General features: G+C 41.6%; 16 protein-coding genes and 1 long non-coding RNA gene across 26 annotated transcripts; 12 read left to right on the forward strand and 5 right to left on the reverse strand.

Moving 5' to 3' along the window:
• The first annotated feature begins 716 nt into the window (after window positions 1-716).
• LOC129179844 (zinc finger and SCAN domain-containing protein 2-like) lies at window positions 717-6,531 on the forward strand. Its single transcript, XM_054773608.1, has 2 exons — window positions 717-2,251; window positions 3,254-6,531. The coding sequence occupies exons 1-2, from the start codon at window positions 2,074-2,076 to the stop codon at window positions 4,471-4,473; spliced, it is 1,398 nt and encodes a 465-aa protein (XP_054629583.1). The 5' UTR covers window positions 717-2,073; the 3' UTR covers window positions 4,474-6,531.
• Window positions 6,532-20,936: 14,405 nt separating this feature from the next.
• Window positions 20,937-45,026, forward strand: LOC129179618 (zinc finger and SCAN domain-containing protein 2-like). 5 transcript variants are annotated; one of them, XM_054773069.1, is made up of 4 exons: window positions 20,937-21,224; window positions 27,661-28,173; window positions 39,504-39,845; window positions 43,334-45,026. In XM_054773069.1, exons 1-4 carry the CDS (start codon window positions 21,047-21,049, stop codon window positions 44,698-44,700), a joined length of 2,400 nt encoding a protein of 799 aa, XP_054629044.1. In that variant the 5' UTR covers window positions 20,937-21,046; the 3' UTR covers window positions 44,701-45,026. The 5 variants fall into 5 exon arrangements, 2 of the variants coding, with proteins under 2 accessions (XP_054629044.1, XP_054629045.1); XR_008570013.1 differs by lacking the exon at window positions 43,334-45,026 and having other exon boundaries at window positions 27,661-30,642; window positions 39,504-39,649; XR_008570016.1 differs by lacking the exon at window positions 43,334-45,026 and having other exon boundaries at window positions 27,661-29,582; window positions 39,504-39,637.
• A 6,993-nt stretch (window positions 45,027-52,019) lies between these two features.
• LOC129179624 (zinc finger and SCAN domain-containing protein 2-like) lies at window positions 52,020-55,580 on the forward strand. Its single transcript, XM_054773076.1, has 2 exons — window positions 52,020-52,382; window positions 54,656-55,580. Exons 1-2 carry the CDS (start codon window positions 52,205-52,207, stop codon window positions 55,447-55,449), a joined length of 972 nt encoding a protein of 323 aa, XP_054629051.1. The 5' UTR covers window positions 52,020-52,204; the 3' UTR covers window positions 55,450-55,580.
• Window positions 55,581-55,658: 78 nt separating this feature from the next.
• LOC129179623 (gastrula zinc finger protein XlCGF57.1-like) lies at window positions 55,659-60,224 on the forward strand. Its single transcript, XM_054773075.1, has 2 exons — window positions 55,659-57,669; window positions 58,859-60,224. Exons 1-2 carry the CDS (start codon window positions 57,492-57,494, stop codon window positions 59,788-59,790), a joined length of 1,110 nt encoding a protein of 369 aa, XP_054629050.1. The 5' UTR covers window positions 55,659-57,491; the 3' UTR covers window positions 59,791-60,224.
• A 939-nt stretch (window positions 60,225-61,163) lies between these two features.
• On the forward strand, window positions 61,164-64,650 carry LOC129179625 (uncharacterized). The gene is made up of 3 exons (XR_008570018.1): window positions 61,164-61,505; window positions 62,689-62,803; window positions 64,035-64,650. It is a non-coding gene; the product is annotated as an uncharacterized LOC129179625 (long non-coding RNA).
• On the reverse strand, window positions 62,820-67,408 carry LOC129179620 (gastrula zinc finger protein XlCGF57.1-like). Its single transcript, XM_054773073.1, has 2 exons — window positions 67,134-67,408; window positions 62,820-64,364 (listed from the first exon to the last, which is right to left on the reverse strand). The coding sequence occupies exons 1-2, from the start codon at window positions 67,309-67,311 to the stop codon at window positions 63,091-63,093; spliced, it is 1,452 nt and encodes a 483-aa protein (XP_054629048.1). The 5' UTR covers window positions 67,312-67,408; the 3' UTR covers window positions 62,820-63,090.
• A 5,519-nt stretch (window positions 67,409-72,927) lies between these two features.
• LOC129179898 (zinc finger protein 37-like) lies at window positions 72,928-75,906 on the reverse strand. The gene is made up of 2 exons (XM_054773726.1): window positions 75,665-75,906; window positions 72,928-73,796 (listed from the first exon to the last, which is right to left on the reverse strand). The coding sequence occupies exons 1-2, from the start codon at window positions 75,840-75,842 to the stop codon at window positions 72,928-72,930; spliced, it is 1,047 nt and encodes a 348-aa protein (XP_054629701.1). The 5' UTR covers window positions 75,843-75,906.
• A 1,893-nt stretch (window positions 75,907-77,799) lies between these two features.
• On the reverse strand, window positions 77,800-84,581 carry LOC129179619 (gastrula zinc finger protein XlCGF57.1-like). Of its 2 annotated transcripts, none has more exons than XM_054773072.1 (3): window positions 84,363-84,581; window positions 83,252-83,431; window positions 77,800-80,025 (listed from the first exon to the last, which is right to left on the reverse strand). In XM_054773072.1, the coding sequence occupies exons 1-3, from the start codon at window positions 84,460-84,462 to the stop codon at window positions 78,512-78,514; spliced, it is 1,794 nt and encodes a 597-aa protein (XP_054629047.1). In that variant the 5' UTR covers window positions 84,463-84,581; the 3' UTR covers window positions 77,800-78,511. The 2 variants fall into 2 exon arrangements, with proteins under 2 accessions (XP_054629047.1, XP_054629046.1); XM_054773071.1 differs by having other exon boundaries at window positions 83,222-83,431.
• A 2,154-nt stretch (window positions 84,582-86,735) lies between these two features.
• LOC129179622 (gastrula zinc finger protein XlCGF57.1-like) lies at window positions 86,736-94,620 on the forward strand. The gene is made up of 6 exons (XM_054773074.1): window positions 86,736-87,048; window positions 89,639-92,370; window positions 93,042-93,213; window positions 93,648-93,722; window positions 93,813-93,900; window positions 94,353-94,620. The coding sequence occupies exons 1-2, from the start codon at window positions 86,871-86,873 to the stop codon at window positions 90,769-90,771; spliced, it is 1,311 nt and encodes a 436-aa protein (XP_054629049.1). The 5' UTR covers window positions 86,736-86,870; the 3' UTR covers window positions 90,772-92,370; window positions 93,042-93,213; window positions 93,648-93,722; window positions 93,813-93,900; window positions 94,353-94,620.
• Window positions 94,621-113,629: 19,009 nt separating this feature from the next.
• On the forward strand, window positions 113,630-119,904 carry LOC129179734 (gastrula zinc finger protein XlCGF57.1-like). The gene is made up of 2 exons (XM_054773378.1): window positions 113,630-113,903; window positions 117,307-119,904. The coding sequence occupies exons 1-2, from the start codon at window positions 113,891-113,893 to the stop codon at window positions 119,304-119,306; spliced, it is 2,013 nt and encodes a 670-aa protein (XP_054629353.1). The 5' UTR covers window positions 113,630-113,890; the 3' UTR covers window positions 119,307-119,904.
• Window positions 119,905-120,357: 453 nt separating this feature from the next.
• Window positions 120,358-135,384, forward strand: LOC129179736 (gastrula zinc finger protein XlCGF57.1-like). Its single transcript, XM_054773381.1, has 2 exons — window positions 120,358-120,597; window positions 132,003-135,384. The coding sequence occupies exons 1-2, from the start codon at window positions 120,420-120,422 to the stop codon at window positions 133,217-133,219; spliced, it is 1,395 nt and encodes a 464-aa protein (XP_054629356.1). The 5' UTR covers window positions 120,358-120,419; the 3' UTR covers window positions 133,220-135,384.
• Window positions 135,385-140,932: 5,548 nt separating this feature from the next.
• LOC129179737 (zinc finger protein OZF-like) lies at window positions 140,933-145,871 on the forward strand. Its single transcript, XM_054773382.1, has 2 exons — window positions 140,933-141,200; window positions 143,209-145,871. The coding sequence occupies exons 1-2, from the start codon at window positions 141,023-141,025 to the stop codon at window positions 144,237-144,239; spliced, it is 1,209 nt and encodes a 402-aa protein (XP_054629357.1). The 5' UTR covers window positions 140,933-141,022; the 3' UTR covers window positions 144,240-145,871.
• Window positions 145,872-153,965: 8,094 nt separating this feature from the next.
• Window positions 153,966-167,250, forward strand: LOC129179735 (zinc finger protein OZF-like). Of its 4 annotated transcripts, XR_008570056.1 has the most exons (4): window positions 153,966-154,210; window positions 162,803-163,159; window positions 165,631-165,713; window positions 166,209-167,250. XR_008570056.1 is itself a non-coding variant. In XM_054773380.1 (3 exons), exons 1-3 carry the CDS (start codon window positions 154,033-154,035, stop codon window positions 165,639-165,641), a joined length of 546 nt encoding a protein of 181 aa, XP_054629355.1. In that variant the 5' UTR covers window positions 153,966-154,032; the 3' UTR covers window positions 165,642-166,152. The 4 variants fall into 4 exon arrangements, 2 of the variants coding, with proteins under 2 accessions (XP_054629355.1, XP_054629354.1); XR_008570055.1 differs by having other exon boundaries at window positions 162,803-165,713; XM_054773380.1 differs by lacking the exon at window positions 166,209-167,250 and having other exon boundaries at window positions 165,631-166,152.
• Window positions 167,251-171,450: 4,200 nt separating this feature from the next.
• On the forward strand, window positions 171,451-180,497 carry LOC129179598 (zinc finger protein 436-like). Its single transcript, XM_054773031.1, has 3 exons — window positions 171,451-171,721; window positions 172,118-172,558; window positions 178,306-180,497. Exons 1-3 carry the CDS (start codon window positions 171,541-171,543, stop codon window positions 179,319-179,321), a joined length of 1,638 nt encoding a protein of 545 aa, XP_054629006.1. The 5' UTR covers window positions 171,451-171,540; the 3' UTR covers window positions 179,322-180,497.
• Window positions 180,498-181,224: 727 nt separating this feature from the next.
• Window positions 181,225-188,087, forward strand: LOC129179599 (zinc finger protein 391-like). Its single transcript, XM_054773034.1, has 3 exons — window positions 181,225-183,086; window positions 185,442-187,980; window positions 188,057-188,087. The coding sequence occupies exons 1-2, from the start codon at window positions 182,909-182,911 to the stop codon at window positions 186,650-186,652; spliced, it is 1,389 nt and encodes a 462-aa protein (XP_054629009.1). The 5' UTR covers window positions 181,225-182,908; the 3' UTR covers window positions 186,653-187,980; window positions 188,057-188,087.
• A 61-nt stretch (window positions 188,088-188,148) lies between these two features.
• Window positions 188,149-195,568, reverse strand: LOC129179604 (C-type lectin domain family 10 member A-like). Of its 2 annotated transcripts, none has more exons than XM_054773044.1 (15): window positions 195,300-195,568; window positions 194,016-194,220; window positions 193,867-193,932; window positions 193,320-193,394; window positions 192,994-193,035; window positions 192,891-192,932; window positions 192,788-192,829; window positions 192,684-192,725; window positions 192,578-192,619; window positions 192,470-192,514; window positions 191,241-191,259; window positions 191,077-191,159; window positions 190,544-190,657; window positions 190,212-190,344; window positions 188,149-190,127 (listed from the first exon to the last, which is right to left on the reverse strand). In XM_054773044.1, the coding sequence occupies exons 2-15, from the start codon at window positions 194,190-194,192 to the stop codon at window positions 190,069-190,071; spliced, it is 981 nt and encodes a 326-aa protein (XP_054629019.1). In that variant the 5' UTR covers window positions 194,193-194,220; window positions 195,300-195,568; the 3' UTR covers window positions 188,149-190,068. The 2 variants fall into 2 exon arrangements, with proteins under 2 accessions (XP_054629019.1, XP_054629018.1); XM_054773043.1 differs by having other exon boundaries at window positions 194,016-194,225.
• A 1,359-nt stretch (window positions 195,569-196,927) lies between these two features.
• LOC129179602 (oocyte zinc finger protein XlCOF7.1-like) lies at window positions 196,928-200,916 on the reverse strand. Its single transcript, XM_054773039.1, has 2 exons — window positions 200,682-200,916; window positions 196,928-198,579 (listed from the first exon to the last, which is right to left on the reverse strand). Exons 1-2 carry the CDS (start codon window positions 200,857-200,859, stop codon window positions 197,636-197,638), a joined length of 1,122 nt encoding a protein of 373 aa, XP_054629014.1. The 5' UTR covers window positions 200,860-200,916; the 3' UTR covers window positions 196,928-197,635.
• Between the last annotated feature and the right edge of the window lie 4,168 nt (window positions 200,917-205,084).

The raw sequence follows: 205,084 nt of genomic DNA on the forward strand, positions 1-205,084 counted from the left end.
GACAGATGGCAGACAAAAGGGCGAAGGCGACGCAGTTCCATCGAGTCGACAAACATTGAAAATGTTGAAAGAGTTGGTGAAGGAGTTTGGTGCTGTTTGAAAGAACGATAACGTCCTGTTTGTGCAGGAAAAAGTGTCATCGCGTCAGCGAAAGCTCCTACTATCACCCGCTGGCGTCACACAAGCTTGGTCAAAGAATGCAGGAGAAAGTTATCTTGGGAGAGACTGGCGCCGATGGTCTGAGGTGGACGTCTACAAAAGGCGGAAGGAGTGGACCTGTCCGCTGGCCGTCGCGGCACGATGGCTCGCCTGGCCTGGCCTGTGGTGCATTTTTGTCCGGTTCGCCTGCCCTTCCCAGGGAGGGCCCGTTGGAGCTGGTTGATGCCAGGGCTTGCGGCGGGGGGGTCTCCGGGTGGCGGGGCCCGTGCTAATGGTAGCCTGCATGCCGCCGTGGTGGCTGCCTGGGGGGGGGGGCTATGTGATGGGGTGGGTAGTGGGGAGCGTGCGGCTTGGGGCCAGGCTGCAGGGGGCATGGTGCTCTGCCGGGCGCTTGGGCGTTTGTCGCTGCCTGTCTTTGTGCTTTTGCTGGGCTGTTGTCCGCGTGTTTGCTTCCCCACTGTCTGTCTGCGTGCTTGTTGGGGGTGTTGCTCCGGTGCGTGGGGGGTGCGCTGTTTGTTCTGGGATTGGGGGGGACTGCTGCTGGTCTCGCCTTCTGGGCTCTGATGTGGTGTGGTCGGTTGCCCTGCTGCCCGCCGGTTGGCCCTCCCGTTTGCCCATTTGCTGGCTTTCCTCCTCACCTGTTTTCCTCCTCACCACCTGGGATGATGGGGGGGCGACCACGGTGTGTGTACGCCTGCTTTTATGGACTTAGTGGGCTTGTGTTAGCATACTAACACCTAGCATGATAGTGCTAAGTGTTCATATGTGTCTATCCATTAATATATAAAAATTATAGTATGCTAATGTTAGCATGCTACTAATGCTAACATGCTAAAAGCACATCTGACCTGAAGTGCCTCGGATTTGCTCCTGCCCTTGTGCGGAAGGCGAGTCCCCGAGTGTGTCATTCTTACTGGCACATTTAACTGTTGAAATTGAGCTATTGTTTCTGAGACTTGTTTAGAAGCATTAAAGATAACCAACCAAAGGTGACAAAATCCTTCATATTCAAAGAATGAATGAATGAATGTTTAGTTAGCTGGATAGCTGAAAACAACTTTTCTTGACAACACCATGTCTAAACCCAATTAGGTGGTGCAAGACCAAGCTTCTCCTGTTTCAAGTGCGCACACCTCCCTACCTGGCTACTCTGTGCAAAGGGTTAAGCCTCCCCCTCGAAGGGATGAGACTTGGAAGCCAGGGCCGAGGGAAAATCACCCAGGTTTTCACTGCCTACTCTGTCGGGACAGCCCAATAAGTTGAGCTGTAAAACAGCTGCAGTACATCCAGAATGCTGCTGCTCAAGTCACGACTAGAACCAGTAAATATGAGCATATTAGACCACTACTCAGGTCTCTGCACTGGCTTCCTGTCGCTCAGAGCATAGACTTTTAAAACAGCTCTGCTTGTGTACAAGTCTTTTCACGGTCTAGATGGCCAAAGTACATCTCTGACATGTTAAGCCATCTCTATCTATTCGTACTAGTGCCATTTGCCCATGGCTGGGACCCTGTCAGGTGCTATCACTCCGGGTCAGAGTGAACCTGGGAGCAATGGTGATTATGAGGTAATGCCAACTAACCCCAGCCCTCAGAGCTTGCTACAATGGATAGCACATTAGCCACCTAGCTAGTCAATGAATGAATGAATGTTTGGCTAGCTGTATAGCTGAATATGACATTGCCTCAAATTGTATTGACATCACAACAGCTATTTACAAAGCCTTCCTTCATCAGCGCTTTATCTCGAGCAGTCTGCGATACCGCCGCAAGATGGCAGCAGTGTGACGTCGTGGGCCCTTAGTTGTCGTAAAACCATCGAAGAAGAAAAAGGCGGCCATTAGCAACGTTTCAAGTCAGACGCCAGGCAAAGGGAGAAGTCGACGCAGTTCCATCGAGTAAACAAGCATTGAAAATGTTGAAAGAGTTGGTTAAGGAGCGACTCATGGCTGCAGCCGATGAAATATTGGCGCTGGTTGAAAGAACGATAGCGTCGTATGAGGAGGAACTTTCCCGAACGAGAGAGGAGAAGGAGTTACATCGACAAAAGCAGGGAGCTGTTAGCAAGACTCACATTGTGTTACACATTGAAGGTATTTTCACTGTCCTTGTCCTTTATAGCACACTGTATACTGCACGTGTGGTTGAAAATGTGATTTTATTGTTGATGCCGTCTACCTGCACATCCTGGCAAGATGGGCAACATGGACGCCATCTTGATGCTTTGCGCTAGAGTTTTTCTTGAAATCAACAGCCCTTTTCACCCTCTTTGTTAAGTTGCTACCACTCAAAACCTTATTGCACCCGTAGCGGCTTATTTAGCTCTTTAACTCAGGTAAAAATGCACGGACAGAATTCACGGACGGCGAGGGTTTATTGTTTAGCATGGTTGCCTTGTTCATGTGATCCAAGATGGCTGAATAAACAAACCAAGCACAAACGCACGTTTGTGACGTGTGCCATATCGGAAGCTAACCAAGGGAAAATTTTTGGTAAATTTCGAACATAAACCTAATTATATGATTGTAATGTCCTGTTCAAGCTGTAAAACAGATGCTACTTTGCTACCGGAAGACTTGTCTGATGTGTGGATCAAGTCAATCACAGACCTCATTCTCATATATTTCATTTAAAATCATACTTCTGGCTTTGCTGGTATCCATTAAAATCCATCATTACCAGTCCAGTGCATCAAATGTGTAAAATAAAAATCCAACCAACAACCAGATACAGTAGATGCCACAGCCCCTTTTTATTTCCCCCCAAACGACAACACCCTCTAGTGATCAAAGCAAGTAGTGAACATAAAAGACATGCAGACACAACATACACATTTGGCTCTAACAATTACTGTCCTCTTTAACTTGCATTTCACTAAATTAAATCAAAATAGAATACATATACGCTCCCATGGAATGGTCACAGCATGCCTTTTGTGCATGCGCTCAATCTCCCCAGTGGGATATATTGACCCACGTCATCACAAAAGTTCTGCTCATTGGACTGCTAATATTTGTCATGTCTGAGTACACAAAAGTGTGTAGCGAGCTCCAGGAGAACATCTCATGGATGTTTGTGTTGTTTGTGTCTCGCAGACGTCCAGCAGCTGATTGGTCGTCAAGAAGAACCTCTCCCTCAGCCACAGGTGAGGAGCTCCACTTTCAAGCAGGGGGAGCCTCAGCCCCCTCACATTAAAGAGGAAGAGTATCCCCAGGCCCCTCACATTAAGGAAGAAGAGGAGGAGCTTTCGACCACTCAGGAGGGAGAGTGTCTTCCAGGGCCGGATGAGGCTCATCTCACCAAGTTGCCACCAACTGGCGTCTCTGTGAAGACTGAAGAGCATGAACACAAACCATCTGATTCTTCACAGCTTCATCACAATCCAAATGAGGAGAACAGAGGGGCGGAGCCTCCAAGGAGCAGCAGCTCACCACAACACATGGCAACAGAAGCTGATGGAGACCACTGTGGAGGATCACAAGCAGACAAGCTCTTAGATCCACTGTCAGATAATGACAACACAACGTCACACTCTCCTGAGGATGGAGACTGGGACCACACCCAAGAAGCTTTGAGCAGCGATACAGACTGTGAAGGTGATATGAGGACTCAGACTGACAACAAACACTCTGAATGCTCTAAAAAGAAGACAGGTAAAAAACGTTTGGCCTGTTCAGAAAGATTTTCTCTAAAATGCAATTTGACTCAACAAATGTTGACGCATACGGGAGAAAAACCTTTTACTTGTTCAGTTTGTGACAATACATTTACTCAAAGGTCCACTTTGAAACAACACATGACAATTCACACTGGAGAAAAACCTTTTAGCTGTTCAGTTTGTGACAAACGATTCTCTCGAAAGTCAAACATGGAATCACACATGGCAACTCACACTAGAGAAAAACCATACAGTTGTTCAGTTTGTGGTGATAAATTTTCTTTAAGGTACTATTTGAAAAGACACATGAAAAGTCACACTGGAGAAAAACCTTACAGTTGTTCAGTATGTGGTGATAAATTTACTTTAAGGTACTATTTGAAAAGACACACGAAAACTCACACTGGAGAAAAACCTTTCAGTTGTTCAGTTTGTGGCAATAAATTTTCTTTAAAGTCCTCTATGACAAGACACATGACAGCGCACACTGGAGAAAAACCTTTTAGTTGTTCAATGTGTGGTCAAGAATTCACTCGTAAGGACAGCATGGTACATCACGTGAGAAGACACAGAGGAAAAAGAGCTTGTAGAGAAGGGTTGGAGTCAGCGTCAGATAAAAAGAGGCCTGTCACGATAACAAATTTTGCTGGTCGATAATTGTGATATAAGTTATCGTCAATAATCAGTAATATTGTTTTTTCATTAATTCGTTGTGTCGTGTCACATTTGAACCACTAGATGGTAGTCAAGTATAGTGTAGCTGTGTGAAGTTGCCAAGTGATGCACTCAGGAGTCGGTGAGAAAGAGGTAACTCTTTATTTTGCAAGCAGAGTAACAGCACAGCTCACAATGAACTTCTCAACCCCATTGAAATGTAGACCGTCTCAGTTAAGAAAAAAAACTACATGCAATGTTGCTGATTGTCCTTCCACACGTCCTCGTTCAGCTCAGGAACCGCTACCCGCGACATTGTGTTGCGCCACCTCCTACTCCCTTCTAACTCCAAGCTACCACACCTCGTCTTGCTCTCTGCCTCTATGAGGATTTCCGCTTCCGTCGGGGGAAAGTATGCCACTCTTGTTGCCATGGTGAATCGGTGACTCTGTGACTCCGCACTATCCGGGATTGGTTTCACCTGGTTGGGTTAATCAGTGTCTACTCATCCTGCCTTGGGCTTTGTGCAGCCAATTAAGCCTATAAACCACATGTGTCAAACTCGTGCCCCGGAGTGCCCAGACGCTGCAGGTTTTCTGTCCAACCAGTTTCTTCAGCAGGTGATTTAATTGATGAGCTCCTCCCCTGAAACTGAAGGTGTTGATCATTAAAATCACCTGCTTTAGTGACTGGCTGGAAAGAAAACCTGCAGTGTCTCGGCCCTCCATGGCACGAGTTTGACACCCCTGCTATAAACTCTTGCTTTGGGTTGGTTGAGCTCAGATTAGTAATTTGTCCAGGATTTCTGTATCCTAGTTTTGTGCAATAGGCCCCAGCATCCTCTAGTGACCAAAGCAAGTAGTGATGCAGACTGTGAAGGTGACATGAGGACTCACACTGACAATAAAAACACTCTGAATGCTCTAAAAAGAAGACCGGTAAAAAAACGTATGACCTGCTCAGAAAGATTTTCTCTAAAATGCAATTTGACTCAACAAATGTTGACACACATGGGAGAAAAACCTTTTAGTTGTTCAGTTTGTGACAAAGGATTCTCTCGAAAGTCACACATGGAATCACACATGGCACCTCACAACAGAGAAAAACGTTACAGTTCAGTTTGTGGGGAAACATTTTCCTTGAAGTCCAATTTGGCAAAACACATGAGAACTCACACTGGAGAAAAACTTTTTAGTTGTTGAGTTTGTGGTCAAGAATTCACTCGTAAGGACAGCATGAGAAGACACGGAGGAAAAAAAGCCAAAAGGGTTGGGGTCAAACTCAGATCAGAATAACACAAACGATGATGTGTGAAATTCAATGAGCAGCAGAGACATAATTGGAACCAAAAAAACTTTGGGTGGTCTTTCTGACATTCATCCATACAATAGATAACTAATGCAATCAGTATCAAATATGTATTGTTATGCTATTTACATTTTTGTCATGCTGCTGTCAAAGATAAATAAACAACGATGAAACAGGTGTGGAAATGAAGTGGTGATTTTGAGACCCCCCAAGCAAGTTTTCTGAACCGACGCCGTCTTGGCTGTGACATCACGACCAGAACACGTTCCAGGAACCAGATTCAAACACATGCAGTCATGAACCTGACAGCAGAGCCAAGAAAGTGACATTCACAACAATAACATTCACTGATATTGTTTTGTGATAACTGATATGACATACGTCAGTACGTGACACTGACGGCTCGAGGCACACTGCAAAATAAAAGAGCAGTGAGCAGGGATCTCTGCTTATCTAGCCCTGGCATGAAAGCCCATACTATGATTCTCAGATTCCTAGAATAGATCTAGTGAAAAAATACAGATTTACTGAAACTGACAGATGCACTGCAAGATAGGTTAGAAAGACGAGTGACAGCAAGTGTAGAAGACTTACTGGTGACACGGCAACCAGGTGCAAACAAGCACAGCCATGGACGTACGCCAAGAAAGTGACATACAGTCAAACCTGTCTTAGCGGCCACCTTTATAGAACGGCCACCTGCCTATAGCAGCCACCGAAAAATCCCCCCCAGCAAATTTACATGTTATAGACCCTGTGTATAGCAGTCACCTGTCCAACGCGGCCAGCGGCCACCCATTTTGTCCCCCTTGGTCAATATCTGACCGCATATAGCGGCCAAATTACCGACTCAAGTAGAAGCTCCATGCACGAAACGTTTCGGTTTTCAATCAATGAAGCCGTCGTGTGTAGACTTTAATTACAGAGTCCTAGCTCAGTCACAATCATTCACAAGATCCACACAAACTGTCAGTTGTTCCACATAAAAAAGCCGTCTTCTTTTGAGCTTGCTATTTCCTGGTCAAACATGTAACTTTAAGAGCATTTGCACCAAAACATTACCGCAAAGTAGGCTGGGAACAGGACGTGCTCCCAGCGATGCTACAATAAAAAAAAACATACGCTAGCATGCATGCGGCAGCGGGGCCAAAACTGAGTTCGGTTGTACTTTATTGAAGTATTTTAGAATGTACTCATGTTATTTTTGATCAATCTTCTGTATTCGACACAAAAAAAGTCGTCTTCTTTTCCGTTCGCTACTAGTCTGTTAACTTGTCAGTGTTATTTAGCTCCGAAGCAAACTTCTCCTGTTGCTTCTGCCAACTTTATTTATTGAACGCGGCCACCAGACAGCAGCTCAGAACACACACACATCTCTCAGCATCGTCTCTCCTTCCTGCTTGCCCACAAGGCAAAGGTTAAACAAGCCCCACTACATAGCTGTCCAGCCAATGCCTGTAACAAGTGATACCGTTTATTTCCTGGTGTGAGACAATGTGCACAATGTGTGTCAATACTGTAATGCCGCTTGTTGTGGGGAAGGAGAGACTCACGTCGGCGATGCACTTTAATGGCTTTATTAACAGCGGAGAACACTGCAGGACTTTACATCCACGCCAACATAAACACACTTCCCAACTCTCTCGAAACTCACAGCTAGCACTGAGCCTAGCTCTCCTGCTCGGGACGCCCACCGTCACTTCCCGTCACTTCCTGATGAACTAAAGCTGTAATGACACTCTGCCGTATAAAAAGTAAAATATTAAAAACAAGCGTAAGACATTACTAGCACAGCTTTGTTCTGTGGGTGGTGGATATATTCTATCAGTTATTATTAAGCCTCTAGCTTCCTTTTAGTAAGTAAAAACCTTGGCTATGATTGCACTACATTGTCATGTGGACCTACAAAGTACACTTGGAAGAACAAGAGGTGAATAAATGTATTGCAACTGATGAGGGGTAGGATTAAATAAGCTTTGCTTCTTCCTACTCCTTTTTGGAAATGCTAAATTGTGAATTGTACTATGTGATGTGCTACTGTTTGACTCATGCATGTTCAGGATTAAAACCATGAACCATGAACCATGATAATAACAAGCCTAGTATCCACAGTCCCACAGTGCCCTCTACTGGTCAACATTATTATTTCCCCCCCCCTTTTTTTTCCTCTACTGGTCAACATTCAAACTGGACGCCAACCTGTCTATAGCGGCCACTTTTGCAGACTCCCTCTAGTGGCCGCTATAGACAAGTTTGACTGTATTTACAACATTAATAACATTGACTGGTAATGTGTTATGAGGAGTATGATATGTTTTGCCGACAGTGATAGCTATCAGATAGCTCTTTGCACATGGCACACAGCTGACCATAGACAACCATTGTTGTTTAGCAAGCAATTTGGCACAAAAAGCCATATTATTATTCTAAAGTTCGTAGTGATGCTGCAATAAAAGACTACCCTTTGGATTTATTGTTCCATGCTACAACAGATAGCACATTAGCCACCTAGCTAGCCAATGAATTAATGAATGAATGTTTAGCTAGCTGTCTGGCTGAACATTACATTGCCTCAGCTTTTATTGAAAACATCATAAGAGCTATTTATAAAGCCTTCCTTCATCAGCTCTTTATCTCGAGCAGTCTGCGATACCGCCGCAAGATGGCAGCAGTGTGGCGTCATTGGCCCTTGGCTGTCGTAAAACCATTGAAGAAGAAAAAGGCCGTTCCTTCAAGTAACGCAACCTTCGTCCCTTAAAAACGATTTGTTACATTATTCTCTATCTTTTGGCTATATTAAATGTACTTTTCCCCTTCCAATTCTCATTGCCCTTGGGACAAAATTCTACTGTGCACCCTGGCTCAGCACTCCCCTATAGCAATGATAGTTTTACTCCTCTAGAAAGAGATTTTCATTTGAACTGCATATCCTATCCTTTTTTACACTAAAATCCATGGTCATAAACCTTGACTTTTTATTCTTACTTTCATACAATTCACTATGCTCTCGTCTGTACAAAATATGAATCATAAAAGAGAGTGACTTTGGACAAGTTTTAAAATCATTTAACATTTTGCAGATTTTTTTGTTTGTGTTATGAAATAGAAATAACCTCTTTACTGATATAGAAATGTATTTGAACAAAAACCACAGGAATAATATGTGATAACCATAATGTATAATATCCATAAACACACACACACACACACACAGAAAAAAACAACACTGAAACAAAACCATATGCTTTGGGTAAGACAATACGTTGTTTGCAATCTCAAACATACATCAGTAATATTTTCCAGAACATATCACATGAATAAATCCTTTTAGTATGTAAATGTCCTCTTAGCTATTATAGAGCTATATAAACGTATCAATTCTGGACATACATTTAATTTGAGGAATTTTACACGATCGAAAATATCTGAGAAATCGACTGTTAGGGTTCGGCAGAAGTTGGAACTCGGATCCCAAGACGCGAGAGCAGGATGTGGTAGAAAGACTATTTATTACAAACAGCAGGAGTAATAAATAGCAAAAGATGGAATACAAAACACAAAATCACCCGGATAGCACACGGGGAAAAAGAGGTAACTAATAACTAAGGGAGCTGCCGAAAACCAGGCAGAATAAACTGCTAAAGTCCAAGAACAAAAAGACACTGCTGAACACCAAGCAGGTACGACGCTAAACAGAAAAACACTCACGCTGCCGGTGAATAAACGGACAGGGAGATGGCAGGATTAGCAATAGCACGTTCTAGGTTAGCACGACTGGAGCTGAGGAGCCTGATTTGGCAAGCTTGGCAAATATCTGGCACCAAACGGGTGTCTGCTAGAGGTTTAAGAAAGGTGCCAGATGAGCTGCAGGTGCGTCAATTAGGGCCCCAGGAGGTGAGGAGGATAAACTGCAACGAAAGAACAGAAGAGGGCAGCAGAGCAGCAAGCTAATCCTGACATCGACTGTGCAAAACCCTTAAATGATCAATCATAAATCTACATTTCAATCATACTTACAGGTGAAATGTTCGTCCACAGCCTTTGAACTGGCGATTTGTGCAGTTAATAGCTGCACATGCAGGCATCTTAAGGCAAAATTTGTGTCCAATCTGAATTAATAAAATAAGTTCACCACGAATGCAAAAGCTTGCCGAGAAGTGTTTCTTGCGAGTAGCAATATGGCGGCCGTTTGCCTTCACAAGTCATCGCCAATGAGCTATCCAGATATATAATACAGATCAGTGCTCAAAACTAGTCAAATAGTGCAATTTGTCAGTGCTGCGTTTGTGCGGTTTTGTGCAAAATGAACGTTTGTTCTATCATACATTTAGAATTATTCAAGATTTAATTTTCCAGTGACATAATCAGGTGATGGCGTCAGGCATTTTCCGAATTAAACCAAAATAGTCTAATTCTTTTTATGTTCGTTCGTGCTGTTTGGTGCAAATAAAATGAATTTGTTTTAATTTGTGGATACTAAAATAGGACAAGTTTAAACACTTCAAAAGTGGACAACAACGAAGTTAGTTACTCACACGAGCAGCCCATTGCAAAACTAGGATAATGTGATTGTTTGTCTTTGTACAATTTGATTGTGATATTTCTTTATGCGTAACAGTTTGCCAATTATTAGTGTGTGTGTGAATGTATAAACGAGAGGGATTAACTTCAATGTCTTTGTAGAAAGGTGCTTTATAAAAGTAAGTACATTGACTTGAATTCATTTAAAGCACAGCCTTGACACATCCAATATGGCAGGGATGTTGACGTACGGCTCAGCACTCGCTGCGGCGTCTATCTATGTCTATGACACAAGCCAAGCACAAATATAACAATTTCTTACGTGTGCCATATGGTACGCTAACCAAGGCAACATTTTTTGGTAAATTTCGGACATAAACCAAAACTGAAGTAGTAGTGTAGTTATATGATTGTAGTGTCCTGTTCAAACTTTGCTTCCAGAAGACCTGTCTGATGCCTCCCTGAGCTACAACCTTATTGTGGTGGAGGAGTTTTTGTGGCCTGATGATCGTAGGAGCTAAGTTCTCTGGTGCTTTTATGCCCATGACAAACAGGTTCTAGGTGAGTAAGAGTAGCTGCCTTTGACACAGTGATGTGTCATGTGCCATGTGATCTTATTACAGAGGTTAGAAAACTGGGTGGGAATCTCTGTTACTGGTCTAAACTGGTTCAGTCCTATCTGGAGGACAGGAAGTACTTTGTTGGAATTGGTAACTGTGTCTCAGACCAAATGGCTATGACCTGTGGGCTTCCCCAGGGGTCATTCCAGGGACCACTATTGTTCAATCTGTAGACCAGCTAATACACAGCTGCAACATGTCCTACCACAACTATGCAGACCACACTCACTCTTACGGTGAACATGGTCCTGCAGATTTACTTTGTCACTGCTTCAAACAGATCAGTGTGTGGATGCAAAACAACTTTCTCCAGCTAAACTCAGACAAAACTAAAATCATTGTTTTTGGCCCACAGAAACAAAGATAAAGTGCTATTAGTTATCTTGAGATTCTTTCTCGAAAACCTAATCATCAGGTTAGAAATCCAGGGGTAATAATGGACTTTGTCTCCAGCAGGGTGGACTCACCGGGCTCTCTAAAAGAGCAATAAAACAGCTGCAGGACATCCAGAATGCCGCTGCTCGAGTCCTGACTAGATACAGGAATTATGGCCATACAGTAAGTACTCTAGGTGTCTGCTCTAGCTTCCTGTCACTCAGAGAATAGACTTTAAAACAGCTCTGCTTGTTTACAAGTCTCTTCATGGTCTAAATGGCCAAAGTACATCTCTGACATGTTAGAGCCACAGGAACCATCTCAAGCTCTGAGAAGCTCAGGAACGGGTCTCCTGCGGACTAAACACGACACTATAGACTAAACACGGTGAGGCTGCGTTTCAGTTTTATGCTGCCAAAATCTGGAACAATCTTCCAGAAGATGTGCGACACTCCTCCACTTTGGCAATGTTGAAATCCAGGCTGAAAACACTTCTATTCAACTGTGCATGTGAACAACTGAAAGTATTTGATCTGAACTCTTCATTTTTAATCTTTTTCTTAATGGAATGATTTATGGAATTTTATACAATGATTTTATGTTTTTATGGAATGATTTAAGGAAGTGATTCTACTTTCTTTTCTGTAAAGCACTTTGAATTACCTTGTGTATGAATTGTGCTCTATAAATAAGATAGCCTTACCTTGCTTTAGCTCAATAGACCCCTGTGAAAAAACAAATCGTTGGACCAAGTTGTCGATCGAAAAGAAACAGGAAGTTATGCAGAAATTTTGACGCTTCATGCTCTCATTGGCTGATTATCGGAGCACCGCCTACGCTCTCATTTCATTGGCTGACTAATCCAGCGCGTCGGTGTGTTTATGAGAGACATGCTGCTCTGTTCCTCATCGTAGTCGCCCTTAAACTAGTTTGCACGCATTGAAATCTCTGTTTAATTTGTTTACTTTTCTTTGTGTTAAAATTACCGTAGTCATGGGCCCTAAACAAAGTGTAAGTGAGAAGAAAAAAAGGGAAAAGTTGTCGATCGAAACAAAGCAGGAAATGATCCAGAAGCATGACGGTGGTATGAAATGAAGTGATGTTGCTAGACTATACAGCTGTTCCCCATCGACCATTATACCTTATTTACCTTATTTTATATTGGAATGTTACTCTACTATGTTTATGCTGTTTTCTTATATTTTCCCACCATATTTGGTGGACTTTGAATATTTTGAAGGCCCAAAGGTGTGAGTTTGGGAAGATCTTGGAACGGATTAGGCTATTTACATGTATTTTACGCTTCCTATAACATAAAATCCCTATAACATAAAGGTTCTTGGAACGGATTATTTACGTTGTAGGGGCATCTACTGTACTCAGGGAATATGGGGTACCAGACCACCAATTCAGGCGGTTTGTTCCCTGTATGACCAGTGTCAGAGTTTGGTTCCATTGCCGCAAATAACTTGGACCCGTTTTGGGTTAGGGTTGGACTCCGCTAGGGCTGCCCTTTGTCACCGATTCTGTTCATTACTTTTAGGGACAGAAGTTGTAGATCAGCCACGGCGTTGAGGGGTTCCGGTTTGGTGGTCGCAGGATTGGGTCTCTGCTTTTTGCCGATGATGTGGTCCTGCTGGCTTCATCGACCCGTAACCTTCATCTCTCACTGGATGGGTTCGCAACCAAGTGTGAAACGGCCGGGATGAGAATCAGCACCTCCAAGTCTGAGTCCATGATTCCATGATCCTGGAAAAGGGTGGAGTGCCATCTCCGGGTTGTGGCTGAGATCCTGCCCCAACTGGAGGAGTTTAGGTACCTCAGGGTCTTGTTCACGAGTGAGGGAAAGATGGAACGTGAGATGGACAGGCGGATTGGTGCGACATCTGCAGTGATGCATCGGTCCGTTGTGCTGAAGAGAGAGCTGAGCCGAAAGGCAAAGCTCTCAATTTACTCGTCCATCTACATTCCTACCCTCACCTATGGTCATGAGCTTTGGGTAGTGACCGATGAGATGGCGCGTACAAGCAGATGAATTGCGCTTCCTCTGTAGGGTGCTTGGGCTCTCCCTTAGAGATGGGGTGACAAACTCCTCCGCATTGAGAGGAGCCAGATGAGGTGGCTCGGGCAACTGGTCAGGATGCCCCCCGGACGCCTCCCTGGGGAGGTGTTAAGGGCACGTCGGACTGGTAGAGGCACGTTGGAGAGACTATGTCTCTCAACGGGCCCTGGGAACATCTCGGGATGTGCCATGAAGAGCTGGATGAAGCGGCTGGGGAAAGTGTCCATCATTACCAGTCCAGTGGATCAAAAATCCCCAAAACTACGGGAAAGATGCCACAGTCTCCTTCTATTTCCCCCCAAAAAATATAGTGTACACCAGCACCGTCTAGTGACCAAAGCAAGTAGTGAACATAAGACAGGCAGACACAAACATACATATTTGACTCTAACCATTACTGTGCTCTTCAACTTGCATTTCACTAAATTCTATGAAAGGAGAAAAGCATTGTTTTTAGAGAAAATGTGTATGTGTTAGATTGTTTGAACTATTGGTTCAGGCTCCGTTTAAGCACTTGCACCATTTCAAAAAGGACCTAAACGGCACCTGTACGTCAACGATACCCAACTCCAAAATTTTGTTAAAACACGTGCAAACACCTTCATTAGATGGTGTTAAAACCTTTGAAGGTTGGGATGAATAGATCTGCATGATGTGTTTGGAAATCCATTCCTTCTTGCACATATACGCTCCCATCGGATGGTCAGAGCATGCCTTTTGTGCATGTGCCAGCGGGATATATTGGCCCACGTCATCACAAAAGTCTCTTATCCTTGGACTGTATCATATTTGTCATGAGTACACATGGAGAACATCCCAAGGATGTTTGTGTTGTTTGTGTCCTGCAGACGTCCAGCAGCTGATTGGTCATCAAGAAGAACCACCTCCTCAGCTACTGGTGAGGAGCTCCACTTTGAAGCAAGAGGATCCCCAGTCCCTTCATGTTAAAGAGGAAGAGGAGGAGCTTTCCACCACTCAGAAGGGAGAGTGTCTTCTTGGGCCGGAGGAGGCTGATCTCACCAATTTGCCACTGACTTTTGTCTCTGTGAAGACTGAAGACCATGAAGACAAACCACCTGAGTCCTCACAGCTTCATCACAATCCAAGTGAAGAGAACAGAGGGGCGGAGCCTCCAAGCAGCAGCAGTAGCAGCTCACCACAACACATGACAAGAGAAGCTGATGGAGACCACTGTGGAGGATCACAAGCAGACAAGCTCTTAGCTCCACTGTCAGATAGTGAGCCCACAACGTCACACTGTCTTGAGGATGAAGACAAAGACCACACCCAAGTAGCTTTGAGTAGCGTTGCAGACTGTGAACGTGGTATGCGGACTCGTACTGACAACAAACACTCTGAATGCTCTAAAAAGAAGAATGGTAAACAAACGTTTGACCTGCTCAGAAAGATTTTCTCTAAAATGCAATTTCACTCAACAAATGTTGACACACACGGGAGAAAAACCTTTTAGTTGTTCAGTTTGTGACAATACAGGTACATTTACTCAAAGGTCCACTTTGATGCGACACATGGCAACTCATGCAGCAGAAAAACCTTTCAGTTGTTCAGTTTGTGGCAAAAGATACTCTCGAAACTCACACAGGCTATCACACATGAGAATGCACAATGGAGAAAAACCTTTTAGCTGTTCAGTTTGTGCTAAACGATTCTCTCGAAAGACACACATGGAATCACACATGACAACTCACACTAGGGAAAAACCATACAGTTGTTCAGTTTGTGGGGATACATTTTCTTGGAGGCCCAATTTACAAGTCACATGAGAACGCACACTGGAGAAAAACCTTTTAGCTGTTCTGTTTGTAACAATCGATTCTCTCGAAAGTCACAAATGGAATCACACATGACAACTCACACTGGAGAAAAACCGTTTAGTTGTTCAGTGTGTGGTAAAGGATTCCAGCATGGTAGATCACATGAAAAGACACAGAGGAAAAAAAGTTTGTGAAGGAGGGTTGGCAAGATAGTGACATGTTCCCAGTACACTCCTGATCAAAATCAACTGACCAACTGAAAAATTGCTAGAATTTGCATTTTGCACATTTGGATCTTTATGAGGTTTTAAGTAGAGCTACAATATGAAAAAGCAAGAAGGGGGAGTGAGACAAAAAGTACATTGAAAAAGTAATTTATTGAAAACAACAATTAAAGTGAAATAGGCTGTTTATCGGCTGATGAAAAGTTGAAGACCACAGGCTATAAAAGCCAAAATCTGCTCAAAATTTGCATTTTTTGTCAGGCATTCACACTGTCATGCCCTCCTGATGGCTAAAGCTAGGAAGCTTTCTCTTTTTCAACATGGTCAGATTGTCGAGCTGCATAAGCAAGACTTCTCGCAGCGTGCCATTGCTGCTGAGGTTTGGTTTTGAGACAGTCAATCTACATTTTTTGAAAGATCCTGAGCATTGTGGAACAAAAAAATCAAGTGGTAGACCCAAAACATTCACTGATATTCTGTTGTGATAACTATGATATAACACACACAAAAAAGGCCACTAGTATGTTTTTTTGACTCCCAGTATGTGACACTAACAGCTCCATGCACACTGTGAAATAAAAGACGAGTGAACAGTGATATCTGCTTATCTAGCCCTGGCATGAAAGCCCATACTGTTATTCTAAGAATACTAGATTCCTTTTGAATTCTGAATATGGCCATTCAGAGTTAACCTCTCTATTTTCTTGCGAAGTTTTTCTTTTTAAGGACAAATTCATAGTTATGAATATCTTATTATCATACTGGCCCTCTTGCCACTTCCCTTGCTCATCCAATCAGCAGTCGGGACACAGTGTAGATGCATTCACGGACTTGCAGTGAGTCGGATACTTCATACTCTTTTTGAAAACGCACATTCCCTCTGCTTCAGTGTTAAAAAAATAAAATAAATCACAGAGCTCGGCGTGGAAGCTGCAACAAGGGGGCCAAAGAGCCGCATTCCGGAGCCGCAGGTTGCCGACCACTTCCTTAACCCATAAGAACCCAGACCCATTTATCCTTAAAGGAAAATTATCTGGGCTATACCACAGACCAAGTGGACCACATAGAACACATTTCTAAAGTTTTTTTCAAAATAACACTTTTTATTACCAAAGATCTGTGTTGTTACATATTTGTTACATTGGGCGTTAGTGGTAAACATATTCCTTCTTTGAAAATAAGTAAACCTGACGTTTTTTACAAGTGATGGATGAACAAATGAAGCTTCATAAGCACTTGTGTTATTTTTTGACTACACTCTATATGGCACTCTTGGTTTAAAGATGCCGTGGAATTTTTCAAAAATATCACAAGTGCTTCATGAAGCTTCATTTTCCCATCACTAGTTTTACTGCTTGGGGCCACCAAACTGCCTTTTTATTTGTATTTCCATAACATACTGTATGTAAAAACTGTGACTTCAATGGCAAGGTTTCACAAACTTCTTCATCAGTTTTGCTTTGCATCACAAAATATGCCAAATGCATCAAAAATAAATAACACCGCTTATTTGGGGACATTTGCAATAAGCTACCATAGCTGCAGACCTACAAACATAAATTGTTCAAAAAAACGTAAACGCTGAAGAGAAATGAAACTGTTGTATCATCAGCACCTTGCCCAAAACATTTTCTCAGTTCTTATGTCTGGTAAGTCTCTTCAGCCATTTAGCCTAGGTCACATGGTAAGGCTTGAAACAGTTTCGTTCCTCAGTGAAGCAAAGACGCACATCACATTTCTCACAGAGAGTGGTGGTTGCATTGACTTTGCAGAGTTTGCAGCAGCTATGTTTGTCACATTTCACAGCCCAATGTGCGACTTGGTCAGTGAGAACATCATCTGGATCTCCAGCACGAACCCTCTTGGGCAGCGGTGGTGGTAGAAATGTGGCATCGAGTGATGGGCGGCCTCCTTGTGCCTGCCAAAGAATGAGGCTAGTGGCAACCTCTGCCTGGAATCTGTGGCTTACCAGTTTGATACATCAGTGTTGTCAATGAAATGCAGAGTTTCCTGCAGGTTCTGAAAACAATTACTTGACATGACGTCAGCTACCATGGGACACCTTGTGTCATTTTCCCAGTATGCACGATTTGCTGTCAGTTGGCAAAGAGCCATGCACAGGTAGAGGCCAATCAGTATTTCCAGGTCTTTTACACTGTTGTTAACATTGTTGTGATGTGGACATTTTTGTACACTGTACAAATTTGTTTGATCCTTTTAGTAACATCGCATTTCTGGTGTTATGAACTTTCTGAAGTACTCCAGAGGACTATGAAGATTGTCTGGAGGTGGTCCTTTGAATGTACACTCAGGGGCTTCAAATGGTTTCTCCCTCCAAGAAAACCTTTTCCCTTGGACAGTTCCTTCTTCAGTTCCTTGTTTTTGGGCATGGACAGTGTCTTGTTTTTTTCTGAGGACGGATGTATTTTGCTGCCCTGAATTCATTTGGTTGTGGTACATCATCTGGTGTACTTGATTCACTACTGTCCGAACCACCACACTCACTTGACTCGTCAATCTGTCTGTTTTGACGATTGGGATTGTAAAGAGGGTCATCAGGGTCTTCATCTGAGCAATCATCACATCCCTCAAACTAACTATCATCTCCCAAAATGGCCTCCAGTGCATCATAAAGAGTGTAGCGTGTGTTCTTTCTCATACTACAAATGAAATCGGAATAATATAATATTTAATAACAAAAATAACATATTTAAATTTTTGTAGGATCAGTATAGGATAGTAAAAATGTGTTAACATGATGTACAGATTTGCAAAGATGGTTTTGTAACACAAACCAAATACTTTCACATTATTTTGTGTTTGTAATTGTTCAGTACACTTTTAATTGACCAGCAGAACATATTTCATGTTAATATAATTGAAACAGCTAAATTAATTGGGTGGATTATTAACATTTTTGTTATTGTGACAAATGGGTCACATCAGGTTCTTCATTCTGATTTTAAGGCTAAAAAGCCGATGTGACATATATGTTACAGCAATATTTCTGTTACTTTTTTGATATTACATTCTTCAACAAATATGGTCAGACCAGGTTGAAAGTAATTTAGGACATGTTATCAAAGCATGGAACCTAAGAAATGTGTTTGAAATTACATGTAGTATCAAAAAACAGCTCTTTGAAATTATCTGCTTCCTTGAAATTTGCACACAGGCCAGACCTGCATTTTGGAGAGGTCACTTCCTGCTACAGTCACATGACTGTCACATGGTCATCACACCAGGATGTTTAGTATGTGTCCCTTAGGGACTTAACAAGTTAAAATCAGACATAAAGCTTTATAAGGAAGAGACTGGGACCTTCAAAGTGCTTGTTACACTCGTGTCACCGTGGGTTCTTATATTAAATACGCCTTAAAGCTGACTCAAAAGAGCGATGAGTTTCCAAACTCATAAGGTTTGATATATTTTCAAACATTTCAAAAACAAAGCCCTATGAAATCAAGTCCTTACTGGAGAAAATGAAAATTTATATATAAATGAAATGTTAAGCACAAGTCAATGACCTGACCTTATTATGCACTTGGAGCAAGATATAAGTACTAATACTTTGTGGTAGAAAGAGGTAAAAAGTATACTAAAGTAAAAGTTTTAGTATTAAAGTACAAGTGTAAGTCTTAGTATTGATGTACTTGGTCTTAGACTTTTGTTTATGCCCTTTCAGTATAAGCCAAGTATACTTCAATGTGCTGTTCTAAAGTATATAAAATATAGTTTATAAAAAGTCAACTTCAAGTATACTTCCTCTGTTTAAGGATAAAATAAGTATACTCATCACAGGAGTGCCAAAATTAAAAGGGAATACAAAGACAATCATAAAAAAAATACAATTGTAGGCATATTCTTTTTCCATTTTGTCTTTGTTTTTTCCAATTTTCCATCGCTTTTCCGGTTTTTTATTTGTATTTTCCATTTGCTTTTTGTCATTGCATTTAGTAAAGACAAAGACAAAAGAATGATTTCTGTATTGTCTTTGTTTTTTTTCCATTTTGGCGTCGCTTTTCCTGTTTTGTTTTTGTCTTTTCCATTTGCTTTATGTCATTGCATTTAGTAATGACAAATGCAAAAGAATGACCCGTCCACAGCCTCTGCGGGGGAAATGTAAGTATGGTGGACGTGGACGAATTGAGAAGAGGTGTTCAACGACAATTATTAGCAACTGTTCGGTATGTGGAGAAAAATTTTCCAACGGATTATATTTTAAGGTTGGTGGAAGATGTCATGGAAAGTCTTGGAGAAATATTTGCGCTGACGAATGCATATATGGATGAAGCTGTGTGGCGCAATCTTGAGGAGGTAAATGCCTTATCTTATCTTATTTAAATTTCCCCCGTTTACTTTTGGTTAACTTTTGGTTAACGTGTATTTGCGTCAACTTCCTGTCCGTGACATTTCTTCCGGTCTCCCGAGCTTCCATGACTACGACTACGCAAGCAGGAATCGTGAAATCATGTACGGACTAGTCATCCTGGCAGAAAAGTATTTGCCACACAGGAAAAGACAATACAGAAATCATTCTTCTCTCTTTACTAAGTGCAATGACAAAAAGCAAATGGAAAAAACAAAGACAATACAGAAAAAACAATAACAAAATGGTAAAAGAATTTGACTATTATTGATTCTCTTTGTATTGCCATACGTAGTCACTTTTAATTTTGGCACTCCTGTGATTCCATAGAGAAGTTCATTGTCTACCGACTCTTGAACGTCACAATTGGCAACTTGTGTGACTCAGACGGATACACTAGATACACTATATATACTTGAGTGCCATCTAGTGGTTCAAATGTGACAAGACATGAAAAAATTAATTTAAAAAAACCTGTGTGGAATTAACCTCTTAATAAGATATGATTTTGACAAAAAAAATTAACCGTAAATTTTTTTTCCAGCAGCAAGTTGGAAAGTCATCTATAAACACAACTATAGCCCGCACGATTTTCCCATGTGGGACTGCCGTTACATCAAAGTTACAAATAAGTCCATGTTTATCAAAAATGGTATGAAAAAGGTATTTGGTCAGTGATGCATTTATATTAAATGATAGCGGTATTACGACATTTGAAGACTTTACTGCTAAATATAACTTGCATATAAACAAACAAAAAAAGAGTTCAAATGTGTTGAGGCCATTTTTCCAAATATTTTATCCGCAGCACATAATCTTTTTCAGAATACTGACAACAGAACCCCTGAACTTTCCAGGGTTTTGGTTAATGCGTTAGACATTACAATCGACAAACCTGCAAATTCTAAAATTAGGGAATTCTTTACCGATGTTTCTTTTTCTTGTATGGCCAATCCAAACTCAATTTCACAATTATTCTCCATGGAACAAACGGGGAAGATGTACATTATTGGATTTTCCCCCAAATTCCAAACCTGTCTGAATTCACTGTAAGTGATAGAAAAAAAAGTGTGAAAATGTTCTAAATGTAATAATTTTAGGTCAATTTTTCATCCACAATTGTAGTTTCTTGAAAACCAAGCCAGCCTTCCCCTCCTTTCAGAAAGAACTCTGCCTTTTCTTGTTCTAATAATCATAACAACTAATAAAAAAGAAGAGCGAGAACGCCATCTTGCCTTCCCGCAAGTCCCGTTAGGAATGTTTGGAGACAGACGCCAAAGGGCGACGGCGACGCAGTTCCATCGACTAAACAAACATTGAAAATGTTGAAAGAGTTGGTGAAGGTGCGACTCATGGCGGCAGCCGATGAAATATTGGCGCTGTTTGAAAAAACGATAGCGTCGTACGAGGAGGAACTTTCTCGAACGAGAGAGGAGAACGACCGACTGCGACAACAGCAGGAAGCTGTTAGCAAGACTCACATTGTGTTACACATTGAAGGTATTTTCACTGTCCTTGTCCTTTATAGCACACTGTATACTGCACGTACTGTATGATAGTAGGCGCTCTGTTTGTTAGAAAATGCACTTTTAGTATGACGGATGAGCGCCATGTTGATTTAACAACCAACTAATAGGAAACCGATTCACAGGTCATGTGACGGGGCGTCACACAATGCACAACTTTTCATTTTATTTGATCTCTTAAATTAAATTGTTATTTGACTTTGCCTGTTTTTATTATGTAATATTACGCTTGGTCAGTGTCGCAGCAAGAACTTAACGTTGATGCCATCTTCCCGCAAACCCTGGCAAGATGGGCAACATGGACGCCATTTTGGTGCTTTGCGCTGGCGTTTTTCTTGAATTCAATAGCCGTCTTCACCCTCTTTAAGTTGCTGTCACTCATAACCTTCTTTGGACCCGTTGCGGCTTATTTAGCCTTTTCACTACGGTAAAACTGCACGGACAGACGTCACCAACGCCGAAGGGTTTATTGTTAGGCCACGTGGTTCCCTTTACAGCCTGCCGTAGTAAAGCGTGGACTAAGTATCGCGAGACTTAGTCTTTGCCATGTGATCCAAGATGGCTGAATAAACAAACCAACATTGATCTGAATATATATCTGGATCACTGATCTGTATAATATGTCTGGATAAACCATTGGCGATGACTTGTGAAGCAGCACGGCCGCCATATTACCACTCACAAGAAACACTTCTCGGACAAGCTTTTGCATTTGTGGTGAATTTATTTTATTAATTCGGATTGGACACAAATTTTGCCTTAAGATGCCTGCATGTGCAGCTATTAACTGCACAAATCGCCAGTTCAAAGGCTGTGGACGAACATTTCACGTGTAAGTATGATTGAAATGTAAATTTATGATTGATCATTTAAGGGTTTTGCACTGTCGATCTCTCAGATATTTTCGATCGTGTAAAATTCCTCTGATTAAATGTATGTCAAGAATTGATACGTTTATATAGCTCTATAATAGCTAAGAGGAAATTTAAGTACTTTTATGTTATATCATGATATATGTATTTCTTTAAGGGACGAAGGTTGCGTTACTTGAAGGAATGGGAGAATCTCAGTGCTTCCATGATGCTTACCAGGCATTGTATACAGTGCAGTTAGCAAGCCAGTTTGCATACAATTGACCCGGCATGACCCTTCATTTGGATAAACAACAATGCTGAATGACTGACGTAAAAGCATTCATTCATATGATATGTTCTGGAAAATAATATTACTGAACATGCATACCGGTATGTTTGAGATTGCAAACAACGTATTGTCTTACCCAAAGCATATGGTTTTGTTTCAGTGTTGTTGTTTTTTTCTGTGTGTGTGTGTGTGTGTGTATGTGTTTATGGTTATTACACATTATGGTTATCACATATTATTCCTGTGGTTTTTGTTCAAATATATTTCTATATCAGAAAAGAGCTTATTTCTATTTCATAACACAAACAAAAAAAATGAGAAAAAAAATCAGCACAATGTTAAATGATTTTAAAACTTGTCCAAAGTCACTCTCTTTTATGATTTATATTTTGTACAGACGAGAGCATAGTGAATTGTATGAAAGTAAGAATAAAAAGTAAAGGATCATGACCATGGATTTTAGTGGAAAAAAGGGATGGGATATGCAGTTCAAATGAAAATCTCTTTCTAGAGGAGTAAAACTATCATTGCTATAGGGGAGTGCTGAGCCAGGGTGCACAGTAGAATTTTGTCCCAAAGGCAATGAGAATTGGAAGGGGAAAAGTACATTTAATTTAGCAAAAGATAGAGAATAACGTATCAAATCGTTTTTAAGGAACGAAGGTTGCGTTACTTGAAGGAATGGGACAATCTCCCCGCTTTTTAATGTAAAATATAGATGTTCTGCGAGCCTCTTCATCTGCTTTGTACACTATGTACGCTGTGCCAATGTAGTTGAGATGTGAGTGGTAAGATGGCATCTCTTTGGCTTCAGCGGCTTGCACGGGCGGGTGCGACGTATGAGCTATCCAGATATATAATACAGATCAGTGCAAACCAAGCACAAATACAACAGTTTGTTACGAGTGTCATATTGTACGATAAACAAAATAAAAATTTTTCGTAAATTTTGGAGCCAAAACCGAGGTAGCAGTGTAATTATATGATTGTAGTGTCCTGTTGAAGCTGTAAAACAGATGCTACTTTTCAACTGGAAGACCTGTCTCATGTGTGGATCTAGTCAATCACCTTATATATCATATATTTCACTAATCATACTTGTGGCTTTGCTGGCACCCCTTTAAAGTCCATCATTAATACTCCAGTGCATCAAATGTGTAAAAAAAAAAAACATCCAACAACCTACCAGGTAACTGCCACAGTCCCCTTTTATTTCCCTTCAAACATCAGCACCCTGTAGTGACCAAAGCAAGCAGTGAACATAAAAGACATGCAGACACAAATGTACACATTTGGCTCTAACAATTACTGTCCTCTTCAACTTGCATTTCACTAAATTCCATCAAAATAGAAAGGCATTGTTTTTAGAGAAAATGTGTATGTTTAGAATGTTTGAAGTACTGGTTCAGGCTCCGTTTAAGCACTAGCATCATTTAAAAAAAGACATAATCAGTCGGCACCGGTATGTCAGTGATACCCAACTCCAAAATTCAGTTGAAAGCAGCTTTTTAAAACACATGTAAACACCTTCATTAGATGGTGTGAAAATCTTTCACTTTAGGATAAATATATCTGCATGATGTGTTTGGAAACCCGTTCTTTCTTGCATGTATACGCTCACATGGCATGCCTTTTGTGCATACGCCAATCTCCCAAGTGCGATATATTGGCCCACGTCATCACAAAAGTTTCTTATCCTTGGGCTACAGTATATAATATTTGTCATGTTAAATTAATTATATGGCATAATAATGCGAGTCCATGTTATCAAAAGCAGTAAACTTTATTTTCTAAAGAGTATTTAACATAGTAATTGGAATGTTCAGAGCTTTTAGTCAAGTCAAACTTTAATATTTATGACCCCAACATCCAAAGAATTGTTTGGCCAGAAAACATCTTGATTATCCCCAAGACCTTTGAGAAAATACTCTGTGGTCTGACGAGACAAAAGTTGTGTGTCCCATTACTTCTGGCGTAAAAGAACATCATAACTGTAAAATATAGTGGTGGTAGTGTGATGGTCTGGGGCTGTTTTGAGGCTTCAGGACCTGGAAGACTTGCTGTGATAAATGGAAGCATGAATTCTGCTGAAGGAGAATGTCCGACCATCTGTTGGTGACCTCAAGCTGAAACCAACTTGGGTTCTGCAGCAGGACAATGATCCAAAACACACCAGTAAGTCCACCTCTGAATGGCTGAAGACTTTGGAGTGGCCCAGTCAAAGTCCTGATCCGAATTCTGTGGGGAGTACTCTGGGAAAATGGGGTACCAGACCACCAATTCAGGTGGTTTGCTCCCTGTATGACCGGTGTCAGAGTTTGGTTCCATTGCCGCAAATAACCTGTTTTCGGTTAGGGTTGGACTCCGCTAGGGCTGCCCTTTGTCACCGATTCTGTTCATTACTTTTAGGGACAGAAGTTGTAGATCAGCCGGGGCGTTGAGGGGTTCTGGTTTGGTGGTTGCAGGATTGGGTCTCTGCTTTTTGCCGATGATGTGGTCCTGCTGGCTTCATCGACCCGTAACCTTCATCTCTCACTGGATCAGTTCGCAACCAAGTGTGAAACGGCCGGGATGAGAATCAGCACCTCCAAGTCTGAGTCCATGATTCCCGCCCGGAAAAGGGTGGAGTGCCATCTCCGGGTTGGGGCTGAGATCCTGCCCCAACTGGAGGAGTTTAGGTACCTCAGGGTCTTGTTCACGAGTTAGAGAAAGATGGAACGTGAGATAGACAGGCGGATTGGTGCGACATCTGCAGTGATGCATCGGTCCGTTGTGCTGAAGAGAGAGCTGAGCAGAAAGGCAAAGCTATGGTCATGAGCTTTGGGTAGTGACCGATGAGATGGCGCGTACAAGCAGATGAATTGCGTTTCCTCTGTAGGGTCCTTGGGCTCTCCCTTAGAGATGAGGTGACAAACTCCTCCGCATTGAGAGGAGCCAGATGAGGTGGCTCGGGCAACTGGTCAGGATGCCCCCTGGAGGCCTCCCTGCGGAGGTGTTCAGGGCACGTCGGACCGGTAGAGGCACGTTGGAGAGACTATGTCTCTCAACGGGCCCTGGAAACATCTCGGGATGTGCCATGAGGAGCTGGATGAAGTGGCTGGGCAGAGGGTCAAAAATCCCCAAGAAGTACGGGAAAGATGCCACAGTGTCCTTCTATTTCCCCCCCAAAAATATAGTGTACACCAGCACCCTCTAGTGACCAAAGCAAATAGTGAACATAAGACATGCAGACACAAACATACGCTCTAACCATTACTGTCCTCTTCAACTTGCATTTCACAAAGTTCCATAATAGGAGAAAAGCATTGTTTTTAGAGAAAATGTGTATGTGTTAGATTGTTTGAAGTATTGGTTCAGGCTCATTCTATTTAGATGTTGTGGCATGACCTTAAAAAGGTGCTTCATGCTGGAAAAGCCTCCAATGTGGCTGAATGACAACAATTCTGCAAAATTCCTCCACAGTGCTGTAAGAGACTCATTGCAAGTTATCACAAACGCTTGATTTCAGTTGTTGCTGTTAGAGTGGCCCAACCAGTTGTTATGTTTAGGAGGCAATCACTTTTTCACACAGGGCCATGTAGCTTTGGATTTTTTTCCTCCATTAATCATAAAAAGTGTTCAGTTATGTTGTCATTGAGTGATATTTACGTTTGTTTGATGATCTGAAACATTTAAGTGTGACAAACATGCAAAAAAAAAAGAAGAAATCAGGAAGGGGGCAAACACTTTTTCACACCACCGTATGCCCTATTAGTCTTTTCATTTATCAACGCTCAACATTGCAACTTTGACACATTAGGACTTTCCAATTGAAAAAATAAATACATTGGAGCAACAACTGTCTTTGTTTCATCTTTGAAATAAAGTCAACATACTGTAGTTTTCAAAAACTGTATCTCGTTGTGACCACTAGATGGCAGTGTTGATGTGTGGCAGCGACTTTTTAAACTTTTTTAAAAAATTTTTCCTTGTAATAATAAAGAAGTGTTTTATTGCAGTTCATTAGTGTCTCATACTGCTAGAAAACTGACGGGTTGAGTTCTCACGCAAGGACTGCTACGTCTGCTAACATTGGCCTAATTATTGATATTTCATGTTGCATTTTATTCCTGGTGCTCTGCTCAAAAAGTGAGCGTATCTAGCGTATTCCCTGAAAATCTATCTCGCTTATAGATGGATAATATTATCAGGGAATTCCATCTCCGAATGAGTTAAACAGTGAAACAGTGGCACTTTCATAGCCCATTTGAAGCTGAAAGCCTTGACATAACCTGGTTGGGACCAGGTTATGAGTTTTATAAGTGACCATGGTGATACAAGTGCTTTCAAAGAGAGCTACTTTTGCGGAACAGGCATGTCCGGCTTTCCACTCAACACAGCTCGCTAACCCACTAACTTACCGTTATCTATTATGTATTATCCTGACTATCACTGAAAACATGACATGGAATGCAGGAAGTGAACAACATGTACTGTACAAGATGTAGATTGGAAGGGGGGTAGGATTAAATAAGCTTTGCTTCTTCCTACTCCTTTTGGACATGTAGAACTGTGAAAAAAATGATTCATGAGATGTATTCCATTGTAACCTTCATGTTCAAATAAACCAAACCAAACCAAACTCGCTTCGCAGGATACCCCTACTGTCTGTGAGCGTGCCCCATTTTGCGCTGTTTTTTTATATTTACTTTGCCGACCAAACGCCTCAGTAAGAGTTGGTGGTATCGCCCTTCTTCCTCGTCACTACTTTAAAACAAATGCGGTTTGTCGGTGTTCATGTGCTCACCTTGTTCATTCTGTTTAAAACCGAAATATTCCCACGCTGGGGCTGTGGCATTTGATTTAGAAACCATCGCTTCTGTGCCTTCATTCATGTTAGCCTGGTGAGCCACCATACACCAACTTGCTGCTAGCACTCTGTGCATCCACTCACAGTAGCCCCGCCTTCACGTAACGTCTGAAAGGAGGGTTCACTCTCTCCGTTCATTCCACTATAGAACCAATGCGTACAGACAGTTGCAGAGTGAACCCTCTTGTCATCCAACCTGTGTGGCACAGAGAGATGAAACAAACACGCATGCATGCACATGTCAAGTTATCAAGGCCGGCAAAATTATCGACTTCGTTTTTTGTGTGTGTTTTTTTTTTTTATCATTCGATTAATTGATTTATGGATTATCGTGACAGGACTACTGACTACACATGAAAGTGTGTGGTGAGTTCCAGGAGAACATTTCAAGGATGTTTGTGTTGTTTGTGTTCTGCAGACATCCAGCAGCTAATTGGTCATCAAGAAGAACATCCCCCTCAGCCACAGGTGAGGAGCTCCACTTTGAAGCAGGAGGATCCCCAGTCCCTTCATGTTAAAGAGGAAGAGGATCCCCAGCCCCCCCACATTAAAGAAGAAGAGGTGGAGCTTTCGACCACTCAGGAGGGAGAGTGTCTTCTAGGGTGGGAGGAGGCTGATCTCTCCAAGTTGCCACTGACTGGTGTCTCTGTGAAGGCTGAAGACCATGAAGACAAGCCACCTGAGTCCTCACAGCTTCATCACAGTCCAAGTGAGGAGAACAGTGGGGCGGAGCCTCCAAGCAGCAGCAGAGGATCACAAGCAGAAAACCTCATAGCTCCACTGTCAGATAGTGACGACACATCGTCACATCCTCCTGAGGATGAAGACTGGGACCACACCCAAGAATGTTTGAGCAGTGATACAGACTGTGAAGGTGATTTGAGGACCCACACTGACAACAAACACTCTGAATGCTCTAAAAAGAAGACAGGTAAAAAACATTTCACCTGCTCAGTTTGTGCTAAAAGGTTTTCTTTTCAGAGCCTTTTAACTCAACACATGAGAACACACACGGGAGAAAAACCTTTTCGTTGCTCAGTTTGTGACAAAGGATTCTCTCGAAAGTCAAACATGGAATCACACATGACAACGCACACTCAAGAAAAACCGTACAGTTGTTCAGTTTGTGGCGATACATTTTCTTTAAGGTCTTATTTGACAATACACAGGAGAACACACACTGGAGAAAAACCTTTTAGTTGTTCTGTTTGTGGCAAAAGATTCTCTCAAAACTCACACAGGTTATCACACATGACAACTCACACTGGGGAAAAACCTTTTAGCTGTTCAGTTTGTGGTAAAAGATTCTCTCAAAAGTCACATATGGAATCGCACATGACAACGCACACTGGAGAAAAACCTTTCAGTTGTTCTGTTTGTGACAAGCAATTCTCTCAAAAGTCACACATGGAATCACACATGACAACTCACACTGGGGAAAAAACTTACAGTTGTTTGGTTTGTGATGAGAAATTTGCTAAAAAACCCACTTTGACACGGCACCTGAGAACTCACACTGGTGAAAAACCTTTTAGTTGTTCAGTGTGTGGTCAAGAATTCACTCGTAAGGACAACATGGTGTATCACATGAGACGACACAGAGGAAAAAAAGCTCGTCAAGAAGGGTTGGGGTCAGCCTCAGATAAAAATAAGATAGATGATGATGTGTGATATTGAATGAGCAGTCGGCAGAGACATTATTGAAACCAAAAAAACTTTGGACGGGCTTTCTGACGTTCATCCATACCATACAGTAGATAACTAATGCAATCAATATCAAATACTGTATGTATTGTTATGTTGTTTACATCTTTATCATACTGCTGTCATAGATAAATAAACAACTATGAAACAGGAGTGAAATGAAGTGTTGATTTTGTTAGAGTAGTTACATATAGGCCTCTCTCGGCACGTTAGGCTTTTCACTTGCTTCTGCCCTTCGTCTTATCCTTTATCACAACCTTTGGCACACTTGGAAGCGACCGGTGCCAACCGGCTAAGACCTCTGTGTCACACAGAGATAGATGGAGGCCTCCCCTTCCTGTGTGAACAAGGGGCTGAGTTTGTTAAAAGCACATCTGACGTGCCTCGGACTTGCTCCTGCACCTGTGTAGAAGATGAGTCCTTGAGTCCCTGTGTATCATTCTTCCTTGTACATTAAACTGTTCAAAGGTTAGGGTTAGCCCTCACCCAAACCCTTGCAGGAATGGATGGGAAAAGAACCAAAAACTTTAACAAATTTTGTCCTATTTAATTTCAATAATTACACTAGAGAATACCAGCAAGAACGATCTATAAGAAGTAGACGATGATTCTGAGGTGTCAGATGTTCCGTCATAGGTGAGTTGTTTGGACGAAGATCCTCCAAGAGGCAGATGTGCCGTCCCCTGTTTGTGTTTTGTTCTGCTGGGTAAGGAAATCGGCTTCAAAGTGTGTTTGTACAACCAGCGTGTATCTGTTTTGTTTGAGTTTTGAGGCGAGGAATCCCTGCTGGGACCTACGCACCGCCTGTAAAACTCTGTTCTGTGTGTTCATGTCACTGTTTGTATTTTATAATTTAATATAATGTATTTTAGCATTTCAGCAATCTGGGGTAGGGTTTTGTTAGGGTTAATCCTAACCCTAACCCTAACCTTTGAACAGTTAAATATACCAGGAAGAATGACACACAGGGACTCTGGGACTCCTCTTCTACACGGGTGCAGGAGATTTTGAAAACTCTGTCCTGTCCTATTGTCCGCGTGAAGTCTAGTTTTAAATAAGGATGTCCCGATCCGCATTTTTAGGCTTCCGATCCAACTGTTTTTATAGTCTTGCCAATCAGAGCGGTACTTTCCATGCAAGCTCCCTACACCACGACGTAGCAGTCCAGGCACAGTGAGAGGGAACTACAGCTGGGGTCAAGGAGCCGAAAATCCAACGTCCTACATGAAAGTAACTTCACCACGGTACACCGCGGACATGTCTACATGTCTTCTTGTAGGGGGCGGGAGTCGAGTGGCAACCAGCTTTGAGCGCTTTACTGCACCTACCATGTTGGAGTGTGGCTCAGAGTTACGAACGTGATACGGCCGGATCGGCCAGATCTCGTGGCCGAGCTGATATTATCCGATCTTCACAAATATAGCGGATCGACAGCCAATCCCGAACCGATCTTCAGGATCGGGATTGGGTGGCCAAGTTTTAAACAAGGAAGTTGTGACAGTGAGACTCAAAAGGCGTTTCAAAAAAAACAATCCATACAAACGATGAATTGGCCTCACACAAAATCTTGTTCTCTCCTTTCATGTCTGAAAAAAACTGCCGAGCCAAAGGGGTTCCAGGCGCCAATTATCAACATTCAATCGGGGTCTATTTTGTGCGACGTCAACGTGGATCTGAACATCACCAAGACTCGTGGGTGAGTTGACTGCCCTCACTGCCGGTATAAATGCTTTGAGGGGCAAATGTGAAGAGACATTGTGTCAGGGGAACTTGCCCCCAACCACCAAAGAACTAACAAAATGACACAGAAAACAAGATTTGAGATTTTTCTCTTCTTTTATTGTCATAGGTGGGCGGTAGCACAGAAATGGATGTAGTGAGTTCAGTTACGTTATCAGTCACGATCAGTTTAGGAAGTGGACTGACAGAGAAAACAGCTGTCTTCACACATCCGTGCAATTCAAGATTCAAGAGAGTTTTATTGTCATGTGCAGGGTCCCAGTGCTCACAATTCTTGAGCTGGATGTGCGATTGTGGACACTGACTGACTGGGGTCTGCCTGTGAGAAAGTTAAACACCCAGTTACAGAGGGAGGGTGACAGGCCAAGTGTGAGGAGCTTATTTGTGAGTTTGTGGGGGCTGACTGTATTAAAAGCAGAGCTATAGTCTATAAATAGCATTCTGACATATGTGTCCTGGCCCTGTAGGTGAGAAAGGGCTGTGTGGATGGCAGTGTTGACTGCATCATCCGTGGACCGGTTCTGGCGATATGCAAACTGTAGAGGGTCCACAGTGGCCGGGATGCTCTTTTTGATGTGGGTCATGACTATTCTTTCAAAGCACTTCATAACAATAGGAGTGAGTGCTATAGGGCGATAGTCATTCAAGCAGGTCACGTTGCTCTTCTTGGGTACGGGCACTATGGTGGTGGACTTAAAGCAGGTCGGTACAGATGCTTGTGCAAGCGACAGGTTAAATATGTCAGCAAGCACATCAGCTAGCTCTGATGAGCAAACCCGAAGTGCACGTCCTGAGATGTTGTCTGGGCCTGCTGCTTTTCGTGGGTTTGTTTTGTTCAGAACCCTGCGCACATCAGCTGATGTCACCATGAGAGGTGAGTCCTGTGTGCTCCCCAGGTTCAGCCACCCTCTCTGCTCATCAGGAGTTTGGGTGTCAAAGCGGGCATAGAACTCATTCAGCTCATCTGGAAGTGTGCTTTGGCTGGACGTGGCTACGCTACTCCGCTGTCGATAGTCTGTGATGTGCTGGAGCCCCGCCCACATGCGCCGAGGGTCTGAGGTGGAATAGTAGCCCTCCAGCTTCTGTCTGTACTGTTTTTTGGCCTCTCGTATGGACCTTCTCAGGTCATATCTGGCCTTTTTGTAGTCATCAGCGGTGCCCATGACAAATGCAGTCGAACGAGCATGTAGCTTAGCCCTTACATCACAGTTCATCCACTGTTTTTGGTTAGGGTATTTTCTGTAATACTTGGTGGTGGTAACAGTCTCTATGCATGTGCTAATGTAGCCAGTAACAGCAGAAGCATATTCATCCAAATCAACAGTACAATCTTCCCTCCCCGCTGCAGTTTTAAACACATCCCAGTTTGTGCAGCCAAAGCAGTCCTGAAGTACTTGATCAGTTTCTTCATTCCACACTTTAACTGCTATACGTACAGGGGGAGCTTGTTTGAGAAGTTGTCTGTACGTTGGATAAAGGAATATAGAGATGTGGTCAGCCTTTCCAAAGTGGGGTCTTGGAACAGCCTTCAAAGCACCTTTCATGTTGCTTTAGACTTGGTCCAGGATGTTATTTTCCCTTGTGGGAAAGCTCACATGCTGGTAATATTTGGGTAGAACAGTCCTGAGGTTGCAGTGGTTGAAATCGCCAGATATAATGAATACAGCGTCTGGGTGTTTGGTCTCGTGTTTATCAATGATGTCATGCAGGAGGCCTAGTGCGTTAGCGTTGTTAGCTCGTGGTGGGATGTAAACAGCAGTTAAATACACAGCGCTAAACTCACGAGGCAAATAAAAAGGTCTGCATTTCACCATCAGCAGCTCAATGTCCTGCGAGCAGTGCTTTTCCATCGTCTGTACGTCTGTGCACCACCGTTTGTTTACTTAGACACAGACGCCGCCACCTCTGTGTTTACCAGACGCTAAAGTCCGATCTCCCCGGTAAGCAGCAAATGTTTCCAACTGGATCGCCGAGTCCGGTATATCCTCCGTCAGCCAGGATTCTGTGAAGGTGAGGACACAGCATTCCCTGATCTCACGTTGAGCTGTAATCCTTGCTGTTAGTTCGTCCATCTTGTTTTCGAGGGAGCGGACGTTGGCTAGCAGCAGGCTTGGTAGCGGTGGCCTAGTCGCTCTAGCTTTTAGCCTAGCATGCAGGCCGGCCCGCTTGCCTCGTTTACGCCTCGGATGCTTTGCTCGCCGGGTATTCAGCCATGTGCCCCATGACCTTTATATGGCCCATTTGCTCCCCAAGCCCATGCACGGGGGTCAACCATGGTCTTTTCTCACAACCCAGGTGCAGGGGGGGCACTTAGGTCCACTTCACAGCACAATTGAATCAACAAAAAGTCACAATGAATGTTTGCTCAACTTCAGATAACAACATAAAGAGCATGTACATACATTGGTAAGAAAATCCTTAACACATTGGCAATCAGAGACCCTGACTCACCAAAAGGCCGGCCCCCTGTTGCTGATGGGAACAGTGCAACTGATTTAGCTGCCAAGAAAGTTGCTTGATATTGCACGGGTGGGGACGACTCAGGTGAGGGACAAATCCACTGATTCATGTGCAACATTATCTGTTAAGACTATGCTCTCACTACGGGAAAGGCTGGACCCTACGAGATCCAGAGGAGGCTTTCGGCCGAAGCCTCCAACAACTCGGAAGGGCTTTATCGATCACACTCAGGGCAAGTGGCGGCACCATCTTACCTCCTTTTCCGCCCGTGTTCAATCAGACATGGTTCAGGTCACACTCTTGATGACTCAATTACGGTAGCCGACTTTACTGGCACCCGAAGCCATTGGCCATCTGCAGATATTATGTTGAAAGATGCCCCACCTACTCTAAATGTAATCCTAAGCAGGCTATCAAATTTGCGATGGGTGCCTTCCTGGTCCCGCCATGCCCATGAGCGGAACTGGTTGTTGCATCTCATGTTTCAGGGCATCAACCAGGCCACCAGCGGGATGGACAAATTCCCCCGCCCTACCAGGGCGTACAGGTGGAAGGACTTCCTGGACGAGGAAGAAGTAGTATAGTCGGGATCTACGTTTACTGCCTCTCTTGGCACATGCGTGACCAGAGCAGACTTCTGATTGCTGTAACTGTACCACCTCATTCTTCTGCTATTTCAACTTTTGGCACACTTGGGACTGACCGGCGCCAACCAGCTAAGACCTCTGTGTCACACATTGAGACATGCGTCAGGATGGCCACCCTCCGGCTTAGATGGGTAAAAGCACATCTGGCCTGAAGTGTTTTGGACTTGCTCCTGCACTCGTGTGAAAGACAAGTCCCCCCCAAGTGTTAAAAATAACGAACCAAAAGCAACAAAATCTTTCACAACGAATGCTCGCTGTATATGTTGTTTAGCTAGAATGTTTAGCTAGCTTTATGGCTGAAAATAACATTTATTGACAACATAACAGCTACAGTATTTAAAGTCTTCCTTAATCGGCTCTTTATCCTGAGCAATCTTCGGTACTGCCGCAAGAGGGCAGCAGTGTGACGTCATGGATGCTTGGTTGCCGTAAAACCATCGAAGAAGAAAAAAAGCGGACGTTATCAACGTTTCAAGACAGACGCCAGACAAAGGACGAATGTGACGCAGTTCCATCGAGTAAACAAACAAACATTGAAAATGTTGAAAGAGTTGGTGAAGGAGCGACTCATGGCGGCAGCCGATGAAATATTTGCGCTGTTTGAAAGAACGATAGCATCTTACGAGGAGGAACTTTCCCGAACGAGAGAGGAGCAGCGACATCGACAACAGCAGGAAGCTGTTAGCAAGATTCACATTGTGTTACACACTGAAGGTATTTTCACTGTGCTTGTCCTTTATAGCACACTGTACGTTTGATAGTAAGCGCTGTGTTTGTTAGAAAAATTGTTTTTTTGTGAGACGGGTGGGCACCATGTTCATTTAACAACCAACCAATCGGAAAACGATTCGCAGGTCATGTGACGGGACGTCGTCCCTGCTTTGTAACTGTATTACACAAAATGCACAACTTGTCAGTTTATGTCATGACTTTTGCAATTACCTTTTATATTGTATTTCCCGTTTGCTTGTTTTTATTATGAAATAATACGCTTGACCAGGCGTGTAGCACAAACTTATTGATGCCGTGGTCACTAACATCCTGGCAAGATGGGCAACATGGAAGCCATCTTGGTGCTTTGCGCTGGCGTTTTTCTTGTATTCACTAGCCGTCTTCACCCTCTTTGTTAAGTTAATGTCACTCAAAACTTCTTTTGGCCCGTAGCGGCTTCGTTAGCTGTCTCACTCTGTTAAAAAATGCACGGACAGAAGTCACCAACGCCAAGACGTTTATTGTGTCGCCACGTGGTTGCCTTTACAGGCTGCCGTAGTAAAACGTGGACTGAGTGTCGCGAGATTTAGCCTTGTGCATGAGATCCAAGATGGCTGGATAAACAAACCAAGCACAAATATAACAGTATGTTAGGTGTGCCATACACTGATCTGTTTTATATATCTGGATAGCTCATTGGCGATGACTTGTGAAGCCACACGGCCGCCATATTACCACTCGCAAGAAACACTTCTCGACAAGGTTTTGCATTCGTAGTGAACTTACTTTATTAATTCGGATTGGACACAAATTTTGCCTTAAGATGCCTGCATGTGCAGCTATTAACTGCACAAATCGCCAGTTCAAAGGCTGTGGACGAACATTTCACCTGTAAGTATGATTGAAATGTAGATTTATGATTGATCATTTAAGGGTTTTGCACTGTCGATCTCTCAGATATTTTCGATCGTGTAAAATTCCTCTGATTAAATGTATGTCCAGAATTGATACGTTTATATAGCTCTATAATAGCTAAGAGGAAATGTACGTACTTTTTTGTTATATCATGATATATGTATTTCTTTAAGGGACGAAGGTTGCGTTACTTGAAGGAATGGGAGAATCTCAGTGTTTCCATGATGCTTACCAGGCATTGTATACAGTGCAGTTAGCAAGCCAGTTTGCATACAGTTGACCCGGCATGACCCTTCATTTGGATAAACAACAATGCTGAATGACTGACGTAAAAGGATTCATTCATATGATATGTTCTGGAAAATAATATTACTGAACATGCATACCGGTATGTTTGAGATTGCAAACAACGTATTGTCTTACCCAAAGCATATGGTTTTGTTTCAGTGTTGTTGTTTTTTTCTGTGTGTGTGTGTTAATGGTTATTACACATTATGGTTATCACATATTATTCCTGTGGTTTTTGTTAAAATATATTTCTATATCAGAAAAGAGGTTATTTCTATTTCATAACACAAACAAAAAAATCAGGAAAACATCAGCAAAATGTTAAATGACTTTAAAACTTGTCCAAAGTCACTCTCTTTGATGATTTATATTTTGTACAGACGAGAGCATAGTGAATTAGATGAAAGTAAGAATAAAAAGTAAAGATCATGACCATGGATTTTATTTGAAAAAAGATTCAAGAGAGTTTTATTGTCATGTGCATGGTAAAACAGCAGTTATACCATGCAATGAAAATCTTATTCTGTTCATTCTCCCACGAAAAGAAAGAAAACACAAGAAAGAATAAGAACATAAGAAACATAAACACATAAACATATATAACAATAAATTAAGCAACAAAAACAGAAGAGACATTAATACAAATAAAACAAATAAATAAGTGCTATGAGTGTGTGCGTGTGTTGCGTGCGGCGTGTGTGAGTGCTTCGTTGAGAAGCCTGATGGCCTGTGGGTAAAAGCTTTTTGCCAGCCTTGTGGTCCTGGACTTCAAACTCCTGTAGCGTCTGCCTGACGGTAGGAGTGTGAATAATGAGTGTTGTGGATGTGTGCTGTCCTTGATGAGGTTGTGTGTTCTTCGTCGGACTCTAGTTTTATAAATGTCTTGCAGTGAGGGGAGGGCTGCCCCAACAATGTTCTGTGAGGTCTTGATCACCCGCTGGAGTGCCTTCCTATCACGTGTTGTACAGTTACCGTACCAAACAGTGATGGAGGCGGTAAGGACACTTTCGGATTTTGGTGGACATGCCAAATTTCCTCAGTCTTCTCAGGAAGTACAGTCTCCTTTGGGACTTCTTCATAATTTGTTGGGTGTTGTGAGACCAGGTGAGGTCCTCGCTGATGTGTGTGCCAAGGAACTTGAAGGTTTTCACCCTCTCCACCTCAGTCTCATCAATAAACAGGGGTCTATGCGGCTCCTTTTCCCTTGTTCTTGTGTCGATGATCATCTCTTTAGTCTTATCTGTATTGAGAAGGAGATTGTTATCACGACACCAAGCTATGAGGTCCGCCACCTCTCTTCTGTATGATGTTTCAACACCACCAGTGATCAGTCCGATGACTGTAGTGTCATCCGCAAATTTAATGATGCTGGTGTTGTTCTGGGAGGCCACGCAATCGTAGGTGGACTCAGCACACACCCCTGGGGGGGTCCCAGTGCTCACAATTCTTGAGCTGGATGTGCGATTGTGGACTCTGACTGACTGGGGTCTGCCTGTGAGAAAATTAAACACCCAGTTACAGAGGGAGGGAGACAGGCCAAGTGTGAGGAGCTTATTTGTGAGTTTGTGGGGGCTGACTGTATTAAAAGCAGAGCTATAGTCTATAAATAGCATTCTGACATATGTGTCCTGGTCCTGTAGGTGAGAAAGGGCTGTGTAGATGGCAGTGTTGACTGCATCATCCGTGGACCGGTTCTGGCGATATGCAAACTGTAGAGGGTCCACAGTTGCCGCCAGGATGCTCTTTTTGATGTGGGTCATGACTAATCTTTCAAAGCACTTCATAACAAAAGGAGTGAGTGCTATAGGGCGATAGTCATTCAAGCAGGTCACGTTGCTCTTCTTGGGTACGGGCACTATGGTGGTGGTGGAAAAGAGATGGGATATGCAGTTAAAATTAAAATCTCTTTCTAGAGGAGTAAAACCATGCATTGCTATAGGGGAGTGCTGAGCCAGGGTGCACAGTAGAATTTTGTCCCAAAGGCAATGAGAACTGGAAGGGGAAAAAGTACATTTAATAAAGCAAAAGATAGAGAATAACGTATCAAATTGTTTTTAATGGACGAAGGTTGCGTTTCTTGAAGGAATGGGAGAATCTCCCCGCTTTCTAATGTAAAATATAGATGTTCTGCGAGCCTCTTCATCTGCTTTGTACACTATGTACGCTGTGCCAATGTAGTCGAGATGTGAGTGGTAAGATGGCGTCTCTGTGGCTTCAGTGGCTTGCCCGGCGGCATGCGACATATGAGCTATCCAGATATATAATACAGATCAGTGGTGCCATATTGTATGCTAACCAAGGCAACATTTTCTATCTATGTAGAATTTTAACAGCTCTTTAATGGTGTTCAATTTTTCCTTTGTCTTAGTTTTTGTGCGTTTTTCTGCCTTTTCATCTCACCTACTTGGCAAATGAGGTTGCTCCCAATTTTTGCACTTGTTTAAGCCAATTATCCCGTTTTTTATAATATCTTTCCTGCAATGAAGCAGGCTGCCTTTCAACAACTTTTCTTAACGCCTTTTGGATCTCACAACCACAACTTCCTTGTTTAAAACTAGTCTTCAAAATCCTCTCCTCCGCCATTTTAACACACAGACATTAACACAAACACACAGAACAATTTTTAAAAATTCACTCAAGACATGACACAAACAGTAACAGAGACACATAAATGTGAGATATCTAATAGTTCCCCAAAGCCTTGAAGTTTGGCAAACTTTCCGTGATGTCTTATAATAGACAATTTTCTGAGGGGCTCCGTACAAGACGGCCTTTTACCCTCCTAATCTGTTCAACAGTTCAGACACTTGCAATGACACTTCCTCAGAAGACCACAGTCACATGGTAAGGATTCACCCATCCATCCGAGGTCGGGTTGCTGGGGCAGCAGCCTAAGCAGGGAAGCCCAGACTTCCCTCTCCCCGGCTACTTTGTCCAGCTCCTCCCGGCGGATCTCAAGGCGTTCCCTGGCCAGTTGAGAGACATAGTCTCTCCAGCGTGTCCTGGGTCTTCCCTGAGGCCTCCTACCGGTGGGACGTGCCCTGAACACCTACCCAGGGAGGCGTCCGGAAGGCATCCTGACCAGATGCCTGAGCCACCTTATCTGGCTCCTCTCAATGCGGAGGAGCAGAGCTTCTACTGCGAGTTTCTCCCAGATGACAGTGCTTCTCACCTTATCTCTAAGGGAGAGCCCAGCCACGCTATGGAGAAAACTCATTTCAGCCGCTTGTACCGGCCATCTTGTCCTTTTGGTCGCTAACCAAAGCTCATGATCATAGGTGAAAGTGCTTCACCTATTGGCTCAGCAACCCCTTACCGCAACAGACCGATGCAGAGTCGGCATCACTGCAGACGAACGATAGCTCAATTTTGACCGTTTAATGTACCAGGAAGAATGATGCACAGCTACGGGGACTTCTTCTTCCACATGAGTGCAGGAGCAAATCCGAGGCACTTCAGGTCAGGTGTCCTTTTATCCACTCAGCCCCCTTCGCGCAGGAGGAGGGCGCCATCCTGCATGTCTTTATGTGCGACACAGAGATCTGAGCTGGTTGGCACCGGTCGCTTGTAAGTGTGCCAAAGGTTGTGATAAGGGATACGCTGAAGGCCAGAAGCAAGAGATAAGTACAGCCAAGTAGACACACAGTCTAGCCAGCAGGATATATTGGCCCACATGATCACAAAAGTCTCTTATCCTTGGACTGTATCATATTTGTCATGTCTGTGTACACATGAAAGTGTGTAGCGAGCTCCAGGAGAACATCTCAAGGATGTTTGTGTTGTTTGTGTCCTGCAGATGTCCAGCAGCTGATTGGTCATCAAGAAGAACATCCCCCTCACCCACAGGTGAGAGGCTCCACTTTGAAGCACAGGGATCCCCAGGCCCGCCACGTTAAGGAAGAAGAGGAGGAGCTTTCCACCACTCAGGAGGGAGAGTGTCTTCTAGGGTGGGAGGAGGTTGATCTCACCAAGTTCCCACCGACTGATGTCTCTGTGAAGACTGAGGAGCATGAAGACAAACCACCTGAGTCCTTACAGCTTCATAACTGTCCGAGTGAGGAGAACAGAGAGGCAGGGCCTCCAAGCAGCAGCAGCAGCAGCAGCAGCAGCAGCTCATCACAACACATGACAACAGAAGGTGATGGAGACCACTGTGACTTTAAAACTTGTCCAAAGTCACTCTCTTTGATGATTTATATTTTGTACAGACGAGAGCATAGTGAATTAGATGAAAGTAAGAATAAAAAGTAAAGATCATGACCATGGATTTTATTTGAAAAAAGATTCAAGAGAGTTTTATTGTCATGTGCATGGTAAAACAGCAGTTATACCATGCAATGAAAATCTTATTCTGTTCATTCTCCCACGAAAAGAAAGAAAACACAAGAAAGAATAAGAACATAAGAAACATAAACACATAAACATATATAACAATAAATTAAGCAACAAAAACAGAAGAGACATTAATACAAATAAAACAAATAAATAAGTGCTATGAGTGTGTGCGTGTGTTGCGTGCGGCGTGTGTGAGTGCTTCGTTGAGAAGCCTGATGGCCTGTGGGTAAAAGCTGTTTGCCAGCCTTGTGGTCCTGGACTTCAAACTCCTGTAGCGTCTGCCTGACGGTAGGAGTGTGAATAATGAGTGTTGTGGATGTGTGCTGTCCTTGATGAGGTTGATGAGGTTCTTCGTAGGACTCTAGTTTTATAAATGTCTTGCAGTGAGGGGAGGGCTGCCCCAACAATGTTCTGTGAGGTCTTGATCACCCGCTGGAGTGCCTTCCTATCACGTGTTGTACAGTTACCGTACCAAACAGTGATGGAGGCGGTAAGGACACTTTCGGATTTTGGTGGACATGCCAAATTTCCTCAGTCTTCTCAGGAAGTACAGTCTCCTTTGGGACTTCTTCATAATTTGTTGGGTGTTGTGAGACCAGGTGAGGTCCTCGCTGATGTGTGTGCCAAGGAACTTGAAGGTTTTCACCCTCTCCACCTCAGTCTCATCAATAAACAGGGGTCTATGCGGCTCCTTTTCCCTTGTTCTTGTGTCGATGATCATCTCTTTAGTCTTATCTGTATTGAGAAGGAGATTGTTATCACGACACCAAGCTATGAGGTCCGCCACCTCTCTTCTGTATGATGTTTCAACACCACCAGTGATCAGTCCGATGACTGTAGTGTCATCCGCAAATTTAATGATGCTGGTGTTGTTCTGGGAGGCCACGCAATCGTAGGTGGACTCAGCACACACCCCTGGGGGGGTCCCAGTGCTCACAATTCTTGAGCTGGATGTGCGATTGTGGACTCTGACTGACTGGGGTCTGCCTGTGAGAAAATTAAACACCCAGTTACAGAGGGAGGGAGACAGGCCAAGTGTGAGGAGCTTATTTGTGAGTTTGTGGGGGCTGACTGTATTAAAAGCAGAGCTATAGTCTATAAATAGCATTCTGACATATGTGTCCTGGTCCTGTAGGTGAGAAAGGGCTGTGTAGATGGCAGTGTTGACTGCATCATCCGTGGACCGGTTCTGGCGATATGCAAACTGTAGAGGGTCCACAGTTGCCGCCAGGATGCTCTTTTTGATGTGGGTCATGACTAATCTTTCAAAGCACTTCATAACAAAAGGAGTGAGTGCTATAGGGCGATAGTCATTCAAGCAGGTCACGTTGCTCTTCTTGGGTACGGGCACTATGGTGGTGGTGGAAAAGAGATGGGATATGCAGTTAAAATTAAAATCTCTTTCTAGAGGAGTAAAACCATGCATTGCTATAGGGGAGTGCTGAGCCAGGGTGCACAGTAGAATTTTGTCCCAAAGGCAATGAGAACTGGAAGGGGAAAAAGTACATTTAATAAAGCAAAAGATAGAGAATAACGTATCAAATTGTTTTTAATGGACGAAGGTTGCGTTTCTTGAAGGAATGGGAGAATCTCCCCGCTTTCTAATGTAAAATATAGATGTTCTGCGAGCCTCTTCATCTGCTTTGTACACTATGTACGCTGTGCCAATGTAGTCGAGATGTGAGTGGTAAGATGGCGTCTCTGTGGCTTCAGTGGCTTGCCCGGCGGCATGCGACATATGAGCTATCCAGATATATAATACAGATCAGTGGTGCCATATTGTATGCTAACCAAGGCAACATTTTCTATCTATGTAGAATTTTAACAGCTCTTTAATGGTGTTCAATTGTTCCTTTGTCTTAGTTTTTGTGCGTTTTTCTGCCTTTTCATCTCACCTACTTGGCAAATGAGGTTGCTCCCAATTTTTGCACTTGTTTAAGCCAATTATCCCGTTTTTTATAATATCTTTCCTGCAATGAAGCAGGCTGCCTTTCAACAACTTTTCTTAACGCCTTTTGGATCTCACAACCACAACTTCCTTGTTTAAAACTAGTCTTCAAAATCCTCTCCTCTGCCATTTTAACACACAGACATTAACACAAACACACAGAACAGTTTTTAAAAATTCACTCAAGACATGACACAAACAGTAACACAGACACATAAATGTGAGATATCTAATAGTTCCCCAAAGCCTTGAAGTTTGGCAAACTTTCCGTGATGTCTTATAATAGACAATTTTCTGAGGGGCTCCGTACAAGACAGCCTTTTACCCTCCTAATCTGTTCAACAGTTCAGACACTTGCAATGACACTTCCTCAGAAGACCACAGTCACATGGTAAGGATTCACCCATCCATCCGAGGTCGGGTTGCTGGGGCAGCAGCCTAAGCAGGGAAGCCCAGACTTCCCTCTCCCCGGCTACTTTGTCCAGCTCCTCCCGGCGGATCTCAAGGCGTTCCCTGGCTAGTTGAGAGACATAGTCTCTCCAGCGTGTCCTGGGTCTTCCCTGAGGCCTCCTACCGGTGGGACGTGCCCTGAACACCTACCCAGGGAGGCGTCCGGAAGGCATCCTGACCAGATGCCCGAGCCACCTTATCTGGCTCCTCTCAATGCGGAGGAGCAGAGCTTCTACTGCGAGTTTCTCCCAGATGACAGTGCTTCTCACCTTATCTCTAAGGGAGAGCCCAGCCACCCTATGGAGAAAACTCATTTCAGCCGCTTGTACCGGCCATCTTGTCCTTTTGGTCGCTAACCAAAGCTCATGATCATAGGTGAAAGTGCTTCACCTATTGACTCAGCAACCCCTTACCGCAACAGACCGATGCAGAGTCGGCATCACTGCAGACGAACGATAACTCAATTTTGACCGTTTAATGTACCAGGAAGAATGATGCACAGCTACAGGGACTTCTTCTTCCACACGAGTGCAGGAGCAAATCCGAGGCACTTCAGGTCAGGTGTCCTTTTACCCACTCAGCCCCCTTCGCGCAGGAGGAGGGCGCCATCCTGCATGTCTTTATGTGCGACACAGAGATCTGAGCTGGTTGGCACCGGTCGCTTGTAAGTGTGCCAAAGGTTGTGATAAGGGATACGCTGAAGGCCAGAAGCAAGAGATAAGTACAGCCAAGTAGACACACAGTCTAGCCAGCAGGATATATTGGCCCACATGATCACAAAAGTCTCTTATCCTTGGACTGTATCATATTTGTCATGTCTGTGTACACATGAAAGTGTGTAGCGAGCTCCAGGAGAACATCTCAAGGATGTTTGTGTTGTTTGTGTCCTGCAGATGTCCAGCAGCTGATTGGTCATCAAGAAGAACATCCCCCTCACCCACAGGTGAGAAGCTCCACTTTGAAGCACAGGGATCCCCAGGCCCGCCACGTTAAGGAAGAAGAGGAGGAGCTTTCCACCACTCAGGAGGGAGAGTGTCTTCTAGGGTGGGAGGAGGTTGATCTCACCAAGTTCCCACCGACTGATGTCTCTGTGAAGACTGAGGAGCATGAAGACAAACCACCTGAGTCCTTACAGCTTCATAACTGTCCGAGTGAGGAGAACAGAGAGGCAGGGCCTCCAAGCAGCAGCAGCAGCAGCAGCAGCAGCAGCAGCAGCTCATCACAACACATGACAACAGAAGGTGATGGAGACCACTGTGGAGGATCACAAGCAGACAAGCTCTTAGCTCCACTGTCAGATAGTGATGACACAACATCACATTCTCCTGAGGATGAAGACTGGGACCACACCCAAGAAGCTTTGAGCAGTGATACAGACTGTGAAGGTGATATGAGGACTCACACTGACAACAAACACTCTGAGTGCTCTAAAAAGAAGACAGTTAAAAAACGTTTGGCTTGCTCAGAAAAATTTTCTCTAAAATGCAATTTGACTCAACAAATGTTGACACACACAGCAGAAAAACCTTTTAGCTGTTCAGTTTGTGACAAACGATTCTCTCGAAAGGCACACATGGAATCACACATGACAACGCACACAAAAAAAAAACCTGACAGGTGTTCAGTTTGTGACAAAGGATTCTCCCAAAGGTCACACATGGAATCGCACATGAGAACTCACACTGGAGAAAAACATTTTACCTGTTCAGTTTGTGACAAAGGATTCTCTCGAAAGGCACACATGGAGTCACACATGCTAACTCACACTAGAGAAAAATCTTACAGTTCAGTTTGCGGGGATACATTTTCTTTGACGTCCAATTTGACAGACCACATGAGAACTCACACCGGAGAAAAACCTTTTAGCTGTTCTGTTTGTAATAGACGATTCTCTCGAAGGGCATACGTGAACTCACACATGTTAACGCACACTGTAGAAAAACCTTACAGTTGTTCAGTTTGTGGCATGAAATTTTCTTGGAGGTCCAATTTGACAAACCACATGAGAATTCACACCGGAGAAAAACCTTTTCGCTGTTCTGTTTGTGACAGACGATTCTCTCGAAGCTCATACGTGGACTCACACATGATAACGCACACTGGAGAAAAACCTTTTAGTTGTTGCGTGTGTGGTAAAGAATTCACTCGTAAGTACAGCATGGTAGCTCACATGAGACAACACAGAGGAAAAAAACCTTGTCAAGAAGGGTTGTTGAGGTCAGTCTCAGAGAAGAAGAAGAAGATAAATGATGATGCCTGAAATTAAATGAGCAGTCGGCAGAAACATTAGTATAACCAAAAAAACTAAACTGAACTGAACGGTCTTTCTGACATTCATCCATACTATACAATAAAATATATACAAAATAAATAAAATGTGTTTTGTTATTTACATTTTTGTCATATTGCTGTCATAATAAACAACTGTGAAATAGGAGTGAAATGAAGTGGTGATTTTGACACGCGCCTCCCCAGCTAGTTTTCTGAACAGACTGTGTCTTTGCTGTGACGTCACGACCAGAACACGATCCAGGGACCAGATTCAAACCCATGCAGCCATGAACACAGAAAAGCCAAAAAAAGTGACATATTCACCGCAATAACACAATAATAACATGTACTGATATTGTGTTATGATTACTATGATATAACACACACACACACACACACACAAAAATGGTGTTTGTTTTATGTTTTTTTGACTGCCAGTATGTGACACTGACCGCTCCATGCACACTTCAAAATAAAAGAGCAGTGAGCAGCGATCTCTGCTTATCTAGCCCTGGCATGAAAGCCCAACCTATATTTCTAATATTCCTAGATTCCCTTTGAAACCTGAATATGCCCATTCAGAATTCACCTCTCTATTTTCTTCGAACATTTTTCTTTTTGGGACAAATTCATAGCTATGGATAGTTTACAGCGAGGGTAGCACACCCTCAAGACGTCTTTTTTGTGTATCATCACACTGACCCCCGTCTCCATTCCCTTGCTCATCCAATGAGCAGTCAGAACGCAGTGTATATGCATTCACGGGCTTGCAGTGAGTCCGATATTTCACACTCTTTTGGTCGTGAAGAGGAACGTCCCCCTCAGCCGCAGAGAGGAAACGGCACTTTGAAGCAGGAGGATCCCCAGCAGCCTAAGCAGGGAAGCCCAGACTTCCCTCTCTGCAGCGACTTCATCCAGCTCCTCCCGGCGAATCCAGAGGCGTTCCCAGGCCAGTTGAGAGACGTAGTCTCTCCGACGTGTCCTGGGTCTTCCCTGAGGCCTCCGACCAATTGGACGTACCCTAAACACCTCCCCAGGGAGGCGTCTGGGAGGCATCCTGACCAGATGCCCGAGCCAGCTAATCTGGCTCCTCTCAATCCGGAGGAGCATCACTTCTACTTCGAGTCTCTGATGACAGTGCTTCTCATCTTATCTCTAATGGAGAGCCCAGCCACCCTACGGAGAAAACTCATTTCAGCGGCTTGTACCCGCCATCTTGTCCTTTAGGTCACCACCCAAAGACCATAGGTGAGGGTAGGAATGTAGATCCACTGCTACAGTATATTGTTCAACGTCATGAATGTTTATTCAGTGTTGTGTTCCTACTGTGTAATAATCATAATAATACATTTTATTTAGAAGTGCTTTTCTAAAGACTCAAAGGCATGGTACAATGAGATCAAAACGATAAAGCAAAAGAATGCAGGACATATACAGCTAAAATAACTCAGCACTGAGTAAGATGGGAGCATTAAACATTATAAGCAAGTTTGAAGAGAAGGGTTTTAGCATGAGGTTGGCGTCAGAGTAGCAAAGAGGACAGGTTGGGGATTGAAGGTGGAGGAGGTCAGGTAGGTAAGATTGCGTAACGCTTTGTAAGTGGGTAGCAGGGTTTTAAACTACACGGTATTGGACAGGAAGCCAGTGGAGGTTTTGGAGGATGGGGGTGCTGCGGTCACCAGGGCGATTGCCACTTGTTCAGGGTTTTGCTTGGAAGTACTGTATGTAGAAAAAGGCCTTTAGGGTAATCGAGTGGTGGTGATGAACGCGTGAATAAGTGTTTCAGCAGTAGGAAGGGAGAAGACGGGCCATGTTTTTTAGATGAAAAAAGGCGGTTTGGGTGATCTGACTGATGTGCTCAAAGGAGAGGGTGCTGTCAAGGAAAAAAGCCTTGACTTCGGACGTGAGATGAGGAAGGAGAAGTTGTTGGCTGTATTTGTAAGAGATTTTGGACCACTCATGATATCAGATTTGTCACAGTTTTGTTTGACAATGTTAGGTTGCATCCATGATTTTATTTGGGAGAGACAGGAGGTGAGTGTGATGTGTGTGGAGGCAGTGATGGATTTGGTGGATATGTAAAGCTGGATATCATCGGCATAACAGTAAAACTGGAGTCCATGACGGCGGATGACGCTACGGAGGGGAAGCAAGTAGCACAGACGAGACTTTCTTTTTTCATAATTTCGACTTTTTATCTCATAATTATGACTATCTCATAATTATGACTTTCTATCTCATGATTTCGACATTTCCTCATACGTTTGACTCTTTATTTCATAATTATGACTGTCTCATAATTGACTTTATCGCATAATTATTACTTTGTATCTCATAATTTCAACTTTTTATCTCATAATTGACATTCTATCTAATAATTTTGACTTTATCTCATAATTGACTTTTTCACAGAATTGATTTTCTTGTCTCATAATTATGACTTTGTATCTCGTACTTCGACTTTTTAGCTAATAATTTCGACATTTTTTGTAATTTTGACTGATTTTTATCTCATAATTTCGATTTATCTCATAATTACGACATTCGGTCTCATAATTTCTACTTTTTATGTCATAATTATGACTTTCTTATTTAATAATTATGACTTTGTATCTCGTAATTTTGACTTTTTATCACATAATTATGACTTTCTGTCGTAATTTCAACTTTTTATCACATAATTATGACATTCTATCTCATAATTTAGACTATCTCATAATTTACTTTTTCTCAGAATTGATTTTCTTGTCTCATAATTATGACTTTTTATTATTATGACTTAATTATTATGACTTTGTACTATTCGTACTTTCAACTTTTTAGCTCATAAGTTCTACATTTTTTGTAATTTTGACAGATTTTTATCTCATAATTATGACATTCGGTCTCATAATTTCTACTTTTTATAATTTTTTTTATAATTTCTACTTTTTATAATTTTCATAATTATTACTTTCTTATTTAATAATTATGATTTTGTATCTCGTAATTTCACTTTTTAGCTCAATATTTTGACATGTGAGTTGCCTTTTTTGAAAAGAACATGCATACATTTTTGTGCGTATTTAGTAAGAGGCAATATTTTGTGAGCTAGTTTTGTGTATGTTCAATAGCTGATGCGAGTACAATCGCAGCTTCAAGATTTTTGCCACTTGTCGGAACCACTGCAGTAGGACGACCAGGCGGAGTTGCGCTGCTGGATGAAGTCAGTGTCGATTTGGAGGTGGCCGGTGAGACCGTTTTTTGGGAGGCGTTCCAGTCAGTTGTCCTTTCCTAGCTTTGTGAGGGCTAACCAAGCTTTCTCCAAGCACTGACGTAAACATTTACAACTTACATTATATTTGTTCCATGAAATTGTAGTAATTAGCATGTTTCTTTGTTGTATTTTTATTTTGTTTTTTTTTGGCAGTCAGATTTCAGCTTCTATGTGTTGCCATGCTAATCTAATCTGCCCTGGCCTTCAGAATCAGTAGTGCTGGCCAATGTCACATACATCAGCAATGGGGCTGTTTTTTTTTAAGACTTCAGATTCGTTTCTCAGGGCCAGTGCTGTGACATCAGTACGTCTCCATCCCCTGATTGGTTGATCAGAGTAAAACTGTCCTACATGCCAAGCTCCGCCCACAATGGCTGACTGAGGAGGAGAGATTGACACCTCTGTCAGATGTATTTTACTTGAAGGGTTTTTTTTAATCTGTCATGTGGTTAGGAGTATTGATTGTGAACTGCTTTGGTGTTTGCGTGTTATTTCAGTTTTATTGAGAAATTGCCAACAGCACAAACACACGTGCATTATCATTAGTGTGTTCATAACAACAAGAGGAATAAGCACATCAGGAGTGATGAGGGAGTCTGGTGTAAAACACACAGCACGTCATCACTGTTTTAACACAATGTGAGCAACTAAAGGGTTTTCCTGCAGTGTATGTCTGCATGTGTCGAGTGAAATTGCACTCTTAAGAAAAGATTTCACCACATAATGAGCAAATGAACGCCCCCCCCCAATGACACTCTCCACTCCGGAGTGGTTCAGAGTTCCTCTTCTTCTTCTTTCACATGGGGGGGCTGGGGATCCTCCTCCTGCTTCAAAGCGGAGCTCCCCGCCTGCGTCTGAGTGCCAAGTTGTTCTTGCCGACCAGCCATCTGCTGGACGTCTGCAGGACACAAGCGACACACACACTTTCAAGCACCTCAAAGGAATAGAACTAGCATTTATGCAGAAATTACATGGACATGGAGCCTTGATAACCACAATATGTGAAGATATTTACATGTTTACGGGACATACTGCCTTGTTAATGCACACAAGCAAGCACTTTATTTCCACATTAGTTAACCATCCACTGGCTGTAATACACCCCTGATCAAAATGTTAAGAGCAGTTGAAAAATGTCAAGGATGTACATTTTGCACTTTTGGATCTTAAGGAGGTTCTAAGTCGGGCTTCAAAATGCAAAAAGAAGAAATGGGAGCGAGACAAAAAAGCAATTTAGCCAGCCAGCCTGTTTCCGGTGAACGTTGGCCTCCGCCAAGGCTGCCCTTTGTCACCCATTCTCTCATTTTAATGGACGGATTTTCCAGGCGCAGCCAAGGCGTCCAGTTTGAGGGCCTTAGGATCTCATCTCTGCTATTTGCAGACGATGTGGTTCTGATGGCCTCATTGGGCTGTGACCTTCAGCGTTTACTGGGGCGTTTTGCAGCTGAGTGTGAAGCTTCTGGGATGAGACTCAGCACCTCCAAATCCAAGGCTATGGTTCTCAGTGGGAATGAGGTCCTGCCCCCAGTTGGAGGAGTTCAAGTATCTCAAGGTCTTGTTCACAAGTTCAGGAAGGTTGGAGTGTGAGGTCAACAGGCGGATCAGCGCAGCGTCTGCAGTAACACAGACGAGGGCCTTCAGTCATGAGTGATGACCCCCTGCGACATCTCCAGGTAGCCGGCTGCCGTTTGATGCCCCTGCACAACCTGAAGCTTCATTGTTCCATTGAGGGATTGTGATGGTGAAAGCATCTCAGGCGGGATCTCCTTGTCACGCCAGTAACGTTGGAAGCCATCAGGACCTTCAAGGGGGAATAAAACTTTCTTCCACCTTTCAATGTCCCGTGTTTGGTGCTCTCCTGCCCATTCCAAACGCCTTCTCTGGCCGATGACGTCTGATGGTTATTGGACTGCACTCGGCACCAGTAACAACCTTCATTTGGGCCAAGGATGGTCCCGTGTCTTGACAGACAGCCAATGGGATCCTCCGGCTCATTCTTTTGAGTTTACCACGTGACTTTTTTGCTCCATGAATCTCTGGATGTTTGAAAAATTTGAAATGACCGTCCAACCTCAGCGGAAGCCTGTTTTGCAGGCCCTGATAATAACTCATAGCAACGGTGTGACTCTGGAAATGATTAATTCTAACCCCATTATTCCGTACGGAGAAAATGATTCAGTTCCTCTGGGAATTTGCGATTGAGCCAATTCACACTAAAGCCTGAATTATGCTCCAAGGACGACAGCAAGGACTGTTCCACGTGTGCGTAACAACCACGTAAGATAACGTCGGCCTTTTCTACCTGTTGGGCAACATTCGACCACTGTCGGAGCACACATCTACCGACCACCTTTAAAATAAAAGCAGACGAGTAAAATGTACACTGTCTGATACGCCAAAGCAATGTGTTACAATGTAAACTAAACTTCATGACAAGCACCTTTCTAGTTGTGGATGACAGAGGTCAGCCAACGATAAGATAACTTCCCGTGGTATTTGTTAGTATGACACATATACTGTACGATATAAAATACATACACAATATTAATAATGAGCCAATTATGAGCTAAGAAAGTCAGAATTAGGAGAAAAAATTAGATAAGTCAATTATGAGAAAATGTTGAAATTATGATGAGAAAGTCAGACTTATGAGATTGTCATAATTATGAGAAAAAAGTAATGATTATGAAAAAAGAAAATTATGAGATAAAAGGTCAAAATTACAAGATAGTGGAAATTATGAAATAAAAAGTCAATTATGAAATGAGAGTCATAATTAGGAGATAAAATGTGGAAATTACAAGAAAAAGTCTAAAGTTTTAGATAAAAGTCAAAATTATGTGATAAAAAAAGTATATAAATGAGAAAATTTTGAAATTATGAGATAAAAAGTCTATCAGATTAAGCCATAATTATGAGCTAAAAAGTCGAAATTATGAGACAAAAAAACATACTGAGATAAGATAGCAATTATGAGAAAACATCTAAATTATGCGTTTTTAACGTCATAATTATAAGATAAAGTCAGAAGTATTACACAAAAAGCCAAAATAACGAGAAAACGTCCAAATTATGAGATAAAATGTCGGAATTAAAAGATAAAGATAAATTATGTGATTTCAAAAAATCCAAATTATGAGATTGTCATTTTCCAAAATGTGCTTTCACTACCATCTTGCGTCAACATTTGTTTTCCAAACTCTGCAGACGTTTGTGTGCAAATAAAGCATTTCATGTTAGATTTGTTGCAATCCTGTGATTTGTTGGGTTAATATTACAAAAACACTTAAAACCCTACTAACAAATTCTTAAAATATCATGCTGATGCAAACCTATTGGGGATAAACTCCCGCGAATTCAAGCATTATGTCGCAACAGTCACAAAAAACCCGCGAAACCCAGGAGGGGCTGGAGTTTCAACAAATAAGTGATGGACACTGCATTCAACCTGGGTGGTATTACTGTACAAGCATAATAATGTTGTTGTAAATGAACATGTAAAAAATAACCTTCAGTGTGCTGCACGGCTTGATTCTTGCTAATAGCTTCCAGCTGCTGTCGTTGCCGCTCGTTCTCCTCTCTTGTTCGTGAAAGTTCCTCCTCGTACGACGCTATCGCTCTATCAAACATGTCGGATATGTCATCTGCAGCCACCATCAACCGCTCCTTTACAAACTCTTTGTTAAACGACATTGTGATGTTGCGTTTTACGCGGAATGCAAACCTCCCCGTCGACCAGACGCGTGGTTTCGGGTCCTCTTGCTAACTTCCGCTTTTTTCATCTTCTTCTTCTTGGCGGGTTGCAACCATGACTTCAAAGGTGCACATCGTCACCTACTGTACCGGGGTTCCGCCTTTTTCTTCTTCGATTGAGGTTTTGCAGCGGCATCCGCGAGTCACATCGCCGCCATCTTGCAGCGGTATTGAAGACGCTTCATGAGACGGAACTATAGCTGTAAGTGTTACACTCTGTGTGCGCCGCCATAAATGACAACTTGTGTTTGTGTTGAACATATTTTCTTGCAATAAAGTTGCAATAAAACTGATTTTGTGGCCTGTTCTTCTCGCGAGCTGTCGCCAACACCGCCGCAAGATGGCGGAAGCGTGACCTTATTGAAACTTGGTTGCCGTAAACATGGCCGTAAAACCTCAATCGGCAATGAAAAGTGCGGAAGTTAGCAGCAACACTTTGAAAGGACGCCACCGTCTCTCAAGTTGCTCCAAGATAGCGTAGGAAATGTTGAAAGAGTTGGTGAAGGAGCGGCTCATGGCGGCGGCCGAGGAAATATTTGCCGTGTTTGAAAGAACGATAGCCTCGTACGAGGAGGAACTTTTTCGAACGAGAGAGGAGAACGAGCGACAGCGACAACAACTTGAAGCTGTTTGGAAAACGCAAATGGCAATCCACGTCGAAGGCATGTTGACATATTCTCGTATCTTCTGTTCAATGATGTAACAGACTTTATGTCGCTCACATAAGGAGGCGGAGAGATAGTTCAGATTACGGTACCATAAATATGTCATCCAAGATGGCGGTCCATGTACACATACACACTATTTATGTGTAGCAGATTATGGTATACATTCCTGTCAATAAGGGATGTCTCTCCTTTCAATTTAGTAAAATATTCCATAAATCTCAAACTACGCTTCTCTGATAGGTCAGGGGTCAAGGGTCAGCTCCAGTTCTCATTCCAGACAGATCCAGTGGCATCAAAATGAAACCAGGGCTATCTTAAAATCGTGCCAACCTCATGATAAAGCACTTCTACATGCATAATAAATAACCTGTGATTAAAAATGGCCTGCTTTCAGAAAGAGCATTTTGTCCACTTAATGCAGTAATTAATTGGGGTGTAATGGTGCACTACAATGTAATTTCGGTTCGGTTCAGTTTCTTGAAGTGCTCGGTTTGGTTAATTTTTGGTACAAAAAAGGCAGAAAAAATGACTTAAAATGCTTTTATTTAAAAAAAATTCAAACAGAACTTTTTGAAATAAGTAAAAACAACCCATTTGGGTGATATTTCAAATAAATTAGACTCTTTTTTTTTTTAGAGTTTTTTAAAATAGAACAATAATAATAAAATAAACTGTTGTATTTAAACAATTGTTTAAACATTATGGCGAAATGTAATGGACAGTTACACTTTTTATAAAGTGCTGGTATAACTTTCTGGCTAAAATGAGGACGGGATGGTATTTCGTAGCGAGGTTCAAGAACTTTAATCATATACAGTCATGGAAAAAATGATTAGACCATCCTTGTTTCTTCAGTTTATTGATCCATTGTAATGCCCGGTTCAACAAAAGGTACATTTGTTTGGACCAACATAATGATAACAAACATAGCTCACAAGAGTTTAATTTAAGAGCCGATATCTAGCATTCCATGGTTTTCTTGATCATAACCAAAACTGCTTAATTTCTTACATGAATAGGCATACCACTGTACTTACTGCCAAAAAATTTAACTCTTATGAGCTATTTTTGTTGTCATTGTTATATTTGTCCAAACAAAGGTACCTTTAGTTGTATCAGGCATTAAAATGAACAAGAAACAAGGGTGGTCTAAGCATTTTTTCCATCACTGTACTTAAAGCCAGCGCTCTCAACAACTGAATATGGTCATAATCTCGTAGCTATAAAAACTCCAATACCATGTGTTACTGCTTTGGCCCGGTCAGAGATGCTTGCTAGAAGTTGTTTATATGCTGAAGTTATCGGTGTTTGCACTAAACTGGTTTTCTTTCTTGTAGATATAACATTCATTGCCGCATGATGCCGCTTTAAGTGCGCTAACATGTTAGACGTGTTTCCTCCAGCATACCCGATATCCGTGGAACAATGTCGACACACAACTTTGGTTTTATCCACTTGCCTTTGTCCGTCTGTAATTTTGCCAGGGAAGCTGTTCCCAAGCAGGAGAGATTTGCCATGATGCCATTTGTCACGCCTGCGAGCTACTGGTGTTCCTCCCCCTCAGTCAGCAGTGTCTGACACTCAGAGGTGTCCGTGCCGGAACTGGCCCAAGACTTTAGTTCCGCATGAAGTGCTTAGTAATAAATTTAATGAGGAAAAATAGCATAAAATATAACCGAAACGGTACGCAAGTGGACCGAACTGAACGTGCAGAACCGAAACGGTTCAATACATCCATGTGAACCGTTACACCCCTAATAATTAATCATAATAGTTTATCCACTCAATCAGTGAAAAGAAAAAAAAAATACATAAATTGGCTCATGTGAGATAAAAAAGTGGAAATTATGAGATAAAAAGTAAAAATTATTAGACAGTCAATTATGAGGTAAAAAGTCGAAATTATTTGATAAAGTCAGGAGATTAAAAGTTAAAATTATGAAAAAAAGAAAGTCATAATTCTGAGATAAAAAGTCGACATTATCATATAAAGTCATAATTATGAGATAAAAAGTCAAACTTATTAAAATAAATTGTTGAAATTATGACAAAGTCACAATTATGAGATGAAAAGTCACAATTATGACATAAAACGTCGACATTAAAGTCATTGTCAAAGTAGAGATAAAAAGTCAAAATTATTAAATAAAATGTTGAAATTATCACATAAAAAGTTGAAATTATGAGATAAAAAGTCACAGTTTTCACAATCAGTGAAAAAAATGGACATAAATTGGCTGAAGTGTTTTTTATGTTGTGTCCTTCAGACGTTGGTCATCAGGAAGAAGGTCCCCCCCATCCGCAGGCGGGGAGCTCCACTTTGGAGTGGGAGGATCTCCAGCCCCTCCACGTTAAAGAGGAAGAGGAGGAACTGTGGATCACTGAGGAAGGAGACTATGTTCCAGGGTCGAAGGAGCCTGCACCGGCAGGTGTCTCTGTGAAGACCGAGGAGCATGAAGACAAACCACCCGAGTCCTCACAGCCTCAGCACAGTCCGAGTGAGCAGAACGGAGGGGCGGAGCCTCCAAGCGGCACACCGGAAGCTGATGAAGACCACTTGGATGAAGACAGCGATACGGACTGTGAAGGCGATACGAGGACTAAAAAGAAGACGGGTAAAAAACGTCTGACCTGCTCAGTTTGTGCTCAGAGATTTACTCGGAAGGACAATTTGACTCGGCACATGAGGACGCACACGGGAGAGAAACCTTACGCTTGCTTGGTTTGCGGCAAGCGATTCTCTCTCAGCGGGACGTTGCTGTCGCACATGAGTACGCATACGGGAGAGAAACCTTTCAGCTGCTCAGTGTGCGGGAAACACTTTTCCCTCAAGGACAGTTTGAGTCGGCACATGAGGACGCACACCGGAGAGAAGCCGCACTCCTGCTCCCTCTGTGGCAAAACCTTCACGCGGCACGACGCCCTGACGGCGCACGTGCGCACACACGACAGGGAAGCGAGGTTTTCCTGCCCGGTTTGCGCTGAGACGTTGTCAAATCATAGAAGCGTGGTGTCACACATGAGAGGTCACCTGGAAAGTGATGATGTGATGTGTGTATGACGATGTCATGTGTTATTATTATTGTTATTATTTTGCAGGTGTTCCAATTCTTGTTAATACGTCACGGGTTTGTGGTGTGGCAATATTCAATGTTATGCTAGCCTCATAGAACTGAAATAACGACTGTTAAATCCTGTTTAAAGGTGCACCTCAGTTTGGTGGTTTGGGGGGGGGGGATCTCGCAAGATTAAAACGTGACTAGATTTCTTGTTCCGAAAAAAAAAAAATTGCGCATGCGTGTCTGTTTTCCCCAGGCAGGAAGAGGATTCACTCTGTGCATTGGTTCAGCACCTACATGCTTCATAGAACAACAGAGAACAGAGTGATACCTCTTGTCAGTCTTACAGTTGCTTTGCCTCTGTTGGGGGGGGGCATGCGCATCAAAAAAGAGTGGTGCTTGGTCAGTAACAATGCAAGGTCACGTTGTAGAAGTTAGGAGAGGAAAAAGATGCTTGCAAAAGCCACAGCCCCTGTATGGAAATATGAATAATAATTAATAATAATACTAATGAGCAACAATTAGAGACAAAAAGTCAGTATTACGAGATAAAAAGTCATAAGTACAAGATAAAAGGTCAAAAATATGAGATAAAAAGTCATAGTTATGGGATAAAAAGTCAAAATTATAAGACAAAGCGTCGAAATTATGAGAGAGTCATAATTATGACATAGAAAAAGCATAATTTTGAGATAAAAAAATCATAATTATGAGACAAAAAGTCGTATTTATGAGATAAACAGTCAAAATTATGAGATAAGGTAATTACAAGATAATTCGTAATTACGAGAGGGGAAGTCCTAATTTTTCGTGTTTTCCCCGTGCTTGCGTGGGTTTTCTCGAGTACTCCGGCTTCCTCCCACATTCCAAAAAACAAGACTAGCATGTTAGACTAAAAGACTAAAAGTGGACACAAAATTGTGGTGATGCTTTCTGACGTACTGAAGCTTGTATTGAAAAGGTTGTTGTTGTTTTTTAACACAGTGCTCTGGCGGCATCTGGTGGCTAAAAGTATGAAGAGCACAATTGTGGCCACTTTGAGGAAACGTAGGATATCCTGGGCTCCCTCTTTCCAAACACACATCATTGTTTTAAATTAAATTAAGATGTGTGAACCATTTCTGAAATAATTCAGTATGATTGATACTTTACCGCAGAGGTGTCACCAGGTTTTAAGGAAAGGGAAGCCTTAGACTCCAGTGGGGCTAGTTTAGTGGTTAGCACGTTGGCCAACACAGTAACAATTGTCCATAGGTATGAATGTGAGTGTGAATGGTTGTTTGTCTATATGTACCCTGCCATTGGCTGGCGGGTAGGGTGTACCCCGCCTGTCGCCCGAAGTTAGCTGGGATAGGCTCCAGCATGCCCCCGCGACCCCAATGAGGAAGAAGCGGTGGATGGATTAATAGAAGGGGGGCGGTTGTTAAACTAGTCTCTGGAGTCTTTATATTGTTTTGTAAAAATAAAACTAAAATCCAGTTGGGGTGGGGTGTAAGAAGGGGGTTAAGGAGGCTACAGACCCCCCCTAAAATAGGCATAATGGCTTGAAAATAACTCTGAGATGCTTCGTTCAACTTGTGAAGGATGAAATATAAAATATGGAGTAAAATATAAAGTAAGGCGTAAAACACGTGTTGACTAAATAGAAGAAAATAGAGGATCATCTTGACCTTGCAGCATATTGTGATGCTGATTGGATATATTTTTTACTTAACTGCTAGTCTGGGTAGATCACGTGACAAATCGTGGATTGGATATATTTTTTACTTAACTGCTAGTCTGGGTAGATCACGTGACAAATCGTGCGAGGACTCGTGCTACGTGCAACATTTTATGTTTGCTTTCTTCCCCCAGCGTGCTTCTTTATTAGCAGTCTCCAACACCACCGCAAGATAGCAGCAGTGTGACGCGACTTAAGCTGGCAGCTGCAGTCAAAACCTCCACCGAGGAAGGAGAAGTCGGAAGCGAGCGTCAACGCTTTCAAGGAGGACCAGAGACAAAGCGCGACGTCTGAGCGGCACGCGCGATACAAGCCAACATCAAAATGCTGAGGGAGTTGGTGAAGGAGCGGCTCATGGCGGCCGCCGATGAAATTTTGGCGCTGTTTGAAAGGAAGATGGCGTCGTACGAGGAAGAACTTTCTCGAGCGAGGGAGGAGAAGGAGCGGTATCGGCGGCAACTGGAAGCTGTTTACAAGGCCCGCGTTATGCTACACATTGACGGTATGTTTACATGTTCGCTAACCTGCCAGGTAATCATTTAAAGTACTTTTTGTGTCTAATATGCGGAGCAGGCGAGACGGCGTGCATTTTTTACACGATAGGATATAAGTATGCCATCCAAGATGGCGGCCAAAGTACAAAGTACACAGTCTGTGTGTTATTGAGTAGGTAGGGCGTACATCGTAAACATAAACATAGCGAAATATTGCCACACAGTGTATAGCATAATAAAATGACATCTTTACCCTCATAATATTACAAGTTTATTCTCTTAAAATTACAACAGTTCTTCCCATTTTTGCAGTTTTTTGTTTCGACTTTCTTCTTGTAAATTTTCTTCCCATAATGTTATGACTTTATTCATAAAATTTTGGACTCTATTCCATTAGTGTTCCGTTTCCCCCCATTCTACTTTTCAAAAAACATATTTTTTTCTTTAATATTTCAACTCTATGCGACTAAAATGACGTTATTTTTCTTCATAATATTACACATTTATTCTCGTAAAATTGCGACTTTTTTCTCTTAATATTGTGACTTTATTCTCGTAAAATTGCAGCTGTTTTTCTCCATTTTTGTTGTTTTTTAAATTTCAACTTTCTTCTGTCATAATATTCTAACTTTATTGATTATATTTTTGACTTTATTCCATTAGTATTATGACTTTGTCTCCCATTCTCCTTTTCCAAAAATGACAGTTTGTTTCTCATAAAACTTGTTAGAATACCACTTTTTTTGACTTTACATTTTGACTCATAATTCTGACTTTCTAATCTCATAATTGTGACTTTTTTATCTTTGGACTTTATTCTCATAAAATTGCTGCTGTTTTTCGCCATTTTTGCTGTGTTTTCTAAAAATTATTTCAACTTTCTTCTGGTAAATGTTCTTCTCGTATTCCCATAATATTATAACTTTTTCCGCAACCTAATTTTCCAAAAATGACAACTTTATTTGTTGTTTTGTTTGTTTTTCATGATATTAAAACAGTACTTTAAAAAAATAAGTTTTTTTGTCATTTATCCTCATAAAATTGCACCTCTTTTCTCTTAATACTTGGACACTATTGTTCAACTATTACTGTTTCCATTTCTGCTGTTATTTTTAGACATCCGTGGTGTACAGTATGTATCCACTCGATCGACAAACGTCTGAGTTCAAGTGTGTTTGGGTTGTTTGTGTCTTGCAGACAACCAGAAGCTGATTGATCATCAAGAAGAAGAACGTCCTCCCCGGAGCTCCACTTTGACACAGGAGGATCCCCAGTCCCCCCACGTTAAAGAGGAAGAAGAGGAGGGGGAGTGTCTTTTCCAACCGGAGGAGTTGCCGCTGACGGTTGTCTCTGTGAAGATCGAAGAGGACGAACACGAACCGCCCGAGTCCTCGCAGCTTCGTCACGGTCCGAGCGAGGAGGACGCAAGCGGAGATGGAGACCACCATGGAGGCTCACGTGCAGGCGACCTCTTAGCTCCGCTATCAGATAGTGAGCACACTGAGGATGAAGACAGGGAGTACGTCCAAGAAGGTGTGAGCAGCGATACAGACCGTGAAGGGGATATCAGGACTCACGCCGACGACAAACACTCGCAATGCTCTGAAAAGAAGGCGGGTAGAAAACGTTTGACCTGCTCATTTTGCGCTCAAAGATTCGCCGGAAAGGGACACTTGACCCGGCACATGCGAACGCACACGGGAGAAAAACCCTTTCGGTGCTCGGTTTGCGGCAAAACCTTCACCCAGAATGCAAACATGCTGACACACATGAGGAAACATACGGGGGAAAAACCTTTTCGGTGCTCTGTGTGCGGCAAAACGTTCACCCAGAAGGTGACCATGGAGTCGCACATGAGGACGCACACGGGGGAGAAACCTTTCAGCTGCTCCGTGTGCGGCAAACGGTTCTCCCAGAACGCGACGCTGCTGTCGCACGCGAGCACGCACACGGGAGAGAGACCTTTCCTTTGCCCCGTCTGCGGCAAGAGCTGCTCCCTCAAGGTGGACTTGAACCGCCACATGAGGACGCACACGGGAGAGAAGCCGTATTCCTGCTCGCTCTGCACCAAAACCTTCACCCGCCGCTACAATTTGACCGTACACATGCGGAACCACGACGGACAGTAAAAGTTTTCCATGTCATAAACGTGTGAAGAGTCGCCTCATGATCTCCACGTTAGCCTGCTGCTAAGAAGGGCAGCGATATAAATATGATGATTATGATGATGAATTTCTCAGTGTTTGTGCTGTGGATTATTATTGCATTGATTATTTATGTTAATGTTGCAATAAAGACCACTGTCATCCAGGCCTTGTTATGCAATCCATAAAGTCTGGGTAAGATCTACAAATACGTAAGAAATACATCTGGTGTGTAATATTAAATGTCAATAAGCGTAGCAGTCCACTGGTTGGTTACATAAGCACATGGAGGCGGGGACCTCACACCACAAGTATATGCTACTGATTATGTTACTGTATATGTGTGTTCTTGTATCTCTCATGTTTACAAATGTCAAGAAGTCACAAGCAGAGGGAGACCACACCGTGGTGCATGTGTCAACAGGAAAAGTTTATTGATCACAATGATTGATTGATCCAAATAAACAGTATTAAAAATACTTGGTCAAAGCACCGTAAGCATGGCAGCCCCCACTCAAAGAAAAATATATCCCAATGCGAAGTCATAATTATGCGATAAAAAGTCAAAATTATGAGATACAAATATCTCATCTCAAAATTTTGATTTTTTATCTCATAATTGTGAATATTAATCTAATAATTATGACTTATCTCTGAATTTCTACTTTTCATCTCATAATTCAAACTTTTTATCTCATAATTTCTCATTTTCATCTCATAATTATGACTTATCTCATAATTTATACTTTTCGTCTCATAATTTAAACTTTTTATCTCATAATTTTGACTTTTTATCTCATAATTTCGATTTTTTTTAATCTCACAATTTCGACTTTTTATCTCATAATTGTGACTTTTACGTCATAATTGTGATTTATCATTGAGATATTTTCAAGATTCAAGAGTTTTATTGTCATATGCACAGTAAAACAGGCAGTTATACTATGCAATAAAATTATTGTTCTGTTCATTCTCCCGAAAAAAGAAAGAAAAACACAGGAAAATGAATAAGAACATCAGAAACATAAATACCAATAAATTAAGCAACAACAACAGAAAAGACATTAATACAAATAAATAAATAAATATATAGTGCTATGAATGTGTGCGTGTGTTGCGTGCGGCGTGTGTGAGTGGCGGAAACGGTCTAAATTAGCCAAGTTAGGACAGAATTGGCACATAATATCAAACAGAAGCTGCTAATAGGTTCATTTCAAGCAGGCAGAAGCCTGAAGTGACGCGTGTAATGACACCTCCTCACCTGACGGAGGCAGTAATGCTACAATGTGCGGGTTGCGTCTCGTCTGCCGGGAGTGTCAGGAAGGAAAACAAGCGTTCATTACTCAATTTCTTCATTTACTACATATTCCTACGCATTATATATGGGGGTTAACAGTATCGAGTCTTCGTTTCAGGTTGCACCCGTCTCAGCGTCACGTTGAAGATTCACGGCCTAGCTTAGCGTGTTAGCCACTAGCAAAGACACGCGGAAGTTAGCAACACACCGCCAGTGATTGTGGAAATGTGTAAAGCACAAATGCTGGGAGCGTCGGTGACTGCTGCAGCCGAGGAAATATTTGTAGTGTCAGAAACAACGATAGCGGAATACAAGGAGGAGGTTTGTCGAACAAAAGAGGAGAACGAGCGGCAACGTCGGACTGCTGCTGGACGGACGCCTCGAGTTGTGCACCACAGAGCAGGTTTGCGGTCCTCTCGCATGCATTCTGTTTGTTCGTCAGCATGACTCGTGGAAAGCTTTTCTCCGTGAAGGTCCATTTTCTTTATGTACGGCTTAGGCAGATCGAGATTGCGGTAAAGTTATACATATTCACATATTCGAAATTCATATCAATAAATCCCAAGCGAATGGTTCTAACATAGCAAACCATACCTCTTTTCAACCGTGGCAACACAGACAAACAGCTACAACTCAGTTTTTATCAAAACCAGCCGTCTTCTGTGCAGTCTGACTTACATGAATCTCTACGAGAAGCCGGTTCGCGCAGGGGCCGTATACAAATGTCTTCTTCTTTTTCTGTATTATGCCGGTTGGCATTCAAATGTTGCCAACGCTTCAGTAAGAAAAGTAGCTATTGGCTGTCCTGGAAGGCGGCTAATGGCGTAATTGTCTCGTTTGCATATTATTTGCATATGATGTTGCAAGAGATGTAGGAAAAAAACATAACCTCGTAGGATAGATTAAAAAAGTGAGCAAAAACACCTTGATTATGTCTAGAACTACAAATATATATTCGAAACAACACGTTGTGAAAATTTGTGAAAGGCCATTGTCACAAACTTGCTGCCACGGTTGGAAAGAGGTCTGGTTTGCTGAGTTAGAACCATTCACGTGGGAGTTAGTGATGGAAATTTGAATCTGTGAATATGTTTCTCACTTTACCGCAGTCGGATAGAGCCGCGTATCCATTCAATCGATATCAAGGGCAGTACTAGCCGTGTTGAGATCGACATGTGTGTGCTTTTGTTGTTGTATAGTTACATTGTTGTGTTTATATTAAATATTTAACTAAATATTGTTGTATGTGTATATTGCATATGAAGTCAGGGTAACAGCGCCACCATGTGGCGTATTTAATAGTAGCACCGGCGGCACAGTCGTATATGTGGACAGATTGTTGCCCTTTTCTGTGCAACGGTGCAGTAGTAGAAGAGTTTGCTTCAACAACTAGTTATGTAAAAACATTAGAACATCTCATGAGGTGTTTCTCCACGTGTCTGAATACTATACTCCTCCACGTGCCAGCTGACCCCTGTGAGAGATCCTCAGGGTTGTCAGAACATGCTTGTGCAGGCCAGTGCCTCATGTGACGCAGCAAAGCCTGACTTTTCTAAAGCGTGTGTTTGTGTTCTCGTGTCCTGCAGACGTCACTGAAGAACATCTTCCCTCTGAGCCGCAGGGGTGAAGCAGGAGGAGCCGCAGCCGCCCCACATTAAAGATGAAGAGGGGGAGCCACAGCCCACCCCTCCCATATTAAAGGTGAAAAGGAGCCACATTTCACTGGCTTAACATGATCCAATACATTTGCAAGAGTTAATGTGATCCTCTTACACAAAGAAAAGCTGCAAAGGTCACTATGAAAACCATCTTTATTACAAAGAAGGTGTGCAACACAAACTTCAAATATTCAATGTTTTTTACACCTACAACGTACACCCAACAGTTACAGCGATTTTTCGTACAGTGTTAGCAATATGGAATATTTTCATGATCACTTATGTGCACTTCTAGGATTTTTTAAAAACACAAACTGGACAGCAAAACCTTTATTCTCCCTCGTGTGTCGCCACACGGGCTGTCAAACTTTTGTTTGGCGAATCGTTTTGCCCACAACCCGAGACACTAAATGGGTTTTCTCCACCGTGTGTTCTCATGTGGGATTCCATATTTACCTTTTGAGTGAATCTCTTAGCGCAGACTGAACAACCGAAAGGTTTTTCTCCTGTGTGAGTTCTCACGTGCGACAACATAACCGATTTACGAAAGAATCTTTTCTCGCAAACTGAGCACTGAAAAGGTTTTTCTCCCGTGTGCGTTCTTGCGTGTCGAATCAAATCACTCTTATGCGAAAAGCTTTTGGAGCAAACAGAGCACTCAAAGGCTTTTTCTCCCGTGTGCGTCGCCATGTGTGCTACCATGGTGGACTTCAGCGAAAATTTTTTACCACAAACTGAACAACTGAAGGGTTTTTCTCCAGTGTGCGTCTGCATGTGTCGTGTCAAATTGCTCTTGGAAGAAAAGCTTTCGCCACAAACTGAGCAACTAAAAGGTTTTTCACCTGTGTGCGTTCTCATGTGGGAAACCATAGTTGCATTGTGAGAAAATCCTTTACCACACACGGAACATGTAAAGGGTTTCTCCCCTGTGTGTATCCTCATGTGTGATTCCATGTGTGCCTTCTGGGTGAATCTTTTCCAACAAAATGAGCACCTGAAGGGTTTTTCCGTGGTGTGCGTTCCCATGTGTCGCGTCAAGCAGTGCTTGTAAAAAAAGCTCTCGCCGCAAACTGAGCAGCTAAAAGGTTTTTCTTCTGTGTGTTTTCTCATGTGCGAGATCATGTGCGCCTTTTGAGTGAACCTTTTATTGCAAATTAAGCACTGAAATGGTTTTTCTCCCGTGTGTGTTCTCGTGTGTCGAGTCAAATCAACCTTCTGAATAAATCTTTTACCACAAACTGAACAGGTAAAACTTTTACCTGTCTTCTTTTTAGGGCATTCCGAGTGTTTGTGGTCAGCGCGAGTCCTCATATCACCGTCACAGTTTGCATCACAGCTCAAAGCTTCTCGGGTATCGTCCCCGTCTTCACCCTCAGGGGGGTGTGACAACGTGTGCTCTGCTTGTGGTTCGTCTTCACGCTCTTCAGGCTTCACAGAGACGACAGTCAGTGGCAACTTGGCGAGATCAACCTCCTCAGTGATCCAGAGTTCCTCCTCTTCGTCTTTCACGTAGGGGGGCTGTGGATCCTTCTGCTTCAAAGCGGAGATCCCCTCCCGCGGCCGAGGGGCACGTCGATCCTGATGACCAATTAGCTGGTGGCCGTCTGCAGGACACAACACAACACAGACACAGGTTTTTATTTTTACTTTCACTGATTGTTGATGCATTGGTGAACAAAAGAGAGATTATTATTCTATTTTGATCTTCTGGAAGTAGGCCATCATTTTTATCATCTGATGTTTTCTCTATTATACAATAATAAATGAACTTTGAGATCTTTCAGCTAAAAAATAAAGCTATTTACATATATTTATAGACAAAGCTTTGTGTAATTAATTATTAATATCAACATGGCGGCTGTTTTCTTCACGCTGTCTTTTTACCTTATTTTCCGCATTTTTTTAGTGTTTAAATTTATTTTCACAAGGTGCCACGGCCCAATAACGAACAAGTCACAGGCTGGAAATGGACACCCGGGTCCTGACAGTGCACTTGCAGGGGTAGGCAATACTACAAATGTTGGTATCGATTTGTTTATGAGAGCAGTAGTGCAAAATAAGTAAACAATCACTTTTTCAGCTTTGGATTTTTTTTCTCCCTTAATAATAAAAAGTTTCAATTAAAAACTGCATAAAGTGTTCAGTTGTGTTGTCATCGATTAATATTTAAGTTTGTTTGATGATCTGAAACATTTAAGTGTGACAAAAGTGCAAAAAAAAAAAGAAATCAGGAAGGGGGCAAACACACACACCACTGTAGATAATATACTGATCAACAAAAACAAATAAAATGTTCATAAAGTTCCATTTAGGCACGGCTTGAGGGGATTTCCATGAGTCTAAGGTCCTCAACCATCTTGAAGAGTTTCACAGCAGTCTTTCTTTTCATGTTTCAGATGATGAAAAGAAGATGCACAGTTCTTTGTGGAAGGCAATAAAGTTTGGTGTAGTCTTTAGATTCTATTTTTGTGTATAAAAAACTTCCCTGAAACAAGTTAATTACCAGATCATGCAAAAACATTTTTTTTACGATGAAACAAAACATAACATTTTCCAATCTTAAAGTCTGGAATATGAATGTTTACATAACCAATGATGTAGATCCTCCCAAATGGCATTAGTCGACATACATTCATAGAATATGTGCTCTGTAGAAAATGAGCAATTATTGCATTCAAATCAAAGACGTTTCCATAGAAAATGAGCAGAAGGGAATAATACATTGAGAACTATTGTATCAAGAATTTTAGGCCGTTGATGACAGTTTTCCATAAATATCATCAACTAGCTGGCTGATTATTAATTATTTTCCCAATACGTTAGTTTTTCACAAATGGAGTTCCGGTGTCGCGTCATGGCGTAAGTACGGAAGTGCGCCCACTGATCTGTATTATATATCTGGATAGCTCATTGGCGATGACTTGTGAAGCCACACGGCCGCCATATTAGCACTCGCAAGAAACACTTCCCGGGCAAGCTTTTGCATTCGTGGTGAACTTATTTTATTAATTCGGATTGGACACAAATTTTGCCTTAAGATGCCTGCATGTGCAGCTATTAACTGCACAAATCGCCAGTTCAAAGGCTGTGGACGAACATTTCACGTGTAAGTATGATTGAAATGTAGATTTATGATTGATCATTTAAGGGTTTTGCACTGTCGATCTCTCAGATATTTTCGATCGTGTAAAATTCCTCTGATTAAATGTATGTCCAGAATTGATACGTTTATATAGCTCTATAATAGCTAAGAGGAAATGTACGTACTTTTTTGTTATATCAGGATATATGTATTTCTTTAAGGGACGAAGGTTGCGTTACTTGAAGGAATAGCAAGGAATAGCAAGCCAGTTTGCATACAATTGACCCGGCATGACCCTTCATTTGGATAAACAACCTTTTTTGCCGCTGAATGACTGACAAGGATTCATTCATATGATATGTTCTGGAAAATAATATTACTGAACATGCATACCGGTATGTTTGAGATTGCTAACAACGTATTGTCTTACCCAAAGCATATGGTTTTGTTTCAGTGTTGTTGTTTTTCTGTGTGTGTGTGTTTATAGTTATTACACATTATGGTTATCACATATTATTCCTGTGGTTTTTGTTCAAATATATTTCTATATCAGAAAAGAGCTTATTTCTATTTCATAACACAAACAAAAAAAATCAGCAAAATGTTAAATGATTTTAAAACTTGTCCAAAGTCACTCTCTTTTATGATTCATATTTTGTACAGACGAGAGCATAGTGAATTGTATGAAAGTAAGAATAAAAAGTAAAGGATCATGACCATGGATTTTAGTGGAAAAAAGGGATGGGATATGCAGTTAAAATGAAAATCTCTTTCTAGAGGAGTAAAACTATCATTGCTATAGGGGAGTGCTGAGCCAGGGTGCACAGTAGAATTTTGTCCCAAAGGCAATGAGAATTGGAAGGGGAAAAAGTACATTTAATATAGCAAAAGATAGAGAATAACGTATCAAATGGTTTTTAATTGACGAAGGTTGCGTTACTTGAAGGAATGGGAGAATCTCCCCGCTTTTTAATGTAAAATATAGATGTTCTGCGAGCCTCTTCATCTGCTTTGTACACTATGTACGCTGTGCCAATGTAGTCAAGATGTGAGTAGTAAGATGGCGTCTCTTTGGCTTCAGCGGCTTGCACGGGCGGGTGCGACGTATGAGCTATCCAGATATATAATACAGATCAGTGAGTGCGCCCCTTGAAACACACAGGCCGCCATCTTGGATCCTATGCTGCTGTAACTAAAACGGACGAGCTTGTGGCTTCAAATAAATAAAACTAGCTCACTTCGTCATACCGGCTTCGTATATTATCGACGGAAAGTACGTTAATTGGAATACCTTCAACGTGTAGCACAATCCCAGTCTTGCTAACGACTTCCAGTTGCTGTCGATGTCGCTCCTTTTCCTCTCTCGTTCGAGAGAGTTCCTCCTCGTATGACGCTATCGTTCTTTCAAACAGCGCCAGTATTTCATCGGCCGCCGCCATTAGTCGCTGCTTCACCAACTCTTTCAACATTTTAAATGTTGTTTTCTTTGTTTTACCTCCGTTACACTCCGCGATGATTCCACTTCGACTCCGCTTTGGCCAAATGAAGCGGAAGTGGAGATGTGCGAGTCACGAACGAGTCGTTGAAAATCGCGAGGTTTTGACTGAACCGGGACCCGCGGGTGCTCGTCATCTGATAACTCGTTCACTTATCAGCCCTGCTAGCGCTGGCTAAAAAAGAAAACCCGCTAACCACTGATCTGTATTATATATCTGGATACACCATTGGTCAATGACTTGTGAAGCCACGCGGCCGCCATAATACCACTCACAAGAAACACTTCTCGGACAATGACTTATGTCAGAACTTGGGAGTTGTTAAGTGTGTTGTTAGTTTGTTACCCACTCACACTAAAACTAACCTCGCACAACAGGTGTGCTTGAGCTTAGTCATAAGGACTCGGGTATGATCATTTTTTAAAAATTCTGTCGATATTATACCATTCCTGAGTCATAACGGCTTTACATGGGGGGCCGTGGGGGATATGTAAACAAACAACCGCGACTAGACCTAGACTGATGTATTAGTAACAAAATGATGCCACATCATTTGATAGAAATGAAAATGATCACCCTATAGAGGGGGGAAATCAAAGACACCCCAAAAATGAAAGTGAAAAAATGATGCAGCAGACTGGTCCATTTTGCTAAAATGTCATTGTAGCAACTCAAAATGATTCTCAGTAGTTTGTGTGGCCCCCACGTGCTTGTACGCATGCCTGACAACGTCGGGGCATGCTCCTAATGAGACTACGGATGGTGTCCTGGGGGATCTTTTTGGATTAATGAATGAATAAATGATGGCTGTTTGGTGGTACAATCGCAATCGCAGTACTTTATTCATCTCCAAGAGAAATTCACAATAGTTTACATGACCTGACCTTAACAAAGCATGGCGTCAGCCATGGCATGTCCCGCATGACGGAGTGATAAAAGGTTCTCCCATCTCGTGTGGAAGTGGTACGTTTTTGGCTTCTTAACCTTAGAAGAAATAAATTTAAGGCTAACTGGTTAGGTCAATAGCTTGCTGGCGAGCAGCCGTCTCGAGTCCCTGCAGCATAAGAGGTGAACAATGTGTTGTAAACAATGAATAATAGGAGTGTAAAGGTGGCTATAGGGGTCTTCAGGGCTCTAATAATGTTTAAAAAGTGTATTTAGAAGGTGGTAAAAAGGTTTTCTACATCTTACATGTCTTATTTTCTCTTATTATGTCTACTATATAGGATCATAGGGTGGAAAGGTGACTATGGGGTGATATTTCATGTTTAGCAGGCTGTTATTTCTACTGTACAAATATGAGAGTTTTTGCTGTTGTAATAGTTACAGGGAATACGTTTTTGGACGCTAATAGCAAAAAGCCAAATGATTTGCGAGCCAATAGCACTATACTTTTGCTTTTGTCTGCTTGTTTTGCTTCCCAAATGATTGCCATTTTCTATTTTTTCATTTTTACTTTAATCTCCTCGTTATATGATTTTATTCTTGCGATAATTTGCCCCAATGAACACTCCTCCAACATGTCGGCCTGTTGTAAAGCACTGACGACTTGCTCGCTGGCCACTTCCCTCTGAGAACGTCCTGTTTCAAGCCTCGCTGGTGAGCTCTTGCTGATCTGTTGGTCAGGTGTCGGCTTGTTGTCGTGATGTCAAAATGTGCACGCCACGAAGAGGACTATTGCAATAACAATTCAGAGTTTTGCCACTCAGCTCCTTCTTAGAGAGCAGCAAGTTGTGTAAAAAAAACAAGTGCTGAACCATTGAACACTTGGACATGTGCATTCAAACGTTTAATTGCTGCCTTGTCGCTATCATGGAATAGTGTTTAGAAGACATTATGTGAATAAGACATGACTTTTTGACATAGTAAAGCATCCTTTTGGCTTCTTGTAAAGGTGTTCCTTCATAACAGTCATCAGTGAAATGATTGCTGCAAAGAACAGCCCTGCAGGCGGGCGTCCATCTGTCTCTTGTTCTCTGCACTTGCTTCGCCCGTTGTTGTCTTAAAGCAGCATCGGGCAAACTTTTTGACTCGCGGGCCACACTGGGTTAAAAAATTTGGTGGAGGGGCCGTCTATATACAGGTGGCCTCAAGCAGAACAACTCACTTGCTCACCGTGCAGCAAAAGGAAAACACAACACATCCACAGCAAGTGAGTGCATCACATAAATCCACAACTAAGTGCTGAACATAACACGTAACTTAAAACTGTTGTTTCCAAATGCCCGCAAGGCATGCTGGGTAGTCCAGCTGCAACAATATGAACTGTGAAGAATAAAACATTGGATATCAAGAGTGTGTTAACTCCTCCTTGTTTACTTCTCTGATGACCTCCTCAGCATATTTTGCAATCCAGCAAAAATGCGTACCACAAGCTACCCAGCATGCCTTGCGGCAGTAATATATGGGTGTGTTTTTGGAATGGGAATTGCGGGTAGATATTTGTTTGTTTGCCCACATGGTAGGGCAGTAGGTAGTAGGTAGTTTACTTTGTTGACGTGTTGTGTTGTTTGGATGGCTTTTTTCCACAAGCCACAGATCGCATCTGACTACTTTGGTGACTCAAGCGTGCCACAAAAGCACTTCAAGTCATGTTGCCGACTTCACTTTCCATGTTGAAGGTTTAAAAAAAAAATCTAGAAATGCCCGGTGGGCCGGATTAAGACGCTTGGCAGGCCTGATGTGGCCACCCCTGTCTTAAAGGGTCCCTGGCATGATTTGCCAACTTTGCTTAAATATGTTATATATTGTTTGTAATTGTTTTGTACGTTGTTACATTTTGGAAAGCAAAGGGTAAATTTGTAAAAATGACGCTTATGGTTGATGGCGCCAGCCATGACGAGCTAGCTCTCACAGCTCAGCCTCGTTTCCGGAAGTGACGTCATCGGGATGACGCCTCTCAGCTAAAGCAGAGTAAACAAATGCTTGTGGAGGTTGATGGTAGACTTGGTTCAGTGTATTTTTTCATCCAAATAGTCGTCATGCCAAAATGCCGTGTCGTTGCTGGATGTTTATAGTATCCCAGTGATACTGTAAGTTTGCTTTCTTTTCCAAAAGACAAAACTTTTTGACAAAAATGGACGATGGCGTGACAGATGGTCGCCCACCTCGAGTTCTGTTCTTTTGCAGTTATAATTTCACTGATGACTGCTATGAAGGAACACCTTTACAAGAAGTATATGGCTTGAAAGTATGCTATAAACGCATTTTGAAAAAAGATGCTATTTAAAAGAAAAAGAATGACGTCAAAGTTGCCATAGAACAAAGGAAGTTGTGTCTTTTTTGCATAATGTCTTCTACACACTATTCCATGATAGCGACAAGGCTGCAAAGCATTATACATGCTATATAAACATCTTTTCACAAACGTATGTTTACTGTAGGGGGCGACAAAATCCAGCAACTCCAGAGTCATTTACACTTGACCTTCTGTGTTTCGAAGGCGACCAATCTTCATCTCCATGTCTAGAGTCCATGTTCTGAAAGTTCTCCATTTCCTCTCCAATTGTTTCTTCCTCCTCATGAACTATTAACGCATGCCTCAAATCTTGGCTATAATCACCGTAAACATCCTCTGTCTCGTACACCGCCATGTTTGTTTCCCCGAGTGATAGCACCCTGATGGCGTCACTTCCGTAAATGAGACTGAGCTGCGAGAGCTAGCTCATCATGGCTGTCGCCATCAACCATAAATGTAATTTTTGCAAATTTCACTTTCAAAAATGGAACAATGTAGAACATAATTACAAAGAATATTTAACATATTTAAGCAAAATTGATAAATCTTATCAGGGACCCTTTAAACTTTCCTCTTTTGGAAAAGAAAACAAACTTACAGTATCACTGGGATACTATGAACATCCATCAGCAACACAACTATTTTGGCATGACTGCTATTTGGATGAAAAATATATTCATATATTATTAAGTCTACCACCTACCTCCAAAACCGTTTGTGTACTCTGCATTAGCTGAGAGGTGTCACCCCCATGACGTCACTTCCAGAAACGAGACTGAACAGTGAGAGCTGGCTAGCTGATGTCATTTTTATCACTTGTCCTTTGAAGAGTGTTCTCAGCTTCTTTTTTTGTATTGTTTGATAAAAGAAGTAAGTACTTCCAAAGCATTGCTAACTTCACCCTTTTTCCGGCTTTGCTGGATATACCAGGACTTGTTACGCTCTCATATCATTGGCTGATTATCAGGGCACCGCCTACGTTCGCATCTCATGGTTGATTATAGGGGCACCGCCTATGCTCTCATCTCATTGGCCTTACAGCGTGTACGTGAGTTAGTGTGAGAGACAGGCTTCTCCCTTCAACCTCCTTCCTCATTGTAGTCGCCCTTAAACTAGTTGATTTTTTTTATTTTTCAGTTTTATTCATTTACAGTAATCTTATTTATTACCTTATTTTATATTGGAATGTTACTGTACTATGTCTATGCTAACGTTTTCTTATATTTTCCCACCATATTCAGTGGACTTGAATATTTTGAAGGGCCAAAGGAGTGAGTTTGGGAAGATCTTGGAACGGATTAGGCTATTTACATGTATTTTACGCTTCGTATAACGTAAAAACCCTATAACGTAAATGTTCTCGGAACGGATTATTTATTATCTAGTTGTAGGGGCCTCTACTGTACTAGAAATATTAAGGAAAAAATATGTTGTTTTTTAAAAAAGTGGTAATTTATGAGAAACGAAAAAAACCCAAAATAAAACAATTTTGTAAAATTAGGTTGGGGAAAAAGTTATATTATAGGAATAAAGTCATAATAAGAAAATAAAATTTAAAAAAAAACAACAGCTGTAATTTTACGAGAATAAAGTCAAAATATTCTGAGAAAAAAATTATTCTCACAAATTTACGACTTTATTCTTGTTACATTACCATTTTTTTCTAAAAAATGTATGACTTTATTCTTGTAAACTTGTGACTTCTTCTCATAAATTTACGACTTTTTTCTTGCACATTTACAATTTTATTCTCGTAAATTCACGACTTTTTTCTCATACATTTACAGTCTTGTAAATTTATGACTTTTTTTCTTGTAAATTTAGGGATTTTTTCCTTTATTCTATAATTATTATATATTATTTTCATAAATTTACAACGTTTTTTCTTGCAAATATATGACTTTATTCTTGTAAATTTACAAGGTTTTTCTCAAAAAATTATTACATTGTAAGTTTGTGACTTTTTTCTCGTAAATTTACAACAAATTTACAACTTTTTTTCTTGTAAATGTATGATTTTTTTCTCATAAATTTACGGCTTTATTCTTGTAATTTTGTACCTTTTTTTCTTGTAAATTTATGACTATTCTCGCAAATTTATAACTTCATTCTCGTAATATTACAGAGTTTTCCTCATAAATTTATGACTTTATTTTTGTAAGTTTGTGACTTGTTTCTCGTACATTTACGACTTTTTCTTGTAAATTTACCACTACTTTTCTTGCAAATTTACGGGGAGGGGAAAACACCCAGAAAAGCAAGCAGAAATAAGCAACAAGTTAAATAAACAAGCACAAGCAGCAAGAAAGTAGACATTTATTCTTCACCAGCATGTGAATGTTTCAGCACAGCTAAAAGATTTTGACTCCTGTGTGTGTTCTCATGTGTAACGCCATGTTTGTCTTTTGAGTGAATCGTTTCCCGCAAACGGAGCATATAAAAGGTTTCTCTCCCGTGTGCGTCCTTACGTGTATGACCATGTGCGACTTTCGAGAGAATCTCTGGCCGCAGACCAAGCAACTGAAAGGTTTTTCCCCAGTGTGCGTCCTCATGTGACACACGATGGTCGCCTTTTGAGAGAATCCTTTCCCGCAGACGGAGCAAATAAAAGGTCTCTCTCCCGTGTGCGTTCTCATGTGTACTAACATGTGTGACTTTCGAAAGAAGTTTTTGCTGCAAACTGAACAACTGAAAGGTTTCTCCCCGCTGTGCGTGCGCATGTGTCGGGTCAAGCAGCTCTTAAAGGAAAAGCTTTCGCTGCAAACTGAGCAGTTCAGTCGTTCTTTACCCGTCTTCTTCGTAGAGCATTCAGAGTGTTTGTTGTCAGTGTGAGTCCTCAGATCGCCTTCACAGTCCTTGTCTGCTTGTGATCCTCCACAGTGGTCTCCATCAGCTTCTGTTGTCATGTGTTGTGGTGAGCTGCTGCTGCTGCTCGGAGGCTCCGCCCCTCTGTTCTCCTCACTCCGACAGTGATGAAGCTGTGAGGACTCAGGTGGTTTGTCTTCATGGTCTTCAGTCTTCACAGAGACACCAGTCGGTGGCAACTTGGTGAGATCAGCCTCCTCCCGTCCTGGAAGACACTCTCCCTCCTGAGTGATCCAAAGTTCCTCCTCTTCCTCTTTAACGTGGGGGGGCTGTGGCTCCTCCTGCTTCAAAGTGGAGTACCCTCCCTGTGGCTGAGGAGAACGTTCTTCTTGTTGACGAATCAGCTGCTGGATGTCTGCAAGAAACAAACACACTTTAGCTCTTTTCACTGATTGTTGATGCATCATTCTTGTAAGTTTACCACTTTTTTCTCATAAAATTCACGACGTTATTCTCCTAAATTCATTAGTTTCATTCTCATAAATTTGCACCTTTTTTTCTCATAAATGTACAACAATTTTTCTTGTAAATGTCTTACTTTGTTCTCCTAAATTTACAACTTTTTTCTTGTAAATTTACACCTTTTTTTGTCCTAAATTATAAATTTTCTCATAATTTTTGAAAATACATTTCTGGGGATCATAATAGACAAAAAATTTGTTTGAAATCTCACATTAAATATATACAACAAAAGGTGGCGAGAAATATCTCTATATTGAATAAAGCAAAATATGCTCTTGATCAAAAATCACTCCACACTCTGTACTGTTCCTTAGTATTACCATATCTAATGTATTGTGTGGAGATATGGGAAATAATTATAAAAGCAATCTTCACTCACTCACTGTACTGCAAAAAAGATGGTGAGGATCATTCATAATGCCAAGTATAGAGAACTTACAAACCCTCTATTTTTAAAATCACAAATATTAAAATTTGCTAATTTTGTAAATTTAGAATAATGAAAATTGAAAATTGCATAAATTGCTAGAATAATGCATAAAGTTAATAATAATTTGTTACCCAAAAACATCATAAAGTATTTTTCAATCAGAGAGGAGAAATATGATCTTAGAGGAAAATTAAACTTAAAACACTTTTATGCAAGAACAACGCTGAAAACCCACAGCATTTCCGTGTGTGGAATTAAATTATGGAACGGATTGAGTAAAGAACTCAAACAATGTACAGAGATGAGCAAATTGAAAAAACAATACAAGCAGTTGATGTTTGCTAAATACAAGGCAGAAGAGTCTTGATCATCACAATGATTGTTCTGTCATGCTTGGTTTTTATTTTTATTATTTATTATTACACTGATTATTATATAAAAACATGACATGGAATGCAGGAAGTGAATAACATGTACTGTACTAGATGTAGAATAGATGGGGGGTAGGATTAAATAAGCTTTGCTTCTTCCTACTCCTTTTGGACACGTGGAACTGTGAAAAAATGATTCATGAGATGTATTCCATTGTAACCTTCATGTTCAAATAAACTAAACCAAACCAAACCAAACCAAACCAATTTACGCCTTTATACTCGTAAATGTATAATTATTTATCATAAATTTACGACTTTATTCTCGTAAATTTACAATTACTTCTCATGAATGTACGACTTTATTTATGACTTTATTCTTGTAAAATTACAATTATTTCTCATAAATTCATGACTTTTTTTCTCATAAATGTACAACTTTATTCTCATAATAAATGTACTTGATTTACGACTTTATACTCGTAAATGTATAATTATTTCTCATAAATGTACAACTTTATTTATGACTTTATTCTTGTAAAATTACAATTATTTCTCATAAATTCATTACCTTTTTTCTCATAAATTTATAATTATTTCTCATAAATTTACGACTTTATTCTCGTAATAAATTTACGACTTGATTTACTTTATTTACGACTTTATTCTCGTAAATTTACAATTATTTCTCATAAATGTACAACTTTATTCTCGTAAAAAAAATCACGACTTTATTTACTTAATTTATGACTTTATTTCTAAATTTACAATTATTTCTCGTAAATGTACGACTTTTTTTCTCATAAGTTTATGACTTTAATACTGCCTCTAGGTCACGTGCTTGGAACCGAGCAATACACGTCAACAGCGTACAGTGGCCGCCATCTTGGATTGTGTATTTACATTTGCAACCTAAAGTGTTTCAAACGACTGAGTAGGTTTGCGGAAATGAAAACATACCGTCAATGTGTAACACAAACTGAGTCTTGTAAACAGCTTCCAGTTGTTGTCGTTGTTGCTCGTTCTCCTCTCTCGTTCGGGAAAGTTCCTCCTCGTACGCCGCGATCGTTCTTTCAAACAGCGCCAATATGTCATCAGCCGCCGCCATCAGTCGCTCTTTCACCAACTCTTTCAGCATTTTATGTTTTTATGTCGTCTTAATGACTTTGACGTCGTTCTTTCTCTGCCGCCTTCTGTTGAAGTGTCGCTGCCAACTTCCGCCTTTCCTTCTTCGATGGAAGTTTTTTCAATGACTTTACTCTGCTGCCATCTTGCGGTGGTAACGAAGACGGCTCAATACAGCATGAGAGCACACCAGACAACACTTGCATTATTTTGATAATACGGGGAATTTCCCAGCAAAAATCATATTTAAAAAATAATAATATTAATAATATTTTAAAAAATATATTATTGTTATTAAAAAATAGTATGATAAAATATTATATAAAAATAAGGAAAATTGTTTTTTTTTCCACCAGAATTTGTTTGGAAATTTAAATTATGTGAGAAATAGCTTTTTTCTACCAAAATTTCAATCAGCAATGCCGCCCCGTTTGAATAAAAAAAAAATGGTAAAAATACGAGAAAGGTCATATGGTGGCCGAGTGGTTAGCATGTTGGTCACAAGACCTGGGTTAAAATCTCCGTTGAGCATCCCCGTGTGGAGTTTGCATGTTCTCCCCGTGCATGCGTGGATTTTTTCCCGGGTACTCCAGTTTCCTCCCACATTCCAAAAACATGCATGTTAGGTTCATTGGCGACTCTAAATTGTCCATAGGTATGAATGTGAGTGTGAATGGTTGTTTGTCTATATCTGCCCTGCTATTGGCTAGCGACCAGTCCAGGGTGTACCCCGCCTCTCGCCCGAAGTCAGCTGGGATAGGCTCCAGCATACCCGTGACCCTAATGAGGATAAGTGGCATAGAAAATGGATGGATGGATGGATGACTTCACTGCATCACTGTTACCCAGAATGTTATCCAGGACGGACGTACTGCAAGATTTCAAAGCATTTCACTCCTCAAAGACTTTTCAACAGTTCAACAAAAGGAGGAGACATTGACAACTTTAAAATATGTACTGTAATTTTAAATAAAACAAAAGTACACATTTCAGAGTGGCCTTTTATTGTGGGCAGGCTAAGGCACACCTGTTTAGACACCTGTCATGGTGTCTAATCAGCATCTTGATATGGCACACCTGTGAGGTGGGATGGACTATCTCAGCAAAGGAGAAGTGCTCACTATCACAGATTTAGACAGATTTGTGAACAATATTTGAGAGAAATGGTGATATTGTGGATGTGGAAAAAGTTTTAAATCTTTCAGTTCATCTCATAAAAAATGGGAGCAAAAACAAAAGTGTTGCGTTTACATTTTTGTTGAGTGTATTTACATAATCACGACAGTAAGATCAAAGTGAAACTTTCACATCGTAGGACTTAAGACTTTACATCCAAAGGCTCCGTACATCAAACTGTCCACTTGCACAAATAAACCAATAGTTACGACTTACAAACAAACCAATATTTATTAATAAAGTAATACTTACGCTTCTCCAGCTTTGCGCTGTAATGTTGACATTTTTAAGGGGTGGATGGAAGTGCGCTAAGAATGTTGGGATATGATGGGCCACAAAGGATGGTTTGAATGCAGACTTCTTTTTGTCGGCCGCATTTGCGCGGTTGAGATGACGTCATGCAGCCCACAAACGCGGACTCGTAGGCTTCAGACCCCGGATTTAGACAAAGCCTATGTCTCTCAACTAGCCTAGGAACGCCGCGAGGAACTGGATGAAGTGTAGGAAGTCTGGCCTTCCCTGCTTAGGGTGCTACCCCCGGGGCCCGACCTCGGATAAGCGGTAGAATATTGATGGATGGATGGATGGATGGATACTACTCAGGTTATGTATTGAGGAATGATGTGTATTTTTCTTTATTGCCATATTGAACTGCGATAAATCTTTGGGACGTAAGTACATTTTAATGGTATTACAGATATATTACAAATCATTTTGAAATGCAAGAATCAGCGCACACACAGTAAACAAACATCTACATTTTCCCATCCCAAGCCCACCCATCAACCAGCAGATCAATGTTTTCACAATTTAATTGGTGATTCAATGCATCAGTCATCATTAAGATAGGATGTTATTGGCCCAAACTACGCATGCCAGAAGAGGGGCTGGTACTTTAATATAGATTTATAACAGAAATTGATTGGCTACTGTGCCACAGCAGACCAGGTAAACAGCTGTCTATTGGGTCCATTGAGGTGTCAGAAGTTCACAGTAGAGAAGTCTTTAGGTATCGAGGTGTGGTAAACACGCTGAACCAATTTACGATCAAGAATATGTGGAAAATATGACGAAAAAGTGTGCAACAGCGGTCAGTGTGTCTTAATGGAACTAAGCCTCAGCGCGGACTAACTATTTACATTCTATGGACCATTTCCAACAGGACAGGATTTTGTCTGAATTTAATGTACATTTGGAATACTTTGAGGCTTCCAAGGTGAGTAGTGTTCATGTTATTTCCAACTAGTCTAACTTTAGTTAGAATTACCTTCCGATGTAATTGTATCCTGGAATGGTGTATATCAGTCGATATAAAACAAGACCTTGAACTGCTCACCATGATTCACAAAGCACGTCTTGTGTGTTCTCATGTGTCCAAACAAAAAAGGAACTCAGAGAAAATGTATCCCCACAGACGGAGCAGCGAATAGGTTTGTCGCCCGTGTGTGTTCTCATATGTGACCCCATATTTACTTTTTAACGAAGATGTTACCACATTCTGAACAACTAAAATGTTTTATGTTTTTCTCCTGAGTGTGTTCTCATGTGTGACATCATGTGCGCCTTTTGAGTGAATCTTTTATCACAGTCTGAGCAACTGAAAGGTTTTTCTCCAGTGTGTGTCCTCATGTGCCTCAGCATTGCTGATTTACAAGAGAATTTTCTTGCGCAACATGAGCAACTAAAAGGTTTTTCTCCAGTGTGTGTTCTCATATGTATTACCATATTTACTTTTTTAGAGAAGCTTTTATCACAGTCTGGGCAACTGAAAGGTTTTTCTCCAGTGTGTGTTCTCATGTGTGTCAGCATTGTTATCTTCTGAGAGAAGTTTTTATTGCAAAATGAGCAACTAAAAGGTTTTTCTCCTGTGTGCGTTCTCATATGCATGTTTAAAGATGACACTTGAGAAAATGCACTGCCACAAACTGAGCAACTGAAAGGTTTTTCTACTGTGCGTCTTCTCGTGTATTTTACCAAACTTTGCTTGTCATTGACTGTTTCACCACACATTAAAGAACAGAATGGTCTTTCTACTGAGTGTGTTTTCATGTGTGACAGCATGTGTGCCTTCAGAGTGAATCTTTTGTCACAGTCTGGGCAACTAAAAGTTTTTTCTCCCGTGTGTGTTTTCATATGTACTACCATATTCACTTTTTTAGAGAAGCTTTTCTCACAGACTGTGCAACTAAAAGGTTTTTCTCCAGTGTGTATTCTCATGTGTGTCAGCATTGTTATCTTCTGAGAGAAGTTTTTATTGCAAAATGAGCAACTAAAAGGTTTTTCTCCTGTGTGCATTCTCATATGTATATTTAGAGATGATACCTGAGAAAATGCACTGCCGCAAACTGAGCAACTGACAGGTTTTTCTCCTGTGTGCGTTCTCATGTGTTTTACCAAACTTCGCTTGTCATTGAATGTTTTCCCACACACTGAACAACTAAAAGGTCTTTCCCCTGTGTGCGTTCTCATGTGTTGCGTCAAATAGCTCTTATAAAAAAAGGTTTCAGAACAAACTGAGCAGGTGAAACCTTTTTTACCTGTCTTCCTTTTAGAGGAAGTGTGAGTCCTCATATCACCCTCACTGTCTCTATCGCTGCTCAAAGGTTCTTGGGTGTCGTCCCCGTCTCCATCCTCAGGAGAGTGTGACGTTGTGTCGTCACTATCTGATAGTGGAGCTAAGAGGTTGTCTGCTTGTGATCCTCCACAGTGGTCTCCATCAGCTTCTGTTGTCATGTGTTGTGGTGGGCTGCTTCGTGGAGGCTCCGCCCCTCTGTTCTCCTCACTTGGACTGCGATGAAGCTGTGAGGACAAAGGTGCTTTATCTTCATGGTCTTCAGTCTTCATCGAGACATCCGTCAGTGGCAAGGTGCTGAGATGATACTGTCCCTCCTGAGTGATCCAGACTTCTTCCTCTTCCTTTTTAACATTGAGGATCTGCGGCTCCTCCTGCTTCAAAGTGGCGATCCCGCCCTGCGGCTGACAGGAATGTTCTTCTTGATGATCAATCAGCTGCTGGACATCTGCAGGACAAATGGAAAATTATTGTGGAATCATTGGTTTAACAAGTTTGTTAGTTTGTTAGTTACGGCAACCACTGCTCCCCCGCATTAAGAGGAGCCAGGTGAGGTGGCTTGGGCATCTGGTCAGGATGCCTGCTGGACACCTCCACGGGGGGATGAAAATAGGATTTTAGACACCTTCCAGTCAGGTTATAGGGCCTTTCATAGCACTGAGTCTGCACTTTGAAAAGTTTTTAATGACTGATCCTGGTGGGTCAGCCGTCTTAGTGCTTTTAGGCCTGACTGCTGCCTGACACAGTGGACCATACTATTCTTTTATCTCGCTTGGAAAACTGTGTGGGTGTCAGGGGGACTGCCCTTGAGTGGTTTAGGTCTTACTTGTCAGGGAGATGCCTTACTGTGGGACTTGGTGACTCCACCTCGTCTACTGCCCCCCTGGACTGTGGAGACCCCCAGGAATCAATCCTGGGGCCCATCCTATTTGCTCTATACCTAACCCCACTTAGTACAATTTTTAGAAAGCATGGCATCTCCTATGACTTTTATGCAGATGACTGCCAGATCTACTTACCAATTACAAGAAATGACCATGCCCCCGTGAAACCCCTTCTTGAGTGCTTAAGCGACGTCAAGGTCTGGTTGGCTCAAAATTTTTTAAAGCTCAATGAGGGGAAGACAGAAGTCATCGTCCTTAATAATAACGACCCCCTCTTGAACTTGGGCCCCATCAAGAACCAAGTCAGTTCCACAGCCACCAGCCTTGGCGTCATAATTGATGGTGATTTTAAACTTAATAAACAAATCAACGCCGTTGTAAAATCCTGTTTTTATCATCTTCGGCATCTATCCAAAGTCAAACCATTTTTATCATTGCGACATTTTGAACAAGCCATGCACGCTTTTATCTCGTCACATCTGGACTACTGTAATGCCCTTTATTCTGGAATAAGCCATAAATGACTCTCTCGCTTACAGTTTGTCCAGAACTCTGCAGCACGGCTTTTAACAGGAACCAAAAAGAGGGAGCATATTACCCCAATTTTAGCTTCCCTGCACTGGTTGCCTGTGCGTTTTAGAATTGATTTTAAGATTTTATTGTTTGCTTTTAAGGCTTTGAATGGGCTGGCCCCTCAGTACATCTCGGACCTCATCCAAATTTACACTCCAGCGCGCACTTTGAGGTCCGAACGCCAGCTCCAACTGTTGGTGCCTAAGACCAGACTTAAGACCAGGGGAGACCGGGCCTTTTCTGTAGTCGGCCCAAAGCTGTGGAACACTCTCCCCCCTCATGTAAAAACGGCCCCCACAATTGAAAGCTTTAAGTCTCGTCTTAAAACCCACTTTTATTCTCTGGCTTTTAACTCGGCGTGAGTCGTGTGGTCCTCTGTGTCTTTTATTCTTTTTTAGGTTTAATGGTTTTTATTTATATTCGTTTTTTAATTTTATTTACATATTTATTTTGTACCTACTTCTTGGATTTATTGCTTTTATTTCTTGTTTTAAAGATTTTACTGTTGTACGTTTCTTTGTTTCTATTTGATCTATTAGTTTTTACTGTAGTAATTTTTACTTTTACTTATTATTTATGGTTTTACTAGTCGGTGCAGCACTTTGGAAACAGTGTTTATAAAACGTGCTATATAAATAAAGTGGATTGGATTGGATTGGCTACTACTCAGGTTATGTACACTATTGAGGAATGACGCGTAATTTCCTTTATTGGTGAACGTCTATATCTATATATGGGTACGGAGGTTCCACTCAACAGTCATGGAAAAATCATAAGACAAGCCTTGTTTCTTCAATTTCTTGTTCATTTAAATGCCAAGTACAACTAAACGTGCATTTGTTGGGACAAATATAACGATGACAACAATGTCTTTCTTTTTGTTTTCTTGTTAAATTATAAGGTATATTTATAATATGCTGCTGCAATTTAAAAAAACAAACAAACAAAAAAACAGCTGCAGGCACACTTTGGACACTCCTGACTTCTATGAAGCGGTATGAGGAAGTCACCAATCTATAGTTTTCTGTTGTGAGGCAATTCATTCTGTGAATTTCCCATTTTCATGAGCATTTCCGAGTTCCAACAATATTTTCACTTTGGTTTAGTATAAATTTTCCTTCTCATTGCTCACTACTAGGCCTGTCCTGATAACAAATTTTGCTGGTCGATAATTGTACTACATATTATTATCGATGTTCAATATTATCGCAACAATTTTGAGAATATTTTTCTCCATTCATTGTAGTCATGAGGTGTCATTCACATTTTAACCACTAGATGGTACTGACGTATTGTATACGTCAGTGTACCTGCGTGAGCCACATTAGCTTGACACAGAAGTTGCCTGTATGTATGTTTTTGCAATTTATCCAGTGACACGGTCTACTCTGTGGGCACGCACCATTTTGAACTGTTTTGCTTGTATTGGCCTCAGTAAGCGTTGACTGTCGAGACGAAGGCTCCACTGCCCGAGCACCATCAATCAGTGTTTTTTTTCCCCAGTTGAGAAAACTGTCCGTGTCGTTCGTCGGTGTTCATGCACTCACCGTGTTCATTCTGTTTAAAACCGAAATATTCCCACATTGTGGCTGTAGCATTCGCTTTTGTGCTGTCATTCATGATAGCGTATGATGGCTCACGGCGCTATCTGCAGCTAGGGTGGTAGACATATGCCATAGGTAGTATCCATCCAGCCTGTGTCACAGATAGACAAGCAGACACGCATACACACATGCACATGTGAATTTATCAAGGGCGTCATAATTATCAACTTGTTTTTTAATTAATCATTCAATTTATTAAATAAAAATTATTTATTAATTGATTTATCGTGACAGGCCTACTCACTACAAACTTGAGAGCGTTCAGACTCTGCTCCCCTCGACACAAAAAAAAAAGACAGCCACCTTCCTCTACGTTTTTTGTTTGTTTCTTGAACTTTTTTCCCTTTATGATGGACTATCTTATTAATAATTTTTTCCGAAATTCCAATTTGCACGATGCGAGAACAGCAGATGTAAGCGACATTTTCTCTCTTGACTAGACATGATTTCTAGCTACAAATACGCTCGCTTGCCCCCCCTTCTGTTTGAGCCTGTGAAGACAGCAACCGGATGTAACGTCACATTCAACCAACCCGGTAATATAAAAACATTGTATTAGAGGTTATCCAGCTCTTTTCCTCACTTGGACGGTGATGAAGCTGTGAGGACTCACATGGTTTGTCTTCATGGTATTCAGTCTTCACAGAGACACCGGTCAGTGGCAACTTGGGGAGATCAGCGTCCTCCCACCCTTGAAGACGCTCTCCTTCCTGAGTGATCCATAGTTTCTCCTCTTCCTCTTTAAAATGGGGGGGAGGTGGATCCTCCGGCTTTAAATTGGAGATCTGGACATCTGCAGGACACAAATGATTTTTATTCTAAAAATTGAGGTTAAATTTACAATACCAGTCCAAAGTGTGGACATGCTTACACACTGCAATCAATGAGGCCTGGTAATGCATGTGTAACCCAATTCACTTTAATGCTTGTTTGCAAAAAATTGCTTGCTCACATTTTTTGTCTCACTCCCATGCCTTCTTTTTGCATTTTGAAGATCTAGAGCACAGGTGTCAAACACAAGGCCCGGGGGCCAGATGTGGCCCGCCACATCATTTTATGTGGCCTGCGAAAGCTGGGGAATAATGCATATCAATAATGCACTTCACCTTTGTCCTTCTAAACGTATTTGAGCCGTCATTTTGACAGAAAAATGTTACTGCATGCAGTTCTTCTAAACGTCAGTATTGCCTAATCATGCAGCAAGATATTCCACGCATTTTTCAAAAATAAATACCATGACCATGACATTCTCACTTCACTTCTCATTTCTCAGCAAGTTATCCATCAATTTGTTAGTACAAATATAATAATCAAATGCATGGGCAATTGTGTAATAATATCATGAGGTTCTATTCAAATTTATATTCATATATACTGACAGTTACAAGTGGCCCTCTGATGGCAGCCGTAACTGCGATGTGGCCCTCAATGAAAATGAGTTTGACACCCCTGCTCTACAGCCTCCTTAAGATCCAACAGTGTAAAATGGAAATTCTTGCCATTTTCAACTGGTCTTAATGTTTCCTTTAAACCTTTATCGTGTTTATTAAATAATTGGTCACTTATACAGTTGGGGCATTTAAGTGAAATTAACATTGACATGAACAAAAAGATGAGTTGACCTAGCTGACACAGCTGGACAAAACTCGTTCATGCAGTCTGGTTACTCTTTATATTAAACATGGAAAATGTGTTAAATGATTATGTACAACATGTAAACATACCTCGCGTATGTAGCATAGTTTTTGTGGCGCAAACCTCCGGTTGTTGCTGTCGTTCGTTCTCTTCTCTTGTTCGAGAAAGTTCCTCCTCGCCCGAAGCCATCGTTCTTTCACACAGCTCAGAAATGTTGTCATCTGTCAATTATTTATCAACTATTTCAAGTGTTTATTTTTTTCCCCAAGATTACTTTGTCGCCTTCGCCATTTTCCTCGTGTCCTTAACCAATCAGTACCGAAAATACTATACGTTCTGCGCATGTGCACAACGCGTCTACATCCGGTCGGCAGCTCGTCGACCCAGGCTGGATTCCAATAGCGGTGTAAGTCGCCCTCTGCATGTGGGATGAGTGGAAGTGATTACACGGAACGTCTAATGAGAGATGTGGTACTTGTGTGACCCACATTAGCTCTAACGAAGAAGTGTAGAAGTTGGCCAGTTTGTACATTGTTAGCTAAGTTCCAACCTGTTTCCAGTAAAAGACGTTCCTGATCAACATTTATGTATCACGGAAACATTACAGGACACACCTTACCTTTTTCATCCTCAGCCCAAGCAATCATGGTTCCACCACAAGTTGCAGGTGTAGCGCTACACTACAGTATATTGTTGCATTTACGATACCAGTCAACTGTTTGGACTATTTTCAGTGAGGACAGGTAATGTAGGTGTAACCCAATCTGCTACACATCAGCACACATGCTAGATTTTGTAGCTTTTCGTTATCTTTAATGCTTCCAGATAAGTCTGGGAAACAATAGCTAGACACTTTATTAATCTCAAAGAGAAATATAGATGAATTTTTGACAGATTCATGTACAGAGAAGAATGGTACACAGCTGCAGGGCCTCGTCTTCCATATGGGTGCAGGAGCACCTACACTGCCAGTATAAATGCTTTGACAAATCTGAAGAGACATTGGCAATCAGAGACCCTGACACTTCATCTGGCATCTCCAATAACACCACACCCCCACTCCACTTCACTAAACCAGCTTACTCCTCAGCGGCTATGACTTGATATTTTGGAAACTACACGAGGCACACCCGCTAAACACAGACTGCTCGTGATGAGACTGGATGCTGCCCTCTCATGCCCCAAGAAGATAGCTATCATTAAATGCTCGGGTCACCAAAAGGCTGGCTCTCTGATTGCTGATGGAAACAATGCAGCTGATTTAGAAAGTTACGGGATATGGTGTGGGGGACGACAACTAACTCAGGTGAGTGACAAATCCACAGATTCATGCCCCAAATTTTCTGTTAACACTATGCTTTCGCTACAGGAAAAGGCTACGACATCCCGACGAGGCTTTCAGACGGAGCCTCCAAGGACTCGGAAGGGATTTATCGATCACACTCATCTCAGGGGAAGTGGCGGCACATGTTATTTTTGAAGTCATAACATTATGAGTAACAAACTAAATAAAATGAAGTAGTATTTTTTTTTAAATTAGGTTGGGGAAAAGGTTCTATTACAAATATTCCTGTAATACATATATTACAGGAATAAAGTCAAAGTATTGTGGAAATAAAGTCATAATTAGAAGAAGAAAAATTACAAAAAGAAAGTTGAAAGAGTTGTAAAATAAAAAAAAACCCTGCAGAAATGAAAAAAAAAACAGCTGTATTTTGATGAGAATATAGTCATATTTATATTTATTTACAAAAATAAACTTGTAATTTTAGGAAGTAAAATAATGTCATCTTAGTAGCATAGAGTCTTATTTTTTATATAAGGAAAAAACAAAATAAAGTTCACATTTTTTTAAAATTAGGTTTAGCAGAAAAAGGTATAGTATTATCAGAATAAAGTTATAATTACTAGGACAACATTTGAAATGGTTGGAAAATAAAAAAAAAAACAGCAAAAATGGAAAATAAAGTTGCAATTTTATGAGAATAAACTCATAATATTAAGGGAAAAATAATGTCATTTTAGTAGCATAGAGTTGAAATATAAAACTAAAATATGTTTTTTTAAAATGTCATAATGTTCTGAGAAACAAGCAAAAATAAATAAAAAATTAAATTGTTATTATGTAGTTCAGGGAATAAAGTCATAATATTAAAAGAAACGAAATACAAAGACTATTTAAGAAAAAAGTTTCAATATTTGGAAAAAAACAGCAAAAATTGTTGGAAAAAAGAGCAAAGACCAAAGTTGCTATTAATAATAGGCTTTTTCTCTTACAGTCGATCACACAGCTGAGATGCAGTTCTTCTTGAAATATAGAACGCATTAGCATATCTACACGTGTTGCTTTACAAATGTCAAATCGGCAAAGTTCCATTCTTTCGCACTCTTTTTTGTATTCTTTCGCACTCGCTGTAAAGCCTACATTGTTCTTTACGTCACACTGTGTGTTCTGCTCCTCCTCCGTTTCCGTAGTTTTTTCTTTCAGTTCCCCATAAAGACGGAAGACGAAGGGCCAAGACCACTGAACTACTGTATTGCTGTATAGAGTTCAGTGGCCAAGACGGCCAATTGTAACCGAGTAAAAAACACTGAAAATGTTGAAAGAGTTGGTGAAGGAGCGACTAATGGCGGCGGCTGATGAAATATTCGCTTTGTTTGAAAGAACGATAGCGTCGTACGAGGAGGAACTTTCTCGAACAAGACAGGAGAAGGAGGGACATCGGCAACAACTGGAAGCTGTTAGCAGGACTGGAATTACGACACAGATTGAAGGTTTTTTCACTCACACGTTCCATGTCTCATAAGAAAACCAATGACATAACATAAATGAGGTATGATTATTAAATCACACTACCGTAAAAAAAAATCCAAGATGGCGGCCACTGTTGATGTGGAGCAGAGTCTGTTACAAGCGATGTCCCAATTCAGGGTCTGCATCCTTCCAAGGAGCCAGCCCAGGGCCGTTTCTAGCTTTTAAGATGCTGTTTGGAGACCCCTCGTTTGTCAATCTATGGGTGAAACATCTTAAGTTGAGCCACACAGGCAAGTTCAACTAATAAAAAACTACAATACAAATAAAACACATTGAGAGCGGTTATAACAATGTTTACTTTCAATAAGAAAGTACAGCAAAGCAACATATATTTTAAAGTGCAACAATGAAAAGAAAACAACAGTAAAGATAATTCTCATTTAACATCAAAAACCTCACATTTACCAGCAATCAAAGAAAAACACTGGGCTCCCAGAACCAATACAAATATCCAGTAAGGCCGCACCGGGGTCCTCTACTATAGGGCTGCAACTAAAAATTATTTTATTAGTCAATTAATCAAGTAAGTTTGTGCATGTGCACAAACATGTGCCCTTCAAATCAATATGAAGCAAAAACAAACAGTTAGTGGTTTGGTACGCAACATATCAGAAAAGAGGCAAACATGCCCGTCACTGTTTTCCAAAGTCAAAGCTGATGTGTGTGAATATCATATTTTGCACAAACATAATAGGTCTGCTTTCATGGATGACGAAGAAAATGGAAAAATAGCCACACGACGAAGGCTGAAATCAGGATATTTCCATTTTTTAAATCATAAAACTATTCATGAAATACCAAAATAGTTGTTGAATAATTGGATTAATTGTTGCAGCTCTACTATACTATGAATCGAGCTTAACTTATCCAGGATGTCCTCTTTGTTTTCCGACTTAACCAAGCCAAACATTTAAGGTGTGGGATAAGCAGCACTACGGAGCTGGATACCAACTAATTGAGTCAAGTCGTGGTTTTCTCATCTTGTCGTCAGCTCGTTCACATCAAGGGGGTGGAGTTAGCAGCAGTGCCCAATCACAAACATGAACAATGTACTGGTAGGTCAGCGGCTTACTTCACTCAGGAAGAACAATATGATACACTCCTGATCAAAATGTTAAACCATTTGAAAAATGGCAAGAATTTACATTTTGCACCGTTGGATCTTAAAGGGATAGTTTGGATTTTTGACATGAAGTTGTATGACATCCCCATCAGCAGTGGATTATTTCAACAGTGACTTACCCCCCCCATTTGGACCTGCAAGTCCAGTTCTGGACGGATTTCTGTGACAAGGAACATAGTTCTGCTTAGTTGCTGGGTCATTTAAGTAAAGAATTTGGCTTCTCAAAACAATATGCGCTCAAGAGTAATACATTTGCATCATACAAATGCCTCCTCAAAAAAATCAGACCCCACAAATCGCTTGGCGTCATATTTGTCTCCTGCCGTGTCCGTGCACTCTCTGTTCGTGTGTATGTGATGAAGACGCTTGCATCTTCTTCCGCTGTTGAATACACGTAAACAAGATGGCCGTGGCGCTCCGTCGCATACACACCAATACAGAGGCGACAGTGCGCAGGGACACAGCGGGAGAAAAATGTAACGGCAAGCGATTTGTGAGGTCAGATTTTTTTGAGGAGGCATTTGTATGATGCAAATGTATTACTCTTTCGAACGTATTACTCTTCTGACCCCTCTGTCTGCTTTTTTCTTCTTCTCGATCCCCCCCCCCCCCGCGCTTCAGTCGGGCCGCTCCAAATTTGCATTACAATAAAATGTCAAAGTCAAATACAAACTCTGTAACAGGAGAAGAGTATCGCATATATTTCCCTAGCAGAGCAAATCTGTTTAGCATGTAAGGGCGTCTAGATCAACAATACAATTTGCCCCATTGGCTGGACAGGACAAAAAAAATAAAGCACCAAAATAAAAAATAAAGCACCGAATCGGAGCAGCCGTTGTCGTTGAATGATGACATCACTTTTCAGAGACAACGGATTGGTCAGTGGGTGGGGCCTTTATAGGCTTTTACAGTGGGCTGTAATGTTATTGGCTCTGATCTTACATTGCCAGAACCTAACCTACAGGCAAGCAGTTTAGCTCCAGTGTATAAATTACCATGGTTTCGTATGCTCCTAAGAAGTGAATCAGCTTCGTAGTATGGCATATCCCAACTTAATCTTCAAACTCTTCCACGATTAGGAGAAGTCCTGCTTCGTGGTACAGGCCACAGGTCTGGACGCACCAAGACAGTGTGATTACAAGTACAGTACAGTGAGAGTACAAATATGGAATTTAACACTTTGACTTCCTAACATTTACTTTGAATGTTGGTCCTTGTTTTGTCCAGATCATGTAAGAAAAGCGTTGTCTGCACAGATCATAGTTATTGTTTTTCTTGTAATCTGTTCTTGTAATTAGAAATAGAATAAGTTGAATTTTTGTGGCCTCAAACAAAACAACAATGACAAAACAAAAACAAAAAAAAGCTGTTGAATCAAAGTCCACAATTACCGAGCTTCCACAATCACTCCTGTTTGTGTCCCGCAGACGTCCAGCAGCTGATTGGTCGTCAAGAAGAACTTCCTACTCGGCCACATGGGTGGAGCTCCACTTTGAAGCAGCCCTCCCATGTTAAAGAGGAAGAGGAGGAGTCACAGACATCACAAGTTAAAGAGGAAGAGGAGGAACTCTGGATAACGCAGGAGGAAGAGTGTCTTCTTGGGAAGGAGGAGGCTGATCTCACCATGAAGTTGCCACTGACTGTTGTGTTTGTGAAGACTGAAGACCATGAAGACAAACCACCCGAGTCCTCACAGCTTCATCACAGTCCAAGTGAGGAGAACAGAGGGGCGGGGCCTCAAAGCAGCAGCTCGCCACAACATATGACAACAGACGCTGATGGAGACCACTGTGGAGGATCACAAGCAGACAACCTCTTAGCTCCACTATCAGATAGTGACGAAACATCTCACATCAGCATAAATATGGAACCGCACATGAGAACACACACAGAAGAAAATCATGTTCATTGCCCAGACTTTGGCAAAAGCTTCACTCAGAAGGTAAACAGGCTATCACACAGAACGCACACAGGAGAAAAACCTTTCAGTTGCTCAGTTTGTGGTACAACATTCTCTCATAAGACAACAATGCTAGCACACACGAGAACACACACAGGAGAAAAAACCTTTCAATGCTCAGTCTGCGATAAAAGATTTTTTCGGAAATCGGTTATGTCGGCACACATGAAAACACACACGGGAGAGAAACCCTTTAGTTGTTCGGTTTGTGATAAAAGATTTTCAGAAAAAATTAATTTGCTTTCACACATGAGAACACACACTGGAGAAAAACCTTTTAGTTGCTCAATTTGTGATGCTAAGTTTTCTCATAAGGTAACAGTATTGTCACACATGAGAACACATACTGGAGAAAAACCTTTTAGTTGCTCAGACTGTGGTAAAAGCTTCACTCAAAAGGTAAATATGGTATCACACATGAGAACACACACTGGAGAAAAACCTTTTAGTTGTTCAGACTGCGGTAAAAGCTTCACTAAAAAGGGAAATATGTTATCACACATGAGAATACACACAGGAGAAAAACCTTTTAGTTGCTCGATTTGTAGCGATACATTTTCTCACAAGTCCTCTTTGAAGAAACACCTGCAGAGTCATTGATGAGCTACTGTTTTTTTTTTTTTCTCAAGCAGGCAGGGTGAGTGTCATATTAAAACAGGGATGTCCAAACTTTTTCTAGGGCCACACACTGAAAAAAATTAAAATAAAAAGGCCTCTTTGATATTTTGAGATAAGAATTTATATATATTAGTATGAAAAGTATGGAATTTGATTTGTTAAATTTTCCAGATCTGGAAAAGTATGGAGAAATATGTTTTGAAGACTGCTACCACCGGTCTGTTTTCTAAACTATAACATTATAAATAACTAAAAAATAAAATTAAAAAAAAGCAATGGACCTGTTTTGTAACGTGCTTGCTACGGCAGCTAAGATGTTTGTCCGGAAAACATTTGGGGAGATTGACAGGTTGACTGGCCAGCCTCTGCTCTTATCCGCCTACAACACTTTGTATGAGGTACTTTACTAAGATATAATCTCCTGGAAATGATGTGGTGAATTAATGGCATACATATTCAGAATAAAGAAAACAAATGATTATGGCTGTCAAATCTTAAAATCAGATTAATAACAGTTTTAAAAATATAAACTCAACACTTTTGTTTTTCCTCCCATTTTTTGTGAGATAAACTCAAAGATCTAAAGCTTTTTCCACATACACTATCACCATTTCTCTCAAATATTGTTCACAAATCTGTCTAAATCTGTGATCGTGAGCACTTCTCCTTTGCTGAGATAATCCATTCCACCTCACACGTTTGCCATATCAAGATGCTGATTAGACACCATGATTAGTGCACAGGTGCGCCTTAGACTGCCCACAATAAGGCCACTCTGAAATGTGCAGTTTTGTTTTATTGAAGGGGGAGGGCGCCACACACGCTGTCTGCCATCTGGCCTGAACAGTGTAAACCGGGATTCATCCGTGAAGAGAACACCTCTCCAACATGCCAGGCGCCATCGAATGTGAGCATTTGCCCACTCAAGTCGGTTATGACAACAAACTGGAGTCAGTTCGAGACCCCGATGAGGACGACGAGCCTGCAGATGGGCTTCCCTGAGACGGTTTCTGACAGTTTGCCCAGAAATTCTTTGGTTATGCAAACCGACATCTTGATATGACATGAGATGGTAGCATGAAAAAGCAGGGTTGCTGTGTTTGTTGCCGTTTCTGTGGAACTTCTAGGCCTCTTGGTCAGTCTAGCGTCGCTTTGTATGTTTTCGTCTACTTTGTTTACCATTGGCCATTTTCTGTGTGTGCTTTTTCCCTCTGAGAACCGAGAACATTCATTGGTTCAAACTGCGGAAATACGCATCAACCAATGAAAACGGTCAGCTGAAACAGCTTTCTTGCAATGCACGGGAATAGTTATTGTCTCTTCCATCAAGAAGATCGCATTCACGAAGAAGACTGGCACGTTTATTTGATTTGATAACTCAAGCGTTAGACATCTGTTGTGAAGTTTGTCAGCCTAACACGATGACACGAATGAAGTATGCGAATGAGGTCAAAATAATTGAAACCAGACATATATTACGAATGAGAACTGTGATCGCGAGGATATGAATGGAGACGACTGGGAAGCTGAGGTGCAGATCCCTTCGCCATTAAACAAGAGCAAGAACCCTCAGGTTTGGTTGTAAGTATTACCACCGCTTTTATTTTTCTGTGTATTCAAAATAGATATTTAATTTTTACATTTATGGTGGGCCCAAAAACATGACTATTCTAACACAGTCTATGTAGTCCAACAGAAACTTTGTTTGCAAGCATGTTAGCATTTCACTCCAAAAATATTCAAATTAAATTCACTGCCTCCTATTCATTTTCAAAATTTAAGATTTAGCAGGTAATTATTTTGATGACTTGCTACTGCCAAATTTGGCCTGCTTTTAGGCCCCCATTTCGAACCCTGCAGCTGTGATATTCCAACATGGGTTTTAAATATGAAAAATAAACATTTCATGCTCGATGCTATGTTATAAGCATTGGGCAGCCGATTTTTTACTTGTAACTTGTCTATGAATACATTTTAAAAAAGTCTATGGGTGTATTGTTTTCTTACCTCTGCAGGAGGTTATGCTTACAATACATAACATCATACTTGTATTTTTGCACAGCCTGGATGCCCTCACTCAAGCCTTCTTGATTAAAAGCATAAAAGTACATGTAGTCAGTATATAAGTCAAGGCTGTGTGTTTTGCATTAAATTTGATCTTCTCTATTGAAAACAGCAGTGAATTCCAAGTAATATGTATATATGTGATTAATGTATACATTTTTACCACAAGTTCTATATTTCACATATAGCTAGCATCGGGGAACTGGCACCCTACCGAAAGGCAGCTGAGCTTGGGCGAGATGTGCCTCTCACTGGAGATATTGAATATGGACGAGGACAAGGACTAAGCAGCCAAAAAGGTTCTGGGAGACGGACGAATCAGATGAAGATGAAGAAGCAGTTCTGTCATCCAGGCAACAGGTACATCACTTTGACATGTGCATTTGTAAAATTTGGTAACCAATTTTGTTCCGATTTTGATTCAACAAGTCTGCAAATAGGTGAGTGACATTCTTAGAACACCCCACTCAGAGAAAATAGAATGACCCATTATCTCCTGTTACTGTAGACATCATTTGACATGGGTCACCTGGGCATACACAGGGGTGTTTTCAAATGTGTCCAGCACTTATTTCCAGGCTTGTTGAAGGTGGACCATACACTTGCAACACACAAGCATTGATGTTGTGACACTGTTGTTTACACTGCTGCTTCTTGGATTCATCTCCGAACCGTGATTACCATGCCAATGGAAGCGCTGTTTATAATAAATGCTCTGCCCACAATGTAAGCGTTTTATTCACAGTGATAAAGCCGATCCAGTACTTAAAATTGTTTTACTTTGCTAATTTTAGCACAAGAAGAAGAAGGCCACATGAAATGCCGTCAATGAAGAGGCTAAGAATCAGCTTAGGGCAAAAGTTGCCCTTGTAAGTACAATTATCTACATGTAGCGTAATAATTGATTTAGCCATGAAATATATATATTTGATATCATTTAATTTAAGTTTTCTTTCCAGGAAGCGCAGAATGATGCTCATGATCTGCAGGTACAGCGTTTGAGAGCAGAAAATCGGACTCTGAAAAATGTCTTGGCTGTCATGAAGGGTACGTGTAGGTTTTTTATATTTGGAAAATGAACAAAACTGATCAAAGGATAATATGATCATATGATATAATATGATAAAATATGATGATAAAGGTTGGTTATTCATCCAGGAAAGAACAATCGTAATAAAATAAATCTGGACAGCTGGGTATATGATTCAGATGACTGACGTTGTGGCACCTAGTGGTTTATTAACAGGTTTATTCATTGAAAATTCTGTTTATGAGTTGCATCTGTCAATAAACCACTCTGTTGAAGGCACCAGGGAGGTGCCACAATGTCAGTCATTTACATCATATATCCAGTTGTCCAGATTTATTTTATTAGTATGTCTGCAATTTGCTACATTCAATTTGAAAAGTTTAAGCTTAGCACAGCTTCATTTTTAAATAATCAGGGCATATTTGAATAAAGTGATACATAACTTTGAATGGATCTCTTCTTAATGCAGGGCTTCCAGAGATGTTACAACTCATGGATAGATTAACCTCTTGCCACAAAATTAAGGACAATCAGCTGTGAGCAAGGGAGCGGACCATGAAGGGAGGCAAGAATGGCCTACTGTACCCGCCCTCCAGATGCCAACTCCATTTAGGAACAGCTCATTCCCACCCGGGAGCCCAGCCCTTCACACGACATCTGTAAGGTCCCCACAAGGCAAGCCATCGTCACCATGTAAAGCAAAACCTAGAGGAGAGGCCATACCTATTTTATGTCACTGTTTATACTTTGTAATTATTGTAAATAAATAAATGAAAGATCATTTTTCTTTGGAATATCATGTTGCAGTTGTTCAATTTGATGCCTTAAGAGCATATGGCACGTTAAACCTAAATCCTCAACAATTTTGTCTTAAGAGTTCTAATGTTTCCCTTGATGGTGGTAGTACATAACGATTTCATAAACTACAACATAACTTCAACTAAAATAATGAGCAAACTTTTTGAGGATTTCACTGTTAATGGTCCTTAATTGCTTATGGGGATCACAGTACATTTCTTGCACCCAGCTAAATGGTGGTAACTAGTTCAAGGAAAGCATGGTTCAGCTCTGGCAGGAAGATTGTCTAATGGACAAGTATATATTCTTTCCATTTAGGCAACAACTTCTTGATATATCAAGAAGTCTACTTCTCTAATTTTTTTAAAGCTATAGCTTTTAAAAAAATTATAGAAGTAGAACAATTTCTTTAGGACAGTTCTTTAAGACAATATAGAACTGTAGAATATCGAGTATAGAACGATCTCTATAGAACTACCTTTAGAACATAGTTCTATAGAATTCCTAAAGTCCCTATTGAATTTTCTATAAAATGTTTTTTTAGAATTTCTTCTTGGTGTGTTCTATAGAACATTTTTATCAGGGTAATCTTCCACATTGAGTTGTCTTGAATAACCGTCGCCAGATAGCAGCAGTGTGACTCGTGTAAAACCTCCATCAAAGAAGAAAAAGTTCAGCCTTCGCCTTTTTCTTGATCAAAGGCTTCGAGACGAGTGATGGGAAACTCGATTGCTGTCATTACTCGAGTCTTTATGAGTCACTAACTGACGTGAATTAAACAGAAGACCACAAAACACATTTTGATGTCGAAGTTCAACAGCGAGGTTGCTTTACTTATGTGAGACGACTACGTCAACCTTGCAAAGACGCAAAACGTTTCCTTCCATCTGGAGAACGGTAAAGGTTTGCTTTAAGGGTTACACTGTTGCAGCTGTTTTTCCTTTTCTCTCCAATGTGGAACTTTACGTCACCCTGTCGCTTCTGCTCCTTTTAGGCTTCCGTGGCTCCTCATTTCTGTTCCCCAAGAAGACGCGAGACAACGGAAGACGACGCAGTGTGATCATTCAAAATGTTTAAGCGACTAACGGCGGGAACTGATTAAATATTCGCGGTGAAAGAACGGCAGCGTCGTAAGAGGAACTTTTTCGAACGAGCAACATCGACAACAACTGGAAGCTGTTTGCAAGGCAGGAATTACAATGCACAGTGAAGGTATGTATGTTTATACCTCTATATCTTTTTACGTACAATACAGTAAATTAATAATCCAAAATGGCGATCAGTATATTCCAACATTCGTTGCTTGTCAAGATCTGAGAAAATAGTTAAACATGGCTGCGCTACGTGTAGGAAAAAAGGGCGACTTGAAATGTAAATACAGCTTTTTCACAAACTCAAACTACAGTTGTAATTTTTTCTGACTTAATTGCAACGATTCCGGAATATATACTGCTTTTCCAATCAGTCTATTCCACTTCATGTTCTTCATAGATAGTTTAAAGTACTACTACCATATATACGAGGATTAGAAAACTATATAATTGAGTCTGGGCGTTTTAGAGAAAATAAAATATTTACAAATTACACTGTATTTTATTTTTTTGCAATTAACATCTCTTTTACAGTTTCATAATCCACCACATTTTCAATCACAGCATCTTTGAATCCAACTCTTAATTCTTTATCTTGTTCAAGTAACAACAGAATAGTCTCCCAAGACAAATCATCCAGAACTATACAGGGATCAGTGTATCTTTAATCTCACTTAAGGTTTTTGTCTTTGTGCCCAAAATGTTTGAATTTCTTTACAAAAACAATAAGGCATGAGCCAGATTTCCTTCTCCGTGCTTACAGCGCCAACAATTAGGTGATCCTTTTAGCCCAGATGAAACAATCTCAGAGGGGACCAGTAATAACGATGCAAGATTTTAAATTGTATGAGTTGTACCCTACGGGTGTCACAAGGAAGTCTGTTCACGAGACGAGACGATACAGCAGATTGGGTTTACGAGAACGAGACAAGATTTTAACATTACTTTTAAGAGGAGTACAGTGAAAAGATACAGTATATGACAATACCTTGCAATCTGCTAATTGAGTCTACGGTACACATGTCTGCACTCTAGCGATCCCACCTCCACCCACCGAGGCAGAGCCTGTAGGACTGACGAGGAAAACAGACACGCACACACATGGAAATATATTAAGTAAAATTTATTGTGTGATTAATTTATTATCGGCCCTATTATCATCCCAGGCCTATTGCCCACGAGACATTTGCTTTATACGCGAAATCTCGTCTCGTTTTAATCTCACGAGAGCTTGCGACGCCTCTACAGCACACTCTTGACATTCTTTTATCTTTTTAAAGGTCCCCTCCCAGCTCTTTTTGTCTATTGTGATATTTCATTTTCTTCTCCCATTTCATCTTAGTTACATTAAGAGAAGCATCACTTAAAGTCTGTATCAACATTGCATACTATGGAGACACCTCATGGCCTTTTTTTATATCTTAAAATAACATTATCAAAAAATCCCGAGTCACAGGAGCTGAGGAGTCGCATTGGTATGCAGATATTAGGGCTGCACAATATTGGCCAAAAATAAAATCCAAATTTTTTTCACTGAAAAGTTCTATTTTCGGTTTCTTTTTTTTGTGAAAACTACAATAAAAAAAAAAAGAACAGAATGGGTTATTTCAAATATTTTTATTTTAGAAAATGGCAAACAAATGTCCCCTTTGGGAATGAAGTGCAATTGAAGTACAGGGTCAGGCAAAATGATCTGACACATTTGTACGTTAAATAAAAGGCAAATTTAGTAAAGAAAGAAAAAAGTGTTTTTATTTTGGAAAAGTACATATAATGCCATTTTGCTTTGTTTCTTTATAATGCCATTGTTTTTCGTTTCTTTTTCAGTTGCTGCCATGATTTGGACTGGTGAGCATCGCGCTTTCATTGTGGAAACGTTTTTAAAACAAACAAATCTGTAACTGCAACACAACGAGCGTTCCGTTTGCACTTCAATCTTGGTAGACATGATCCCGTACCAGCTCGAAACACGATCTTTTTATGGGTCACCAACTTCAGAGCTACTGGATCTGCATTGAGTGTGTGCACAATAATGGATCCCATTTGACTGATTTAATTTTTAAAACATAATGAAACAGAATGGCATTATACGTACTTTTTGAAAATAAAAACACTTTCTTGTTTCTTTACTTTATTTGCCTTTTATTTAACCTACAAATGTGTCAGATCTTTTTGCCTGACCCTGTATAAATCCCCCTTGGGTTTATTAAAGTGACAATCCTTACAATCTCTTTGACCAAACAAAGATGAATCCCTTAAAGCAGAGGTAGGGAACCTATGGCTCGAAAGCCAGGTGTGGCTCTTTTGTTGACTGCTTGTGGTTGTCAGACATGTCTAAACACAATAAAATATATTTAATTAACTTTTTTCACGGACATTTTAAAGTAAAACATGACAGAAACCAGTGTTAAAAATAACGTTCAGAATATAAACTTGCTTATGCATTTTTAATCCATCCATTTTCTACTGCAATGCGGGTGGCCAGAGCCAATGCGAGCTGTCCTTCTGGTATTTTCCAGGTCAGACACCAAGACTCTATTATTACTGGATAATGCCTCGTGCCTCGTGAGGTCAAGAAGTAAACTTCTCTCCTTTTAATGAACTAGTCAGCTAGCGAATTCTGCAGAGCCAACCCTTTTGACGAAGAAGATGGTGAAAAGAAAGACAGATACGGCGTACGGTGCAAAACCATGCAGAACCAGGAGTTGCAGTAATGGTAAGAAGTATTTTATTTATTGTTGCTTAGCTTCAGTATAACAATGTTATCAAAAAGAATACATTCAAGGCAAGGCAAATAGCACAATTCATACACAAGGTCATTCAAAGTGCTTTACAGGAAAGAAAAAATACATTCAGTTATCATATGCACACTTGAATAGAAGTGTTTTCAGCTTGGATTTGAACATTGCCAAAGTTGAGGATTGTCGCACATCTTCTGGAAGACTGTTCCAGATTTTGGCAGCATAAAACTGAAATGCAGCCTCACCGTGTTTAGTCCTGACTCTGGACACCCACAGGAGACCACTCCCTGATCTTCTCAGAGCTTGAGATGGTTTATGTGGCTCAAACGTTTCAGAGATGTACTTTGGCACAAGACCTTGAAAAGACTTGTACACAAGCAGAGCTGTTTTAAAGTCTATTCTCTGAGCAACAGGAAGCCAGTGCAGAGACCTGAGTACTGGACTAATATGGTCATATTTCCTAGTTCTAGTCGGGACACTAGCAGCAGCATTATGGATGTACTGGAGCTGTTTTACTGCAGGTTTAGAGAGCCTGGTGAGAAAGGTTGTTGCAGTAGTCTAGCTGGAGACAAAGGCACAAATTAGTCTCTCTAAATCTGGCTTAGACACTATTCCCTTGATTTTGGCCATGTTTTGTAGGTGGTAAAAAGCTGATGATGTTATTACAAGTAATTTAATGTGGCTGTTAAAGTTCAGATCTGAGTCCATTATTACCCCTCGATTACCCCTCTAGGTTTTAGAGAAAGAGTCTCAAGATGACTAATAACACTTTATCTTTGATTGGGCCAAAGACAATGATTTCAGTTTTAGATGGAGAAAGTTGTTTTCACACTGATTTGTTTGATGCAGTGACAAAGTAAATCTGCAGGACCATGTCCACCTGACGTCAGTGACAGGTAGATCTGAGTGTCATCTGCATTGTTGTGGCAGGACACATTGCAGCTGCGTATTAGCTGGCCTAAAGGAAGCATATACAGATAGAACAATAGGGGTCCCAGGATTGACCCCTGGCGAACCCCACAGGTCATAGCCATTTGATCTGAGACAGTTACCAATTCAAACAAAGTACTTCCTGTCCTCCAGATAGGACTTGAACCAGTTTAGAGCAGTACCAGAGATTCCCAGCCAGTTTTCTAACCTCTGTAAGATCACATGGTCAAATGTGTCAGGGATACATTCAAGTCCAGCAGAACTAAAACTGTGAGTTTTCCTGCATGTGTGTCCAGACACGTTTCATTTGTCACCTTTAAAAAAATTCAGACTTATAAAATTGTTGGTCGTGCCGAAAAATGCGCACATGTAGTTGTATTCAATGTTTAAAAAACACTTTATAGCTCTCATGGAAATACATTTTAAAATAGTTATGTGGCTTTCATGGCTCTCTTAGCCAAAAAGGTTCTCAACGCCTGCCTTTAAAGTGATATGTGTTCAGCATGTGTTTGAACCCAGTCTTTTCTTCCATATACAGTGGTGCCTTGGATAATGTAATTAATCCATTCCAGAAGGTCAGACTCAAACCAAAATGGACTCTAACCAAAGCAAATTTTCCCATAGAAGGTAATGTCAAGCCAATTAATTCGTTCCAGACACCGAAAAATGTTAAATGGATAGTTCAGATTTTTTGACATGAAGTTGTATGACATCCCCATCTGCAGTACATCAACAGCGACTTGCCCCCCACTTGGTCCCTTAAGTCCAGTTCTGGTCGGATTTCGGTGATGAAGAATGTGACCTCAACTGGACTGAGGGCCAAATGGGGGGGTAAGTCTCTGTTGATGTACTACACTACTGATGGGGATGTCATACAACTTCATGTTAAAAATCTGAACTATCCATTTAACACAAACACATTTTATAGAAAATAATTCTAGTTTTACATGCAGAAAATGATTGAAAAATAATTACAAATGACAAATGAATGGACAACTGAACATTTAACATCACTTGTACCTGTTTTTGTTGGAAAACCCCCTACAAAACCATCAATTAACAAAGTAATAATACACTAGGTCCCCAACTTATGAACATCCGACTTGCGAACATTCGCGGTTATGAACACAAGCCGACTGGTCTATATTTTATTTTATTTTGCCTTGTAGTCACTCTATCAGTATTTATACTGCTACTGTACATGCTTGACCAGTAGAGGGCACTGTGACACTGCTAATGGGACCAACAGACGCTGGGCAGAGAAAGCTAAATGGAAAGCTAAATTGTAGCTGTATGATAGAACCTGGACAGAGCGTGTGATTAAAGTTTATGAAGAGTTAATAGGCCTGCTTAATTCTACACCACCCACAGAACACTACCTCTTTTAGTGTGTGGTTGTTTAATGAACATAAATACAGAGTGTGTCCAGCCTTATGCTGGTGATACTATCACTAGAGTCCGACCGATAAGGGATTTTTGGGGCCGATATCCGATATATCAGCTGACAATATATATAATGGCCAATATATGAAAGAAGAGCACTGATCTACACAGGATATATATTGTACATGAACATAAGTACTTATAATACCCAAAATAGGATTCAACACAAAGAAGCAGAAGATGACTAAATGAAAATTAGGAAGTTTTAATTAGTAAGACTGTCAACATAAGGACATGCCTAGCTCTTTGTGATTTACTTGTAGCTGTTGCCACAAATTTGTAGCGTTCTCTGCTTTGCTAGTGCTGGAGCCCTGGCTAACTTGCACATGTTGCATCTAACGTAACCCCTCCACACCTTATTTACTCTTCCCCTCTGCCTGTCAAATGAAAATATATATACATTTAGTGCTTTTTGGTAATTAGCGTAGAATTTGATACTATAGTTGAGCATTTTAATTTTTGGTAATTAGCGTAGAATTTGATACTATAGTTGAGCATTTTAAAATAAAAAGAAATGTCTGCATTCTGCTCAAAGGGATAATACATAGGCTAATGTGAGGTGTTTTTCAACTAATATGTTATGTGTTTATTAAAAGCTTAGTCCTTTCACAAAAACATCTCACCAATATGAATTGGTTATATTTACTACCTGTTGAAAAGTTCCATATGCAGCCACTAAGTATTTGCAGCTCAAAAACAAAGCAAACATTAAAAGCTGAAAAAAAAAGTAGACTACAAACAAAATACATACCAGTAATCAAAACATGCATCATGTTACTAGACTTAATACAAGACACTAAACTACATTTTATGTTGCAATGTAGCAGCTTTCAAAACATGCAATATATCAAATGGCAACTAAATACATTATTTGGAACATTTTCCAGATGATTTGAATGAAGACATTAACTTGTGAATGTATGAGTCCTTGTAAATCCTGCAGGGAAGTATTAAGCGAAGTTTCACTTTAAAACGTTGTATAGTAGTCTTAGATAAAGGTGGACACGTGTATTAACAATTGCATCTATGTTCATCTCACAGAGATGCAACGTATACAACGTTAAAGCGTTATTTTTGATCAATCCTCATCCACAAATCCATCAAAGTCCTCATCTTCTGTATCCCAAATGAACAGCGGGGCAAGTTCTCCATCAAACACACCAGGTTCCCTGTCGTCATTGTCAGTCAGTCTTGTTGCCTTGCGGCGCCTCAGAAATGATGCTGGCTTTTGCGAAAGCTTGAACAACTGTGCAAGCAGACACGTTATCGCAAGCATCCACAATCCATTCACAAATTGTGGCGTAACTCGCACCGCGCTGCCTCCCAGTCTTAGTGAAGCTGTGTTCGCTAGCTGTCATCCATCGCCGTGTTTACACCGATGTCTTCCTCTTAAAAATTACCACAGGTAGCAGTTTCTGTACATTACCATGGCAACCAAGCACAACAGTCTTGTGTCCTGTTGTGTGTATCGCTTGTGTGGTTCACCGGGATGTCGAAAGTGAGCGGCACGTCGTCGTGATATAGTTGGGCTGGATGTCTTTGTCTGCAATGTTTTTACTGCAGTAGGAGCGGAAGATGGCCAGCTTTCCTTGTAATCCGCTGGATGTTGCTGCGCCACGGTAGTCCTTGCCCAGATGGATAGATGGCGCTGTTTCATAAAATATACCTATATAAAAACTGGGGGCGTGCCTTTAGCGTTCTCAGTCATGTCCACCTTTCCTCTATACAAGCACTGTGTCGGCAGGAGACGCTCCCAGTCAGTCGAGCGGAGCGCTCATAAAAGTCACACAGCAACACTGACACAAGATTTTGGAACTCGGTACACACAAGGTGTGCCGCATTATAAGGCGCCCCGTCCATTTTGGACAAAATTTAAGACTTTTAAGTGCGCATTATGGTTGTGAAAATACGGTACGTTCAATTTTTTTGTGTCATTAACGCATGCAAACATGCAACATGCAAACTCTACACAGGTCTTCCCGATCTTCTGACTTTGTGGCCAACATGCTAACCACTAGCCCACCGTGCAGCGCATTTAAGAAACCAGCGTGAGGGAAATAGATTTTCAAATGTATATGCCATCTCTTAACTTGATTTAAATTTTGAGTTAACTTCGTGCTGCTAATACATAAAAAAAAATATATATATATATATACTGTATATATATAAATAATAAAATCCTGCCCTGCCGTTTATCTTTCTTTCAGTAAAATACAGTAAAAAAAAAGGGCATATTTCATGGTAATGGTAATTGTTTAATTTATTTTGAACATGCATACAAGTTACATTGGAATACATCACATAGTACAATTCACAGTTCTACATGTCCAATATGGAGTAGGAAGAAGCAAAGCTTCTTTAATCCTACCCCCATCCGTTTCACATCAATTGCAATACATTATTTCACTTCATGTATTCGAAATGTACTATTTGCCATTTTTAAATACATAGGAAAATGATAAGGTGATATGATAAGGTAATATAAGGTAACCGTGTGACGTGGTGATAATCATGATTAATTGCGATTAATTTGATTACTAATTTAAATAAGTTGACAGCCCTAATTGTTTTACAAAGTCACAGTTTAACATGGTGTAACAAAAAATGCAGTTTCTTTTCTCGCTCGTCTCCTCGTAGAGCCAACTGAGAGAGAGCGGCAGAGTGACAGTGCTGCTTTCTGTGTGTGAAAGCTGGGTTACACTTTCCGTTCCAAAATCCGTCAGAGACACCGTTTGACTTGATACTCCGTGCGGCGGCTGCTGCCAAACTGCAGGGGGCAGTGTATCAAACACGCGTATACCACGATACTAAACTAGAGCAGAAGAAGTTTGCCATTGTTTACTTGACTTCCAACATGGCGACACTTGCGTCTACTTCTTGAAGGAGAGGATTTGTGTTGTATTTATTTGCTGCTGTGAAAGAAAAGGAAAAGAAGGTGGTCCACGCGTCCTTTGAATATATGATTTATTGTTAATTTATTTCCCATGTATTAGTATTACTCCAAAACAACTACCAAATTTTTAAGGTCAGGTTAATGTCAAATAGTACAAATATTGTTTCACAATAAAGGTTATCCTGCAGTGTGAACGTAGCCCTACGTTGTGATTCCTAATCGTCGTCTTCATTAGGAGCTGTTCACATTGTGTCTGTGCACTGAATGCAACGGTAGAGCCTTGCAACGCCAGCTTGTCCGACCTAAGTTTAATTATTGTGGCCTCAAACAAACCAAAAAAGCTGTTAAATCATAGTCCACAGTAAGCTTCCACAATCACCCTTGTTTGGGTCCTGCAGACGTCCAGCAGCTGATCGGTCGTCGAGAAGTACGTCCCACTCAGCCACAGGGGTGGAGCTCCACTTTGAAGCACAGAGATCCACAGCCACCCCATGTTAAAGACGAAGAGGAGGAGTCACAGACCTGCCACGTTAAAGAGGAGGAGTCACAGACCTCCCAAGTTAAAGAGGAAGAGGAGCAGTCACAGACCTCCCATGTTAAAGAGGAAGAGGAGGAGTCACAGACCTCCCAAGTTAAAGTTGAGGAGGATCCCCAGCCCCTCCACATTAAAAAGGAAGAGGAGGAACTCTGGACCACTCAAGAGGGAGAGCACCTTCTGGGACAGGATGAGGCTGATATCACAAAGTTGCCAATGACTGTTGTCTCTGTGAAGACTGAAGACAAACCACCTGAGTCCTCACAGCTTCATCACAGTCCAAGTGAGGAGAACAGAGGGGCGGAGCCTCCAAGTGGCGGCTCACCACAACACATGACAACAGAAGCTGATGGAGACCACTGTGGAGGATCACAGGCAGACAACCTCTTAGCTCCGCTATCAGATAGTGACGACACAACGTCACACGTCAATGTAAATATGGAATCACACATGACAACACACGCAGGAGAAAAACCCTTCGGTTGTTCAGTTTGTGATAAAAGATTCGCTAGAAAAATTAAGTTGCATTTACACATGAGAACACATACAGGAGAAAAACCTTTTAGTTGCACAATTTGTGATAGAAAGTTCTCTCTTAAGGGAAATATGGTATCACACATGAGAACGCACACAGGAGACAAACCTTTTGATTGCTCAGACTGTGGCAAAAGCTTCTCTCGAAAGGGAGACAGGCTTGCACACATGATAACACACACAAGAGAAAAAGCTTTTAGTTGCTCAGTTTGTGGTACAAAATTCTCTCGTGAGACAACAATGCTGGCACACATGGGAACGCACACAGGAGAAAAACCTTTTAGCTGCTCAGTTTGTGGTAGACAATTTGCTCTGAACGCAACAATGCTGACTCATATAAGAACGCACACAGGAGAAAAACCATTTAGTTGCTCAGTCTGTGGCAAAAGCTTCACTCAAAGGACACACATGCTGTCACACATGAGAACACACACAGGAGAAAAGCCTTATAGTTGCTCAGTTTGCGGTCGGAAATTCTCTCAAAAAACAGCAATTGTGACACACATGAGAACGCACACAGGAGAAAAACCCTTTAGTTGCTCAGTTTGTGGTGCAAAATTCTCTCATAAGGCAACAGTGCTGGCACACATGAGAACACACACAGGAGAAAAACCCTGTAGTTGATCAGTGTGCAATAAGATTCTCTAAAGAAAGGAATTTGCGTTTACACATGAGAATGCACACAGGAGAAAAACCCTTTAGTTGCTCAACTGTGGCAGAAACTTCACTAATAAGAGACATATATTATTACATATGAGAACACACACAGCTGAAAAAGATTTTAGTTGCTCAGTTTGTGGTGCAAAATTCTGAAGACAACAATGCTGACACACATGAGAACACAACACAGTAGAAAAACCTTTTAGTTGCTCAGTTTGTGGTACAAAATTTGATCGCAGGGCAACAATCCTGGCACACATGAGAACACACACAGGAGAAGCTTCATTGCTCAGTTTGCGATAAAAACTTTTCTAAATCACTTATTTGGTCACATATGAGAACGCACACAGGAGAAAAACCCTTTAGTTGTTCAGTTTGTGATAAAAGTTTCTCAGGAAAAGGGAATTTGCGTTTACATATGAGAACACACACTGGGGAAAAACAGTTTAGTTGCTCAGACTGTGGCAAAAGTTTCACTCAAAAGGGCAGGAATGTTATCACATGTGAACACACACCGGAGAAAAACCTTTTAGTTGCTCGATTTGTGGCGGTACATTTTCTCGCAAGTCCTCATTGAATAAACACCTGCAGAGTCACTGATGAGCCATTGTTTGTTTCGCCTGACTTCCATGCAGGCAGGGTTGGTGTCACATCAGAAAGTAATTGTCTGATGCTGTATTTAAATCTGGACAGTGAATGCAACATCAAATTGTTTTTGATGTACTGTGTGTGTGTGTGTGTGTGTGTGTGTGTGTGTGTGTGTGTGTGTATGTGTGTGTCATGGTCTGAATTATGTTTTCCTATGTATCTATCAACTTGATGGTAATTTCCTTGTATTCATAAAATGCAAATGATCTGTTGCACCCTCCAAAATCCAGGGTTTTGTGGCCTTGGTGAGTTTCATGAGACAAATGATTTTCCATGTCTATTTCTTCTACTTTGTTTGCTGTGATCCATGCAAAGCTTTGTTGTTTTTTTTTTTCAACTTGACACATGCATTTGTTATTGTAGAATGAATCTTTCTGTAAACTCTGGTTGCACTAAAGAAGAGGTCAACTTGATCTGAGGTTGTATAGCAGTTCTTTCCTAACATGTTTGGTTAAATTCCCTAAGTTTGATGTGTACCCCTTCCATAAGTTGGTGTGCCTGCCAAAAGCCCCCAGAAGGATGTCCGGATAAGGAGTAACTTCTGGTAATGTCACGTCCTTTATTGTTTGGAACTCTATTTAACTGTTGTTGAATAAACGAGTGAGCCTTAGTTAAAATAAATTCAGTTGTAACAAACAGATGCCTGTGAATATTCTCATTCATGCAGGTCAGGGGTGTCCAAAGTGTGACCTGGAGGCCATTTGTGGTCCGCAGCTGCTTTTTCACTAGCCTGTGGCACATTTAAAAAATGTAATTTAACAAGAAAATGTATTAAAAAAAATTTAAAAACGCATATACAGTATTGCATATACACTAAGTCCCCAACTAACGAACACAATTGGTTCCAGACGACTGTTCTTATGTGGAATCGATCTTAAGTAGGGGAAAAGGTAATATTACCAATGATATAGGTACTACATGTACGTGTATACATATACAGTATATGTGTATGTATGTAAATACGAGTTTGGATGCAGTAGTAATATTAAACCAGGATAATTAATGAAAAAAACAAAAGTGATATAATACGTAATGATACATGTTATTTACCTTTGAAGAGGAGTGGTCAAGCATACGTCATTGTGGTGGAGTTGGAGGAGGAGTTATTGAAAAAAAAGGACAAGTCGTTGTTAGACTCTTCTAAAAGAGATAGTGTTCTGTGGGTGGTGTAGAATTAAGCAGGCCTATTAACTCTTTATAAACTTTAATCACACGCTCTGTCCGGGTTGTACAATTTAGCTTTCCATTTAGCTTTACACTATCTCCCCAACTCTTCCTCTGTTGGTCTCATTAGCTCTAAGGCTGCATTAGCAGTGTCACAGTGCCCTCTACTGGTCACGCATGTACAGTAGCAGTATAAATACTGATTGAGCGACTGACTACAAGGCAAAATACAATAAAATACAGACCAGTCGGCTTGTGTTCGTATCCGCGAGTGTTCGCTAGTCAGGTGCTCGTAAGTTGGGGACCTAGTGTAAAGTGGTATGCAAATGTTTGACCACCCCTGACAATTTCCATCATTTTCATTGATAAATCATTGGGTGTTTACAAATCTACAAATTCATTTAATGTCTCAAATAACTGATGGGCAGAGCAATTTTTCAGGAGTGAAATGAAGTTTATTGGATTAACAAAAGATGTGCTATATGCATCACCACTGCACTTTATTCCAAAATGAAGCTGGCTTGTCCAGATGTTCTTTTGCATACCTCAGGCGACGAACTAGAAGTTGATGTTTAAAGTTCTTTGGAAGTGGTCTGTGGGTTGTCTTAGACAGTTCTCACCATCCTTTGCCTTTCTGATACATTCCTGATCAAAATCTTAAGACCAGTTGAAAAATTGCTAGAATTTGCATTTTGCACATTTGGATCTTAATGAGGTTTTAAGTAGAGCTACAATATGCAAAAACAAGAAGGGGGAGTGAGACAAAAACATTTGGAACTTGTAATTTAAACAAAACAAAAAAAAGCTGAAATACGTTGTTTATCACCTGATCAAAAGTTTAAGACCACAGGCTATAAAAGCCAAAATCTGTTCATAATGTTCATTTTCTGTCAGGCATTCCCACTGTCATGCCCTCCTGATGGTAAAGCTAAGAAGCTTTCTCTTTTTGAACGTGATCGGATTGTGGAGCTGCATAAGCAAGGCCTCTTGCAGCGTGCCATGGCTGCTGAGGTTGGGAGCAGTAAATCAGTCAATCTAAATTTTTGGAAAGATCCTGAGCATTATGGAACAATGTCAAGTGGTAGAACCAAAAAAAATCACCTGCGCTGAGCCGGAGGATCCGATTGGCTGTCCATCAAGACACAGGGCGGTCTTCCACCCACATTAAGGCCTTATTGGTGCCGACTGCAGCGCAATAACCATCAGACGGCATCTGCGGTAAAAGGGTTTAAAAAACAAACAAATTCAAAGACCGCGTCTCCTTCAATGCCACAAAAGTGCCCGTTTAGACTTTGCCAGGGAGCATCAAACATGGGACATTGAAAGGTGGAACAAAGTTTTATTCTCTGATGAGAAAAAATGTAACCTTGACGGTCCAGATGGCTTCCAACGTTTCTGGCATGACAAGGAGATCCCACCTGAGATGTTTTTTACCCGGCACAGTGGAGGGGGGTCCATCATGGTCTGGGGTGCTTTTTCATTCAGTGGAACATTGGAGCTTCAGGTGGTGCGGGGTCGTCAAACGGTGGCCGCTTACATGCAGATGTCCCAGCGGGCATCCCTCATGACTGAGGGCCCTCGTCTGTGTGGTACCAGCTGGGTTCTTCAACAGGACAACGCTGCAGTTCACAATGCTAGCTTGACCAAGGACTTCTTCAGGGAGAATAACATCACTCTTTTGGACCATCCTGCATGTTCCCCTCATTTCAATCCCATAGAGAACATTTGGGGATGGATGGCAAGGGAAGTTTATAAAAATGGCCATCAGTTCCAGACCGTTGATGCCATTGATGAAGCCATCTTCACCACTTGGAGCAATGTTCCCACTAGCCTCCTGGAAACACTCGCATCAAGCATGCCCAAAGCCGTTTTTGAAGTGATGAACAAGAACGGTGGAGCTCCTCATTACTGAATCCTACTGAGAACATTTTTTGTTCTGGTTTGGAAAGTTTTGTTATTTTTTGAGTGATGGTCTGAAACTTTTGATCAGCTGATAAACAGTCTATTTTAGTTTAATTGTTGTTTTCAATAAATTACTTTTTCAAACAGCTTTTTGTCTCACTCCCCATTCTTGCTTTTGCATATTGTAGCTCTACTTAAAACCTCATTAAGATCCAAATGTGCAAAATACAAATTCTAGCAATTTTTCATTTGGTCTTAAGATTTTGATCAGGAGTGTATTTTTCCTGGCCTACCACGTCTGGCCTTAACAGTAACTGTGTTTGTGCGTTTGCATTTCCTCAGCATGTTCGTCACAGTGGAAACTGATAGCTGAAATCTCTGACATACCTTTTTGTAGCCTTCGCGTAAGCCATGATGGTGAACAGTCTTAATTTTCATTGTTTTGAGGACCCCATGTTGCCGGTTTTCACAGGAGATTCCACGAGAAAACTAATTAGCAACTTGCCACCTTAAATACCTTTGATTAGAAGATCGAATGCATCTGTCTATGAAATTCAAGGCTTAATAAGCTCACGAAACCCATTTTGTGTTCCAATTAAGCAGTAGTAGGTCGAACAGCAGAAATGAAGAAAAGACCCATAATTTTACAAGAAGAAACTCAAAATATATATAAAAAAAGATGTCGTATTCTAACCACAAAAAAGTCACAATTTTACAAGAATAAATTTGAAATATTATGAGGAAAAATAATGTAATTTCAGTAGCATATAGTTGAAATATTAAGTCTTAATATTATGAGAAACAAACAACAAAACATTTGGAATTGTTGGAAAATTAGGTTGGGGAAAAAGTCACAATATTATGGGAATAAAGTCATAATATTTCAAAAAGAAAATTTACAAAGCTTATTTAAGACGAAATTTGAAATATTTGGACATTTAAAAAAAACACACGGAAACAGCAAAGGACCGAAGTTGATACTAATAATAAGTAGGGATGTCCCAATCCAATCTTCAGGATCAGGATCGGCTGCCGATCCGCTGTATTTGTGAAGATCGGATAATATCGGCTTCCGCCAAAAGATCGTGACGATCTGGTTGCCGTATCACGTTCGTAACACTTGAGCCACACTCCAACATGGGAGGTGCAGTAAAGCGCCTCAAAGCTGGTTGCTTCTTGACTCCCGCCACCGCCAAGAAGAAGAAAACGCAACACCACCATGCAGACATGTCCGCGGTGTACCGTGTTGAAGTTAGTTTCACATTGGACATTTGGCTCCGTGGCTACAGTGGTAGTTCCCTCTCACTGTGCCCGGACTGCTGCGTCGTGGTGTAGGGAGCTCGCACGGGAAGTGCCACTCCGGTTGCTTATAATCGGGACGGACCGCACAAACACTACTAAACATGTCGGAACGGCGGCGAAAAACCTTGGGAGCTCCTCTGTTACAGAGCGTGAATGGAAGCTAGCGGGGTTAGCCAAGTTTAGCTAGTGCAACTGTGTGTGTGTTTGTTTGTTTTGTGTGCGCGAATCAGGCGGAATGAGTATATTTTCAGTGTTGTGTTTTACTGCTTTAACGTAAGAACCGTTTTACAATGCCCACTGACGACGTGCAGGTTCTGAGTGAAAAAAGACGAGAGGCCCGTTTATTCTCTCACCCGGCGCATATCAACCGTCAATTACCATTCTCAACACACACAACACATTCCGGCCTTCAAAATAAGAGCGCTCTTATTTTATAACAAAATGGGGGTGTCATTAAAATATCTTACATTAATAACGCGATTGAAATTACATCTGTGACTACATCTTCCTTAATCACAAGCACGGGCATTACAGTTTGTTGAAGATTTTGTAGCAATATGTACCGAGGCTGACATCCCATTAGAAAAGTTAGCTAAGCTAAAGACAAAATGGTCAATAAATGTAAGAATTTTTGCATTTTATTCACTAACCCAAATAGCACACACTGTATGCTGGTAAACACCCAACAAATCATCAAGAAGTCCCAAAGGAGACTGTACTTCCTGAGAAGACTGAGGAAATTTGGCATGTCCACCACAATCCTGAGTTGCTTCTACAGATGCACTATGGAAAGTGTCCTTACCGCCTCCATCACTGTTTGGTACGGTAACTGTACAACACGTGATAGGAAGGCACTCCAGCGGGTGATCAAGACCTCACAGAGCTTTTACCCACAGGCCATCAGGCTTCTCAACGAAGCACTCACACACGCCGCACGCAACACACTCATAACACTATATATCTATTTATTTATTTATTTGTTTGTATCAATGTCTCTTCTGTTGTTGTTGTTTAATTTATTGGTATTTATGTTTCTTATGTTCTTATTCTTTTTCTTGTGTTTTCTTTCTTTTTTGGGAGAATGAACAGAACAAGAATTTCATTGCATAGCAGAACTACCTGTTTTACTGTGCATATGACAATAAAACTCTTGAATCTTGATTCTTGAATCTTGAATAGGACCCTAAGAGTTTGTTAAAAAAAATCATATTCTAAATCACACCACAAATTGATCTACAAGCATGTCAAATGATTAGTCCTACCCAGAAGTATTTTGCTTGAGCATTTTAGTTTTATCTTTTATTGGATGGACTTTTATTGGATTAGGGACCTGACTCACAGAGTCAAAGCCAAACAATACTGTTGGCCATGCTGTTTAATAAAAAAGTAAGTTCAGCAATACTTGGGTCGCATTATTTTTTATGCTTTGAAGAGCTATTTTCATAACCATATTCAATTCCACAAACTCGTGTTTGGAACAAAACTTTATTACTATTAAAAAAAACAAACAAAAAACACTATCGGATCAGATCGGCAAGACTATAAAAAGAATCGGATCGCATCGGAAGCCGAAAAATGTGGATCGGGACATCCCTCATTATAAGCTTTCTCATCTACATTATATTACTTAATGAGCTGGTATCCTGTCATGGACAGTGGTGTGAAAAAGTGTTTGCCCCCTTCCTGATTTCTTATTTTTTTGCATGTTTGTCACACTTAAATGTTTCAGATCATCAAACAAATTTAAATATTAGTCAATGACAACACAACTGAACACAAAATGCAGTTTTTAAATGAAACTTTTTCTTATTAAGGGAGAAAAAAAATCCAAACCTCCATGGCCCTGTGTGACAAAGTCCAGCCTTTGCCTTTTTCTTGAGCAAAAACTTTGAGATGCGTGATGGGAAACTCAATTCCTTTCACTGACTCGAGTTCTTATGAGTCACTCACTGGCGTGAATTAAACAGAAAATCACAAAGCACATTTTGATGTTGAAGTTCAACAGTAAGGTTGCTTTAATAAAATGACTGACTGAGGCTACTACTACACCAACCTGCAAAGATGCAAAACGTTTCATTCCATTCGGAGCAAGGGGAGGGGCGGGGTTAAACACACGCTGTGGTGCTCTTGGAGCCAATTCGCTCGTGACCGACACTTCAGTCAGTGTTGCCAGGAGGAAGGGAGACAGGTTACTGAGACACAGAAGGGGTAATGAAAAATTTGACCCTCAAAGCTGCAGCACATGTTTTTTTAATGCTAGTCTTCAATAAAGACGACTGTTACCTGGATGCTGCTTTTTCTTTTTGTTTTGTGGTGTTTTGGTGATGTTGTGTTGTTTGGTTTTAAATAGTTAGAAATTTGCATGAAGAACTTTGACCTATTTTGACCTAATTTGTCTATTGAGATGGCTATTTTTGTGTTTTATAGTATAACAAGATATTTTTGTAGCTGTTCGTTGAAGTTTAAATAAATTCATTTCAATAATAAACATTTGCTATCATGTATAATTTACATTATGTATGTATGTATGTATGTATGTATGTATGTATGTATGTATGTATGTATGTATGTATGTATAGTACTTTAGTAATCCCACAGCAGGGAAATTCACTTGTTACAGCAGCAAGCAAGATACGCAAGTAAAGAATACATAGTGACATAGTGACTACAACATGGTTCAGGTGGTGCAGGTGTTGTAGAGCCTGACAGCGGTTGGTATGAAGGACCTGCGGAACCTCTCCTTCTTACACCGTGGGTGTAACAGTCTGCTGCTGAAGGAGCTGCTAAGGGAACCCACAGTGTCATGTAGCGGGTGAGAGGTGTTGTCCATGATGGATGTCAGCTTAGCCAACATCCTTCTCTTCCCCACTTCCTCCACGGAGTCCAGAGGACCGTCCAGGACAGAGAATAAATAGTACTAGAAAGTACTAATTAGTAATTAATTTTACATAATACACATTTGGTCATAACTTAATTTAAGACAACATAAAAATCTGAAGAGCCACTTGGGAGACGAAAGAGCCGGTTATTTTTACTGAGCCGAGTCAAAAGAACTGACTCTCTAAAAGAGCCGAAATTTCCATCACTCCTTTACGTCACTCTGTCGCTACTGCTCTTCTTAGCCTTCCGGAGCTCCTCCTTTCTGTTCCTCAAGAAGACGCGAGACAAAGGGGAAGACAACTCAATGTGATCGAGTACATAACTTTCAAAATGTTGAAAAGGTTTGTGAAGGAGGGACTAATGGCGGCAGCTAATTAAATATTCGTGAAAGAGGGATAGCGTCGTACGAGGAAGAACTTTCTCGATCGAGGGGAGAACGAGCGACATCGACAACAACAGGAAGCTGTTTGCAAGGCAGGAGTTATAATGCATAGTGAGGGTATGTATATTTATACTTTGTATATCTTTTATACAGATCCCGTGAGACAACGTACAGGAGTTTTATTTATTAAATCACTATATCGTAAATATATAATCCAAGATGGCGGTCAGTATATCCCAACATTCTTTGCGCGCCCACCTTTCGACAAAATAGTTCAACATGGCGGCGCTAAGTGGCCGAAAAAAGCGCGACTTGAAATGTAAATACAGCTTTTTTTTAGTCATTAGAACGTGTAGCTCTAGATATGTAAAGGTTGCTGTGAAGCTTAAATTCGCGTTTAAATACAAGACCTCGACTACCCAAATGTTGATCGACCACCGTGCTGTTCGTTCCTTGTTAAGCCGGAAAGAGAGCCTCGTACCGGGGCTGTGCAGACACCTTCATGCAGGGACCTTTTTTTCTTTGGTAGAAAAGCCTTGACTCTTTTACTTAGTTGGTAGACTTCGTGAATTCGACTTATGTCTTACTAATATATGTGACTGTTGGATAGTTCCCCAGGATTAAATTCGAGACAATTTGAAGGACAACAGACCATAAAGAAAAGTATAAACAGTACAGATTTGGAGAATCATTTGGAAATCTTTTTTTACCGATGTTGTATGTTGATGTGCTCAAACTGCAGTTGTTGTCATTAATTTCTTCTGCCTTAATTGTAAAGATTCAGGAATATATTTTGCTTTTCCAATTATTCTAATCCACTTAATATTTTTCATATATAGCCACAATTCTCATGTGAAACATGACCACACATGTCCTTCCCTTTTCTGTGCGTTCTAAAGAGAGAAAAACAGCTAGCATGTGGGAGCTAACAATGCACATAAATGGGACACAACTATTTCAACTATAAAACCCTTAAAAAAGCCCCTTTAAAAAAACACCAACAGTGTTCTATTTAAATAACTAACCTGTGTATAAACCAAGCTACAGTAACATTAAATTCAGTGACACAGTGCCTCACGACATATAACGGGCCCACTCCAAAACAATGCCTTACGACACCAATCTGTACTGACTGGGGAAACAAGAACAAGTAACTACGAATAGACAACCAAATGTAAAGTATCAGCCCACATTCCATGTTTTGTTTTACATGGCTTGATGGGCTGTGTTGCAATATCAAGCACTATGTGTTCCATGTATCAGATTTAATATCATGGTAACTTACTTGATGGACAGTTGTCCGTCCGGTCCAGCTGGCCTGGGGCGTCTTTTCCATTTGATTTTGGGTAGGTGGGAAAAAGTTTGTACCACTGCAGGGGTTGTTAGCGCTAACAATTATATGTATATATGTGATACAACATTTATACCATGCCGCTTCACTTTCTCTTCTTGCCCCCTCAGCTTCTAAAACCTGTAGCTGATCCTCCGTATATTCAGGCTCAAAAAGATAAGGTCCTGGATCCTCATTTGTCCAAAAGTGGTCGTCAGCGGCTCTCGCAAAGTCTGCCACGATTTGTAGTTGCAAACAGACACACACGCTTTCTGTGCTGCCATTGTTGATGGAAGTAGTGTTAGTTCTTATCTATGGGCTCTGTGAAATCAATGCGCCCAGGAAAGAAGTTTTGGTAATGTTTAAAATAGGGCTGTCAAAGCAAACACGTTAAGTTAACACGGCAGTTTCCTTTCACGGCCCACATTTTTTTGACTCGCGATTAAAGTACACATGTCCTGTTTGACCCTCGGCCCACACCGTAGTTTGAGGAAATGCACTGGCGTGGCAGCTGATGTGAAGCCAGAAGTGGGAACAAATAAAAGGGTATTTTAAATGGTGAGTTTAGCTTCACAGCCCTGGCAGATGCCTCTCTCGACAAGACCAAAGTTATTTGTGTTGCTTTGAGTCGAGTTGTCACGAAGTACGTCGCCGGGGAGAAGAGAGAAGTTACTGGTGCACTGCAGGTGTTTTTTTAATTATCAATTATACAGTGCTACCGTGGCATACAAGGACTAACAAGTTTTTTTAAGATACGGGCCGTCTCTGCGGATTTTGCATTGAACGGCTAGCTAAAATTTGGGCTAGCAGCTAGTAGTTGTGGGCAGGCATAGCCGAGGACAGCTGTTTGGGGGCTTGTGTCGAATAGCATTAGCTCTTGCTAGCGTTAGCATCGCACTGGCTGGTCACTGCGAAAGATTTTCAACACACACATTACATATGTACATTATAGCAATTTCATTTGTCTTATTTATTATTTATTGTGCAAAACTATGACCGGAACAATCCAATGTTCTCGGTTCATGTGTCCTAGTTGTTGAAAAAAAATGTAAATAAGTTAATAAATAACTCATAAAAAATTGCAGTGGCGGCAGTCCGCTCTGCCATGCCGCCCACCACCACAGCTTCAAAAAAATCTGAGGGGAAACCCTGTGTTTATTTGTATTATTTTATTGTTAATTTTATCTTGAACTAAAAAACAAAGTATTCAACAATTTATTTCCATGCATTCGTATTATTCCCAAACGTGCATCAAATAAAATACAGATTTGTGTCAAGTAGTAAAAAATTGTTTCACAAAAATAGAGGCAAAAAATGTACAGTTATTCCATGTGATCGGTATCGGCAGATCTCGCTAATGGATGACCAGTCAATCGACAGCATAAAACCCTGATCGGAGCATCCTTATTAGAGAAGAAAATTGATTTGACGATCTTTGTTTTTAAACATTGTTATAATTAATTTCATTTATGATTTAAAATCAATTCATCATGCATGTGTCTGACCTACTGCAGTCTGAACGGTCAGGTCGCATATATCCGATCTACAGTATATGTCATAGACAAGGGTGTTCTGCTGTGCAAGACATGGATAAAAGGTACAGTACCAACCAAAATTCTTCAAAAAAGAGTCTCTGAAGCGGGTTACGGCAATGTCCCACCACTTCCGGCTCTAACCTCCACCCACACGCTCCTCGGAACAGGCGTCGCAGCAAGTTCCCCACAATCTTACATCGCCAAAAGTCTTGCCCTCTTCCTTTTTAATCTCTTACGCAAAATCACTTGCTGACAAAATATGTTGACTCCTATTGCACAAAATCCTTGAAACTGCCACAAACGCACCAAGAAAAGGCAATGTTGCTTCCGTAAACACATGGCAGTGAGTTTGACATTGTGCTTTTGCTCATTCGTGGACGCTGTGTTCACATTGACAAGTCGGATTCTTTGGCTATGTGAATGACCACATGAAAAAAAAATTGGATTTCAATGCGAACGTAGCCCTATGCGGTGATTCCTAATCATCATCTTCATTAGTTCTTTTCTTTGCGTCTGTGCACTGCATGCAACGGTAGAGCCTTGCAACACCACGTTGTCCTTCCTAAGTTTAATTATTTTGGCCTCAAACAAACCAAAGAAATGTTAAATCATAGTCCACGGTCAGCTTCCACAATCATCCGTTTGTCCCCTGCAGACGTCCAGCAGCTGATTGGTCGTCAAGAAAAACGTCCCACTCAATCACAAGGGTGGAGCTCCACTTTGAAGCAGGGAGATCCACAGCCAACCCACGTTAAAGAGGAAGACGAGGAGTCACAGACCTCCCAAGTTAAAGAGGAAGAGGAAGAACTCTGGATCACTCCGAAGGAAGAGAGCCTTCTCGGGAAAGAGGAGGCTGATCTCACCATGAAGTTGCCATTGACTGTTGTGTCTCTGACGGCTGAAGACCTTGAAGACAAACCACATTCCACAATAAGCTTCCGCCAAAATTTATGTTTGTGTCCTGCAGATGTCCAGGTGCTTGTTGGTCGTCAAGAAGAACGTCCCCGTCAGCCACAGGGGGAGAGCTCTACTTCGGAGCAGGAGGATCCCCAGTCCCTCCACGTTAAAAAGGAAGAGGAGGAACTCTGGACCACTCAGGAGGGAGAGCACCTTCTGGGGCAGGAGGAGGCTGATAGCACCAATTTGCCAATGACAGTTGTCTCTGTGAAGATTGACGACAAACCACCTGAGTCCTCACAGCTTCATCACAATCCAAGTGAGAACAGAGGGGCGGAGCCTCCAAGCGGCAGCTCGCCACAACACATGACAACAGAAGTTGATGGAGACCACTGTGGAGGATCACAGGCAGACATCCTCTTAGCTCCGCTATCAGATAGTGACGACACAACGTCACACGTCAATGTAAATATGGAATCACACATGACAACACACGCAGGAGAAAAACCCTTCGGTTGTTCAGTTTGTGATAAAAGATTCGCTAGAAAAATTAAGTTGCATTTACACATGAGAACACACACAGGAGAAAAACCTTTTAGTTGCACAATTTGTGATAAAAAGTTCTCTCTTAAGGAAAACATGGTATCACACATGAGAACGCACACAGGAGACAAACCTTTTAGTTGCTCAATCTGTGGCAAAAGCTTCACTAAAAAGGATAATATGTTAGCACATACGAGAATACACACAGGAGATAAACCTTTTAGTTGCTCAGACTGTGGCAAAAGCTTCTCTCGAAAAGGACACAGACTAGCACACATGAGAACACACACAAGAGAGAAAGCTTTTAGTTGCTCAGTTTGTGGTACGAAATTCTCTCGTGAGACAACAATGCTGGCACACATGGGAACGCACAGGGGAGTAAAACCCTTCAGTTGTTCAGTTTGTGATAGAAGATTCTCTCAAAAAATGTATGTGCGTGCACACATGAGAACACACACAGGAGAAAAACCTTTCAGTTGCTCAATTTGTGATACAAAGTTCGCTCTGAAAACAAATATGGTATCACACATGAGAACGCACACTGGAGAAAAACCCTTTAGTTGCTCAGACTGTGGCAAAAACTTCATTAAAAAGGATAATATGGTAGCACATATGAGAATACACACAGGCGATAAACCTTTTAGTTGCTCAGAGTGTGGGAAAAGCTTCGCTCGAAAGGCGCATTGGCGATTACACATGAGCACACACACACTAGAAAAAGCTTTTAGTTGCTCAGTTTGTGGTGCAAAATTCTTTCGTAAGACGACAATGCTGGCGCACATGAAAACACACACAGGAGAAAAAACTTTTCAGTGCTCAGACTGTGATAAAAGATTCTTTACCAAATCACTTATGCTGTCACACGTGACAACACACACAGGAGAAAAACCCTTTAGTTGTTTAGTTTGTGACAAAAGATTCTCAAGAAAAAACAATTTGATTTCACACATAAGAACACACACTGGAGAAAAACCTTTTACTTGCTCAGACTGTGGGAAACGTTTCACTCAAAAGGTAAACATGATGGCACACATGAGAACTCACACTGGAGTGAAACCCTTTAGTTGCTCAGACTGTGGCAAAGGCTTCACTAAAAAGGCAAATGTGTTAACACACATGCGAGGGCACACGGGAGAAAAACCTTTTAGTTGCTTGATTTGTAGCGGTACTTTTTCTCGCAAGTCATCTTTGAACAAACACATGCAGAGTCACTGATGAGCTACTGTTTGTTATTCCTGACTTGCATGCAGGCAGGGTGGGTGTCACATCACAAAGTAAGTTGTCTGATGCTTTATTTAATTAGACATTAAATGCAACACTAATTTGCTTTTGATGTGTTTGTCAAGTTCGGAGTGTTGTTTCCTAATGTGTCTAGCAACTTGATGTTTAGTTCTTAATATTCATGAAGGTAAGTCGTCAGCTCTTGCTTCCTGCAAAAACCAGGGTGGTATCGCCATGATGACTTTCATGGGACAAATGTTTGCTGTGATCCGTGCAAAGCTTTTTTTGTTGGTTGTTGTAAATGTCTTGACACAGAACAATATGTTGAGTTTATGACATGTTTTGTTGCCATTTATCTTCATGGGCGCTATCATGCCAGAGATGATTCTCCCACCTGGATTCAATCACATAAAAACAATCTTCATAACATTGTGTATTTGCTTGTGTACAGTATGAATTTCTGCCATCTGGTAGGTTTTTGTGGCCTTTCTATTTTTAATTATAATTATCAAATATTATTAGTTCAGAGTAAAACAAGTGAAGATAATGGCTTCCATGGCATCACTATGAATTGGATAATATGACATTTGCCTGCTGGACATTAAAGTTTTACAGCATTCTCTTGAGTCTCGATTGTTCATGAGCCTTTCTTCCTGAGCTGCCATTTTGAGTTGTCTTGAATACCGCCGCAAGATGGTAGCGGTGTGACGTCATGGAAGAAGAGAGGCGGAAGTGAGCAGTCCTTGGAGATGAGGGATGGGGGAAACTCGATTTTTTCACTGACTCGAGTGTTTGTGAGTCACTCACCGAAGTGAACGAAACAGAAACGTACAACATTGGAAGATCACTAATAAAGTTGCTTTAATTAAATTAAGACAACACCAACCTTATAAACATATAAACAGTCCATTCAATTTGGTAGGACATGAGAACGGTAAAGGACACTTTAAGAGATGCTATTGCAGCTGTTATTTCCGCACTGTCAAGATTGACACTCCGGCCCTTCTGCTTCTCCTAAGCTTCCGTAGCTCCTCCTTTCTGTTCCTCACGAAGACGCGAGACAAAGGCCGAAGGCGACGACGTATAATCCAGTACAACATATTCAAAATGTTGAAAGAGCTGGTGAAGGAGCGACTAATGGCAGCGGCTGATGAAATATTCGCGCTGTTTGAAAGAACGGTAGCGTCGTACGAGGAGGAACTTTCGCGAACAAGAGAGGAGAAGGCGCGACATCGACAACAACTCGAAGCTGTTTGCAAGACTGGAATTATGATGCACGTTGAGGGTATGTTTACGTTTACTTCCTGTACATTTAATACACGGCCCGGGACACAACATAAAGGGAGTTTTATTTATTAAAACACAACCATAAATATATAATCCAAGATGGCGGCCAGTATTGCTGTACAGTATAGTAGTATTGCATTGTATTGTAGTATTGTATTGTATTGTATTGTATAGTAGTATTGTGTTACACCAGCTGTATCACAATTCAGGGTCTGCATCCTTCGAAGGACCCTCCCAGCCTGTGTGGGAGGCTGGGACCTTCGGAGAGTCTTCCATTTGAGACCGTCCAGCCTTCGGAACACTTCCTGTTTGCGTCACGTGTTCACATCCTCACGCTTCAACGGCAAGGAAAATATGAAATACTGGAGCCAAAGTTGCTGTTTTAGATTGATTTAAAGTTTGTGTGTTGTTGGAAAGAGAAGATGAGCCACCTATCTGCCGTTTTAGCTTTAGCTCAGAGAGGACGAGCGGTTAACAACATATTTGTTAATAACAATCATAATAACTACTTAATTTGGTACTTTTACATCTACTTAGTTCATTTGTAAAGCACTTTGGTCAACGCCAGTTTTGCTGTATGTAATCTGTAAATAGAACTTTCGTCTAAACTCGGGGTTCACGAGACACCCAACTCACGACACGAGGCGATGCACGAGATATGAGCCACAGACTTTAACATTAACTTTAAAAGTAGGCTACAATGAGAAAATATGACTGGACAAAAAACGTTTTTTTTTAATTTAACCGCTTCGCAAAATAGCACATGTGCATTTTGAATTGTTTACTGCCCCACAAATTGACACAAAACGAGATTACAAGCATCCCTCATTTATCACGGTCGATTGCCTCCAGAACTGCGATAAGTGAATTTCCGATTTCATTGTTTTTAAATACTGTATGTATGTTTTTGTAGTTAGAGTAGAAAATCAGTTTATGACCTTCTGAGAACAGATTTTTGTTAGGAACGGCCAAGGCCGTGATACAGGAACCCAAAATGCAGAGTCAAATACGTGTAACAGAAAAAGTCTTTAATACAAAATGGATAACAAAAGGTACGAAAACAACACAAGGAAAAAAGTACAACAAAAATACCTCCGGACCTAGTCGCGGGAATAGTAACGAAAAACACTGCTAGCACGGAGAGCTGAGCAGGGAAAAATACAGGCACGTAACGAAAAGAGCTGCTAACAAAAACTAGCAGAAGTACCGAAAATACAACTACTGCTGAGGACGTCAAGCAGCTGGTTAGGTACTTACAGGTGAGACGAGCGTGGGTCAGAAAGCCAAAAACACAATGCACGAGAACAAGCTGGAAGGAGCTTAACAGGGTGTAGCAAAGGGACAATCTGGCACTGGATGTGAGTAAGCACACAGCTTAAATAGAACAACTAATCAGGCACAGGTGAAGATGATCAGCAATCAGGGTGCTCAGGAGTGTGCTGCAACAGAGAAGCAGTAGAAGGCAGTACCGCAGCACACAATCCTGACAGTATCCCCCCCTTTTATAAGACGCCCCCTGGCGGCCTACCTGGTTTATTGGGGTGAGCGGAGTGGAAGTCGGAAATGAGGGAGGGATCCAGGATACGGGAGCAGGCGACCCAGGAGCGCTCTTCTGGTCCATATCCCTCCCAGTCGACCAAATACTGCACCCCCCTCCCCCTTCTTCTCGAATCTAATAGGGCTCTCACCGTATACGCGGGCTGGCCGTCGATGATGCGGGGCGGGGGTGGAGCCTCGACCGAAGGGCACAGTGGACTGGTAGCGACAGGCTTGATGCAGGAGACGTGGAAGACTGGGTGGACTTTAAGAGCCGGTGGAAGCTCCAGCTTGACAGCTGACTTGTTGACTATTGTTTTGATCTTGTAAGGTCCCACGAACCTTGGAGCCAGTTTCCGAGAGGTCCCTGCCAGCGGAAGGTCTTTAGAAGACAGCCATACCTCCATCCCAGGCTGGTAATCAGGTGCGGGAACCCGGTGCCTGTCAGCAATCCGACGGTTGTGTTCTGCTGTTCGTGTTAATGCAGCCCGGGTCTCTCGCCAAATGCGTCGGGCGCGTCGAAGGTGTACGTGAACAGCCGGGACGGTAATCTCTGCTTCCTGGGAGGGAAAAAGCGGGGGCTGGTAACCAAACACAGTCTTGAAGGGTGACATACCTGTCGCCGAGCAGGGTAACGAGTTGTGGGCATACTCAATCCAAGGGAGGTGGGTTGACCAGGAGGAGGGGTGTCGATGACAAACGCACCTAAGTGCTGCTTCCAAGTCCTGATTGGCCCGCTCCGTCTGGCCGTTGGACTGTGGGTGGTATCCAGAAGAGAGACTAACGGTCGCCCCCAATGCCTTATTAAATGCCCGCCAAACTCTTGACGCAAACTGAGGCCCTCTGTCCGAAACAATGTCTGTAGGTATCCCGTGTAGGCGAAAAACGTGCCTCACCAACAGTTTAGCTGTTTCCAGGGCCGTGGGCAACTTGGGGAGCGACACAAAATGCGCCATCTTAGAAAACCTGTCTACGATATTCAGTATGACGGTCCGGCCATATGACGAGGGTAATCCAGTGATGAAGTCCATTGCGATGTGGGACCATGGCCGACCAGGGACAGGTAACGGCTGAAGCAAACCGGCAGGAGGGCGATGGGAAGCTTTACCTCTGGCGCAGACGGAGCAGGCGGCGACAAACTTCTTAACGTCGGCTGTCATGGTAGGCCACCAGAACCTTTGGGAGACCAGGAATAGGGTTCGTCGAATCCCCGGGTGGCAGGCAATCTTCGACGAGTGACCCCACAGCAGCACCTCGGATCTGAGTCGTTCAGGAACAAACAATTTCCCCTCAGGGCACCCCTCTGGTAGTTCCGTCTCCTCCGCCGCCTCAGAGACCCTCCTCTCCACCTCCCACTGGAGAGCGCCGAGTATCCGGGCGACAGGTACGATGGTCTCCGGTGGTGAGTTCGACTCCACCGGGGAAAAGATCCTTGATAATGCATCAGGCTTAATATTCCGTGATCCAGGTCTGTAAGTGATAGAGAAGTTGTTGTTCTTGTTAAGAACAGTGACCATCTGGCTTGGCGAGAGTTGAGTCTGTGCGCTGAGCGTATATATGCCAAGTTCTTGTGGTCCGTAATAACTACCAACGGCTGGGCTGCACCCTCCAGCCAATGTCTCCACTCCCGCAGCGCAAGCACAATGGCCAGCAGTTCCCGATTACCCACATCATAATTTCTCTCTGCCGAGGTGAGGCGACGTGAGAAAAAGGCACACGGGTGCAGCTTCTGGTCGACTGGTGAGCGCTGGGATAGAACCGCCCCCACTCCCGTATCCGAGGCATCAACCTCAACGATAAACTGCAAGGCAGGATCAGGGTGAGTAAGGACAGGGGCAGACGTAAACAGTGTTTTAAGCTTGGTAAACGCTTTCTCAGCTTCAGGAGACCAAACAAAGGGAACTTTTACTGATGTAAGCCTTGTCAGAGGTTCTGCCTTTATGCTGAAATTACGAATGAACTTCCGGTAGAAGTTCGCGAACCCCAAGAACCTCTGCAAGTGCTTCCTTGATTTGGGAGAAGGCCAATCGACCACCGCCTGGATCTTGGCGGGATCGGCTCTTAACTTGTCCTTCTCCACTATGAACCCTAAAAAGGACACCGATGTGGTATGAAACTCGCACTTCTCCGCTTTGACAAAAAGGCGATTCTCCAACAACCGCTGAAGGATGCAGCGTACGTGCTGGACATGCTCCTGAAGGGAATTAGAAAAGATCAGGATGTCATCTAGATAAACAAAGCAGCAGTGGTTAATCATATCCCTAAGAATATCATTTATTAAACTCTGGAATACAGCGGGTGCATTGGTGAGGCCGAAGGGCATAACGAGGTACTCGAAGTGACCGAGCGGTGTATTAAAGGCCGTCTTCCACTCGTCCCCCTCTCTAATACGAACCAAGTGGTAAGCATTCCTAAGGTCGAGTTTGGAAAAAATCTTGGCCGAATGAAGGGACGAAAAGGCGGAGTCCATGAGAGGAAGCGGGTAACGGTTCTTAACGGTAATGTCATTAAGGCCGCGAAAATCAATACAAGGCCGCAGCGACTTATCTTTCTTCTCGACGAAGAAAAAACCGGCCCCCAGTGGAGAGGACGAGGGGCGAATAAGTCCGGCAGCCAGAGAGGACGCAATGTATTCCTTGAGAGCAAGTTGCTCGGGTCCAGAGATGCTATAAAGTCTAGCATTGGGTAACGGTGCTCCCGGGAGGAGTTCGATAGCGCAGTCATATGGACGATGGGGGGGTAAACTCTGAGCTCTATCCTTGCTAAAAACCATGCGGAGATCATGATAGATGTCAGGAACACCGGTAACGTCAATATTCTCAGGGCTGTTAGGCTTACCAGAAACTGTGGGTACCGCGGAACGTAAGCAATTAGCAAAACAATGGCTACTCCAATTGATTATCTGTCCCCTCGTCCAATCCACCATCGGGTTATGAATTTGCAGCCAAGTGAGACCCAAAACTACGGGTGCGGATTGAGACGGAGCGATAAAAAAACTAATGGACTCATGGTGGTTGCCGGACAACTGAAGGGATAACGGAACGGTTCTATGAGTGACTACCGCCAAGGGACGTCCATCCAGTGAGTGGACCTCCTTATGGTCCCTCAACTCAACCCCCTGAATGCCATGTTTCTTAACAAAATTAGAGTCAATAAAGCAATCATCCGCCCCCGAATCTACTAATGCGGAAACCTGAACATTGACGCCCCCTCCCGTAATGAGTCCCGTCACCTGTAGTCTCTTAAAGACTGCTGGAGTTGGAGCTGACGCCGGAGGCATCTTAGCATACTCACAATGGCCCTGAGCAGGCTGACTCTCCCTTGACTTGGATACGGAGGTCGATCCTGCTCCAGTCTCCTTAATGACGTCAGGAGGGAATCCGGAGCGGCGTGTCGGGCGCGCTGGACATCTGCTGATGGTGTGGTTGGGCTCGCCGCAGTACAGGCAAAGGCGGAGTCGTAGCCTGCGTGACCTCTCTGCAGCAGACAGGCGTCTTCCCCCCAGTTGCATCGGTTCCGCAAAATCCTCGGTGGCCGCCGTAGATGGGACTCCCTCTGTTCCGCTGGTTCCAGGTGTTAGTGGTATCAGCCGAGTCTCCTGACGGTGGTTCTTGGCTGATCCTGCAGGTAGTCCCTCACTCCGTTCACGATCACGTTCCCGGAGGCGATTATCCAGCCGTATGGCTAGGTCGATAAGCTCGTTGAGCGTGGTGGTGAACTCCCTCACCGCCAGTTCATCCTTAATCCGCTCGTCAAGAGCCTTGCGAAATATTCCGCGGAGCGCCTCCTCGTCATATCGGCTTTCTGCCGCCAGCACCCTAAAGTCCACCGAAAAAGCCGCTACCGAGCGTTTGCCCTGTCGTAGGTCCAACAATTGGTTACCGGCCTCCCTACTACGGATAGGGTGATCGAAGACCTGTCGTAGCTCCTCCAAAAAGACGGAATAGGAGGTGCGCAACTCCGGCTTAGCTTTGCTCACCGCTATAGCCCACGCTGCCGCTTTATCAGTAAGTAAGCTCATTATAAACGCTATCTTGGCCTGGTCGGAATAGTAAGTGCTGGGTTGTTGGTCAAAAATCAGGGTACACTGGTGTAAAAATTGTCTGCAATCCATAGATTCCCCTGAAAAGCGTGGGGGGGGTGGGAGGCTAGGCTCGCGACTATTACTGCTGCTGGCAGCAGGTGCGATTCGAACAACCTCTGATGAGGGAGCTGCACCCTCCGACTGTCCTGGGTGAGCGCCAAGTCCCAGATGCTGCTCAATAGCACTAATGCTAGTGGCGAGGGCAGCCAGGGACTCCATAACTCCCCGGAGGGATTGCTCATGGCTGCCGACAAGCGCACCTTGTTGGGATAATGCGGCCTTGATATGTGCGAACTCTGCGGATTCCATGTTTGGCCAGATTGTTCTGTTAGGAACGGCCAAGGCCGTGATACAGGAACCCAAAATGCAGAGTCAAATACGTGTAACAGAAAAAGTCTTTAATACAAAATGGATAACAAAAGGTACGAAAACAACACAAGGAAAAAAGTACAACAAAAATACCTCCGGACCTAGTCGCGGGAATAGTAACGAAAAACACTGCTAGCACGGAGAGCTGAGCAGGGAAAAATACAGGCACGTAACGAAAAGAGCTGCTAACAAAAACTAGCAGAAGTACCGAAAATACAACTACTGCTGAGGACGTCAAGCAGCTGGTTAGGTACTTACAGGTGAGACGAGCGTGGGTCAGAAAGCCAAAAACACAATGCACGAGAACAAGCTGGAAGGAGCTTAACAGGGTGTAGCAAAGGGACAATCTGGCACTGGATGTGAGTAAGCACACAGCTTAAATAGAACAACTAATCAGGCACAGGTGAAGATGATCAGCAATCAGGGTGCTCAGGAGTGTGCTGCAACAGAGAAGCAGTAGAAGGCAGTACCGCAGCACACAATCCTGACAATTTTAACATTATTAGAGTCCTCTAGACATGAAATGACACCTCTATAGTCGCTTTTAGCATCGTAAGCTACCAAGCTAACTACTTAGCCTCCTATTTATTCATTCTAAACTTGCAGGAAAACCGCACTTTTTTTATTTTGCCAATCATCCACAATCCTTATATGAGACATGAACACACGTCTTTTTCTTTTTGGTGCGTTCTGAAGATATAAAAACAGATAAAAATAAGCAGCTAATTCATGCACGTAATGGGACACACCTATTCCGCCTACAAAGCCCACCATTAAAATGCCTCCAAAACCTCCAACAAGATTTTAAGGTTTTATATACATGCTGCAACCATGTAGTAACAGGCACATTCAAGAGTTTTATTGTCATATGCGCAGTAAAACAGGTACTTCTGCTATGCAATGGAATTCTTGTTCTGTTCAATCTCCCAAAAAAGAAAGAAAAGACAAGAAAATGAATAAGCAACAACAACAGAAGAGACATGAATACCAATCAATGAATGAATGAATAAATAAATAAATAAATAAATAGAGTTGTGCGTGTGTTGCGTGCGGCGTGTGTGAGTGCTTCGTTGATTCATGATAACATGTAATATTTATAGTATTTTGCCGTATTTTAGTCATTTTACCATTATCGGAACGTCCTTCCTGGGCACACTGATTTCACATAGCAACATGGAAACGAAAGCTACACCAAGCGTTTACCTTTCCAAACTCAAAAACAAAAACACAGCAGCAATGGTGACAGCTCTAGTATGTAGCGTTACCTTTCGGTAGTTGCCTGAGGCCTGGTGAGTGTGTGGTGAAGCTAGCTGCTAGCCGGCTTGTAGCCAGCCGGTATGATGTGGCGAGGTGTCACTACGCCAGTAAAGTAGTTCTTTGGGATAACAATGTTATTAACAATTATAATAACAATGTTTTGTAGCTTGGTTAATATGCAGGTCACATTATGGAAATAGAGCGTTATTGGCGCTTTCTGGAGGTTTTTTTCAGAAGGCTTTGTAGGCGGAATAGGTGTGTCCCGTCACATGCATTCTTAGCTGCCTCTTTTTAGCTGTTTTTATACCTTTAGACGGCACAGAAAACAGAAAGACATGTGTTTATGTCTCATGGAAGGATTGTGGATGATGGTCACATTTCCAAAAAAGTGCATTCTGTTAAGAATGGGTTTGAAACGGAGTGGGGAAGAACAAATTAAGAAGACAAAAACATACCACTTCCACACGGAATGAGAGGATAACTTTTTTTCACTATGGCATGTCGGACTCTGCATACATGGCTGCAAGTTAAGGTAATCAAGATCAAGAGAGTTTTATTGTCATGTGCATAGTAAAACAGCAGTTATACCATGCAATGAAAATCTTATTCTGTTCATTCTCCCAAGAAAAGAAAGAAAACAAATGAAAGAATAAGAACATAAGAAACATAAACACATAAACATATATACCAATAAATTAAGCAACAACAACAGAAGAGACATTAATTCAAATAAATAATACAAATAAATAAATAAATAAATAAATAAAGTGCTATGAGTGTGTGCGTGTGTTGCGTGCGGCGTGTGCGAGTGCTTCGTTGAGGAGCCTGATGGCCTGTGGGTAAAAGCTGTTTGCCAGCCTTGTGGTCCTGGACTTCAAACTCCTGTAGCGTCTGCCTGACGGTAGGAGTGTGAATAATGAGTGTTGTGGATGTGTGCTGTCCTTGATGAGGTTGTGTGTTCTTCGTAGGACTCTAGTTTTATAAATGTCTTGCAGTGAGGGGAGGGCTGCCCCAACAATGTTCTGTGAGGTCTTGATCACCCGCTGGAGTGCCTTCCTATCACGTGTTGTACAGTTACCGTACCAAACAGTGATGGAGGCGGTAAGGACACTTTCCATAGTGCATCTGTAGAAGCAACTCAGGATTGTGGTGGACATGCCAAATTTCCGCAGTCTTCTCAGGAAGTACAGTCTCCTTTGGGACTTCTTCAGAATTTGTTGGGTGTTGTGAGACCAGGTGAGGTCCTCGCTGATGTGTGTGCCAAGGAACTTGAAGGTTTTCACCCTCTCCACCTCAGTCTCATCAATAAACAGGGGTCTATGCGGCTCCTTTTCCCTTGTTCTTGGGTCGATGATCATCTCTTTAGTCTTATCTGTATTGAGAAGGAGATTGTTATCACGACACCAAGCTATGAGGTCCGCCACCCCTCTTCTGTATGACGTTTCAACACCACCAGTGATCAGGCCGATGACTGGTGTCATCCGCAAATTTAATGATGCTGGTGTTGTTCTGGGAGGCCACGCAATCGTAGGTGAAGAGCGTGTAGAGGAGTGGACTCAGCACACACCCCTGTGGGGTCCCAGTGCTCACAATTCTTGAGCTGGATGTGCGATTGTGGACTCTGACTGACTGGGGCCTGCCTGTGAGAAAGTTAAACACCCAGTTACAGAGGGAGGGAACACTAATGGAATGCTGCGTAGTGACCAGAGTACTACATATGACTTGTCTTTCAATATTTTATGACTAATAATAGGCCAAAGTCAACCACAAAGCAGCGATCGTTCAGTAATTTTTTAAAATTCATTTTTGAAAGTTTTAGAGTGAGGGAGCGATGTCCGAGTGATGTAGTGAGGGACGACTGAACACTAGGTCCCCAACCAACGAACACAATTGGTTCCAGACGACCGTTCTTAAGTCGAATTGTTCTTAAGTCGAAAAAATGTAATATCACCAATGATATAGGTACTACATGTACGTGTATACATATACAGTATATGTGTATGTTTGTAAATATGAGTTTGGATGCAGTAGTAATATTAAACCAGGATAATTAATGAAAAAACAATAATAAAAATGATATAATAATACGTAATGATAAATGTTATTTACCTTTGAAGAGGAGTGGTCGAGCATACGTCGTCGTGGAGGAGGAGGAGGAGTTATTGAAAAAAAGGACAAATGGTCGTCGTGGTTAGACTCTTCTAAAAGAGGTAGTGTTCTGTGGGTGGTGTAGAATTAAGCAGGCCTATTAACTCTTCATAAACTTTAATCACACGCTCTGTCCGGGTTGTATCATACAGCTACAATTTAGCTTTCCTCTCTCCTCTTCCTCTTCTCCCGCTACCTGTTGGTCCCATTAGCAGTGTCACAGTGCCCTCTACTGGTCAGGCATGTAGCAGTATAAATATGGAGTTCCAAAAGACAAAATACATGAAAATATAGACCAGTCAGCTCGCGTTCGTATCTCCGAATGTTTGCATGTCGGATGTTCGTAAGTTGGGGACCTAGTGTATTGTCAACATTTTTTGAGACCAAATAAACTACTAATGCAGGGGTCCCAAACTACGGCCTGTGGGCTAAATGCAGCCCGCCACCCATTTTTAACTGGCTCGTATCAAAGTCTAAAAATATAATTGACTATGGCCCGCACATACTGTAACATATACTTAACTGTTTTGTACTTCTTAGTTTAAACACGGTGGAGCTACCGTCTTGAACAAGGCAGAGTCTTCACAAGGCAAGCCATCACAGGATAACAATTGTTCCGTGTAACCAGAAATGGGCTACGAGTGGATATGCTTCTTTGAGGCTGAATCTGTGGACATTACCCCCCCTTCCACGGGCGATGGCTCAAGCCAGGGGAAAGGCATGGCGAGTCTGGATGCAGGCTGGTACATACCGGGATATTGTTAGCCTGAACAGGGAGGATAGGCTTGAAGCTAATTAGCCGAGCTAACGATCCGTGAGGAGGAACGTAGTTCCGCTTAGTTGCTGGGGCCATTTAAATGAAGAGTTTGGCTTCTCAAAACAATATGCGTTCAAGAGATTAATACATTTGAATCACAAAAATGCCTCCTCAAAAAAATCAGACCTCACAATTTGCTCGGCTTTATATTTGTCTCTCTGCGTACAGTCGCCGGTCCATTCTTGTGTATGTGATGAAGACGCTCGCATCTTCTTCTGCTGTGGAACACCCACGTAAACAAGATGGCTGCGACACTCCGTTGTGGAAGAAGATGCAAATGTCTTGATCACTTCTTTTTTATGTATTTCTTCCTTTTTTGTAATTTTATAACTTTTTCAACTTTCTTCTTGTAAATTTTCATCTCTTAATTGGGTCTTCATTGCCGTAATATTTTGACTATATTCTTGTGACATTATAACTTTTTCCCCAACTGAATTTTTCCAAAAATTACAACTTTGATGTTTTGTTTGTTTTTCATAGTAATGTTTACCATAATATTTTAACTTTATGTTGCTTGGGAGAATGAACAGAATAAGATTTTCATTGCATAGTATAACTGCCTGTTTTACTATGCACATGACAATAAAACTCTCTTGAATCTCTTGAATCTAAAATAACATTATTTTTCCTCATAATATTACATTATTCAAAAAAATTGACTTTTTTTCTGTGAGATTGCTTTTTTTTTCTTCAAAGATTGACTTTATTCTTGTCAAATTAATAGCTGATTTTTCCATTTTTGCTGTTGTTGTTTTTATTGGTTTTCTTGTTAAATAATACTTTTAGAATGTCCTGCCGCCCAATAAAAAAACAGTCGCAAATGGCCCCTGAGCCGCACTTCGGACACCCCTGATATATGGGGTGAGCACTGAGCACTGATGTTGATGTAAGGTCGGAACAAGGTTAAAAAGAGTGTCAGTCTCTGCGTGACTACTGCATGTGGGACGCTTCACTTCCCTCTGTTCGCCGTCATAACATACAAGTGTGACCTTCATTTTTAAATTACACTAAAAATGTTAACGTAATGAATGTAATAAATTAGTTATCGCTGTTAACGCGTTATGTTTGACAACCCTAATAATAAGTTCAGTTGTTGTGGCTTCAAACAAGACAACAGTGACTAAATAAAAAGAAGTTGTTCAGTCAAAGTCCACAATAAGCTTCCACACTCATTCCTGTTTGTGTCCTGCAGATGTCCAGCAGCTGATTGGTGGTCAAGAAGACCGTCCCACTCAGCCACAGGGGTGGAGCTCCACTTTGAAGCAGGACGATCCACAGCACCCCCACATTAAAGAGGAGGTGGAGTTACAGACCCTCCAAGTTAAAGAGGAAGAGGAGGAGCTCTGGATCACTCAGGAAGAAGAGTGCCTTCTCGGGAAGGAGGGGGCTGATCTCACCATGAAGTTGCCACTGTCTGTTGTGTCTTTGAAAGCTGAAAACCACAAAGACAAACCACCTGAGTCCTCGCAGCTTCATCGCAGTCCAAGTGAGGAGAACAGAAGGGCGGAGCCTCTTAGCAGCAGCTCACCACGACACGTGGAAACAGAAGCCGATGTAGACCGCTGTGAAGGATCACAAGCAGACAACCTCTTAGCTCCGCTGTCAGATAGTGACGTCAACGTAAACATGGAATCACACATGGGAAGGCACATGGGAAAAAAACTTTTAAGTTGCTCAGATTGTGGTAAAAGTTTCAATAAAAAGTCACACATGCTGTCACACGTGAGAACACACACAGGAGAAAAACCTTTTAGTTGCACAGACTGTGGCAAAAGATTCACTCAAAAGGTAAATATGCTGTCGCACATGAGAACACACACAGGAGAAAAACCTTTTAGTTGCTCAGTTTGTGATGCAAAATTCTCGTATAAGACAACAATGCTGGCGCACAAGAGAACGCACACCGGAGAAAAACCTTTCAGTTGCTCAGTTTGCGGTAAAAGATTCCCTCGGAAAATTGTCATGGTGTCACACATGAGAACACACACCGGACAAAAACCCTTTAGTTGTTCAGTTTGTGATAAAAGATTCTCTGAAAAAATTAATATGCTTTCACACATGAGAACACACACGGGAGAAAAACCGTTTAGTTGCTCAATCTGCGATACAAAGTTCTCTCATAAGGTAACAATTCTGGCACACATGAGAACGCACACTGGAGAAAAACCATTTCGTTGCACAGACTGTGGCAAAAGCTTCACTCAAAAAGTAAACATGGTCTCACACATGAGAACGCACACTGGGGAAAAACCGTTTAGTTGCTCAGACTGTGGCAAAAGCTTCACCAAAAAGGGAAATATGCTATCACATATGAGAACGCACACTGGAGAAAAACCTTTTAGTTGCTCAATTTGCGGTGACACATTTTCTCGCAAGTTGTCTTTGAATAAACACATGCCGAGTCACTGACGGCATCGCCGGCTGGCCGGTGTGGCCTCCAGGGGCGCTAAAAAAAATGGGGAAAAAATTTACCTTTCAATATAAATATACTACAACTAGTTAGTACTCTAAACTCTTAAAATGGAAATGTTCACATTGACTTAAATATAAAGAAATGCTCAGTTTATATGTACTTAATTTAAATGATAACTAATAAATGCTAACTAATAAATGATAACTAATAACTCTTCCTGCGTCCATCATTTTTGTACATCGATTTTTTTTTTTGTTATTTCATATTGCTTTTGTATTTGGTTATTAGGGCACCAAGCACCAAGTGATGGCACTGCGAAGGCCCTCTTGAAACTTGATGCAAGGGCCCTATTGTGTCTGCTACATTTATTATTTGGGCAAAAGTACAAAGTCCCACTGGTACAAAGGCCCTATTGTAAACAATGCACTTTTTATTATCAGGGCCCGAGCATAAAGACTCAGCCGTTGCAAGGGCCCTATTGTATCTGTTGTGTTTATTATTATTATTAGGGCCTGAGCGCAAAGCCCCATCGGTGCGAAGGCCCTATTGTAATAACTGCATTTATTATTATCCCCTTAACGCCTACTGACACAAATATGCAACATACCGTTTGGATCAAGCAATCACCTGAGATGGCATCTGCATTCCCCCCAATGCCGGCTAGTGCATATTCAGTATGGAACTGGGAACCTTTGGCACGCACTTGTTTCTGGTAGGATATTTCCGGAACTCCAAAACTCACTCTGGAACCAAGCCATCTTCACTTTTGATACATTTGCCCAGCAAAATAACATGCCTCCAGTTTCACGGATGAACTCTGGTGAAGAACTTCTGTCGTGACGAGATGAACAAACAAGTCAGCAAATGACCCCTCCCACCCCACACAGCTCAGGGTTCACTTGAGCCAGAGGGCATGCGCATTCCATTTCTTGTTGCCACTGGCCGGCACTGAGACAATTCAGGAAGTGACTTATATATAGCGTTAAAGTATCTTCTTCACCATATGTACAAATTATGGTGAAGGGCTGACCTTGTGGAATTGAGTTATTAACGTTTACAGTATAGTGGCGATTTTTCTGATTGATCATCAAAGTTGGTTGCCTCACCCCGCCCACATCTTATCAAACAGCCTGAAATACTTCGCAGTGTAACATTGCCCGTCTGTCCAGTATTTGTGATTTTTGTTTGGGCTAATTTGGTCAAAGTGCCTCGGACTAGTTCGTTGAAATACAACTACCGTAAAGCACCGTGTATAAACCGCACTTTTTTTCCACTGGTAAGAAGCAAAAAATCGGGGTGCGGTTTATACACGATGACAGGTCTGTGACCAGACGCAGAAATTGACGAGAAGTCCAGTGAAAGATAAGATATCAAAACATCTCTGAAAATTGCAAAATTTTTTATTTTGAATTATTATTATTATTCTTATTATTCTTATTATTAATCTGTGCTTAGCCATAATATTAAAGATCTAGATGCCGAAGTTCAAATTTCTCCTTTCTTCTTCTTTTTGAAATTGCTTAGTACCTTTACGCATGTTGATTTGAGATGAAAGAGTTGGCAAGCATTTATGAACAAAAAAATTTTTTTTCCCTGCCGTGCGCCTGAAAATGGGAGTGTGGTTAATTCACGGGTGCGGTTTATGCACGGTGCTTTACGGTACCTGGATTTTGCCCAAAATTGCCCCCGGAAACCCAAATAGCGGACTTGATGTTTGTTTTGGAACATGAGTTCATGAGACTTTTTTTGTGCATCCTGTGATGATTGACATCGCCACAAAATTTCGGGACGTTCTGTGAAACTGGTGGCAGGTGGGTGGGTGTCACATTAGAAATTTTGACAATGACAATCAAGCTGAGCTGCAGAGGACTGTGCTAAAAATCTTTTGTTTGATGTTATATGCAATTCTGGACATTGCAACACCTAAATGTGTGATGTGCTAAGATCTGAATGTTGTTTTTGGAAGTATCGCTGTACTTGACGGTTATTTCTTCATATTCATTTCAAGTCAACTGTTGCGTCCTCTAAAAACAAAGGATGTGTGGCCAGGGTGACATTTTTCACCTCTGTTTTTTGTAGTTCGATTGCTGTGATCCATGCAAAGTTTTTTTGTTGGTTGTTTGTCTTTCTCTTGACACTGAATAAATGACTGTTGAGTTTGTGCTGTTTTGGTCACTCTTGATATTTGACAAGTAGCATGGCTGCTATCATAGCAGATTTTCCATATCATTTGTGAATTTATTTGTGACAAAGACTTTTATTACTATTTCTTAGTTAGAATCTGTGCTGTAACTGCATGCTATAACCTTTTGAAAATACGCTCCTGATCCAAATTTTAAGACCAGTTGAAAAATTATTATTATGGAGAAAAAAGATAGGCCCGAGAAAATGTCACCGGCCCTGAGCTGGAGGATCCCATTGGCTGTCAAATAAGACACGGGACCATCTTCAGCCCAAATGAAGGTACTGGTGCCGAGTGCAGTCCAATAACCACCAGACTGCCAGAGAAAGCTTTCAAGAACAACCAAGATCTTCAAAGGCCTTGTCTCCTTCAACGACACAAAATTGCCCGTTTGGAATTTGCACGAGAGCACCAAACATGGGACATATGGGACATATTCTGTGATAAGAAAAGAAAGAAAATTGAACTTTTATAGCGCCATCATGATCTGGGCTGCTTTTTCCTTCAGTGGAACAATGGAGCTTCAGGTTGTGCAGGGGCGTCGAGCGGCAAATGGCTGTGTGGAGATGTTGCAGGGGGCATCCCTCATTACTGGCCCCTGTCTGTGTGGTAATGACTGGCTTTTTCAACAGGACAATGCTGCACTTCACAATGCCTGCCTGATAAAGGATTTCTTCCAGAAGAATAAGATCACTCTTTTGGACCGTCCTGCGTGTTCCAACTGAGAACATTTGGGGATGGATGCCAATGGAAGTTTTTTTTAAAATGGACATCAGTTCCAGACAGTGGATACCCTCCATGAAGCCATCTTCACCACCTGGAGCAACATTCCCACTAGCCTTCTGGAAACACTGCATCAAGCAAACCAATTTTTCACTGTTTAATAAGAATGGTGCAGCTAGTACTCATTACTGAGTCCTTTTTTAAAAAATGTTATTTCTATTTTAGGGTGGTTTCTGTTTTGTTTTTTTAGCTACGGTCTTACAACAGCTTATTTCACTTTAATGCGTGTTTGCAATAAATTGCTTCTTCAAACATTTTTTTGTCTCATTCCCATCTCTTCTTTCTGCATTTTGCTCTGCTTAGAACCTCCTTACGATTTAACAGTGCGAAATGTAAATCTTTGCTATTTTTCAACTGGTCTTAACATTTTGATCAGTGTATGCTAAGATGAACTTCTGACACCAACAATTGGACAACAATCTCATGTATGAAGGAGGCCCCAATATAAAGAATGTTTGGTATAATTCTGACCCAGTTGGTACACTAGGGGAACATTTTTATAAGAAGCAATGTGATATGCGTCATCCGACAAGGACGGTCACGTTCTAATTTGGCTGGCTCCACGCCCTCCTTCAAGTCCAATTGCAATCTCAAATGTGGTTTTGCCAGTATTCAGCGGAGGTCACAGCTGATGGAGCTGGTTGGGTAGGTTTCAGTTTACCATCACAGGTGTCATGTTATGCTGTGCATGACCTTGACCTGAATATAAAGTACATTCCTGTTATTTGGGCTTGACTTCTGCTTGTAGAGCTTCTCATACTCGCTCGCTTGCTCCCTCTTGTGAACAGAGATGGTTAGCTTATGATGCAACGACACCGTCATGATACGTGACATTAGAAAATGCTCTGAGTTTATGTTATTCCAACAAAAACATTCTTTTTCCTTTACATTGTAAAGCAGGGGTCTCACCGGCCATTTGCAGCCCACACTACCTCCCACTACACGGCCCACTTCAACCACGGTGCTAATACAAAAATGGAAAAGGAAAAATACAGAACAGTTAAGCCTTTAAATATATAAAATCCCACATAAAAAGAACAGCTGTTATTTTTGAATGTAAAATAAAATGGAATGTAAAATAGTTGACTATTAGTTGTAGTTATTATTAGGATTTATGAGCATCTTTATAAGCACAGTATTGTTTGTTTTTATGTGCCGGGAGGCTATCGGCCATTGCTGTTCTTTTTTTAATGTAAAGCTATCTCTCGGCAATTTAATTTCTGTCCAAAAAGATGTTGGAAGCACAGCGATCCGATATACTTGACAGTTTGAAACAGTTTTTAATAAAGTAGTGAATCAAAAACTACATGGATACTGTTTGGTTTTTTTTCATTGTGGCATCAAATTAGTATCAAGAATCGTGGAAATTTACAGGTATTGGTGTCGACTATAGGGCGGCACGGTGCCCGAGGGGTTAGCATGTTGGCCACACAGTCAGGGTTCTGGGTTTGAATCTCCATTGGGCATCTCTGTGTGGAGTTTGCATGTTCTCCCCGTGTGCGCATGGGGTTTCTCCGGGTACTCCGGTTTCCTCCCACATACCAAAAACATGCATGTTAGCTTCATTGGTGACTCTAAATTGTCCATAGGTATGAATGTGAGTGTGAATGCTTGTTTGTCTATACAGGTCTTTCTCAAAAAATGAGCATATTGTGATAAAGTTCATTATTTTCTGTAATGTACTGATAAACATTAGACTTTCATATATTTTAGATTCATTACACACAACTGAAGTAGTTCAGGCCTTTTATTGTTTTAAGATTGATGATTTTGGCAAAAAAAGTAAAGAAAAAACAAAAATCCCTATCTCAAAAAATTAGCATATTTCATCCAACCAATAAAAGAAAAGTGTTTTTAATACAAAAAAAAGTCAACCTTCAAATAATTATGTTCAGTTATGTACTCAATACTTGGTCGGGAATCCTTTTGCAGAAATGACTGCTTCAGTGCGGCGTGGCATGGAGGCAATCAGCCTGTGGCACTGCCGAGGTGTTATGGAGGCCCAGGATGCTTCGACAGCGGCCTTAAGCTAATCCACAGTGTTGGGTCTGGTGACTCTCAGCTTCCTCTTCACAATATCCCACAGATTCTCTATGGAGTTCAGGTCAGGAGAGTTGGCAGGCCAATTGAGCACAGTAATACCATGGTCAGTAAACCATTCACCAGTGGTTCTGGCACTGTGAGCAGGTGCCAGGTCGTGAAAAATGAAATCTTCATCTCCATAAAGCTTTTCAGCAGATAGAAGCATGAAGTGCTCCAAAATCTCCTGATAGCTAGCTGCACTGACCCTGCCCTTGATAAAACATAGTGGACCAACACCAGCAGCTGACATGGCACCCCAGACCATCACTGACTGTGGGTACTTGACACTGGACTTCAGGCATTTTGGCTTTTCCTTCTCCCCAGTCTTCCTCCAGACTCTGGCACCTTGATTTCCGAATGACATGCAAAATTTGCTTTCATTCGAAAAAAGTACTTTGGACCACTGAGCAACAGTCCAGTGCTGCTTCTCTGTAGCCCAGGTCAGGCGCTTCTGTTGCTGTTTCTGGTTCAAAAGTGGCTTGACCTGGGGAATGCGGCACCTGTAGCCCATTTCCAGCACACGCCTGTGCACGGTGGCTCTGGATGTTTCTACTCCAGACTCAGTCCACTGCTTCCGCAGGTCCCCCGAGGTTTGGAATCGGCCCTTCTCCACAATATTCCTCAGGGTCCGGTCACCTCTTCTGGTTGTGCAGCGTTTTCTGCCACACTTTTTCCTTCCCACAGACTTCCCACTGAGGTGCCTTGATACAGCACTCTGGGAACAGCCTATTCGCTCAGAAATGTCTTTCTGTGTCTTACCCTCTTGCTTGGTGGTGTCAATGATGGCCTTCTGGACAGCAGTCAGGTCGGCAGTGTTACCCATGATTGCGGTTTTGAGTAATGAACCAGGCTGGGAGTTTTTAAAAGCCTCAGGAATCTTTTGCAGGTGTTTAGAGTTCATTCGTTGATTCAGATGATGAGGTTAATAGCTCATTTAGAGTACCTTTTCATGATATGCTAATTTTTTTAGATAGGGATTTTTGGTTTTTCTGTACTTTTTTGCCAAAATTATCAATATTAAAACAATAAAAGGCCTGAACTACTTCAGTTGTGTGTAATGAATCTAAAATATATGAAAGTCTAATGTTTATCAGTACATTACAGAAAATAATGAACTTTATCACAATATGCTAATTTTTTGAGAAGGACCTGTTTGTGCCCTGTGATTGGCTGGCGACCAGTCCGGGGTGTATGCTGCCTCTCGCCCCAAGTCAGCTTGGATAGGCTCCAGCATACCCCCGCAAGGATAAGCAGCATTAATAGAAGATGGATGGATGGTATCGACTACTGAGATTCTGGTATCATGACAACCTGAGCACACACTATTAAAAATCTGCTGAAAAAGATTGAGATTGATGGCGACCCCTACATCTCACTATACTGTATGGGTAGTGGCCGACTTATCAATTTTGGGGCCTAAGGCGAACATTGCCAGGGGCCCTCTTCATGGTCTTTTAACACAAAAACGCAGCAGCCTCAAAGGCCCCTACCAATATACTGTACTGCACATTTTTTAAATGTAAATTGACAGTAAATTACTGGCTAATAATTGCATGACTTTTACAGTAACATTACAATAATTTACTGTAATTTCACAGCTGTGACTTCACAGTTACCATCAATTCCAGTGTACAAGCCAACCATTTATACAGTTGTGCTGCTAATTTATTAACCTCGTGACATCTTTTACACTTGAAAACTACAACTAGTCCTTAACTGTTCGGTAGGTAGGTAGGTAACAGCAGCCCTTCCTTCAGGAACCTACCTTAACCTACTACAAGTAAATAAACACGCAACAAGCAGCTGCAAATGGCAGGATCTCATTACTCAACATAACAGTTTGACTCACGGTTTCATCATACAAACATATCTTACAAAGTTATCACACAGCAACTAACAATCAAAGGGTAGCTTTTAAATATACAAGACAAATACCAGTACACGTTTAAAATAAGAAATCAAAGCTATTTTAACTTGTACCCACAATCCATTGCGTCAAGCAGAAAACTCAGTGGCTCGATGGTGTGGCGCGCCAGAAGAGCTTCTTCTTCTTTTCACTGTTCCCTCTCCCTTTAGCGTCATACCGCCACCTGCTGTACAATGGTGTGTTTGATTTGAACACTACAGGGAATTTTGATTACATTACTTGACTGTGAAATAACAGTTAAATACTGTGGAATGCAAGGGTACAGTGTCTTTTTTACAATTAATTGTTGCAAGTTTACAGGGGTTTTTGAAATAGTACTGTTAAATGCTGTGAAATCCTGACAACAATATATTCCAACAATCATAAAGTGTCATTATCTGTTTTTAGTCCGTCCATGTTGCTGTCATGTTTTTCATTGCATAAATGTCAAAGAAATAAAGTCCTATAGTTGGGGGTGCTGCTGGCTGTGGTGGCCCTGGCCCATGCTGGTTGGGGTGGGGCAGCCGGTTGGTCTTTTATTACTTTTTTCTTCATACTGAAGCAAGTGACGTCACTCTGGATTTCTGAATATGAAATTTGCCCAGTCGACATATTTTTTGCGCATTCTAAATCGCAGCGATGTTCCTTTTTTCCTCAGCTCCCATCGTGCGTTGTCTTGAATACCACCGCAAGGAAGCAGCAGTGCGACGTCATGGATGCTTGGCTCATTAAAAACCGTCGATCGAAGAAGAAAAAGGCGGAAGTTAGCAACGCTTCGAGACAAAGGGCGGAGACGACGAAGTGTAATCGGGAAGAAAGAAAAAAACAAACAAAAAAACAAAGAAAATGTTGAAAGAGTTGGTGAAGGAGCGACTAATGGTGGCAGCTGATGAAATATTCGCGCTGTTTGAAAGAACGATCGCGTCGTACGAGGAGGAACTTTCTCGAACAAGACAGGAGAAGGAGCGACATCGCCAACAACTGGAAGCTGTTTACAAGACTCAAATTGTGTTACACGTTGAAGGTGTGTTTTCATGTTCACTAAACTCCACTTAATCTTTTTAACACACTTTGTATATCTTACCTACAGAGCTCGGGAGATAACATAAACGAGGTTTATTTATTAAATCAAAGCGCCGAAAAGATCGAATCCAAGATGGCGGCTAATGCACACATTTAACACCATTGACATGGTTTTGTTCTTTGCACAGCCATCCATTTTCTATACTTTGCGAAGTGGCGAAGAGCTAAATATGCTGTATTATATTGTACAAATCATGCTATGAAACAGGGGTGCGGCCCCGAGGCCACTTGAGGCCCGCGGCTGTTTTTTTATTTGTCTCCTGGCCAAATATAATTTAAAACAGCAAAACTGAAAAAATCAACATTAATTTTTACGAGAATTAAGTCAAAATATTAACAAAAAATTGCTGTCTAAAAAGAAAAAGTAGCAATTTTACGAGAATAAAGTCAATATTTTGAGGGAAAATAATGGAATTTTAGTAACGTAAAGGTGGAATAGTAAAGAATTATTTTTAAGTCGTAATATTATCCATCCATTTTCTATACCGTTTCTCCTCTTTAGGGTCGCGGGGCATGCTGGAGCCTATCCCAGCTGACTTCGGGCGACAGACGGGGGTACACCCTGGATTGGTCCTCAGCCAATGGCAGGGCACATATAGACAAACAACCATTCACACTCACATTCATACCTATGGACAATTTAGAGTAGCCAATTAACATAACATGCATGTTTTTGGAATGTGGGAGGAAACCAGAATACCCAGAGAAAACCCACACACGCACACGGGGAGAACACATTTTTTCAATATTAGTTAGGGAAAAAGTTATAATATTATGGGAGTAAAGTCTAAATATTATGGAAATGAAGTCATAATGTTACGAAAATAAGTTTTATGAAGATCATTTTAGAAGAAAGCTGAAATATTTGCAAAATTAAAAAATGGCACGGTGGTCAAGTGGTTAGCATGTTGGCCACACAGTCACAGTCTGGAAATCGGGAAGACCTGGTTTCGATTCTGCATGTTCTCCCCGTGTGTGCGTGGGTTTTCTCCGGGTACTCCGGTTTCCTCCCACATTCCAAAAACATGCATGTTAGCTTCATTGGTGACTCTAAATTGTCCATAGGTATGAATGTGAGTGTGAAGAAAAATTGGTATTTTAATGTAATATCATGAGAAAGCAACAAAATAAAGTTGGTTTTTAAATGAAGTTGGTAAAAAATTATAATATGGGAATAAAGTCAAAATATTACAAGAAGAAAATTAACCAAGATTATTTAAGAAGAAAGTTGAAATATTTGAATCTTGTAAAAAAAAAAGCAGTATACATGGAGAAAAAAGAGCAAATACTTAAGATGATACTCATAAAATGTTTTTTCACCTACTGTATATCACAAAGCTGTGACGTGTTCTTTAAAAATATATACATATAACTTCTTAGCATATGTACATGTGTTGCTTTACAAAATAAAGTAGCCCTTTTTCACTATGTGGCCCTCAGTGGAAAAAGTTTGGACACCCCTGCAGTACTCTCTTCACCTTGAAGCGGTCGGTGGGGGGCGTGCGTGAGCTGCAAGGTGCTTGTCACTGCCGTCCTTCCATAGAGAAGAAAAGCCAGTGAGGTGTTTTTTTTTCGTATTTTGCAGCTAGAGAGCAGCAAGTCATGTAAAATATATTTTTATGATCTGCTGAATGAATGAATGAATTTGGAGGATTATACTGTATATCTGAGCTCGCCAGGATGTGATCAGACTTTTACAACAAAGTATCTGAACTTTTCCTTAAAAGGTAAGAATGGTTCACAAAAGCACCCTCCGCCATTTAAAAAGAATTGTCTCACGTCAGGGATTGTATACAACAATTATCCTTATTTTCCCTTCCGGAAAATTTCCCTTATTTATAAATGCTAATATTCATACAGTAGGTACGCGGCGATGCCAAAACTCAAATAAGTTGTGAAGTCAAAGTCCACAATAAGCTTCCACAATCATTCCTTGTGTCCTGCTGCAGACGTCCAGCAGGTGACTGACCGTCATGACGGATGTCCGGCTCAGCCGCAGGGGCGGGTCTCCACTTTAAAGCAGGAGGAGCCTCAGCCCCCCAACGTTAAAGAGGAAGAGGAAGAACTCTGGATCACTCAGGAGGGAGAGGGTCTTCTAGGGCTGGAGGAGGCTGATCTCACCAAGTTGCCATTGACTGTTGTCTCTGTGAAGACTGAAGACCACAAAGACAAGCCAGCTGAGTCCTCACAGCTTCATCACGGTCCAAGTGAGGAGAACAGAGGGGTGGAGCCTCCATGCGACAGCTCGCCACAACACATGACAACAGAAGCTGATGGAGACCACTGTGGAGCATCACAAGCAGACAAGCTCTTAGCTCCACTATCAGATAGTGACGACACAACGTCGCACATCAGCACAAATATGGACTCGCACATGACAGCGCAAACAAGGGAAAAACATTTCAGTTGCTTTGACTGCGGTAAAAAATTCTCTCAAAAAGCACACATGCTCTTGCACATGAGAACACACACTGGAGAAAAACCTTTCAGTTGCTCGGTTTGTGGGAAATTATTCTCCGACAAGACTAACATGCTGTCACACATGAGAATACATACAGGGGAAAAACCTTTCAGTTGCTCAGACTGTGGGAAAAAATTCTCTCAAAAGCCGCACATGCTGTTACACATGAGAACGCACACTGGAGAAAAACCTTTCTGTTGCTCAGTTTGTGGCAAAAGCTTCTCTGACAAAACTAACATGCAGTCGCACATGAGAACGCATACCGGGGAGAAACCTTTTACTTGTGCAGACTGTGGGAAAAAATTCTCCCAAAGGCCGCACATGCTCTTACACATGAGAACGCACACCGGAGAAAAGCTTTTCGCTTGCTCAGAGTGTGGTAAAAAATTCTTCCAAAAGGCGCACATGCTATCGCACATGAGAACACACACGGGTGAAAAACCTTTCACTTGCTCAGTTTGTGGTCACACATTTGCTCAAACATCCTGTTTAAATAGGCACATGCGGACACACACATAGGAGAAAAAGCCTTTCGCTGCCGAATTTGCAGCGATAGATTTTTCGGAGGTGGTCTTCGAATGAACACCTGCAGAGTCACTGATGGTCGGCTTTTTGTTTCGCCTGACTTCCATGCCAGGCGGTGTGGCTGTCACGTTAGAAGTGGAGCCTTTTAATGACATTAAACATGAGCTACAGAGGGGAGGCTCCCTAAAGTATTGTGCTGAATTCTGTATTTAATTTTGTACATTGAATACTATTCCTGATTCTCCTGAAAATGGATTTCCAATGTATCATTTTGATGGATATTTGTTTATATTCAAAAAGTGCAAGTCAGCTGTTGGCTCCCTCCAACAAAAATAGGGTGGTGTGATAGAAAAGTGTATAAAATATATAATTTGCTGGTATATAACATAGGTCACATTTTGTATATACTAGGGGTGTTGAAAATAATCAATTCAGCGCTATATCACGGTATTACAATACGTTCAAGTCGATGTTTTTGTATGTATTTTGGGGGTAAGCACTGTATTCATTGCAGCGCCTTCTGTACGGCACTTACACTCCCGGTCACTAGTGGGCAGCATTGGCTGCACGCCACTCAAGCCCTCCAGAGTAATCGTAGCATCTTGCGAGAGTTATCCCAGGATGGTATCTTGCACTATATTCTCACAGTGTTTTGAGAACAGCTACAGTTTCAGTATGGACGAGGAATTGCGAGATGCTCTGAAGCACACTTTGAACTCATTTTGGCTTTTACAGCACCACAGACGGAGGCCCAGATTATGACAAAATCCACGGCATCTGCAAAATGTGTTACGCGAAAATCAAATACTGCGGAAACACCACGAACCTCCGTGCACATGTTGCCTGACATCACGGCGAAGTGGGGGTAAAGGGAAAACAAGCGACTACCTCATCTCAACTAACTCTTGAATAACTCACCGTGTGCCACCAAAATAACACACTTAGTGACTTCCTATGTATGTGCAAAGACTAGAAGGTGACGGCTTTTGTTACATGATGAACGCTTTAGAACCCTGTTATTCCATACCGTCCAGCCAACATTTGGCTGATGTTGCTTTGCCCCGATTGAACAAAGAAGTAAAAAAACAATGTGCTGGATGATCTTCATTTTGCCGAGCGAGTTGCATTAACATGTGATGCCTGGTCTTCCAGGATGTTTTTACATCCTTTAAGGTATGTCCCTCAAGTACATTTAAGCAGGTTTGAAAATGGATTGCACTTGATTTTCTTAAAACAGAAATATATACTGTTCAATTTAAACCTAAAACACAGTCTGCAACTTGTTGTTAAATACAGTTGCTGTTGCAGTTATGCTTCTGACATTTCAGATAATAAAATATTTCACACAAATTTGATTTTGAATGTGTGCTAGTTTATTAATTAGTTGTTTCCAGAATCGTATATTTTTAAAAATTGCAATAATCGTCTTGCAGTTAAGTATCGGGATACACTAAGTCCCCTACTAACGAACATCCGACGTGCAAACTTTCGGAGATACGAACACAAGCCGACTAGTCTATATTTTCATGTGTTTTGCCTTATAAGTCCATATTTATACTGCTACATGCTTGACCAGCAGAGGGCACTGTGACACTGCTAATGGGACCAACAGCGGGAGAACAAGAGGAGGAGGAAGGGAAGAGAGAGAAAGCTACATTGTTAGCTGTATGATACAACCCAGACAGAGCATGTGATTAAAGTTTATGAAGAGTTAATAGGCCTGCTTAATTCTACACCACCCACAGAACACTACCTCTTTTAGAAGAGTCTAACCACGACGACCATTTGTCTTTTTTTTCAATAACTCCTCCTCCTCCACCACAACGACGTATGCTCGACCACTCCTCTTCAAAGGTAAATAACATTTATCACTTTTATTATTGTTTTTTTCATGAATTATCCTGGTTTAATATTACTACTGCATCCAAACTCATATTTACATACATACACATATACTGTATATGTATACACGTACATGTAGTACCTATATCATTGGTAATACTACCTTTTCCCCTACTTAAGAACAATTCCACATAAGAACGATCGTCTGGAACCAATTGTGTTTGTTAGTTGGGGACTTAGTTTATATCGAAATCGAGTTGAATCGTGACCTGTGCATCATGGTACCAATCGAAAGGCCAGATACTAGGCAATGCACACCGCTAGTATGTACAGTGTTCCTACGCAAGTATGGAAAAGTATAGAATTTGAACTTATAAATTTCCAGGTCTGGAAAATGGAAAAATATTTGTGTTTCCAAGACTTTTACCTTTATTCTGTTTTCTAAAAGATAAAATTATGAATAATGAAAAATAAAAATGGATGGATCTGTTTTTGTAAGGTGCTTGCTAGGGCAGCTAAGATGTAGGTTCATGGCATGTGTGGAATGTAAAATGGCAGAGAATATGGAAAAAATGTTGTTATATTGTCAGAAATATAGGGAAGAGCGAGTAAAGCTTTCCTAAATTAATGTAAAGTAGGTTGCGCAAAGCGTGGCCCCAGATCTTCCGGCCCCTGGTCGCGAAGGTGCTGCAAGAGGCGCAAGGCCCATGTGACACACTCCGGTACAGTAGGTGGCGGTATGGTTGAAACCCGCCTTTAAAGCCGATGAAGAAGAAAAAGGCGGAAGTTCTACACATGTTAAAAATAGACATAAGATTTTGCTGGGTGCCTGCACATGTAGGGGTGGAGGGGAATGAGGTGGCAGATAAAATGGCTAAAATGGGAATTAGAAGGAATGAAATTATAGATATACCTGCTGGTAAAGGCGAAGTAAAGGCAATAATCAAAAAACAAATGATGGAGAAATGGCAAAATAGGTGGGATGAGGGTAGTAGCGGGAGAAAGTATTATAAAGTACAAAGATCTATCAGCACACAAGGGGTGAAAAGAAAAAACAGAAAAGAGGAAATAGTGTTAACTAGGATGAGGCTCAATCACACCGGGTTAAATGACAAGATGTTTTTGATAGGGAAATGTAAATCAAAAGTATGTATGGAATGCAAAAGTATAGAGAACGTAGAACACATATTACTACACTGCAAGAGATATAGGGAAGAACGTGTAACGTTAAGGAAAAGAATTAAGAAGATAGGAAGGGAATGGAGCATTGAGGGTATCTTAGGAACAGGTGGGGAGGGGGTAAGAGATATACAGAGGGCAGTGATAGAATATTTGAAGGACACAGGATTATATAATAGAATATAGATAAGTATTAGAATATTTTAGTATTATATTATATAGTATTATATAGTAATATATAGTATTATATAAGTATTATTATTAGGATTATTATTAGTAGTAGTATAAGTAGTCTCCTCACTATCTAAGATAGTATAAAGTAAGATACTGTATATGGCCCATGTTACATACTCCGGTACAGTAGGTGGCGGTATGCACCTTTTCAAGTCATGGTTGCAACCCGCCATTAAACTAAAAGAAGAAGAAGAAGAAGGCGGAAGTTAGTAACGCTTCGAGATCACTGATCTGTATTATATATCTAGATAGCTCATTGGCGATGACTTGTGAAGCCACACGGCCGCCATATTGCTACTCGCAAGAAACACTTCCCGGGCAAGCTTTTGCATTCGTGGTGAACTTCTTTTATTAATTCGGATTGGACACAAATTTTGCCTTAAGATGCCTGCACGTGCAGCTATTAACTGCACAAATCGCCAGTTCAAAGGCTGTGGACGAACATTTCACCTGTAAGTATGATTGAAATGTAGATTTATGATTGATCATTTAAGGGTTTTGCACTGTCGATCTCTCAGATATTTTCGATCATGTAAAATTCCTCTGATTAAATGTATGTCCAGAATTGATACGTTTATATAGCTCTATAATAACTAAGAGGAAATGTACGTACTTTTATGTTATATCATGATATATGTATTTCTTTAAGGGACGAAGGTTGCGTTACTTGAAGGAATGGGAGAATCTCAGTGCTTCCATGATGCTTACCAGGCATTGTATACAGTGCAGTTAGCAAGCCAGTTTGCATACAATTGACCCGGCATGACCCTTCATTTGGATAAACAACAATGCTGAATGACTGACGTAAAAGGATTCATTCATATGATATGTTCTGGAAAATAATATTACTGACCATGCATACCGGTATGTTTGAGATTGCAAACAACGTATTGTCTTACCCAAAGCATATGGTTTTGTTTCAGTGTTGTTGTTTTTTTCTGTGTGTGTGTGTGTGTGTGTGTGTGTGTGTGTGTGTGTGTTTACGGTTATTAGACATTATGGTTATCACATATTATTCCTGTGTTTTTTGTTCAAATATATTTCTACATCAGAAAAGAGCTTATTTCTATTTCATAACACAAACAAAAAAAATCAGCAAAATGTTAAATGATTTTAAAACTTGTCCAAAGTCACTCTCTTTTATGATTCATATTTTGTACAGACGAGAGCATAGTGAATTGTATGAAAGTAAGAATAAAAAGTAAAGGATCATGACCATGGATTTTAGTGGAAAAAAGGGATGGGATATGCAGTTCAAATGAAAATCTCTTTCTAGAGGAGTAAAACTATCATTGCTATAGGGGAGTGCTGAGCCAGGGTGCACAGTAGAATTTTGTCCCAAAGGCAATGAGAATTGGAAGGGGAAAAAGTACATTTAATATAGCCAAAAGATAGAGAATAACGTATCAAATGGTTTTTAAGGGACGAAGGTTGCGTTACTTGAAGGAATGGGAGAATCTCCCCGCTTTTTAATGTAAAATATAGATGTTCTGCAAGCCTCTTCATCTGCTTTGTACACTATGGACATCACCACACCAGGACACATATGTCAGAATGCTATTTATAGACTATAGCTCTGCATTTAATACGGTCAGCCCCCACAAACTCACAGATAAGCTCCTCACACTTGGCCTGTCACCCTCCCTCTGTAACTGGGTGTTTAACTTTCTAACAGCCAGGCCCCAGTCAGTCAGACTCCACAATCGCACATCCAGCTCAAGAATTGTGAGCACAAATGTGTGCTGAGTCCGCTCCTCTACACGCTCTTCACCTACGATTGCGTGGCCTCCCAGAACAACACCAGCATCATTAAATTTGCGGATGACACAACAGTCGTCGGACTGATCACTGGTGGTGTTGAAACATCATACAGAAGAGAGGTGGCGGACCTCATAGCTTGGTGTCGTGATAACAATCTCCTTCTCAATACACATAAGATTAAAGAGATGATCATTGACCCAAGAACAAGGGAAAAGGAGCCGCATAGACCCCTGTTTATTGATGAGACTGAGGTGGAGAGGGTGAAAACCTTCAAGTTCCTTGGCACACACATCAGCGAGGACCTCACCTGGTCTCACAACACCCAACAAATTATGAAGAAGTCCCAAAGGAGACTGTACTTCCTGAGAAGACTGAGGAAATTTGGCATGTCCACCACAATCCTGAGTTGCTTCTACAGATGCACTATCGAAAGTGTCCTTACCGCCTCCATCACTGTTTGGTACGGTAACTGTACAACACGTGATAGGAAGGCACTCCAGCGGGTGATCAAGACCTCACAGAACATTGTTGGGGCAGCCCTCCCCTCACTGCAAGACATTTATAAAACTAGAGTCCTACGAAGAACACACAACCTCATCAAGGACAGCACACATCCACAACACTCATTATTCACACTCCTACCGTCAGGCAGACGCTACAGGAGTTTGAAGTCCAGGACCACAAGGCTGGCAAACAGCTTTTACCCACAGGCCATCAGGCTTCTCAACGAAGCACTCACACACGCCGCACGCAACACACGCACACACTCATAGCACTTTATTATTTATTTATTCATTCATTGGTAATCACGTCTGCCCTGCGATTGGCTGGCGACCAGTCCAGGGTGTATCCCGCCTGTCGCCCGAAGTCAGCTGGGGTAGGCTCCAGCATGCCCCCGCGACCCTAATGAGGAAGAAGCGGTATAGAAAATGAATGGATGGATGGTAATCATGTCTCTTCTGTTCATGTTGCTTAATTTCTTGGGAGAATGACCAGAATAAGAATTTCATTGCATCCTATAACTGCCTGTTTTACTATGCATATGACAATAAAACTCTTGAATCTTGAATCTTGTAAGAAATTCTTTCGAAAGGAACACATGCACTCACACATGAGAAGGCACACAGGAGAAAAACCTATTAGCTCCTCACACTGTGGTAAATGCTTCACTCAAAAAGTCAATATGGACTCGCACATGAGAATACACACAGGAGAAAAACCTTTTAGATGCTCATTGTGCGATAAACGATTCGCTAACAAATGAAATATGTTGTCGCACATGAGAATACACTCGGGAGAAAAGCCTTTCAGATGCTCAGTTTGTGACGATAAATGTGCTCAGAGGTCCACTTTGCTGACACGCATGACAACATGTAGTAGAAAACCCCTTTAGTTGATTAGTTTTCTTGTGCAGTGTTGGTATCACAATGGCAATGAAAGGTTGTAACAACAAAAAGCTGAGCTACAGAGGCCAGTGTCACTATATATATATATATATATATATATATATATATATATATTTATTTATTTATTAGGGTTGTAACGATTCGTTTTAATAACAATTTTATTCGTATCACGATTCGTGGACGATATTGCTTCATTTAGAACGATACGATCCGAAACTATTCAGTAACTTTTTAGCCAAAATTTCAACCAGTGTGACTGTGCAGGTGAAGTTTCTTCGATTCAAGTTGTTTTTTGTAAGGTATAAATTATTAATAATGATGACGTACTTCAAAATAAATGATCAAGGAGTGTAAAAAACGAGTTAAAAATGCAATACAAAATCAGGATGAACAGAGGGTGGTATAGTTTGCCATGATTAATTGTTTACTTTAAATAGTGAAATCCAAACCTGCACTTTGCACCCAAAGGTGAGGGACATTCTGCAAATTTCTCAGCAAATGAATGTGGTATGGCATCTTCGATTAGGTGTTGAAACTTTCTCACCTGTACTGGCCAAATGAGGATATTATAACTCATGCTTATATTATTACACTTAGTCAGTCACCCCGTCACAGTCAGTCACATCTTTGCTCGTACAAAGTGATCCCACAGTCTTCATCTTGTCACTCCACATTTGTTCTGCCCACACTGTGTGTGTGCCTGTGTATGTGTGCGTGTCAGGGATACACATTCATGACTGCCGTGTTTCATGTATGTGCGTATGTGTATGCGAGTATATCTGAAAATAGCGACAGGGTGGGAGATGACGATGAATGATTTGTGCGCGGAATACAGCGTTTTCCACAACATTGGCAAATGGTGCCCTCAAAACGATGTTAAATCCAATGCTTTGTTTCCTAGTATCGATTCAATCGATTGCTTACCTTGTAAACGACGTTAGATCGATATAGTTGAATCGTAGGAATATAAATCACTGTAGTGAATGTTACACCCCTAATATGTGTATATACTTCAAGTAAGGATGGACGAAAATCCATTTGGAGATATGCAATTGCTGGGTTGCACATCACATCACATCCGGTTGCAGTCATTACCAGCTCAGACACGTGGTGGCATATTATATACGATTATATATATGTTTTGTAAAGCAACACATGTAGTTATGCTAAGAAGTTGTGTATATTTCAAGAAAAAAACTGCATCTCAGCTTTGTGATATACTGTACTTTAGGTGAAATGCACTTTATTAGTATGAACTTGGGTCTGAGGGTTTTTTTTTCAAAATATTTCAACTTACTTCTTTTATAAACTTTGTAAATTTTCTTTTGGTAATATCATGTCTTTATTCCCATTATATTTTGTTTTTATTCCCATAGTATTGTCACTTTTTCACCAGCCTAATTTATATTGTTTTGTTTCTCATAATATTACGAATTAAAAACATTTTTTTCTTTAATATTTCATTGATATGCTGCTAAAATGACATTTTTTTCCCTCAGTAAAATGTATACTTTTTCTTGTTAGAATACAACTTTTTCTTTACTTTTTTTCTTGATAAGCAGTTTTTTTCCCCCATTTCTGCCGAGTTTTTCCAACTTCCATCTATCCGTTTTCTATGCCGCTTATCCTCACAAGGGTCGCGGGGGGTATGCTGGAGCCCATCCCAGCTGACGTCAGGGGAGAAGCGGGGTACACCCTGAACTGGGGTTTTTCAACTTTGTTCTTTGAATTTTTCTTTGCGTAATTATGACTTTATTGCCATCATATTTTGACTTTATTATTGTAACATTCAAACTTCTTCCGCAACCTGATTTTCCATAAATTATGTTATTTTGTATCGTTTGTTTCTCATAATATTACGGCTTTAAAAAAAAAAGTATTTTCCCTTTAACATTTCAAGAATATGCTATTAAAATGATACGTTTTTTCTTCACAATATTGCAATGTTATTCTCATACATTACGACATTTTCTCATTCAATTGCAACTTTTTTCTCTTAATATTTAGACTTTATTCTTGTAAAATGACTGCTGATGTTTCCATTTTAGTTGTTTCTTTAGTTTTCTTGTTAAATAATATTTTACGAATATTCCGTGGGCCAATAAAAAATACAGCTGCGAGCCCCAAATTTCCCCCGTCCCACACTTTGGACACCCCTGGTTTTTCTCATCCATTCCTACTTTAAAACTGTTTTTAACTCTGGATTTTGAAAACAACACCTCATTGTGATTTTTCAAGATTTTAACACAGTAGAGCCCTGCTTTTTTGACCTGCCAGCAAATGGGAGTGGCACCAGTATTGGTTTTGACAAAGTTTGCTTCTTCAGTGTTTTCAGATATTTTTGTCAGATGTTACTATGGTATACAGAAGTATAATTACAAGCATTTTGTTTGTTCCCCGAGACGGTTAGCGATCACTTTTGCCACATGGCAAGATGCTCCATCATGTTGGAAAACGCATTGGTCGTCACCAAACTGTTCTGGGATGGTTGCTCTCAAAGGATGTTTTGGTATCATTCCTTATTCATGGCTGTGTTCTGTTCATGGCAACATTGTGAATGAGCCCCTCCCTAGGCTCAGAAGCAGCCCCACACGTGAATGATTTCAGGAGGCTTTACTGATGGCATGACACAGGAGCTTTTTTCCGGATGCCCCAACCAATCAGAAAGGGGATTCATCAGCGAAATGGTTTTACCCAAGTCTTCATGAGTCCAATACCTGTATCTTTTGCACAATAGCAGTCTGTACCTGGAGAAAAGTGGCTTGTATGCGTCTTTCTTGGCACCGGGACATCTTTCTAAATGTACCCTCGGGAAGGGAGAAGTGAAGGCAATTATCAAAAAAGAAATGGCAAAACAGGTGGGATGGGATAGTAGCGGAAGGAAATATAACAAATATTCACAGGAGGTTTTCACTAGGTTATGGTTTATTGCACTGGGTTAAACAAAACATTGCTTTTGGTCAATAATTGTCAATCGGAAGGATGTGTGGAATGTAAAATGGCAGAGAATGTGGAAAAACATTGTTATATTGTAAGAAATATAGGGAAGAGCGAGTAAAGCTAAGGGAAAGCAAAGTGAAGAGAGGAAAGGAATAGAGCAGTAGGAGGGCGAGGTAGAGTCACAGTATATAGAAAAGAATCTACCTTTTTATTTGTATTAGTTGTTATTTTTTTTCCTAAATTAATGTAAAGTAGGTTGCACTGCCCATGTGACACACTCCGGTACAAAAGGTGGCGGTGTGGTTGTAACCAGCCATTAAAACAAAAGAAGAAGAAGAAAAAGGCGGAAGTTAGCAACGCCTCGAGACAGACGCGAGACAAAAGGGCGGACGCGACGGAGTGTAATCGAGTTAAAAACACTGAAAATGTTGAGAGGTTTGATAAGGGAGCGACTAATGGCGGCGGCCGATGAAATATTCGCGCTGTTTGAAAGAACGGTAGCGTCGTACGAGGAGGAACTTTCTCGTACAAGAGAGGAGAAGGAGCGACATCGGCAACAACTGGAAGCTGCTTGCAAGACTCAAATTGTGTTACATGTTGAAGGTATGTTTAAGTACTGGGAATACAGTATATCACCCAAAATGATTATCTTATACTTATTTTTATCATTATTTATCACATGTATTGATCTTCCGGGCGTATGCCCTCTGCAAACCCTTACGCAGTATACAAGACAGTAGTGGCAATATACATGTAGAAATCAAATAGATCAGTTATGATGGAACAGCTATGACACACGATTGAAAAATATTATAATTTAAGGTAAAAGACACATTTTTATTCATTGTCCAGGTTACAAATGTACACACACACTCCTGATAACAATTTTCAGACCAGTTGAAAAATTGCAAGAATTTACATTTTGCAATGTGGGGTCTTAAGGATGTGCCACGTGGAGCTTCAAAATGTTGAAAATTGGTCAGCAATGTAATGCAAACAAGCACTGAAGTGAAATAGGCTTTTCATCAGCTGATCAAACCATAGCTATTAAAAAAAAACGAAACTCCCCCAAAACAGAAACAAAATGTTCCAAAAAGGAGACATTCATGTTAATCAGATGAAAAATGGGATTGGGAATGTGGGAATGATGCTCCAGGTGGTAAAGATTAGGGTTGGACGATATGGACCTTACTTAGCATGTATCACAATATTTTTGGGAAGTATCACGATAAGACGATATCATTAAATTCAGCTGAGTCTTGTATAAAAAGCTACAAACCTTAACCCATATAATTAAAAACAATGAAATTACTAGTAAGCTTACCTATGGAACTGTGTAGAGAGTCCAAAGCAAGCCAGTCTATTCCAGTTGTTCAGTGCAGCTGCTTTCACAACATTAGATCCACTGTCAGTAGGGCTGGGCGATATATCGATATTATTAAAATATCCATATTGCTTTTAAGCACAGTATCAATCACAGTATCACTATCTTTTCTATCGATATAGACTTGATTTGCACTGTTCTCTTGTATCTTGACACGGAGGTCTGTCTCACTGCTGTGTGTGTCAGCGCTCCTTAGCGAGGCTGCTGCCCCGCCCTCCTCCGTGCTGAATCTGGCGACATTTCAAACCCTCTCGGCGACATATTTTCTCAAAAGCGACAAGCGACAATTCTAGCTACTTTTTCTGGCATTGTTGGAGAGTTTTCTGGTATTTGGGAAGTTAATAATGAAAGTAAGATGATTCCACGTAGGAGATTAAGAAGAAAGAGGGCAGGAATTTTGGCTACGGCAGGTTATTTAGAATTTGCTGCGACGTGGCAGGAGCCTCTTCACTGACACTTTTTAAAAATAATTTTCAACTGACAAGAAGAGCTTCTGGTTGGATATGTGTAAGCCTGTCATGATAATTAATAAATCAATTAACCGGGCGATAAATAAAAACTAATTGGATCATTTTGCCGGCCTCGATATATTGACATGTGCGTGCGTGTTTGTTTTCCTCCTCTCTCTCTACCAAACAGGCTGCATTACAAGAGCCAGTCATTGTGTGACATGAAAAGGTTTGTGGCAAAGATGATGAAATAAATAAGAAAACGGTGGAACTTATGATTGAGCTTATGAATTGAACTTATGATTAGACCTGCTCTAAAAGTATTTTGCACACCCATTTTTTCCAATTTCATCTTTTATTGGATCTTTTATTGGATTAGGGACCTGACTCACAAGGGTTTGTTACAAAAGCCAAACAATACTGTTGCTCATGCTGTGTAATAAAAAAGTACATTGGCGCAATACTTTGTTTGCATTATGTTTAATGCTTTGAAGAGCTATTTTCATAACCATATTCAATTCCACAAATTTATGCTTGTAACAAAAGCTTATTATTAATAATGAAACAAACAAACAAAATACGATCAGTATCAGATCGGCAAGACTATAAAAAAATCGGAACGGACACCAAAAAATGTGGATCGGTACATCCCTACTTCCAATTATTAAAAGATAATGGAAGTAAATTCATCTGTTTATTTTAATTGTGGATTGTTACAAATATGCTTTGTTTTAGTAGTACACAGTGAGTAAAAAGACATTTTATATTTATAGAAAACAATTATGCATGAAAATGACATAATTGACGACAAAAAAGATGCATCGATAATCGTTTTATCATCGCATCGCAGGCCTCTGAGGTGGCCAGGGATTGCCACCCCTTATTTCCGGGTTATTTCTCCGTTTTTAATAATGAACACCACACTATTTTCTATTTAAGTGCAATTTTTGCTAAATGAGAGGCCATTTTATTTTCAATGGGTTTTTTTTTTGTCTGTTTAATTTTTTGTGTTATTTTATTTCAAAGCTCTTGACATTCCAGTTAAAATGTTAAATACTCTTGAAAAATTGAAAAAAAAAAGTTTATTGCTTTGGATACAGTGTACTCACATTATTATAAAGTTATTATTACAAAGTATTATAAAGTATGTTATCATTGCATGCACGTAACCGTTTATCTGCAATCATTTGTAGGACACTTATCGTGACAGGCCGAGATATATGCAACCTGACTGCTGTAGATGGGATAGATATCGCATTTATTGTCAGGATACCTCCAGATCCCTCCCTCCCCGCCTCCCCTTCCAGATCCCTTGTGTCCCTCTTCCCCTTCCCTTCCTTTCGTTTCTTTATGGCAGCACCCTGTTGCATAATCCTTGGATGGCTCTGATGTGGAATCATCCTTGATGGCATCCCTTAAAGGCCCACTGAGAGGAGCAAACATCATCAGATGATTAAGAGCCCTCTTGTGGTAACACCGGCTCTCTTCAATGTGATTCATCTTCTTCCCCGCCCGGCCCCGCTGATGCGCTTGCTGCCCCCTGAGGATTCCCTCCTCCCCTAATCATGAACTCTGAGCATCAATAACCTGTCATGTTTTACTCACACTAAGGTGTCTGCATTTTGGAGTTCAGCCCACAACTCTGAACCCTTTCCTGACATTTAGGCTGCATTCACACTGCAGGTCAATTCGTTTTTGTTGGTTAAAATGTGTCCTGTATCTAATTTGAACAGCACAATTCAGATTTTTTTCCCAAAGCGACTCAGGCCTCGTTCGCATGCGGATATAAATCCGATACGCATGCAGTGCTTACCGAGGCTGGGCTGAAGATACTCACCGATGTCATCCGAAAATTATTTTTAAAAAGTGTCAGTGAAGCGGCTCACGGTTCCTGCCACCCACACGCTCCTCGGAACCGCAGGATCTCCACAAACTGCCATAGCCAAAATTATTGCCCTCTTTCTTCTTAACTCATTCAATCTCAGCCAATTTTCAAAAGACAGCTCCTTCCTTTTAGATGATTCTGACTGATCTTTCAAGGCACACAGCATATTGTGTTCTATGGCTATATGAACATGGAACCTACCAAAAGAAAGATTGGACTCCCGTCTTTCATCGGAAAAAAAAAGTTTGTTTCTACCCTTTTCTGTTCTTTAGTAATCAGCGGTAGGAAATAGGTAAGTTTCAGGAAAATGCCAGTTCCCAACTAGAAAAGGGAGAAAACCAGCTTGTAAAGAGACATATTTCAAGCATAACTTTCACTTTGACACAAATACTTTTTGCTTTTGTGACAGCTGAAATATCTAAACAACTACACCACAACATAAACAACACAAAAAATCTAAATATTTTCAAATATAACACCATGAACTATTTACAATTTTCACATGTGGAACTGAACTATGTGTGTGTGCCTAAGACCTCCTGCATGGGCTTTTCTTCATTTTTGGGGGAATATGAACGAACACGTACAAATCGGATTTTAACACAAAAAAAAGTGAATTGGGCATCATACCCTGCAGTGTGAACGTAGCCTCATATCCGCGTACGAACGAGGCCTGAGTCGCATTTGAAAAAGGAAACGGAATGGTACCGTTCACACTGACATGAAAAAATTTGATACAGGTCACACATGAGCAAAAAAAAAAAAAATGGAATTGACCTTCAGTGTGAACATAGCCTTAGTTGAGTGCCTCGGTTCACATAGAATTCTAATTCCGGCTTCTTTATATGCTTTCAATATGATTCGCACAACATTCAACACAGCATACAATAGTCTCTGAGTTGTAAATACCTGTGAAAGTCAAGCTTATCCAGATTGTATTTCTCTCTTGAGTTTTGGAAAGACACCACACCGTGATTCCCTTGCTTATCCACCGTTCCAATCTTTAATCCAAAAACAATTTTTAAAAACAGAACAAACCGATACAATTCAAAGCCTAACAAACTCGTCTATGTTGGTCTCGCTGGTCAAAAGTTGTTGTGTTACCAGTGGACTTCTCCAATGCTCTGCATGGCTTACAAATGGGCGTGGCTTTTGTCCATGCAGCCCACCACAGCTTCAAAAATCCTAGGGGAAACGCTGCGATACCCTGTGCATGTCTCTACAATCATTTAATCTAAGGATGTGTGACTGAGTCTTCGAGGAGGCTGCTACCGACGCAGCCATATCTCTTGCTTGTCAGACCGGATATCCGGTCGTATAGGTTTATCGTTCACCACCCTTGTAGATAAGCCAAGAAGTTATATATATTTGCAGCTTTGTGATATAGGTGAAACCATGAACATCCGGCTTTGCTCTTTTTTCCCCATTTTTGCTGTATTTTTAATTTTTTTTTAAGTTTCTAAATACAGCCGTCCCTCACTAACTTTCCAAAAATTACAACTATATTTCGTTTTGTTTTTCTTAATATTACGACTTAACAAGAATATTTTCTTTAATGTATCGAGGGAAAGGCTTCTTGAGACGTCATCTGTACTTCTGTGAAGAAGGTATCGGACGTTTCGCTCCTCATCCGAAGAGCTTTGTCAGCGAACTAATAAGTGCTGGTAGCCTAGGCCTTAAATACAGTAAGAGTGGGCGGAATTGGTGTGCCAACACCCTCCTCCTATTGGTTCCTTACACTAAGACTGGGAGGAGTAGCGGTCTAATCCTCTCCTGCCATTAGCACCTCCGATAAAAGGGAAGTGTCGCTCCCTGATTTGGGTATGAACGACTCTGATACTGGCTCGTTAGCATCTATTGTTCTGGCTCGGCCCTGGCTTCACCTCATTTGCAAGACTAAGAGCTGTGGGTTTCGGTCTCAGTAACCTGCTGAACACAGGGTCCAAATTAAACCTCAAACCACCATTCCGATTCAATGATGGGTTCTGTTGTTTGACAAAAATAGCTTCCTTTACTCCTCTTTCAAACCATCTGTTTTCTTTGGCCAAAATCTTTACCTCGCTGTCCTCAAAAGAGTGATTGGTAGCTTTAAGGTGTAGATGTACTGCTGATTGAGGCCCACTAGAATTGTCCCTGCGATGTTGATAAAGCCTTTTTTGGAGCATTTGCTTAGTTTCCCCAATGTAGTGCTCTTTGCATTCCTCATCTTTACAGTGGATGGAATAGACCACATTGCTCTGTTTTTGGTTTGGAGCCTTGTCTTTAGGATGCACTAATTTTTGTCTCAGGGTATTTACTGGTTTAAAATAGGTAGGAATTTTGTGTTGCCATAAGATCTTCTGGAGTCTTTCGGAGACCCCCGCTACATAAGGGACTACCACTCCTCTCCTTTTTGCTTCTGTGGGCTTTTGGGTTTCTTTCCCTACTCTCTTTTGACATTTGTTAAAAGCCCACCGCGGGTACCCACAGGTTGAGAGCGCTCTCTGGACATGTTGTGTCTCCTTTTTCCTTCCCACAGCACTAGTTGGTATTTGTTCCGCTCTATGTTGGAGGGTCCTAAGAACCCCTAGTTTATGTTGTAGTGGATGGTTTGATTCAAAAAGCAGGTATTGGTCAGTGTGTGTGGCCTTTCTAAAGACCTCTGTAAGTAGCTGTCTGTCCTCTCCTATAATTACCTTGCAGTCTAAGAAGGCTAGTTGGTTCTCTTTAGCGTCCTCACGAGTAAATTTGATATTGGTATCCACCGCATTGATGTGATCTGTGAAAGACTGAATTTCCTGTTTTTTGATTATGACAAAGGTGCCATCCACGTATCTAAACCAGTGCCTTGGTTTTGTCCCTGAGAAGGATGTGAGAGCCTGTTTCTCCATCTCTTCCATGTACAGATTCGCCACTATGGGTGAGACTGGTGAGCCCATAGCACAACCATGAATTTGTCTGTAAAATTTCCCTCTAAACTGAAAATATGTAGTGTTAAGGCAAATTTCCAATAATTGGCAGATGTGGTCAGCACTAAGTTTTGTTCTCCGATGCAAAGTTGAGTCCTCGAGCAGTCTCTTCCTCACCACCGAGACTGCTGCTGAGGTGGGGACAGATGTGAAAAGTGAGCCTACACAGACTCTTTAATGTATCAACTTTATGCTACTAAAATGCCATTATTTTTCCTCATAATATTATTATGGTATTCTCGTAAAATTCCAAATAATTTTTAAATATTTTGAATTAGGAGAAGCGGCATAGAAAATGGATGGATGGACTTTATTCTTACAAAATTACTGCTGATTTTTTCTGTTTTTGCTGGTTTTTTTTTTTTTTTTGCTTTCCTGTTAAATAAGAGTTTTAGAACACTTTGAACACCCCTGCCTTAGTGTGAACAAAAGGCAAGAATGTATTGATACTCAGAGTATGTGAAGAGGGGTGGAGGGAGCCCTCGGTGAGAAGTGCAGAGAAGGCTGGGTAGCGAATGATGCAGGGAGGGAAGAAGGTTAATCACGCTGCAAAAAAATGCACAAAAAGCAGGAGGTCAAAAGGAGTTGGGGGGGGAAAAAACGCAAAGAATCAATCTTACTTGCACATCGAAGAGAGCCGGTGTTCCCACTGGACAGTTGATAACAATCTGGTGATACTTCCTCTTCCAGGCGGGCCTTTTCAAAGATTTGCCATCAAAGGCTATGGCAATGATTCCACATCAGGATGTTGGTCACTTGCTGAACGCCTTGACTTAACAGACTGCCTGGCTGCTGTGTCAACTTTATGCTATCACCGTAGACCAGAGGCTGGCAAACTATGGCCCGCAGGCCAGATCCGGCCAGTCGTTCTTTTTAATCCGGCCCGCCGGAGATTGTAAAGAATTAAGGTTTGATGTGAATGATTGCATTCATTTCATTTTGACTTGTAATGACGGCGTTTCAACACCAGGTGGCGATGAAGGTACAGTGACTTGAGAGAGCCATTTCCAATTACTGCTCTTCTTCTACTGGTCAGATCAGAACCCATCTGCAACAATGTCAAAGAAAAGAAAAGTTGACAGTGAGTGCGTTTAGCAAAGAATGGACGCCTAAATACTTTTTTACTGAAGTTCGGTCCAAGGCTGTGTGTCTTATTTGCCAAGAAACCGTTGCGGTTTTAAAAGAATACATCAGCCATCACTTTTCCACCAATCATGCTAATTACGCCAGCAACCTTTCAACGCAAGAACATGCAGCTACCGCTGACAGGTTGGTTGCTAGCTTGCAGGCTCAGCAAAACACCTTTATTGGAGCAACTTCCATCCAAGAAGCAAGCACGAAGACAAGTTATTTACTTGCATTCAAACTAGCAAAAGCCAGCAAGCCTTTCTCCGAAGGGGAGTTTCTAAAAGAGTGCATGGTAGAGACAGCAAGTATTTTATGTCCTGAGAGCAGGAACAAATTTGAGAAAAATAGCTCATCAGGTCAGTGACTCGCCGTATTGAAGTAATTGAGGAACACTTAACTAGCAAGCTAAACAAAAAAGCAGAGTCATTTACATGATACTCTTTGGCACTGGACGAAAGCAATGATATAAAGGACAGCGCTCAGCTTTTAATTTTTATCAGAGGGATCCATGAGAATTTTGAGATGGCGGAGGAGTTTTTGCATATGGAATCCCTGAAAGGAAAAACACGGGGAGAGGATTTATTTAACAGCGTGTCAGCAGTCATACAGAGGCACAAGTTAATTTGGAGTACGCTTGCCAACGTTACCACAGATGGATCGCCAAATCTGACAGGAAAAAAAGTCGGGATGCTCAAGAGAATTCAGGACAGGGTGAAAGAGGAAACCCTGAGCAGGAGGTCATTTTTCTACACTGCATAATTTACCAGGAAGTGGTGTGCACATCCGTGTTGCAGCTTGACCACGTAATGAAGCCGGTTGTGAAACTCGTTAACTTTATTCCAGCGAGGAGACTTCACCATCGTCAGTTTATTAATTTCCTTGAAGAAACCGATGTGGATCACAGGGATGTACTTTACCATTCTAATGTCTGCTGGTTAAGTTTGGGAAAAGTATATCAACGTGTGTGGGAGCTTAAACAGGAGATTATTTCGTTTTTGGAGCTACTTGAGGATACTGACAAATTTCCTGAGCTGAATGATGCAGTTTTATTTTGGAAGCAAATGTATGTTAATACTTCAATGCTTTTTTCTGTTTGTTTCATATGTACTGTAAACAAATGCAGTTTTTTTATATGTATATGTATATTGTGCTGACCTGGCCCATCTGTCAAATTTTAAAAGTCAATGTGGCCCCCTGGGCCAAAAGGTTTGCCCACCCCTGCCATAGACGGTGCTAACAGACTATAACATGGCTGTAGGACTAGGACGTGCAGTGGCCTGACAATTGCATTAGAATAATTATTCGTGCTCGTCTTATAATTCATTATAATATGCACAAGTACTGTGGCCTCAAACTCAATTCCACAATAAGCTCCCACCATAAATTCTTTGTGTACTGCAGACGCCCAGCTGCTTGTTGGTCATCAAGAAGAACGTCCCCGTCAGCCGAAGGGGGAGAGCGTTACTTCGGAGGAGGAGGATCCACAGCCCCCCCACGTGAAAGACGAAGAGGAGGATCCCCAGGACTTCTACGTTAAAATGGAAGAGGAGGGGCTCTGGACCACTCACGAGGAAAAGCACCTTCTTGGGCAGGAGGAGGCTGATATCACCAAGTTGCCGCCGACTGTTGCCTCTGTGAAGACTGAAGAGAACGAAGACAAACCACCCGAGTCCTTACAGCTTCATCACAGTCCAAGTGAGGACAACAGAGGGGCGGAGTCTCCAAACAGCAGTTCACCACGACACATGGCAACAGAAGGTGACAGAGACCACTCTGGAGGGTCAGAAGCAGACAGCCTCTTATCTCCACTGTCAGACAGTGACGACACGTCACACATCAACATGAACATGGAATCACACATCAGAATGCACACACGAGAAAAACCTTTCAGATGCTCTGACTGTGGTAAAAAATTCTTTCGGAAGGAGCACATGCTCTTACACATGAGAACGCACACAGGAGAAAAACCTTTTAGTTGCTCTAACTGTGGTAAACGCTTCACTCAAAAAGTAAATATGGAATCACACATGAGAATACACACAGGAGAAAAACCTTTTAGATGCTCAGTTTGTGGCGATACATTTGCTCAGAGGTCCACTTTGAAAACACACATGACAACACACACAGGAGAGAAACCCTTTACTTGTTCAGTTTGTGATAAAAGATTCGCTAACAAACGCAGTATGCCCTCACACATGAGAATACACATGGGAGAAAAACCTTTTAGTTGCTCAGTTTGTGGCGACAAATTTGCTCGAAGCTCCACTTTGAATAGACACATGACAACACACACGGGAGAAAAAGCCTTTAGTTGTGCAGTTTGTGGTGTAAGATTCGCTCGAAAGTCAACTTACGTGGCACACATGAGAACGCACACAGGAGAAAAACCTTTTAGATGCTCAATGTGCGATAAAAGATTCTCCAACAAACGTAATATGGTTGCGCACGTGAGAATACACACGGGAGAAAAACCTTTTAGGTGTTCAGTTTGTGATAAAAGATTCAATAACAAACGTAATATGTCATCACACATGAGAATACACACGAGGGAAAAACCTTTTAGTTGCTCAGTTTGTGACGATAAATTCGCTCAGAGGTCCACTCTGCTGACACATATGACAACACACGTAGTAGAAATCCCCTTTAGTTGATCAGTTTGTGATAAGAGATTCTCTTAACAAATATTGTATGCTATCAGACATGAGAATACACACAGGAGAAAAACCTTTTGCCTGCTCGATTTGTGTGATTACATTTTCTTGGAGCTCTTGGAATAGTCACACGCAGAGTCACCGTGGTCTAGTGATTGTGTTGCCTGACTTCCATGCAGGCAGTGTGGTTATCACAATTGAAATGAAAGGTTCTAATGGCATTAAAGCTGAGATACAGAGGGCAGTGTCCCTAATATATTTATATATATTTCAAGTAGGGATGGACGATACGGCCTAAAATCCATTTTGCGATATACATTGCAGCCTCTTGCAATTGCTGCGTTGCATGTGACATAACATCCGGTTGCAGTCGTCACCAGCTCAGGCACGTGGTGGTACTTATATATTGATATTTTGTAAAGCAACACATGTAGAAATGCTAAGAAGTCATATGTATATATTTCGAGAAAAAAAAACTGCATCTCAGCTTTGTGATATCGGTGATATGTGCTTTATTATTATTGCGCTTTAGTCTGTGCTCTTTTTTTTCACCACTTTTGCTGTTGTTTTTTTGTACTTTTCCAAATATTTCAACTTTCTTCTTAAATAATCTTTGAAAATGTTATTTTTGGAATATAATGTCTTTATTCCCTTGATGTTTTTATTTTTATTCCCACAATATTGACACTTTTTCACCAGCCTAATTATCCATAAATTATAACTTGATATTGTTTTGTTTGTTTCCTCATAATATTATGACGTAAAAACAACATTTTTCTTTAATATTTCATCTCTATGCTACTAAAATGACATTTTCCCCCTCATTAAGAGTTTATTCTTGTAAAAATGTCGCCTTTTTTTCTTGTTTTTACTTTTTTCTCCAAGTTCCAGCAGAGTTTTTTTTCCCCCATTTTGCTGTTTTTTTCCCCAACTTTTTCAACTTTCTTTTTATAATTATGACTTTACTGGCATAATATTTTGACTTTATTATTGTAACATTCTAATTTTTTACACAACCTGATTTTCCAAAAATTACAACTTTTTTTCTTTCAACTATTTTTCGTTTAATTCAATCAATACCAAAAACATAGTTATGTTTTTGAAAGCCCCTAACGCCTGATCCCAATGACGCATGACTCATTTATACATGTTTATGTTTCCTTTTGCAGAGGCTAAAGGAGGTGCTGATGCAACTCCTCACCAATGGATTAGTCCTGAGAGCAATTGAATGCCATAAAAATGGCCACTAGGTGGCAGAAGTGCATTTCATAAAGGCTAGGCAGGGATCATGAGATGAAGCCCTTGCATAAAGGCAGCTGTTACATTGCCTACCACATGAAAAAAAATTATTTTAGCACGTGCACACACGTGCTTCAGTTCCAAATGTGAAAATTGTAAATAGTTCATGGTGTGTAAATTAATTATTTTAAGGAAAAAAAAAAAACTTTTTTGTGTTATGTTGTGGTATAGTTGTTTAGATATTCCAGCTGTCATAAAAGCAAAAAGTATTTGTGTCAAAGTGAAAGTTGTGCTTGAAATGTATCTTTTCACAAAAAGCTGTTTTTCTCCCTTTTCTAGTCGGCAACTGATATTTTCTGGAAACGATTATGTTCTACTGCTGATTACTAAAGAACGGGAAAAGGTGGACTTTTTAATGCAAGGTGGGAGTGTAATCTTTCTTTTGGTAGGTTTCATGTTTATACAGCCATAGAACACAATTTTTGTCTTAATATTTTGTCTTTATTCTTATAAAGTGACTGCTGATTTTTCCATATTTACTGTTGTTGGGTTGTTGTTTTAGTTTTCTTCTTAAATTACATTTTTAGAACGTGCCGCCGGCCGCACTGTTTCACATTGTCTATATTATTAAAATTTTAAACAAATGTGTGTGGAGCGCTGTTTCACTCAAAGCTCAGTACACATTTCTGTTTACGCTAAATTCGGCTGACCAATACGAGAAGAGAGCTATGTCACGTGTTACGTGCCGCATTTTGATTGGGTTGGAATTTTACCGTGTGAAAATGGAATGAAAGCATATACACTAAGTCCCCAACCAACGAACACAATTGGTTCCAGACGACCGTTCTTAAGTCAAATTGTTCTTAAGTATGGGAAAAGGTTTTCACCCTCTTTTCACCCCCACATCCCCATCCCAGCCATCCTCTACCCCCCTCTCCATAACTGATGATCAGGTGAGGAGTCAGCTGAAGAAGATCAAGGCAAGGAAGGCCCCGGGACCGGACGGCATCAGCCCCAGAATCCTCAAGGACTGTGCTGACCAGCTCTGTGGAGTTCTCAGGCACAATCTCAGCCTGAGCCTGGAGAAAGTCCCGGCCCTGTGGAAGACCTCCTGTGTGGTCCCGATACCAAAGACACCGCGTCCCAAGGAGCCTAACCACTTCAGGCCTGTTGCCTTGACCTCTCACCTGATGAAGACCATGGAGAGGATTATCCTGCAGCACCGCGACCCCTGGTGGGCACTCAGCTGGACCCCCTGCAGTTTGCTTACCGGCCTGGGATCGGAGTGGACGACGCAGTGATCTACCTGCTGCACAGATCACTGCTACACCTGGAGGACAGCGGGAGCGCTGTGAGGGTCATGTTTTTGGACTTCTCCAGTGCCTTTAACACCATCCAGCCGTCACTACTCAGAGTGAAGATGGAGAGTGTGGGAGTAGACCAACACCTGACTGCATGGGTTATAGACTACCTCACCAACAGACCACAGTATGTGAGGCTCCGTCACTGTGTGTCTGACATGGTACTCTGCAGCACAGGTGCCCCTCAGGGTACGGTGCTCTCCCCTTTCCTCTTCACCCTCTACACCTCGGACTTCACACACAACTTCACACAGTGTCACATCCAGAAGTTCTCCGATGACACAGCCATCGTTGGTTGTGTTTCAGAGGGGAATGATCTGGAATACAGGACGGACATCAGGGACTTCGTCAGCTGGAGTGAGCTTAACCAGCTGCAGCTCAACACCAGCAAGACAAAGGAGATGATCATTAACTTCCAGAGGAAAACATCCCACTTCACACCGGTGAACATCCAGGGAGCGGACATAGAGTTGGTAGACAGCTACAAGTTCCTGGGTGTTCACCTTAACAACAAACTTTTTCTGGAAAATAGACTTCACGCCTGTTCTGACCGCTCCGCTCACTCCTCTGGCTGCTGTCCGTCAAAATGAAAGGCTGCCTTGCCCCCGTGAAACTCAACTTTCCTCGAAGTGACGGGGGTTTTTTTTTTGCCTGTTTATCCAATCAAGGTCTTACTTTCTCATGTCGCATATCAAAGTAAATATACTGCTCACAAAAATTGAAGGAACACTTTTTTTATTGGGCCTGGCATGAATTGAATTAAACCTGTCTGATAATTTTCTGGTTAGTTAAGCAGCTGAGGGCCTCGTTAATCAATTTCAGCTGTATTGGTGTTCATGGAATTAACAACAGGTGCACTTCAGTGGCAACAATTAGAAAACCCTCAAAACAGGACTGGTTTTACATGTGGAGGTCATTTCAAGTTTCTCCCTCTTGATCTTTTTTGGCTGGTTTTCTGATTTTGGCTTGCGTAATTATCTCTACTGGCAGTATGAGGCGATTCCTTAACCCTACAGAAGTTGCACAGGTTGTCCAACTTCTCCAGGATGGCACATCCACACGTGCTGCAGCAAGAAGGTTTAATGTGTCTCCCAGCACAATCTCCAGAACATGGAGGAGATTTCAGGAGACTGGTGGTTATTCTCGGAGAGCTGGACAGGGCCGTAGAAGGTCCTCAACCCCTCAGCCGATACCTGCTCGTTTGTGCAAGGCGGAACAGGCTGAGCACTGCTCGTGCCCTACAGAATGACCTCCAGAGGGTCACTGGTGTGAATGTCTCTACCCAAACAATCAGGAACAGACTTCATGAAGGTGGCCTGAGGGCCCGACGTCCTGTAGTGGGCAGGTTCACCCTGAGCACCTGTGATAGACATGAAAGAGTCTGGAGAAGACAAGGAGAACGTTATGCTGCCTGCAACGTCGTTCAACATGACAGTTTTGGTGGTGGATCAGTGTTGGTCTGGGGAGGCATATCCATGGAGGGACGCACAGACCTCTATTGCCTAGGAAATGGTGCTCTGACTGCCTAAGGTATCGAGATGAAATCCTTGAACCCATTGTCAGACCCTACGCTGGTGCAGTAGGTCCTGGTTTCCTCCTAATGCACGACAATGCCTGGCCTCACGTGGCAAGAGTATGCAGGCAGTACCTGGAGGATGAAGGAATTGAAACTATTGAATGGCCTTCACGATCCCCTGACTTAAACCCAATAGAACATCTCTGGGACATTATGTTTCGGTCTATTAGGCGCCGCCAGGTTGCTTCTCAGACTGTCCAACAGCTCAGGGATGGCCTCACACAGATCTGGGAGGAAATGCCACAAGACACCATCCGTCGTCTCATTAGGAGCATGCCGCGACGTTGTCAAGCATGCATACAAGCTCGTGGGGGCCACACAAGATACTGAAAAGCATTTTGAGTTGCAGAAATTAAGTTTTGGAAAAAATGGACTAGCCTGCCACATCTTCATTTCACTCTGATTTTATGGTGTCTACACAATTGAGCCCTCTGTAGGCTGAAAACCTTTATTTCCATTCAAAGACTTGGCATCCTTTTGTTCCTAAGACACTGCCCTGTCATTATTTGTATAGATATCCAACTTCATATTGAGATCTGATGTATCTAATGTGTTTCTTTAAAGTGCTCCTTTCATTTTTGTGAGCAGTGGTATGACACTCATAAGAACACACACAAGAGAAAAGCTTTTCACTTGCTCAAGTTGTGGTAAAAGATTATTCCAAAAACCTTTGAGTTGCTTGGTTTGTGGTGATACATTTTCTTGCAAATCTTCTTTGGACGGTCACCTGCAGAGTCACTGAAGATCTGCTGTAGGGGTGTTCAAACCTTTTCCACTGAGGGCCACATAGTGAAAATGAAAAGATGCAAGACCCACTTTGATGTTTTGTAAAGCAATGCTAAGAAGTTATACATATACAGTCAAACCTGTCTATGGCGTCCACTAAAGGGAAACGGCAAACGTGGCCGCTATAGGCAGGTGGCCGTTATAGACAGGTGGCCGCTAAGACAGGTTTGACTGTATTTCAAGACAAACACGCATCTTAGCTTTGTGAAATAGGTTCAAAAACGTTTTATTGGTATGAACTTAGATCTGTTGTCTTATTTTTCACTTTTTTTTTTATTTTCCAAATTTGTAAACTTTCTCCTTAGATAATCTTCATACATTTTTTTCTCATAATATTATGAATTTATTCCCTGAATATTATAACTTTTCTCCTAGCCTAATTTTCCAAAAATTCTAATTTTGTTTTGTTTCCCATAATATTACAACTTTAAAAAAATACTTTTTTTGTATGTTTTTTTTTTTAGTGTGTCAACTCTGTTACTAAAATGACATTATTTGTCCCCATAATATTATGAATTTATTCTCGTAAAATTGCAACTTTTTTTCTCTTTAGAATGTGACTTTTTTAATATTTTGACTTTTTTTCACAAAATTGTAGCAGTTTTTTTTTCCATTTCTGCAGTTTTTTTTTTCATTTTCCAACTAGTTCAACTTTCTTGTAGCAATAATTACTTTATTGCCTTCATATTTTGACTTTAATATTATAACTTAATATTATTACCTGATTATAACCTGCTTTTCCAAAAATTATAACTTTAGTTTGGTTTGGTTTGTTTTTCATAATATTATGACTTTTTTTTTACATTTTCAACTCTATGCTACTAAGATTAAATAGTTTTTCCTTATAATAAGACGTTATTCTCGTAAATTACAAATTTTTCTCGCTATTTGATATTTTGACTTTATTCTTGTAAAATTACTGCTGATTTTTTACATTTTTGCTGTTTTTTTCAGTTTTCTTGTTAAATTATATTTTTTGGAATGTGTCGTGGACCAATTAAAAAAAATAGGGCTGCATTTTGGACACCTCTGTCCTAATATGTTTTTGTCTAATTCTGTATTTATTTCTGGACATTGAACGCCACACTTAATTGTTTTTGATGTACTGTATTTGCCAAGATGTGAATATTGTTTTCCAGTGTATCTATCAATTTGATAAAGTACAAGTAAAGTACAAGTCAGCTGTTGCTTCTGCCAAAAATCAGCCCAGGATGACTTAAGTGGGACAAATAATTACATTTTCCTTGTCTATTTTAGCAACAACATAGTCTGGACCATTCTGTATTGGCTCATTTTAGGCCTATTTCCATTTCCTATTTACGCCACTGGTTCTGGTGATCATGTAATTCTGGTCCTGCTTGACCTAACAGCACTTTGAGACAGTAATCCATGCTTTTGTTACACCTAGGCTGGAATACTGGACCACACTTTATTTTGAAGTTAGCCAGTCATCCCTGTCCCCTCTGCCCGCATGGTCCAAAATGCAGCTGCTCGGTTTCAGTTTTAACTGGTGCTAAACAAGAGAGAACACCTCACTCCTGTTTTGACCTCACTCCACTGGCTAACTGTGCATTTTAGAGTCCATTTTAAAAATGTGTCTTTAAATGGTTTTGCCCCGCCTTGCCCCTCTGAGCTGCTCCACCCCATGCTCTTTCCTGGTGTCTCAGGTCAGCTGATCAGCTCCAGGTTCCAAAATCAATAGGCCCCCTCACTATCTTTAGTCCCATCATAAAACCTACTTTTACTGTTTGGCTTGACTTGAGACTTGAGCTTATTTATTTTGAGTCATTGTTTTATTATATTTATCTACTTGCAATGTCATGTGCTTGTATTTCTTTACTACTGTATATTTTCATGTTTGCTTTTATGTTTCTCATCATGTTTTTCCTGAATTTGACTTATTTTGATGTACTGTACAGCCCTATGTTTTTCAACTGTGGCTAAACGGCTTTATAAATAAAGTTAGTGTGGTATGGTATTTGCTATGATCCATGCAAGGCTTTTTGTTGGTTTTCTTTATCTTGACACAGAATAAATGTTTGCTGAGTGTTTGTGTTGCTTCCTATTTTATTGTATATTATTTACTCTTTTGTTTTTCTCTTCTTTAACTTTACATTTTTATTCGGATTTTAATCGTGTTCTGTCTGTAAATGTGGCTGCTGCAGCAAAGCAAAGTCCGGTTTCACTCAACGCTCCGTACAGCAAACCTTTTTCCTGTTTACATTTTGCTGACCAATAAGAGAAGGGAGTCGCGTGTCACGTGTGTTAGGATGTATGCACACGGCGATGGATATACACAAACATTATCATAAAACATTAATTTGCATTTGGGGTGTACGACGAGAGAAGAAGTCCAATCTTGTCATTACATACACAAACTTATTATCCATTGAGTAGTGTGACGTCACGAATGCGTCAGCTGCCGTAAAACCTCGATCGACGACGAAAAAGGCGGAAGTTAGCAACACTTGAAGACAAAGGGCGCAGACGACGGAGTGTAATCGCGTTTTTTTTTAATCCTTTAAAATGTTGAAGGAGTTGGTGAAGGAACGACTTATGGCGGCGGCTGATGAAATATTTGCACTGTTTGAAAGAACGATAGCGTCGTACGAGGAGGAACTTTCTCGAACAAGAAGGGCGAAGGAGCGACATCGGCAACACCAGACAGCTGCTGTTTGCAAGACTGACGTTAGATTGCAAGTTTCACGTATGTTTACATGTTCACTAACCATCTCCTTAATCTTTTGGCATTGTTTAATATACGGAGTCGAGTAGACACCATTAATTAATGTTATTTATGAAACCACAGTACAGTATGGTAATATAATCCAAGATGGCGGCCAATGTACGAATGTACAGTATTGATACATTTTAGTAATCTACTTTTTATTTGTGGTCACTTTATAAGCATTAAATGTTGGACAATTTAATGTGCAATAATGCCAGAAAGCAATCATTTTCAACTGTGCTCTCCTTACACTAATTACATATATTAAGTATAATTGCTATTGCTTAAAACAAGACAACGATGCCCCCAAAAAATTAATTGTTAAATCAAATTCCATAATAAGCTTCCGTAATAATTCTGGTTTGTGTCCTGCAGACGCCCAGCAGCAAATTGGTCGTCAAGAAGAACGCCAGGAGGGGCGCTCCACTCTGAAACAGGCGGATCCACAGCCCCCCCATGTTAAAGAGGAAAAGGAACTCTGCATCACTCAGGAGACAGAGTGTCTTCTAGGGCTGGAGGAGGCTGATCTCACCAAGTTGCCACTGACTGTTTTCTCTGTGAAGACTGAAGACCATGAAGACAAGCCACCTGAGTCCTCACAGCTTCATCACAGTCCAAGTGAGGAGAACAGAGGGGCGGAGCCTCTGAGCAGCAGCTCACCACAACACATGACAACAGAAGCTGATGGAGACCACCCACAAGCAGACAACCTCTTAGCACCGCTATCCGATAGTGACGACACAACTTCACACTCTCCTGAGGGTGAAGTCAGGGACGACACTCAAGAACTCCTGAGCAGTGAAACAGACTGTGAAGGTGATATGAGGACTTGCACTGACAACAAACACTCTGAATGCGCTGAAAAGAAGACGGACAAAGAACGGTTTGCCTGCTCATTTTGTGCTAAAAGCTTTTCTTATAAGAGCTATTTGGCTCGACACGTGCAGACGCACACGAGAGAAAAACCCTTTAGATGCTCAGTTTGTGGTAAAAGGTTCTCCCGAAAGCAGCATGTGGTCGGGCACATGAGAACGCACACGGGAGAAAAACCCTTTGGTTGCTCAGTGTGCGGTGACACGTTTGCAGTCAAGGCCAATTTGAAAAGACACATGATGACGCACACGGGTGAAAAACCCTTTAATTGTTCAATTTGCGGTAAAAAATTCTTCAGAAAAGATTATGCGATATTGCACATGCGAACACACACAGGAGAAAAATGTTTTACGTGCACCGTTTGTGCTAAAAGATTCTCATATTATAGTCATTTGAAGAGCCACATGAGGACGCACACAGGAGAAAAACCTTTCAGCTGCTCGGTCTGTGGCGACACATTTGCTCAGAGGTCCACTTTGAACAGACACATGGGAACACATGCAAGTGCTACAATTCACTTAAATGTCTCATTGTAAGTTCAGGGTACTTTGAGTGTAACGTCAGTCTTAATGTTCCGGTGTAACTTCAATAAAATGATATCATTGAATGAAACTACCAGTGCCAAACAAATCTCAGCTCAAAATGTGCCAGTACAGTTCAGCCTATACGTGCAAATGCATGTATGGTGGTGGTCAGAGAGAGTGTTTGCAGGAATTAGCATTTCAGATGTAGCTCACCATCAGCAGTGTGTGACTGTGGCGTGAATGAAACGCTCTGAGTTTCTAAAAAAAAAAGTGCTACAAAGTCATCCCTCAATACTTTGCAGTTTGAATTTCTCAGCTTCCCTCTATCGCGTTTTTTCAAAAATATGAATGAATCATGTTTTGTTGTTGAGTATGGCCTATTATTAGGCCTTATAAGACCTTAAGGGCCTTAAGAAAGGGATTTATTTTTAAGCATTTTCAAACATAAAAATGGCAAAATGTACTAAAATGCAAAAATATACGGCATTCAAAAGATACATTCAAAGATGTGATTGTATGTGGTATTCCACACTGGTCACTAGGTGTCAGTAATGTTACTGTAATCAGTGAGTCTGAGGCACACAAGCACCAGACTTGGTCGCAGGAACAACAGGCTTTTATTGCAGGTTTGAATGCTAATCAATCAACAATAATCCCTAATAAAAATACGCTAATGCTGTGACCGTAACCCACGCCAAGCTAAAACCCAACTCCGAACCCCTGATGTCACTTTATGTCCACCCATCACTCAGGTTGCCTAGGGAACACATTTATAGCAACACACGAACATGAGTCTTATTCATGTCTTAAATGGATTAATTAGTCTTATATTGTCGACTATGTTGGGTAATACGAGTGTCAAGTTGTCTGTAGGGGTGTTATTTCATGTCTAGAGCGCTCTATTAATGTTAAAAACCCTATTTAGAAGGTCATAAACAGGTTTTCTGTGCTCTAACTATGAAAATATTCCATTTATGAAGAAGGAATCCTACTTTGCCGAAATTCATTACCACGAATTAACCGTGATTAACGAGGAATTAGAGTGTACTTACTATTATTACACCAGCACTGCAAGTGAAATAGCACTGCATTCTGCTACATTGTCCCTATGATTATTAAAGTTGTCAACACAGACAGTGATGATCCATGTTTGTCAGAGTCATGAACGAGATAGCCGCACGGTGGTCTAGTGGTTAGCATGTTGGCCAACACAGTAACAGCCTGGAGATTGGGGAGACCTGGATTCGATTCTCCCTTGGGCATCTCTGTGTGGAGTTTGCATGTTCTCCCCGTGTGTGTGTGGGTTTTCTCCGGGTACTGCGGTTTCCTCCCACATCCCAAAAACATGCATGTTAGGTTAATTGGAGACTCTAAATTGTCCATAGGTATGAATGTGAGTGTGAATGGTTGTTTGTCTATATGTGCCCTGCCATTGGCTGGCGACCAGTCCAGGGTGTACCCCGCCTGTCGCCAGAAGTCAGCTGGGATAGGCTCCAGCATGCTCCCGTGACCCTAAAGAGGAGAAGCGGTATAGAAAATGGCTGAACGAGATACTCAAAATTTGCACGGTTTTGACCAAATCAGGACTCACAGCTACTCGTCTCCTTTACCTTGTTCACTTTCTCACCCCTGCTTACTGTTAGCTAAATTGAAAAAGGAAACAAACGAAGGCTCGAACTTCACTGATTTACGAATGCTCAATGAAGACTCCGTGTTTTACTGACGCACGGTTGTTCGACAAGTCTGCGAGTTTCACCGACTCACAGGAGCTTGACGAACAGTCAAGTTTCACTGACTCATGGGCTGATGAACACTCGAGTTTTACTGACTCAGAGGTATTCAATGAAGACGCAAACTTTACTGACTCACGGGTACTCAACAAAGACTTGACCTTCAGTGTCTTAGGATTGCTTGATGAAGACTTGAGAGTTTCACTGACTCACGGGTGTTCGAAAAGTCCGCGAGTTTCACCGACTCACAGGAGCTTGACGCATGGGTTGGTGCACATTCGCGTTTCACTGACTCACAGATATTTAACGAAGACTCGAACTTCAGTGACTCACAGGTACTCAATGCAGTCTTGAACTTCACTGACTTGCGAGTGGTTGATGAAGACTGCAAGTTTCACTGACTCATGGGTCCTCAACAAGACCGCGAGTTTCAGACTCAGGAGCTCGATAAACACAAGAGTTCACTGACACGTGGGTTGACACAGACTCGAGTTTCGCTGACTCAGAGGTACTAAACAAAGACTCGAACTTCACTGACTCAGAGGTACTCAACGAAGACTTGAACTTCACTGACTTACGACTGCTCGATAAAGACTGCAACTTTCACTAACTCAAGACAAACATTTGAGTTTCTCAGATGCACGTGGTTGACGCAGACTCGAGTTTTGCTGACTTACAGGTACTCAACAGAGACTCAAACTTCACTGACTTACAAGTGCTCGATGGAGACTGCGAGTTCCACTGACTCGCGGGTGCTTGACAAGCGTCTACAGCTCTGCATGCGCACCGCTCGTCTGCCAAGCAGTATTTTTTTACAAGGAGTCAGTTATGTGCATTTAGTTTTTAGAAAGGTTGATTTGGGAAAATATTGTACTTAATTCTATTTAAATTTTTCACAGTTTGATCTTAATTTATTACAATTTGCCATGTTGTTTTGGCTGCTGTAGTTTCATTTAGTTGTTTTTTGTGAAGAGGCTTCATTTGGAAGTAGAGACGTTTATTCTGATAAATATTTTGTGCGTTGCTATATTATTCAAATTTTGCTCAATTGAATCATTGGAGGAAAATAACTTGGAAGAGACTCGAGTAAATCGAGTACCGGATTCACTTCAGTTGGTGACTCAAGAAATCGACTTGAAACTCATTGTTTCAAGGTCCGCCCAGCAAACCTTTTTCCTGTTTACGTTCTGCTGACCAATGAAAAAGAGAGCGATGTCACGTGTGGCGTTGTGACGCTTTTTGCCTCGCTTTAAATTTTAAAGTGTGGGAAAAGGAAGAAAGCCCAAGTTTAGACATCAACCGATTCAGACCAGAGAAAGCAAAGTATATGCGAGACAGCACTTTTAATCTCTCTGACGTAATAGACGAATTCAAAATACACAAACGCAATGAATTAAAACATTATTTAGCGTACTGCAATGCACAACCATTACATGCTGTTGTGGCGCTATTGCAGGTATTCTTTGTTATTGTGGGTAGTTTTCAACACCGCCGCAAGATGGCAGCAGTGTGGCTTTGCGTTTGCTTTCGCTCCCGCAAAACCTCAAACGAAGAAGACGGCGGCTGAAGAGGCGAGACAAAGGGCACATAAGACGAAATATAATTGACTTAAAACATCGAAAATGCTGAAAGAGTTGGTGAAGGAGCGACTAATGACGGCGGCTGATGAAATATTCGCGCTGTTTGAAAGAACGATAGCGTTCTACGAGGAGGAACTTTCCCGAGCACGAGAGGAAAAGGAGCGATATCAACAGCAACTGGAAGCTGTTTGCAAGGCTCACATTGTTCTACACATTGAAGGTTGTTTTTAAATGTTTATTAGCCTTGTACTTTAACACATGCGTTGGGATATCCGATTGTCTTTTTTTATTTGTGTGAAACGAGCAGCAATCTATTGGAGTTATACTAGATAGCTATACTATCCGCAGAGGGTGAATCAAGGCAACTGGACTCTTTTTGTTTTGGAATACGTTTCACTTTTAATCCAAAAGTCTTCTTCTGTTCTAAAATTAAGATGTTAAGTCTCCCTATTTAGAACTCTGGTGGGTGTGTTCCCTGGGGGTGGTCACCATCAGGTTGTTGTTGTTGTCCTGCTTGGCTGGTGAAGACTGCTCTACAGTATACAACAGTATGCCTGGTGGCAAAACAACTCGCCCGGTGCCACTTTTCCCGTGGAATGAGACAGTCTTTGTGGGGAAGATGTCAGGATTGTTGAAAGCCAGGGGTGTCCAAACTGCCTGTAGGACATTTGCGGCCCTCTGCTTTTTTTTTTTTACACATTCTAAAAACATAATTTAACAAGAAAAGTAAAAAAAAAAAAAAACAAGAAAAACGAACAAATCTGCAGTAATTTACATTAAATGATCATGAATTCAAACTATTAAGAGGAAATTGTTGTAATCTAACAAGAAAAAAGCAAAAATCTCAGAGAATAAAGGAATATGAGAAAAAAATAATCACTCTGTAGTCTTATAAAGTTGAAATATTAAAACAAAATGGTGTTTTGGAAAATTAAATTAGGAAACATTATGGGATTAAAGTCCAAATATTATGGGAATAAAGTAGTAATATAATGACAACAAAATTCACAAGAAGAAAGTTTGTAAAATTATTTTGAAAAAAAAAAAAAACAACAGAAATTTTCTGAGAATAAACTTGTAATATTTTGAGGAAACGTAATGTCATTTAGTGGCATAGAGTTGAAATATATTTGAAAAAATGTGTTTTTAAAGACATAATATTTAGAAAAAGAAAGGATCACGTTGTAATTTAAAAAAAATAAGGTTGGGAAAAAGTAATAATATTACAAGAATAAAGTCAGAATTACGACAAGCAAATTGACAAGAGGAAAGTTGTAATAGAACAGCAGAAATGGAAAGAACAGTTGTAATTTTCGGAGAATTAAGTCAAAATAAAGGATAAAAAGGTTGTAATCGAAGGAGATAAAAGGTCTAAATTTTAGAAGAGTAGAACTGCTGACTCAGGGCGCAACACCCGAACCTAGGAACAGTAGGCGAAATGCGGTGGTCCCATATGTTGCTGTTTTGTGGGACAGACTCAGAAGGATTTTCTCCAAACATTTCAAACCCACTAACACCCTCAGACAAAAGTTGGTTCACCAAGTTCAAAGGGATTGTTTATGGACAAAATTTGTATATTTTCCTGTTTTAAGTACCGATTTGGTCATCGTTTGAGCACCAGCACCATGTCAAAAGGACCGATATTGGATAATACCGTCATCCAGTATATTGGCAATGCCCAATTCTTCCAATGACACAGCACAAAATATTGATGATCAATAACCATGGCCATTCCATGTGTAGAAGGACATCACCACTGCTTCTGCCTGTCCACTTGTAAAATATTCATATTTGATGGATTTATATCATATTTGACATGTCTGAGTTCAAGTGTGCTTGTTGTTTGTGACCTGCAGACGCCCAGCAGATGATTGATGGTCAAGACGAAAGTCCCCCTGAGCCACAGGGGGGGTGCTTACCTTTGAATCAGGAGGATCCACGGCACCCCCAGTTTAAAGAGGAGGAGGGGGAGAAGCCACAGCCCTCTGACGTGACAGCAGAAGAGAAGGAGCCACAGCCCCTCCACATTAAAGAAGAAGAGGAGGAACTCTGGATCACTCAGGATGGAGAGCATCGTTTAGGGTTCAGGGAGGCTGATCTCACCAAGTTGCCACTGACTGGTGTCTCTGTGAAGACTGAAGACCATGAAGACAAACCACCTGAGTCCTCACAGCTTTGCCACAGTTCAAGTGAGGAGAACAGAGGCAGCAGCAGCTCACCACAACACATGACAACAGAAGCTGATGGAGACCACTGTGGAGGATCACAAGCAGACAACCTCTTAGCTCCACCACCACATAGTGACGACACAGCGTCACACTTTCCTGAGGATGAAGACTGGGAGGACACACAAGAACCTTTGAGCAGTGATACAGACTGGGAAGGTGATATGAGGACTCACACTGACAACAAACACTCTGAATGCTCTGAAAAGAAGACAGGTACACGTTTGACCTGCTCAGTTTGTGCTAAAATATTTACTAAAAAGGGTGATTTCACTCGACACATACGGACACACACAGGAGAAAAACCTTTTAGTTGTTTAGTTTGCGGTGATAAATTTGCTCAGAGGTCCACTTTGACCAGGCACATGAGAACACACACGGGGGAAAAACCCTTTTGCTGCTCGGTTTGTGGCGAAAGATTCTCTCATAAAGTAAATATGCTGTCACACGTGAGGACGCACACGGGAGAAAAACCTTTTAGTTGCTCAGTCTGTGGCGAGCGATTCTCCCGAAAGATGCATGTGGTATCACACATGAGAACACACACGGGAGAAAAACCTTTTAGCTGCTCAGTCTGTGGCGATTCATTTGCTCAGAGTTCCACTTTGAATAGACACATGGGAACACACACAGAGTGTCCTCCGTGAATCAAGGCGAGCAATTCAGGGTGTTGTCTTGGCATATCTACCAGGTAGTGTATTTACACTGCCAGCCAAAAGTTTGGACACACTTCCTCATGCTAATGAATGAGAAACTGTGTCCACATTTTTGGCAGGTAGTGTATATTCCAGGATAGTTGTAACTGCAGGCGCAGTCGACACAAATATGAGACTAGTTGCAAACATAAATATGAGTACAACTCACCTTGGTGGCAAAATGATGACTGACACATTGAATAGTCATTGAAATTGTGGAAACACCAGTATGCTGGCTGATGGCTGGGCTTGTTACAGATATACAGTGATGTGAAAAAGTGTTTGTCACCTTCCTGATTTATTTATTTTTTGCATGTTTGTCACACTTAAATGTTTCAGATCATCAAACTAATTGAAATATTAGTCAATGACAACACAACTGAACACAAAATGCAGTTTTTAAATGAACCTTTTTATTATTAAGGGAGAAAAAAAATTCAAACCTACATGGCTCTGTGTGAAAAAGTAATCCCCCCGCCCCCATTTAAAACCTAATTTGACTGATATTAATTGAGATTTATCAGTTTGGAAAAGGTTAAAAAGCCATTTCTGAAACTTTGGGACTCCAGCAAACCACAGTGAGGGCCATTATCCACAAATGGCGAAAACATGGAACAGTGGTGAACCTTCCCAGGAGTGGCAAGCCAACCAAAATTACCCCAAGAGCGCAGCGACGACTTATCCAAGAGGTCACAAAAGACCCCACAACAACATCCAAAGAACTGCAGGCCTCACTTGCCTCAGATTTTTCCACAACCAAATTTTCCAAAAATGACAACTGTATTGTTTCTCACAGTATTATGAATATAAAAAACTGTTTTTTTTTCTTTAATATTTCAAATTATATTTTAATATTACATTATTTTTCCTCATAATTTTACAAGTGTATTCTGGTTAAAGTGCGACTTTTTTTCTCATTACAATTTGTCTTAATATTTAGAATTTTTTCTCGTAAAATTACAGCTGTTTTTTCCGTTTTTATTTTCCAACTAGTTCAACTTTCTTCCTGTAAATGTTCTTCTTGTAATTATGACTAAATTCCCATAATATTTAGATTTTATTCCCATAATATTATTTTTTTTCTACAACCTAATTTTGCAAAAATGACAATTCTATTGTTTCCCATAATATTATGAATTTTTTATAACTTTTTTTCTTTTAATAGTTCACACTTTATGCTACTAAAATTACATTATTTTCCCTCATAATATTACAAGCTTATTCTTGTTAAATTGTGACTTTTTTTCTTGTTAGAATACATATTTTTTTCTTAATATTTTGACTTTCCATCCATCCATCCATTTTCTAAACTGCTTCTCCTCATAAGGGTCGCGGGGGTATGCTGGAGCCTATCCCAGCTGACTTCGGGCGACAGGCGGGGTACACCCTTGGGTGGTCGCCAGCCAATGGCAGGGCACATATAGACAAACAACCATTCACACTCACATTCATACCTATGGACAATTTAGAGTCACCAATTGTTTTTGGAATGTGGAAGGAAACCGGAGTACCCGGAGAAAACCCACACATGCACGGGGAGAACATGCAAACTCCACACAGATTCTGGAGATTCAAACCCAGGTCTTCTCGATCTCCTGACTGTGTGGCCAACATGCTAACCACTAGACCACGGTGCGGCCATATTTTGACTTTATTCTCATAAAATGACAGTTGTTTTTTTTGTTTTAATTTTCCAACTAGTTCAAATTTCTTCCTGTAAATTTTCTTCTCGTAATTATAAATTAATTCCCGTAATATTTTGACTTTATTTCCGTGATATTCTAACTTTTTTCACCACCTAATTTTCCAAAAACGTCAACTGTATTATTTCTTATAGTATTATGACTTTAATTTAAAGTATTTTTTTTATTTTCAACTTCCATGCTACTAAAATTACAATATTTTTCCTCATCATAACGCAACTTTATTCTCATTTGAATACAACTTTTTTTTCCTGAACATTTTGACTTTATTTTTGTAATATTACTGCTGATTTCTCCATCTTTGCTGCTTTTGTTGTGTTTTTTTGTTGTTGATGTTGTAGTTTTGTTGTTAAATTCTATATTTAAAATGTGCCGCAGGCCAAAAAAACAGCTGCGGTCCACAAATGACCGTTGGGCCACACTTTGGACACCACTGGTCTAGAATCACTTTTGCGTCGACACCCGCCAACTGTTGAGAATGACTGACTTAGGTCACATGTTATCAAGTCATTGTCGTTTGCATGTGATGATGTTTTAGCGTTTGAGTTGGAAAGCCACTTTTGGCCAGACGTGTACACCGCTATGCGCTCTGTATGTTACCTGACCCTAAACAGCTCAAGTTCTATGTCTTTATTCAGGCATTGTCTTCATTACTTACATTTAATTGTTTACATGACCCGCTTTTGTTATGAAGCAAGGAACTCCTGCATAACGGAGAAATGCAAAAGTCAACAGTGCATCAACGTTCCGCCTTTTTGACGTTTTATTTGATGCTTTTATGGACAAAAGAGTTATTGAGGACTGACCTGGTGTGACCAATTGTTTCCAGATGGCACCCCTTCGGAACGCCTGATCCGAAATTTAGAAGAACCTTTGTAAAATACGACATTTTTGTAGCATTATTGACATTTTGGTTCAAAACGACATGCAATACAGATTGCTTCCTTCACTGTAGGCCAGGGTTGACCAAAATGAGGCCCGCGGCTGTTTTGTAATGGCCCACGGCACATTCTAAAGATAAACAAGATAACAAAAAGAACAACAGCAAAATTTTATAAATATTTTTTACAAGAATAAAGTCAAATTATGAAGAGAAACAATGTGTAATTTATGAGAATAACTGTAATATTACGAGATAATAATCATGTTATTTTAGTTGCACAGTGTTGAAATGTTAAAGAAAAAAGACGTTTTTTCAAGTCGTTATATTACGAGAAAAAGTAAAGTATAATTTGGGGGAAATTAGGTTGAGGAAAAAGTTATAATGCTACTACAATAAAGTCAAAATATTATAGCAATAAAGTCAAAATTATGAGGGAAAAAAATAAAAAATTGAAATAGTTCGGAATTGTGGAATTTTCCAAGAATAAACTCGTAATACTATGAGAACAAAATAATTCTGGTGGCGAAATATTAAAGAAAAAAAGACATTCTTTTATAAAAGTCATAATTTTATGAGAAACAAAAAGACATAAAAAATGCACATACGGTGAGGACAACACAACATACATTGAAATTTAACGTGATTTAACATTTTGTGGTAACGATGAAAGCGCATAATCTTGTCTAATCGCGGCAAATGTACAACTGTTCAATGTTTTTGCTGAGAAAGACTAGCAATAATCTCCATTGTGGCGCTTCTGCTGCTCTTCTTTCTTCCGTTCTCATGCTGTATTGAGCAATTTCAACACCGCCGCAAGATGGCAGTAGTGTGACGTCACGGAGCCTTTAGGTGCCGGAAAACCTCCATCGAAGAAGTAAAACGCGGAAGTTAGCAACGCTTCCAGCTCGACGGGAGACCAAGGGCGAAGTGTAATCGAGTCCAAAACACTGAAAATGTTGAAAGAGTTGGTGAAGGAGCGACTAATGGCGGCGGCTGATGAAATATTCGCGCTGTTTGAAAGAACGATAGCGTCGTACGAGGAGGAACTTTCTCGAACAAGAGAGGAGAAGGAGCGACATCGGCAACAACTGGAAGCTGTTGGCGAGTGTCACGTTGCCTTACACATAGAAGGTATGTTTACTAGTCTACTTACCAGCCTTCTACTTTAAACACATTCAAACATTATTGTTGTCCTGAATGTCCCTGGAATCGAAATCAGTGGTATCGTACATCACTAGCTGGGAGTGAACCGTCATTGTTGTCCAGCAGCAATATACTCCCCTCTTTTTCCCTTTCGATACGATACAGCAATTGCAGCCTTCAGTTCCGGCGGAAACCTATATCGATCCGGTTTCTGCACGAAGCACACACTCTTTTTAAACGAAGAAATATTTATGGTGTTGTGACCTGACTTGCAGGATTAGCCACAGTAGACTGCATTAAGAACTGCATTTCTTTATTATTTATTTTGAGAGAATTCTGTTATTTTTTGCTATTTATTTTAAATACATCTTTTCCACTTCCATTATGCTCAATTGTTGACTGTTTTGACTGGGCTTTTTCTTTTCTTTTCAATAAAGATATTTAACAATAACACATTTTAGAGCTACAATTATAATAATGTGAAATTTTTGCCCAATGTTTTCTTACCATTAGAATCTCATGCCGACTGTAAAGTGTGCATTATGTCCCAGACCAAAGTGTTTGTCCGCGTCCGATGTGAGTAGATCAACATACATAACATAAACAATAGACAAAAAGTGTTGTTTTACGTCAAAATAACAATTTATTTGCAAATATAACACCATGAACTATTTACAGTTTTCACATTTGGAAATAATCTGTGTGCACTCGCGTGTACATGCGTTAAAATGTCCCTACTATGCATAACCTTCTGCACGCTTACACTCCTCCATGCTCTTCCACGTGCTCCTTGCTGTTGAGTGTAAATCCATCCAAAAGATCCAAGCCGAGCTCTTACCAAATGCACTTCTGCCGCCTTGTGGACGTTTCTGTGGCTTAAAACTGCTTGAAAAGTGACCTCTTTTAGTCTGCAGTTGCGTCATCACCTCTTTTTGCCTCTCGCTCAAAACAACGTAAAAGACATAAAAAATACGTCTCTGGGATTGGGCGTACACTGAAAAGAAGTACATTTACCTTAAATTACGTGATGTCTTTGAACGCAACCCCTCATTGCTTATAATAACACGGTTAAAGTGTGATTCAAAAACTGCTACTATTTAAGAGTCCAGCGTTAGACAAATAGACTTACTTTCTCAAATACATTACGCTCCAACATAGAGCGGAACAAATACCAACTAGTGCTGAGGGAAGGAAAAAGGAGACACAACATGTCCAGAGAGCGCTCTCAACCTGTGGGTACCTGTGGTGGGCTTTTAACAAATGTCAAAAGAAGAGAGTAGGGAAAGAAACCCAAAAGCCTACAGAAGCAAAAAGGAGAGGAGTGGTAGTCCCTTATGTAGCGGGGGTCTCCGAAAAACTCCAGAGGATCTTATGGCAACACAAAATTCCTACCTATTTCAAACCAGTAAATACCCTGAGACAAAAATTTGTGCATCCTAAAGACAAGGCTCCAAACCAAAAACAGAGCAATGTGGTCTATTCCATCCACTGTAAAGATGAGGAATGCAAAGAGCACTACATTGGGGAAACTAAGCAAATGCTCCAAAAAGGCTTTATCAACATCGCAGGGACAATTCTAGTGGGCCTCAATCAGCAGTAAATCTACACCTTAAAGCAACCAATCACTCTTTTGAGGACAGCGAGGTAAAGATTTTGGCCAAAGAAAACAGATGGTTTGAAAGAGGAGTAAAGGAAGCTATTTTTGTCAAACAACAGAACCCATCATTGAATCGGAATGGTGGTTTGAGGTTTAATTTGGACCCTGTGTTCAGCAGGTTACTGAGACCAAAACCCACAGCTCTTAGTCTTGCAAATGAGGTGGAGCCAGGGCCGAGCCAGAACAATAGATGCTAACAAGCCAGTATCAGAGTCGTTCATACCCAACTCAGGGAGCTACACTTCCCTTTGATCTGAGGTGCTAATGGCAGGAGAGGATTAGACCACAACTCCGCCCAGTCTTAGTGTAAGGAACCAATAGGAGGAGGGCACTGGCACACAAATTCCGCCCACTCTTACTGTATTTAAGGCCTAGGCTACCAGCACTTGTTAGTTCGCTGACAAAGCTCTTCGGATGAGGAGCGAAACATCCGACATCTTCTTCACAGAAGTACAGATGACGTCTCAAGAAGCCTTTCCCTCATTACTTTTTCTAATTAATTTGCCCAAAGCTGTATATGACACACGACGGAATAATTGATGATCGATAGTCATGAACATTCCATGTGTAGAAGAACATCACCACAGCTTCTGTCTGTCGACTTGTGAAATAGTCACGTTTGATGGAATAGAAAATAGCGAACATGTCTGAGCTAAAAGTGTAGTTTTGTTGCGTGTGTCCTGCAGGTGTCCAGCAGATGAATGAACGTCCCCCTCAGCCGCATGGGGGAAGCACCGCTTTAACCCTTGAGCAGGAGGATCCACAGCCCCCTAACATTAAAAAGGAAGAGGAGGAGCCACAGACCCCCAACGTTAAAGAAGAGGATGAGGAACTCTGGATCACTCAGGAGGGAGAGTGTCCTCGAGGGTGGGAGGACGCTGAGCTCACCAATTTCCCGCTGACTGTTGTCTCTGTGAAGACGGAAGACCTTGAAGACAAACCACCAAAGTTCTCACAGCTTCATCACAGTCCAAGTGAGGACAACAGATGGGCGGAGCTTCCAAGCAGCAGCAGATCACCACAACACATGACAACAGAAGCTGATGGAGACCACTGTGGAGGATCACAAGCAGACAACCCCTTAGCTCCACTATCAGATAGTGATGACACAACGTCACACTCTCCTGAGGATGAAGACTGGGACGACGCCCAGGAACCTTTGAGCAGCGATACAGACTGTGAAGGTGATATGAGGACTCACACTGACAACAAACACTCTGAATGCTCTAAAAAGAAGACAGGTAGACGTTTGACCTGCTCAGTTTGTGCTAAAATATTTACTAAAAAGGGTGATTTCACTCGACACTTGCGGACTCACACAGGAGAAAAACCCTTTAGTTGTTCAGTTTGTGGTGATAAATTTGCACAGAGGTCCGTTTTGACGAGACACATGAAAACACACACAGGGGAAAAACCCTTTTGTTGCTCAGTTTGTGGCAAAAAATTTGCCAATAAGGTAGATATGCTATCACACATGAGAACGCACACAGGAGAAAAACCCTTTAGTTGTTTAGTTTGTGGTGATACATTTTCCCAGAGGTCCTCTTTAACACGACACATGAGAATCCACACGGGGGAAAAACCCTTTTGTTGCTCGTTTTGTGGCGAAAGATTCGCTAATAAGGTCAATATGCTCGCACACATGAGAATACACACAGGGGAAAAACCCTTTACATGCTCAGTGTGCGATAAAAGATTCACTCTGAAAACAAATATGGCGTCACACATGAGAACACACACGGGAGAAAAACCTTTTAGTTGTTTAGTTTGTGGCGATACATTTGCTCAGAGTTCCACTTTGACAAGACACGTGAGAACACACACGATGTGCTACATGAATCATGGCGAGCAATCCAGGGTGTTGACTGACGTACACCATTCCAGCATGCAGTTATAACTGCAGCCTCCATCACCGATGTTGGGCTAGTTGCTAACATAAACATGAATTCAACGCACCTTTGAAACCTCAAATGCACATTAAAGTCCGACAAACGATGCGTCGGCAATGGTCTAATGAATTTAAATCAAAGGTATCCAAAGTGCGGCCCGCAGGGCATTCTAAAAATACAATTTCACAAGAAAACAGCAGCCAAAATGGAAAAATCTGCAGTCGTTTTTACAAGAATAGATGCGAAATGTTAAGAGGAAAAAGTTGGAATCTAACGAGAAAACGTAATTTTACAAGAATAACGTCGTAAATTATGAGGAAAAATATTGTCATTTTAGTAGCATAAAGTAGCATTATTAAAGACAAAAATATGCTATTTTTTAAAAGCCGTAGAGTTGAAATATTGAAGAAAAAATACATTACTTTTTAAAGTCTGAATATTTTACAGAAACAAACGAAATAAAGTTGCCATTTTTTAAAAAATTAGGTTGGTGAAACACGATGGGAATAAAGTCAAAATATAAGAATAAAGTCAAAATATTACAAAGAGAAAATGTAAAAACAGCAAAAATGGGGGGGAAACTGACCCATATTATTTGGCATTTCCAAGTTTGGTACGCTCCATGCGTGGCTCGGTTGCCGAGTTGGTGTGCTGCTCTGCTGCCATCTAACGTTCACTTTGTTGCAGCACACCTAATCACCAGGGGAGATGCTCAGGCACACCTGACAGCAATCAGCACTGGACTATTTAGACCATGCTCGAGCTCTCATTGTTTGCCAGAACGTCTTCCTTTGCACACACATTGCTTCTGATACCTTGTTCCCTAGTTCTGGTCATGTCCTGTTCCTACTGTGAGTCGAGTGTTTCTCATGTTTGCTTGCTTATGCAATGTTTTTTTGTCGGTGATTTTTGCTACCTGGCTACCAGTAGTGTTTTGCTATCACCCTTTTGGTGGTAGTGTTTTAATACCTTTTTTCACCTGCTATCCGTGTGTGCAGCGCTTTATCTTTGTTCACCTTTTTTCCCCGCGGCTAGGCCGGGTGTTTGTGTTCAAGTGTTTTTTCGATAACATTCTCATTTTTGTACTTTGTGGACTTTATTAAACCTTTGTTACACGCAAGTCTTGTTCATCCTGCCTGCTTTATTGGGATCCAACCACAGCCACACACCACCCCGACAATGGTGTTGATGCCAAGAGCTGAGTTTTGGTGTCAGGCGAGTACATCATTCTCCCAAGTCTTGTAGCCAACATTCAGGACAGCCGTGCTCCCAACTCCCTTGACATCAACCAGCTCCTGCTGGGCAGCTCCCTCACCTCTCATCCTTACCCCACCAGGTGATCTTTTACAACAAAGCACATCATGTGAAAATACATTTCATTTAGCACTTATACTTCTTGGCTCTTCCACCAGCGCCAATATTTACCCCCCCAAGAGGATGTGAAGGATGAAGCATCGGCAGACCACTGATGCCAACTAAAGTATACTTTATTGATTCCAAATGCAATTCCAACATTCAGTAGCACATATTGGAATAACGTGTGAAATGCTGTATCATGAAAAACACATCATGGGGTGTCAGCACATGTCTGGCAGGAACAGGGCAGCCAGGAGCCCATCAGACTCAACTATGGCATCGCTACTGTCAGTGATCACGCATAATATGGAAGTGGCAGTGGGCCGAAACATTCCACTCTACCTTGCAGGCATTTCCAGCATCACTGGACTGAAAGTTTTCTTTGTAGTTTTCTAAGTCATGTTCAAATATGGTCTGGTCCTGGTGAAGCCAAGCTCGTGCATGGTGACACCCCTACTGAAACAAAACAGTAGCATAAATCAAGGGACCGTTTGCAACTCTCAAGGAACCAATCGGCAGCTAGCATGTTAGCATAGTGCTTTCAATAACAAGCATGGAGACTTGTCCCAATTAGCATCAAAATGGACAAATTGTGGTTGCTATAGGCTATACTGTACATTCAATGATAGCCAACATTTGCAGCTAACTTAGCCATTTAACAACAGTGTGCGTGTGTTACGTGGGGCGGGGCTTACGTGCCCACAATGTCCAAAGTGCCCCCTAGGCAGCCGCCCAACGGTTGCAAACAATCCCTTTAGGGGTTAGACATGAAAACAAATGATTGGCATCAGCCCGTACACCAACTGTTGACATCCTAGCGTGTGCACAACTGGATCAGACCAGCTGACATCACGCGATTACACTCGACACACGTCCCATTCCAGCCAAGAAGTATCCATCCCATATCCATGGCAGAGTCTAAGCTTCAATGAAAAGGATGACATTCCGTGATGGATAAATGCTGTTGATCATCCTATCAAATAACACCATGAAACCACCAGCACAGCACTTTCTTTGGGAAATTCAAATTAGATTGTTTTGGATCCCCCCAGAGATATGCTGAAGGTTTGTGGTGTTGGCACATAGAACATCTTCAATGTTTCACTAGAATCGCGGCGGTGTGCTGGAGCCTATCCCAGCTGACTCTGGGCCAGAGGCGGTGGCTAGCCAATGGCAGGGCACACAAGCATTCACGCTCACATTCATACTTAATTTAGAGTCTCCGAATAAGCTAACGTGCAAGTTTTTGGAATGTGGGAGGAAGCCGGAGTACCTGGAGAAAAGCCACGCACGCACGGGGAGAACATGCAAACTCCACAGCTATGCCCACTTGTAAATATTTCACCAAGAAAGTGCATGTCAGCTTTGTGGGAGAGGTGAAAAAGTCATCATGCATTCCAACTTCACTCTTACTGCTTTTCTAAGTATTGCAACTTTGTTAAATCATTTGTCAAATTCTTCTAATATTTTACTCCCATATTCCAAACCAAATGAAAATACAATTTTGATGCTACTAAAATGACATTTATCGTTAGTCAGTTATTTTGTCATTTTCCGACTTTTCCTTGCACATTTTCTCATGATTTTGTCTTTATTCCCGTAATTCTCATCTCTTAACTTATTTTCTGGTCAAATGACACTTTTTTCTTTTCTTCTTACTTTTTGACTGATGTTGTGTTTTAGGTGTGTTTCTATTTATGACTGATGTTGTGTTTTAGGTGTGTTTCTATTTGTCCCATCTTGTCAGGTAGCAGCTTGTTATTTGCTGTGTGCATCATTTTAGCTGCTGGGAAATGAAGATGAGCCAATTTCAATAAGTGATTCAATGCTAACACAGATGCTGTTCCAAAATGTTGACTAAAAATGTGACCGATTCATTTTCTGTGTGACGGCTTGTGTTAGCTCCTCAACTGCAAATAGGACGAGCTTTAGTTTGCAAATTGGTGTCTCGCAGGTTGTTTGGGATCACGTGCACGCCGATTATGATCAGGATTCAAGGCAGAGTGGTGATCTTTCAGCACAGACGTTTTTGAAGGAGCAGCCGGATCACACAGCCGAGACCGTCCCATCACTTCTGACAAAAAAATGGTTGACCGTAATTGCATGGCAAATCATTGAGTCCTTTCACTGTGAAGAAATGGGGTGAAAAAGTTAGAAGATGAAGGGTTGTTAAAATGTTCATCAATCAGGACAGCATTTCTGCAATCTTACAGGAGTGCATGGCCACACAATCTTGGTTACCACCCGCGTTATCAGGCTTGCCTGGTGACCATGTAAGATGCTTGCTGGACCCCTCTCCATACACATTAAACTTGGAACCATCAACCCATGTCCACAAACCACCCTGAAAATGAAAGGATGAGGTGAAGCTATGAAATTGGCATCCTGTTGAGCAGTGCTGACCTTTTTTCTCGTGAGAGTTACTTTTACAACATGAACATCTTCATAGATGATTCCTACAACGCTGGCGTACATGTTGGTGTACACAACACACGTCTAGAAAAAACATGTCTTCATCAACCTGTGATTATTCAATCACCCACCCTTTTGTAGCCCCCAAGCCAAGTCTGATATCCACCAACCAATCCAAAGAGGAAGTCAAACGTGGCTTTGGTGTGAACTGATGCCAAGTGTCCGCCCATGACTACGCAGCACTTCTGAAAAAGCCAAAGAGGACAGCACAAGATTGGCATTAACAACTGTGGCTGTAGGCAACCTCCTGATGGAGTTTTTATCAAGTCCACAAGATGTGGGGCCGTGTTCACATCCAAGCACAAGCTGTACCAATTCTACATTTCATCAAACGTACTTAAGATTTGTCCGATGACGACACGGAGATGTTGGGACTTCATCACCTGGCGCTTCTCTTTACGCTTGGCTCGGCGCCAACTATAACCCGGTGAAAGTTAGAGTGTGTGTGTGTGTGTGTGTGTGTGTGTGTGTGTGTGTGTGTGTGCATACTGTTGTTGCACAAAATATTTAAGCAGGTTTTAAGGAGTTTACATTTTTGTGGTTGGGGAGCAACAAGCGAGAATATTGCAAAGGACATTTGAAGGATTAAGAAGGGCTGGCATACCCTAGCTTCATCCCAGGTCTTCAGCAAGTGAACATACATGTAACATCTTTTGTCATGGTAATGCCACGGCAGAGGGCAACCGCCTGTGAGAATAAAAGTTTTATTTAGAAAAAGCACAAAACAAAGGGAGCATTCATTGGAAACAAATTGATTGACATGCTAACCTGCTGTTGCCAGAAGATCCTGTGAATGTAAAGCAAAACAAACTATTATTCAACTGAAGCTATTCTTTTGCTTGACTCTCATCTTACTGTTTTATTTCAGCCTGTCAGTAATAGCTGAGCTATGTGGAAGGGCAAATATGAATCATCTTTCTACTCCTGTTTGGACATGCTCAATGGTGCTCTTTTTCATTTACTACCATTTTAACTTTCTTGTCATTTTAACTTTATTCCCATAATATTGTCACTTCATGCTCATAACATTCGAAATTTTTCTGCCATCTCATTTTAAGCAGCTTTTAATGGCAACGTTATGACGACATTTCACCAACACAAGATCAGGACTGCTTGCCGACTCCCTCAACTTTAACTCGGACAGGCGAGAGGTACACATTCCTTGAAATATACTTACATGTGCTGGCAGCTGCTAGCAAATCAAGCTAACCGCTGTTCCAAGCGGTTGCCAAGCAACAATGGTATACACGAAGCAAAATGATACTGGCCCTGCAACTGCGGATTCAAAATCAGAAATTGGGTCAGGGGGCGGACGAGTTCCAAGATATTCTCGGGAGCAAGATTTGACATTAGTACGATTTGACGTGTCAGCCACCAGAGATAACCGGCTTTACCTGACCTTTTTGTGCTACAGTCAGTGATGTAACGCCACACAATGGACCGCTGACGCCACAGGCGCAGACGTGCGGTCTCTCCGTGACACACATTACTTCCTGCTAGCTAAGCAGATCTTCAACCCGGTACACCAGGGCTGTCAAACTCGTGCCACGGAGGGCCGAGACACTGCAGGTTTTCTTTCCAGCCAGTCACTAAAGCAGGTGATTTTAATGATCAACACCTTCAGTTTGAGGGAAGGAGCTCATCAATTAAACCACCTGCTGAAGAAACTGGTTGGAGAGAAAACCTGCAGCGTCTCGGCCCTCCAGGGCACCAGTTTGATACATGTGGGGTACACGATCGCACTAGCTCTAGGTTCTAGTCGTGCACGTGCCTCCCGTACTGTGGGATTAGCATCATACTTACATAAAAGACATGACACAGGCTGGTGTAGAATCGGTGCTGATCTATATTCACTGGCATGCACCATGATTAATATTTATTTCTATTTTTCATCGCCTGCCCTGACTGCACGTCACTGATGCACACATTGTATTATGATTGTATTTATATATATTTTATAAATGTCATTCTTGTATGAATGTTTCACGTGTTCTTACCTCAACAGCATCTTTAGTCATCCACTTCATCTGTCCTGTCATCTCCTGTAAGTACATGTTGTGGGCAAACCTGTAATACTACTTCCTCACCATCATGCATGTTTTTACCTTAGACTCGTCAGCCATCTTCTTCACATATCCAATCAGATCCTGCAGAGTACATGTTGTGGGTAATAGTGTAGTACTACTTCCAGACCATGTATACCTGAAATACCTTAAATTGCTGAACCATCATCTTCATATATCCGGTCAGATCCTGCAGAGTACATGTTGTGGGTAATACTGTAGTACTACTTCCTCACCATCATGCATGCTTACCTGAGACTCCCCAGTCATCCCCTTCACCTGTCCTGTCTGATTCTGTAAGTACATGTTGTTGGTAATACTGTAGTACTACTTCCTCACCATCATGCATGCTTACCTGAGACTTCCCAGTCATCCCCTTCACCTGTCCTGTCTGATTCTGTAAGTACATGTTGTGGGTAATACTGTAGTACTCCTTCCTCACCATCATGCATGCTTACCTGAGACTCCCCAGTCATCCCCTCCACCTGTCCTGTCTGATTCTGTAAGTACATGTTGTGGGTAATACTGTAGTACTACTTCCTCACCATCATGCATGCTTACCTGAGACTCCCCAGTCATCCCCTTCACCTGTCCTGTCTGATTCTGTAAGTACATGTTGTGGGTAATACTGTAGTACTACTTCCTCACCATCATGCATGCTTACCTGAGACTCCCCAGTCATCCCCTTCACCTGTCCTGTCTGATTCTGTAAGCACATGTTGTGGGTAATACTGTAGTACTTCCTGTCTTTGCATGCAAATCAAGTATTCATGCATGTGTTTACCTGGCTGTTTCCTGCTTTGCCTTCCGGGTGTTGCACCAGTGACTTAGCAATCCCAACCATAGATTCATTCAACCTCTGCGGAGGAGGACATGTTGTGGATCACTATACAGTCACTTCCTGTCCACGTGTTTGTTCATATGATAAACAAGTCCTATCTGCTTTTTCCTTCCGAGCGCAGTGCGCCATACGCTAGTGACTTGCCAGCTCAACCTGTGACGTTTTTTAATTATTACAGATGTAAAAAAAAAAAGGGGAAAGAAGTGGTTGCAAAGTAGGAATGTAGCGTCTGTTCCAATCAGGACTGGAACAAAGGTTCCTAGCTAACACAGGTTGCAGGGGGAACATAACAAACAGCCAGTGTGCGTGCCAGCCACTCATGTTCACCAACGAGTCTTCAATAAAGCTAAGTTACGTTCAATGCTGGACTAAAAAAGTATGTATTTATCATAGAACAAAGTGCTTTGGTTTTTGCTGGACCTTTTGGAACACATCAATGACCAAAACTGACGTGAATGAACTCAATCAAACATCAAGTGTTTGCGTTTACGTCAATTCTCTTCTCCAACTTGGCCAAGTCGTCTTTCGTGAGTCCACCCTGGTTAGCTGTCTGGTCCTGCAGAAGACATGTTGTGGGTTCACTATACTCCAGTCCTTCCTGTACAAGCATGGGAATAACGTATCCATTTGTGTTTTTACCTCGCCCTTCACTGCATCAGCCAATGGCATGGCGATGAAGATGAGTCCAATCACGAAGGTCAAGCGGATGGTGGCCACCGGGAGGATGAAGGCCTTTGGAGGCTTCTTGCCCGCCATGTCCAGCTTCTTGCCCGCCATGTCCAGCGTCTTGCCCGCCATGACCAGCTTGCTCTGCATGTTGCCAGTTGTTGTGTGATGAGTGTGTCTGTACTGGAGAAGATGGAAGAGTGGAAGAGGACGCTTGATCAACTCAACTCCGCTAGCTTTTATTTTCTATTTCTTTACAGGAGCCTGTCAGCTTAGCTTGTTGAGCATGTCTTCATATTTACGTCAACATTCTTTGCTTGTTCATTCCATTTTTAGATTTACAAATTTAGCTAAATGGGCTATGAATAGGTAAGTATGAATGCCAGCGTCAATGCTCGTTTGTCCACATGTGCCCTGCCATTGGTTGCCACCAGTCCAGGGTGCACCCCACCTCTCGTCTGGGATAGGTTCCGGCATGAGGATAGGCGGTATGAAAATGGATGGATGTAAAAAAGCCGCTAAAAACAGCACTAGTAGTCACTTGGTTGAAACGTGATTGTGGACTGAATGCTGCACTCCATCATCCAGATGACCCCCAGCAGCCCCCACTTAAGATGTCTTTGTTCTAGCTTGTTTTTCATCACTTTGAAATCAAAACATGCACTTATCCGGCACACACGCCAGTTCCCAAAGTGCTGTAGGACGACCAGTGTCGCTCCATGATCCGTACAGGAAACACGATCGGTTCTGCGCACGCACGAAACGTACGTCACGTGGTGATATATATGATATCTATTAACCAATAAGCATACTTAATATATGTCATATATTGTGACTTATTTCTTAGTCACGCTTATTTAAAAACAAAACTTTGCCTTTCTTTACCTTACTTTACTTTCATCATTTGTATCAGGGCTTTGAAAGACACACCCATGGAGCATCCTCTTTGATTAATACACGTACAGTCACGTGACGCTTATCTTCAACAAATACGCCAAATTCTACCCAACACCATCCATCGATACTTCCAATAACCACATCAAACTAAACACCTCGAACCGATCGTGTTTCCGGTACGGATCGTGTAGCGACAAGCAGCAAGCAAACAGAGCACATGAAAATAATCAAGCTTCGGGACAAGACCAGCAGCAAACAGTCAAGATGAATGGTCATCAATCTTCATCACGTGTTTACCAGCAGCAGTAAATGTTGATAAGTTATTAGCAAATGAGCACCAACAGTAAATGTTCTTATTACCTGTTGCGTCCACAGTCCAGTCCGAGCCAACGAGCAGTACTTGGAATGGAGCCTCCGAGCGCAGCTTATTAGCAGACATTCATATTGATAAAGGGGACGTCACGGCGTCGTTTCAAGGCATGAGAGATACGTTTCACTCACATCGTCACTGCCACGACTCATAGGACACATACATTCATATTGATAAAGGGGACGTCACGGCGTCATTTCAAGGCATGAGAGATACGTTTCACTCACATCGTCACTGCCACGACTCATAGGACACATTAACGATCATCTTTTATCATACGCTTGCTTTGGTACGGGCGTTTGGGGGGGGGGGGGGGGGGGCTCACCCAACACGGAAGTTAGTGATAAAATGATTATTAACATGAATGATAAACTGGAGTAAATGTATCTAATTAAATAGGATAGGAAATGATGAAAACACTATGAAACATAACACATGTTGTTCTGTCAAAGACATCGTGTTGTGTACAGTACACATATTTATTTGTGGGATTTCTGGACAGAGGTGAAGCATAAACAGGAATAAAATAGCACAACATACCTCACCACACTGTCATGTTACACCCCTGCCCCCCTGCCTCCCTCATCTCAATCATTACCACTAGAAACCAAAGTAAACTTGGCTCATTTGGAGAAGAGTACAAGAGTCCTGCATGTGAGTGGGATGAGACTCAGCACGTCCAAATGCCAGGCCATGGTTCTCAGTGGGAAAGGGGTGGCTTGGGAATGAGAATGAAGTCCTTTGTGACTCCCATACTGAGACTGTTGTTCATCTCTTTTGGAAATGTGAATATACCCGTAAAGTGTGGCAAGATGTTTGTAGATTTATTTTAGATCATATCAGCTGTGATTTTGAGCTCCTTCTGCAAAATGTTCTTTTTGGCTTTGTCAAGAATGATGTTGACAAAGAATATTTTTTAATTAATCTCATTTTAATTCTTGCAAAATTCTACATCCACAAATGTAAATTTGCCAAAGTGAAACCCCTCTTTTATGTCTTCATGAAAGAAGTGAAGCTGTACCTCCAATCAATATCCTCTGTTAATAACAAGAAAGCTATCAAGACTATAAATCTGTGCTCCCACTTCAATATCCTGAATTCAATTTAATTTTCATTGCTCATGTCCCCTGGTGTATCTCACTTTAATTACTATTATCTTTTTTTTTCCTACATTTTTTATTTATCACTTTTCTGTTACTGTATTTCCTTAATCTCTATATGACTTATGTATGTTGTTGTTATCCAACTGTTGTTTGTTAATGCCCAAGGTTTGACACTGTTGTTGTAAATTGTAAGGCATTAATAAAGCTGAATGGAAAAAAAAAAATGAGAATGAAGTCCTGCCCCTGGTGGAGCCGTTGTTTTTCCTTTTCATTACTAAATGACGAAATGCAAATGGTAAAGACAAATACAAAACATGAAAAGCGGCGCCAAAATGGAAAAACAAAGACAATACAGAAATTATTCTTTTGTCTTTGTCATTACTAAATGCAATGACAAAACGCAAGTGGAAAAGACAAATACAAAACAGGAAAAACAACGGCAAATTGGAAAAAACAAAGACAATACAGAACAAACAATGACAAAATGGAAAAAGAATATGACTACATTTGTATATTTTTTTATTATTGATTCTCTTTGTATTTCCACATTTGTATATTTTTGTATTATTGATTCCCTTTTAATTTTGGCACTCCTGTGATTCCATACTTCAGAACCTGATGTAATTGGAGCTCAATAAAGGCCAGTGTCTTGCTTTGTTGTCAGTATTCCATAACAGGCCCAAGAAGACACTCTCACCTCCTCCTACCCCTCTTCCAACAAATACACTACATCAGCTACCAAACAAATTTCTAAACTTTTTCTTCATGGATCTTTCAACATCACTGATGTACACTTGTGTAGACCAAAAGACCAAAAGTTTCCCCAAAGGGAAAGAAAGAGTGAGAAGCTGGCCCTCGCTCTCTTTGCAAGAATTCCAAGTGTCCATCAGCTCAGTAAACTCATGTACGTCCAAATGAGGCACCATAGGCAGGTCGGGGGCAACCCAATAGAATTTTTATTCCAGAGGAAATAAACCAAGTTGTTCCATGGAAAAAGTGATTCTGTCAGACTGAACACTAATTTTGATACCATTTGTGTGTGTGACCTTCTTCTTGAGCTATTTTGATCACATTTATACTATATAACATATCGGCTTTTTAAAGTACCAATACCAATCATTTCTAATCATCCATACCATGTGATGCATGTTTCAATGTGACCTGATCACTTTTCTCTTGTTTGCTGTCCCGCCTTCGCTCATGCATAACTGTCATGTGCAGCATCAAAGCGGACCTTCCAGCAAACTAAAAGGTTTTTCTGCCGTGTGTGTCCACGTGTGTCTTGTCAAAGAGGGCCTTTTAGCAAATTTCTCACCACAAACTGAACAACTAAAAGGTTTTTTTCCAGTGTGCGTCGTCATGTGCCGTGTCAAAGAGGGCTTTTTAGCAAATTTCTCACTACAAACTGAACAACTAAAAGGTTTTTCTCCAGTGTGTGTTCTCTTGTGTGATTCCATATATGACTTTCGAGAGAATCGTTCGTCACAAACTGAACAACTAAAGGGTTTTTCTCCTGTGTGCGTTATCATGTGTCGCATCAAAGTGGATCTTCGAGCAAACCTATAGTCACAAACTGAACAACTAAAAGGTTTTTCTCCCGTGTGTGTTTGCATGTGTTGAGTTAAAACACTCGGAAAAGAAAATCTTTTAGCACAAACTGAGCAGGTGAAACGTTTTGTCTTTTCAGAGCACTCAGAGTGTTTGTTGTCAGTGTGAGCCCTCACATCACCTTCACAGTCTGCATTGCTGCTCAAAGCTTCTTCATCCTCAGGAGAGTGTGACGTGTGCTCATTAACTGACAGCAGAGCTAAGAGCTTGTCTGCTTGTGATCCTCCACAGTGGTCTCCATCAGCGTCTGTCATCATCATGTGTTGTGGTGAGTTGCTGCTGCTGCTGCTTGGAGGCTCCGCCCCTCTGTTCTCCTCACTCAGACTGTGATGAAGCTGTGAGGACTCAGGTGGTTTGTCTTCATGCTCTTCGGTCTTCACAGAGACACCAGTCAGTGGCAACGAGGTGAGATCAGCCTCCTCTCCCTCCTGAGTGATCCAGAGTTCCTCCTCTTCCTCTTTAACGTGGGGGGGCTGGGGATCCTCCTGCTTCAAAATAGAGCCCTCCGCCTCCAGCTGAGGGGGGCATCCTTCTTGATGATCAATCAGCTGCTGGACGTCTGCAGGACACAAACACAGGGAGATTGGCACAAGCATGGAACGCCGGATCTGATGATGGGGCAATGGGAGAGTAGATAAAAGAGAGAACTGGTTTCCAAACATAATCTAGGTTTGTTCATCCCATGAAGGTGCTTACGTGTGTTTTAAAAACAAAATTCTAGGGTTGCCTACTGTTTACATATTCTGTGTCTGTGCTAAAACAACGGCCGAAAAACAGAAGAATGAAAAAAATACAAATGTTCTCCAAAAGCAAAACCTTTTATTTTTAGAAAATGCAGTGACATGCAAGTCGAAGAGAATAGCAATGCTTAGAGCCTAATAAATGTGGATATCTAATGTCTGCATGTGAGCCATCTTCACTACGTGCTTTGGTCAGTAGGGGGTACTGGTGTACATGCTTGATTTGATATCAAGCATATCATGATATGCTAGGGTTTCAACTCAAATACACAGGTATGCCTGAAGGTCTGCGGTTGACTTTATCACGCCAGACAGGTCCTCCGCTAGCAAAGCAGCGTCTGTGTTGAAGCTTGAACGGGACACCTCAGTCATTTAAATACTTCAATCATATCAATGAAATGATAACTACCTCATAAAATTCACTCAAAAATTGCAACAATTATCACAGCAACGTGTCAATAGTTTTGGAGGAGGAAGAAGAAACATCTGGAGATGAAACAGAGAACTTGCAGAACATGGAATTAAGCCCTACTTACTGCAACCACCGACGATGGGACTATATATCTGGCGCGGAGGTGCGCTATAAAGAAGTGGTCCCCAACCCCCGGGCCGCGGCCCGGTACCGGGCCGTGGGTCATTTGGTACCGGGCTGCAGAGAAAGAAAAAATAACTTCCATTATTTCTTTTTTGATGTTTTATTTTGAAAAGTGGCTGGATTCTCTGTTACATCCGTCTCACTTGACGCATGTCCATTGTGTGTGCGCTAACTTTCTCTCAACGCACAGATAGACTACTACTGTATTTTTAGCATTTTTCTTTCACCTCATATTTGGTGTTAAATGCTGATACTATGTGGGAATGCGTAAAGGTAAGTTTTGATGACTTATTGAGTGCTAATGTGCACATTTGTCTCAAGTTAATTCATGCTAGCGCACTGCCTTTTACCACACACGTCAAACAGCCATGTAATCATCTCTCTGGAAAAACTCCAGGCTTGAACTGGTGGATGGTGGGTCGGCATTCATTTTGTGCTTTTACTTTGATGTTATTCATGTCTTAGTTTTACACAATACATAATTAAAAAGATAAATTACATCGCTATAATGTACAACAACTAGAGAGTTACGACATGACGAGGCGAAAAGATACGGTCACGTGACTCGTGGAGCCATCTTGGCTTCGCCTTTTCTTTTTCTGCGACTATACCAGTTTTTACTTACTCAGTCTTGACAAATTTGTCAAGACTGAGTAAGTAAAAACTGAGTAAGTCAAGACTGACTTATTAAACCCCACATAGAAATTTGGTCATGCGTGAATTTTCCCCATCTTGTGTATTTTTAAGTGAAAGCAAAATGAGGCGCCGCGCGAAATGAGGTTCCCTGGCCATACTTGGATCTCTTACTGTTCGTGGTTGACTGATTAACCCGCCCGTCCCGTTGTGCAGAGACATTGCAATTTACATGCATTGCCGTACTGTGCAAGCTTGAATTGGCCCCAACATGTCGACGTAATCTCTTGTCGTCACTCTCAATTGACCTACCTCGCATAACTTTGAAGACGAGTTCGGCTTCCAGCCCAAACAGTTGATTTTATTCTCCCAAATTGTCCGTCTTTTGAGATCTGAAGGGAGTCTGTACAGCTTGAAACCCTTGTCATGTCTATTTGTGCATCCAAATGCACAACAAGCCGGCATTTTTGGTGAATAAACAAGAATACGGCCAAGAATACTGTTGTAGATTTAGTCGAATCGACGTCCCGAAATAGATGTATCGGTTGGTATATTCGCAGAAAAAGGCGAACGCAAACGCGAATTTGGCCCCAAGATGGCTCCACGAGTCACGTGACCGTATTTTCTCTATTAAGGGACGACAACCCCCCGTCCCCCCACCACTGATATAAAGGACAAGGACAGTAAAAATACCTTCAACGTGTAACACAATGTGAGTCTTGCTAAGAGCTTCCTGCTGTTGTCGTTGTCGCTCCTTCTCTGCTCTCATTCGGTAAAGTTCCTCCTCGTACGACGCTATCGTTCTTTCAAACAGCGCAAATATTTCATCAGCCGCCATCATGAGTCGCTGCTTCACCAACTCTTTCAACATTTTCAATGTTTGTTTGTTTACTCGATGGACTGCGTCGCCTTCGCCCTTTGTCTTGAATTCTTCTTCTGCTTCTTCTTCTTCTTCTTCTTTTAGTTTAATGGCGGGTTGCAACCATGATTTTAAAGGTGCATACCGCCACCTACTGTACCAGAGTATGTAACATGCGCCGTGTACAGTATCTTATTTTATACTAATTCAGATAATGAGGAAACTACTGAATAATGCTATAATAAAATATTCTAATAATTATCTATATTCTGTTATATAATACTGTGTCCTTCAAATATTCTATCACTGCCCTCTGTATATCTCTAACCCCCCCCCCCCCCCCCCCACCTGTTCCTAAAATACCCTCAATGCTCCATTCCCTTCCTATCTTCTTAATTCTTTTCCTTAACGTTACACGTTCTTCCCTATATCTCTTGCAGTGTAGTAATACGTGTTCTACGTTCTCTATACTTTTTCACTCCATACATACTTTTGATTTACATTTCCCTACCAAAAACGTTGTGTCATTTAACCCGGTGTGATTGAGCCTCACCCTAGTGAACACAATTTCTTCGTTTCTGTTTTTTCTCTTCACCCCTTGTGTACTGATAGATCTTTGTACTTTATAATATTTTCTCCCGCCACTACCCTCGTCCCACCTATTTTGCCATTTCTCCATCATTTGTTTTTTGATTATTGCCTTTACTTCGCCTTTACCAGCAGGTATATTTATAATTTCATTCCTTCTAATCCCCATTTTAGCCATTTTATCTGCCAACTCATTCCCTTCCACCCCTACATGTGCAGCCACCCAGCAGAATCTCATTTCTATTTTTAACATGTGTACTGTAATTGGAATAGGCTTTGATGTATTTCTAATATTAAATCCTCTCGACTTGATTCCATATTTTTAATACTGTATAATGCTGCCAGAGAATCCACACAACATAGCACTCTATCTGCTTTTATTTCGTCTATCCATTGCAAACCAATAATAATTACCATCATTTCTGCTGTATAAACCGAAAGCTGGTCTGGTAATCTTTTTGCAATGCTATAGTTCATTGATGCCGCACGGTGGTCTAGTGGTTAGCATGTTGGCCAACACAGTAACAGCCTGGACATCAGGAAGACCTGGGTCAATTCTCCCCTGGGCATCTCTGTGTGGAGTTGGCATGTTCTCCCCGTGCGTGTGGAGAAAAAACATGTACATTACGTTAATTGTAGACTCTAAATTGTCCATAGGTATGAATGTGAGTGTGAATGGTTGTTTGTCTATATGTGCCCTGTGATTGGCTGGTGACCAGTCCAGGGTGTACCCCACCTGTCGCCCGAAGTCAGCTGGGATAGGCTCCAGCATACCCCTGCGACCCTAAAAGAGGAGAAGCGTATAGAAAATGGATGGATGGATAGTTCAATGATGGTACATAGATTCCAATCCCCACCTGCCCTTCTTCACTTTTTGATCCATCTGTATAAATATCTAAATAACTGTAATATTTGTTTCTAATATATTGACTTTCTTTATGTCCTTTTTCACCATCTTCCCACTTATTTTTAACTCTGTTATATGTATATCTACTTCAGGTTTTGGATATAGCCAAATAGGAATATTACTCCCCTCCGTGAATCACCACCTTACCGTGGTGGAGGGGTTTGTGTGCCCGAGTGATCCTAGGAGCTGTGTTGTCTGGGGCTATATGCTCCTGGTAGGGTCTCCCAAGGCAAACAGGTCCTGGGTGACGGGCCAGACCAAGAGTGATTGTATGTATGTATGTATGTACTTTATTTATCCCACAGCGGGGAAATTTACTTGTTACAGCAGCAAGCAAGCAAGACAAGTAAAGAGAACAGTGTAAAGAAAGCATAGTGTCTACAACATGGTTCAGGTGGTGCAGGTGTTGTAGAGCCTGACAGCGGTTGGTATGAAGGACCTGCGGAACATCTCCTTCTTACACCGTGGGTGTAACAGTCTGCTGCTGAAGGAGCTGCTCAGGGAAGACTCAGAAGACCCGTATGAACAAACACACGAGGAGAGACCGCACCTCGCCCGGAAGTGGGATACCGGGGCCTCACCCTGGAGCCAGGCCTGGGGGAGGGGCTCGCAGGCGAGCGTCTGGTGGTCGGGCTTTCACCCGTGGGACCCGGCCGGGCTCAGCCCAAAGAAGCCACACGGGATCTCTCCCCCGTAGACCCACCACCTGCAGGGGCAAGCATAAGGGTCCGGTGCATTGCGTTTTGGGTGGCGGTCGGGGGCGGGCACCTAGGCGACCTGGTCTTCGGCGGCCAAATCTGGTTCTTGGGACTTGGAACGTCACTTCTCTGGCGGGGAAGGAGCCCGAACTCGCCCGGAAGTGGGATACCGGGGCCTCACCCTGGAGCCAGGCCTGGGGAGGGGCTCGCAGGCGAGCGTCTGGTGGTCGGGCTTTCACCCGTGGGACCCGGCCGGGCTCAGCCCAAAGAAGCCACACGGGATCTCTCCCCCGTAGACCCACCACCTGCAGGGGCAAGCATAAGGGTCCGGTGCATTGCGTTTTGGGTGGCGGTCGGGGGCGGGCACCTAGGCGACCTGGTCTTCGGCAGCCAAATCTGGTTCTTGGGACTTGGAACGTCACTTCTCTGGCGGGGAAGTAGCCCGAACTTGTGGGAGAGGTTGAGACATTCCGACTAGATATAGTCGGACTCACCTCGACCCACGGTTTGGGTTCTGGATCCAAACTCCTCGAGAGGGGCTGGACCTTGTTCTACTCTGGAGTTGCTGCAGGGGAGAGGCGGCGAGCTGGTGTGGGCTTATTAATAGCCCCCCGGCTCGGTGCCTCTGTGTTGGAGTCATCTCCGGTGAACGAGAGGGTCATTTCCCTACGCCTTCGGGTTGGGGAAAGGGTCCTGACTGTCGTTTGTGCCTACGTGCCAAACGGCAGTTCAGAGTACCCAGTCTTCCTGGAGTCCATCAGAGGGGTGCTGGAGAGCACCCCAACTGGTGACTCTGTCATTTTACTGGGAGACTTCAACGCCCATGTGGGCAATGACAGTGTGACCTGGAGGGGCGTGATTGGGAGGAACGGCCTCCCCGATCTGAACCCGTGCGGTGTGATGTTGTTGGACTTCTGTGCGAACCACAGTTTGTCCATCACAAACACCATGTTCCAACATAAGGATGTCCATAAGTGCACATGGCACCAGGACACCCTAGGCCGCAGGTCTATGATCGACTTTGTAGTCGTATCATCAGACCTGCGTCCGCATGTTTTGGACACACGGGTAAAGAGAGGGGCTGAGCTGTCAACTGATCACCACCTGGTGATGAGTTGGATTAGATGGCGGGGGAGGATGCCGGACAGACCAGGGAGACCCAAACGTGTAGTGAGGGTGTGCTGGGAACGTTTGGCAGAGTCTCCTGTTTGTCGAGTCTTCAGCTCTCACCTCCGGCAGAGCTTCTCCTGCATCCCGGGGGAGGACGAGGATATCGAGTCCGAATGGGCTCTATTCCGTGCCTCCATTGCTGAGGCAGCCGATCGGAGCTGCGGCCGCAAGGTGGTCGGTGCCAGTCGTGGCGGCAAGCCCCGAACCCGATGGTGGACACCAGAGGTCAGGGCTGCCGTCAAGCTGAAGAAGGAGTCCTATCGAGCATGGATGGCTTGTGGGACTCCTGAAGCAGCTGACGGGTACCGGCAGGCCAAGCAGCACGCGGCTTCGGCGGTGGTCGAGGCAAAAACTCGGATGTGGGAGGAGTTCGGTGAGGCCATGGAACACGACTTTTGGTCGGCCTCGAAGAGGTTCTGGCAAACCGTCCGGTGCCTCAGAAAGGGGAAGCAGTGCCCGGTCCACACTGTTTACAGTGGGGACGGGGGCCTGCTGACCTCGACTGAGGATATAGTTGGGCGGTGGAAGGAATACTTTGAGGCCCTTCTCAATCCCACTGACATACCTTCCATAGAGGAAGCAGAGACTGAGGATACGAACGCGGACAGTTCCATCATCGTGGCTGAGGTATCTGGGGTAGTCAAAATGCTCCCCAGTGGCAAAGCTCCGGGGGTGGACGAGTTTCGCCCTGAATTCCTCAAGGCTCTGGATGTTGCGGGACTGTCTTGGCTGACACGTCTCTTCAACATTGCGTGGAAGTCGGGAACAGTACCTCTGGATTGACAGACTGGGGTGGTGGTCCCCCTTTTCAAGAAGGGTGACCGGAGGGTGTGTTCCAACTATAGGGGGATCACACTCCTCAGCCTCCCTGGGA

Source organism: Dunckerocampus dactyliophorus, chromosome 4 (assembly GCF_027744805.1).
Source record: "Dunckerocampus dactyliophorus isolate RoL2022-P2 chromosome 4, RoL_Ddac_1.1, whole genome shotgun sequence".
In the NCBI taxonomy this organism is placed as follows: domain Eukaryota; kingdom Metazoa; phylum Chordata; class Actinopteri; order Syngnathiformes; family Syngnathidae; genus Dunckerocampus; species Dunckerocampus dactyliophorus.

Coding starts and splice junctions, on each gene's coding strand:
- LOC129179618 (XM_054773069.1), top strand. CDS start 21,047: ATGTTGAAAGAGTTGGTGAAGGTGCGACTCATGGCGGCAGCCGATGAA. Junction 21,225..27,660: donor CATTGTGTTACACATTGAAG/GTATTTTCACTG, acceptor TGTGTTCTGCAG/ACATCCAGCAGCTAATTGGT. Junction 28,174..39,503: donor ATGCTCTAAAAAGAAGACAG/GTAAAAAACATT, acceptor TGTGTCCTGCAG/ATGTCCAGCAGCTGATTGGT.
- LOC129179604 (XM_054773044.1), bottom strand. CDS start 194,192: ATGCAGAGCAAGCTGGTCATGGCGGGCAAGACGCTGGACATGGCGGGC. Junction 192,620..192,683: donor TGATGGTTCAGCAATTTAAG/GTATTTCAGGTA, acceptor TGTACTCTGCAG/GATCTGATTGGATATGTGAA. Junction 190,658..191,076: donor AGACCTGGGATGAAGCTAGG/GTATGCCAGCCC, acceptor TGGCTTTTTCAG/AAGTGCTGCGTAGTCATGGG.
- LOC129179599 (XM_054773034.1), top strand. CDS start 182,909: ATGTTGAAAGAGTTGGTGAAGGAGCGACTAATGGCGGCGGCTGATGAA. Junction 183,087..185,441: donor CGTTGCCTTACACATAGAAG/GTATGTTTACTA, acceptor TGTGTCCTGCAG/GTGTCCAGCAGATGAATGAA.
- LOC129179619 (XM_054773071.1), bottom strand. CDS start 84,462: ATGGCTTCGGGCGAGGAGGAACTTTCTCGAACAAGAGAAGAGAACGAA. Junction 83,432..84,362: donor AACTATGCTACATACGCGAG/GTATGTTTACAT, acceptor TGTGTCCTGCAG/ATGTCCAGATCTCCAATTTA. Junction 80,026..83,221: donor ACAGCTTCATCACCGTCCAA/GTGAGGAAAAGA, acceptor TTTGTCCTGCAG/ATGTCCAGCAGCTGATTGAT.
- LOC129179622 (XM_054773074.1), top strand. CDS start 86,871: ATGTTGAAAGAGTTGGTGAAGGAGCGACTAATGGCGGCGGCTGATGAA. Junction 87,049..89,638: donor AATTACGACACAGATTGAAG/GTTTTTTCACTC, acceptor TGTGTCCCGCAG/ACGTCCAGCAGCTGATTGGT.
- LOC129179623 (XM_054773075.1), top strand. CDS start 57,492: ATGCTGAGGGAGTTGGTGAAGGAGCGGCTCATGGCGGCCGCCGATGAA. Junction 57,670..58,858: donor CGTTATGCTACACATTGACG/GTATGTTTACAT, acceptor TGTGTCTTGCAG/ACAACCAGAAGCTGATTGAT.
- LOC129179737 (XM_054773382.1), top strand. CDS start 141,023: ATGTTGAAAGAGTTGGTGAAGGAGCGACTAATGGTGGCAGCTGATGAA. Junction 141,201..143,208: donor AATTGTGTTACACGTTGAAG/GTGTGTTTTCAT, acceptor GTCCTGCTGCAG/ACGTCCAGCAGGTGACTGAC.
- LOC129179736 (XM_054773381.1), top strand. CDS start 120,420: ATGTTGAAAGAGCTGGTGAAGGAGCGACTAATGGCAGCGGCTGATGAA. Junction 120,598..132,002: donor AATTATGATGCACGTTGAGG/GTATGTTTACGT, acceptor TGTGTCCTGCAG/ATGTCCAGCAGCTGATTGGT.
- LOC129179844 (XM_054773608.1), top strand. CDS start 2,074: ATGTTGAAAGAGTTGGTTAAGGAGCGACTCATGGCTGCAGCCGATGAA. Junction 2,252..3,253: donor CATTGTGTTACACATTGAAG/GTATTTTCACTG, acceptor TGTGTCTCGCAG/ACGTCCAGCAGCTGATTGGT.
- LOC129179602 (XM_054773039.1), bottom strand. CDS start 200,859: ATGTTGAAAGAGTTGGTGAAGCAGCGACTCATGATGGCGGCTGATGAA. Junction 198,580..200,681: donor CATTGTGTTACACGTTGAAG/GTATTTTTACTG, acceptor TGTGTCCTGCAG/ACGTCCAGCAGCTGATTGAT.
- LOC129179624 (XM_054773076.1), top strand. CDS start 52,205: ATGTTGAAAGAGTTGGTGAAGGAGCGGCTCATGGCGGCGGCCGAGGAA. Junction 52,383..54,655: donor AATGGCAATCCACGTCGAAG/GCATGTTGACAT, acceptor TGTGTCCTTCAG/ACGTTGGTCATCAGGAAGAA.
- LOC129179620 (XM_054773073.1), bottom strand. CDS start 67,311: ATGTTGAAAGAGTTGGTGAAGCAGCGACTAATGGCGGCGGCCGATGAA. Junction 64,365..67,133: donor GATTGTGCTACACGTTGAAG/GTATTCCAATTA, acceptor TGTGTCCTGCAG/ACGGCCACCAGCTAATTGGT.
- LOC129179898 (XM_054773726.1), bottom strand. CDS start 75,842: ATGCTGAAAGAGTTGGTGAAAGAGCGACTGATGGCGGCGGCTGATGAC. Junction 73,797..75,664: donor GTTTGTGTTACACATTGACG/GTATGTTTTCAT, acceptor TGTTTCTTGCAG/ACATCCAGCAGCTGATTCGT.
- LOC129179735 (XM_054773379.1), top strand. CDS start 154,033: ATGTTGAGAGGTTTGATAAGGGAGCGACTAATGGCGGCGGCCGATGAA. Junction 154,211..162,802: donor AATTGTGTTACATGTTGAAG/GTATGTTTAAGT, acceptor TGTGTACTGCAG/ACGCCCAGCTGCTTGTTGGT.
- LOC129179598 (XM_054773031.1), top strand. CDS start 171,541: ATGTTGAAGGAGTTGGTGAAGGAACGACTTATGGCGGCGGCTGATGAA. Junction 171,722..172,117: donor CGTTAGATTGCAAGTTTCAC/GTATGTTTACAT, acceptor TGTGTCCTGCAG/ACGCCCAGCAGCAAATTGGT. Junction 172,559..178,305: donor CAGTGAAACAGACTGTGAAG/GTGATATGAGGA, acceptor TGTGACCTGCAG/ACGCCCAGCAGATGATTGAT.